This window comes from Manacus candei, unplaced genomic scaffold (genome assembly GCF_025592945.1).
Source record: "Manacus candei isolate 608988 ecotype Guabito, Panama unplaced genomic scaffold, ASM2559294v1 h1tg000060l, whole genome shotgun sequence".
Taxonomy (NCBI): domain Eukaryota; kingdom Metazoa; phylum Chordata; class Aves; order Passeriformes; family Pipridae; genus Manacus; species Manacus candei.
Genome location: NW_026138108.1, coordinates 8,536,268 through 8,824,625, shown reverse-complemented (window position 1 = coordinate 8,824,625; position 288,358 = coordinate 8,536,268). Strand labels below are relative to the sequence as shown.

General features: G+C 41.6%; 4 protein-coding genes and 1 long non-coding RNA gene across 13 annotated transcripts in view; 2 read left to right on the top strand and 3 right to left on the bottom strand.

Moving 5' to 3' along the window:
- The window catches only part of LMO1 (LIM domain only 1), a 96,684-nt gene extending 56,379 nt beyond the window's left edge, over window positions 1–40,305 (top strand). For 2 of the 4 annotated variants that reach the window (XM_051804262.1, XM_051804261.1), the window contains 3 exons: window positions 4,418–4,514; window positions 37,502–37,571; window positions 40,158–40,303. In XM_051804262.1, the coding sequence (XP_051660222.1) occupies window positions 4,418–4,514; window positions 37,502–37,571; window positions 40,158–40,243 (253 nt within the window). In that variant the 3' untranslated portion in view covers window positions 40,244–40,303. Of the gene's footprint in view, window positions 1–4,417; window positions 4,515–5,481; window positions 5,916–37,501; window positions 37,572–40,157 lie in introns of those variants that run through there. The other 2 variants (XM_051804264.1, XM_051804260.1) reach the window with 2 other exon arrangements.
- Window positions 40,306–46,782: 6,477 nt separating this feature from the next.
- Window positions 46,783–65,259, top strand: RIC3 (RIC3 acetylcholine receptor chaperone). Of its 2 annotated transcripts, none has more exons than XM_051804259.1 (6): window positions 46,783–46,953; window positions 54,314–54,537; window positions 56,180–56,258; window positions 58,380–58,473; window positions 63,234–63,379; window positions 64,477–65,259. In XM_051804259.1, the coding sequence occupies exons 1-6, from the start codon at window positions 46,806–46,808 to the stop codon at window positions 64,962–64,964; spliced, it is 1,179 nt and encodes a 392-aa protein (XP_051660219.1). In that variant the 5' UTR covers window positions 46,783–46,805; the 3' UTR covers window positions 64,965–65,259. The 2 variants fall into 2 exon arrangements, with proteins under 2 accessions (XP_051660219.1, XP_051660218.1); XM_051804258.1 differs by having other exon boundaries at window positions 46,784–46,953; window positions 63,231–63,379.
- On the bottom strand, window positions 54,601–64,463 carry LOC127478501 (uncharacterized). Its single transcript, XR_007907241.1, has 3 exons — window positions 64,182–64,463; window positions 58,198–58,306; window positions 54,601–56,234 (listed from the first exon to the last, which is right to left on the bottom strand). It is a non-coding gene; the product is annotated as an uncharacterized LOC127478501 (long non-coding RNA).
- Window positions 65,260–72,588: 7,329 nt separating the features above from the next.
- Window positions 72,589–227,578, bottom strand: TUB (TUB bipartite transcription factor). 5 transcript variants are annotated; one of them, XM_051804254.1, is made up of 14 exons: window positions 227,413–227,578; window positions 123,886–123,937; window positions 122,304–122,466; window positions 111,068–111,202; window positions 100,452–100,619; window positions 96,164–96,235; window positions 95,132–95,253; window positions 94,045–94,236; window positions 93,363–93,475; window positions 92,172–92,286; window positions 86,989–87,087; window positions 86,418–86,589; window positions 84,930–85,055; window positions 72,589–75,236 (listed from the first exon to the last, which is right to left on the bottom strand). In XM_051804254.1, coding segments are annotated over exons 1-14 (1,587 nt in total). In that variant the 5' UTR covers window positions 227,469–227,578; the 3' UTR covers window positions 72,589–75,234. The 5 variants fall into 5 exon arrangements, with proteins under 5 accessions (XP_051660214.1, XP_051660213.1, XP_051660215.1 ...); XM_051804253.1 differs by having other exon boundaries at window positions 72,589–85,055; window positions 227,413–227,577; XM_051804255.1 differs by lacking the exon at window positions 96,164–96,235 and having other exon boundaries at window positions 72,589–85,055; window positions 227,413–227,577.
- A 16,229-nt stretch (window positions 227,579–243,807) lies between these two features.
- RRAS2 (RAS related 2) lies at window positions 243,808–287,993 on the bottom strand. Its single transcript, XM_051804265.1, has 6 exons — window positions 287,614–287,993; window positions 256,047–256,134; window positions 255,187–255,289; window positions 253,684–253,792; window positions 245,724–245,842; window positions 243,808–245,262 (listed from the first exon to the last, which is right to left on the bottom strand). Exons 1-6 carry the CDS (start codon window positions 287,716–287,718, stop codon window positions 245,175–245,177), a joined length of 612 nt encoding a protein of 203 aa, XP_051660225.1. The 5' UTR covers window positions 287,719–287,993; the 3' UTR covers window positions 243,808–245,174.
- Window positions 287,994–288,358: the final 365 nt, after the last annotated feature.

The window sequence follows — 288,358 nt, the reverse complement described above, 5'->3', positions numbered from 1 at the left end:
CTGATTCAGCGTCCTTTCAGGATCTACCCTCTTTGCAGAATGCAGACGATGGAGAATGGACCTCCTCTGGCAAACTGATGTTATCTTGCTTAAATCACGTTTCTGACAGGCTCAAAACAGGGGATGGCAAAGAAGAAGGATAAAGAGAAGGGACAGGAAGGAGAAAAATACTCTAGCTAAGCCGTTTCCAACACTGGGAACAAATCCCTTTGGCTGTTGTGTAATTAACAGGAGATCTTGGTGGTATAATTTTGAGTAGGCCTTGTGTATTTCTGCTGGGTTTTACCCAGTGGAAAATGCACATTGAGGAGTATAATGAAGGGTCACGCACAGCGTTTTCACTTGGACTACCTGTAGCCAGTTGAATTTGGGAGGGCTGTGAAAAGTCTTCCTAGCAGTGTGTTTATTGGTCATTGTAGGCAGAATGGAAGCCCACAGAACCAGATGTGATATAGTGTCACCTTCTGATGCATCCATTTATCCATCCTTGTCTAAGACAGACATGAAACTGCTTGCTGTTCTTACTGCTTGTCTTGTCAGGCTGTAGTGGCTGCCCAGCGTCCAAGGCCTGTGCTGGGCTTCCTGTTCTGAATCTGTGGTTGTGTTTCCCAAAGATGAAACTAGGATGCCATGCTTCATCCCGTGGGGAGGTGTGAGAGATATGTGTGGGATAGGTGCGAGAAGATGGAGAACCCAGTTCCATAAAAGTCAAACTAAAACACTGACTTTGAAATTTGTTGCTTAACCTAGAAAAAAGTCACAGTGGGATGTCTCACGAAGCAGCCATACATGTTACATGTGTGGATGCAAACCTGCCACCTCCCCTCTAACCTTAGGCGACCCTGTCTGCTTCTCCTTCTGTGCCCTCTGACAGTGGCTTAGCCCTTGAGATGGATGGGGTTGCAGCTGGTTGGTGCCAGAGCACAGAAGAGGCGAATCGGGTGAGCCTTGTGTAGCCCAGGTGGCTTTACTCGATCGCCGGCTGAAGGCGGAGGCGGTGTTTATCCGAGGTACAAAACTCCCATTAATACTGTCGCCTCCACGGGCGCGGTGGCAGTGCTGGGGCGGCAGTGACATCTAGTGGCTCCTGGCCTTGGGCTCTCTCCAGAAGCTACACGAAATCTTTCAGTTGCCCAGTCTTGTTTTGTGACTTTTGAACATGCTCCTGCCACAGCCATGATCCCTGACCAGCAGCATGTGATTGCACAGAGGTGATACCCTAATTCCCCAAGATGCTCCTTCCACAGTGCTAAAATCACTGGTCAGTTCTGGGGTTTGTCTCCCGGTGCTGCTGGGCTCAGCCCTCAGGCTCAGTTCTCTTCACCCTGCTGATGAAGGCCAGGCAGGAGAAGGGTACTCCCAAACTCCACGAAGACATTAAGGCTGGAGCATCTCAAATATCCCTTCAGGCAGAGGCAAGTCTTGGCTATGAGCTGCACAGGGAGGAGTGCTGGGTTGGCCTTGGAGTCTGTAGGATGACTGTCATCAAACCCCTACTTTACCCTTCTTCTCTTGTGGAAAATCCTAGTGACGCCTAGTTTTCATTTTCAGTAATTTCTTTAAAATTTCACTCTTTTTTTCAAAGGCTCCAAAGAACCTCCCTCCCTCCCTCCCTTCCCTCTGCAGTTGCTAACACTGTTCCTGCACTCAGTGCAAAGTGCTGCCCTGCCTGCCCTTCCCGTAACCTCCACGTGCTGACACTGCCCGGCAGGAGAGCACAGATAATCCCCCCGATCTGGCAGAGCTGCGCTTTGATGCACAAGGGATTTGCTGCCCAGTTTGAGAGGAGCTGAGTTGTTCTGAAAGATGGGCTGATTGGACAGCGTAGAGCTATGTGTAGATTGTTATTTTTGGCTGAGATCAGAGGGCTACAAACTTTTATGACTTATTCTGTAGAGATTTTGGCTTGAAAGGGCAGAGTGGAAGTGATCCTGTAACAGACAACATTGGATGCTGAACTGAGAACAGTGAGATTAAGTAACCCTAAAGTCAAAATTGCAGAGGTGGATGCCAATACTAGTTGTGAATTGGAAACCCCACTGAACCCCCTTATCGCTCTTCAGCTATGAAAAGATTTGATGAGGAAGACCTTTCTTTAATTCTCCTCTAGCTTCCTTGCCCTTCTGTAGCTGGACACTGTATAGAGTGTTAAACCTGTCAGAGCAAAATCTCTAATATTTTTACCAAGTGTGCAGTGTTTTCATTAGTTTCATTCTCTAAAACATCAGGTTTGCAACAAGTCCTGCATTGCTACTCAGCCTACTGTGCTTTAAACTCTTCTAAAGTCAAATGGTTATCATAGTGCTGAATAAAAGCCGATCACTGCTGTAACTGGCTAATAGGTCAGTATTACAAGGGTTGCAGGAAATCCAGCTGCTTCTGTTGCCATTATCTGAAGTGTGGTTTTGCTCAGAAGAAAATCACTCTGTAGAAATGGCAGGGTAGGTTCAGCACCTGTTTCTCACTGCTGCTGGCTGGAACTTGATCAGCCAGAGAGGCTCAGCAACATTCCTGCTCCAAGCATGGGGGCTGGTGGTGCGGTCCCACCTCTCTCTCTGAAGAGACCTGTGGGTTGGGACACAAGAAACTGAGCCTGAAGTTGCCCTGTTAAATTCTCGGTCTCCAGTTGTGATGCATCAGCTGAAAAGATCCCAGTTTACTGGTGGGTTTGCAGGACTGGCAGGTAGAAATAGTTGCCTTTCCAGTGAAACAAACCCTTCTCCCAAAACTTCACGTCATATTAAGGTACCCCTGCAGTGCATTTCAGTTCCCATGTGCTTGTACACAACACCCCCACCTTCCAACTCCCTAGTTCTCCAGCTCCTCTTTTGCTCCTCTAGACCCAAACCAGGTTTAGCAAGGGACAGATATTGATGCTGGTAGTAATTTTTGCATTTCTCTTCCTGGAGATTTATATGGTACTTAAGGTAGGGATAAGTAGTAAAAAGCAAGCAGCTGTGTCTGTTATTTATAGTGAGTAAACCTGCTGGTGGGGAAGGTGGTGTTAGGGAGAGTGTATGCAGTACAGTTTTTAGCATAAGAGCTGTTAATTTAAATTGAGAATAATTTTTAGCTTTTTTATATACAAAAAAGGTTGAATTTCATAACTGCTAAAGCATGTGCCACAGAGGGAAGAGGATGGATGGTCTCCAGTGAAATCCTATAAAGGCAGAACCAACACTCAGTTCTCTCTGTACCGACTTGGCAAATTAATCAGCTTATTTGCAGGTGTCCAGTTGGAGAAAACTTGTGCCCATGTTGGACCTATAAAGGAGCTCTGAAATTATCGGTCCTGTTCTTTTAGCAGAAAATACTCAGTTTTATGGAGATGCTCTGCCTGAAGCTGCCTGAGTTAAAATGAAGAAAGTATTTTAGTCAAGGAATAAACAGTGCCAAAGCTCTGCCTGGGAACAGAGGAGATGGGCATTTGAGGTCTGCTAAGTCTCCTGAGGATGGGGTCATCTCCACTGATCTTCCTTCAGAGCCTGGTTCAGAGATGCCATGAGGCACAGCCCCCGACCCAGGGTGCCTCTCTGCTTTAGGGCCCTGGGGCTGATTTCAGACTCAGCTCCTGGGGCAGGGAGGCACAGCTGTGTGTTCTGGTCTGTCATTGCCCTGCCAGTGTGATGGACAAAAAACAGCCCCTGAATTGGGTGCAAAGAACGTTATTTGTTATCTTAAGGAGTAAAGATTAGCTTCTGATTCCTGAGCAAGCAGACAGGGCAAAAAAGCTATTGGCTGTCAGTTCACACCTCTCAGATCTTATATGTGGAACTTTTTTGACCTTAATGGTCAAATAAAATTGTTAAATATCACAAGCTTCTCTGTCAACTTCAAGACAAACAGAACAATTTACATGGTATATAGAGAGCTGTGCCCTTCGCTCAATGAAGATAAAGGTTAGGAGTCCAGCCACCGGGAAATTTCTATTTATTGTTCAGCACTGTACACAAGGGGGTGAGGAAGGACTTAATAGCCAGTCCTTGCCTGGAAATTAGTGTAAATACTGCCTCACCCGAGGGAACTGTGGAAACATGGATACCGGCAAAAACTTCAAATAGTCTCTGTGTAATATCGGCCGCTTGATTTCTCGGTTGTAGGGCCGACACCTCTTGTCTGCAGGGACAAATCCCTTCACTGCTCCTGGTCTCCTGCCGCTGCTGGTGGTGGGACCCGGCAGGGACCGGGATCTACTCCCTGAGCTGCTTCCTACAACTGTGGCCTGGAGCCGAACACAGCTGTGCCAGGGAAAGGGATGGCAAAACCCTGGGGTGGGGAAGGGGAAAGGGAAGCGGGCAGAAGCACATGGGCTTTCTTGGGCTCCGATGCCACTGGCAGAGCTAGAAATCAAACTGGTCACCGGAGTCGCCTTGAGACCCAAGCATACTTACACCCACTAATTCTTTTTATCTTTCAGGTTCTGTGTGGGAGACAAATTTTTCCTGAAGAACAACATGATCTTGTGTCAGATGGACTATGAGGAAGGGCAGCTGAACGGGAGCTTCGAGTCCCAGGTTCAATAACAGACCCTGCTTCGCTGAAGCACTGTGGGATGGGCGCTTGGCCGCATGAGCAGCGAGGGCGCCTGTCAGCTTGCCTGCAATATTTTTTTAATTCTTGGTCCAGAGAGGACTATATACATTGTAGTACTTTTCCCCCCCAACACAAAGCAGTTACAATTTTAGATGTACAGTTGTGCCTGCTTAGCTGAGCACTGCATTGCCTGTATGTTTGTGAGTTTTTGGGGTCTGGGGGAGGGCTCTGTACAGTCTGTTTTCTGTATATAAACTGGAACATTTATTTTATGAAAAATGTAATGCAATTTTATTACTGGTGTGAATTAAAAATTATGAATGTTTCCTGGTCATCTTTGCTGTGGTTTCTTCCCCATGTGGCAAAAGCCTGTATTTCCTGTGCTTTATGTTGAGCAGACTATTAGAAACATACACACAGATTCCTGGAATCACATGGATCACAGCAGAAGCAGGTTCACAAACACCAGCTGGGGGAAATGCTGCTGCAGAGTTAGACCTCTCTGCTTGAACAGGGCAGAGACTTGTGTCCAACCACCTGCTTCCCTGTACAATGGGAGGGAACAAGCTGGAGGCAGGTGATGATTGGGAACCATCAGCGTCGCTGGCCGGGTCCCACCAAGGCTGCTGAGCTGCTGGCTGAGAGGCACCTCGCTTTGCACCTCTATGAACTCAGACAGAGCTTTTCCATGGCCAGGAGCACTTATTGGCCAGCTGATACGGTGTCTCCAGTCTGGTCTGCGAGGAGCAGGCTCCCTCCAGCCCTGCCAACAGGTACCTGGGCATTGATCAGGATATTAATTTCAAGGCTTTGATAGGCAGTGGTGTTTTCCCATGGGGCATCGCTTGTCAGAGCTGCTGCAAGGGCTGATGTCAGGGCTTGAACATGACCAGGCGCTGATGCAGCATCATCCCTTCCCACAGCCCTTTTTTGCTTACTCTGTGCCAGGTGCTTTGACCTCCCACGTAACAAAAGCGATGAGATTTGAAGCATCTCCTGGAGAAAAACTCTGAACTGTGTTCCTGCTGCGATGCTTTGTGCAATGATTTTCAAGGTTATGCAATTCATGTGCAACCCACTGGACTGTATCAAACACATTTCTCTGTATGGTGAGTGTCACTTTAATATAGTGCACCAGTAGCTGTAAAGGATGGCTGCAATTCTATTTATTTTGTCTTCTGGCTTTTTCTTAAATTTACCCCCCTTTCCTTTAATAAATAGACACCGAGTACTTTTTTTCTGATGTGACTTAATTGGTTGCTGGTCCTGGGTCGCTTGTGTGTGTTCTCTGAATTGCAAATGCCAAATACAGTGCAGCTTGGTGCTGTTCTGACTGTTGCATGAAATGCTTTTATGTACACCTGTGCTAAATAATGGCTTAATAGAAGCAAAACTCCAGTAGACACTTAGTGAGCTTCAAAATATTGCCTGTCATCTAAAGCTACCTGAGGTATGTGAAATGACTGAGTGATTTTTCTTCATAAACAGATGTTTTGGGTTGGGATACCTATTATAAAATGTTTGGCCCCATCCCTCTTTATTCCCATAAACATGGAATAGCAATTTAAAAGCCACCTTTAGCTGCCTATGGATATGTGGTGTTTTAACTGCTTCTCCAATTTTCGTGCTTTCTGGGGTTGGGGAAGATTGTCTTTTGAAAAACTGTAGAGTTGATGCTCTTTTTGTAGAGGCTGTCGGAGGTGGCCATGCTGGGGCTAAGGAAGGAGTAGCTTGTTACTCAAATGTTTTGATTTCTTCCTTTGAAATGGGCTGCCAGACAGTCACTGCCTCTGCCTGTGCTCCAGAGTGATGGCTCCTCACCTGCCTCTGGGATTTGCTGTAATTCATCACACAATGGCAGCATGAGGGTGCTGCTCTGTGGTGAGGAAGGAGGCATTAAAACCAAACCAAAACCACTCACCAAACACGCTGGAGGGAGCTATTAATTTTTAGTTCAGATTCTTAAGGAGGGTTTTGGTACCAGTTTAAAAACTGAGTCCTTTGGAGAATGGTACCTTCTAGAAAGCATTTTTTTCTTGGCTTAACTGATCTACTTACTTCAGAATTGAAGGGAGGAGGAAAGTGTAACTTTTCAGAACTGCCTCACTAATGCCAGCTAATGGCTCTGCAGCTGCCTGATCTCTTGTACATCGCTGGGAAAGCTGCAGAAATGTCACCCCAGAGGGAGGAGGATGCTGGAGTAGAGGGTCGTTTGTGCAGGAAATCCCACTCTACTGTTGGATGAACACAAATGGCGTTTGGTTGGTGTGAGCCACGTCTTGCTGTGTATGTGTGTCCCCACAATGGCTCTGCAGGGCGGGAGTATCTGAACTGGGCCCATTTGGAGGTGTCATTTACACTGTGGGCCCCAACTTACATGCAATGGCTCTCGCTGCATCCCTGCGCTTGCCCCCGGTGTGAAATGCAGGCAGTACCCTGCAGTACAGGGACTTCATTTCTGATGGGCAGCCCACTTGATTTATCACCATGGCTGTAGATCCAGTTGCTGATGTCTAACAGGGAATTTCACAATGCTGTTTTGTGCAAAAGCTTCAGCTGGCAGTGGGGTGGGTGGGAGGAAAGCCTGGGGCAGGACACAGCTTCAAGCTGCTGAGTGGGGTGCGGCAAATGTCCAGTTGTCTTATATTAAAAAAAAAAAAAAAAAATAATAACACAAGGGAGAAATTGTGCAGCATCTATATCTCTCTTTTCTGTGTCTGCCAGCAGACAAGGCCTGCCTGCCATGGCCTGTGCCCCGGAGAGTGTTGGAGGTGGGATATCTTTAAAAATAAAAATCCCAGGAGGACAATGCAATCATGAATTTTTGTCTGAACGCTGCAAATTTGCTTAATAGAAACAAGTGCTGGAGTGCAGACCTGCTGTTGAATAATCGCTTCCACTCTACGGAGCAGAGCACGGAAACCTTTTGATGGTGTTATAGTCATCACTTGGCATAAATATTCATTCAAGGAATCAGAGCAGAGTAAATGGCATTTTAGCCGCTAATCATTTAGTATTAGCAGATAGCCCTTTTACTGCTAAAGATAACCACTGCTTAATCAGTTTAGTGACCACTGGCATATAGTATGACATTTAAGCCTGTGCCTCAGTCCCCACACTGAGGACATGGCTCCCGGTGACCCCTCTGTCCAAACCTCCATCATTTCCAATGTCAGCCCAGCCGCTGCCAGCTGCCAGCTGCACTCAACTGGCTTTAACTTCTGCATTATGTGCCATTTGCCTCCTTATCTTAGATCAAAGAAGTATTTTAAGTTCATGCTACAAATGTTAAAATCTAGGATCTTCTTTCTCTTTTTTTTTTGTTTTTGTAGTCGGGGCTAATGGCTGATCATAGCGCAGTCTGATTTTGAGATTAAAAACAAGCCAGTATTTAAAGGCAATCGAAATCTTAAGCTTCTTCTCCATTCATCTTTAATGCTGGTGTAATTGCTGCACAGATTCTGGCTCTTCCTCCAGACTCAATTTATTTTACTTTTGGAGCGTGCCCCTGTCTGTCAGAGGGATGTTATACTTCCCTGAGCAGCATTAGCGCTATTGAGCACTCCGCCACCGGCAATCCAGCTCACCCCATTTCGTATCTTGCCAAACAAGTTAATCTAATATTAACAGTGGTTTGTTACCTCGTTGTTAGCTTAATTTACTTTACAAGAAATGCTATATTTGCATTTCATCCCTCTGTCGCTGGCTTGCGAACCGCGCTTCCCAACGCCAAGAAGGGACGGTTTGCGCCGCTCGGCGCCAGTCCCTCGGCACGGCGTTGCCACACGGAGGAGGAGGCCATCACCCCCACCAGGCATTTTCTCTAATTGGCCAAGGGGGATGTGGGGAGTTGGAAGGAGGATTTCGAAAGCCACAGAGCGGGTCCTGGAAATGCAATATTCAGAGTAGCGCAAATACCGCCGCTGCTCTTCCAGTAATAGGGCTGAGTCGCAGGCAGCAGTTTTCCCTGGTGGCAAACATATACAGTAAATGTCTTTGGTATGGAAATCAGCAGATGTGTGGGCACAGGGGCAGACGTTTGTAACACCAACAGGTTCTTTGGGCTTTCAGGGGGTGCTACCATGCCAGCCCCTGCCACACACCAGGGATTTGTCAAGGTCTCTCCACCAGCCTGGTGAGGGCCCTGGGCCTCATTTCCAAATGGCTGGGGTGGGGGAGCTGTGAGCAAAGTTCTCCAAACAACCACTCAAAATCTAATTCCTCAAATGAGCCAGCTCCCAGCCCTCAGCAGCTCTCAGACAGGAAGGCTCTTCTCCAGCAGCCTTATGGAGCTGTGCCAGCTGCAGGGCTGGGGTTGACCTGTAGTGGCCATAGGTAACATCAGTGATTTTGTACCTGGGGCTGTCCCCTCTAGGTTAGGGAATGTGGGGTTGTTGGAGATGGAATGGCTTTTGCCAGTGAAAGTTTCTGACTTAATTCTTGATTAGGTCACTCTGTGTCCCACTGCTAAGCCCTGTACCTGTTTATGGGGTGCTGGCTTCCCACCTGCTCTAGCAATTGCTCCTTTCCCCTGTGCCAGCAAGGCAGGAGTGGAGCTGCCTGCAATGAGTTTGTAATATTATTTCCAAATGGAAACAGCAGTGGGGTGATGCCATTTACCCTGTCCTCTCACCCCCCTGTGTCCTCAGACATCAGCTTCTCATGCAAAAAATAGACCTTTTAGCAGAGAGGGAGGTTGCAAATGTTTTTCTAGGGAAGCCCACTCAGACCCGGAGCTGATTCCTGGCTGCCTGTCCTGTTGCACCCCAATTCAGCAGATAGATTAAGCTTCTCTGCTGGGCAGGCATCTCTCCAAGACTCTCCACCTCTCTTGTTCATCCCCAGGCACGGTATTCCCTGCAGCACCCTCCAGGGCAGGGCTGAGCTCCCAGTGCAGGCACCAGCTCCAGGGGAAGCCTCAGTTTGCACAGCTTGATGTAGGTATCACTGCTTACAGGAACCAAATGACTCCATCTGTCTGGCTGGCTTGCTCTGGTTTTAATAGTAAAATGCTGAAGGATGCTGAGGATGACTCTGGCCAGGCTGAGATGTCTGGTGGGGCAGCTGCTTCATCGTGCAGAAGAAGGTTTTTAGTAAAGATCTGAGAGAAAGCAGAGCTGGAGGGACCAAACCTGCAGAAGCAGCAGAACATGGAGAGGTGGATTGAAGTGGGGGATCAGCTGCAGATGAAAGTACCAAATATTAGTAGCTTATTGTAAGCAATTGGAGGGCAAGTGCCCCAAACAGAGATCTGTTTTGCCACAAAAGCACTGTGAAGCACCTCATAAGTAATGCAAAAGTATAAGTGTAAATATAAATAACATAAATATATTGCACTGGACACAGATCTGAGGCCAGTCATCCCAGGAGAACGTGTCCGGGGGGAGATGATTTAAGCTACTGCTGCATTGCTTGTCCACCATCCCTCCTGAGGGCCAACTCTCCCTCCCCCTCAGGCCCAAGAATTCACTCTCCTTGGGGTTTTTGCCTATGTGAGCAGCTGAGTGCCAAAGCCAGGGGCTCCCATGCTGATGCCCAGTGCCGGATCTGCTCCCACCTGCCCACAGCACAGTTAGCTCAGCATGTAGGGATAAATACCACTGAGCAGGCAAATGGGTTGGGTTTTGGACAAGAGGCTGTCTCAGACGAAGGTATATGCACATCCATCCTCTCTGAGCCATGGGCAATTTTTTCCCCTCCAGGTGATACAGGGGCAAAAATGGGACTTGGCTGGGTGAGTAACTTTGGGAGCACTATAAAACAAAGGTGCTCTGGCGAGGGGAAGTGTGGTGGCCAAGGAGGCGACCCAGGCTCAGGGCTGCTGGAAATATCAGCCTTCTCCCTCAGTGGGTGCCCAGCAGCCAGAGCCATGGGCAGGGCCTCAGTGCAGCTGGAGCCTGGTGCCAGCCCATGGGCACGGTGTGGCAGCACCTGCAGGCGGTGGCATGGCCATGGGCACCTTGCACACCCGGGGCAGTGCACAAATACACATTCACGCTCCACCATAGACCAGACACGTAACCCTGAATTCCCAGGAGTTCCCTGGAAGGAATGTTTCACTACTAACGTAAAGAAATTAATTTGAGAAGAGCAATAAGGTGCTGCCTGCTCTCTGCCTGCGGGTGAGCAGAGGGGCCTGGTTGCCTGTTTCAGTCTTCGATGGTAACACTTCTGGAAAGAAATGTTAATGCAACCTGAGCATTTTTGGGTGATTTTACTTAGAAAATTACCTTGAGAATAGCTTTATTATTATTAAATTGAATCAGGTATTTACTTAAAGGTCTTGACATCCTTGTAGAAACTGTACAAAACTGTGGTTTTATTTAATGAAAATTTTGTTACTTGAAACCGGTGTTTCACTCTGGAGCTTGTCCTGAGGCACCGTGTGCATCCCAGCAGTGGGTGTCTTTAACCTAAGTGACCCGTTCAATGTTCAACGCTCAGGTTCAGAAGGAGGGACTTCTGTTTGCAGTTTGGTTTTCTGAAAAGATATTGTCTTTATCATAATTTACTTCTTTTATTAATTTTTCTTAAATTCTTGCTGAACACAGCCCAGAGATGCAGTGAAGCATCTTGCCTTGGTAGCAGTAACAGCAGCCCTGGGGGGCTGAGGTGATGACCTCTCTGCCTGCCGCAGAGGAGGAGAAAAGGTACCCTAAAGTCCCAGTGGGAACACAAAGGTTCAGGACATAACATTCTCCACAGCAGGATGCCTTGCCTTTGCACCTGAGAGGAGGCCCTGGGAAGCCTCAGCCTTTGGCAAGACACAAACATTAACACTGTGGTTCTGCCATGGCCGCAGCAGCAGCCCAGGAGCTGCTCCTGGCTGCCCTGCACCGTGTCCCCTCACCCCACTGGGAAGCAGCAGCCTCATAAATAATTCCTCAGTGTAATGGCAATGTTGTAAAACATGAATATTTAGTGCACGCATAACAGTTGTTTATTCATACTTAAATGTCAGCTGATGAAAACATATTTAAAAGGCTCCATTCCTGAGGAAGCACAAGCAGCCGGAGGACATGGGATGCAAAGTCACACTGTTTCTTGCCACACTGAAGCCCAGGGGTGCAGTGACAGACCCCTGCACTCTCTGGCTGCATCATGTTCCCATTCCCTGGGTACCAGACTTGCAGGAGCCAGCCCTGTCACGCTCTTAACAGATCCATCTCCCACCAACAGTGGGTTTCGCGTTTGTGCCAGAGCTGAATTTGGCTAAAACTGCCAGTTTCCCTGGTGTGCCTGGTAGCCCTCACGACTGAGCCCCAGGGATGCCACTGGGACGGGCTGGGAGGGGTGACACTTTGCAGGACAGGGGTGCTGTGACAGCAGCTGTGGGAATGCAGATGAGGGTGCAGGCAGGCTGTCCCCCCCTCGTCCTGCCAGCCTCCTGCCTGCTCCCGCTCACGAGAGGAAACTCAACGCTTGGGAAGGGGAAAAAAAAAAAGAAAAAAAAGAAAAAAGAGAGAGAAATAAATTATCAGTAAAGTAAAGCAACACAAACTTATGAAGGACAATTTTTTTTTTGCTGTCAATACACACAAAGAGACAAAAATTGGAAGCTTTTGAGGAAAAGAAATGCGTCTGAACTTCTGAGCAAGCGAGAAAGTACTGAAAAGCCCTGCCATGCCGAGCTCCTCTGAGGTAACTTCTGTGCTTGGAAAGAATATTTCAGAAGACATTTTATTCTTTAGAAGATGCCAAAAATGCAAGACTTGGCACTTTAACAAAACAGAAAAAGGAAAACACATAATCTTCTTAACTAGTAAGTCTTTGAGCCCAGGATCACATTGTTGCCATATAATAAAAAGGGATGTTATGCAGTAAATTGGGCAGTTAAGAATTCTGTGCATACTCAAAATCATGACATTTCAAGGACAATAAAGTTGGCTGGCTCGTGGCCATTGGCCATATGAAGAGAAAACAAAAAAACCGGATTGTCAGCTGGTTATTCATACCGCATTACAAAACAAGCCTCCCAACAGGCAAACACTCTTTATTGCTTGTGTTTTTGCTCCAGAAATATATTTTTTAATTAAAAAAAAAAAAAAAAGAGTTCTTGCAGCATTCATCTTACAAATGTTAACCCCTTAAAAGACAATTCTGACATGCTTTGCCGCTGGCTTTTCCACTTTATAAATGTTCTACAGACGAGGAAAAAATCAGAAGGAAAAATTTATTTCTCACAATGTACGAGCTGTCTGTTTCTTTATCGTAGAGAAAAAAAGAATCAAGGCATTCGAGACAGCTATTAATTATGTGGGATGCGATTCATTGTGTGGGATGTTTTGATTTTTGGGGTGTCTGACACGGAATAATCCCTGGGGAGTTGTTTTCCAGATAAAACATAGAATCCGTGAGCATGTGCCAAGTGGTGTCCCCAGACCTGCAGCCAAGGCTGAGGATGGTCCCAGTTTTGTGATGGGCTGCAGGGTGGAGCTGGTGGCACTGCTGTGCCAGGTACACGGAAGGGTCGTCCCCAGCCCAGCAAGGCACAGCAAGGAAGGGCACCCACCATGTTATTTTGGCTGTGGTTGTATAACATCACTTTACCATGACCTGCTGCTGGACCATGCAGGCTCCCTAATGTCTGTGTTGTTACTACAACATGTGTTTATGCACAAACAATGATTTCTGTTTCTCTCATGGTTGCATTACGTGCTGGCAGCAATGCTGCTTTCTGGGTGCCACTGCCTGTGTTTTCCACAGGCCCTGCTTCATCAAGTTAAGCCAGAGGCTGGGAAAGCCAGACTCTGAGCCACGTACTGCTTAACCCCACACTTTTATCCTTTCACGGCTCTTTATTTCCATGATTTAATTTCTCCCCAAAGAACTTGATTCTGGCTTTCAAATAAAGATGAGCTTTCTAATAAGTACTATTCTCGCAGAGTCACTGTCCTTTTTAGAAATAGCTGAAGCACTACGATTATTGCATTGCTGTGTAACATTGGGAAGTACCAAATCCTGAAAAAGTACTAAGCATCTCACTTGAGCTTGATCAAAACCCTAACAGCCCCTCTGTGAGGCACACTGAAACATCAGTGAGGTGCACATGCTTGACCCTTGCTGGAACGTGCTGGGGGGCCACAGGCCCACAGCATGAAGGTGAAGTGCTGTGGGGACAATCCCCTCCTGGCTGATGTGGCCGTGGACAGAGCTCTGTGGTGTGACTGCCACAGGCCAGTGTCCAACCATCACTTTGGTTTTCACTTCCAGCAGGTGACCAGCTCCATTGGTGTGACAGCCCACATGCTTCTGGTCCCTAGTGGGTCTTCTTGATGAGGTTTTATAAAAGGGATGATCCTTGAACCGTGTTTATTCATTTATTTGTAGAGAGGCAGGCAGTCTGGGGGAAATAAACAGAAGCCTTCCTTGCTGAGGGGAAAGGGGAAAGGCAGGTTTTTGACACGCTGCTTCCAATAGGTCCTTATTCTGTCTCTTTAATTGTCCCAGGGGGCTGTGCTGGAACAGCTGCAGGTTGTTTACAGCAAGATGATCAGGACTACATCTTCTGCAGGTGGTGAGGGAGCTGCATTGGGATGAGAAGCTGGGAGAATATGACCAGAACAGGTATGGCAGTGGACTTTTCTGAGCTTTTTGGGCTGAAGAGAGAGCAGGAGGTGTTTGTAATGCATCTGGTTGAGCCTTGTGAGGAGGGTGATGTGGGCATGTTGTATGTGCTGGTGCTGTGTTGTTCTGGCTTCTTGCTGAGAGCTGCAATGGTATGTAGGGAAAGAAGTGTGGAATCACCGGTGAAGTCAGATGCCTTTGGTTGAAGGAGAAATCTTTGCTGTGGGAGGGAGTGACACCCCTGTTTGGTCATAGAGCTGTCCTGCTGGGGACGTGGACTGAGGGAAAGAGGCTGAGTTAGGCTGTTGTGGGGACAGTTTTTCCCTCTCCTTCACTTAAGTAAATCTTTCCTGACCATAACTTAGGGGAGATGCTTGGCCAAAAATCTTGTGTGTTTTTTGGGAATTGGTTGTTGATTGGTTGTAGAAATGGCACCAGGGTAGATCCTGAACTGATACAAATAGGTTCATTGCCTGTCAAGTCACTGTATTTCTCTCATCCTCCAAGTCCTGGGCCAGCTCCCTGCTCCTACATACTCTCTGCTCATGCTTTCTGTGCCACTGTTCCCACACAAGGGCCTTGTTTGCTCCTTCTGCTTCTCCCTCTCCTCCCAAGTTCTCGAGCATCTTTATTTGCAGTGTGATTTGCTCAACTTTGCTTTTGTGTGTTAATCCACTTCAGTCTGTCCCCTGGTCCTGCCTATGCTCATCATTGCCCGTATCTACCTTGTTTTGATTGCACGTTCTGTGGGACAAAGTGCAATGATGCCATTTTGTGGATAATTAAATCCTCCTGGTTGCGGTTCCAGTCAGTGGGACAACTCATGCTGCATCGTGCAGGAGGATATAAACTGCCTGGATTTGCATGCAGAGTCTGTCATCTGCTGTGAATCATTTTGGGATGCTTTTGCATGAGTGAAGCTGTTTAAAAATAAATTGTATTGTGTTAGACTAATGGAAGATAATAAATTCGTCTGGTCTTTTAGTTTAAAATTCATCAATGTCTGGAGCTGGAAGGGGGGAAGGAGCTGGAGGACATAAACCCATTGGGCAATTAATGGCCAGGAGCTTGGCACTTGCCAGGCTGCCATGATGCCCAGCAGTGTCACAGTGCCCTGACAGCAGGAGGACAGCACAAGCATTAAACCCTTCTTAAAAAGGCAAAAACTACAAAAAAACCCTCCCCCTTTTAAACATCAGTTAACAAGATATCCCTTAATCAAAGTCTGTTCTAAGTGGTACTGTGCAAAGGGATTATTGCAAGATCAAAAACCTTTGAATTATTGAAGCCTTCAAACCCTGGTGGTATTTGCTATCCCCTCCCTGTCCCCCGTGCTACAACAGGGAGAGCCCTTTTTTGTTGGGCATAATTTCCCCAGGATCAGCTCTGCTCTGATTTTGGCCAGCAATGTGGGAGAGGGGTTGCAAACTCAAGCCCAAAGCTTGTGCAGACTGTCACTGGGCAGTTTTGGGGAGATAGCACACAGAGTGTGTGACCTGTCTCTGTGCTGCCTCGCTGGTGTGACAGGGGCTCTGGGACAGTGCCCCTTGCAGGGGGTGCCCCATCCGGGCCACAGGGATACTGCAGGGAATGAGCTTGTGGTGGGGTAGGAAAAAGCACACCAGCTGTAAAGTCAGCTTTGTGGTTATTTCTGGCCATCATCACCTGCTCTGAGCACCAGTGTCCTGTGCCCCGTCCCCTCATGTCTCTGTCCCCCAGCATATGCTCTCTCTGGTTTCCCACTATTAAACTGCTGGTGCCTGTATGGCACCAGGTGGCTCTGGCATTGCTCCAGGACAGCATTCCTGTGGCCTGGCCCCAGGCTGTGGCAGAGGGTCCTTGCTTTTGTTAAGGTCCAGTGGCTTTTCCCCTCAGCCCCCCTGCTGATGCCTTCTCATCCCGGTGCGGTTGTAAATTTGGGGTGATTCTGGTGACAACTGCAGAGTGAGGCCTGACTGGAGCCCACATAAGTAGGAGGTGAGGTGAAAGTGAGACGTGAAGGGAAAGCAGCTTGTTAGTAGAGCAAATAATTCACAGTGAATAATTTCTTCAACAAACACATTGTTTGGATATCTATTTTCGAATGCCTGCAAAGGGGCTGTGCAGTTCCTGAATCTGCTGGTTTGCTTTCTTTCCTTTTGGTTTGGGATGTGTGAGAGTGTGCTGGCTGTGTTCAGGCTGTCCTGGCCAACTGCAATGGCTCACACCAATTGCCACACTGTTACCTTCCCTGAGTACCCCAGTGCTCTCCCTCTACCCAGCCATGACAAAGGTCCTAGAAACATCCTATTTCCCTGAAAATATGGCCAATGCAAAAACACTTGTGTGGACAGGCTTAATATTCACCTAACACTGTGTAGGCAAACCTTGTTCTTTGATGGAAGATGAAGAAAATAACTGCTCATGTTTAAACTCATCTGAGTGTTTGAGACAATGACCTGGATGCATTTTTCCAGTAGTTCTTATTTTCCTACATCTGACCCAATACAACTTTTAGTTTTCTTTGAAATCTTCAGTGGCGCTCAACTGGGGAAACCAAGAGCGTAATTTATGGAAGGAAAAGTGCAGCAGATAGATGTTTTGTATCCTATGAAGTACTCCTGCCACTTAAAAGATCACTTATTGAATGGAACTTCTGGTTGATGTCATTTGCTGGTTTGTTAGTGGCTTCTCCCAAAGCCTTGCTTTGAGGAAAAGTGTTTTTAAGAAAAAAGTGTGTGTATGATCTGGCATCTGCTGTTACAAGTGGTGAGGCTCAAGGCCCTGGAAACTCAGCTCCACTGCTGCTGGTAACATGATCTAGCAGTACCCGGGAAGCTTTCTTCCCTCACACCCCCAAAATATTGCATTTAGAGCAGGAGGTAAAGCCTGTGAGAAAGCTGCAGGTAGAAACAGATAGTGCTTTGAATTGCTGTTGCCTTGCTTGCATACAGATCACTGATGGGGCTGATGTGGCCAAAGCTAACTCTGCCCATTGATGCCCACTCTGTCCCAAATCAGGGTCCTAAGGAGGCAACTTGGGCAGGTGTTCATTCAGCAAGAAGGTGTGATGTGTGTGTGTATGCTGATGGCTGACTACCCCAGGCAAGCAAAATAAGCTCAAATTTTATCCCCATCAGCAGTAGCTCAAACCAGTACACCTTTTCTGTGGCTGGTGATGGATGGCTGATGCAGCTCCAGGGCTGCCTTCCTTGCTGCAGCTCTGAGAAGTGGAGTTTGGGATTAGGTGGAATTAGGGATTTATCCCTCAGCATCCTGCTATAAACCTGCCACTTCTCATGGTGTCTCTGCCAAGTTTTGCAGGGATTTCTTGCGGAGTCACTCCTGGTGACTTCTCTGTTGTAGACCACCAGCCAGTGGTGTGGCTGCCCCCTCCCCAGTGCCTCAGCAGCTCTCCCAGTGCGTATGTGGGGCACAGGAGCCATACCTGGGGCTGTGCTCAGTGCTGTGCAGCAGGTTAATCTGAACCTGCAGTAGGATTGCTGCCCTGGTAAATCACACTGCTCAGGAGTTCACTAGATCAACTTTCTAGTTATCCTAGGTCTTTTAAAGGGCTCTTCTTTTTTTTTTTTTTATTATCCAATTAACTATACTTGTTAATAAAAAAATTTCTTTTATATAAAACCGAGCAAATTTTTTTCTCTGCCTGGAGTGACATAAATAGACCTTTTCATATATAGCTTCAGTGTCCTGGGACTGATTTGTGGATATATATTGCTGCTTAGAAAGATTGTAATTTACAGGTGATTGTTTGGAGGACTTCAAATTACCACCACTCATATATATGGATATATAAATAAAAAATGAAGCTTCTCAGGACATTCTACATAAACAATTTTCCTGGGAAGAAAAAGGATTCTCAATAAAAATAATAATAAAAAACGGCAAGTTTTTTTTATATCTATGCCTCTACATAAAGTAAGGGTAGATTACTTCAGTCTTTCATTTTTATTTCAGCATTTCTGGACCATTTCCTCCAATATTTTATCTTTTTTCTTCCATCACATATAAATAAACTCCTCTTACATTCCACTTCTGGAGGAACTGGCAGGTTTGGGATCTGGAGGTAGCAGAAACCCTGCTGCCCAGCCCTGCCTACCTACACTTCCTCCAAGAAGAACAGGGATGGGAAGGTTTAGCTCCAGCTGCCTGAATGAAATATCACTTCGGCCTCTAAGTTTCTCTCACAGAAAAATACATACATGCACAAAGAGAAATACTTTTGGAAACTGCTTGTGATTTTATGGCCCTGTTGCTGGGAGCTGCTGACAGTCTCTGCTCTCAGCAATCAGGCTCTCTGTTAAAGCTGGATACCATAAAGTCACTATTTCACTTTGGAAGATATTTCTGTAAAGTTTTTTGAGCTTTCCTGGTCCAAGACAGAGGCATGGCTCACCCAAATCAGGATCAGGGGTCTGCAGGAGCGGCCAAAGGGCACATCTGCAAGATGAGCCCCGAAGCAGCACCACTGAGCACCCAGAGCTGTTTTTCCAGCCTCCAAATGTCTGTGCTTCAGAAGCAGCTGTGAGAGTCATACTGTAAGGTAGAGGGATCTTTTCTGCCCCTAATTTATCTAGTTGCCCTTTTTTTTTTTTTTTTTTTAAATTCTTATACTCTTTGAGGCATCTGCAACACCTATTCCATGGGTCTGTGATTTTTTTTCCAAAGTTGTAAACAGATTAATGCAAGTTTAGATGACTTTATGTGACCTGAAAGTAGATAATTTATTGGTAGTTAATGCTCCTTCTTCCCCAGTAGAAGAGGGGCTGTTTTTAGTCCCTTTATTAAAACAAGCAACAAAGTCTGCCTTCAGCTTCCAGCGTGCACTTCCAACGTAATTTAAGGGTTTAAAGATGAACACAACTTGTGTGGAGGAAAAGGGATGTCAAAGTAAAAAATTCCATGCTTTTAATTGAGATTAGTTGATCCATATTCCATTACCAAATCCTGTCCCGTGGCTGCTGTTCCTGCACAGCCCAGCAGGATTTATCAGCCTTGGTGCTCGCAGGCTCCCTTGTGCTGCTGCTCTCCCAGGGAGCCGTGAGGAGTGAGGTGGGACAGGCTGCTGTATATCACCCATCTCCTGCTCGCCAAATGATGATTCAGATTCACACAGAGATCTATAAAAGTCAGTGGTTTATTGCTGTCTTGTATTTCTGTATTAACCACCTCATTATCATCCCAAATGGAGTATAAATCCGAGGGTATCCAGTTGCTCAAGCCTGCGTGCTTGTGCTCCCCCGCCTCCTGCCTTATAAATCTTGGCTCTGGGTAACGGGAGGGACCCTGCGGTTTCCCAGCCCGGGAGCAGGCAGTGTTCATAAAGGACCAGTTTTCTCTGCTTGGGGCAGGACAGGCAGTGCTCCAGTTGTCTTGATCATGTGTGTCTGCTCTGGTGGCTGAGCTGCCGGTGTGGGGGAGCAGCAGCACTGATGCTTCCTGCAGAACCCAGGAACAAAAGGCATTGCCTGCTGCCAAGCTGTGTATCTTACCCCTAAAATCTGGGAGATGTGCTGGTCCCTTGGAGAATGGTCTGTCTTTAGGGTCTGGGGCTTTTTGTGTGCCGGGTGCTGGCTTTGCTCAGCCCTGTGGTTGCTGATGGAGGCCAGTTATTAAGTGGCTGGGAACCATTCGGAGAAAGCCCCACGTAACCTGGCCAAGGCCACAGGACACCTGCTTTGGGCACTTGGCATCTTGGTCTTGTGATGGAAAAAGCCTGAAATAAATAATGAGGCTGGACTAGGCTGGGTCAGATCATGTCTCAATCAGCAGCAGCAAGAAGCCATGGCTAGGAACAGGATGCACCTTGAGGTGCACGGGAGATTCAGTGCTCTGGAAAACCCTGAGGATGGCCAGTGAAACCTCTCCTATGCGCTGAAAAGAGTTTTTATGCCATGTCCATAGTTCACCACGTGTCAGAGTCAGAAATAATTGGCAGAGGAGATGCATGAACTTTTGATCTTTGCCATGACGTCTCATCCATGGTAACATGTGCCATTAGCAGGAGACTTTTCCTGTAGTTCTAGGCTAACATATGTGCTTCTAAGTATCAGTGAAGAATGCTATTCTTAACAAGGAAGTATAATTTTCCTAAAATACATCAGGAAAAAAGTGCGACCTTTGGACCAAGATCTCCCAAAGGCAGCACATCTGTTGGCCTCAGTAGGGTCTGTATCAATTGGGACACTTGTCCCACAAATGAGAGCTTGTGCATTTTATTGCTCAGCTATTAACTTCGTAAGGACAGGCTGGCTTGTGCTGTTATGATTTGGGACAGCTCAGATAGGACTAATGCAGTCTGGAATCACAGCTTCACTGATGTCAGATATAAATTCCCCGCATTTTACTGAATTAATCCTTTTTCTATCCTGTTTTCATTATGAAAAAATGAGCTAATTATTTAACATCTCCAAAAGACTTCAACTGATCCACTGCAAATCTGATCAACTGTGAAAAGAAAAAAATCAATTTTTTTAAAAATCCCTCTCTCTTCAGTGAAGAGTGTGGTCCTTCTCTTCAGGCTAGTGCTAGACGCTGAAAAACTCACACCTGTGCAGGAGCTTCGTTCACTGTACCCCCTTCTGCCCAGCCACTCAGTGTTTGCATCATAACAGTTTGATGTGATGGAAACTACAGGTGGAGAATAAGACTGAAGGTATTACAGAATCAAATAGACTAATGTAATTGTATGTAAAGAGTGAGCCAAGACGTTGCTTTTCTCAGAGAGCTTTTCTTTTTTGTTTGTCTCATTCATTTAGTGAGAGGAGACCAAATGAGCAATGGGGAAAGCAAAATAATTTAAAAATTATAAATATTTTCTCTTTCTGCATAGTAAGGAGCATTTTTTGAGTAGTTGCCTCTTAAAACCTTCACCTCACTACTGGCTATTTTTGCTGCAAGTTCCCATCCAACACAAAGTGATGAGTTTCCCAGAATTTGATAAATTACACCCCTTCTTTGCAAATTATTCTCCTTCAATCTTCCACCACCTCTGGTCTTGACACATGTGCTGGAGAGGGCGACAAGCTTTTAAACCTCATTTAATGTGCGTAACCAAGACTTGCAGAGTTTTCTGGGTCTCTCAGAGGTCACACTTCTCAACTCTGCATGCATGCTTTTTAAAAATTATTATTATTATTTTAATCACAATGCTGCTGCTCCTGAGCTGATTCAGGCACCCAGGTCATGTATATTCTAAAGCAAAGCTTTTGATGAGGGGAAAAAATATCAGGGACATATACATTAGGGACATAATGAAGAGCCTGTTTGATGCTATGTCCAGTGCTGAGACTGCCATGAGGACATGGGGCTTTTCTTCTCCTCTTCCTCCTTCTTGTCCTTGAGCTGCCGAACATCCCTCATTGCCTCTCCTCTGACACCGAGTTCCTCTCTCTTTGCTCTTCATTATTGGACACTGAAACATCATGTAGGTGCATGAGGTGGTTTGTTCTGTCTCTTATTTCCCTCTTTTGGGTCTCTTCTCATCTCAGAAACAACCAGTTCTCATTTGGCATGTTCTGGGCTGTTGGCTTCAGGCAGGTTTTCCCTCATTAACCTCTGAAGATACATTGGTAAAATGTCAGTGTCATACTTCATCATGTGATGAGAACCATTATGTGCACATTGTTAGGCCTGGATTCATACCTACACCATCTCTCTTTGGCTCTCTGGGAGCCTCATATAAAGATCAAATATGATGTTATGGATGATGATTAGAATGAGCAGTCTTCCTTCCCCTCCTGCTCCCATTCCTTCTTTTGGTTTTTTTTTGGGGTGGATTTTTTTGTTTGTTTGTTTGTTTATTTGTTTTTTGTGGGGGTTTTGCGTTTTTGTGTTGTGGGTTTTTTTTTTTTTTTGGTAGGGTTTTTTGTAGGGTTTTTTGTAGGTTTTTTTTTTTGTTTGGTTTGGGTATTTTTGGCAGGTCTTTTTTTGTAGGGTTTTTTTTTTTTTTGGCACAGATGAGTCAGTTCAACTGCTGCCTTACTCTTTCATGGACTGACACCTGAACTCCAAAGTAAGTCAAAGGTCTCCATTGCTGGGCCATGCAGGCTGACCCAAAAACATGCAGAGTAATGCAGCAGCAGCACACTCTCACCAGTGATGGACACAGCTGGCTGCTGGCTCCTGACCAAAATGTGGAGGCACTGGTTTGTTCGAGGGGAGGGAGAGGGCCCCGATGCTAAAATTTTTGGAAATTCATGCTCATGGGTACAATCTCATACTCTTTTAAGCCCTGGTCCAGCTGCTCTAATGTAATTTTGGGCTCCTGAGGCCAAGTGAGCACCAGGAGAGAGTGAGAAGAAAGATATTTAGTCAGGAATGCAGACATTTCCCCAAACCTCCAATTGTTTTTGGGTATACTTTTGCTGGAGTGTCCCCACGAGCACACTCAGCGTTGCTCTGGTCACTGCAGACTCCTCCAGGCAAAGATGATTTACCCTGACTTTGGAGCTGTCACAAATGAAAGGCACTTAACAAATGCTTCTGAAATAAGAAAACCTCTGTACTCCTCGTCATTCACTTTCAAATTGATAAGTTAAATACTGTACTCCAGCATAAACATTTCTCAGGGACAAAGTATAAACATTTCTAGTGGAGTGCACTTAATATAATTTTGTTTGCCAAGTGGCGCTGTCTCCTCCCAAGCTATGTCTATGAGAGGGTTTTATTTAAATGGAGATATAAATTAATTGCACTCAGCACAGCCTCTCATCCCAGCCCTCTCCTGCATCTGTACCCTTGGACTCTGTGAAGGGAAGGGCAGGTGGGAGCTGCAGCAGGACAGCCTTGCTGAAATACTGGCAGGACATCACCGCAGCTGTTCCCCTGCCTGCTGCCTCCCCAGGTTCCCTTGATTTATTTTTTTTTCCATTAGAAGAGATGTGACTGTATTTGCTTTAGTTAGATGGATGCAGATGCAATTTCATGAAAGACTTCCTTCCCAAGATAAGGGTTAATGCAATGTTTTGTGACCTGGCTATATAGTGATGGGCGACACCAATTCTCAGACTGGATTAGATTAATATATGTCAGATATTTTAAGGTTTCATTCATTCAGGAGAACAAAGCCTAATTTTAGACTTTGATTGAAAGCCTGTCTTGGTAATAGCATGGCTAATTTCCTTTCAAAATTGGGAAAATTTAAGTTTTGACAATGTCTTAAACCAGGCCCAGTTATTAACAAACCTGACATCTGTCTGTCCCTTCTCTACCTGAGTTCCTATTTAGGTACAAATTATACAGAAACTGCTCAAACCTGACTCTCCTCTGATTCCTACTCAGTTATGCATTTTCTTCATTCCTGAAAATACTTTGGAAGAAAGTAAGGAAAAGTTCTGCCCTTGTGAATGGAAATCAGTTTTCCAGTCCAGACTAAAATTTGCATGTTTTGCAAAGAACTGCAGATTACCACAGCCACAGGCAGGTGTTGTGAGTGCCATGGAGCCTCTCTGCCTCCATCACCCCAGAGGAAGGCGGGCAGTCACAGACTCACAGAATTATAGAATATTAGGTCCAAAGGGGACACCAAGGATCATCTGGTCCAACTTTCTTGGCAAAAGCACGATCTGGAAAAAATGGCCCAGCACCCCATCCAGCTGAATCTTAAAAGTGTCCAAGGCTGCAGAATCTATTCCAAAGGCTGATTGTTCTCACTGTGAAAAAATTTCCTCTTGTGTGTCACTGGAATATCCCCAGGAATAACTGGTAGCCGTTACCCCTTGTCTTTTCCATGTATCTCCCTGCAAAAAGGAAGTTTCCATCTTCTTTGCAGTCAGGAGCTTATTAACTGCTTTGGTGTTTGTTTTCTTGTCTGTGAGATGCCAGAACTGCTACACAGAAGATTTTGACTAAAAGGTTTCTTCCAAAGCAGTCTGACCTGCTCATTATGAAAGCCAAGGGGAGGTTTGAGGCAGGGGTTGGAGATTTCAGCTCAAGTGCTAGAAGGTCCCATGGATGCCAGCACACTTGAGGCCCCTCTGAAGCTCTGCACAGCCCTTCCCTGCTGGGAGACTCAATCTGTCAAATCTGCAGAAACAAACTTGTTCTCATAAAACACACAGCAGAAGTTTTATGGTATGAGTGGAGAGACATACAGCCAGGGTCTTGCTGCTCATCAGAAAAATGGCAGCTACCTTTTGTACCACTCTTGCCTTCTTTCACTTTTTTTACCTTTAAGATTAAAAACCTTCCAAAGAAGGCTTACAAGGTTTATGGCAGAGGTATGCAAGAAGCAAATTAAAATTCCATAAATATATTTGCTGGCTAAAATTTATACATCCTGTATTCCTCGGGTATCTAATTAGATCCAAGAAGAAAATAGCCCTGCAAAGGATAGGCATTTTGTTCAAATAATTTTTAAGAGTTGAGCTAAATAATGGCCATTTTATACTGCACACAATATAATTGTTCTTCTTGTATTGGGGAGCAGTTATAAATTATCTAGTATCCCATTCAGTCTCGTTGCCACGCCAAGTACCAAACAATTGTGAATGTAGTTACTGGGCATGTAAATTCGCGGCTTTCTGACAGCTATACCGTTATTGCCGCTGCTAACTAACATTCTGCATAAAAAATGCAATCCCTGGGAAAGAAGGAGCATTTATCTAAGTGCTGACATTGAAACATTCTGAATAACTCTTTGAATCATTTGTACTATTATGGGGAGAAAATGTAATTATTGTAATCAGCCTTGAGTCTGAGGCCATGTTGTTTTAAAAAAAGGAAAAAAAAAAAAAAAAGAAGGGAGAAGGGAGGGGGAAACCAGATCTGAACAACGAAAATGAACCTTGATAATGGAGCAGCCTTGAATTCCACTTCATTTATCACACTAATGGATGTCAAGATGACCTCAATCAAACATTTTGTTTTCCAGTTTTAAGCAATGGAAAATGCTTTTTTTTTCTCTGGGGGAAAAAAAAAAAAGGAAAGTTATTTAAATTGTTCCTAGTAATTACATTAGAGTAGAAGGTCAAAGTCAATATGAAATAATATCAACCAACCTTTTGATGAGTCTAGTCCAGGCTTTTTGCTGGCACAGTTTACATATCTCTATAATCCTAGTGCAAACCTCATGTTTCTCTTTCCTTATTCCTTATGTTTTTATACTTAAATAGAAATTGCATTTTGTGGTGTTTTTATTATTTTTCATTTGGAAGCCCAGTAGTACTTCATCTAATACTTTTAAGTAAATGATCATGTGGTTTAAACACCACTTTCCTGACTAGCATATTTCAGGATTGGGAATAGCTGTAAAAAAGGCAGAGAAATCTGAATAAAAAGAAGTTTATGACAGCAGCACTTCATGAAAATGTCTCAATTCACCTAGGCCAATCTTGTGAGGCACATCAAATGGGACCTGGGGTAGGTCCTGGGCAAAACACTGTGAACATGGGCCCTGTATCCAGATGGCATGGCAGGATGTGTTGATGAGGGAAGAGCAGTAAATGTTGTCTGCCTTGGCTTCAGCAAGGCTTTTGACACTTGTCTCCCATAACATCCTCGTAGGTAAGCTCAGGAAATGTGGGTGAGATGAATGGACAGTGAGGTGGATCAAGTACTGGCTGAATGACAGAGCTCAGAGGGTCATGATCAGAGGAATAGAATCCAGTTGGAGGCCTGTAGTCAGTGGCACTCCCCAGGGATCACAACTGGGTCCAGTCTTACTCAACTTGTTTAGCAACATGGATGTAGGGATAGAATGTGCTCTCAGCAAGTTTGCTGATGATACAAAGCTGGGGAGAGTGGCTGATACACCTGAAGGCTGTGCTGCCATTCAGCGGGACCTTGACAGGCTGGAGACTTGGGTGGAGAGAAACCAGAAGTTCAGCAAGGGCAAGTGTAGGGTCCTGCACCTGGGGAGGAATAACCCCAAGCACCAGCACAGGTTGGGGGATGACTGACTAGAGAACAGCTCTGCTGAGAAGGACCCGAGACTCTTGGTGGATGACAAGTTGACTATGAGCCAGCAGTGTGCCTTTGTATCCAGGAAGGCCAATGGTATCCTGGGGTGCATTGGGAAGAGAGTGGCCAGCAGGTTGAGAGAAGGGATCCCCCCCCCTCTACTCAGCCCTAGTGAGGCCACATTTGGAGTACTGTGTCCAGTTCTGGGCTCCTCAGTGCAAGAAAGACAAGGAGCTGCTGGAGAGGGTCCAGAGGATGGGCACAAAGATGATTAGAGGTCCGGAGCATCTCTTTTATGAGGGAGCTGGGCATGTTCAGTCTACAGGAAAGAAGACTGAGAGGGGATCTCATTAATGCATATAAATATCTCAAAGATGGTGCCAAGAGGATGGGCCAGACTCTTTTCAGTGGTGCCCAGCAACCAGACAAGGAGCAGTGGCCATAAACTAAAACACACGAAGTTTCACCTCAACACAAGGAAGAACTTTACATTGAGGGTAGCAGAGGACTGGAATGAAATAGGCTGCCCAGGAAAGTCATGGAGTCTCCCTCCCTGGAGACATCCAGAATCCACCTGAACACATTCCTGTGTCATCTGTTCTAGATGACCTTGCTTTCGCAGGGAGGTTGGACTGGATGATCTCTAGAGGTCCCTTCTCACCCTAGCAACTCTGTAATTTGAATATTTCAGTTCAGTAATATCTCTACAATGGACAAGAGCATCCAGATACCTGCACTTCTCCTCCCCATGACTGGTAAAACTGTTGGCTGGATCCAAATTTATCCAGGGCCCAGAGCTGCCTCTGCTGGCTTGTCATCTTCTGGATAGTTCTGGAAGTTGTGTGAAAGTGTCAGTCTCTCCCTCAGAAGTGATGTGACAAGCTGGTTTTTTTATGCTGCTGTGCAAGTGTAGTCCATAATTTGCACCAGTGTCACCTGTAGCAGTCCAGACACCCAATGGATGTATTTTGACTCATTTAATTCGGCAGACCAGCACCTCTGTGGATCCCCAAAGTATCTGGATTTTTAATGCTGGAACTTAAAAAAGTGCTTATGTTAGTGTCTTTGGACAGCAAAAATACCATGGTTTATTTAAAAGACATCTTTCTTCTTTAGAAAAAGATATGATGCAGTAAATGATTTGTAAGCAATTTGCTACAACCCTCCCACCACAGGAAGAGCATCACATGACAGAACACTGCAGGCTCACTTCACTGTGAAGCTCTTGGAGCAGTCTGTGCCAAATAAACTTCTTTGAAACAGTCACAAATCATCCATATGGTAAAATATCACCTCACCTCTCTTCGCCAGTAACTCAGTGTTTAGAAAAATACTTTGCAAAAAATAGTGAACCATGGATGTCAGGCCATGGAAGGGGCCCTCCTGCAGGATGTGCAGAGCCCAGCTTGCCCAGGTCCCCTGCCCTCCCCAGTTGGGCAGAAAGTATCTGCATGGCAGAAAAGAGCAGGAGCCAACAGGTAAGAAGAGAGGAAAGATGTGCAATACCTAAGAGGATGTATAAGAAAGGCAGGGCACAGACCTCAGTGTCTTTCGTGGGAATAACAGTGCAGTGTGTAGCAACCTCAGGCTAAAAGACAGACCAGTGAATCATAATAGGGGAAAAAAAAAAGTGTGGACATATTTAAGTTAAGCTTTTAAGAATAAATAAATCTGTAGAATGGGATATAAATCAGCTGCCTCCTTCCCCCTCCCTTCCTTCCCCGCCCCCAAACACTCGCTAAAGCGATTGGAAACATTTGGGTCTGAAAAAAAAAGGGAAAGCTATAAGTGCTTTTTCTTTCTTTTTTTTGCCAAATCATGCAGAAGATGCTGGCAGCTGCAAAGATTCAATTATACACAATGCAAAAAATAATTTAAAAAAATAATGGCACTTGAAAAAAAATTGCCTCTCCAGAAATTGCGTGGAACAATAAATCTGTTAATTAGCTAATTAATATTCAATTGGGGTCAGTGGGCTTAATAGAACCTTTTTCTGAGACCCAAGAAATTTTCCAATCACAATGTTAAGTCTGCCCACTTTCATTATCATCTAAGCACAGGCAGCCCTTATCAGGCCGCCAGACGCCCGGGAACAATGCGGCACCATTATCGTGCCGGCGCAGCGGGTGCGGGTACCACAGTCGGATGTTGCAGGCTGTGAAGTAAAAATGCTTGAGCATTTAGGGTAATTGATATATGGGTTCTGCTGTATTGTTTAGGGCTGTTTGTTTGCTCTACTGGTATTTAAGGCAGCGGAGCATCAGAAGATTGATTTTCATTGGTTCCCATTTTTTTTTGTTTTTTCCTTTTTTAAGGGAATCGATGACAAGTTGTCAGTGCAGGACCCTGACCAATAGCATCTGGCAAGTCCCCCCCATGGCACAAGGGCTGCTGTTGGCCAGGCAAGCACGGGGCAGTGTGCCTTCCACCAAATCTTGCGTGGCAGAGATGCTGCAGCAATGCTCACCTCTGTGGGACGGACATTAAAACCCACATCACTATAAAAATAGGACACATTTAAACCAGCATTGCTATAAAAAATGACAAAGTGCAAGATCTATGTTATGAATGGTGGTAGCTGCTTTTATTTATTTTTCCAAGGGTCTGCAGTTTTCTGCTGTAAGGCCTGCTGTACTTTTCTTCCCTCGATATCAAAATATGGAAGCGAGTCTGTTGGCTTTGGGTCTCCCCACTGCCCCCCAGGTTAGGAGAAGGCTGTAAATTACAACTTTTAGAGTTCACTGGACTGAATACCATTGTTTATGGTATTCCACAACATTTCATAGAGCAGTTTGTGATTGAAATTACATCTGTTGTTTAGCTGGCAGTAAATCCTCCAGGTTAGCTTAGAAAGGCCATCTAGGTCCAAGCAGTTTGACACAGACTCCTTAAATCACCGTCCCAGGCCCCTGGCATGCACCACACTCTTGTGATGATTAGGTTGTAAATGAAAAATACAGTTGGAGTTACCTCTACAGAAAGGGGACTTGATCTACAGGACCTATCTGCCCCTCCACTTCTTCACCAAGCTTCATCTCCACACGCTATTGCAAGTGACACCAAAGAGGGTGAAAATTGCCTGGATACTTTGCAGCTTAAAGTTTCTCAAAAAACTTGTCTGTCAAGGAGCAATTCTGCTTTCCCCTCTTGGCATGGGTCCCTCACCAGCCCTACATTTTTTTGAGAAATGGTCTCGGAGAGCTGAAAAAAAAGAGATTTTTCACTGGAAATTTGGAGACTGGGAAATCCTTTTTCTTTCCATCTTTCTACTTCTCGCAAAGGATCCCTGTAACCAATATTCAGGGCAGAATATAATTACCTAAAAAGAAAAACTGAGAGTTTTGCAAGTATTTCCCAGGTGATGTAGCTGTTGGTTATTTGTGTACTTGACTTGAAACTAGAGACTCTGAGTTATGGATGGCTTATCCCCGAATCTGCTGGAAAAGAACATTTCCAGTGATTTCTTGCCAGTGCAGCTATAGGTTAAATGGTTTACAGGTGTGGGCCTTCCATGGTGGTGGCTCCCCTGTCTTGTGCAACCCAAGGAAGTTTTCTCTTGGCACTCTCAGGAGGACAGGGGTGTTTGTTGGACGGGATTTCTGGAGGAGATGGGAAGGTGCTGCACATGAGGGGACGCCAAGAGCCCTTCCCAGCCATCAGCAAATGCTTGTGCTTTCCCTTTAGTCTTGCTGTGGTTTTTCTGCTTAGCTTTTTGAGACCAACTTCACAGTACTCACAGACTTTATTTTAGGGGCATGGGCTGGGGAGGGGGAAATCAATTTTTTTCTTTCTCCTTCAACTTTCTTGCAAGTCACTGCACTTTCATATTTATTTCCCGGGTAGCCTCTGTGCAATTATTCTGATTAGATCCCTCTTGCCACTTCTCTGCTATAGCGCGCTTACCCTAAACCTTAAAAAGAAAATAAAAGCTGTTATTTCCTATTTTCATAAATGAAAAGATGTTTCAAGTATTGCGAGACACTGAAAGAAATTCTGCAGTTTGAAGATACTTCAACTTAACTACTAATTGCAGGGGACCAGTGGGCGTAATTTTGGCACTATATTAGCTTTGCCACTCCATGAATAATTTGCATACAAAATGCTTTATTTTGGCAATCTATTAAAGAGCTATACAGTATTTGTGGCTTATCGCATTCACGCAGGAAGCAGGATCCTTGGCCATCTCGTTAAATTCTGTTGATGCATAACAATTTAAAGCATGGCACAAGCTGGTATGACATTTAAAGATGCCTTCACTTAATTATATTACACAAATATTGGGTTGTTTATCCTTGGGAATAAAGTCTTTTTGAAGTCAAAGTTGGCATGCGTATAAAGGAGTGAATTTTAACTGATCCCTCAAGTGGGCCTCCTAGCTGCAAATTGGGGTTCTTGCATTTTTTAAATTATTTGTGATAAGAAGTATTACACTTTGAATACAGCCACTGGAGTTTGTTTGGTACTCCCTCCCTTCCTCTCCCCTAATGGAAAATACTGTCTTTAGCAATAAATCGGCACATGAAACCAGAGGGGTAAGTGGAGGCTGGGGTGAGAAATGGGACAAACAGTGGCAGTTGTAACAGTTTGTGGCTGCAAAAAATCCTCACTTTGGTCTTAAACAGCAAGAAAAAGATCATGTAAGAGTGTATACAGACTGTTTGCATAGAAGCGATGGGGAAATGAAGGTAAAAGAAAAATCAATGCTTTTTTTTTTTTTTTTAATCTCCAAAAGGATAATCAGCATGAAACAAACACTGGAGTTTGGGTTTCTCTGTAGATAATAAATTGAAAGGCTGCAAATGTAAAATTCATATTGTTCACTTTAGTGGGGTGATCACATTTTCTTCAGTGGTAAAGATACTTTTATATAAATATATCACGTGCAGAAGCTGAAGGGAAGAAGACTCAGAGGAGGCTGGGCAGAGGGGTCTCCAGGCAAGTAAAAGGGAGAGATCCTACATGAGGAAAATGAAACCATTCTTTTGCCAATGTTGCGAGGAAAGTGTGATCTTTTTGTTCTGTAGATGGTGTTAATAATAGAGAATTAATCAAATTTTGGTTCACTGGAGAATAAAAGAGAAGATTGATGTGTGACCAAAACTCTGCATTGGAGAAGGAGCCTTCCTCTATTTCCTGCCCCACTTTGACCAGGGAAAAACTAAGGCAAAACCCAACAAACTACTGAACAATCCTGCCTATCCTTGCTCATAAGTGAATAGGATGAGCTCCAGGTATGGACAGACCATCATGTAGAGGGTCACTGCACATCAGTTGAGCTACGTTGAATGGCTGCCCATCCCTTTCTAGATTTATTTTAGAAGCAAAATGTGGTGGCTTGAAATGACTTTATGTTTGTTGGGCTGGGTAATCAGAAACATTCAATTCACCCAGTTCTCATGTAGTGTAGGAAAACATATGGTATTTCACTCTCACCAAAACCAATCACAGAGAAAGCAGTCACTAAACCCAGCTTGGAGTGCTTGTCTGGGTAGTTGTAACTAATATTTTTTGTCTTTGGTTTAACTGAGATACTCTCATAGAAAAATTAACTTTATAGCCCATTTCTTAACATACTCAGCTATTTAGAGGAGGTTCAAAAATGGTACATATATATATGTTAATTTTAATTCTGTTCTTTCTCTTACTCAGCTGTAAATCTGCTGGCTGCAGCTCTGAGCTGGGGTTCACCCAGGAACTTCTTTGCCCCTAAAGTCTCAAAAAGCTGGAAAGAAGGGCTAGTCCTGGCATGGTGGCCTCATCTCCTTCTTACTTGCCCTTTGCAAAGTTGTACTGCTGTGAATAAGTATCTTGAAAATCACTCAGGCCAGTGGGAATTGGCACTGGAGGCAGAGCTGCTCCTTTTGTTCAAGGAGAAGTTTGGGTCCTCGATCTACTTTTGGCTTTGTTGTGTGTCCTTCCTATAATTAATTAACTAATGAGCTGATATGAAGTAATTTTATATATCTTGGACTATTGATAAAATCAGTGTTGAGTATATTAGCAATTAGGAAACTAAGAGGTTGGTAGGAATCCTTACGTCCAATTAAGTACTCTGATTTAAATTACTGTCCTCCCATTACCCTCTCTTTCGATCTATAAACTGTCCCTTGCTGAAGATGGATGTGTATAGATGCACTCCTGGAGAAGCTATGCCACGTCTTGGACTATCTGCCAGTGCAGTGGGATGGATCCGTGCACTGGCACTACAACCCAAGCCCCAGCCAGGCACTCAGACAGACGGAGGCGCCTGAACGTCTTCAAACATACAAGCCTCCTTAGCCTAAATCCCATTGGGTGTTGGGAAGGTTTAAGACCCCAGCTTTGTCCTCAGATCACTCCATGAGTGCTGGCACATCTTATCACTACTGGTCCCCATGGCCAAAAGTGATGGGATGTGTTCCCGAAATGGGCAGACATGGAGAAGGGTCTGAGTCTCTCTGGTGTCCCTGAGTGGTGCAGCCCCACTGAGGTGGCCTGACAGCCAGTGTGGGACTGGCCCAGGGTGCTCTGTAAATTAGTTAGGCACATCAACAGCTTTTCAAATCTGGCCTTACAGCTTTGGTCCTCAAAGTGTCATGGAACCAGCCTTTAACTGGTTATGGCATTTCCAATGACTAAGCACAGGTGAGCAACTCCCACTGGTGTAACATTTTATGGGGAGTTGGGCATTACCTAGTTTTAAGGGTCTGCACCAATGGACTGGCTCAAGTTACTGTCTGAAAGTACGTAAGTCTTCCCTATAAACTGCCAGAGGACTCATCTGTTACTAAAAGGAAAAGGTAGTAATTTGTAGTCCTTCTAAGTAGAAAAAAAAAAGGGTGGGGGTTTGCACAGAAATATTCTTATGTATCAGAGAGGAAAAGTCTGCTTAAAGCACTGCTTTGTAGCCATGCAGTCAGATCTCCTCCTGCAACTGTTTCTGACACAAATTAAACAGCATTCAGACCTACCCTGGTAAACAGCATATTCTTTACTTGTTTTACCAAGTGCAGCCCTAATTTTTATCTTATACTTTCTATTTGTTGTGAGATTTGGTTGAATAAATTCTAGCTCCGTAATAAACATCTCTCGGAGTTAATGGACCAGCAGAGAGTCTGCTGAGCTCCAAGCTGCACCAGCGATGCCAGTGACTCCCAGAGAATTATTTGCAGGTGCAGGCACTTGGCAGTGTCGGGGTTTGCCAAACGCAAGCAGTAATGACTGGCATAAAAATTTTGGCTGGTGTGTTAGATAAGCTGGGCATGCTGCAAAGCTGCAAAGCCATGGCTCACAGATCTCCTGCCCCCAGTTCAGCAGCAGTTCCACCAGATATCTGTCTGCCATCAGGAGAAGAGCCTTGTTGCTGTAGTTGTAACACAGGCTGTGGCACAATGTGATGCTCTGTTGCACAACCTCTAAGGACGTAACGGGGATGATATGGAGGAAAGTGAAGAAAACCTGTACCATCAGTTCATACTCATTAATAACTGGGATTTTTTTCACTTTCTTTAATTTCTCTTTCTTAACTTTTTTTTTTCTTTTTTTTTCTTCGCTTTTCTTTATTTAAAGTTAACTAATGTAAAATTGACAGCACCGATTTTCATAGCTACATCAATTTTTAGTTGCAACAAGTTAGGAAACAGAAGATGTGTGCACACTGTCATCATTTGTCCCTGCTAAGTGAGCCTACAGTCCCAGCCCTCACAGCCATACCTACCCAAAAGGCAGGTGCCCAGCCTTCCAGGTTTTCTGTGGGTGTTGTATCAGGCACACCCAGCCTTGGTCCTTGCAGGATCAGCCAACTGCTTTTTCTCCGAAGATTTTTCGATGTGTAGCTAGCTTGAGAGTGGGCTGTGCTGGTGGCAAGGATCAGAGCTGAAGGGAGTGGGTAGGACAGGCAGGAAGTGCTGGGATGGGGGCCCAGGTGGGAGGACACACACAGGGTGAGTACCAACCCACGTGGCTGAGCTGATCTTGCATTCTTCAGGGGCTTTTTAATTTCAGTGGGCGAAGCCTGATTTGCAGATAAAATTTGGGCCTTTGGGCTAATTTTATTTAATCTTACAAGATCTCCTGAGAGATTTTTAATGGGAACTCTGTATTAACTGTCCCTACAGCTTCACATCCAAAGATTATTTAAACTTGAACGTCTTCTCAGCCTGCCATTGAAAATCATAAACTATCACTTTTACCCTTTTTGCCAAGCCCTTGATTCTTCCTTTGTCCCTGTGCTGTTGTAGCCCCAGTGGCTCTCTGAGAGGCTATCTCCTCCTCTTAGAGTTTCTGACAGTGGGATTTTCTAAAACAAGACATACTCGTGTCATTCTTCTTTTCCTCATCTGTAGGAACCGTCTGTCAGTAGTAGCAATACTGGTGAGCCCAGAGTTTTCAGCTAAGCTTTAAACATATAAAATGGGGACTATAGCTGAAGCCCAGGTAGCAATTGGAAGAGGCCAACCAAGCAGAAATAAAAGACACAGAGGGGTTGAATGACTTCAGTAAAGACACATGGAAAGTGAGCAACTGCCCCAGAAGTAACAAGTCCCATGAGACCTTGGTTAATGTTCTGCTCTTTGATCTGCCTGTCTTTTGGTGACTAATCCTACCTGGCACTGAGGGATGGATGTGCTGTATGGAGTTGGGCTGTCCATGGATTTCTTGCATGAGAAGAATGGCATTTGAATCACACCCTAGAATAATCTTCACTTGAGCTTATGTGTGAGGTGCACGTGCCTTCAAAGGTGTAGGGCTTTACTTCTGAAAATTACCTTGGTGATAATGGATGACTACAAACACCCTCTCAGTATTATTTATCTAGTTTGCTTCCAACCCCATTTTTTTTTCTTTTTTTTTTTGTAGGGGTGTTGGGGTGTTCTTCTGGGTTCTGGTTGAAGTTTTATGGTCTGTGCATTTGCATGCTGTCAGGTGTGGGCATGAGAAATGCTTTACCCTTGACACTTGGCTGTTTCTCTCATGTGACAAAAACGTGCCGTGCTCTTTTTGCTGGTTCTGATGCCCCACACTCCACATGTACTTGGCCTGTTTGGTGCTTTAGCATTAAATCATTGTTGTCCACACGTACAGGGTAACATCTCTGGGTAAAATGATCTGTATTGGCATTGCTTGCACTCAATGACAGCATTTGGTTCAAGCACTGAATTAAATCCCAAGTGGATATAAACCAAGGTGGCTCTGCTGACGTGCAGTTCTCAAGCCCTGCCTAGCCATCTTCTTACCCACCAGTGCAGAGTCATGCCATGGTCTCCATGAGGCTGGTTGAAGCACTGCTGGGTCAGAAATCAGTATAATTGATGATTTCCTTCTTCCTAACATGATGGGTATCAGCCACAGGACATGAGCTCCTGTTTGATTAGCTCTTAGTGTTGACCTGTCCTACTCATATGATGCACAGTTTAATATGTGGAATGTTATATTTGAAAATTTATTTTTTAAATACCGTATTTATGTGGGGTTTTTTTCGTAAAGTCTAAGCAATAAATTAAAAGGGATAAATAGTGGGTAGATATGCCACAATACACATTAATTTCTCGATGTTTTTATCATGTATGTAATTCAAAGTACCATAACCAGTTACTTCATCATCATCATTATCACTGAGAATTAAAACTTACATATATAAAATGTTATTATGCAACACCTTCATTTTCTTCTGCTATCTTAGTTAGCTCCATTATCACAAATGAGATACACTCCCTTCTACCAGCACCCACCAACGAAATGGTGTTCCCATGTAGTATGGGACAGGGTTCAGCACCACCTAGGAGGGATGCAAATGATATAACGTGTGTGCTTGTAAGGCTGTAAAGAGCATTGAGGTGCTGTTGTTACAGTAAATGAGATTGCTGTTGACATGGCTTCCCACGAATTCTTATGATTTGCAAAAGATGATGTTGAACAGCCAATTATGTTTTATTACTGCTGACTATGAAACAAGGATCTAATCTGAATCTCATTGATGCTAATGAACATTTTTACACTGACTTCAAAAGGTGCTGTTGGATCAAGCAGCAAATTATTTTCCTCCAGGGTATTTAAATTTTGATTGTGCCCCACAAAACTAGAATCTCTGGGGTCTAATGAGCAGTGCATAACTCTTGCCCTGTTACAAGGAAAACGTAGAGGCTGACATGGATGAAACAAGGTGGTTCTTTCCTTCTGCCAGCTATTTGACAGTTGCGACAAATTGTCTTCTGCCATGAGGTCCTAGTAGAGACTCAGTTGTTGGTACAGAGGGCAGGGTCAGCAGTATAAACTTTCAGAGCTTCAAAAAAAACTCCAACCACAAGGTGTTTCTATAAAGCACATATTTCTGGCCTACTTGAATCCAGCTGTGTGACTTTCAGGTCAGGAAGAGGAATTACAATACAATCTTAGCTAACTTTTGATTCTCCACAAAAGGTCTTAACAAAATTGGATGAGTTTTATATGAATATGTTAGCAGGGTGTAGAATAACTCTTTGCTTGCCTTCTTCTCACTGAACTGGTAGGTAGCCTTTCTAGTGTGAATAGAGGCCTTTTTTTTTGTAATGAAAGACTTATGAAAATATAATAAGTGAATGGAAAGAGAAGCACAGCAAGTTCTGCATCTTTTCATTGATCTGTTATTTTTAGTAAATCACATGTAATCATAACACAAAATCCTTGAAATATGATGTGACAAAAATAATCAGAAATCAAGCTCAACCTGAAAATTAAAGGCATCGGCTCGCACAGTTCACGAAAGCAAGAACGTATTTTAGACAGTCTAGTTAGCATACTGCAATCTATTTAGCAATGTAGTTAGCATACCACTGCATCTGGTGCAGTGCTCTGTTCCTTATTAATTTTCAATACATTTGTTCACCTGTTTTATACTTCAGATCTGCGGGCTGCTGCCAGATGTGCTATGCCATTTCCTCGGATTGAGTCCAGGGTTTACCGTTCTACTCACCTGATACTGCAACTCTTTCAACACCTGCCCTTGCCCCAGGCAGGGGCAGAGGAGATGGGTGTTAGGAGGGCAGTTTAACATCCAGTGTGAACACATGAGGCGAAAATTAATTATAGCATAGACTATATGTGATAGAAATGAGTTACTGCCTAATTATGTCTCCTGTTTCCATTCAGATGATTTAATGCTTGTTGTGAGCCCTTGGGAATTCAGACACACTTTAAAGTTGTAATGAGTGCTATCATTATTGCTTTTGACAGTCATTGAGGTATAATTATCTGATCATATATTTAAAAAAAAATCAAAACTTGTTATATATGAGTTTTAAACTGGCAAATTACGGAATAGTCACCTTAGGAGCACAACTGCTCCGCTATTTTCTGTAGTGGCACTGCCATCTCCTGGAAAAACCGAAGTTGTGCTTCCAAATTTTTCACCTTGAAAGAAACTTCTCAAGAGCAAGGGAGAGGTTAAGTACAAAAGCCAACAAGCTCTTAAATTTAAAGCTTTAGGAGTTGCTAAGGTGCCCGGTTTCAGCATAGAAAATTTTTCTGTTCTTTGTTATTGCAGGATTGTGCTGAGGAGCAAGAATGGATGTGGTGTTTGGAGTGTTGTGGGCTACTTTTATCAAAAGGAGATGGTAAGAATAACTAGGTGCTCCAGCGGTTTGGTGTTTCTTTACAAAGCGTAAGTTCCCTAAACACATAATGAATTGCCTATCGAGAAATTGCGCACTATCACAGTCTGTTACCCAGAAACAGATGCTTTCTGATTATAGGATTTTAGCAGTAAAGAGGTTTGTATTGCAGTTTTCATCTGAAAGGAGATGGCATTGTATATTTTTGTCTGCTTTCTTGGCCTTTCCTGAGCCACCCTGTGCTAATTAGCACTGACCATCCTACTAACTTACTAAAAAGGGGTTCTGGCTGTGGTTGAAGGATTTCCCCCAACTTCAGACACACCTCTCATGTCTCTAGGTGCTATGCTAATTTTCTTACTCAGATTTTACATTTGTCCATATCCCCAGTTGTCCTCTGCCCCAGTACCAGGTTTTCCACCCAGTTTGGACTTTGGACTGCCATGTGTGACCTTCAACTTGAAGGGGAACTGTAGTAAGAGCCACTCACACTCTTCCCAGGCTCAGCTTCACAGGCTGGGTGCAAGGTCAGATAGAGGATGAAGATGTGGCTCTGCCCACAGTAGAGAGGGACTCTCTGCCTTAGGTCTCTCTTGCAGAAATGAGTAGGAGATGGGCACCCACATCTCATGTGGGGCTGCCCTTCCTCGGGAGACCGGCAGGTGAAGCGCGTTGCTGCCCAGCCGTGTTGCTGCTCAGCTGTGCCATCTCAGGAGCAGGGCTGAAATCCCCCTCCAGCTACTTCACCCCTGCCTTTTCTGTTTGCACAGCTACAGGGCTATGGGAAGAGGGCTCTTGTTCCAGAGAAACAGTTTCTTAAGGCTTCCTCAATTATGGATTTCCATTCAACTACAAAAGATTAAATCCTTCCTCACTTGCTTTTTTCACATCACCTATGAGACCATGCACTTTATACCACACCCTCCAAATTAGAATACAATTCTAAGTACTTTTGAATTTACCAGGCCTTGTTTTCAGGCCTGGTATTTCATATGAAATATTTTCATATTTTCAGTCCAAACCAAGTGAGTTTTTTACCCAAATTCCATTTACAATTGCTGTCTCTCTGCTAGGTAGGAGCTATGGGTGAACTATTCATGTTTTATTATCCTCACTCTGCTGTAATGGTGGCCCATCACTCCTACACCTGCCTCAGCTGGGCCCATTCCCATCTCTGCAGTGCTGGAATACAGGTATGTTGGATGCTCAGTCAGCCAGCCACACACAGCTCCAAATGAACAGTTCCCTCTCCCATCACACTCTGTATGCTGCAGGGATGCTGACCTCAGAGACATCCAAAAATTGGATTCACATTTTTTTTTTCTGCCTGTGATGCATGTAAGATATCAAAGCTGCTGCAGAGGAAGTTGCTATCACTTGGTTGCCCAGCCTGTTCATTTCTTACTGTGCATAGTGTTGAATTGCTCTATGAAATAATCCTCTGGATAGTAGGATTGTGGAAAGTGGCACCCACTCCCTTGACTATGGTCAAAGCAGAAGTAATGTCTGATCTGTTGAGGATTTTCCATGTATTAGAAACATTTAATCTGCTCTGCAAGATTTTTATATCATACCTTGTCATAGACCTTTTTCTTATAACAGAGAGGTTTCCTCTTAGGCAAGAAAACTTTTCCTGTGGTATTGTGGGATATGTTCATGCCAAGTCGATTACTTGGTAGTCTCTTCCTACAACTGCACCACTGACAGATGAGGAACATTTGCACGTCTGCAAAAGAGAGGCAACAGACTCTTTTTCCTCCCTGAACACATTTATTCCCTTCAGCCAGCAATACTTTTCTCTCAGGCTTAGAGCAATGTTTGATATTACTTTCACAATGAGCCTATCTGGAGACAACATCAGCAATGCAGAGTTTTTACCCAAGACAGATTGTGAAACCAAATTGCTTCTGTTTTTCTAAGTATTCAGATGGGCATCTGCCAAGATTCCTCAGTCATGAGATACTGCGAGTATAGTTCGAACTGGCCTCGTAAATACGGACAGGAATTCCTACAGCACTCCAGAAATTTATTTCTGAAGAGCTCAGATTTTTCTAGCAAGTCATTATCCTCTCAGTTATTCTGTACTGAGTAGCCAACAGTGGCCTCAAAGCAAAAACACAAAACAGAAGCGTTCTCAGCATCTTTTTTTTTTTCATACGGCAAATGTTTTTAATAAGCTGAAAGCTACTGTTTGAGACCACCTGCAGTTCTCAGATGAAGCTCGAGGCTTCCTTGGTACTTCTGATGCTGTTTTGAACTTACACACTCATTTTATGATCAGCTTTTCCTGGTGCCTGTTTTCAACAGAAATGCTTGTTTTAATCAGTGCTAATTTCACTCCAAAAGTAATGATTTTTTTCGCAGTACAAAAATGGCTCTCTTAGAATCCTCTTTTCTATCAAGTGTGCTACGTAAAGTTTGATGCTGTAACATAACGTTTCAATCACAGCATCACCTCCATCCTCCTTTTCCTCAGGAACTCTGCGGGCACTGCTGCTTCACATCATGCTCAACAGAACTAGATACACATTTATTCACCCTGACCCAAAAATTAGTACAGTAATACAACCTGTTCTCTTTGTTCATTAGCCAATTGCCTGCCTGAGGGGGCTACGAGAGGGCTGAGCTCAGCAGAAACTCTGGGCACAAAGAAAAGCTTCCTGTGGAAAATGTAAGTCTGGTGCTTCTGGTCTGTCAGCTCCAGCAGACTCCCCAGGTGCAGGAGTTGGGCAGACATGAGAGGCACAGAGAGCATTCATGGAGACACAGGCACAGATTTTCTGCCACAGCCATCCTGCAAGGGGCTCTTGCTGCAGCAGACACCAGGCTGTGGGGCTGAAACCTAAAAGACCCTTCTGGCAACTGGATCGTTCCCCAGCTGACACTGAGATCAGCTGAATACAGGTACTTCAAAATCTCTGCACCAGGTGATGATTTGGCCCATTCTATGTAATCTGTATTTTTTTTAAGCTTTTTTTTTTTAGGAAACGCTGTGTAGCTGTAGATGATCATCCTTCTTAGAAAACAATGATTTATTCCTCTATGAAATATCTCTCTTTGTTTTTAGTCATGTGAGAACAAAATATCGGCAACTTGAGCCTACAAAACAGTTGATTGATTTTCTTTGAAAGTCTTTCTCTCTTGCCTGGCTTCCAGTAAAGCGAAGGCCCTGAAAGGCACAGTAGCTTTATAGCAGACATAAATGTTTATGTCAGAGGTACCTGAAGGTAGCCACACGAATCCACTTTTCCAGTCCCTTTCTCACACAACTCCCAACTTTTCCATGGCCTTTTCTCCTTGGCTTTCCACAGTAAAAGATACCCCCCTACAAGTAGCATTTGGGTCTGGCAATGTGGACCCAAAATAATTTTCCCCTGTTGAACACTGACAGTCCTGCCAGTCACAGTGTGCACGGAATGTGCCTCTAGAGACCACACCAGAAATGTTGACCCCAATTATAAACCCAGGAGATAATCCAGATTGCCTCTGTACTGGAGTTCTGTTGATGTCAGTGAGAATTTATGGTGCCTCCCAAACATGCTGGGGTCCATCCAGGTGCACCTCTCAAAGACAGCAGGGCTCATCCTACATGTGGCTGTGCCTACAGCCACCAACAGAGCCAGGCTTTGGGAGGTTGGCACCTTTCCCCACACAGCATCTTCTCTAAGGGATGCTTTGCATCATAGTCAGCATGACAAACACCCCCTAAATTATCTGTAGCTGAGCCACAATGAATTCAGGATGAGGAACTTTTATTTCTAAGTAAAGTGAAAGTTTTGCCTGGTAATGGATAAAATTGTAGTTTAACTGGCCCTAAAGGTGGCTGGCATGTAGTTAAGAGGCCATGTTCTCTAGTTCCTACTGTACTAAATGCATCCTCTAGCTGAAAGAAAACAGTGATTATCAGAAAGTCAATTGTCATTCTGCCTCTTTAGAAAAATTCCCATTAAAGATAAAGCCAATTTTAATTAGATTAAGTATCCAATTACTGTAATTACATTTTTTAAAAATTCACATCATGAGGATGACCCTTTTAAAAAGGGTTACAAGAATAATTAGTGTATTCATATTAACCAAAATGTATTGGATAATATTTATACCCAGAAGGCAAAGTACATTACACATATTTCACCTTTGGGGAAAGCTTGCAAATGTTTTGGCAGTGGTATGAATATTTATAGGGAAGAGCGTGCTTTAGCAAGATTATATGAGAAAGCATTTATATGCTCACAAATTTTTACCCAAGGGTAAAGTATACATAAAATGTAGTGCAGAGATTATGGATATGCAAAGTACGATTTAAGCACGGAATTTATATCAGTTTGTTTAATTAATTGGAGCAGAATACTACTTCCCTTATTTATTTTTTTTGGTGACAGAAGGGCCCACAGAATTCCTCTGAACTTTCTTTCTGCTGATCAACGACACCAAGAAAGATGCAGAGAAAGGGTCTTTCCCCTGCAAGGCATCACCTTGTCCATAGGTTAAGCCATCCCCTTTAATAATGTGTTCCTCATCTCATTGTGTAAGTGATCCCATCTGCTACCTTAAGTTACCTGAACAACTCACCATGGAGCTGGAAAACATGCAGGTAGCCTCTAGTCAACACCACTCATTTAGGGGCAAATCCTCCAGCTCTCAGCAAGGAGAAGACTTGAAGATATGCCAAACAGGTTTGGCAAGAAAGAAGACAAGAAACCACATCCATGTTCCAGGCTACCCACAGAAGGCACAGAGGATGTGACCCATTTTTGTTTCTTAGGTACAGCACCGGCTCAGCACTCGGCAAGGGCGGAAGCTGTGCCAGCCCTTGTGCTGTGCACAAAATCCTCACTGCAGAACAGAGAGCACAACACACCACAGAGACCTTCCCAGAGAACTCTGCTGGTGCAGCCCAGCCAGTGATTTTTGCCTGCTCTGCAGCTAATCAACAGATTTGGGAATTACCAAGGAATTACATTCTTCCTCATAAAAAAGCTCTCAGGCTTCGTACTGGTGTTTGCATCGACCTACTGCAGCAGCATTTGGTCCTTTGCTACTCAGATACTCTGCAGTGAGAAGTATGCTTGCAGCATGCACACAAACACCTCCCTCAGTCAGGTGAGAGGAGCTGTGGTAGCAGTGCTTCTGACAAGACTTAGATATATGAGGAGGCTCTTGTGTCAATGGTTAGCTTGATTAAGTTAAGAAATTTCTTCCTGATTTACATTTATATCAAAGATTGTTCATTTTTATAGCAATTTATATGTGGCCAATCAAGAATGAGCAGACAAAAGAAAAAAGACAGGCTTAGAATGATTCATTCAAGTTCTTCCACATTAATTTTCTCCTGAGTTATCAGCAATCATTCTTGAGTATTCACGCCTTTCCTGGTTTTCAGAACTGTTGCATATTGCTGTACATAATCCAGAGTTTAGTATTCCTTAGGCCATAGACTGTGGCCCATGCAGATCCTGACCTATACATGTGAGAAAGGTTCTAGCTTCTGAAGATGACCCTTCCCTTATGAAAGGAAAAAGTTAAAATAAGTTGCAAATGCTTTTGCAAAGGGATGGTTGTTTCGATGCTCACAGTGCCAGTGTGGATAGCTGCATGAATGTGTACAACTCACTCTGTCCTTTGCTGGGTTTCAAGCTTTCTTGCAAAATAAATTAGCCCAAGAACATCCTTAGGGAAAAAGCATAAAAACAAGGGGAAAAAAAACCCCCAAAACTTCTGATTCATACTGGATAAATTGCCTATTAAACTTTGTCCCATAATAAGGAGAAACTGGGTAAGTTGGCAAGCATGGGATAGCAGAAAGACAGGTAAGTGGGAGGAAGACAAGGGTTAAATAAATAGGAATAAAATTAAATTAGTTTCCAATGTTTCCTTTCAGAAGTTCAAAATAAATAATTTGTTAGAGATTTCTACTGATACCTGCTGAATATCTATTATACCAGCTGGAGGGAATTTTGCTATGTAAGAGTTATTTTTGAATATTATAAAGGCTGTACTTATATCAGTTTGGAAACATAAGTCAAAGAAGACATTTAGCGCTTACAAGAACACTGTTCTGTGAAAACATCTCTTTCCACGTAATGGCAAACACAAGTCAAACAAATCTAAATACAGTGAAACTCACTTGAGGAGGCTGACTTTGTGATGCCCACATGAGCAATCAGGGTGTTCGTGGTACTCAGGATATGGTCTGAAAAGCACATATTCAGATCAGAATATACTAATGGCATTTTTCCTTCCCAGAAGGTAGAATAATCTAAAACATTCTCTTGATCTTCTCTGTTATGATGCTGTTCTCAACATTGTTTTGTGTGACTAGAACTAGAACTGGGTTCTACAGCAAGCTGAACCAGAAGAATTTCACCTGTGACTTCCTCAGATGAAGGACTGGATATGTCCTTATAGTGAAGTCCAAGAACCCTGCAGGAATTCTGTATTTGACTGTAGAAAAAAAAAAAAAGGGTTTTATCAAGTCTTCCTTTTTATTTTTTTTCAACATAGCTCTTGATGATTGAATCTGTGCAGTCTCTACGTATAATCCAGTATCAAGTTCCTTGCTTTGGCTTTGAGCTGCTCTAGGCTTTTTGAGTGGCCATGGAGCAAGTACCATGTTGGGATCAGAAAGCTGATGATTCCACATGAAATGGTAATGTTCAGCATCAGTCTCCCCATTCCTCTTGGCTTTGAATGATGTGGGGAAAAAGCATTGAGAAAACTGCTGTAAGCATTTAATTTTTTCTTCCAGTGACCTTCCTAGGAACAAGATAAGAGCGGAAAGGCAATCTCCTTTATCCAAACCTAATCAGCAAGGAAGCCCCCAAGTATCAGTGTTTTGGATCAACTGGCTTGACGACACTTGGAATGGTGAAACCACCCTCTGACAGTGGCAGCTCATGTCTAGAAAGGCTCAGGAGGGAGAGCACCAGCTGCTCTCCCAGCTGCTGTGTCCTTCCTGCACATCCCAAGAGTTACAAGGGAAAGAGAAGTGATTCCAGGAGTGCTGTGCCAGGTCGGTGGTGTTCTCCTTGTGGTCACAGAAAGTTGTTTTCCTTTTGGCTTAAGGACTGATGCTTTGGGCAACTTCAGCATCATCAGATGCTGAGGATGATGGTCCTAAGCAACTGCAGTGTCTCACCACTGTATGATGCTAAAAAGCTTTTTCTCCTCAATGAAGAGACAAAAGTTGCTACTTGTGGTAGCACATCCATTGCCAGAGAACAACAACATATTATCCATGACAGACAAAGGGAATTATTTGTTGTTAGTGAACTGATGACACATTTCTGATCAAGGTGACACTCCTTTTGATGCCCCTGCCTGTTAACTTGGCCTGTGGAGGCATCAAAAGCTGCTGACAAGCTTAGGAAAGTGACAGACACTAAAACAACAGCTCCCACAATTCTTATTTCCAGGGACAGAGTGGGGACTCCCAGAAACCCTACTGTGAGGAGCCTGAGACCTGGTAACTGAGTGGTGGGTAAAGGAGCCGTGGAAAGGGACAGCCCAGCCGAGTAAGTTTGTAAGGGTTGGTGGGGCCTGGCCAGGGGCTGCCACCTCCCCAGGGCTGAGGTGCTCAGTAAGAATGACTTCTGGAATTGTCCACCCGGTTCCAGCTGTTCAGTCAGTGGATATCTTTCTTGAAGCAATTTAAGAGCCTGTGGTATTCTGCTGCCGTAGCGGTCTGCAGCGTTAGTCAAAGCAATTCTGCTCTCAGCTCAAGTCTAATTAAGGGTAGCTCTTGCGTAAAGTGAGTTAAATTCAGTAGTCACAGCCCAGACCCCATGGAAAATAGTCTAATTCAACTACAGTAATACAGTGTAATATAAATATAATGGAAATACAAAACCATATAATTTAATTTGACATGACTGGCAGTATTTTGCTTAAGTCGGTGAAAATGCACGAGTGCAAACACTGAACTTCCCTCTTCAATCTTTTAGCATTAGTGTACTCGGAAGGACATTTCAGGATGATTTTGCACAGCAGCAACCCAAAGAAACGCGTTGAAATATGCATATTTCAAGCTCTCTTTTGAAAATATATGCACATTTATAATTTTTAAATGTCTTAGTTGCAGTAAATTGAATTAAGTATGGTCTGTATTTTTCTACACTTTTCCTGTGTGCTCAAAGGAGGGAAACAAATCCACATGGAGAATCCAGGTGAGCCACGGCCTCAAACCAGTGCCTTTAGCCAAGAAGCTTTCCTGCCCCTGCAAGCCCAGCTGCCCCCCCACCAGCAGTCCTGCCACAGGAAAGGTCCTGGCCCCTTCCCAGGCCAAGGGGAGCTGCAGGGACCAAAATGCTGCTGCTGCTGCCATCAGCTCCTGGCACAGCAGGACATGCAGAGCTTTGGGCACCCTGTGCCCACCTGCCCCGTCCTGCCATCACTGCCAGCAGCAGAGACCAGTTGGGATCCAGCAGTGAAAGAAAGGGTGCAGTGTAGATTTTTTTTTTCTTTTCCCCCAGTAGGTTTGCAGTGCTACAGGCAAGGAGCGGGTAAGAGCCTGGGAAACAGTTATGGGAGGTTAGGAAAATTCATAGAATCATGGAACGGTTTGAGTTGGAAGGAACCTTAAAGACTGTCTAGTTCCAACCCCCCTGCCATGGGCAGGACACCTTTCCTTAGACCAGGTTGCTCAGAACCCCATCCAACCTAGCCTTGGACACTTCCAGGGTTGGGGTATCCACAGCTTCACTGGGCAATCTGTTCCAGTGTCTCATCACCCCCACAGCGAAGAATTTTTTCCCAATATCTAATCTAAACCTACTCTCTTCCAGTCTGAAGCCATTCTCCCTTGTCCTGTGCCCTCTCCGCCCTCTTCTGCTCTTCTGAGGTTCGGGGCATTTCCACAAGGACCCAACCCAGACCAGACCCAGGGATCCCAACACCTTTACCTTGAGATCCCAACACTTTCATCCCGGCATCCCAACACCTTCATCCTGGGATCCCAACACCTTCATGCCGGGACCCCAACACCTTCATCCTTGAACCCCAACACCTTCATCCCAGCACCTTTGGCCCAGGATCCCAACACCTTCATCCCAGCATCCCAACACCTTCATCCCTTCATCTCAGGACCCCAGCACCTTCATCCCGTTATCCCAACACCCTCACATTCCAACACCCTCACCTCGTTATCCCACCCCCTCCCCTCCCACCGCCCCGGGCCCCCCTCAGGCCCCCGCCGCGCGCCTGCGCGCGCCTGCGCAGAGGCCTGGGGCGGCCGGCGCGGCCATGGCGGGCTGGACGTGCTGCCGGGTGGCCGCCGTGTCCTGCCTGGTGCTCTGCCTCTCCCTCCTCCTGCCGCGGACATTCCTGCCCCGGGGCGGCGGCCGGCAGGAGCCCGGGGCCGCGCCCCACGCAGCGCCCGCGCCGCCCGACGGTAAGAGGCCGCTCCTCGCCGTCTCTCCCCCCCGTCCCTCCCCGCCCCGGTCCCGCTGCCCGGGGTGAGCCCGGGGCGGGGGCACCGTGAGGGAGCTCCGCCGCCCGGGGTGGGAGCGTGGCGTAGTTCCCCCTTTCCCCATGCTCCTCCCTTGGGGACGTGTGGAGTGTCAGTGGATTCATTCGTTGTTATCGCTCTGATTTACCTCTTTTTTTTTTTTTTTTTTTAAATCTTCCAAATTTCATTTCATTTATGTCTGGGCTGTTAAAGCTGCTGAAAAGTGACATACTCATACCCTTTTGTTTTTTATGTTTTTTTTTTTTTCATTGCGATACATCACTTTTTATTTGAAAGCTTCATTTAGTTATTTTCTGTACAGAAACGCTTTTGTTGTTGCATACGAAATAAAATTTCATTTTAATCACCTTCACTGTTTAGTTTCCTACTCCCAGCGTTTTGCATTTTGTTTTCACGCATCAGGTCCTCATCGTGCTGTGCCACGTGGTGACTCATTTGGGCTCACGTCCTGTCCCTTCAGCTGTGTCCTGTGTCCTTCGTGCCTGCCCTACCACTCTGCATGTCCCCTCCTCAGTTCTGGAGGAATAAGTTCATAGAAGCATCTCCCATTCTTTTTATGCCCGTTGCTTTCTACCGTGGGTGTTTTTCCCCAAGGCACTTTACCAGAGTAGGTGGTATTGTAGCCCCAGGTCCTGGCAGAGCAGGAGTTCTGCCCAGGGCTACCCACAAGCCAGAGGTGAGACCCAGAGGTGAGAAGTGCAGAGAATTTACAGGTTCTGCTGGATGCTGTCCCACAGGGACTCATGTTCAGTGACTGTATCTTATGCATCACTCCAACAGCTTGGTTATTCCCTGTCTGCACACTTCAGTGACATTGATTTCATTTACCAGGGTTTTATAAGGACCTTTAGAGTGAAGTTACTGCTAAAACAATGTTACCTTGAACTGAAATGTACGATTTCCATAGTACAGCCACCATTCCATGGTTACCGAGTGTGTCCTTGGCCTGTAGGAACTTGAAAATCGCTTTGTCAACACTGTAGATTTGCAGGTTTATAATTTCATTGCAGAATCTCCAAACACTGAAAACCTGGAATGGTAGCTGAGTTTTTGACAGCACATCAAGAGCAGTGCTGTGAGGACATCATGCTGGGCCCTGCAAAGGCCCAGCAGGCACTACAGGGGCTTGGTGAGGATTGTGGAGTCACCTGCCTGAAGCAGGGATGGGAGCAGATGCTCTGGGAGGTCCTACCTATCTCTCCGTTAACTTTTCCCCCCGACTGATCCTGCAGTGTTGCCAGATGATGAAGTTTGACACACCATTTTCCCACAGCAGTGCTGTCCTAGGCAGTCGCCAGTTAATGTTGCGGTGCTTCTTTCTTTGGCTGACAGAAAAATAAGCTCTAAAAAAAAAAAAACCCAATGAAAAACTTGCCCCCAAATTATTTCCAGGGGCATCTGCCTGATGAATGATGCTCATACCTGAGCAGTGCTGTAATAGGCCGACTTACCACCACCAATTTTAAATGCTTAAAACAGGTAGCATAAATACTCTGTCCATCATCACTATGTAGTATAAATACTGGTCCCATCATCCTGCTGAGATCAGAGTCCAGAAGGAGTCAGTGTGTGTCTGGTGCAGTGCAGGCACTCAGCTTGCTCTCCTGTTGCACCCCAGCACCTGTCTTTGGCTGAAGATGTAATACCTCAGCTGATCGGTTTCAGATGAGAGTTTATAGCCCATATTTTCAATTTGATAGCAGGAATTTCATTACACCCGCTCTGCAGACCAAACTTTATTTCACCTGAAGTTATTTTTTTATTGGAAGAATAAATCTTGATTGAACAGTTCAATTCATATCTCTGTCATTAGTCGTTCTCTTCGGTGCACTGATAACTGCAGTTACCTGACGGGAGTTTCAGGGACTTGAAGTAATCATGTCATTCTTGAAGTTAATAAAGTGCTTATTGTAGTCTTGGGGGCAAAATGTCTCTGAATAAAACATGGTTAAAGTTTACTACCATTTGTTAGAACTCACTGTTACCAAAAGGCTTTTTATCGAAACAGTCTTTAAGCATGGGAATGGCACTTTCTCTAATAAAGCTATTTTCAGAGGTCTCTTTTAGAAAATTGGCGAGCATAGAACTATAGAGGTTAATATTATATTCCAGATGGGAATGTTGTTCTTTTTCACAGTAATAGTTTCATGTATATGAAAAAGCTTATTTAAAGACCTTACTGTGCACGTAACACATTTCTAGTCTACTTCATGGACAGGCATTGGAATTTTTTTGTCTTTTGTAAAAAAGAGGGGAAAAAAGGGCTACTAGCAGTCTAAGAAGTACATTTTAAGTCTAGTGTTCATATATATATGCCATGCATTTTATGAAGCTACTCTCTAAGCTGGTAGTTTCAGGAAAACTGTACAACTCCATGACAGTAGCAGTCTGTCTGCATTCTTACGAACAATCAAGTGGCATCAACTTTACAAGAAAAATACATGACAGTTCAGGCAATGCTTCTGCTCAGCTTGGATTTATGCAATGCACACATCAGTTGCCTGCAGGTGTCCTGAAGAAATGAAGATTTTTCCATTTGGGTTAGTTTTTGTGTTTTTAACCTGCACCTGCAGTATTTAATACAAAAAAAAATTCAAACAGTTGACTGTGTCCATTAAAAACACCCGTGCGGAGGTTTAAAGTAAGGATTTCAAAATTGTCATGCTTTCTAATCTTGTTGAGTAGGTTTCTAGAGTCGTATTGTTGGGAACAGAGCTACAGCTATTTTGTAAATTAAAAGAGCAAGAACTAAATGAATGGATACTGTTCACCTAGTTCACCTTGATCTTAGTATGCCAGAATGAGAAGTGTTTATAAAAACACTTAGAAGACAAAAATATAAATGACTGCACATGTAAAAAAAAAAATCTAAAACATAACGTTTTGTGATAGTGTATAATACTGAAATAGAGTTCCCTCCACAGTGAACCAAATGAACTGGCAGTGTTATAAAAAGGATTAATTACTTGGGCTTTCTGTGGGCAAACATGTTCGAGAACTTAGAGGGTGTTAAAGAATAGCAGTAGAAATTATGTAATGGCTTGAAAGAGAATTTAGATTAAATGTTAAGAAAGCAGTTTCTGTGTAGATTATTCTAAGATATTATACCAAACATGGAGGTTATGTGAGAAAACCTGGGATGGCATTTTCAGTCTAGACAACATAAACTTACATTATTGCCGAGTCCATACGTGTTTCTGTATGTGCCACTTGCAGCTTTAGAACCCTTTGGCCAATTCATCTCACTGGATAGAGATGGGGAGAAGATAAATAGTTTATGAAAATACACTGCTGAGAGGGGCTAAAGATTGATTCCAGTCTCCTGAGGTGATGGCTTCAACCAGAAAGGGAGGTCCTGCATATCCTAGTTAGCAAAAGCTTTGCTTAGAGCACACATCTTTAAATGTCAAGTCCAACAGAGCAGGGGAGGACAATGTACAAAATTTTTGAGTTCTGAATCTCACAAAAGTATATTTCCTTTCTGATCCCTGTGGCAGTCTGAAAAAGTGGCTGTTTTCTTTGTCAGTCACTATGATCAACATTTTACCAGGAAAATGTAAATGGCACCTAAGCCTCTCTAAACATGGGAGTCAGTGTACAGTTTGAAGACAGGATGTAGGACTGGGATTTACATTGCTGAGGCAGGAGGGTAGTTCTGAATCCAACCATCATGTTTTTTCAGTTCAAGCTGGTTTGTTCTTGGGGCTGTATTTTTTTGCTTGGTTTGTTTTGGATGCAGAGTAAGAAACAGTAAATGTCTTACTTGGAAAGAACACACTTAATCTTAGTATTTCCAAACCAAAGTAGTGTGAACGTGGTTTTGAGATGGAAAGAAAAACAAAAAGGCAGAGCATGAGCAGAACTGTGGGTGCCCCTGAAGAGCTGCTCTGTTGAGATTGGAGGAGCAACAAGAACTGTCATCTTGGACAAGTCACAGCTTCCCAGACTGACATTTCCCACCTCTAATCCTCCTCCTACACTTCTGGGGTCTGAAGAACATGCACATTTTATAACTGAAGCCATGTGTCATAAATCTCCTGATGAAGGAAGTACAAACCTCATGTAGCAATGTAGTGTATGTCGAACTTTATTTTTTTACTATATATGTACGTATGTGTCTCAGCATTTTACAACTGCTTATATGTTGCAGAAAGACCTATTACCCAGACTAAAGAGTTGCTGAATCACACAGTATCTTAAGTCTAAATAACTTTATAAATAGCCAAGGTTGGGCTCAGTAGCAATTCCTAAGCCACACTGAGTAGAAGATGTAACAACTTTCTTGGAAAAAAGATGCTTGGATGGTCTGAATATCATCATCTGGTTGGCTGTTGTATTAGTTGTGTTATAGTTTTTAAGATTTGCTTTTTTTCAGTTGAGTGTTAATATTTTGTTAAAAGATTAAAAACCCTATAGTCATTCTAATGTGAAAATGCCATTAAGAACTTCATCTACATTCAGAAACCTACAGTCTTAAACAACACAAGTATTTGCTGGGGCATGATTTCATTTTTTGACTTAAAGCTATTGAAGGGATGGGATTAGATAAAACATGCTCTGCTTGCCCTGTAGCTTGTTTGCAAAGTTGATTTGAAGCATTAAAGTGACAAAATTATTAAATGTGTTGGATAAATCTTATGTAGAAGATTGCAAAGCCAGGCAGGGTGTATTTGGTGGAGTTATGACATGAAGCAATCAGGTCTGCATGAAGGCAGCCCTTGGGCTGTCTCAGGGAAGCTGAGAAACATTTCAAAAGCAGAGCAACACTGGGCACCCTTCAAAGCTACATGGAGTTAGTGCTCTTCCCACCGCATGGAAAATCGGTCCTGTTGAAGTGCACACCATCAGCACTGGCAGCTGGATGGTGCATCAAGCAAGGACCCAACATGTGCCTTTCTGTGCTCACGTACAAGCGTCACTTGATTTTGTTGGTGGAGAGTATGTTGTTGTCTCCCTTTGAAAGTGGTTTGTTTCATCCCTGGAAGTGTGGAATCCCGTTGCATCACCTACCGGTGTGTGTGCTGGGGTACTGGGATTTTTAATAGCACAAAGTATTGTTCATTTGACAGTGGCATCCAAATTGTTATGATTTACATTTATATACTCTGTATACTGTGTATTTAACAGTTTTGTGCATGTTATGCTTTTAAGTTCCCTGTGCCATCAGTTTCATCTGTAATTTGCATGGGTTCTTCACAGAAAAAAGCTGTGGCAAACAGTATTTTTTTTAAATAAGGAAATAATTATAGAAGTTTAAAAATCAACAAGGAAGATTTAGAAGTAGGAGACATGAAATTCCCCTGTAAAATTATTTTGATAATTAAATGTCTATTGTGTCTCCCTTTGGCCTGATTATCTTTAATTGAATTGAGTCTTTTAAATCACAAGTGAGGCCTTATGGATAATTTAGAAAACTATTCCCTTTAAATACAGCTTCACCTCTTACAATTATTTTCTACTTTCTTAATCTCTCTCTTTTTTAAATAAAGAACATTTGCATAAGATGTTTTAAAAAGGTTTATGAACCCTGCTGCTTCATCCCCACCTCAGTGATACTGCTCTCTGCACGACACCACACTTGTTTCCACAGTGACCTACTGCTACAGGGCATCACTGCTGGAGCAGTGGGACTTGTAAATAAGATGCTGTGCTTTCCATAACAGACTGTGAATAATTCCCCAAAATTTAAGTGCAAGATAACAGCTTCCTCAAAGTTAAGGTAATCCGAGAGTGGGTTTGGTCAGTGATGGTGTACCCTGGCAGTTTCACTAAAGAACTCGTAGAATGTGTGCTCTCATCTACAAGAAAAATGTGTTTTTAATAGTAGGACTTCACAAATTATTGATACCACTTCCTAATGAGTATTTACTACAGTTTTCTCTGCTCAGGAATTTAGCTTCCTATGATGGTGTTTCCCAGCAGGACCAAACGTTAAATAAATTTTTCTCTTGCGTTTCATAAAAATCTTTGCAGCTGGCTACTCAGAGAAGTAAAGTTGGTTATTTTCAGTGCGGTTTCAAACCTGGTTTTCATTTCCTTTCTGTGAGCACACACAACCTGTGAGTCCCAGCACCAGTCAGCAGTGTCCAGGCTGCGTGTGCCAAGGAGGGGGAGTTTTACAGCTGGCACCAGGGAGTGAGCTGCAGCCCAGCCTGGCAGATCCCATCTCTGGTGCTTTCATCCAACGCCTCCTGCCGCCAAACTCCGTGGTGGATAGCTGAGTAATTCAGTTCAGACCCACTCGGTGGAAGGGAATGCAGGTGCACGTTCAGGCTCGATATGGAGACAGAAAGCAGGATGTCAACTACACAGAGAATAAAATAGTGAACTCGATGGCAAAATTGTTGAGTTGATGGCAGAAAGAAAACAGAATAATGCGTGAGCTTAAATTTATTGAGGCTTATGTGCCTTTCAGTTGGATGAAATCATCTGTAGCGCCATTTCAGGCTCTCTTCAGTCTTACACTAGCATCTATACATCCATATATGCTTCCTCATTACCTCTGCCTAGAAAGGCTAGAAACCTCTAAACGTTTTCCCTCTAAAATGCCAGAGATAATACACCCCAAGCTATGTTCAGTCTCCTTTTTTACATTGCTTTACCTCGGACCTTTTTAAGGAGAACAGCTTGAGGGGCCCTCACTTTTCTTTCTCTTTCATTAATTGCTTGGTAAAATCAGGTAAAATACTATTTCTTATGGCAGTAGCCAAAAATCTATACTGAGCAAACACTGCAGCCGTATATCAGGGTGTTGGATGTGTGGTGGTTTATACACTAACATGCCTTTGCATAATATTGAAAGATCAGGCTCACAGCAGAAAACCAATATCTTGTTAGAGTTTCTCTTGAGCAGAGAAATAAGAAAGACTTTGGGGTTTCATCTTGTCGGAGATGCTGATTCATAGGGTATTCAGGTAAGTTTTATATATATACATATATATATACCTGCTAAAATCCATGCTTTGTTAATTGCAAGCCAGCTTTTTCTCTTCTTAAAATTAAGATATTTTAATGGTGTGATTTTACTCGAATTTTATAGGAGTAAAATTGCTGGGAGTAACTTGCTGTACGTAAACCCTAACTCCTAGCACTGCAGGTCGTAAGTGACTGAGGATTGAGTTTACAGACTTAGTATCTCCAGCCCAACAAGTTACTCATTCATTGGTGGTGGTGCATTTACAAGTAGAGAAAACAGGTCAGCTACACCTGCTGCAGCTTTAGGTTGCATGTAAAAAGGTGAAAAGTAATTGAAGAAAAATGATCATTGTATCTTTTTTTTCAGGGAAGCTTGGTCGCTTTCCACTGAGGATGCATTCCCACGCCACTCCTGACGGCCAAGCTGCCCCTCATTTTCCGAGGTCTCACCTTGCTGAAGCAGTTGCCAAAGCCAAGGCAGGTGGAGGTGGTAGTGGAAGCGCTGGTGGAACTGGGAGAGGTCTTGTGGGGCAGATTATCCCTATATATGGATTTGGCATCTTCTTATATATCCTGTACATTTTATTTAAGGTAAGACCAACATAAATTGAAAAGTCGGGGAAATAACAAAAAACTTTGGAAAAGAAATGATGCTCTCAATTGTGTACCTCATTCCTGTTCAGCTGTGCTCAAAGAAAATGCTTATTTTCGACTTTTGACTGGTGGTCAAAAGATTGGAGTACCCTGTGGGTTTTGCTATTGCAAAGACTGTAGCACAGGGACAAGTTGCTCTGATCCTGCATCAGCCTCTGACCTCTTACAGTTTTTTTAAGGATATTTTTTTCCCCCTGGAAATGTGTATGTCTAGGACAATGTTAGATTAATTTTGAATATACACATAGTATTCTTTTCCTTTATTTGTGACTACATATTCTATGTACTGTGCATGTCGTGTGTTGCTTTATGTATTTAAAGTGGCAGAGAGGGATTAGAGTGACTGTGTACCTTTTACAACTAAAGCACCACTTTTTTGGAGAGTGGGCGTTTGTAAGATTATATTGACCATGATGTAAATGCACTAGCTGAGGAATGGGTTGAAAGCTAGTTTAAAAAAATTCCCCTCAAGTATTTCACATGTGATTTGAACTTCTCATAGATTTTTGTTACACAGACATGATTTGCATGTAGGTGATGACAGTCGGCTATGTGGGAGGAGGGAGAAGTGGACTTGTGGAAATGTGGGTTTTTTTTTGCTTTGAATGGGGGCTAAATCCAGCCTTAGCAGTGTCCAAAGAGTTGAGTCTGAGCTGGACAGAGTAAAGAATGAATTGGGTGAACCAATCACAGAGATGAAAAAAATAGCCTGCAGCTTCTGTCCAGAGAAGGGCAACAGAGCTGGGGAAGGGTCTGGAGCACAGCTCTGATAAGGAGTGGTTGAGGGAGCTTGGGGGTGTTGAGCCTGGAGAAAAAGAAGCTTGAGGTGGCCTTATGGCTCTCCACAACTACCTGAAAGGAGATTGTAGACAGGCTAGGGTCAGTCTCTCTCCCAAGTAACAGCGATAGGACAAGAGGAAATGGCCTCAAATTGCTGCACCAGGGGAGGTTTAGATTGGCTATTAGGAAAAACTTCTTCACTGAAAGGGTTGTCAAGCACTGGAACAGACTGCCCAGGGAAGTGGTTGAATTGCCATCCCTGGAGATATTTAAAAGACATGTGGATGTGGCACTTGGGGACATGGTTTAGTGGTGGACTTGGCAGTGTGAGATTTACAGTTGGACTCAATGATCTTAGAAGTATTTTTTAGCCAACCAGTGTCTGTGCTGCAGGTGCAAAGTTGGGAAGGAGTAATGGCAGAAACCGAAGTAAGAGGGACAAGTGGGGTCACATGTAGTTCCTTCAGAGCCTGCCCTTCATTTCACAGTAATTGCCAAATGAGGTTTTTTCCCTCCTATACACAGAATAACGGAATGGAAAATTCAGAAATTATTTTTTATGAGTTATCTTTTCACTATGCTTAAAAATATCATTTTTTCCAAGTGTCTTTCAGAAGTTTTCAGCGGGCAAGATCTCTCAGGCATCTTTCACGGCTGTCTGTTTTTGCTGCTGGGCATGCTTTTCTGTGGTTACCTTCTGGCATGTTTTAGTTTTCTGTATTTTTTCCTGTTGCCTTTGGGGCTTATATAGTACTATTGTGGTATTTCACAGAAGGGTCATCTTTTTTTCACTCCCCAGCTGGCTTCCAAGGGAAAAACTACTCCTGCAGAGCGGAAATGCCCGACTGCTACACCTGGAAACATGAAGAGGAAAATTAGTGAGTATGACTTAGAGTTATAACTGTGTAGCTGTTGGCATGGTCCATGGTTCTTCAAGTTCTGGGCACACTCTAAAGCTGCTGTTTGCCCCCCATGAAGAGCAAACCAGAAGCTTCTGTGTTAGAGTGAGCAAGAATTAAAGTGAATTACTTCACTGTCACTTTCTAATCTCATTCAGCTAATGAGACTCTGCAATAGCAGCTTGATCCCAAGCCCCTCTGGAAGGAATGGCTTTTCATGAGGTTCGCTGAATTAACTGTACGGATTTGCTGAAAAGCTGTGTAGCTAATGATTAAAAATGGATAATAGGATGTCCATCTATAATTATTCTGTAATCCCTAATAGTCTAGTAATAGTACAGAGATATATTATAAAAGCTAGCTTCATTTCTTTGAATTTGTGAATTCTTAGCCTCTATCAGGCACTCCCCTAATTTGTCCCTTCCTTTTTTTTTTTGCAATGAGCAAAGTTTTCGTGGGTGCAATAAAGAGAGCAAAGAGCATTCTGAAGTGTTATTTTGATATTACCTAAACATTGGTGAGAATAGGTTCAGCTATTTGCAGACACTTATTAGATAAATTAATAAGCTTGCTATTGAAGATTGGAGGAGTACTTACAATAGCAGTATTTAAACATGTGGTGTTTAGCTGGCTAAACTGTATTAGGAAGGAAAAGTACTTAGTGTTTTACAGAAACTGCTATCAGTAAGGTAATTCTCTTAACATAGCTGTAATTATCTTGACATTAATGTGCATATTAGGAATACCTAATGTACTCAGTGCTATAGATTGTGTTTTCAGTGCATTGTTCCTGGAAATTTTGTGCAGTTTATTAGCACAATTATTAATTGTATTTTTTTTCTCTAATGCTTTGTAAGAGAAACTAAGTTTGCAGTAAGTTAAACATTTGCCAGTGTTATAACCCAAAGAACTAGCGATGAAAGTTATTCTCCCTTTCTCTTGAGCTCTTCATTTGTATTCCTAAAGCATTCATGGCAAGCTGTAGCAGAGCAGGGGACAGGTCACTGGACTAGGAATCTGAAGGCTGAGTCACTACTTACATAGTGACTTGGAGGGAACAACTTGCTTTCTCTTTGCCAGTTTCCCTTCCTCTGGGTTTAAAGTCTCAGACATGCAAAATAATTACATCAGTGATACATTAAGTAATGACATTCTGTGCAGAATAGAAATCTTTCTTAAAAGATGCATGCTTGTGGATGGATTTCTCCATTCCTACTGTGCTGGAGTTCCATTGTGCCTTCGCGCTGCTTAAATACGTGTGCCCGTAGCAGCGGAATATTTAACTCACCCCGGCTGGTTTCAGTTTGTTCTGCAGTGGGGAGCAATGGAATCTCAGTTACGGGATTTTGAGCGCAAGCCACAAAAACCCAACAAGGAGCTCAGGCATTTTTGTTGACATCCATGCTGCTACATCTTGACTGTTAATGCTTTTGGCCAAATGAAAGCCAGTATATGGGTGTTCCTGCATGTGTGTCCACTGTCCTACTACAGCCACATTTTTTGGAAAAGAGTGCAACCATGACAATGGTGTGCTCTGCTCCCCAGGCAGATTCCATGGGACACTGCTGTTGTTCATCCCAGTAAGCCTGGCACACCTGGGCAGGGCTGGATCAAGCCATCAAGCCCTGAACTTGATTCTCTTTGAGAAAGAAGTGGTTTCTCAAACCTTGGACTAATTAGAAAATGCTCAAATGACCTTTTGTATCTGTTCCTAGAGTCCTAAGAGGGAAAATCCACGAGAATTATTAATTCTGGAGTAGACAGCAAAACACTATGGTTTCCTTAGGGAAAAAAACAAATAAGCAAACACACAAAAAATTTTTTTTTTTCCCCTGACTTCAATTTCCAGGGCCCACCCAGTTATTGGGAGGTAGCTTGGGAGCATTTGAAAGAAGGTGCTTTCTGTGTGTTCTGTTACCATTGGCAGTAGTCTTCACCTTCTTAGGCCAAGGAAAGTAGGTAGAACTCTCTAAGCTGCATGTTTTAGTTTCCTCACAGCCAGTTTGGTTCGGTACAGCATATGCTACCTCTGATAATGGGACAGAGATACATTTTCAAAGCTCCTGCTACAGATCTTGGGATGGTTTCTTTGTTTTACAGCTGACTATGAGCTCACTCAACTCCAGGAAAGACTGAGAGAGACAGAAGAAGCTATGGAAAAATTAATCAACAGAGTAGGACCTATGTATGACAGGTGTGTATCAAATTACAGCATTTGAAGGAGAGATCCTGCTCTGATTAGAAATTAAACTTTCTTCTATTGTCTATATTAAAATAGCACTTTTATTGCTACTTCAAACTGTAGAAATCTGATTTTACACATCACACTTTTTGTTCTGCAGTTTTTCTCTTTTCAGCATCAATATGTAAAATAAATAATTTTTTCCAGCTTCATTTTCCTTAAACAGAATAGCAACTACCCCTACCTTTCCCTTTTTTACAGTGTGTTGTTTGGAAGAAGATGACAGGTATGTGTAAACAGAAGATAAAACCTCTACATTTAAAGTACATTAAACAACCTGTCTTATGTGACCAAAGTAATATCCTGAATTATTCTTTTCCAGTTCGATGGATTATTTTTCCAAATTGAAATGCTGTTATAATCTATGTAAATTCCTGTTAGAATAAGCATAAAATATTTCTTTAAGGGCAGAACTGTATAATATCTGATTACATAACTTAGTTCCACCCTCTCAATTCATGCATTTGCTTCTAAATATAAAAGACAAAACAGTTGTAAAATTGGCATTTAAAATTTTATTATGTTTATTAGTGTTTGCTAAAAACCTGGTACCACTATTCTACATTATAAAGAAACACTGGAAACAAGTCTATGTTTTGCATGAGGAGTGTAAAGAACAGATCAGTAGGACAGTGCATAACTGCAGTGTCTGAAAATGGAAATACCATGAATATTAACGTGAGTTTTGCAATCAAAACCAAGAGCTGTTCAGGTTGTAATGCATGTTAACTTTGTCTGGGCCAGCCAAGGTCTGCTTTAACCCATTCTGTAGGGACAATTCTGTGCTGAACTTGCACATTTTGTTCATTTATGCTTCAAAGTGTGTAGTTTTGCCCACTCTGTGCCATGCCCTGTATTGCAGCTGCACTCAGCTCAGGCAGACGAGCTGCTGAGCTTGCCCATGTTCAGCCAGGTTCCAGCAGGAGAACCCCTGAGCTGCCCTGGTTTTGTCAGTGGAACAGAAGGATACCACTGTGACTGTTACTCCTCTGTGTTTTGGAGAGCTGACAATGCTCTGTGCACACCTTTAAGCTGACAGAAATAGGCTTATGAGCTGCCCAGACTTTGTGCTGACTCTCAGGATAGGATGTTTTTTTATGGAGAAAATCGGTTTAGGGTCTGATCCAGTATTTGTTCTACTCTGTGTTATTGGCTCAAAGCCTCTATTTAGTAGAACTTCCCTTGTTTGTTCAACCAAACTATTTATATAGATGGATCTAAAGGTCTCAGGGGAAATCAGAATCTGAATCTAATAAAGAATTTTGTATGTAGCCTCTTTGAAGAGGAGGGGGGAAGCACCTCTAGGTGGAGCAAATAGCTCTTTTCAAATACAATCAGATTTGGAAGCTTTCTTAACCTACACTGTGACACTCATTAAGTTCAGTAATACTGGATGAGTGTATTAAATCCTATGGTAGAAAGTGTATTTAGAGCACAGAGTACTGAGCCTGGCCTATTCAGTCTGAATGTTGATAGATTTAAATAAAAAGGAAAGAGAAAGAGAGTGAAAATTATTTGAGCTTCATTTTTTGATATGCAGTTAAACAGAAAGCCTTGCAACAGAAAAGTCAAAGGCAGAAATAACTGGTATCAAGTTTAAAGTAATGCTGAAAGACCCCAGATGAGACCATGTCCCTTTAGACTAGATATGGCAAAGCAGCAGCCAGCTGGACAAGTGAAGTATTAGTAACCAAACCAAAGGTCAGATTTTGCATTGTCACAAAACCCGATGTATCACCATAACCCACAGCGCTTGTCAGAGTGCTGAGGTCTGAGCTCATGCCTCAGACCTACAATCCAAAGACATTCTAATTTTGTGTATTTTCTTCAAAAAAAAAAAAATTGCTCTCAAAATCTGGATGAGTTGGGAAGGATAGTTTATTCTCAGAGAATGCTGTACCATGGAAAGAAATTCTGTTTCAAAGAAATAATATATACTGTCCTGTTTACCAGGCTCTCAACTGGAAAAACTTTCCTTTTTACTGTAAACTGAGCAAATGTGATATGGAAGAGCAAGACGCTCTGTGGGGTGCCATTTTTGGGCAGTAGCTGCATTTCAATAATGAGTATTTTAAGATCATGAAGCTAAAAAAACACCAGTTAAGATGTCTGAAATGCCATGTTAGATTATGGATTTTCAGTGCAGTCATGATGGCTCTTCAGGAAATGTTCTACCTCAGAGTAAGAATAAGAAACCTTTACTTTACCTGTTAGTGAACACTTTGGGACTCTACAAAATATTAGCATTGCCATTATGAAAAGTAATGGTTGCGTTGGAGCTACAAATACAGAGAGCAAAAGTAATGACCTTTTCTTATACTGTAAATTTGTTGTCCTCTTAGTATTCCTAAGAATATTATATCCTGGTAAATCTCTCATGCAGGGCAGCCAGATGTCTTACACATTGCCAGCATCCTACAGTAAGTCTTCCCAGAGGCCTTAAATAGAGTGGAAATAACATGAACTTTAGTTTCTCCTTCTCTACAGGGAAATTTGTCTGTTAAGCAAGGTGTTTGGAGGAGGAATAATCTGAAATACAGACACCTCGTTTTGCAATAAGACAGGGGTATTTTCTAATGAGAGTATCCTGCATATTAGGAATTTTCCTGTATGAAGTGCTGCAGTGATGCAGCTGCATTGATTGATCCTATTATCTGAGCTAGCCTATCTTCCCATTTTGCTAAACAGATGGGCATCTCTGTCTTCATCCAAGTGATATATATTCAAATTAGGTACAGTTTTGTCTGTCGAATTAGTTTGGTAATTCTGTTACAGCTTCAATCAAAGGCAGTTAGCTGATGAAACCATTCCTTTTTTTGGAGCCTTTTAATTCACGTCTCAAATTCTACATCTGCATAACCCAGACTTTTGAGAAGATGCTGCCTCACAACTTCACTTGTTTTGTGGAACAGATTGCCAGCACAACTTGACAGGACTCAGTGTAGCCTCCCTATAATGTTGGGATATCAACTTCTCAAATTGTGTGGCTAAGTGCCCCTCAGGGGAAGTGCACATAAGGGATGTTTTGCCTTGTGATCTCAGTCAAACAGTTTAATCTGGGTAGGTGCTAATGAAACCAGCAGGCCTGCTCCTGAGCTAGGTTCAGTTACAGTTACCTGTGTTTGCAGCTGTGCACAAAAAAATCTAGCTCAGGATCAGAACTCCCATCACCATTGCACCAACCCGCAGTAGGATGCTAATCTTGGCTTTGAACCAGTGTTACTCTGCCTTTAGTGGAGTAGCCATCGTGTCACCCATCATTCCTCTATATGTAGAGTGGCACAAAGTACCTATTGGAATGCTGCTCTAGTCCCAACAGCTGGTAAGAGGAGAAACTGAGGATGAACACTGCAAGTTTATGAGAATTCAGGTAACTGAAACAAGGTTTAGATAGATACTAACCACCTAAAGCCAAAATCATTAATCTGTTTCCAGCTCCTCTCTTCCCATTTCATTCCTAAGATTCACTGAGCATTCAGTCTTGGAGATTATGTCTGTCTGATCTCCAGAGATCACCAGAGATCATCTCTCTGACCTCACACACTGCCTACAGTTCAGCATTCTGTGCATGCCAAGGCCCACCCTCTCCAAGGAACTAGGAGCAACAGATCCTGACTAAAACACAGGAGCAATAGATCCCAACCAAAACACAGCGAGATCCAAAAAAGCACTAGAGTAGTGTCTCAGACCTCTGAGACTCTTGAACTGGTACTTACACAAAGATGAAACACTTGCTCAAGGACAACTTAAAGCTCAAGATATCATAATTTTAAATTTGAAATTCAAGATGAAACAAGCACCATTGGTCAGAACCATTTTCGCCCCTAAGTACAGCTAATGTCTTTCTTACTCTGACCTACCGAGTTAGTAGAGCACAGACCACCACTTTCCAAATACTCTTTTTTTTATCAATAAGATTTTTAGGAGCCTTTTTCTTTCAAGAGAAAATAACGTGTAATGACTACATGATCTTATCTGTTGGAAGAATTACTTACTGTTACAGCAGTAAGTAATTATATTACCTGAGTAATTATTAGACTCAGCAGTGTAGAACCAGTCAAAATCATATTTTGCTTTTAATCTGATAAAAATCTCAGTCCTCTCCCACTCTCTAATCATAAAGGGCAAGTTAAATGTAACACCTTCTTTTTATTTTTAAATCTTCCTTCCTGCTCCTACCCCCACCTCCCCACCAGGCAGCATTGTTGACTCTATAATTACAGCATGATCTGTCCAGTTGACATTTCTTAATGAGGCCTTGCAAATTGAATGGTCATAATGAGGGATCATAAGAGTCTTGAGAATAATGATGTTTGAGTAATTTTGATGAGCCCACACAAGCTACAAATGTAGCATAAGTTCAGAATTACATTTCCTTATAATGCTTCAAACAGGGCACTGCACTCTAATTCTTACCTAACAGTTTTATAAAGGCAAGAAATTTCTGTAGTGTCTCTTGCTTGTGTGTCACTTTGATCTTGCAGGCTTTACCTGCCTTCCTTTACCTGCTTAAGTTTGCAGACTTTCTGGATAAAGGGGTGAACTACACTGTGCTGAAGTGCAGAGCACATGCACATGTTGAGGAGTGATCATACTACAGACAGGTGTCTTCAGACTGTGCTGCTGGGAAGGACCAAACAATTGGGTTCAAACTCTTTTAACAGTTTGTAATAACAGTGAACTGAACTCTGGTGTCTAATATTCTCTAGCAGGACTCAAAATGTTACAACAGACCAGGAAAAAATGTTGCTTCAACAACTCCGAGAAATAACTAGAGTTATGAAAGAAGGAAAATTCATAGATGACATCTCTCCTGAGAAGGAAGCTGAAGAAGCTCCTTACATGGAGGATTGGGAAGGTAAGAGAGCTTTTCTTACCGTAACCCTTTTGAGAAAAATTGAATAAGGATTACTTATGGTCCCAAATACTTTCAAAGTTTTGGTTAACTTTATCCTTCCTTTCCAGAAGTTAGTGTTCAAACCTTTGCAAAAAGGTGGGGTTTTTTCCCCAACCATAATGAAAAAAAATAGATTTTGAGGCACCAAGCATTGCCTTTAGTGTAAACACTACTCTATCTGCTGGCAAAAGTGGCATATGAATATTCACATATACTCCATCTGCTTCTGGGGCTTGGCTGCTCTAGTTTTATATCTTTCCCTTACTTTGCTGTGCTGGATTTCACGACAATCATAGACCTCTTGGAAATCATAATTATTATGTTTTAGATAAATTACAGTTTTTACTTTTGATTAGTCATTTTTTGTTTGCTCTAATGTTGTAAAAGCCAACTGCAGGAAGTCTGTCTTTTAAAAATTATTTATTTTAGTGTCCTTTCCATTCCTTGGTGTTTACCTGTTATATAAATGTGTTTTCAAGATGTCTTAATTGAGCTGCTCACTACCATTATTTTAAATGCTTTTTTAAAAGCTTTCAGAAATTATCCAAAACATAAAGCATAAACAGTGGCCTTGAGCTCTGTTTATAAAGTGAAGTTCATGATGAAGTTTCTAAAATGAAATGCATAAAGTCATTGACATATCTGATTTTTCAATTTTCTAAGTAATGCTGTCTATAGCAAAAGTCTTCAAAGCATGAATCAGTCAATCTGTAGACAGGGGAAAAAAAATGATCTATTTAAAGATCTAAGACACAATTTTTACCTTTTAGCTCCCATAGCTTTCAGCAAAGCTCAGATGTTCACTCCTGAAAGTCAGGGTTGATAACCTGGCTCCCTGAAAATAAGTGGTTTTTTTGCCATCATCTCCCAAGAAGTCATGTTTTGCAGATTCTTGCCATGGATTTAATACTGCAATGTACACATGGCATTAAATAGTTGACACTTACACTGGCAGTGCTAAAAACAATTGTTCTATCAAACTTTGCATTCATCACTTAAGTCTGTACTACTTTTAAATGCTGGTTATGCTTCAGCCTTCATATCACTTTATTCCTAAGGTTATCCAGAAGAGACCTATCCTGTCTACGATAACTCCAACTGCTGCAAGCGCAAACAGGACACAATCCTTGTAGATTACCCTGACCTGAGCCAACCCTCTCCAGAAGAGCTGGCAGAAAGAATGGAGGGCATGGAAGATGAGGAGTATCTTTGTGATGAAACCCAGCTAACAGATCTCACCACGGGAAGGGGTGGTCAGAATTTAACGCAGAAAAAGGATGAGGCGACTCTTGTTGGTGAAGAGAAGGGGAACCTCCGTCACAGCCAAAGCACTGAGGACTGCTGCTGCTGTTATGGGGATGATCCTGCTGTCATAGCAGAGAATGCTGGATTCCACTCTGAGAGCTGCAGTGAGGCAGAAGAGACAACCCAAGAGGACGTGTCTGTGGAGTCAGAAAATGAAAATGCAGCACTAGAAGAGCAAAAAGCCAGTGATGCAGATGAAACAGGCACACTGAGAAAGCGCAACACGAAAGGGCTTGATTGATAGGGAACATAGTGGATGTTACCTGGATGGTAAAGGTAGAGGTCATAAACTGTCATTTGTGTGGCTTTTGTTCCCAATGAGGACTTCCCTGTGTTCATGTCCTTGTACAAATTTAATTCTCGTGGTACCAGTCACATCATCTACCTGAAGTGGAAGCCAATGCCCTCTTTCATGCACTCTCGTCATGAGTTACCATGATGTTGCCAACAGCGCTTTGTCCTTGATTTTTGAAGCCTGGTATCTTGGAACAGATGATGTGGAGCAGCTATTTGTGACTCTTTCCAGTTCCAAAGGAACAGTCCTTGGTTTTGCCCTTTGTCATCCCAGAGTTAACCAAATGTCTCTTCTGACTTTTTCAAAAATATCTGTGTGCTACCAGTTAGGAAAATTAATCAAATTCTTGTGTGTGTATATATATATATATATATATATATATATATATATATGAGTGTACAGGATACTGGAGGAGAAAGTATGCCTTCTTTCTTTTACCTGAATGTTACCTGATCAGCAGAACAGATCACAGTCACATACATGACTTTCTCAATTGTCATTGCTGCTGTACACCCAAGAAACTGTTGTCACTACAACCCACAAAACTCATATGCTTACCCCAACCCACAGCCCATTTCCCAGTTATTCTGTGTTGCAGGAACAGTGGCCTAATCCACGCTGTGTTACTTGTGTGAGCCAGACTGAAGTGCTGTGAGCTGTTCTTTAACTTTGCCATAGGTGTGGTGAAACCCCCAGGCGAGAGCAGGAAGTGGACTATATAATATGTGAGAGCACTAAAAATATCCCTCGAGATTAAAAACAAAAAAAGCCGCTTTAAGGTTTGTCTATAAAAACAGAGAACAGCATGAGGGTGCCCCTTAGACTGAACCCACCCTTCTTCCTGGAAACCTGCGGGGTTTTTTAACTCTTGGAACGTTGTTGCCACTGTCTTGCTGAGGGGACCCCAAGTATGGGATGAGGACAGTGCTGGAGCGACAGGCTCACAAGGGGAAGTTGGGCAGTCCCTGTGCCCAAGGGACAACCTTTCTCATGCAAGCAACACGGCAGGTGGGAGTGAGCCCCAGGAGAGGAGCCCTCAGCCTCCTCCTTCTCCAATGTTTCAGCGTTTTTCAGGCCACAGGCCTATCACAACCAAACCCTGATGTACGGGGCCACACTCAGCCCCAGTCACAACTGACATCACAGTGGCTTGGTTGTGGTGTCACATCACCTCACTGCTCCGGCACTGTAAACGCAGGGCCCCTGATGAATACCTGGAAGGAAGAGGAGCTGGAGCAGCAGGGTGGATGGCTGCCCACCTTTGTGCAGGACAGGAGCACAGGGCCACTTCCCGTGATGGCAGAAGAGGAAGGCATGTGCCAGGAGGCAGCAGAGGAGGGGGAACAAAATCATGCCTCTCTCGAGAGCACCGTCGCCCTCGCTTCCCTTATCAAGGCCATGCAGAGCTTGGTTCTGTGCCCAGCAGGGGATGTTGTGCAGCCCAGGGATACCGGCATGCAAGGGAGCAGCCGGAGCAGTGACTGCCAACCTTCACGTGGGACGGCGAAGAGACGCTTCCCACAGCCACCAAAGAAGAAGTCATCTCCCCTGGGCCTGAAACATGGCAATCGACGGTGCAGGAGGAGGAGAAGCAGGAGGAAGAGGACAAAGAAGGGGAAGAGGAGGAGCATCAGCCCTTGCACCCTGAGAACCATTGCCAACACTCAAGCAACGACATCCAGCACACAGCTCTGGGAACACCGGTGGCCCAACCTCCGCCGCACCTTCATCACTCAAAAATAAACGACAAGACAAAGATAAAAATGCTGTCATCCTCTCTTATTTGGCACTTTGGCGACAGCATCTGTGCTCCTGTGACCCCTGAAGTAGGAGGCTTTTTTTGGAAACCCTCTGTTTCCATGTCCACACACTGCTTTGCTGGTGCCACCTTAAGTTCTGGGGTTTTTTAGGCTGTAACATCAACAATTTCAGACTGGCTTTTTTAAATTCAGTAAAATAATGAAGGCATTCAGCCCTAGGAACTTCTTCTTTCCAAATATGCCAGGTAATATTATGGAGGTCATTCTAGGAGTTAGTGTAGATAATGCAGCCATTGGTCATAGCCAACACGGGATCACATGGGGAAGTGATCACAGCTTCTCAGGAGTGCCTGGCCAGCACCCTACAATCGGCCCAGCCTCCACTCTTGTGATCAGATGGGACTCCCAGCCTCCGCTTCTGGCCATCCTGCTGGCTCACTCATTCCATCTCCTGGCATCAACAGATTATTTTGCTGATTGCCACGGGTAGTATGAGCCCTTCCTTCCCATCCCCTGCCCCCACGCCCCCTGAAGGGGTGCCAGCTCCCCTGCTCTGAGCCTCAAGAAAAGGGAAGTGAGTTGAATTAGCTTCCACCAGCCTGCTGTGCTAAGGTGACAGCTGTCCCTCAGAGGGTGACTGGCATCCCTGGGGCCTGGAGGTGGGGTTTCTTCAATCTGAGGACGAGAAGGTTCCCCGATGAGTGAGTGAAGGTGAAGTCAGACCCTCTGCAGCCTTGCATGAAGAATAGTAACAGATCAAGCCAAGAATGTAGGCAGCTGTTCTTTTGGAGAAGCAGCAGATGGCAGTTCTGCCAGGAAGAAGTGCTGGCCTTCAGCATGAAGGGCCCTTTTAGCTGCTTCACAAGGAGTTCTTTTCAAGTTGGGAAATAAATTAAAAAAACCCAAACCAATAAACCAAGAAAATAACAGTAAAAATGCTTTCTTCTTCTCTTAGTTGGGACTTTGGTGACTGCCTATGGATTCCTCTGTCCTCTTCTGGTCTCCCCAGCCCAGGAAGGACTCCAATGCATGTGGTATGGGCCCAGTCCTGGTGAGGAGATGGTGAGGAGTCAGGGCTCATGGCAGGTTGAGGCAACTGCCTCTGGTCATGAGGCTGGGGAGGCACTGTAGCAGGTGGCCCAGAGAAGGTGTGGATGCCCCATCCCTGTAAATATTCAAAGTCAGGTTGGCTGGAGCTTTGAACAGTCTGGTTGAGTGGAAGATACCTGTCAGCCTCACCTCTGTGTTCAACCAAGCCCTTAAATCATGCCCCAGTATTCTCAAGGAAATGGTAGGAGATGCGCTGATCACGTTGGAGACCTGCTGTGGGTACAGGTGCAGCTGAGTGTGAGGCTGACACCCTCTCCCTGGATTGTCACAGGCTGGCAAGTGCTCACTGGGCATCACCAGAACCACAATGCTCCCCAAGCTATAAACCCAATTCCCGTGGGCAGGCATCCCATTGCACCTGCACCCACCACGGGCCTTCCTGACACTTTGCTTTAACGTAACAGCTGGATTCCTCTGGCCTGCACCAGCTCCAGGCTGGCTCCTGGGCACCGGCCGAGGAGGGTGCGAGCCCAGGGCCACCCCCACAGAACTGCACACATCCAGCCCCTGGCGCTGGGTGTGCACTGACGGGGTGGGGTAGGTAGGGGGGCACGGCAATGCCACTCACAGCAGCTGGGGCAACCCATGGGAAGGGCCTGTGCCGCATCCAGAGCCAGCACCCAGCCCTGCAGCCCTGCTTCACACCCCAGCCCAACCAACCCAGCCGTCAGAGCCAGTCTGTATCCCCCAGTTACAGGTCTGGCCCACAGTCTACCCTCCCTGACGTTGTCCCAACATGGCAGGTGCAATTGTTCCAGACATACCAACAATCCAGGTAATCTGGGGACTCCATCTGCCAGATATCACTGCAGGAAAGTGAATTTGTGTTGATCAGAAGCTCCTGGTGATGGCTACCATTCTGCCAAGCTGCCACTCCAGGTTAGAGCTGCCCAATCCTCTTGGCACGGCGCTATTGCATGTTCTTTGGATAACTCTGCTGTACCAGACACTTTCTGCCAATTTTGCAAACCCTCAGCCAAGGGTGTCCCTTTTGTAGTGCTGGGTCTATTTCCCATCGTTTCAGGCACTGAGAGGGACTTAAACCCCCATTTTACATGAAAAAAAGGGACTTGAGTTCCCCTTCTACACATGCCTTACAAGGGACTCTAACCCCCTACACCTGATGAGGGACTCGAAACTCAGGTGCCTTTGAGGGATTATAACCCCCTGCAGGATCTTCAAAATCTTGAGCAAAATGCTTCACCACAGGGCAGAGTCAAACCCACCCTTATAATTTAAACTAAATCTGCACAGGGAATTTTAACACTCACCCTTTGGCTTCTCCCTGCTCCACAGCTCTCAGGTGAACTCACACAGTGCCAGCAGCTGGATGTTTGGAGAAGGGAGACTCCGAAGGTGGTGGCCTAGGGTGCCAGCTAGATTGCCAAACTGTTAAGGAAACTTTCCCATCTGACTGTTCTGGAGCCACTCTGGCAGTCACACTCCTGCCACCCAAGACTTTAACTGCTGAAACCGAAGCCCCTTTGCAGTGGGTGGCTCCAGTGAACCAGCAGGTGCCCTGTTTTACTCCCTACACACCCCACACTCACACAGACAAGTTTCCCTCACCAGCTCTACCCTGGTTTTCCCATAGCAGACTGTCTGGTTCCTTTAAGTAATTTAATTGTGGTGCAGGGACATAAGAACTGCTCAAGATGGGTGCCTCTGGAATTCCCTGGCTTTTGTACCCTTACTGTCTGTGCACCTGTGCTCCTCACATGCCCTTCACGCCCCTTACATGTGCCTCTTGGTCCCATGGTGATATTTGGTCTGGGGTCTTCTCATTGTTCATTGGGTTCTGCAGCATTTCTGGGTGACGAGCCACCACCCAGGTGACAAGTGCTGCAGGTCTCACTTGCCCTTTGTTAAGAAAAGGGTCAGCACCCGGTCAGGCCTCACACACCAAACTACCTGCACCAGGTGTATTCCTCAAGAGAAGACCCACACGATTGTTATTGCTTAATGAAGGCAGCTGGCTGTAATTAGTGAGGACCCTCACTACAGCAGTGGGAAGCATTTGTAGATCCTCATGCTGTGGTGTGGAGTGAGGACTGACAACTTCAGTTGTCCCCTGGGGCTGGAATCGATCAGTACGTCCTTTGGAGCTGTTCCACTTGGCATTGGGAGTTATGTTCTTGTATGAGCAATTCATTTGTGTGTTACATGCTAAGTTTCCCAATTAGTTATAAAATTTTAATTCCTAACTCCTGTCTGGGTTTTGACCTTGTTGTCTTCCACCCTCCCACACTCCTTACTGAAATTTTTGGTGGACAAGCAAAAGTCCAGAATTTCTTTTCCAGCCCCTCAGCACGGGTAACATGGTCCCCACAGACACACCAAACACAAACTGCTCTGGAGTGTGAGTCAAGAACTAATTCTCTCACAGCATTAGTGAAAAAAAGCAAAACAAAATGAAAAACCAATGAGTTTTCCTTTACTAACACAGAGGCCAGTTGCTAGGACTCACTTTTAACACCTGTGACAGAGCTAATGCTTTTGTATTTCTTTGCAGCACCAACAGGAAAGAATGACACTAATACAGGTAGGCTGTGTGGTGTCAGAGAGTCTCAAGAGCTCAGCTCTGAGGTCTTGATGGCCTTGGCAGCCCCTCCCCTGCTACCAGTAAGTGCTCTCTGAATGCAGCCAGCCATGTCTTGTGCAGCAGCTTAACAGCAGGCTGCAAACTGGAGTTCTTCCTGTTTAGATAACATTTCCTTTTCTCCCTTTGCTTCAGCTTTCCCCCCTCTGAAACAGAAATGTCTACTTAGGTGAGCATTTTAAAAAAGGACCATCACGTGTGTGCCCAGCTTTCATAATTATTAATTGTTCTAACAGAAAACATTCATAATTTGAAGTAGAGCTTATCTGAACAAAATCAGGATTCTCAAAGAACTTCTATTAAATAAGTAAATGAAAATCATGGGTCAGAACATCAGCAAACCTGGGAATTCAGAAAAAAGTTATAGACACTCAGATGGACACCCAGTGGAGGCAGTCAGGGTTATTAAAGCTCCTCTACTTATGATGTTTCCTACCTAGCAAATTAAATGGCTATACTTCTGTTAAAGCTAAAAAAAAACAGCATATGTGTTGCCAAAACTAAACATTCTAATAAAACTAGATGTTAAAACCCTAAAAGGGCTTAGTTCTTCTTCAATATTTGATAATGGTTACAGATCATTTCAGGCATTCCATGGGATCAGAAAAGAAGTACAAAGTAAGAACTGCTGGTCCAAAAAATACCCTAAAGAGCATTAGTTAACAAATAGTATGTGAAAAACAGATAAACATGTAGGAAGTTTATCACCTAACTCTTTGCATTAGCAATTAGTGTCCATATGTTGGATTTTTTAATTTTCCATCTGACTAAGTAAACTATGCTTAACTTTGAGGCCTCAGAACAATTTACTGCAATAATCTTCTATTTAAATGATATTTACTTGCACATCCTAATAAAAATACTGTTTCTAACCTCATGTATCACAAACACTGGACAAGAGAACCCAGGTAAAAGTTAGAAAATTACCTGTTTTTTAATGGTTTTCTACCAAACACGTATTTCAAAGCAAATGAATGGAACAGCAGATCAGACAGACTGAGCATCCCATGCACAAATACAGCTGGAAAGGTTGATCTAGTCAAGTGATTTTTCTCATCTTTGGAGCTTCACCAGTTTTCAGGGTGGGCAGATTCCTAGACAGCAAATAGAAACCTCTCATTTTTTTCAGTGATCTTAGTGCACAGAAACCACTCCTCCTCTGCTGGTAACTACCTGTTGTGATCAAACACCTGCCAAAGTGCACGATTACCCAAAGCTATATTGTTCCTGACAGAGGAAATTGTGAGGCTCCTGTCACTGAAAGTTTCCCAGATAAAAAGTCTGTGCCAAGGTTCCCAAGCCTTGTATTCAGAAAATTTTCTCATGTCTAACCTGATTGCAGTTTTGAATCTGTTTTATCAGAGACATGGAAGACAGGTGCTTTTCTTCTGCTTGCCAGCAGCTTTGGACAGGTTTGAAGCTTGGGGATTTTTGATACTGGGCAGCTGATCATTCCTATCTAAGCATGAGTTCTTTGCTCTTGTCCTAACTGAACTGCATCCTAGGTTTTTCTGTCCATTTTCCAGAATTATTCCAAAATCACAAAGTGATAGAAATGAGCAGGCCAAAAGTTCAGTTCTTACCAACAGCCAGACCTGGAAAGAGTTGGTTTCTCTCACAACAAAGAGCACTGAGGCAGCAAGAAAGAGACACCCAAGGCGGCAAACGAGCGGCCTCTGCTCGGCCGGTGTTCATGAGGAATCTCACTGTCCTCTTCATGGAAATGGGAGAGAGGAGTATTTCTACAGCATGTACTCACTTCAAGACTTTGAGCTCACAGTTTAAGAAAAACTTGCAGACCAAAAATGACTACAGATCTGGTAAAATCTGGACTGATAGTATAACATCTTAAGGCATTCCTGTTGGCATTCAAGGTAAAAATACAGTTTAAATGGCACTGGAAACTCCTTGTGTTAAATAACCTCCATACTCAGTGTATATAATTTATCAAGGTGTTTCTGACCTTGGGTAGGGAAAGACTTAGTTGTTTCAAACAAGTTTAATATTTCTGCACAGTGTTCTGTATTCACAAACACTGGGACCTCTATGACATACACAGGGTAAATTATGTGAAAGTACAAAAATCAGTCGTTGCACATACTGGTAAATAAATACATTTACTCCGGAATAACAAAGAGTTTCTTTAAAAAATTTAATTTGTAAAAGCACATTCTTGCAGGTTTATCTAAAAGTCTCTATAGGTCTGAACAAAAAGGAGATGCCTGAATAGTCAAAACAGGCCAAGACAGTCTTGTGTGCAAACAAGCATAACGTGTTACAGCCACTATGACAAAACATGTCTGGTTAAATATTAGTTCTCACAATTAAGTCATTTTTTGTCAATTTTGATATATTCCACTCTTTAAACCCATAGAATATAAAGGAAATCTAGACTTAAACATATCCAAATTCTACTGTATACCATTGGTTTATTTAAGAAAGGCAAAGAGATGAATAAGAAAATGTTTACTGCGGGAATAAAAAAAAAAAAATAAACCCCCCCTAATTAAACTGCTTTTTCATTTTCTGGGGATAGAAACATTCATGTAGCACATTTTGTACTTCTTGAAGTGTAAGTAAACATGTCAGAAACAAAGGTTATTTTTCTTTACAGGCAGATATAGTCACAACACATTCTAAAATGGGTATTTCTTCAGCTGCTCCCAAACACTGGATCTTTCAGACTGTCATTAGTTGGATGAAGATGATGTTGGAAAGTACAAAACCAGCTCCATGTCTATTAGGAACTCTCAGAAATGAACCACCTCAAAACTATTTCCTAAAGGTGCAACGAATTACAAAACATCCTCCACAGATACTTTTCCCCTTGTTTCTTGCCGTTGAATATAAGAAATTGTTCAAAAAGGAGAAACAAAAGCCCCAGTCTTGTAATCACAGGGTAGAAATTGACTCACTGCACGGATCAATCCCACTGAAAAGCCACCTCAAAGGAAGAGCAGATGGCTCTCTGTAAAAGGTACAGACACTTACATGGAAAGCATGAGAGAGAATATTTTTAATCTTTTCAACAGAAAAAAAAATCACTTGTTCAAAATTGTTATAGAAGTTTCAAATATTTGACTCTTTTAGAGAGATTTTGAAATAATTAACACCAAGGCAAATTAATATAATGGTTTATATGTCACTGTGAACAGAGGGAAAGAAAACTGAGTAATACCACCAAAGAAATTTTTTTAAGACTATATCCATATTTATATGTGTGTGTGTGTACAGCACAAATATTTGCACATCTACCTCTGGAACACATTGGGAAAGTCATAAATTAAGCCCACCCCTAATACTGGGAATCCATCTGTAGTGGACATGTATGTATGCCCCCTTTATGGTTTATAACTGCCAGATGACCTGATTTTCCTGTCCCCAAGCACAGGATTTTAATTTGAAATAAACTGTTAGTTTCAATCACAAGAAAAGATTTTTATGCTTTTAAGATACTACTAATAAAAGTAATAAACTCCCAATATTTATCTTTTTCATACATGTTTTTCAGTAACCCACCCTAAAAGATTTGTTTCTTACAGACCTTGTTCCTTAGAGAAACTCCCTCTGTGATTTGCTAATTCTTGTGCAGGTTCAGTTATCCACTATTTTATCCCCTAAATCATGGGCAGCATTTTGTTTTTCTAAATGCTCTGTTTAGTTGCAGTAAGGACATCACAGAATTTGACAACACGTCCTAATGGAAAAGGTCAACTTTTTCACCAACAGACATTCTACATCTCCCTTTGAGTGTCAACAAGTCTTCATGGGATGTGTGTAAGAGCCAACTTTGGCCTCCTTTCCAAATCCAACTTTCTGAAGTATTCATGCCAGTAATGCCCAATTTTTGCAATCCATCTAAGCCCACTTTTAAACAAAAACAGACAGGAAGACATCAGGACTGTGGGACAGACATGGAAATGTGGCATTATGGAGACACAAGAGAAGTTAGAAAGAAATGTTCAGTTATACCAGCAGGCTTGGGATTAGGCCTGAAACAGAAATAAATGGGTGAAAGTGTCACCGTGAAGAGATATGCACATAAATCGGGCTGTTCAGGAGAGAAACACGTGGTGTGGGCAGAGTTCTTACCAACATAACACAACACAGGCTGTGACCATCCTAGTGTATCAACCACCACTGAAATCCGTGACTCACTCTAAGCGATGCCAAGCAGTGTGGCCAATTCTCCAGCAAAAAATCACCCTACTGTCATTCCCCAGCACATCCTATTGCCTCGTCTGCACGCTGGAGTTCCTCCACATCTGTAAATGGAGCTTGTTTGCACTTTGGTTTGCTCCTCTGTAACTGCGCTCCTTGGATTCTGTGATGCCTTTTTTGGGGCTTAGAACTCAAAATAGTGCAAGTATAATAAAAGGGTGTTATCTTCTTATATGCAATGCAAACACACGGAAACTTCAAATAACTTAAAGAACCACAGGTCCCAATTTTTGCCTTCAGGAGGAGCTCTTTCTTCAGTATTGGGAGAGCTGTATTTTAATGGCTTCGGTTCAGCATTTTCTTTGCTAAGCTTCCATGCATGTCTTTGCAGCCGTGTCCTCTGACTGGTGACAGACACACAAGGTAGGAAACAGCACACAGGGAAAAACATGCACTGTAACAGGGCAGGGTGACAGTAAGCATGTAAGAGTTGCACTGCTTAGTGATAAACCCGTCCGTAATAAACCCGTTGTGTGTGTTTTTCTGATATGGTGGCTGCTTGCATGAATGCTAAGAGGGGCTGTCATCCTCCAGATCCAGGCAGATATAAATGAAGAAGAAAAAGAGAAAGGAAGATTATTTTCTGACAAACAAGCATACCTCTGATGGGCACTGTAAAAATAAACCTAGCTATACTGGCATCATTTACATCACGCCCCTAGCATCAAGCTCTGCTGCACTGGTAAAGCAGCTGCTTTCAGCATACAGTCCCCAGACCCCAACATCCACAAAAACCCAAGAAGAAAGCACACTCTTGTCAGGAAGCTTAAATTCACCATACAGGTGGCAATAAATCAGGGAGTGCTGAAAACTACTGCAGTAGGGAAAAGAGGACTTCAGAAACGTGGCCTCAAGGGTGCAGGTGCTGAGCTTGGCAGGTGCAATTCAAGGAGCCAACTGTTAGGAATGCTGCACTCTAAGTCCTAAATGCCACCCTGAGAGTACAGAAGGATGAATCCCTTTACATATGTTCTCCAATATCTTGGTCAGAAACCTGTTCAGCACTTTAAAATTCACCAACGACCTTGAACTGCACAATGTGATGAATACCCGGGTGGAGGATTACACAACCTGAACTGAAGGCCACCTTATTTCAAAATGGGAACATATACACAGGGATTTAACACACTTTAGTTCACAGACATTGACTTTATAGAGGTTTTACTGACTTAGTGTTCTGGAGTGTCCCCATATGGAAAAACCTGTACATCTTTGAAAGGAGAGAAAGTTATAGACTGGGGGGGGCAGGGTGGGGAAATCAGGGAACTGAGAACAAAACAAGGCAATTGCAGTAACATAGATTACTAAGAAGCTGAAAAGCATCTATCACCTTCAAAAAAGTATTTGAAGTGCTACCAAATAGGAGTTCATCCTCATGGACTTGTGCTATGTAGTCCAAAAGACAGAGTAACCAGTGCTTTCAAAAACAGGGGTTGGGGGTGATTCCTTTTTAAAGAAAAGAAATCCAACAAAAAACCTTGTCATGGTGTCACTGAATTCAGTAACTGTTGAGAGTTTATCACAGTTAAAGAGCCATATTCCACAATCAGCTTTTTGAGATGACACTGCTACAAATCAGGAGTACACATCACTGATGCAGTCCTACTTAACCCAGAAGTTAGAATTAACAGAACACAGAAAATCTATCTTTTTAGCCTACATTATAAAGCACTGAATCTACAAATAAATAAAGTTAGAAATGAAATAGAGCCCCATTGTTGTTTTTTTTTCTTTACCTCGGAAAACTCAGTGGACTTGATTTAAGTTTTTTGCAGAGCAACTTCTCAGTTCCTGACACTTGCACAGGACCCTTGTGTTTGTTCTGGGCCATCTTCATAAATTAATTTGCATGAAACTTGATTACAGTGCAACTTCAATTGCCTAATGAGAACGCTGTATAATAATACTCACCTGCTGCTCCCAGACTTATGTGAGGCTTTACTAGCACCTTTCCAAAGTGCTGGTTTTAGCTTGGGGACATTTGTTAAGGCTGATATTTATCACAGATTGACCCCAGGATGGAAGATAGTTCAACAATCATAAAGGTATCAACAGAAAGCCCCCCAGAAAGGAACATTGTGCCATTTTGGTGAGAGGGGGCTGTTATCATAGATAGGCCCTCAAACTGTGTCCCAGATGTAGTATGCAACAGGGTATCATAGGATGTTTCATGCACACACTACTCTGCCAGTAATAGGATTCCTGGTTGGCAAAAATAAGCCCTCTGTCAATCCAGGCACATAGCACTAAGTGTCAGTGACTTTGCCTAGAAATTCTGGTTTGTTTCTTGGATGAAAAGTTTATATTTTTAGTATCAAATACCAAATCTCCACATGTAAATCTCCACAGCAGAAAATGAGGCAGAGACTTTATTAGAAAACACTGCTCTATTTGTGTTCAGCACTGGAAGTACTGCCCTTCAGAAATAAATGCAGAGGTGCACAAAACAGCAGAATCATAAGGCAAAACTCAAAGAAAGCATATTATAATAGCTATGTTATGTTTTTTCCAGCAGAACTATCAAGCACTGCTCATACAACAACTGAGGAAATGGCTGGAAAAGGCAGCTGCCTCTCAACTAAATCAACTCGGTACACCTATAACTACTTCAAAGACTATTTTATTTGAACTTAAACCACATCTTTGAAAACATTTTCAAAATAGCTAAAAAATGCTGTAATGTTTAAAGACACATCAGGATCAATACAGTTCTACATCTAGCCAGCAAGGACAGGAGATTGTCCCTAGGGAAGAGAACAGGATGGTAATAATTGGGTTATCTTCAGCTCTCTCAGACTGGAATGAAGACCTCCTGTTACAAGGTGCCAGACCTCACAAACTTGTTTGAACACTGAAATTAATAGTACATCAAAGGTTGGACTTGATGAACTTGGAGGTCTTTTCCAAGCTTAATTATCCCATGAGCAGTGCCCAAAGCCCACTGCCACACAACATACTCTGGTTTTGTGTAATGATGAGATTTTCTGCACCGGCAAAATAAGTGATCTTATGATATAGTTTTCCAAGACATCAAGACTAAATGTTGTTAAGGTTACACTTACCTAGACAGTAGGCATAGCCTTTAAAAAAAAATTTAAAATTCAAATGGAATGAAAATATTCCTGCTATTATTTTGGTGAGTCAACATAGGAAAGGTACGTGATTTCTTACGTGATGTTCCAGAGTGCCTAAGAGAATTAGGAAGGGCACTCTTGTTAGGACTTCAGAAATCTCATTACTTACTGTGTTCCTCATCACACTGACAGATTCCTGCAGTCAAAGCCTGGCAATCTGCACAGGCCAAGCTCTGTTTGGCTTGCACAGATGAAGCTGCAGGATCAGAAGCTTGCATCATAAATGAGAGCTCAAACTTCAAAACAAGCTTAAGGAAAGAAAATTTTGAACAAATAATCTCGTTGAAATGTCACGCAATCTGTAAGCATTATAATCAGCTAGATTTTAACGTTAAAATTTATAAAAATGTTTATAAATTGCATTCTGGTACTTTGAGAGAGTCCACTTTATAAATTACTGACACTTCTAATGGCATTGTGCCAACTGGGATAGCCTCAGTAGGAAGCCACAGATACAGGGTGAAATGTGAGAAACATTGCATTGTAAACATCCCATTTCAGTATAAAAGTAGTCATAAATGATAAGACTCATTGTTTTTAAATCAGATGTACGTGACAGAGTCAAAGTCTGCAGTAAAAACAGTTTTGAACAACTGAGTCACATCCAAGTGAAAAAAACAAATGAACAACAGCACAAAAATGCAATTTGCAGCACAATCACCAAGGGTCTTGGTTTGCTCCATAAAAGCATAAATAGGTGGTTGCATTAACTGAACCTCTGCAACGTGTTCAGGAATAATAGTTTTAAAACAACTGATGCTGCAAAGTAAAACACAACAAACAACACATCGCTGTGAGAAGGAAATGTGTATCAGATGGTTTGTCCTACTGTTTTTTCTGCACTTTCAGTAACTAAAAATAACACAAGGTAGAAAAACTGAAGCCTCACTGAAATCATTGACAAGATTTCCATAGAATTCAACAGCATCATATTTTATCCTAAGAGATTGTTTAGCTATTCAGTTTCTACACAGGTGGCAGAAAACTTCATATTTTTACTGAGGTTCCTTCAGTGAGCATTAATAGGGTTCTGAGCATGGCAACACCACTTGTCATCCACCAGCCTCAAAATATTCCTGAGAAACTTCTCAGAAGATAAGAGAAAGACATAGGCAGGCTAAAAACTAGTATTTCCATTCAACTTGTTGGAATGGAGGCACAAAGACATTCCAAGATTTGCACAAAGTCAGACAGTCAGTTGAGATTACCAGCCAGGTGACCTGATCCCCAGGCCTGTGTTCTATCAGCTGTTGGACAATCTGAAAGACTAGGCTGATTTTAACACAGATTTGGACTCTTCAGGGCTTTTTTTGCACCCAAGCACCAATAGAGATGCATGAGTATTCACTGGTACTTGCTAGGTACTACCTGCTACTCTCAAGTAGGACTTCGTTCCAGTTCATGTGCTTAACAAGCTTTTGCCAGAGTAATTTTCAAACGGTCATTGCAGACTTAAATAAAACCACGAAAAGCTTCCAGAGTTATTGTGTAATCCAATTATAACGTGAATAGGAAAGTGGTTTTTTTTCTCAAAAATGTAAGCATAATTTTCCTGAATGGAATCCTCTTCCTAAAGCCATCTAGCAAACCAGAGTACTGGTTCCATCAAACAGTTTCAAGAAAGCCAGTTAATTCAAGTCTTCTCATCAGTGAAGGTATAGATAAACATACCCTTACTGAAAAAGGGGAATCTATAATTTCTAGGCAGTTAAATAAAATACAACATACAAAATAAGTTTTAATGCATTTTCGTCCAATATACAGGCATTTGTGAGTATCAGCTACTGAGCTATAGTTCATAGCAAAATACCAAAGCATTGACAGAGTTGTGCAAATTCTTTTCTTAGCTCCTTGGTGAGCAACAAAAAGAACTGAAAAGTGTCTACATAATTAATTTCAAACACTTGCAGAGCAGAACCCTGGAAGGTACTTTTCGTACACGAGGAGCAACAGAAACCTGTTTTCATTAAGTAGCACGTACAAGAGAAGCTTGCACCTACAGTTAAATTAATTCTATTGCAAGACTTATGTGTATAAAACTATTTTATTCTAGTAATCAAAATGAGGCCTTCTGAGAAATCTGAGTTATCAGGTCATAATTCTAATAAAGGTGACTGCTGTGCTGTCCTTAATTGCCAAGCAGAGTTATTTACTCGTGAGTACATGCTTCTCTAAAAGCAGGAAAGTCTGGAAAATGATGTTTTAGCTGAGCAATGGGGCAGATAGTTAAGATGCCACAGGATCAAACCCAAAATCTTTCCTCTGACACCTGCCACACGTTAGGAGAAACTTTCCCTGCCAGGAACACCAGGTAACCTCCTGTTCTGTCCTATCAAAATAAACAAAGACAAAATATTCCAGTAGGGGTCTAGGCTCATCATTCCTTCAGGGCAAGAACACTTTTTTCCCAGTCCTTGTTGCATCCTATGTGAAATCACTAATAAATTAAAAAATTAATAATAAAATTTGCAAAAATGTAAGATACAAGAACTGGGAGTGATTTTCCATACTAAGGACTGGATTGATTTCCTTCTTTTTAATGGGTAGCTCTCGGGTAGGGGTAAGATTTTTATAGCAGAAAAGCAAGTCTAACACTCAATACTTTTAGGGACTCAGTGGTGTCTCTGCTTGTTTAAAATCCCTCCTTTGTTCATCATAAGGGAGCAAAACCTCAAAGTTTGAATTGATGGCATTGGTTCACCATGACTGATAAAACTCAGTGGTGTCATTTGACTCCACAATAATGTTTTTCGATTGTGCAGCCACCAGATTTTATTACAGAGCCCTTTTCACTACAGCTCCTTCAGTTGTAGTACCTCATGAGGACAGCCAGCTGGGAACTCCAGCACTATTGTAAGGAACTTGAATAGCCAGAGATTTGCCCAGTAATTATTACAAAACCATTCTCACAGATTTCTTAGCATCAGAATTTGTAACAATAGCCTATGACATTACTATTTTATGTGCCATATATTATCCTACAAAAGGAGGAGAGTGATGTCTAGCTTCTAAAAAACAAACTCTATTATAGGCAACCAACACACTTCAGCTCACAAAATCACTTTCAACCTTTTGAAAAAAGGAAAAATAAGGCAGCACTACAAAGGGAATCTAACAGCCAGCCTCCGGGTTTGTGGACAGCTCTGCTCATTGATTTGCAACCAATGGTTTGGAAACTCCAGTTACTGAATGTTTACTGAGAAAAATTCTGATTATATTTTAGGCAAGCTTTTTTATCTGCTACCTTTTAATGTGTTAATTTACTCTACTGAAAAGCCAAAGGGCCAAATTCATCCCTCTGATAAGGCTTCTATTGTAGGAGCATCACTGAATGTGCACCAAAGGCATTATTCATCTGTGGAGAGATCACTGAGCAATATTGTCAAACACTTTTGAGTTGCACATCCTTAAAGAACAGATAAAAGAATTGTGAAGGGAATGAGAAGGAACAGAACATCAGAGATGAAGAAAATTAGATAAAGGGCCAGGAAGAAACTGTTTGATGTAAACAGAGTGACAAGTTAGATTAAGAACTCTCATTAAAGCATGCAGTATTTGCCTATAAGCAATTCAGGCAAGGAATTTGTTTACAGCTCTGCCAAAATCAACAGCAGATGCAAAAAATCATCAATATTGGGATTTTAAATAATATTAAATCTACTGTATCCAGACACTCACTAGGACTATGTGAAGTAAATACACAGCTCAGGGCCATTATATTCTTTGTCACGCTGAGTAAACAAGGTTATGCCCTGTTGCACATTGACATGCAGGGCCAGCAGAAGTTATTAATATGAGTGTGCCACTAACTACACCTTGGTTACTTTAGTATGCATATATCTCTGAAAATACTTACTGGTATCAAGATTTTATTACTGGTGTGGAAAAAATCTAACTTTGTGAGGACAGTGTAATTTCAGGTATGACTCTATGCTAAGAGAACAAAATTTAGGAGATGTTAGGAGAACAAAATTTAGAGATGTGCTGGAAAACTTGTGATATCACCTCACGTTGACATGCAGTAAAGATGTTCACCAGAAAATGCCCATCAGAAATAATATAGTTTTTAAATTAAAAGTCCCTGCTTCCAGAGCAGATGGTAAAGGTCAGGTGAATCAAAAGAACCCAGTACATTGCTCAACAACAGTGAGGAATCAGGGTTTTGGCAAAGGCTACTAGGAACAAATCCTATTCCAACTAGACCAGATTTAATGAGAGCTCCTCATTCTTCAGTCCCAGGTTAACATCCCCCCCTAGTGACCTCAATTTATGGTGGGGAGATTTTTCCTCAGCAGCTCGTTGGCTGATGGCCTCATACAATTCTGCTAAGATGATGGGAATTTGAGTCACCACTTTCCTCCTGGCATGGTTACAGGTTAAAAAAAATACCTGGTTGGGAAGAACATGCAGTGAGAGTGAAGTTACACAATGTGCTGGCAGCAAAACTATCCCAAGAAGCTGAACTCGCTGCCTTTCCCCAGCCCCTCATTCTCACCCTTGTGCAGGAGTTCACTGCACATGAGCTTCCTTTCATGCCAATTCCCAGTGGGGTCATGATGTGAGTCAGACCATTGTTACAATCTGCGTTAAAAATAACCCTTCCTAAACCAACTCCACTACAAAAGCCAGCAGATTGTGTATTTGCACCATAAGACACTTAGTTCCTTTGACACAGTGCTGTGCACAGAGGGAAGCAGAAAACTATGTCAGGTGCCACTTTCTCAGGCTTTAAAGAAAGCGTATGACTGGCAAGGCACAGAATTAAAGCCATGCAGATTCAACTGTTCCCGTGCTGCAGAGTTCTTGAAATCCATATCACACCTAAATGCCAGCAGTGGGAATTCTTGACTGGTTCTGCAGTAGTCTAAACAAAAAATTCTGGTTGTCATTTGAGCTAGTTTTTAAAGACTGATATGAGGTAAGCAAAGGCCTAAGGGTCTTCTCTGTTAAATTTAAAGTGAGATGACAGATAGGGATGTGAAATGGTGGGAAACCACCAGCTACAGAGAAAAATATCCAAGTGCAAAGCCTAAGGATCAGGCTGCAGCTCATGACTCATCACTTTGGTCATTCATTGAGGGAACTGACTGCTCATTTTTCTCTAATAAAAGCTGTCTTTTCATTTTACACCATTGCATGGAAAGGCTTCTTGCAAAAAGATTTGAAAAAAAAGGCAGAACTTCCTTCCTGTTAACTGAAGATAATATTTGACAGGCTGAGTCCATCGACAAAACACTGTTCAAAGCCAGCAGACTCAGACTCTTCTCCATAGAATGTTTAAAAGGTTATAAAAAATGCTGGCAATCACTTATTTTCATCTCTTCCATGAAATTTCCTTATTTATATACTGGGAAGGAGACCTGAAGGCAAAGGTGAAGAAGAGAGTATATTTTTTTTTATTAGTTGAAATTATACAGTCTAAATGGCACAATCTTAAGGAGAGCCTTGTGGACTGTCCCTTATAGTCAAAAAGGACTGGCAACTACGAGACAGTGATTTGATCTCATTTTTGCATTACATAATCTTTGGTTGTGCAATGCAAGAGTCTATAAAGAGTAAAAAGGAGGACCTGAATCCACACAGTATAAAACGCTACAACTTCTTCACTTGACTCACATTTCAATACCCTTCTCATGAACTACATAAAAATTCTATTACTTTGTGTACTATTATGGATAACATTGAACAGAACAATGGCAGAAAGACTGTTATTTTTAAAGGTGTTTTACAGTGTGCTTTCAGTTGCAGCTCTGGGCTTTTGAGATGTTCAGGAGAGAAGATAATAGAATGTTTTTTTCTTTGCTTGTGTTTTGAAACGGTATTTTTTTATATATTCCAGATAAATCAGAAAAAAGGAACCAAAAATTCCACACTATTTAAAGGTATTCTGTGTCCTGCCAGTGTCTCATTTGTATGCAGTATACACTAGATTTGCCTAGAAGGATTTAGCTCAGTAGCTGGCACATTTACATCAGAGAACAACATACACAGTTTCAATCGATTTCAAGCATTCTTACAATGGGAAATAAATATGAAAAGTGGTTGTCGCTGAAAGTTCAAAAATGCAATCAACAAATTGTAAAAGCTCAAAAGGCCAGACAAATTTAATAAAATATTTCCATTTACCTTCCTCAGCTTTACACAGCCTGTTCAAAATAATAAGATTTGCTGCAGAGAGCCTTTATCCAACTGTTTATATCACTTCATACAAAATATCTGTTTGAATTACCAGAGAAATACAAGGATATAAACTCCCAGCACATGAAATGCCAAATTCAACATAAGTTATGCTTTCTTGGCATCTAGATGTTTCCCTTTCCCTTTTCTGTACTTCAAATACATTTTCATTTGAAACAAATTAAAAAGCATGTAGATGTTAAAACATAACAACAGCTTAGAATTCAAGTGACTTGTGCAACATTGTTTTGTGCTTTCTACTTCTCCATTTCCTCCTACTGCAATTAAAATTCATCATGCCCTACTACATGTACAATAGCAATGCATCAAGTTCAGTCCAGTATAGGTTTTCAACCTTCAGACTTGGCTTTATACTACAAGAGATCCTTGCACAATCAAAAAAAAAGTGCATCTTTTTTTCTGATCTTTCTTTAACGCTGGACGATGTGAAGCTCTGATTAGTCGATGTAGGAATGCAACCTTGAGGTATGGATTGCAGCCTCAGAATAATTCTTACATGTAAAAAGGAACTTTTCGAGCGTTCACGCCCTTTCTGGATTTAAAAAAGACACCACTGTAATGGTGCTACTAGAGCCACGGTACAGTACATCATGGCACATATCCATAACATAACCAGGGACATGAGATAGAACTTCTATTTACAAAACCTTGATGTCACTTCCAGAAAAATATGACAGGGAAAAAAAAAAAAAAGGAAAATATAATTTCCTGAATGTCCTGAATTTTTAGAAGATTCCTTTTACTTTCTCTTCAGCAATAGAGTAGTCCTCCACAACTGCATTTTCCCTGACCTTTTTATTATGGACCACAAGTGACACCAGCAGGATTTGGGAATCATATGGCAAACTGCTTCCTTTGAGAGGATGCTCACCCACGCCCCTTTACTCACAAGCCAGCTTGCTGTCAAAACTGGAAAGGGCAATTGCAAAGGCTTGAAGTGCACACATTGGGTAGTTGTAGTCCATGGTGAACACATCCTCAGCCACGCGGCCAAACTGCATCACTATATAGTCAGCTGCAAGAAAGGTCATAAAAGGTGACAGAGCATTATTTTTGTTTGCAGTCCTTACTAAATCAGTATGCATTCAACATCATCCTCTGGCCCAGTTCAACGATACACAAACAAAACGTGCTCACTCCTGAAACTTCACAACACTTATTCATGCAAGTGGGTGTGCTGATAGCAGAGGGAGAGGCAAGGATAGCTTGAGTGATCGAGGGTTGCAAGATTTGTTACTGTTAAAAGAAGGACACAGATAAAAAGTTTTTTGCAAGCACAGAGAGAGAAAATGGCTTCTTTATAGAATGTTCAAACCTCTTTCACAGATCTAGTGCCAAATTTCACGTGCACCAAGAACTAGTTAATTCTATTCTCACTTAACTTCAGGCAAGTGGACAAGCAAAAATAATTGGGGAAGAAAAGGTATAATTATTATCTAGACCTAATCATATCTCTCTGTTATAGCATGTTCAGAAATTCTTCCCAACTTTTTTCCCTTTTATACTCTTTGTCAGCAAGAGGAAATCTAAGCCTCATTCACAGTTGGAAATGTTTAATTGCAGAAGCAGGTGTACCTGTTTCCCCCTATAAAATGCAGCAAATGCATACATCAATGTTTCAAATCCAGTGTTGCTCTCAGAGACTAGCACAGCCATTTTCACCAGTTTCTCTGCAGTCTGCATGGCACTGGTCTAGCCTGGTGGGCTCCAGCACTAGTGACTGTGCCTGCCTAAAGTGGGCATGAAGTGGGGCAGTGCTGCTCCATTCGAGCACTTGCCTTTATCCCGGCTCCGACAACTGTACCTGAGCTTGAGAAAAAAAGGGAGCTGCACGCTGATGGCAGAAAGCAGCCCATCAGTAAGGGCCTGGGGACAGTGTGAAAGGCTGTTCTGACATTGGCAATGTTCTGTAGGGCTAATGCCACAAAGACTAGTAATGGCAAGGTGGATGTGCAGTGGGACTGGTCTGACTGCCACCTCCAGCTGGGCAGTGTGTGGGGACCAGAGCAAACAAAAAAAACCAAGGAAGGATTATGTGATACACGTGCTTGAGCAGAGTGACCCGGCCCCACGGTCCTGCTGACTGCAGGACTGCGAGGCAGCTGGTCTGAGAGTAGACATGACTTTAAACTGTTGCTCAGTTCATAAGCTGGGCAACCACAGCAGAAAACTCAGACAGCACATAGCTATCCCCTGTTGCAAGCATGAGCATTTAAACACCTAACTTGTATCAATGCCACGGCCATATGGCAGAGCAGCACTAAGCTGGACCCACAGAATTCAATTAAACCTGCTCAGATAACAACTGTAAGTGCAGAATCCCTCCCAGGCTGCGCATGCAGTACTCTTCCTACACATCACTGAGAGCTGTACTTACGATCATTGTCATGAATAATTTGGAAGTTTTTCACCGAGGCCAGTGTGACTCGACCATGGAAATTTAAAACATAGGACTGGGTGTCATCATTCCAGACTGGTGTTTTGTTATGCAGCTCAATGACACTCTCTGTGTTTTTGTTCTGCCATCTTGCAAGAAGTGTCTCATGTTCCTGCACACATCACAGATACACACTTTGCTTTAACATAATCACATGACAAAAAATACATTAGAAAAGAAGATAAGAATTCATAAATCCTAGCCCAAAAACTGAACTGTTACCCTCAATCCTTAAAACAGCTTCAATGAACGAAAGAGAGAACTCTGAGGATCTTCATGTGAATGTCCTTTCCACCATTTGGAAAATGTTAGTTGTAACTTTTGTTACCAAAATACATTAATTGTTATGCTTTTGTGAGTCACAGGACTAGTCACACATCCTATTGTTATGCAGTCATTCAAACACCACTTTATTTACCTCTAGACCTTCAGAAATGCAATTATAAAACCCCGACTCTAACTGAAAGAGAATTCAAGTTATTTTTTAGTGTTGGCTGACGGTGTGACTTACATTTCGTGGCCTGATGGAAACTCTTTCGTGGTCCATATTCATTCCTGGTATGATCACACTCATTTTACGAGGTCCTTTAAACCCCAAGACATTTGTTTCCTAAAAATGTTTAGAAAAGATTTCATCATGTTCTTTATTTTTAAAGTTAATTTCTTCAACAGAGAGACACAGCGGCAGCCATGGGAACTTATTTGTTAGTCAACTAGAAAAACATCTTGAAACTCCCACCTTCACTGGCACTGCCAAACATTCTAGCTTTGTCTTAGAAGCTCCAACAACAGGAAAAATGGAAATAGAGAGGTTTCCAAAAACATTCCTAGCATTGGCTGCCAGCACCTTAATATAATTTAAAAACAAAAATCCCTTTGTTAAAAAAGGATATGAATTAACCAGATTGCTTGGCTACTGCTAGATCCCAAAATAAAGTAGTTGCAATTTAAAAATCATAAAATGCAGTCACACATTTTGATGCGAGACAAAATTAAAGATATGGGACCAGCTCCATTTATTCCAGAGCCAGCACAAAAGCAAACAAGAAGAAGCTGCCAGTAAGAGCATCTGTTAGCAGTGCTGTGGTTTTCAAAGTCTTCAGATATGTTATGCTTAGAGATGAACATGGTAAAAAACAAACACATTAGCATGAAAGCAAATTTTCTAGCTATGAAGACAGGGAAAGTAAAGAAATCACAGGGGCAGCAAAAGTAAATCCATGGAAAATACAAGTTCTTGCATTAAACATGATCTGATGCTTTTGACCATATTTTTACAAAAGCTCTCCAGTAAAAGCTCTCCAGCAGAGGACAGCTCTCACTGTCCTCTCAAAACACAACCATTAAAATCTAAACCAGCCTAAAGCCTTATTTTTATCTGACACTTCTTTTTTTTCTCCCTCAGAAGCAATTAGGGCCAAATATTTCTCTAAGTCATCCTATGCTTTTGAAAAAGTAAAGGGCAATATTTCCCAATCCACTCAGTAAAAGCTGATTTTAGCATTAACTCCAGCAAATGAAACAGTGAAACCTCTGGAAGTTCATATCCTCAAGTTTCATGATAATTTTTTTTTCCAGTCATATGGATTTTTTTTCCCCTCTACCATTCTGAAATGAAGGGCCGTGGACATACACTAAGGAATCTCAGGAAGGACATTCCCACTGGTGCTATTCCCAGCAACATACCACAAGATGCCAAGAACCAGACAGCCCTGGCCTCCAGCTGGTGGAGCTTTACCACTGGGACATTTAGAAATTACACATTCAGATGTCTCTGCTTTTATACTTTTAATCAAAGTGTCCTGATTTTAAGGAACACTAAGCTTTTTAAAACATTTCTACTCTTGCGAGTAAAAAATCCAAGCATCTCAACTCACCAGAAACATCTGAAAAATATGCCTAAAAATTACTTGTGCAGTTTTGTCATCCATCAGACCTTTGAAATAACTTTGTTTCAACAAACCATCTTGAGATTTTCCACAACTCTTTAAAGTTTTTCATGCGTGCAAGAAAAATTCCACTGAGTTATTTTACTGAATACTCCTGAAGCAATCCAGGTATATTCATATTATCTTCCGAACTCTGTACATTAATGAGAAAATTCTGCCTCTTTTTTGAATCATTTATGTCGCATCTTTGGCAGAGTAAAACATGTTATCAGTTCAGTTGGAAGCATTATCCTTGGTTCTGCGTCACGGTGAGACGAAAACCACTATGACTGCCAGTAAGAGAGACTCAGCACAGCAGAGGACAAGTTCTAAGAAAAAAATTCATGCTTATGCTTATTTTCCACTAACTACTGGCAGTTTTAGCCTTCTCTGCAATGCCTTACAAGCTTTTCTTCTCATCAGGCAGCAGTTATGCTATACATAATTAATTTAGATGCTGACTGGTTGAAGACATTGTTCAAGGTAAAATTAAATAATAGTGCTGAATCACTTCCCTCCCAACAAGCAGTATTATCACTCTGAAAAAACAGTACCATACTCTTTGGATTTACTCAGAAACACTAAAATTGGAACTTCTGCCACATGATAAGAGAAAGGTCACTAGTTGCACACTACAACCATCACCAATTATCATACATTGTATTGCAAATGCTGCCCTTTTGATAAAATCATGGTACTCAACTGGAATTACATAAACATGGAATACATGAGGAAAACAGGACAAAAAGAAGAGTTTTAATTAAAAGCAAATCTTTCCAATACACCTGCATCCAAATAAAATTAATTCCCCCTATCTCCTGTCTCATTCCCTGCTTCTCTTTTATTTCCCTCCTCCATGATTTTGTGTGTGTAAATTCAAGACTACAAACGGCATTATTGGGGGAACAGAGGCCAAATTCTGTTTTTACACCTTTCTAATGCCACTGACAGTCTTAGTTTAAACAGGAACACAAGTGTTGTTAGCTAGCAGAGACCCATTGACTCAACCAGGACACCAATCATCAATACCAGCTAAGGACTTGGCCCAGTACTGCTCGGAAGCTGCACTCTCTGCCTTAGCCAATCCAGTCAGCTGTTCTGTGGGCATGTGTCACAATAAACTGGATTGAAAGAACACAGAGCCTCTCCACAGGGTTGTTTTTAAAACCTTACACACTTCCAAGAAACTATGTAAGCATCTTGCTTTAGCGGCAACAGCTGCCCCGATAAAAGCAGCAAGGTGTATATCCCAGCAGCTTCCAGGACATTCACAGTTTTGTTACCCCAATTTTCTTTCAGCCACTTCCCTTTCTGGACTTGTTTCACACATCTGTGCTTAATATCTTCTGTAGAAACTATCATTCCATAGAAAGCCCAAATCACAGAACCTACAACACTGGAGCACAATGCAAGTGATCGAGGCCTGAGTAGAGACACGAGGTCTTGTTGCTTTACTGAAACCTGAGTCACCCCTCAGAATGTCAGCTGAGCTCCCTGCCTGCAGAATCTGACACAAACTGAATTGTGAGATTCTATGGATATAAAGGAATCCAGCACAGAAAATCATGGTACAAGTATTACAGTTACACCTCACTGCTCCTTGATAAATTTTGTCACGCAGTTCTGCAACCAGCCATTAGGTGCTGCTGCAGGTTTATTAATACGCTGGGCTGCCAGCAGTGGGGGAGTAAAAATGGTTAACAGCACCTGAGAGAACTGTCCTTGCTCTCTGTTCCCGATCTTTGAAACATGCCCTAAGGTGAGCTCCACAAAGAGAGTCCTCGACACAGTTATCCCACAGTTAACAGATGCATCACCAGTTTCTGCCTGTATAAACCAGTCTTGCTGAGGCGATCGATTAAGCAGGTCATGCTCAGTAAGTTGGTGGGAGTGGGTACAGCTTGCTCTCCACATGGGTACCTGATCAGATGAGCTGAGGGACAGTGAGAGGTATAATGGTGCTTCTAAAGTATTGTTTTTTATAGTTTTTGCTGTAGGGGAAATCTCAAGGCAGGAATTAAAAGACTGCCTTAGGACAAGGGTGTTTCAATACTGCTCTTCCTGGCACTCTTTGCTGTGGTTCTGCTGCAGCCAGGGACAGTAATCTCACTTTAGCAAACCTGGCTAGTAATGAAATACCATTCCAATTTCCTTTTGTCCTCTGGCCACAGCACACCTGCAAGCCTGCTGCTTTTCTCTGTTATTATAAAAAGTAATTTTCTTATACAAATGTCCAAATTTCAAACTGCTGATTACAAATACACATATAAAAGCAGCTTATCTCAGCCACATTGTGCCAACAGTGGCCATGGTTCGGTTCTTTCCAACATTCACACTTCCAGTTACCTCTTCTGACCACAACAGCTTTTAATTTGGCAATGTTCATAATTCAAAAATTATTGAAGCAATGCCTAAATTTTTCAATATATAACCTTTTTCAATTCTTTTTTATTTTCTTCTTGTATTTTCAATTTCCACCAGATGATTAGTTGCCCAGCTCCAGGGAATGCCCTCCCATATAAACCAGTAAAATTACCTATATTAAACATCTAAATTCTAGGTTTCTACTGAAACTTCATTCAAACTGACACCAAGTCCTGGAGTCTCTTGCTAGCTGGATTTTCTGAGGGTTTTAAATCTAACAGGAGTGGAGGCACATGTATCTGTTTCTCTGTCTATCTCCAACTGTAAACTATGTGCCTGAGTAACAGCACACGTGAACAAACACACTGTATTTATACTGTATCCACAGAAAAATTGCATCCTAAGCAGCAGGAAAAGAACACGCTGGCAGCTAACACTGTCCCACTTCAGTACTCTTGGCACTTTGCATGGAAAGGATGGCTCTCTGCTTTCCTGCTCATGTGCTGAAATCTTCCAGACACATTGCTCCCCACAACCCGAAGCTGACCTTTCTGGGAACACATTCTGTGCCTACACTGGGTATGTGCTGGACCTTGAACTGACAGATTTCCAAGCACCCTTGATTAAAGCTAGGCAGGAACTTTTCAGAAAAGCCATTCTTGGATATTTTTATCAGAAGTTGTTGATTTGTGAAACCAGACAACTTTCTGTAGCAGTGTACATACCAACTTTGAATGGAAGGATTTCTTGGGCCCACATATTTCTGGACAGAAAGAATCATGTCAACAAAACTGTTACTTATCCAGCAATTAGGAAACAGCAGCAACTGTGTTTCAAGTCTTCATTGTCTGCATTGCTCCTGACAAGTGCTATTTACTGTCTTATAAGAGGCTGGTCTCTCTCATTCAGTACAAGTTTGGATTTTGCTTGGGGTTTGCTTAGGTTTTTTCCTGGTAAAAAAGAGTTTTAGAATTTTTATCCCAGTCTCTCAGTTGCTGCAGACATACCTGTCCAGCTACCTGTGATTTGGATGAGAGATGCCTCCTTCAAAACGCCATAATAAACAATCACACTAGAGCAGTAATGCCCTGCACACAACTCCTTGCAGTTCAGGAGGCTCCCTCAGCTGGTGCCTGCAGAAAGCATCCTACCCCCTCCAGGGGGTTATGTAAAAGCCCCAACACCTTCTGACCTAAGGTGAGAACTGGGCAATGTGTTGAGTGCACACTTTTTACCTCTGCTTTCCACTGAATTTCCTGGTTTCTCTAGTGGAGATCAGCTGCTCTGTTACATCCAAGTATGAATGCTGATTTACATAATCCTAAGTGAGAAGGAAATTCAGAGTGCTGTTTCAGAAACTGAACTGCCCTTCCTGCACATTTTGCCTGTGAGCAGTACTTACATAACAAATAGCAGCTAGCTCCTGACGCAGGGTACTCGCCTCCAGGCTTGATGTTGTTTTCATTGGATTTACTCCATTGTCATAAACTGTAAACTTAGTTCCCATAAGATTTGATCTATCAAAAAAACGGAAAATCCAATCACCATTTGCCAGTAATGCTGCTTGAGACATCTATCCTTTACTGCACTGTAGCCCCAAAGGAAAAAGAAGTATTGAGTAGAGAGAGTTGTTATTTCTAATCCCAGGTAAATGGCAACTCCTGGATTAAAGGCCATAACAAAAACATAACAGTACAGTACAGCAGAGTATACTAAAAGTCCCTTATCGTTACACTGGAGGCTTCATCTTGCAAACTAGAAAATTCAAGAAAGCAGTAAGGAAACACTCAGCAGGGTTATTCTGTTTGCTTGCTTGTGTTTTTAAAGTATGCTTACTCTGTACAAAACTATCTGCTTTCTTACTTGACTACTAAACTCCACTAGAATTTAGGGAGTGATTTTTATAAAGTCATAAATAATCTTTCCTATTTCAATGGAAAGGAGTGCAAAATACAATGTAGGACATACAAAACCACATTATCCTCATTCTGTGTCTGCACTGCAATAAATAGCACGTGAAGTTCCAAGATCCACACAGGCAAATGGCAACGAGCAGCACAGGCCCTTTCCTCAGGCACAGATGATCTAAACATACATCGAGAGGCTCCAGGTATCAACAACAGACCGGTGTACAACAGGGTGACAGACAGAAAAGAAACATGTCCTTCTGAAATAATTCCACTACCTGCAAATAACTGATTTGGATCTTAAGGAACAGGCAAAACCAAAGAGATTCTCTGCGTAACAGACAGTACTTCCATTCCGAGGTATTTATATCAATAGAGGCTAGACACAATGTACTCATGCACTTCTGAAAATCCCATTAAGATAAGTTGTGCTTGTACACCCTTGAGAATCTGGCCTTTGAGCATTTAAGAAGCTTCAGTCCTGATGACTTTTAACAAAATGTGATCCTGTAAATACTTGAGAGATTTTGAAAACATGCCTTGGATACTGGTGATCTTTAAGACCATTATCACATGATGTATGTAGTCAAGCCTCTAATGAAGAAGTCATAGTGGCTTACAGGCTTCTTAATATCAAATGAACTTTGTATTATATAATAAAAATTCTTAGATTTATCACTGTTTACCTCAGTTTTCCAATAAAACTCTCTCCACCCCGAGACAGGTCAGTTGGGTCTATAGAGATGAGGTAATTAGAGGTTTTACTCTTCTTTCGTTTCCGTCCAGCTAACAGAAAGACCTAAGCAATGCAAAAAAACATATTCCAGAATGCTAAAGGGATTAGCACACACCACTTCCTGGCCTGATATATAATAAACCACAGGCAATTTTTCTGTCTTCCAGCATCATTAGCAAAGTAACAGAAGGTCTCCTGACAGAAGGTCTCCTGGGACCTAGCAAAACCAGGGAAAAAAAAAAACTGGAAAAGGAAAATGACTTCTATTATTTATGGTTTAAATAATTAAATTTGATCTATTTTGTTAAATGTTTCATTCTAAGTTGCTCTGGCTCTTCCAGTTGAATTGAAAGTAGATGCTTTTCAGGCCACAGAACGCAGAGATCCCCAACTGCTGACAGTCACATAAAGGTGCCATGCATGGATTATTTAAGGCCAAAGATTAGACATATGAAGAAAGGCAGTGGAACAAAGTGATACTGTTGTTTTGCTTTTGGAAGACTGTAGGACAGAGCTCAGTGAAAGTGACAAATACATTTAAAATAAACATTTTCTTTCTAATACTTCTTCAGATTTTTATCAGTTTTTTAAATTCAGATGCAACTGGTATGCCATTCAAGTTATTTTATGACCTTTTTACCATGCTCCCTTTCCAAGTGGAGGTAATAAGTAGGGTACATCCCTCGATCCATTCCCTTCTTGTCTCTTGTGATTCTGCATTTGACAGTGACACCCTGTGGAGCAGGTCTTATGGCAAATTCCTCCAGGTCATCGACGTCTATGAGAGGCTCATTTGTGGAAGGACTGGGGGCTGAGGCCGCTTCCTAAAACAATAAGCAAAATTCAAGTTTCTCAGCTTTGATTTACAAGGTTATAAGTACAAAGGAACGGCATTTGATAGCAGTTGCAATTTAAAAAAAAATAAAAATATGGGACATATTGTCTTCCCCATTCTGGTTCCTCAGTAGCCTTGAAGACAGCTTGTCAAGGTAAGGATCTCTTCTAATCCAATCAGTCAAGCTCTTGGCTACCAGAGGCCTGGGGAGCAGTTACCTGTGCAGCTGATGCTCAGTGTACAGACACAGCTGGCAAAGCAGAATGGGGTGGCTGCACAGACAGAAAGTTGTGCAGTTACACAGCAAAACCTGGCTCACAGCTTCCCACCTCAGTGCCTCCCTTATTCCAGAAAGGCCACACTCTAGGACAGTGATGGCCTTTGGTGAAAGGAAGAAATGGGATAGGGAGCAACAGTTTAAGCTAGATAGAGGTACAACAAAGATGAGAAGTCAGTGCAGTATATAAAAGAGTGGGGCACCATCAACTGGTTTAGCAGGAGCCTGTGATTTAGATTGTTTGAACAATCCAAAGTCTTATTTTATGTTCAGATGGTGGCAGCGAGAACAGGGTGGGAAAATGCCTAGAAAAAGCCAATGGCAACAAAAGATCCTTCTGAGCACCTGCAAGAGGTAGAAAGGTAAATATTTACTGTTTACCTTTCTCTTCATTCAAGTTTAGACAATATTTGCTATTCTTCTCTCCAAGTCATTGTTTTCATTGCTTGCTCCTGTGAACCCTGAGAGCTATCACAGTAAATCACCTTGGAGATACTCCAGTGCATATTAAAAACAGAACAAGAAAGCCAGGCCTATCCTGACTGCACTCTGAAATCATGCAGTACATAGCACCTTGCATGCCCCTTCTTCAGAACTCTCACCTTACCTTGTTGGATTTCTTGCTTGTGGCAGAACCAGGCCGGGTGTTACTGTTTAACTGTGAAGAACTGGAGCTGTCTTCATCTTCCTCATCTTCTTCCTCATCAAAATTCATGCTACTTGAAATGCCTGAGGAGAAAGCACCACACTTATATGAAATACTAATACATTAAAGCCTTCCATACTTGCTGTAAAACATCACTTATCATGCTGCTGCACCCTTAGGCTCACAGGTGAGTGAGGGTGTGTGTGAGGGAGGTTCACTGTGTGAGGCAGTGTATGACCACATGGCATCTCCCCTGAGAAGCCAAAACATTCCAGTAAAAGAGAAAGGAAACATCATGGTTTCCATTTCACAGAGAAGATCAAGCTACCCAGTGATAGAGGAGAAAACACCCAGTTAGGAATTAAATTCAGATCATCCTCACCCAATCAAGTACTTCAAACACTACACAAAATCTTAAACCTGAAATTGGAGCTGAGAGGACAACCTGCCAGAGCCACTTGGAGACCTTAAGAATTTAAATATAATCCCTTTTACAGCACACTTTCAACAGCTCCTATGAAATCTGCTGAAGAGTAGATCTTAGACTGAGAAGAAATATTCACATGAAGGAAATGTTCTCATGCACCTTCATTTCATGTAAAGAATAGTATCAGCCCAGGCCAACGGAACTGCCTTACAGCACTTGAAAATTTGTCTTTACAAGAATTCAAATCCTCAGACATTTCAAAGGGAAACACAACTTTGAACATCAAATAGGTCTTAGCAGCAAAACCCATCAATGGTGGGACATTTGCCAGGTCTGGTTGTTCAAGGAATATCATGCAGATGAAGCTATCTCAGATTCAAGTTTAAACTCTTTAAGTTCCACACATTAGAGGTTATATTTAATCCTTATAAAAAAAAAAAACCAAAAAACCCCCACTTGGTCCAGAATTCCCATTATTGGTAAGTCCAATGCAGAAGGATAAATGAAATGCAGACTTCCAGAGCCAAGCAGCATGGGCATAACTAACTTTTTCCTTCTGTACTTACCAGGAACATGATCCAGGGCGACAAGACTGGATTGGGAGGTGGAAGAGGACCAGGATGGATTTGCATGGGGATCTGGGAAAGGAAAAAATCCAAGGGTTTGATTCTGCAAACCCTTAATTGAGTGAACAAGCGTAACTTGGAAGGACTCTGCAAAGGGCTAAAGGCTTACGGGATGGGGCCATAATGCTGCCACTTGAATTTGCAATTATGGACATTTTATCTTTCTGCACTGACCAATCAAATTCACCTTCTGCCTGCTTATACCTCCTGTCATCTTCTTTTTTAGTACCTTGAATAAAGTCAAAAAACCCTGAATCACAGAGCTGAAGCTTCAGAAAACCTCATCCACACTGAACAGCTGTGCCACAAACCCTCCTGTGTGTGATGCAGCACTGTATGGTAGGGGCTCAGCCTACTTTTGAATTCTAACAAAAAAATCAAACACCTCAAACCGGATTGAATAAGTGATACACACGAATTCTACACAAATATTCATTTGGAAACACTGAAAGAAGTATTCAGAGTCATAATCAGACAGCCTAAATTCTACCTCAGTCCCTGTGCCTAGTGTTTCCACATCATTAAAAGATGAAATCAGGCTCTCTGAACTGTTTTTCTGGGAGTTCCAGGGATATGCATAAAGATTTTCACGTAGCTTAGTCTTTTGGAACACAAACTTGGTCTGCAACAAGCAGAGACTGAATCAAACCAATGTACAGAAATATAAACAGTAGATATAGACTCAATAACTGTTTACTTCGGTTCACATTTTGGAACAGATGGGGAAAAAAAAGACATTTAAAATGGCTTTTGATGCCAGATGCATACTGGATAGTGAAACACCACCAGAACAGTAAGAGTGAGTGTATAAAAGTAAAGCAGAAGCGTATGCAATGCCTGCATTCCGTTCAGCTGCATCATGAAAGGTCTCATTATCCACTTCTTCAGTTCCCCCAGAAGGGACATACACCGCAGAGCACGACAGCAAAAAGTTTCAATAGGATCTGGTTATGCAAGGGAGGCCTGAGTTCACAGGTCAACAGATATTTTCAAAGCCTGTAGAACTCACTCATTATTAATCACACGGTCATTAATCACAAGCACTATTTCTTAATAATGGCAACCATGTTCTAGGCTCTATGCATGGGTAACAGAGACAGTCCATCTCCTCAGCTGGCAGCTGTGCAATAAGGCCATACTTCATATCCACAGACGTAATCGGTTTATTTCTACACCTGTGCCCACTGTTTCACCACTGATATTTTAGCGGTGAAAATTCTGTGCCAGCCTTAGAAAAGTCTGCCCTCATGACCTGTGGGGAAAAATGCTTCAGAGAGCTCCTGTTTTGGTTTTGAATCCAGAAGTCAAATCTATTCCTCCCCAAATCTCAAAACAGTTGTAACTTCAGGTGTCAAAGAAAAACTAAGATTAAATTGCTCATTCCATGTCTCTACAGAGACATATTGCAAACTGATAAATGTGAGGCCTACATGCTAGTTATTCAGTGCTAAAACTTACGGAAGTCTGGCTCTGTCCTAGTGACTCATTTGCCAGGGAGGAACTCTACAGATTAACACTTTGGAAATCAAGAGGGCGAATATTTCCTGAAGGAAGAAAATTATTCTAGTATGGTAATTTCCAACAGATGGAGAAATCAAATAAAGCATTTGGCATTTTCTTGCAAGTGGCTTATGCTTTTCACACTCAGTAGCCTATAACCTCTTGTCTCGTATCACAACTTGACTCACTGGGGAAGCAGAGATGTGCTAAGAGAAGTTTCTCTCCACCAAGTTAGTGCCAAAGAGCAGAACAGGCATAAACCAGGGCTACGCAAATCTGATGGGACTCAGACTTTCCCATTAGGCTGGTTAGCATTTCATAGAATCATAGAATATGCTGAGTTGGAAGGGACCCATCAGGAACATCGAGTCCAGCTCCTGGTCCTCTGCAGGACACCCCAAGGATCACACCATGTGCTTGAGAACATTGTCCAAATGCTTCTTGAACTCAGACAGGCTTGCTGCTGTGACCACTTCCCTGGGGAGCCTATTCCAGTGCCCAGCCACTCTGGTTGAAAAACTTTCTCCTGATATCCAGCCTAAATCTCCCCTGACTCAGCTTCATGCCATTCCTCCGTGTCTTGTCACTGGTCATGCGAGTGAAGAGATCGGCACCTGCCCCTCCTCTTCCCCTCATGAGGATGTTGAAGACCTCAGTGAAGTCTCCCCTCAGTCTCCTCTTCCTCAGGCCAAACAGACCAAGTGACCTCAGCCCCTCCTCATACGGCTTCTCCTTCAGATGCTCTCTAATAGCTTAATGTCTTTTTTCTATTGTGATGCCCAAAACTGCCACACTGTTCAAAATGAGGCCACCCTAGTGCAGAGCAGAGTGGGACAATCCCTGCCTTCGACCGGCTGGTGATGTTTTGCCTGATGCCCCCCAGGACAGGATTGCCCCCCAGCTACCAGGGCACTGATGACTCATATTCAACTTGCCATTGACCAGGACTGGATCCCTTTCTACTTTATCTCTGTGTTCTTCTCCTTTTGGTCTCATTCCACGCAAGAGAAAGACTTATGGGAGACAACAATTCTAAATGCTTTTCAGACCAATGGTGACATGCCAGTAAGGACATGCCACAAGCAGTGAAGTGGCAGTAGGAATCCACATGAAGAGCCTTATTGACATGTAAAGTGTCACATCAATACTGGGATACACAAAACTTTCTAACAAGCCTCCTCTGTTGGTATCAAGCAGCAAACCACACACACATAGTCAAAATATTTTACTGAGATGCTGCTAGCATTGTCTTAATACTTTTCTTTGTGTCTCACTCAGCATAGGTCTGCTGTTAATAAAAACGAATAAACCTTAGTATTCCCATTTTAAAAAGTCCCCCCCCTCCCAACTTGAAGCATAGTAGTGATTCACTTTTAGCAGTGCCTGTTCTGATCAGGAGTATACTCAGACCTAGTAAAAAAGGTCACATCATGTATTTGAGAATACAAAGAAACAAAGCAAAACAAAAAAATTCCACTCACTGCTTCTATTAAAAATAAACAAAAATTTGGGCAGAATAAAAATATATGTTAACCTGGAAAAACCCATCAAAACTAGAAGTGTCCCCCAGAGTAAAAATCTGAAGGCTGTGACCTAATTTGAGAAGTCTGTGGGTAGTTTTTAAGTCAATCAGCTTTAGTTAGTAGTGTGCCTCACGATTAAATATTCTGAGCCATGGTCTAAGGCAACACAATCACCACACAGATCAGAACTTGTTAGTCATGCCCAACACCCCTGCAACTCAAATGCCCAGGAAATAGCGCACTTGGAGAAAATCTGCCCGTTTCAGTTGAAGCTGCTCACATCTGCAGGGTAACGTCCCAGAAAAAATGAATCCTAGTGAGAACTGCTCTGCAGACAAGAGGCGGCATTTAGGTATGAATAGTCTATTCTACACGAGTCAAGTTTGCACTTACATTTTGCTCTTTATACACAAAGAGTTTGTTCTTAAAGCATCAGAGCGCTCTTGGCTTGAGCCATCTTTGCTTCAAAAGCTGTACACTGAAGAAGAACAACTCCAAAGCAAATGTCTTCAGAAAAAGCTTTGTGAGGATTTCAGGATTTTTTTTTTTCCTTCCTACAGTTACTGTCTAATGAGAGATAACAACAGTGCAGGAAGGAAGAGACAGATGCATGAATGTGTACATACACAATCTATCTCCAAAGCATACATGCCTCTAGGAAAAAAAAAATATTCCAGAACATCTGAGGACTCTGTGTGGGAAATGCTGCAGAATACACAGTGCTGTACTTTTCACCTCTGCAATTATGAACACACATTATGAAAACGTGAACAACATGTAACTGACAGCACAACTAAAATGAATATTCTAGTTTGAACGTTGCTATTCCCTGCTCTTTTTTTAGCCATCAAATAAGTGATTCCCAGAGTTGTACAATATAAAAATGAGAACAGATGGATGTGAACATTAGCATCTGTCAGGTACCTCAATAGCACTGCACTGCAGATGGGGAAGTCTCATCCCTGAGAGCCTGCAGAGCTCTTGTTCCTTGGGACAGTAGAGACTTTAATTATCTTTTTTTTTTTTTTAGGTTTGGTTTTGGTTGGGTTTTTTTTAGATAATAGAATAGAGCCTAACAGGCTCTGAGGAGAAGAAATACAGACTAACAAACTCTGCTTAGACTAGGGTTGAGAGTGAGAATATGAAAAGGAGTCAATGTACCTCAAGCAAGCAGTGAGAACATGAAGGAAGCTTTGGCTACTTACCTTTTTTCTGCATTGCTGTTCTAAGATCTTGTTTGCTTTGCTGTTGTTGACCACTAGCCACTTTCTCTCCATCATCTTCCTCATGGCTGGACTGTCCAACAGTGAGAATCTGCACTTGACTTCCTATCTTCTGAACATCATCTTGAAAAGCAGCTGGGCCATCAATCCCTGTCAGACAGCAGCAAAAGCCTTAGTTGTCTTTCTGTTAAGAAGGTACTGAAAAGAGAATTGCTCACTCACAAAAAAGCATCTTTTATAGGAATCAGAGATTGGATGTAACCATTCAATAATACTTCCAGACTTAAACATGATTAAACTAGCCTCCAAGGCAAACATTTTATTTCCTACATGCAACACTAGAGAATCTCCAGAAGAGGATTAGGATTTCACTGTTGCTCTCCTCACTCCAAAGCACACCTATCCATGCACCAGAAACACTGAAAACTAAACAGAAAAGAAATCATTGGAGAGAACTGACAAAGAAAACATTAAACTTTCATAAGGACACACAACTGGTCCAGAAACACATGAACCCAAGTCCCAGATTATGCCATATCCCCTAATAAACAACACTCCTATCATGAAACAATGCTTCCAAAGTTTCAAAATGCTGGAAAATTCACAAATAGTTCTAGCAGTGTATACAAGACAGGGGCAGCCAGTCTTGTCTAAGCCTAAATACACCTTTTGGGTTAGTAAATTGCCATACAGTTAATACACCAGAGCAAAACTATAAACAAGATATTGCAGATTCCCTGGAACCTCCATCCTCTGAGATGCTTAAATCCTGAACAGGTTCAGTCCTGAGCAATCTGCTGTGAGCAGGGACATGGGACTGGACAGTCCCCAGAGGTATCTTCTAGCCTCAGTCATGCTGTGATCCTGTGGCTTCTCACCTCAGCCAGAGAGAATCTATTTACCTCCTTACAGCTGTAAATCACCTCTGAAGAGAGAAAAAGAAAACACAAGGTGGGGTATGTTCTTATCACGAGCTAACTTTTTTTTCCCTTCAGGACAAGTTAAAACATTGGATTGCAAATGTACTTCAGCTCTTAGTTAAGATGTAGTGCTGGAATATGTTACTAAATTAGCTATATAAAAACGCACTTTTGCATTTGATGAAAATTGTAATATTATTATGTACAAATATAGTGAATACCATAAGCTGTATACTGTTGCTGTTGAGGAATTTTTGTTAATAAGCAAGCAACATTGTAGAGAATTTACAAGCACTATAAAGAGCTAGTTCAGTAAAGAATATGGTGCTTCTCACATCAAACAAAGCTGAATAAATCCTGTGAGAAGGAGCTGCAGGAATTGGGATTTTTTTCGGACTGCGAACTGCAGCAGAAGTCTCCAAGAATACCATTTCATCCTGCTTTGCCAGCAGCTGTCAACTTGCATTAGAAGGCAACTGGATTATACATTTAGCATGCTTAACTGTACTTTGCAATATCTGCTGTCACTGCCACTGCGATACAAAGCATAAGTGGAAAAGAAAGAGGTCCACACCCTCAGGAACAGCACTGGTTGTGCAACTACCTAACAAGATGCAGCCCAACACTGCAGAAGTGTTAAACTGACAGAGTTCAAGACCACAAGGAATTATTGATTCATCTCCATCACACAGACCCTGGCAATTTCTGCAACAACCCTGCAAATTCTGATTTACTTACAGCAAAGCTAACGACAATTAACAACAAATAAATAATCTGTCCATACAGCCTTGAAGGATGAAATAAAGTCCAAGGAAATGTCTCTGTGACCTTGCTAGGATGAAAATTTCAGAAGCAGCTCTGCATGATGCAGAATGAACAGTATCATTTCCTACGCCTTACCTATAATATGGCAGTGAAGAGAATAGCATTTTTCTTAGAAGTTATCTCAGGATAAGCACTCCTGCAAAAGTGCTCTAGAACAGAAAGGCAGGTGCTCAGATCCTCTGTGGTATTTTTAACAGCTTCAACTATATTTACCATTATCATTAAAGTGGCTACCTGTAGTTAGGTTCTTACCTCAATAACCAGAATTTTAAAAGTGTTAAGCATCCGTGAGTTTAACAAGATGCCTCATGAATATCTATCTAGCCCCTTATTTAGCCTTGGATGACACAAACCTAATTTTGAGAACCCTTTTCAGAAGGAACAAAACACCTTAATTATTCCTCTTCAAAGCAGACATTGATCTGCAGCAAATAAAATGCCTTCGACAGCACTAGAGATTGCACTGAGGCTGCTTTTTTTCAGATGCCTGCAGAACATCTGCACTCACATCCCGTGCTGTCAGGAACATCGTGTATTATTAGGCCTTAGGACAAAGGCTACACTGGCAGGTCACACTTTTAGAGAAGAAAAATCAATGTCAGTATTCTGAAGAGTGCATCACTGGTAGAGTGTGTTATTAAACTTTATGAATGGTTCCACTGGGGAGCACATTTAACGGGATGAAATACGTAGCCAGACAGAGAGGATTAAAAAAAAAAAAAAAAAAGAAAAGAACTTTTGTTGCATGAGAACACCGTAGATGGTTCATGGCAAATGTAGCATTAACTATTTAATACTTGTGTGTGTGCATACATCTTTGCACACACACATCTTTGTAGCTATATGTGCACGTGTTAAACAGTATTAAATACAAGCATACATTTTTCTATATCATGAGATATAAGCTCATCTTCCTAAGTCATAGTTCAAAAAGCAGTTTCACCATCACTTACCTAATGTCTGAAAACAGTTCCAAGTTTCCATAATAATAATCAAGGTGGATCTCTCAAGGTGTTCTCACTTTCTTTGCCTCACTGACTCATTTTCACCCACTTACCAGAAGGATGTTCCTCTGTGCAATAAAACAAACTAGTTTTCTATATTTATAAGTTCCCTGACTTTAAGAACATAGTCAAAAGAGGCAAAGAAGCTGAGTGGGTTGTGCCAAAAAAGAAAGTAATTATTGCTATGGTCAAGCATTTTTTACAGTGTTTCTCAAAAATCAGGTAGGAAAAAAACCTGATGGAGATGTCCTTGAATACCTGCTAAGAAGTAAAGGGAATTACTGAGAGGTAACTGTGAAGGAGGGCAGGGAGGAAAGTGGAAGATTAAAACAGCCCTCAGAGTACCAGCCCCTTCAGTAAAGGTCTTCTGGTACACTTTGACATGGTCACATCTCAGAAGAAAACCAGAGGTACCAGAAATGAAAACAAAGCAATACTGAAAAAAAAAAAAGCCAGTAAATGAGTATTACTGGCATTTACATCCTATAAACTACTATTTATCAATTGCCTGTACACTCTTAGCACCTAAAAACTTCTAGACAATATTTATAAATAGGCAGTATCAATCTCTTAAGAGCTGGTAATCTAAACTACCACATAGAATGTTTTTATAAACTGAATTCACCTAAATTCTAAGAAATTCAAAACACATTAGGTAGACATGCACTTCACTTGGATCTCAGGTATGGGATATTTAGATAGGATTTTTTCTTTCTTTTGCTTTAAACACATAAAATGTTAACTACCTACATGAAAAAAAAAATCACAAGATCCAGGTCTGGAATGAGAGGAGAGAGAAAAAAGGTATGGGAAAAATAAATACAAGAACTGCCATTGAAAACCTTGGGAAAGAAATAAAGTAGCAAAATTTTGCTTAGTGTTCATGATGTATGAGAAACAAATCTAAGTTTTCATGCATTTTATAGTACCACATTATGCCTGTTTGAAACTTCAGCTTCCAAAGCATGGACCAACAAACCAAAATCCATTCAGTTTCATTGGACTTTGTAAAGACAATACATTCTGAGGAAATGAAGCTGAGACCTTATTTAATTGTTCCAATCCAGCAGTTAAAGGAAATCTTTTTATGGGAGGGTCACCAGGCATACATTTCTCTATCCTATATCCACAGCAGCATCTTGCTGAACAGTTTCCTATCATTTTGATATGTCCTATAGATAAATGTTAAAATTAATACACATGAGCCATCAGAGTTCTACTAGATGTAGTTATCCAATTTCATCTGACAAATTGAGCAAGTATAGACCACAAGGGATGGAGGCCATAGATCCTGGAGTATATCCCTTCTCCTTGGCCCTACAGATCTAGAAGTCATTAAAATAGCATACTAGCACTAGTAAAGCACTGTAAGTACAGTTCTGGGTATTCATTTGAGCCTCATGCATTTTTATGCCAGCTTCACTGTCTTCAAAGTTATTTTTCAGAAAAGAAATACACTTCCTAAGCCTATGTGCAAGTCAAAAACCAAGGGTATAGTCACACTGAACACAAAGCTTGGATCAGTCCACTGAGAAGTCCTGTCTAAACCCAGAATCTGTAACAGAATGGGTCTGAGTGGAATTCCCTCTCAAATCAGACAGAAATTGAGCATTTCTAGACATCTCATCAGTGAAACTCTCAAAGTCATCACAGTCTAATGACACTGCAATATTACAGAAGAATAAGAAAATGTAAGAGGACAGGCCAGAAACACAATTTTGATTATTTCATTGCTCAAAAGATAATTAAGAAACAGTACTTAAAATTTTTAGGGGGCAGAGGAGTAGGCAGAAATAGTCAAATGGGAGAAAATTACTACAAACAACCAAGCAATGTATGAGCTCGGAGATGTATGCCTTCAGAGAGGCAGCTGATATGTGTGGCCATGACTTACAGATAAGCATGAGATCAAGCACAAGGAAAGATTTTGCTATCTGACAATAGTGCACAGTGCACAATGGTAGTCTTGGAAAACTTGTTACAGATGAAATATGTGACAACCTACCCAGCAAGAAACCACAGGTGCAAGCACAGGGAGCCAGCTCTCCAAAACATTATTAAAATATTCAGCTATATACTGCATGAATCGCCAGAAACTGGATCTTTCAGGAAAAGAATCTAATTGTATATTTATAAACATCATGTTCCTCTCTGCATGTTTTTATACATGCAAACATTTTGCTGTGAAAATATTTGCAGCAAATGTTATTTCCTCTAGGTACTTTTACATGAACTTATAAATCCAGGAAAGAACGATTAACTGATTATTAAGAGAGCCTTAGGACCCCATGAAAATATAGATTTCTAATTTATTTGAAAACAACTCCTTTAATAAATTAAGAATTTCTTTATAGGATATTTGCAAACTAAGAAAGAAAATACAAAGAAAAGTATGGTAAATCAGAGAGAAGTAATTGAGCTCAGTGACTGAAAGGCAAACGAGATTAAGTATGAGGAAAGAAACATAATTATGTCCCTGTTTTACAAGTGAAGAACTGCAGGATAATAAAGTTCTTGCTCTCATTTTATATAGCATTTAAGGCACAGATTTGATGTGTGAAGACAGACATACTGCTCACAGACTAAGTTTCAAGAACATGATTAAGCCCTTTGAAGATCAGCTCTGAAAAGTTGACCAAGGTCAGGCAGGAGGTCTCTGGAAGAGAAATCCTCATCTTCTGAGCTCAGTTACTGGTCTGACAAAGAAGTCATATCCACGTGGACAACACCAAAGGCTGTGGCCAGCAATGACCCTGCAACTGCAATTGCTCCTCAAGACCACTGCAGAGCAGCTCTTCCTCCAGCTGAGGGATGGCAGCACAAACCTTCAAAGGATGGCTGGCCTGCTCTGAGGTCAAGGACAGGGAATCTCAGAGAGATCTAACATCAGAACAAATAGTTTCTGTCCTTTAAAGAACTTGGCTTAAAGCAAACCCTGCTGTCAATATTTTTTAAGCCATTTCTCAGTACATTCCTGTTCTCATAGGGGCCATGCATCCACTGATAGGGGTTCAAGCAGCTGCAAAATCACAAAGGGATTTGGTTAGAAGGAAAGGGGGCATGTAGAATTTTTTTCCAAAAGGACCTCTAGAGAGCTTCTGTCAAAAGAAGGACTATTGCTAACACCAGATCAGGTCGCTAAAAGAAAGTGCTTCAGCATCAAGCTCTACATTCACTTTGATGAAATCTAGAAAACAATAGCAGGAACTGTACATTCATAAATCTTTATCCCGAGGAGGCCAAAATTATTTCTTCACAATCAAGTTCATGTGTCACCAAAGCACAACCTGAAAGGTTTGTCAGATCTAGAAATAACAGGACTTTTCTAGGTGGAAACTCATTCATCGTTCCTCCTACCCTTTCTCTTTACAGGGAAGGCAAGATAAATCTGCTCTACATGAGCTTCCCTACCCCCATCAGAAAGGAAGTGTTACAGTGAGAAATGATGCCTCTTATTCAACAAAAACTGCTGCTTTCTTAGCCAGCCAGTGTTAATGTAGCTGCTTGTTACATATAAAAATGGGACAGGATGCACAAATCAAAACAGTCAGACAGGCGTGAAAGAGAGAGAAGAAACACGGAAGAAACAAACCAAATCAAAACATGGAATAGCCATCCTGGCAGGAAAAGAGCTGAGTGTAAGAGCAGCTCGCCTGCTTCCTGACTCTCATAAAGTCAGCAGGAAATACCAGTGTACTATATACATTTAATGTACAACATAAAAGAAAATTTTCTGGGAAGGTATTGTTTATTTCAATGTTTTAAATGCATTCGGATCCCTGATTTCACTGACAAAAAAAAAAAAATCTTCATTTATATTTTCCATGGCAGTTCAGAGCAGGGTTTTCCTAGAATGTACTTACATGCTCTGAGAGCCAGAGTGCTATTTAAAAAACCCCAAAATCTAACAACCAACAACAACTATTCACAGAATGATTCCTGAATTTTCATACCAGATTTCACTTTGTGTTAACTCCTGGCTTTGCAGGGTTTTCTGGGGTTTTTTGAGAGTTCCGTTTTATCTTCCTGATTTACCCCATTCATAGCCAAAAAAACCACTTTATCCTGTATATTTATTAACTTCTTCACAAATCTACACTGGCAGAAAAAATGCACCAAACAACAAAACCCACACCACTGTGTACTTGTAATACTTTCAGGAATCTCCATTTTTAAGGAATCATCAAGGTATTTTGATAGCTAAAGATGCTCTGTTTTGGTATTTGTAATACTATGTAGGGTGCATAATTTCCATAGGTTCCTGCTGCAAATACTTTCACTAGTTTGCATTATTTTTCTATTGAACCACCAAGTGATACTGTACACTGGGTTCACTAATATCCTTAATCACCCCTTACTAGTGTTACAAATCAAACCAGAATTTGATCTGCTATATGCATTGCAAATACAACCATTTTACACATCTGTTTGTTATATTTTGAGGTTTTTCCCTATACTGAATATTATGTCAAACCATAAATGGGAGACCAAAGCTTTCAAAAATATCAATTTAATGCGTTAAGCTACTACAAAATGTCATCAATTTACTGCATTTGCAGGATCTGCCTGACAAAAAATTATGGTTCTTTTTTAAAAATAGGTACAGTGTATACTGCATACTGCCACTAAGAAATACCAGTAATAATCAGATTTAGAAAAAATTGCTGAATACCATGCTACCCATCACAGAATTACAAAATGCACTGCCATGAGAAGTTAGTCACATTTTCTTGCCTTATGTCAGTGTAATCTCACTAAACTTGATATTTCTCTCACATTTGTCTTTAGCACATTGTTCTGATCATAGTTTCATCATTCTTCAAGCCACTTAAAAAGCATTACACATCTAAGATCAGAGTACAGTCATTACTCTACAGCTTCAACATCTATTCATGTATAATTCAACAACTTTTTCTCTGAATTAGCTTCTTATTCTTAGGATCTGGTCTAAATGTTCTTTTTTCTTAAAACACAAAGAACTTGGCTATGCTTAGAAGGGCAATATTCACTACAGCTAAATATTAACAGAAACCTTTAAAATGCTATTTTAGTATGTAAAGTGAATTCACCCCTCAGCATTTGTCCTGCTTGTTTACAGGACATACAAAGGTTACAGTCAGAGTGGAGACTGAAGCAATTGCAAAGATATAAGCAGAACCTAAAATTTCCCAAGATTTGGTCTAATTACCAATGAACTCCCTCCAACAAAATCTCTTGTGCCAAAAAATGGTATAAATCCACTTACTCTTCATCCATTTTCATTAGTTAGAGCTGAAGTTATCAGCAAATCCATTCAATACTATTATAAAATCTATTCTTAAAATTCACATTTAAAAGTAACTCAAAAATTGATACAAGTTCCTCTATAGGGTTCTGTTGCCACTTGCATTTTCTTCAATCCCAAGTACAAAATCAGCTATGTCTGCAGTGGACTTATCAGTAAAATCCAACTGGAATTTTTAAGACGCATTTGGTTTTACTTTTTCATCCAATAAAAAAATATTTTGGAGCTTTGATAAGAATGGAAGACTGGAAATCCAGTTATAATCCCCTGCAAACACTCCAAGTTTACAACACTGTCAGAGGTAAACAAGATATTATTCCAAGGGTGACATTATTCATGAATGAACAGTAAAACATCAGTGTAGGGAAAAAGTATATGAGCTGGATGAGAAGGTGTTATGTGCATGCTCTGAACGTAATTTAACTCACTTTCATGTGTTACTAATCATCAACATAAACTTCAGGAGAGGAGATACTCAACACTTCCTTTTGTATAATTAATGAATAACGCCTCCACTCTCAGGAAGCATACATAAGATGCAACTGATGGGCAAATGCTGGAGGCCAGGGAAGAGCACACATAGCATAATGGGATGAGCAATAAGAATTGCAGCAGAAGCTGCATTTCTAGATTTCTAGAGCTAACAATATTAGTTTCCAACACATGGAACAGTATCAGCAAGCAAAAGTTCTCAGCCTACATAAAGTGACATTACTTTTACTGACACGACTTGCTTTTATTAATATATGCCAACATTTGCCTGGTTGTGGAATCTTTCAGAAAATGAATAAAAATATTATTGGCATGTGAGAAAAAATACCAGGTGTTACCTGCTGTGAGATAATGGAAAACTGTGCAGCTCCTTCACAGCAAACACACTCTGCTCGTGGGTTAACTCACCTACATCTGGTGGAGCTGCCCAACACACACAGCCCCAGACACACATCATTGGGCTCTGCAGAGCAACCCAGTGAGTGTTCCTTGCTATGTGCCTCACTAGGCCTTGGAATGTTTTAGCCAAGAGCTCATAAGAAAACTGCCCAGAACACATATGTCTGTATACAGACAGTGGTCCTATATAAGGCACATCTGTCACATCAAACCTACTGTGACTACCGGCACAGTACCTTCAGTTAGGAACATAGCACAGACACAGACACTCCATAAGGGCAAAAGAGACATTATATGAGATGAAACAGAGCCTCAAGGCTATGCCATAACCATGATTTAAGTATTAGCTTGCATAATGCTCCTTTACAGCCTAAACCAGGTTTTCTGCTAAAATAGTAAAAGAATTTTTACTCTTGAGCAAGATGTACTTCAAAATAAAATCTGGCATTTCTATTACTATGTTGGAATGTCATTACCTTTTACATTAAATTGGGAAACATTAGCTCTCTGTTCCATTTATTTTGCCAACAGTTTTTACATTCAGCTAATTTTACCTTTGACTTTTCCTTATTATTTTAAGCCCAGGTACTGGCACACACCATCTTTTTTCAAATGTATGAATAAAGTCTTTAGCTCAGGGCCAGACTCTAAAGCCTGTCTAACCTAGGGCTTTCCTTGCAGTCAGAGGGACTACAGACAGAGAGATACTGTAGATTCAGATCTCAAGAATCAAGCTGCAATACGTAAAGGATTTTACTAAGGTAGGTTCAAGTCCTGCAAAATCCCTATAGATAAGCCCCAATACTCTGACCTCAATAATTAACCTTATTAGTCCCTGCTATCTTTAAACAGACTTGTCAAGGATATACACTAAGCAACAATGGAGACACTGTTGGACATGCACAACACCGGAATACAGGGCAGGATACTGTTACAGTGGCTTTATTCAAGAACTGCAAATTATTGGAAAGTTATTTCATTTCATTAGTCAGTCACCACCAAATAAAAAGTACTGAATGTGGTATAACAACCTCTCTCTCTTTTTGTGAGTGTGTATATATATCCATAAAATTTGAATACCAGTAGCCTTTTGTAACTACCAGTAGTGTATTTTTTATTTTACCTAATCATACACAAAATCATTGCAGAAAAACACCTCAGGAGGGATAGAGTAACACTCAAGTAACAACTTGAAAAACCCCCTTGAGGCTGTTATCTCAATTTTGCTGAACTGATTTTCAAAATGTCCACTTAAATTCTAATTTACAAGAGTACGGACAGAAGTGGCTGCAATTTAAGGCTGTTCCTCTGAATTACATTACTTGTAGATAATCTAAAAAACCACACTGTTGTAAGATGGTTCCCATTTCTTTAACAACTCCTTCAACAAGGAAAACACCAGCATCCTTCCATCAGTACTTTCTTCCTCCTCTGCAATTTGAACAAACACTGTCCTTTGGAAAAGACTGCATTTACAAATTTTAGTCCTTCACTCCCAGGTTGTACATGCCCAGAAAAGACCAAGTCACACACATTTTCCCATCTCATAAAAATTTCATGAACTTACTTTTAGACAATTTTCAGATTTTCAAAGAAATTAAAAGAAAAAAAAGAGAGAGAATTGACTGCAAAAGAATTAATTTAACATCTGACATTCAGCTGCATGCAGCTAACCTTTGTGTTTCCCTTTTTTCTCCTTTCTGGTGCTGCTAGTCTGACAGCTTGCAGCTGCTCCCTTGGTTTTTTTACTTGGTTTCGGAGCTTGGGCGTCCACTACCACCTTTACATCTTCCTGTTCGGCCTCCTGCACTGCTTCAGAGATTCAGGGTACCCCACCAAAGAGAAAAACAGAGAGGAGAGAGAAACAAAGAGAAAGAGAGACAAGAGAGAAAGAATTGAGAACTCTGTGAAGGCATAAAAGAGAAAGCAGACATAGCAGAGTTTGGTATTTCAGACGATTCATGCAGTGAGGAAAGTCAGATAAACCAGAATTTGCAAAGCTACAGTAAAAAGCTGAAAGTGTTAAGTGAGTTGGGATATATTTCCTCACTTTTTTTCCTCCTCCCAATAACATATCAACTCCTAACTTTCAGGCTAAAAGTGACATCAGAATATTAATGTGTTGCTGAGCTATTGTAGGAAGCACTTTTCCTCATAGTAAAGCTCTGCCAGGCTGATCATCAACAGTGGCAGCACGAAGGCAGAAAAATTTTATTTAGACTTTGTAGCATCTATGCTTAGAGCTACATCCTAACTCTGTAAACAAGGAATCATCTGCTGGTTACCTTCAAAACACATCTTGCACAATTGTGTAACACAGCATGATGAGTAGATTGGCCATACATTTTAGAGTAAAACTATATCCAAGCTGAATTTAAAAACTCTTCCTACTTTGTAACATACACAAATTAATTCCTTAGAAGTCTCTACATAACATGCATGGCATAAACTGTGAATGTCACATAATTCATGCAATGCTAGTTGTTTTCAAAGTAAAAAGAGGCTTTATCATTTTCCTAAAAGCATTACACACTTTGAGGTCAATATTTGCATCCGTGAAAGTAACACACACACCATAACTCTTTCTTCTGGCCAGGTCAAGCCTTGAAGTTAAATAAATATCACAACTGCTTTTGTGAAATACATAGAGGTATCTTCAAACTTCACATGCCAAACTGTAGGTGGGCACTAAGACATTTTCAGGTTGGCTGCTGGTCACTGTTAAGGGCTAAGCCCCACTGGCTTCATGTGGTGACTGCGGTTTATCTCCCTGGCATTTGGACCTCCCACCTTTTCTTTTTCCCAAAACTAAACCGCTTTCTTTAAAAGGATAAAAAAAAAATCCCCTCAGGACCCTTACTGGAAAGAACTGGTTGCCCCTGAAATTACTTCAAAAATATCCTGACAAACTTCATAACCCCCCAAAAGACTAGATGATTCCCAATGACGTATGGACTGCCACTAATCTCTCTTTGAAGGGGAAAATCCTCCCTAGGCTTCTGGTCTGTGAAGCAACTCTCCTCTTCACCAAATCCTTCATGTGCATGAATAGCAACTGAAGCACCAAGGAGATTCTCAGAGGAGAAAGATGAGACGGATTTAGTCATGTCTGTGTAGACTGTAGCTCACAAACCCACAGCCACCCTCCCCAGCACAGCAATCTGTTATGAATAGCATTACATTCACAACACAATGAGCACCTGAGGCATTCAATAAACACATGCTCCTTTTCTCATTACGCAGAGGAAGAGTTCAAGTTTTGTAGAGAATATACATTATATTAGTAGAGGAGTGATTAAAAGCCCAGAGAAACACCTTGTCACTGCCCAACTTCTCATTCCCATCTATCACTTACCAATCACAGGACTGCAGTCCCTTTGCTGAGTGTAAAGGAGCACTGGAAATCAGTAAGACAGTCAAAGGAGTGAGTGCACAGGATGCCAGAGAAAATGGCACATAAAAGACAGTACATTGGGTCCTATTTCCACAGGCATGGCGGCCTCAGACTAAGCAGGGAACCAGAGTTCCCACTCCACAGTCTTTAAATAGGTGTGATTTGCCAACCCAGCATCTATGCTATATTTGTAGCTCAGCCTCTCTTTAAAACTAGGCTGTGTTCTTTTGTTTTGAAGATAATAATCCATGTTACAATTACATTCAGTACTTTAAAAATAACCTATATTAAATGGCCAGACTGTTCTCTAAATCATTTTAAATCTGGGCACATTCATTCACTCAGAAGAAGGATCATTTACTTGGTCCAAAGCAATGATTAATCAGCAAAGCATGAAACTTTCTGACATTGTTAATTCCAAAGTTAAAGACTTATCTTCACTGTCTTGCTAACCATCCTTTGATCTAACAAGTAAAAGCCTGAAGTTTTTTGAATTACTTTTGTCTTACAATTTTTAGCAAGAGACTAACAATATCTGATGATAAGCACAGCGAGGGAGCTCCAAAGGACAGAGAAGGAAATATTTCCAGTGCTTTACTCTGTAAGGCAGAGAACAGGATTTCAGTCCAGTAGCCATTTTGAGCATATACCTACACTGCTGTCTCTGGTAAACAGACACAAGTGGTGGAGGCTGCAAAATAAGATTTAGGCCATAAACTTGAAGATACTGCAGCTGGTTCATGAAAGGGATTGGCACAGAATGTCCTGTTTCTAAAGGATACATTTCTAAGCATTACCATTACATTTAAATGTAATACTAAATCCAAATCTGATCTCAACACACCATCTTCACAACAAAACCATCTTATTCTTAGCTATTAGCTATTTAGTAAATAGTAGATACACTCACTCATGTTTTCTCTTGTGTTATCTCTCTAGATACCAAATAAAGCATTTAATTTGCTTTCTGGACAAATTCAGTTCAGGACAGCCTGAGTTCCAGGACAGTTGGTTATATACTTGCATTTAAGCACAGGGAAAGCACCGCTCTCCCCTGCCCACAAGTGCCAACCTCCCCAGACATCTCATGTGTAAGTGCTGCCCACTGCGATGTGGTGGGAAGGAGAGGTTTATGCAGCACAGCAGTTCCTGACAGCAGGCCAGCCAGGACCTACCCTGCTCAGTGGGTCCAAAGGCTTAGATGTGGAGCAAAGTAAAAATACTGCTTTCCTTTTCCAGAGCTTTCTCCTGCCCTGGATGTTGGAAGAATGACCATTTCTAAACCCCTCTGTGCTCACTCTGCAGCTGGTGATTAGCATGTGGAGCTTTGAACTTCTCAAACCAGCACTTCTAGTCTGCCTTTGTGGAGATGAAGCAATTCACAGAGGCAATGTTTATCCCCAACCATGATGTCAAGAGATCAAATGTCTTCCCCTCTGCCCTTTAGTACATCTTTGGATCACTAAGTAACAGTATGACAAGAATTTCCCTTCTCAGCAGGATGGGAACATTGAGGCAAACTCTAACCTGCATTCTCCATGGGCTCTAGATAGCCCCATAAAACAATTTACAGTTCCCTGCAAGAAAGCCTAAATAAGGAAAATGAGATAAACTGGCCTCCCTAGATAATATTCACCGATACAACAATATGATTATGTCCTTAGCTGGATGTTGAAAAGTTGAAACAATGACAGGCAGTACCACAGGATAAATAAAGAACCTTAAATGCAGCTATTTGGAGATGAAGTTTCAAAGACTGTCACTCAAAAATGCATTAATTTCAGTGCAAATAGAAATTTAGGCAGCTTTAAAAATCCCTATTGATAGTTATCTTAAATAATAAGAGACTACATTTGAAAATCTAGCCCAATATTCCATATGTCCCACCCCAGATTATTAAAATCTCTACTTAAAAAAACCAGAGATTTTCCTTTTCTATATGAATTATTTGTTTGTAGTAGAATTTGCATTTAGACAAGAAAAAAATGGAGGAGTAAGTGCTGTAGTGAGTCAGTATTCCAAACAGAAAAATCCACTGGACTCTCAGATCTGATGTTTCATTCTCATTTGAACTTACAAATTGTAAAAAGTAGTTTTGAGATAAATGCCAAGCTTACAAATAAAACTACTACATGATTTTTAATTTCAATGTTATTAATCCATGTTCATTAAATCAAGTACTGACTACTGCCCTCCATACAGTATTAGAGAAAAAAAATACTTGTGGAGAGACAGAAAGGAGCACAGATTGGGATATTTATTCAGGATCTGAGATGAAAAGAAAAGAGGAGCAAACAACATAGTTTATTAATAATAGTCTATTAACATAATACAAGGTGAGTATAGAAGAGCTTCCTCAAAGTAGAGAAGTGCAGTGTCCCAGCTTTGCCTTGCATCACCAATGCCCTAAGTGCTAAAAGGGGAAAAAAGAAGCCTCTCCATGAGCCTGTTCTGTGTTGGACAACACTGCATGTTACAGGAATAAAGCTACAACACACAATCAAATAAAAGGATGCATTTCGTAAGCACATGAGTAAACTATGTTGCAGACAACTCAATATTTTTTTCAATTCTATAAGCTGTCCATACATATTTATATGAGTGAATGAAAAGGAAAAACATGTTTTTTCATCTGGCCTTCACAATGAGAAGTTCACACAGGAAATTAGTTTCAAAGGAGCATGAATGAAAATGCAGATTTTTTTTTTCCATTTGCATGACCATTTTTCTTGATGTGAGTGCTTGCACATTCATGATCTTAGAAGAAGAAAAAAAAATCTATGAATCGTAACTTACAAATCTCTATCACATAAAAATGCCAAGTGCTAAAAAAAAGTGGTTTTGATCAGTGCATTATGTGAAGAATAAGTAATTGAAAAATCACAAAAAGTAAAAAAATTATAAAATTGTGCAGTCTGTCTGGAAAACACCTTAAGTAGAAAGAGGTTGAACCAGATAATGAGGTATGTGAGACAAATCACTGGCCCTACTGCATAAGGCAGATACTCATTCTATTTACCAATGTCCTCTCAACAGTAAAAGTGAAACCCAGAATAAGTACCATGCAATGAAAGATAAACTACAGTCCAGTCAGCGTGTACCTTAACAAATCAATGAAAATTGGTAGTCCTTTTCTTACTATTGCCTGAGATGCTCTTGTGTATTACTGTAAGAATGGCTTGCTGCTTTACTTTGTAAAGTTCTAGCCTTAGTCAATGCTGCTGCTTATTTGGGCTGTCGTTCATTATTACTTTATTTAATCAACTTAGATTCTGAACTGGTCTAGTATTTCTATAATCATCTAAAAGACACTGGATTCTACTAGAAATATTCTGAAGATGAGCAAATCAACTATATTTTACAATGCAATTAAATATTTTTATATAGTTTTACATAGACAAAAATCGTTAAATACAAGGGCCTGAATTAGGGTAAGAACTTTGTTGTGTTAGTTACTATTTAATCTAATGCAAAGATTTGATTTCTGCCTCAAAATGCTTATAAACAAAGCCATTATTCTTGCAGCTAGTAAGTTACAGTCAGATTTCAGATTCCCAAAACCTTATATTGCCTATAAATTCCCTACAGCTCCTTGCAGTTTATGTCTTTAACACCGATGTGTTGACCAGGCTGATGTTAAAAAGGTGAAAAAGTGAAATTGAATGTGAATGGGCTCTGAAAAAAGGAACCAGTGTACATCGGAACCTGGTGGTGCTTAAGGACATTATTAAAAGCTCATTGGTTTAAGAGTTCCCCAGAAAGAACAAAGGAAGGAATGAAATAAAAGATTCTTCTTAGCTTCCATGTATCTGCTGCCTGATCCTGGGGGGGGGGAAAGGAAACAAAGCATGTGAAATGGAGAGTTAACAGCAATGAATTACACTCTGGGAAAAAAGACAACTTATAAGGAAAGCTAAAATTATCCATGAAAAATCTATGCCAGGAAGATTAAAGACAGTAAGAAATTACATAATTATTTTGTGTATTAGGGCCTTGAGGGCACAACCAGGTTTTAATTGCCCTGACAGGTCTTGCTGTGGGCTTTCAACCCCAGCCTGTCCATGGACCATAGGCTTTATTTCACCTCAGCCTGGGGCTATGCTGTAGGTGTGCTGCTTCCCAGCTGTGTCTCCTGGGAGGATCCTGGCACTGTAGGGAATTCAGCTGCGTCACAGACCAGTATGTATGCTGCAGTATCTCCTTTCCATCCTGACTGGCACCCTGGAGGGCCCTGGCCCCAGTTCATCCCTTGCCATGTCTGGGACTGCGAGAATCTTGTTGGCAGTGCCCGGCTCTGCCGTGTTCCAAGCCTTGGGATGGTGCTCTGCCTGCAAGGGCATTGTCAGTGCTGGGGTCACCTCCTGGCCCCTCCTGCTGCCAGACACTGAGATTGCCCCACCACGAAAAATAACAGCTACATGTGAAGTAGTAACTGAAAGTGAAAATACTTTCAGTGGAACTTTAAAACAAAGAGAAGGGAGACGTTTTCAAGAAATTTTAGGCAATGGCCTCTTAACTTCCTTCTCCAATCATGCAGGAGCAAGAATCAAAAAAAGACCTGTGAAACACTTGCTACTCACTGCTCTCCAATCCTCGCTGCTGGGTTAGTTTGTTTATTTTGGAAAAGCACTAGTGCAATAAGGACTGCTGACAAATCAAAAAGATGCTTTAAAAGATTAAGGTGAAGAGACTGCAGCTGAAATAAAGATTTCAGAATATATGCTTATTGGAAGTTAAGTATTTTGCCCACATGATGCTTGGAGTACTGCCTGATCTCTCAGTATTAATAGCCCTTTGCACAGAACATTCCTTGCTATCTTCAAAAAATAAACTAATACCTTCTCATCTCAAGGTCAGTGGAAAACAAGGATAGCAAGACACTGATTTGATGAACACGCAAATATGTGATTTTTTTAAAATGAAGAGGTAACTGATGTAATCTTTTGAAGCTGACAGCTTGATACTAATCAGAACTCTCCCTCATCATTCATGGTAAATAAGCAGAATGACACATCAAATTTAACAATCCAGAGCCATAACTTTTCATCAGAAGTCTGTTCAACACACCACACAACCATCACATCTAGATGTGCTGCCAAATGTCAAAGGAGGAAAGTAAGAAAGTAATTTTGCCTTTTTACACATGGTTAATCTAAATCTCTAAATTGGAAGTTGCCATGAAAATTACTCTGAGAGTATCTAATTGAAAAAAATTTTAATTTCAACTCTTTAAAAAAAAAAAAGCCACAGCTGCAACAAAGTATGGTAATATTAATGAAAGCATATCTGGCACTCATTCAAATCTCTGCCTTCCTCAGTGCTGTGAAAATAAAAATCACTCCCCAATGGAAATTCACCATTTTCACAGAAGTAAAATTACTCTTCTCTGTAAAAATGAGCTTTCATCATTTGCATTAAATGTAATTAAATAATGTAATTAAATTGTTGCAGTAACTAGTGTATCTCTGCATGCTATTTGGCTCCAGGAATGCTCAGTACATATTTGAAATCCAGATTGAAAAGAACTATATTCATAGCAGAATTCTGCAATGTCAAATAAGGCTACAATGTTTGTTTAGATTTTAAACAAACTTCACAAAATAAGAGGAGTAGAGATACATGAAAACAAGCAAACAGATGTAATTGTGACATATTACAGAATGGGAAGCAAAATATTTAAAAAATCTTTTAACAAACAGGTAGCAATACGTCCTTATGAAGGACACTGAATCAAAAATAAATCACGACACAAGAAAGAGAAGACAAAACAATCTGTAAGTGATCTCTCCTACAAAGAGGGATAAAATTTCTTCCAGTGAATAAATGCCTTTGCTGACTTTTACACAGAATTTAAACTTAATAGCAATACAAAATGATGTTATTGATTCTTATTTTGCTATTTATAATGATGGAATAGCGATTAAGATGTGTTTGGTACTGCAAGAGAGAGAGGCCTTATTTGTAATAGTAATAACTAAAGCCAAACATCATGGAAGTCAGTGGAAGGATACCTATTGCTTGAAATGGCAGACAGGTAATTTAGAGTCCAACCTACAAGTGTACCTACCTGGTCTACAGATGCTGACAGGCAAACACTGTTACCACTGGTAGTACTCCAGTTCAAATTAACCACTTATGGAGCGGAGTGCCAAGGATGCTTTATCATGAGTTGGTCTGTTCAACTTTAATTCACACCAGTTTCCACAGATATCTTTTATTGGTTAATTAGGCATCACGCCAACAAACAAAGGATTTAAAAAAGATGCACTACATATGAGTCATTTGGAAGCTACAGTATCTGCAAACTTTTACCTGTAGGTGAAATATGGGCAGGAACTGAGAAGAAAATTTTTGTCTGGAGAATTGTGCACGGTGCATTCTGCAGCCACTTCCTCGCTGGAAGGGCACCCATGTCCTTAAAGTCTCACAGCACCCAGAAGAATTGCTAGTAATACTTGGAAGGGAACAGAAACACCCTTTTATCCTACCAATGTGTCACTTCTGTGCCTTGGGGTTATTTAAGAAAAAATTACAGTGATTCTGGCAACTTTCCTCCTCACTGTGGGGAGGTGTACTTTCAGCAGAGTTATTTTGTTAGTTATTAGACTATCAAAAAAGAAACTCAAAAAAGCCCTGTACCTATTCACTTTCATCCTGAATGAAACTTGTCCCACCATCTTCAATCCTGAGTAAGTGTAGGAAAGCCACGTCTGTACATGTGGAAGGAAGCCACATTCCCTTAGTGAGCTGCCCCAACCAAGCTCACTCATAGTCCTTAATTAACACCCCTTCATCCTATTGCATCTCAGATCTATTTGCACTTCTTTCAAGCTAGATGAAGCAAAAAAACATGTAGCCAGAGGACTAGCAGCAATCACCCTGCAGAGATTCAAAAGCAGCCAACAGCTCCTTCATAAAGACAAACTTAGCTTAACTAGCGAAATATGCTGTTCCAGTATTTCTGCCCACAAGTACCTCACCAGGCTGATGTTCTATTCCAGAACAAAAATTACTGGCTTTTTACTCCACACTCTGATAATTATTCTGGAATTTAATGAGTTTTTATTCCAGAGCAGAGTTGCCCATCAGGGAACCATTGCAGCACAGATAACTGCATCAGAATAAGCTGTGGCAGTGTATGAAAGAGAATTTCCCAGCGCAGAAAGCCCAGCATCTCAGAATCCCTGAGATGTTATCTCTGACCTACTTTGCTCAAAGTACCATAGAGATATCTCCACACAGGCATCCAATTATTTGTTGAAATCAACAAGTACTTTTGTGCTACACAGAATTAGTACAAGCTAAAAAAGAGAGAAGAGCAGGATGATAGGTGGAAAGAAGTGTTCTTTCTGTAGCATTTGCAGCACAGGAATTGATTTCACAAACATGCTCATCCAAGCAATGTAGTTCATTCAGTAGACCATCAACTCCCATCAAAGAGTCATTCTTAACTTAAAATCAGCATGCCCATAACAGCAACAAATGAACGGAAAAGAGCAGAATAGTTCTTTAGAAACAGCCCAGCTGTCTCATGCATCCGACACCGCCACATACAAATGTTGTCATTGAAGGGGAAGAAAATGCCAGCCCTGAAGCTGAACACCACAGTTAGAAATGGTCACCAAAACCTAACTACGTACCATGCAAACGGGGTGACTTGAGACACTAAGCACAATCCCAGAGAAGACCACGCCGAAAAAGGACACTTCTGGAGTTCTTATAATATTTTCAAAAGCAACATGCCTAACAAAGGATTTTACAAGGCAATAAAACACTCCACTAGGTAATTAAATTCTCCCAAGCCAGCTTTTGCTAGCTGCATGCTTTATTACAAGGAGAGCTATCCCAAGGGATTAACAAACTTTGTGTTGAATATGACAAACTTTACTATATTTTTCTGGTCTTCTGAAACCTTGTAAAATATTGCAAAGGTTTGAGAGATAAATTTAGAACAAGCTGATTTAAGAAGAATAAGTTCCTAAGTATTCCAGTAAATGGTGTGGTATAATATTACAGGAAGGGTCACTTTTACCTCAAGAGCACAGTAAATCTCACAGTCAGGAAGTCCACTCTGGTGCAAATTGGTGCAAAATTTAGCTCAGTTAGTGCAGTTTTGAAATTTGCTACCATTTAGGGGACAATAATGTCTCTTTCTCTGATTTGTGAAAATTAAAACCTTGATCAACTGACAATACAGGAACCACAGCACCTCTGTACCATAAGATACTACTTCTTAGAGCAGCTCTGTACCTTTGATAAACTATTGAGTGAAAGAGGAAAAATTTCTGATTTGTCTGATTAAAAAATAAACAAACTAGAATTTTGTGCTAAATTAAATTCTTAGGTTGGACTGGAAAGAAATTTCATTTAATCTTTAAAAATTACATCCCAGACCCTGAGAAACAGTAAAGAGAAGGCAATATTACTAATTATTTTAATATTTATTAGAAAAACATAATCAAAATAATACTTTTAGGAAAAAATAATTCTCCTTCTGAAATCACTTATGGTATCCTATCTACTTGCAGAAACAAGATAAAAAAGGCCCATGATTACCAAAACCTTAACATTTAAACAGTGCAATTTCCAGGTTCTAACAACAAATTCTGTAGCTGTAACCAACCAAAAATTTCCACCAACTGCTAACCGGGGGAAAAGACTCTGAAACCTGAACTTCTCAGAGCATGATTAGTTAGTTAGTCCACTAAATACCAACCTTCTCCTTGTTGAAAGATATGACCACCAACTGAAAATGAAACAACAGGGCAGACAAAAAGTACAGCACAGGCAGTATATTGATAGAGAGCCTGAGGAAAAGTATGCACATATCTTTTCAGGGGGCCAGAAAGCATGGGCCATATAAGCACAGAACTAAACAATGCCTGGTTTCCTTAGGATTTATTTCTGATTATTTAAGTCTTTGAAGTCTAACAATACAAAAATGGCTTTAAAATTTTTTTCCCTATGGGTGTGATACTTGAAGTTTCTCTGCCCCTACTGGATTCTGTAATCTTTAATAAGAAAATGGATACATTGTTCAAGCTTGAAATGTTCTTCTGCACCTACTTGCCTATTTTAATGAACCTTGCAGAAATACGGCATCTTTGAAATTATTATATTCAGTATTAGTTGAAATTAGTTGACAGGCTTCAAATTTATCATTAACACTGTCAGGCTTAAGCAAAGTTATGTACAGAGGAATACACAGAGTGGAACCCATTAGTTTTACTTCAGCAGGCACCAAGGCTGAAAACACTTAAAAGAGTCACGGCAGAAGGGACAACCCACTCTTCCTTCCCCACAGCACTGAAAGGGCAGCTAGTTACCTTGCTCCTTCCTGTTAGGCTAGAATTGCAAGGTCTGATGTTTTTATCCCCAAACACAAGTGAAGGATATCAATTATTTACTAAAATATGCAAAACAAGAAGCTTTCTTCTCATTAGCATAGAGTTAACAGGGAGAGCATTATGCTATGACTCGCAGCAAACACACATGCTATAGATGACATTTTTATACCCTGATATATTGTGCTGCTGTTGCTGTTAAGATACGACTCAACCAACGGCGCCTGCTCCTCCGAGTGTTTCGTCCTGCGCGTCCTCGTCCGACTGTCCACATTGGACTGGACCATTAGTGGCTCCTGGCGCTTTTTTTTCTGCTTCTGTTCTAGCAGTGCCCGCTGGAGAAAACACAAAGAAAAGCATCTGTTACTGGACTCCAAACGGTAGCAACCTACAATGAAAAACAGTGGACATCTTTACACCTTCTCTGGTTTTACAGTGGCAGCAGTTGGAGAGTGGGATATTGGGTAACAGGAAATCTTTCCAAAAAACCACGACTAACCCACTGCTAAAACACCTTCTGCTGAAAACAGCAAATAATTAGAATAGATCTTTCTGAGCAGTCCAGCAGCTGTTAGAGCTTGCTTGGAAATAACCCTTGGGAAAACAACAGTTTGAGAATACTGGCTGTGAAGCAACGGGAGGGTAAGCAAGGGCATAAGGCAGAGATGCCAATTTCAGTTTCTGTAAATTAAAAGCAGGTGATTGCAAACTAGAATCAAGTGATAATACTGGACATGAGCCTAATTTAATAGCTATAAAAGATGAACTTTAATTAAACACTTAAATTTCTCAGCTAGACCTGCTGAAAAACAAAACCTTCAGCATTCAGTGGTATCATAGGTAGCTCTCTTTGAGCCCTCTTCCACAACCTTAGATAACTGAACTCTTAATTTTACTTATCTATTATCTTACCATTTGCTTGCTTCTGTACAGTGATAGTTTAGCTTGTACAAAGGAGATGCACTAAAACTTAAGAATAAGAATGGATAGTGGACTCTTTCAGCTCCATAAGTTATGTTGAAGACCTCAACATGACTCCAAAGTAATTAGAATCAAGTACAGGATTATGGTATAAATAGAAGGTATTCGAATTTGAAAATGAGATGCTGGTAGACATGCAAGCTGATAAAACAATGGGAAAAGAAATGTATAGAAAATGATAAAATTAAATGCACACGATTTAACTATAAATATGACAAAGTTTTTTGAGAAGGGCACCACAAGAAAATCAAAGTAAAAGCGGAAACCTCAACTCCCATTAAAACTTGATGGCAGAATTCCCTCAGATTTCATGGAAGAGGTTCTGACTCTCTTTCTTGTAAAAGTCATGTAGTAATACAGTAGCAAAATAGGCAACATAGCACATAGTGCCACTAGGTTACAGCCACAAGGGCTAGACTCATAGAATGACAAGCCAAGTATGTAAAATCTTTGTGGTTAACCTCTGTTGGTTGGCATGGCTGCAAGAACCTTCTGTCCTTTCTGGTCCATCAGTTGGGTAACAAATACATGGTAAGTCAGCTTAAAATGAGTCCAACGCAGTGGAAATGAGAGTCACTCAAACCACAGTCATAAGTCAAATTTTAATGGCAATCAGACTTCTAAATAAACTGTAAACTCCACAGATCTCTCTGTTGCATTTCCCCACTCAGAGGATGCAACTTCCTATCAATTATCAGATACATGAGTCAGTGACTTCATTACTCCAAGATCCATACTTCAGAGAGCAAGAAGGTCCTCCTCCAAAATCTTACCTGCCTGTCAAGCTTCTGCTGACGCAGGCTGCTCCCCTCATCATCCAGAACACTGCAAAGACAAAGGGCACGTAATTGGAACAAATTTATCACTCAAAACAACACTCAACAGCAGTCACTGGAGCAAACCCTTCCAGGAGTTATCCATACACAACTCCCACTATGTTCCATGGAAGTTTGCCTGCCCTAACCCACAAAAGTTGGCTCCAGAGGATCTAAATGCAGTCAATGAAAAATTGAAAAACTCTGACTCACACAAACTTCAACAAAACTATACATTCAGGCAGTTCGAAAAGAAATAAAAAAATCCATGGTCTACAGCTTGGATTCTTCTCCACTGTCTTCTAATGTAAAACACCAATGTATACAGCAATGGGGTTTGATTGAAAATTTGCATATAAAGCATAGAAAAAGTGAGAAGCGTAAGAGAGCTGCTTAGCAACTCAGCAATATTTAAAATTACGTTAGGAAAATTAACTGTCTAATCTTTTGCACACTGAAAACTATAATTTATTCCTGAATATATGAAAAGTCACACTTACTGCCATACACTTCAACATTTACAGGCTGGCAAGATAAACAGCATTGCTCACTGCCATATTTCTTTCTGCTAACTGTTGCTAGTTGGGAGATTAGCTCCTGTGCATTCAATCATTTTCATTAATTAGATGTTAAAGACTGGCATTGAAATCAGAAAGCTATTTTTGTGAAGTATTTTATCAAACTACTGACTACGCTTTATTTTTCAGGAGAACAAAGGTCTCTATTGTAAGAACACTATGGTTAAACATTGAACATAGATAATTAAATCTTTTAAACAGTAATATGTCATCTACAAGGAAAATAGCGCTATAGAACAAAAACAATAGCCTCTTACAAGTAGAGTTCATTTTCTCTTACAATACATTTTTACAAAAGGTTAGTGCCTTCTCTTATAATCACTCTTAACAATCAAATAGAAAATTAAAATCCAGGACAAACAAACCTGGATTCTGACCTACATGCAACCCAACTGTATTGCAATGAAAATTTCATAAAAAATGTGAATCCCATGTATTAACATACACTCTTTAGGAGCCAGTAACATTATGGTAGGGTCGGATAGGACAGTTAATAAAGGCATGCAGAATGCCACCTTTCTAAGGCCAGCATTATCAGAGACATGTAATTAAGCATTCCTGGTAGCATCAGCCTTTTGCAACTTATACTTGGGTTATTTGTTACAAAAGGCTGATGTTCCACAGAATGAAACTATGCTGTTCAAGTACCTCAGGTATGAAATTACACAGTCTCTTGCAGAGGTAATGCATTACCCACAGTCCACAAAAAAAAAAAATTAAAGAAAAAACCCTTCCCACCCACAAACATGTTCTGATTTACGTCAAGCATTCTTAATTTGATAAATTACAGAAACAAGTTATAAAAAGAAGACATACATTCCTCCATAGTATACAGTATCAGGTTTTCACAAGAGTGCTTCACTACAACTGCAATACTTATTAGCTGCACTGCTAGAAAATAAAACTACCCTAATGGATATCTTTGGTCAAACAACTGCGTAAAAGATGCCCAAGTATAAAGTTTCAGGCTTAATGGCCTGAACAAATCCTTCTCGTTTCAGACAATGCTTGATAAAAAGCCAAAACCATGTAATGATGCTAATAAAGAACAGAAGAACTGCAGAGGCAGCAATGCATATACCATCCTGGCACAACACACGGAATAAGGGAGCAGGGAAATGTTCTTTGTGTGGTTCTAAACCTTACCTGTGACTCCCTGGGAAGCCACAACAAGGTAAATTCAGGTTCAGGTAAAAAGGCACAGCTCCTTCAATTCTCTTTATGTCCAACCTTGGCATGGTAAACATGGCAGTTTAAATAATACAACAGCAAACCCCAATCAGGGGAATGGTGTGATTTGCATTGATTCAGCATTCCACGAATGCAAAGCAACTATCAGACAGAAGAGAGGACAGCCAAAAAAGAATAAAACTCCATCCAAACACTATGGATGCAGTGACGCTATAACACCTCTCCACCTGCCCTTCTACTGCAAGACACTGCTTTTCAAGTCTCTGAATATATGCAATCAAAGCTGAGACTAAGAACAGTGTGCTTTGAAAACCAGATGACAAGCTCGTCTGGAACTTCCAGGTCCTTCATTCTCCCATTTCGTATTTTATAAAGTTCTGGGTAGTTTTCACAATCCTGTTGTAAATATGCAATGACAAGCCTTGCATTATTTAAGCTTAACATCCAACAACTAAAATGGAACTCCAGCTTTCTTCAATGACAGTGAGGTTCAACAGAATAGTTACTTCAACAGTCCTCTCCCCCTCCAGGTTACTGGACTTGTATGAGCATGCCTTGCTCCCCCCAGCCAGCCACATCACTCTTCCAAATCCTTCACAGTGTAATTTTAAAAAGGCCTCATTACCACCAACTCTGTCTCTTTTAGAAGTTACTCAATGCCAGTATCACTGAAAAGTTGTAATTCTGTCCTTTTCTGACGCCTAAATAATGCTTATGCAACTCCAAATACAAAGAGGATTCAATTTAGTCTATATATTCTTCTGCTGTAATAACACAGCACTCCAGTTTGAGACTGTAATTTGTCAATATTTTCTGCAGAAGTAGTGGACCTTGGAGTTGCTGATTAGCAGCCAACATTTCACTTTCCCTGATTTTCAATAGAAAAACTCTCCTAAGACTGGGTGACGTCCAAGATATGCCATTAAGGGACATCAGGGCTTAAATACATGCATGCATAAATAAGTGAGTAAATAAATAATATAAGCTCTGTTTCCGTAGCAATTCCATCAGGTTCTCACTCTATCTGCCTTGAAAAACATCTGCAGAAGAATCTGAGATGGAAGTGTGCAAGCACCACTGACCCTTTTTCTCACACTTCAGTGAGTCCTTGCAGAAGGATTTAGCAGATCATCTTGCCACAGCATCTGGCAGTCCATACATTCTGTCAGATGCTCCAGGGTCTAAGAACTGAAATCCAAAAAACTTACCCTTTTCTTTCATTGGAAAACACAAAAGTGTAGGAGCAGATGCACAGCCTTTGCCCTTCCTGGTCTTTCAAAAAAAGCAGAATTCAACTGCTCATCCCCATGGAAGAGTTGTACACTTCTGGTGAGGACCCAGCCTGTCCTGCCCAGTTTTGGAAGTGGTCATAGTTTTGTTGCTCTGAGGTCCAAATAACTGGGATGGTCAGAGAGTAAAGGCCCAGTACAGAGGAAAAACTGACTAGAAATGGCAGGAAAGACGGCAAGAAATAATGTCATAGAGAGGCTGTTAGAACAATTCTGCCTACATGTTTGATGGGATGCTAGAAAATCCCAGGAGTAGCATGAAACTCTGTCAGTCTTAATAGAGAAATATAACTTTATAATTCATGAAAATTGAATTATTGAAGAGCATGCATACATATTAGCAATCTGCACAGCATGCTGAAGTATCCTGAAGATCCAGTAAGGTTCATTTTTACTCCTATTTGATCAAGTACCGTGCCTGGTACCTTGGCTACGGCTTTGACCCATTTAAAACAGAAAGTCATTTGACACTATATATAATATTGTAAACAGCACTTCAGCTCTGCAGTAATATTCTAGTTCAAATCCTGTTGACAAATCAGAGCTTGTATATATTTCCTCGCAGATCATTATTCAGGGAAAATCCATCCATCCATCTATATCAAACTTGAACAATCCATCCATTACAGTTTACTGGATGTTGGGCTTAAGAAGTCAAGCCTATAGCTCTGTATGGTAAAGATTCAAATTAGCAGCCTGGACCAAGGCACACAGAGACTTAAGCATTATATTTAGATACTATTATTTTCAAATTTTAAATACAACACCCCATTCAAATATCCCCACCTCCTGTTTTCTAAAAGGAAATACATTAAATGAACATTCACCTTTGTGTCAAAGTATTACTTTTCATACTACCTCTTTAAGATACAAAATCTATTTTACTGAAACAGTTTCAACATTAAATTCAATCTACAGAAAAATAGTCAGGCCTATTATACTGCTGCATGTCATAACGAAGATAAAAATATACACAAAAATTTTAGTATTCTCAGTTTTTCATAACCTCTATTCCTTAGAAATCATTTAGAGAAAAACCCAAGACCTATCAGGTTTTAAGGATGAAACTTCATGATTACATGAAGCTCCACAATTTACTGCTGAGATGAAGGCAGAAGATTCTGCAAGTCAACATCTTGCTACATTTTACTGTAATTCCACATGGACTGATTTCAATTTAAATAAAATCTGAAAAGCCTTAATTCAAATAACACATTTCACAGCAAGTACTTTCCTTCACTCTTTGAACAAGCAAATGCTTTCATTTCAGTAAGCCTTTGCAAGAAAAAAGAATTAAGAAAAAACATTTTTAATTAGAATGTCCAAGATGCATGTAGTCCCTGATTTTATTTTATTTTGTTTTTTTTAAAAGAAAAAGTCTGACACAGTAAAACAGCTCTATTGTTTCTGCCTGACAAAGAAGGTAATGCTTTTGTTCCTTCCTGACACTGCTTCATAAAGGAACATTTTCCATGACAATAACGTTTTTACCAGGACAAAGGTCCAAAGTCTTACCTAGCACATCTCTGCAGCCCAGCACTAATTCAACCAAGAAGCATAACTGGTCACACAAGCAGACACATCCTACCACTACTTTCATACACTGTTTAAGAAATGTCACTTGCATTTTCTCTTTTTGCTACTTCATGACAATACATTACTAATGGCAGAACCCAAAAGCTCTATGTGAAATCAGGGACCTTTGCACAAGCAAAGTGAATGCACATAATTAGGGAAAATTCCTTAGGCAAACAGTTCCATTATGAAAAGATGAGGAATTGGATAAGAAAATGTTCCTCCCATTTAGAACACTGAACCAGAAGCAATGGAAAATTAAAGGAGATATTTTCATCTCGAGTTTCTTCTGCCATATTGTCAATTGCCATTCAAAACCAAAGGATGATCAAACCAGACAGAAAGAAAAATACACCAGACCAATCTTCAAGATCACTCAAATCTTTCTGATGCACTCCTGTTCTGAAGAAAGCTGTGTCAAGAGAAACAGGTTCTGGGATCTTTTAGAGCATGACTGACTCAAAAGCACAAGAATGGGTGTAATGTGCCATTTGAACATTACAGTCTCCAAAAACACATGAAATAAAATTCCTGTAAAGAGATAGCACTTGGCTTACTGGATACCATCTGTCATATTCACCCAATTACACTTCTCTGTAATCTCTATAAAGTCTCTGTAGTTCCATAAAACCCAACTGCTCTGGATAATGTTACTGTTAAGTCCTTAGGAACGAGCTTTCCCACAGCACTGATGAAATGCTACTGTAAAAGCCCATTAAAGGGTCAGAGACCTGCAGGTTGGAGTCATGCTCCAGAGGGAATGGCACACAGTTAGGTTCTTCAAACAAGTGAAATTCAATGAATTCCTCACCAGTGAAGTCTGCTAAAATGCCAGCACCTGCAAGTCCCCACATAAAATAAGATCTGCTGCCCCATGTACACCATAAACTGAGCTCACCAGAAACCACTTGGGAGAAACATTATATCAGACACACAGCCTAATCAAAGACTTAAAAATGAAAAAAATCGCTCTGGAAGACTGCAAGGGCTCCCCTCATGCTAGGAATCATCAAGGCTTTCTAACCCCAAAGCAGTTCCTCAGCCATCCAATTTAGAGTAAAACCTGCAGCACTATCTTTATGGTAAAATGAGTAACTGCTTTCCTGGGCCATCTAAGCAAGGAAAAGTCTGGTCATTGAGGAGCAGCCCAAGGACATTCAATCTTAGTTTGCCCTTCAACTGCCAACAGCAGCAACAGCAGCTCTTGGATTTCTCCCACGCCATATTCACAGGGCAGAAAGGGCAACAGCCTGCCCTCACTGGTCGCCTACCAGTCACCACTGAACTGAGCAGGGAGGTACAGACACCAGGAACTGCTGCAGAAACAGAGACTGCATTTTTTATGGGAATCTTCAGAGGAATAAAGTGTTTCACTGTGAATCTCACATGATAAATGAAAGCATGCCTGTCCAGGAACACAGCATCGCCTCCTCTGCCTGTGCAGCTGTTCCGAAGACCCTTAAAAAGACTAAAAAGGATAAAGCAAATGAATAGGGGGGAAAAGGCAGGAATGTGAACGCAGATATTTGTATGAGAATTATCAGCACCAAGTCAGCCACAAAACAGAAGATGCAGAGGATCACACACTGTGACAATGATCCAAATGGCACTAAAAGTAATGCCTGCAGGGCAGATGGCTGATAGCACAGACTGCATTTGCAGTTGCACAAATAATTACAGAACCAAATGCTCTATTTTCTTTTCAAATTCTGGATGGCAAACTAGCTTAAAAATCAGCAAATTAATGAGACCTTCCTGAAAGGTTTTTGGTCCTATTTGCTTCAGTAAGGTTTATCTAAATGTCCTTTGTACATTAAGATCTATGACACTCATTATGTCTGGCAACAGTTCTGCAGATTAACTGAGAGCAAATGTAACAACAGGAACACATTCATATTTTTGTTTCTTAATTCCATGTAGATAATTGTTAAGATTAACTCCAGCCAAATCCTCAGCATGGCCACAAAATTGTCAGGGATCAGGTTAGGAAAGCTAAAGCCCTGATAGAATTAAATCTGGCCATAGATGTCAAGGGCAACAACACAAGCTTCCATCAGTGATAAAATGAAGACTAGATAAAATGTGGACCCTCTCCAGAAGGAAATGGAAGACCTGCTTACCAGGGACATGAAGAAGTCTGAGGTACTTAATGACTTTTTTGACTCAGTCTTCACCAGCAAATGCTCCAACCACACCACCTGGGTTGTGGAATGCAAAGGCGGGGACTGGGAAAATGAAGCATTTCACTGTAGGAGAAGATAAGGTTCAAGATCATCTAAGGAACCTGAAGTCCATGGGACCTGATGAGATACATCTGTGGGCCCTGAGGGAACTGGCAGAGGGAGTGGCTAAGTCATTATCCATCCTATTTGAGAAGTCATGGCAGTCCAGTGAAGTTCCCACTGACTGGAAAAGGGGAAACATTATCCCCATTTTTAAACAGGAAATAAGGAGGACTCGGGGAACTACAGTCCAGTCAGTCTCATCTCTCTCCACCTGGCAAAGTCATGGAGCACATCCTCCTGGAAACTGTGCAAAGGCATGTGGAAAATAAGCAGATGACTGGTGACAGCCAACATGGCTTCAGTAAGGGCAAATCATGCCTGGCAAATCTGGTGGCCTGCTATGACAGGGCTCACAGCACTGGCAGATGAGGGAAGAGAAACAGACATCGTCTTCCTGAAGTTTTGGAAAATATTTGACACAGTCCTGCACAATGTCCTTGTCTCTAAACTGGAGAGGCATGGATTTGACAGAGGGAGCACTTGGTGGATAAGGAATTGGCTGGATTCTTCCTTGTGAGGGTAGTGAGGCACTGGAACAGGTTGCCCAGAGAAGTTGTGGATGCCCCACCCCTGGAAGCGTCCAAGAACAGGCTGGATGGGACTTTGAGCAACCTGGTCTAGTGGAAGATATCCATGTCCAAGGCAGGGGAGCTAGAACTCTTTAAGGTCCCTTCCAACCCAAACCATTCTATGACTCTATAACAGCATTTTTCCTCTGTTTTAATTAAAAGAGTACATCAAACTAGATCTCCAATTTTTATGACTTTAGGTATATGAAACCAATAGAAACTGTAGAAATCAAGTCTTCTAAATGTTTCACTTAGACCAAGTTTTTTAAAAAACCATCATAGTCAGGTAAAAATATATTGTAAGATAGGTCTATTACAGGATATATACAACCAGACACTGAGCAAGAGCAAATAACCCAAGAAACTCTCAGTGCTGAAGGGAACAACAGGAGCTCTGCAGATACTTCAGATATGTTTTGCAGTAATGAGATACAGCTTTGAATTAAATTAAAACAAAACTGCAGTCATTGTGAAAAAGAAACTACTGTTTAGCATCTGAAATGTCTAAGCTGACAGCTTTCAGTGAGAATGGTAAGAAGCCGGGAAAAGATCTACTGAGATGAAAAGCAAAACTCTTCCCTAAAGCACATTACATGTTTTAAACAACTGAACTACAGGGCTGCCACTATTGCCCTGGAAAGATCAGGTGAACTAATATTTGTACAGATTCATTCTCTGCAATTACCCAGGACTGAATAGGACAGTATATGGCAGTAAATTGCAGGTAATGAAAATAACACCTAAAGGAAGAGTGGACGGCTGAGATATTTCTTGCCCTCCCTCAACACACACAAATTCTGAATACAATGTCAGAAAAAGAATCTATGTCCCAAAAGAGAGAGGTGAATTCAATAAACATAAATGATGGAGCAAAAACACACAATAGCCTGTGGGTGATATATGCTAAAATTGTATTTAAAGTAGCTTGATGAGAAGCACCTGGATAGGAGCAAATTGGGAAGGAAAAAAACCACTGTGACCTGGAGATACACTACCTGCAATGCAGATGGATCCAGATGACAAATGACATGACTTTCAGGAAGTGCCTTTATCAAAAACACATCGCTGCCAGCCACAGGAAAGATCCAGCCCTAGCAGCCAGATTTATCTCTCAGTACCAAAATCCAGCCAATCTCAGTCATTAAAACAGTAAAATGCATGCACAAACAAACCCAACCCATTAATGTACAAAGCATCCAACCACAACAAACAATAAATTAAATGAGCAGAAACTAGGGAAAAGTATTGTCTGGATAAGGAGACTGCATTTACACATACATACACTGCAGAACAGGAGTTCTCCACCTGGACCACAAGGATTCTCCCAATTCCACAGCTGCACTGGTAAAAGTTGTCACCTAGAACAGACCTCTGCATTTCTGATACAGAAAACACTGTGAGCCGTTGCAATGAAGAGAAAAAACCTGCATAAGATGACTGCTGGCTCCTTGCCCTCCCTCTCCTATACCTGCCCTATGAAACATGGTTTTGTCCAGTTGGCAGCACACTGGCCCTATTTCACATCAAACAGTGCAACCTTTCAAGACACCTGTAAAATGAGATTAACAAACAAGTTTTAACTCCTCTTGGAAACACCTTTGTGAAGCAAGAATGAAGCCTTACAGGTACAGTAATTAACCTAGAAACAATGTTGGCCTTTAAAATAATAGTATAATTGCAAAGTGTTTAACAAACAAAACACTGATCCCAACGATAGGGTCAATGCTGCAGGTGTTCAGTGAGGCTTCTCCCTGCAGTAGGCAAGCAAACACAGACACAAATACGTAGATCAAACATGCTGCTGCTGAAATGGGTTATATTTGAGGTAATTCAGTAATGCACCAAAGAACAGATCCCACTGCCTACCTATGTGTTTAGGACAGGACAGGAAAAAAAGTTGTATTTACTGGACTTTTAAAGGAATAGTGAAATTAAGCTATCAATTTATTCAGAATGTGAAGGCAAAAGAGTATCTAGTTTCCCTTAGCTGTTTTAAAAATCAAAACTGAAGAAAAACACAGTAAGAATTGTAACTCTGATAGGAGGTGTTAGTGAATTGAAACAGTCAAGCTCCCTTTTCCTTTTTACAGGTGGTTTTACAGTTTCTATGGAATACAGTTTCTATGGGAAGACATGTCATTTCATGATAAATACTAACCATGAACTAAAATATTTTGTCACTTTTTCCCCCCACACATACTATCTTTATAATCCAACCTAGTACTCTTTTGCTGGAACTGAGGAAAGCAGATGTTTCATTTTGGTTTGAGATCGTTCTCTGTACTACCTTCTATACAAGTAGCAAATTCTGACAATCCTGGACAGCATTTCCAGTGGAAATGAGTTTGTCAGATCCTGGTGCCTAACTACATGACATGGATTTCAAGATTGGAAAGATGTTGATGGCTGGCAAGAGCAACAAACACCATTTGGCCTAGATTTTGTACTCAATAATGAAAATTCAGTCATTATTTCTAATAGCAGTCTATGTAGATGAGGTATTCCATACACTCTGATCTTCATACCTGGGCCCTGAATCCCCAAACCCATCAATTCAACCTCAGGAAAATGCTCCCACTAATTTCACACTGCACAAAAAGATGCATATGTATAAATCCCTCCAGGTTGGGAATTTTAATTATAAACTCCTGAACCCAGAGTTGTTTTCACAACGTGCATACATTGTGCCTGCACAAAAACAGACTCTTTTTCAGACTCAGTCCTCCAGGTATTAACACAATCTTAGAAAACCATAGTAATAATAAGGTTGGGATGTTCACTTTCCTCCCCCCCTTTTTTTTTAATGAGAGAGAAGTTTTCAATCCTGGTAGACTGATGTCTGGTAGACTGATGTCTACAGTATTTAAAGATAATTTCAAAACAACTTACATATTTAATCTTTTTTAATTTATCAGTTTCCTCTGAAAATATGATCTTGTGAGTAAACAACCTGAAGAGCATTGTCCATTTCAAAACTAAGCTAATCTTTTTTCTTTGCTTCTGTGTGCAACCAAATGCGGGTAAATGAAATCCACTCTCAAGAGCTAGGAAGCAGCAGGAGACCTTTACAAGATGGTCAGAGAGTTTTCTGCAGCTGTGAAGCAAACAGCTACTGAGAAGCAGTGGCAGAAAACCAACATGGAAGCTTTACTCATAACAAGTATTAAGGATTGTTATATAAAGCTGGTCCCTCTACCTAAGGCAGTCCTTCTTTTGGGAGTTTACAGAAAAGGCAGAGATGGTGGCCACTTCAGTTGCTTCAGGTTGCAAAAAAAACAAACTGATTTGGAGAAGCCTAGGGGACCAGACCTTGCTGTTTTAAGGGGAATTTACAAACTGATATATACTTCACCCAAAGAAAAACAGAAAGGTTTTGTATTCATTGAAAAAGGGAAGAGCAATGCAGTTGAGTCTTCCTCCAAAGAACCCTTAAATGCCGCTTGAAAGGTTTAGCTGACCCTGCTTCATTAGGTTATAATAAGCTTTTAGGGGGAGTTAGTTTCTTTATCTTTGTACAAAAAACATTAGCATCCTTGAACTGCTCAGGATTCCTTTAGTGGCACTAAATCATACCAAAGCAAGACTTATGCAACACCTTCTCTGTTACAGTGAAAACCTATTTTCTAGCCTGTTTTCTAGTTGTTCCTTTGAAGGTCCCTTCCAACACAAACCATTCTATGGTTCTATGATATACCTTTTGCCTCTCTCTGACAAGTAACTCCCTGTCAAAGATGCTATTAAGTCCAGGTGCCGTGTTGGAAGAAGGTAGCATTGGAAGGGAGGCAGCAGAAGTCAGACTACTGTCAAGCAAAGTGCAATGGCTCTAGCACACCACTGGTAAAATTATCTCTGTTCTCTAAGGGTGGAGGAGAAAAGTATGCATTATTAAAGGCATATCGGATTTTCTCTCTTTTTGTTACATTAAATGATTTTCTCCACATCTGTGCATTACTCCCAGTCAAGGAAGCTGAACTACAAAAGGCAAATTTCAGCTTGCGTCAGCTTCTAACTTTCTCTGGTAAAAATAATTGTAGAGATAAAATAAGCAGGAGGGGGAAAGCATAACATGGAATAATAGCATACAGAATCACATATCATAGGTTGTATTAGGAAAAGGAACAAATATTACTTTTTGACACATTTAGGAACAAACCTAACTTGTCCCATTAAACCCATACTTCTATATTCTGACCATACTTTATTTAACCCCAGATATGCTGGCATTCTTTTTTCTGTTTCAAGTTGAAGAAAATATAGTCCTTTTAACAGCAAAATGCATTCCCTACATTTACAAATACTTGGAAGTGTCACATCAAATAATGGTTTCGACACTGTTATGCAACATACCTCTTCTTGTTGCATACTGACATATGTACACTGCATAAAATTTAATCACCTTTGCTTTCCATAAACATTAACCATGCTCACCAATTTGAATTTATACACCTGGTTTAGTATGTCAGCTTTAAATATTACAAATAAATTAATCAAATGTAAAACAGGTCAGATATTTGTTATTGTAATATTTTTAGTTCCATGTTCATTATGAATCATCAGAGTCCCAATTATACTTCTTCTTGACTACTCTGGTAATAGTTTTGTTACATTTGACAATCCTTTACCTTTTACCTAAGTAAGTGTACTGGAAGAAGTGGTATTAGACAGTACAAACAAGTGCCAGCTCTTGTGCCACACAACTGAAAGATTACAGCTGTTTGAGTCTCCTACTTCCATCATCAAAATTATTCACAAAATACAACCCAAAACAGGACCTGTCCAGTGAGAACACTACAATAGGTAATGGAAATCTTCCCTGTGGTTTTTGCCCCCATTTCTGATACTTCCTCCCACAAAAACTTTAGTTTCCAGGGTTGTGACACTCCTTCTTGATGCAAGAAAGATTCCAACAGCTAGAATTATCTGCCTTGATGTGAATTGGAAACACACAAATCCACCTGGCATGTAGAGTTCTAAGTTCAAATCAACTATCAGGCTAATATGTTAAGTCAGAAGTTTTTAATCAAATCTTCAATTAGAATCTCATGGCAAACGCTGCACTTGACAAATGCTCAGTTAACAAGGGCAGTACCAGAAACTGCAGAAAGTAGGGCATAGAAAACACAGGCAGGGAGGCACACATCAGGATTTTCTCCAGTGTTGTTCCAGGTACAGTATATGCTATCAATATTTCAGCAAATAAGAAACCCAAAATACTCAGGCAGTACAATCTCTAATTGATTAAAGTTATGAAGTTGTCTTCATCTGGTTCTCTCAAACTGCCTCCAATGAAATTATTATTTGGTCTAAAAATTACTCTGGATTGTTCTCTCAACACTTTAGAGTATATTGTGTGGCACTTCAAAGAGCTGAAATGCCTTGCTACAGTGATATATAAAAGGAAAAATATGAAAAAGCATTTAATTAGTAAGAAGTGCGACAACTTGAGAAAAGTAAAACATTATCTGCTCCGTCCAGCTTGACCTCCCAACACACAACCAGACAAGACATTATTTCCAAATATTTCCGTATATACACATAGATACATGTATATATATTTAAAAAAAAAAAAAAAACCTAGGAGAGAAAATCTGGAAAGCTACTACTTTTTTTTAATACAGTCTGGAAAATTATCACCATTGACTGGTATGACAGAAATCCTGGATTCCTTCAGCGTTGGGCAGTTAATTGATATAGCAATTCTTCCTTTCATGGCATAAAATTCTGCTCTACAAGATGTGTAAGACATGCAAGAATGTGTGCTGCCAGCAAGAAATGAAAATTGTGGGAAAGGCTGTGGCAGAGGAGCCAAACAGCACACAGACTCACAATTTCAGAGGAATCGGTGTCCCCAGAAAGCTTTGGATTTCCAGCTGAAAATCTCCTCTGCAGTATACAGCTTATAGCTGACACAGTTATTTATATATTTCAAATTACTGAAAAATTAAGAGCTAATAAGCATGACCCAACTAATTCCTATTTCTAACTGCAACTTTCTTTTTCAAATTGCTGTTCTGGGCTTCAAAACATCATCACATGAATAGCCTGCGTGGTTCTCTTTGAGAGCCAAAATCAGTCCCCCAGGCAAGACATTTGAGACTCTAAAACACCACTTTCACTATATTTGAAGAAGATTGAAAATAGGGTTTGATATATGCACACCACCTAATTTTTATGGCTCTGATCCTGAACTGACTACTATAACTTATTATTGCTGGACATAAATATTGCCATCTAGGCCTGCTCAAATGGCTAAGTACTTGCACAATAAAAGCTTATGGTATGTGAAATGGTGAACACCAAAACAAAGGGCTGATTTTAAAAAAATCATTTATTTTTCTCTTTGTCTTCTAAACTGCTTGTCAAATATTCACCAGTTCCATCCAACAGTAATGAAGGAGGAATAAAAAAAAAAACCAACACAACAAAGCAACAAGGTGATTTTCATTATTGTTTTGAAAATTCCTAGGATTTCCACAAATATTTTGCAGGCAAAAAGAGTAACCTTCTCTTTAAAATAAAGCATGCATAAGACAATTAGATTTAAAAAAAGGAGTGTCAACTCTAAGTATTTATTTTTCATACAATGGCAAGCAGCTGCCATCTGTGACTGTAACAAAATATCCAAAGGCATCAGATAAAAAAAAAAAACTCATCGTTTATCCTATCTACTTTTTTTTAAACTGTTCTTATTTGATTAAGCATTCTTTTTCTTTTTCACCATGTGCCAATGTCTAAGCAAATAGGGTACCATGTTTTATAAACTGAAGGACAGCTCTCATACAAAGCCACGAGCATCCTTTGCCATTCATATACTGCTACAGATTTTCAGTACATTTGACCTCTCAAAATACATAAAGGACACAATATCAGCATATTATCCAAGGAATTACGCAATGTGATTCTCATTAAGGTTGTGCCACTAATCCCTGCACATTGTGTACTGAAAATTTATGCTCAAATGATATATTTCTATATATTGGTAGAAATTACAGTTCTCTAGAATCAGATTATAATTATATAGGATTGCAAATTGTACATTTGTCAGTTCCTAGAAACCAAATGGACAGCAAAATCTGCAATTTCAATGCTAGATACAGATACTGAGAACACTGCAGTTCATTTACCATTTAAGACAAAAACTGTTTCGCTTGTCTTTTTCTTCTCTTTTCTCTAAGATTCAGGCATATTATGAACTCACAGAAAGACAGAGACAGCTTTATTGCCAAAAATAACACAAGAAAAATCTACTTATTCACTACGTAGAATAGACAAAGTCTGCTCTTTAAAACATAATTCAGATGTACAGAAGATATTGTATCACTGCGTTTGTGTGGTTTTGGGTTTTTTGTTTTATTCCCTTTGTTTTTTTAAAGGAAAATGAATGATAGTCACACCAAATTTCAATCTCTGCATTCAACCTGTGGAGCTCAAATGAATCTCCAATATTCAATTACATTGTGACAACTACTGTTTCCTATGTGGTTACAACTTAACAAAAAAGCTTCAAGAGAGAGAGGATAACCAGAAGGTAGAATTTAGCAAATGTCACTCTCCACCTATTCAGAAAAAGTGCAAATTGTTTCCCATCCCAAACGTTTTGATAATAAAGTAAAAAACAAGTGTGTTTAAAACCACTTCCATTTCTAATTTCAAAGCCAGTGCTGGTTAAGAGAGATACCACTGATGCAGCCACACTCTTGTAGCAGATTTGTTTAAGTATGACAGAAACAGGTCCTGAGGTAATTCAAGATACTACAGGTCTTGGATTTTGTGCTTTCCATTTTTCAATAAAGAAAACAAGCTTAATCTAATTTGCTCCCATGTGTCATTTAAAAATGTAACTAAAGACATCACAGCTGAAGTAGATCAGATTAACTGCTAAAGAAAGACTGTGTTGACAAAACCCCACCAAAAAGTTTATTAACACCGTTTGTGGATACAAAAATCACATCAAAACATACAGATCTATTTGCCAGGAGGCTGTCTTGTGTTTAACTCACAAAGTGAAGGCTGGGAGAATAAGATGTAAAGCATTTTCATTGAACAAAGAGCTGTTCAGGTGCTGTGACATCCGTAACAAACCATTACAGGAAACGGCTTTCACCATCCTTTTCATATTTTTTTAATATGTGGCTGAAGTTGCCATTTTAATTATTCCACTTCACCTGCTAGAATGCCTGTTAGCAACAATTTCAGCAAAAGCAATCTCCACTGGGGACTGAAGCACCACATACAGCACTGTCTGTGGACGCACTTGTAAGCTTGCTTTTCTCCTATGAAACATTTTCAATTAAAATATGGGTAAAATGTGAATAGAAATATGTGATTATCAGACTGGTCGCTGATTTCCTAAAACAGGAAGCAAATCATACCATGCATGTAAAACTAAAATCAAAAAATTTGGGTCTTTGCCAGAGAAGTATTTAAGTTATCTGTCTCTCATGAAACATGTATGCTAATGTTACATTTTGTAGAAAGCAGGGAAGAAGTGTATCTCTGGAAGTTTCAGAAAGAATTCTCATTTCTACTAGGCATCTGTAATAAAATTTGACCAGAGCAGTCAAACATCAAATTCATTCACTGACAATTTGGTATCCATAAAATGAGGGTGTTCTGCCTGGTTACACAAGGAAGGTAAGTCTATAATTTCTTAAACTGATTAATTTCAATTAAAATTAAAGATGGGTAAATCTTTCTAAATCCAATAGATTTCATGATGAAGGTGGTGGCTGGGTAGAGGCAAAGACCTTAAATAGCCTCTCTGTGGAGAGGAAGTATTTGGGCTTAATAATATTATTATTAGAACAATGAGAATTCACATAGGGAACATTTTGAACAACAGCTATAGGAATTCTGATTTCTAAAGCTGTATTGATCCTAGACCACTTCTTATGGGTATGTGAAGAAAATTCCTTCCAACTCCAACACATTGTGAAGAAAGTACAGTGAGTTCATTTTTTTCTTGTCTACATATGCATAATTCTCATTATCCCAATGTGGATTTCTTCTAAACAGACAAACAGCAATACAAAAGAAATAAGATAATCTTCATTAGAAGAAAGAAGGATGGAAGTGGAAGATAAAAGAAAGATAATTCCTTCCCCAATCTTGCTACTGAGCTTTTATTCTGGAAAAGCCACACTTCTGCTGTATGTTCAGTCTCCCCATCTGTAACACAAGGGTAATATGCTTCTGCCTTCGCAATATCTCCCAGGGCTCCACACCAAGCAGGACAAGAGAGGGTGAGACAAGACTGGCAGTGCACTACAGCACAATGCCAAGGTACATCCAGCCCTCTGAGGGACGTGTCACACTGAGCTCTTGAGCCACGGCCACACTGTAAAACCACCAGGTGTGCGCCAGGCAGAGGAGACGACAGCAGGTGTAATCAGCGAGCACACGCACTCTCAGATAGAGGAAGCTGTATCAGACAAAGCTGAAGACCTCTTTTAACCATATCAGATGTAATTAAACCACTTCTGGCACTGTGGGAAGCTATTTCCAAATGCATTTAAGTAATGGAGAAAGAATCATTTTAGCTGTTGGACCATTAAAAAAGAATGAAACTAAGATCCCCCTTTGGGTCTAATCAACTCTCATACGCCAGCAGATGTTTTGTACTCTTCTCTGATAAATACATATGACTGTGTATCATCTGATTTCTTTATGGAACACTAATGGCCCACTGCACAAAATGTGTAATTTATGTATTATGTGATCACTGTTATTTGCACATTGCTCTAATACTTCAGTGCACAACCCGTGAGTTTGTGTTTATTGTAGGATACAAGGTGAGCCATTTCAGCCCGAAGGAGCATCCACTGAATATCACTCAGATCCATTCTGTCAGACTCAGAGGGTTCCATTTTCTTGCTCCTTCAGGACCTACCAAAACTGGAACAGGATGAGGAGTTCAACAGAAGAATTATGGAAGGAAAGCTGGCTGGCACAAGCAAGCTAGAAATTTTTAAGTCAGCAGCAGCTTCCTACACGTGAGCCTTCAAAAGTGTTTATCATTCTGGGGTGGTGTTCCACACTACCAGTGCACGTGCTGTCATCTTTATGTGTGTCAAACTGGGGGGCACACAGTGTGCCCCTCTGGACTGTCACCTCACAGCTGTGACCCCAGCAGTGACCAGGGACTGCTGAGCCATGGTGCTGACTACGTGTGCTGGCAAACCACGCTGCTCTCCTGGGAACACGTCTGCTCTCCCCTGCTCTCACCTGCTGACAGAAGGACCTCTGCTTCAATCTGAAACCTACCTTCTAAAGACTCCTGATGATACTTTTTGGATGGCAGCACAGACCTGAAATCCTGCTCAAATATTTATCTGCTATATGATTATTAGAAGATTCAATTTAAGAAGAGCTGAAAGATCATAAGGAAATGCTGCCATTGAGTTACTGACAAATTTAGCACAACCCACATTATGTCCAGGCACTCTCCCAGCAGCACTATTTTCCCCAAAACCAACATCAGCCGTTTGACAGCGTGCTGGACAGAGCACTGCAGATCAAACTTCCAGATACAGAGGACTCATAAAAAGGGAAAGAACCACATAAACAAGCTGAAGAGTTTCTTTAAGTATTGTGTATCATTAGGATACAGAAGCAGGCATTTAGTGATGTAAAAGGAAAACAAATGTCTTCCACTTCACAAAATAAATAACTTAGGGAATTATTAGTAATGACTCAGTCGTTGTTAGTTACAGACCTACTCAAATGACATGAAAATAAAAATACAGAAACCATATCATAGCCATTTCATGAAAAATTAGCAGTAAGATAGATGTCATTGAATACAAACTGAAAAAAAAAACCATTCAGTACACCATCTTTCAATTTAATTTTTATTGCAATATGCAGTCACGTTTGACATTGTTGATCCAAGTCCACAGTAAATGCAATATTGCAGAGCTGGCTGTAAATTAAAACCCTTTGGGCTGAATTTTCACCTCAACGCACAGAGAGTTTACTTTGAGGATGCTTCACAATGTCAACTGGGCGTATTTACAGTTCATCATGCAATGCAGTGAAAACATCTATGCCTCTAATGTATCTTAGATTTTTATTCAGAATAAGCCTTTTCAGACGAGAATGAGATGTTCTTGCCAAAGAACACATAAAAACTGCAATGTGTTATGTGCTGTTTGTCATTTTGACTAAGCAGCACAATAGTCATTTTCCTCTCTTTTCTCTCCACCACATTAAGTATTTTCAACAGATTCTGAGCACTCTTGAAAATCCAGCCATAGACTCTTCAAGGTTCCCTCTGTAGTATTGCATTCCATCCTTTGAAAGCCCTATACCAGCCTAAGGATAAAATACATCTATTCTGTACGTGATTTTAAAACTTCTGTTTCAAAATCTTTATATTTTAATGGAATGCAACAAGCAATAAACTCAAAGTACAGCAACTGGATAGTCATTTTCAATGAGCTCCTAGTTGCCTTACTATCTCCTTCAATTTTGGTTATGGCTTATATTATGTGGCACCACATCAATGAAACTATGTCTTTTAGAAACTACAATTTATTGTAAGTAAAATTAATTTTATAAGCCCTAAAATATTTTCTTCCAAGTCTAGAGTTCACTGGATTCTTTTGCCAGGAGTCTTTGTAAGAGAATGCCAATTTATCAAATCCAAATCTTGTAAACTCAGTGATCTCCAGAGCTTCAGAAGAAAATTTCGGGGGGTGAGGGGACAGGCCCAGCCCACATCAACAAATAACCTGAAAATCCAGGCACTCATCTCAGGTGTGAGAAATACCTTCCTAAGGAATGAAAGATCAGGGTAGAGACTTGAACACCTGAACTTGCATATCCCACTTTTCAGGTTATGCAAACATATTTTCACATTTTTTCCAACAGAATAAGCTGGAAATCACTCTGTCACAAGATGCACAGGATGGGAAATTTTTTTCCTTCCAATACTACTCAGAACAACCTCTATCTTGAAAAGCCTCAAGCATATAGTATTAAATTAATAAATAAAAGAACATGGTCAAGAATCGTAACAGGAAAGAAAAAGGGAGGTAAGGAGAGAAGGAAAAAAACCAGGAAGGAAGGAAGGCAAGAAGGACTTTTACTTTCATTTAAATTTCTCCTGTGCTGTTTTTTCTTGATCTTTAAAAACGGAGAATGATATTCAAGCCCCAAGGAGGTAATTAAGAATTTTTCAAGCTGCATCAATTCTGCCAGAATACTACACTATGTCATTCTTTGAAATAGCCAATATTTAAAAGGCGTCTTCCAGGATGCCTCAAACTTTTAGTAATGTCATGATTTTTTTGTACTGATATGATGGTCCAGTTTTTCTGGATATTAATATATTATTTCTTAATCACTATATCTGGCATGTCCAAGAATTATCCTAGTATTCTGAAAAGCCAGAGCCTAGATTAGGTCACTTAGAGGTGGCTAGTGCTCTTTAATAGCCAAAAATGAACATCTTTATTTCAGAGCAGATAATGAATTCTAAATTAAAAGTTATATCCACACTGTGAACTGTGACAGAGTCCCAGATAAATGTAAACAAGCTAAAACATATACTGAAAACAATTTAAATAAGGTAGTCCCTGGCTCCTCCCGGACCAAACTGCAATTGCTCCTCAAAGGAGTAAATCACTTGTGCATTTCTGATGTGGTTGTACAGCTTTCAGCATCTGTGTTAGCTCATATACAGCTCACCCAAGTGCCTCCCTCCTGCACTGCAGTATGCAGCATGGACATACCACAGAGATCAAACACAGAAGCAAAGGATTTAACCAATTCCACACCAAGCAAAGCTACAGGGATCTCCATGTCTCCATCAGTTGCCAAGGTGAGTGGCTCCAGTGCCAGCACAACTGGCAGCAGAGCACTCCAGTGCCATACACACGGAGGTTTCCCAAACTGGGGGAACTTCAGGTGGAGCTGTGAGAGCCACCAAGAGCCTGCAGCTCACACAACCTCAGCGAGGCCAGAAGCAGCATCCACATCAGACTTCAGTAAAACTTCTGACACCATTTCCCACAACATTTTCCTGGAGAAACTGGTTGCTCATAGCTTGGATGGGTGCACTGCTCACTGGGTAAAAGACTGGCTGGATGGCTGGGCCCAGAAAGTGGTGGTGAATGGAACTAAATCCAGCTGGCAGCCAGTGGTGTTCCCCAGGGCCCAGGATTGGGGCCAGCCCCATTTAATATCATTATCAATGATCTGAACAAGGGGATCAAGGGCACCCTCGGTCAGTTTGCAGATGACACTAAGTTGGGCAGGACTGTTGATCAGCTGGAGGACAGGAAGGCTCTGCAGAGGAATCTGGACAGGCTGGACTGATGGGCCAAGACCAAGTCCATGAGGTTCAACAAGGCCAAGTGCCAGGTCCTGCACTTGGGTCACACAACCCCAGGCAGCGCTGCAAGCTGGGGATGAGTAGCTGGAAAGCTGTTCAGTGAAAAATTACCTGGAGATGCTGTTTGACAGCAGCTGAACATGAACCAGCACGTGCCAGGTGGCCAAGAAGGGCAATGGCATCCTGGTTTGGATCAGGAATAGAGTGGCCAGCAGGACTAGGGAAGTGACTGCCTCCCTATATTCAGCAGTGGTGAGGCCACACCTCGAGTCCTGTGTTTAGTTCTGGACCCCTCACTGAAAGAAAGATACTGAGGGGTTGGAACAACTCCAGAGAAGGGCATCGGAGCTGGGGAAGGGTCTGGAGCGCAAGTCTGATGAGGAGTGGTTGAGGAAGCTGGGCTTGTTTAGCCTGGAGAAGACCTTATTGCTCTTTACAACCACCTGAAAGGAGCCTGTAGGCAGGTGGGGGTCAGTACCTTCTCCAAGGGAACTAGAGATAGGATGAGAGAAAATAGCCTCAAGTTGTGCCAGGGGAGGCTTAGATTGGATATGGGGAAAAAGTTCCTCGCTGAAAGGGTTGTCAAGCATTGGAATGGACTGCCAAGGGAAATGGTGGAGTCACCATCCCTGGAGGTATTTAAAAGCCATATAGATGTGGCACTTATGGACATGGTTTAGTGGTGAACTTGGCAGTGCTGGGTTAACAGTTGGACTTGATGGTCTTGGAGATCTTTTCCAGCCAAAATGATTCTATGATTGCATACATTTAACAATATGCAAAGGCACATGAGCTCTGCCTTAAGGACAGGCAGTAAAACAATACTAATGTTGTTCTAGGGCAAGCACGAAAACTTTCTCTAAAACCTTATACTTCACTTTTTAAATCTGCAGCAACAGCCAGTGAAATGATTTAAAATTCAGTAACCTGGAAGAATCAGTTATCAAGGTCTGACTCAGTGGTGTGTAGAGACACTTTTAAAGTTATTTAACGTTGCTCTACAGATGCAGTGTCCCAAAAGAGGCATTATTTACCCGTATAACTGAGGTAAAGTTTTAGCATATAAGACTTCACATAATCCCTAGGCTTGCAAAACCCTATTTAATGGAAATACACACTCCAGGGTACAGTAAGTGTCTTAGCCTTTCGTTTTCCATTCAACCTGACCTGAGCAGTTAGTCTAAGTCATTATCTGGACAAGTTATCTATTCCTTAACTTCCACAACACATTCAATAATTTCCTCAAATTTTCAGAAGTGAGAATTGCAACATGATGCAATGTAATTTTGTTATTGTTGTTGCCACTGCAGACAAGTGAAATTGCTGCTGTAGTAACATTGGTTAGCAACACTCTGCTCTGGAAAAACAGACCAATTTTCCTTATGCTTCTTGCTGTGGCACAGATACTACTAATGAAAACGCCTAGCCTTTAAGTTTATTCATTTTGCTTTCAACCTGATACCAAATTTGAAAGACAGAACTGTTCTGATCTCTTCCCTAAATATGGATCAAATACCAATGTATCTGTATTTCACTTGCAAATATAATTTCCAACTTAGTCGTCATTTGAAGTTAATCAAGGAATTTCTTCATCTTGTAATTTCTCATCTGCAGGTAGTTAGAACTGTGATTACAATTAAAATTAGCATTAAAAACTTCATGCTGTGGTTTCATTACCTGAGTCAAATGAGTTATATTTATCATGAATTATGATATTTACAGGCTTGTGTTAACATGCATCTCAACAGGAATCATGAGGTTTCCACTGAAATTTGCAATTCAAGACTTAATTTTCATAAACATCCGAGAATTCAAGCTAAAACTCAACTTCATGAAAGAATGACTCGGGTACTTGTGTTGTCAGAGAGCAAGATAAGTGTGTCACTCACAAGCACATTCGCATATTCATGTATCATAGACCACTTGCTGGTTATTTGCTCAGCTAAAACAGGAGCTCAGAGAAGGTGATGGCACCAATCCAATCCCCTTGTGGCACCTGTTTGTGATGGCTCCCTGCAAGCAACCACACAAGTGCACGTATGGCAGAGGGTGGCCTTAGACTCCACAGCATCCCAACCTCCAGGGGGAAGGACAGTAGTCTGAATGCACACAGCCAGCATGCAAACCTGCCAAGTTCTTTTCCTTGCAGAAGCAGTTCTCTCCTCCTCTGCTGTAGAAGGCCCCACTGCATTTCCCCCAAGGAAGCATTTTCAATGGGTCATTTTTTTCTCTTTAGGGACAAAAAAAAATGGATAAATATGTTACCTCTCAACATATTAGCAATACAAAAGTACTAAAGTTACTTCTGCTATAATCACTGAAAAGGAAAGATATATTTTAGATTCTTATTAACATAAAAGAATAAAACACAAAAACATCTAGTAAGTAATTTAAGTACAGAGAAAACTGAACTTTTGAAGACCTTCCTAAGTGTCACAAAGCTACACAACATAGAGATAAACTATATTGCCATCAAGTATTAGATAAAACAAGCTGGTATGAAACAACTGTGTCAAAAAAAAAGTTTCATCTTTTATCATGTGCACTCATCCAAAATATTAATCCAATCTTGCCACCTTCTCCCATTATTACCTTTGTACACTCTATACACTTTTCTCTGGGAACACATTTCCTTACCTAAGTCACTATCCCCTAACTTCTCATTTTCCTAAGAACAGGATAGTCAAAAGAAGGTGATGACCATATGTCTGTAACAAAAACGAAAGGAAAAAAGAACCATGCCAACGATCACCCCAAGCTTCTCACTTGCATTTTGTGCCCTTCTTTTGTACTGTCTTCTCAAGTGAAAATTTTCCAGCCTGAAGACTGTCTTGCTGTATACCTGCATACTATTAGCATTATGCAAACAATAACAGGGCCCAGAGAGGTGTTACATTCTCAGCTGAGTGCTCAGAACTTGCTGGTATCTTCCTGCCACTACCCCAAGATAAAAGAGATTGCAAAACTGTGGGAGAACAGTTCTTCTGTTCCCTGGAACACCATTTGCATGACACAGATTGTCACCCAGAAGGGCATCTCCTAATCCCAATTACTGGCCTTCACATACTACAGGAACAAAGCCTTCAGCAGTAAGTGAGATATAAAACAAACACCGAATAAACATCCATGATTAAAGCAATAATCTTTGAATAAAATGCTGCAAATACTGAAATTAATTCTCAACAATCAAATAATTTCAGCTTTAAAAAACTGCAAATGTACTAACTACTTAAGTAATACAATGAGAAGTTGGTATAGATTTATTTAAAAGCTACAACCAATAAAATAGAAATTAAATAGCAAACATTTACAGAGAAGGGTATCTTCTACAGACACCATATAGCTGGTAAGACAGAATTCTATTTGCCTGAATAATCTCAAAGTGGGAAAGAGAAGAAAACAGAAAAAGAGGCAAGAAGAGCAAGATGGCAAAATGGCAAATGTTCATAAGGAGAAAGAACAGAAAAGCATGAATTAGAAAATAAGTCATTAGTGTGAGGGGAAGAGAAATGAGGAGGAAGTGTGAAAAGAATCCAGCTCTCGATAATGGCAATTTCTAGTTCCTAAAATAAAAAATACCACCTCCCAGAAAAGCTGCTACTTGCATGTCTAAATGGATGCCACTTTAAGGAACGTCCAAAAACCCTCAGGCATAAGAATCAAAACTGTCCAACCCAAGGAAGTGCAAGAGGAGACATAACATTTCATATCCACTTTCCGGCTGTGATCCAAATCTGGCACAGATGGCTTGTAAATGATTGTCACTGCCAGAAACCTGCAAATGATCGTTGCTACCAGAAACCCGTTGGCCTGTTTGAAAATGAGTTTTAGTCTCAATCTGGCTGCTGATACCACAAAGGTGGTAGGGGGTGGCAGTACTACAGGACAGGTGGGGCAGCCCGAGGTGCACCCTGCAAGAGGTGGCAAAGCCCCTTCAGTCCCTTACTTAAATCCACCTTTGGCACACTGAAAAGCACAAGACAACTAGGTTTCACTCCTTGCTCTGCAGCTCATCTCCCTTGAGCCTTGTCCCATTTCCATTTAAGCCAATTCACTGCAACTTCCACAGGTCTCTATTTCCCTCGCCGGTAAAACTAAAGTGAGACTTATTTTCCTCGCCTTTCTTTTCTGCCTGGTTGATTTAGGCTACCAGCTTCAGGGTAACAATTGCCTATGAGGATGTGCTTGTACAGCTCCCTCACACTGATGCTGGGCAAATCAGGCCTTTGCTTTCCACTGGAGTCTCCATGCACTACAGCAGGAACACCGTATGCAAGAGCACAGAGCTCCATGAAGGAAGAGCTCTAACTTAAATGTTGTAAAAGCACACAACTAGGCTAATTTTATACATCACAATAACCTGAGACAAGACAGCCTAGTTCAGAGAAGAGGACAGACATGCTCTTTGTACCCTTTTCCTTAGAAAAAGCAGCTCTCATACATTATCCATGCCGTTCAGCAGGAGGCAGCTGAGCAGAGCTCGCCTGCATTGCGATGCACCCAGTCACAAACCGCACCTTGCAGCAAGGTGAGCACTGTACCTGCACTGCTGCCTTTAGAACGCCAAAGCTTAAGCATAGAAAATATCCCAATGCCTCAAATACACGCACAAAACCAAATGTGGGACACTCTTGGGTCTTCAAGGCCGTTCTTGTTCCAGGACTTGTTTACACGTCACACTTTCAGAAATCTTCTTATCTGCCCTAATTGCCATGATTCATGAATCTACAGCACAGCTGTGCTCCGCAATTTTCATCCTTCCCCTTGCAAATAAATAACTTGTGACTGTTTATAGCTGCAATACCTAAGCACAGCCTTAAAACCTCAGAGCAAATTCACGAAAGCTACAAAAATTGAGCATGATAAAACCTGTCACAAAGAAAATAATGATATTATTGCCATCATCATGTACATATCAAGACACATTATGCCACCGCAAATGCAGCCTGTGCGATCTGCTTTCTACAGCGCCCTCTGTGCAAAGTGCCAGGCCCCCCACGGCACAGTTCATGGGTTCCCCTGGGGCTACTGCAGGTTTATCCACACAGGTCAAGGCTCAGCAGCATCACACAGACACTTTACAGAGAACTCGGGGGACTTGCAGCAAATTGATTCCTACGTGGATTGCGCTTTTTAGGTGACAGTGTTCATATATTTCTCGTGGAACAGGTTAGCTGGTTTTGTAAATGCTGCTTTTTAAGTTATAGTAGTAAGATTTATTGTTAAAGAAGCAAGTGAAAATATAAGAACAAATAAGAGTAATAGGGACTGGGACCTCTATTTGACTGGGTTTATTGATACTTTTATCTTAGCTAGCAACAGTTTCATTTGACTATAGTTATACAGTATGGTGAACATGTTCACTTATTCAAGACACACCAACATAAAATAAAAATGAGTATGCTAATTTAGGAAATTCCATAAATTAAAAATGAGTTCAGGAAAAAGATATGAAACCAAAACATGTTTTTGAACAAAAAAATGGAACTCCTGTGAATATCCTCCCAGATACTTCTGCATTCTATTTTTACTAGAAACTGCTGTTTTCCTACAAAAGGAAAACACTACTGTGCTTGAGAACATAATTCCTCGAGAAGCTACATCTTACTGCTAACTGCCATTAGGAACCACCTTTGGGGCTGAGGCAGCAACATGAACTGCAATTGATTTTTTTTTTTTATTGAGTCCACAGTGTTTTGATTTCTTATAATAAAGAACAGAGACATTGTCAAAAATGAATTCAATTTAAAGAAGAATTCCTAGCTCATTGTACCTGGTGTGTAGCTTTATGCAAGTGCCTAATCATAGGCTTGAATTTTTACCCATGAAATGTGTTTCACGAAAATAAATGCAATATATTTACTTTTAAAAAACAATTTCTCAATTGTTTTTCATAACATTAGCAACCTCAAATCTCCTCATCCTATGACTATTAGTGTTTCAAAAGCAGAATACTTAAGAGAAGAAAACAGATTAAGGGCAAAATGCTAAAATCGGAAACTCACAAATATCATCTTTTATCCACCTCAGCACAAAAAAATCTAGCATTGACACTGAAAGAATTGCTTACTATTTTTGTTGACTCACTCAAAATGTTCTCAGCATCTTAAAAGGGGAAGGAGCAGTTCGTGAGTTGTGGACATGCAGGTGAATTGCTTAATGAGCTGTGCATGACACACATGGAACTGATTCCCTCTGCCTCATTTCACTTGTAAGGAAAAATATGCCATTTTACTTAAGAAAACAAAATACCTCTCTGCATTAATTAATTCAGGTATATAGCTGAAAGGTACGTTCGATTGCTAGGAGGAACAGTGTAGGTTTAGGAGTCATGCTACCATTTCAAAGTCCATGCCAAAGTTGTAACTGTTTTGCCGAGCTCAGAGAAGGACCTGCAGCATTTTCTAGCAGACTGCACATGGGCAAGGCTCAGGCTATGTCACATATGTCTTTACAGACTTCATCATGCCCAACAGTCTGTGCTCTGTCCCCCACACTAGCAGCAGTGACATTGTTGGCTGTCACATGTCACCCAGACCATAAAGAAGGTGGCGAACAGGCCTCCAGGCTCTGAGAGTTAGCAAGGATTGAACTCACTACAGTAAACAAGAATCTGAAGCAATGGAGCAGATAAGTGTGAGACATTTTGCTCTCAGAGAGAAGATGAACTATTCCAAGGGGTGCACATCAGGTCTCTCCCTCATCTTGTGTATTCCACTCCTAGAAAATCGTACTTTGACCTAATTTATTAATACAGTGTTTTCATGTGTAAACTCAGTCACATTCAGAAATCATTGCTTCCTGGGAAAGTAAGTTTAGGGGATCCTGGAGGATTCTTTAAACATGTGAGTTCAATGAGATTTGGCTCCAAGTCAGGAATCAGCTCTGAAGACTGAAAAATGAGTCAACTTCTTGAGAGAATTCTGTGTTGGAAGCCTAAATAAAGATATTTCAGAGCAGGAGCATGGTTCAGTTACCATTTGGTTTCAGGCAGTCCTCAGCAGTTTCTGGCCATAAACATGTGGTTAACATTCAAGAAAAATACTGTATTAGAAAAGACATGAGTATCATCAAATGTGTTTCTCTGAAGATCTACTGCTTTGCCTCCCTTTGCTTCTCTGAGCTGCACTGAGCAGAAAAAGATGTTTTACTTCCTTCTTCAAGGCCACCGCTCCAAAAACCCTCAGCAAAGTTTTGGCATTGGCCTCTGCAGAGCCTTGTGTACAGTGAGAGAGGGGAGAAACTGTTCCACTGCTGCTAGGAAGAGCCATGAACAGCTGTTCCTCTGGTATTTCTGCCTTCATTACAAGGCTTCGAATTGCATCAGAATGTATCCACTAGTCATTTTTGAAGCCTTATTGCCAATTCCTTACGTCTTTTCAAATCACATGGGTTGAAAGAGCTATTGGAGAGAGAGTGGCAATATTCTCAGGTTCACTGTAATCAGGTTTCTTTCTTTCTGATTCTTTTACTGATTTGAACTATCACGTGTACAGATCAAAACAATGACCTTCCACTTGTGCATCTATCGCGGGGGGGCTTTTTCCCTGTATTAAGGAGTGATTTATTTGTATTTATGCTGCAATCATTGTGGTACAGACCCACTAAAAACACCGCCATTGAGAATGGGGCAAACTACAGCTGACCTGCTCAAACACCTGTTTTTGTTAATATCTGTTAGTCTTACTCCGTAAATATTTTTATTTCCGTGATTCTCCACCAACATTTAAAACAAATATTTATGTTGCTGTATCTACCTTGGTTTATTTACAAACAAACTAATGAAACAGACATGCTGTGCCGTCGTATCCAGAAGAGCATGATTTCTCTTTGTAATAATCCAGTTTGAAAAAGATACTTTAAAGAAAACCACCAACCCATAATGTTAATGTCACTCCGAATAGCAGATTCAGAAACGGCCTTATTACTGTTCCACGGCACACAGCTCATCCCGCCCGGAGCGAGACCTTTGGCTCGGTTTCTCCTCGGACCGGCAAGTCAGACACAAACTATTCCCCGGTTACAGCGGCAAACGCTCCCGCTCCAGACCCGGGGCGGGCCCTCGGGGCAGGGCAGGGCTGTGCGGCGGAGGACGGCCGGGGGTCTCCGCACACCGCGGGCCGGGCGCGCTGGCGCTCGGGGCTCCCTCCCGGGCGGCCGCCGCCGCGCCGCGGCCCCCGTAGCTTATGGCAACGGCGGAGCCAATGGCAGCGGCGGGCCGGGCGCTGCCATGGCGATCCCGCTCCCCGCCATGGCGGCACCGCCGCCCGCGGCCGCCCCGCAGCCCCGCTCCCGAGCCGGCCGGCGGCGGGGGAAGCGCGGGGCCGGCTCCCCGAGGCTGCCCCAGGGGCGGCGGCCGCCACCGAGGGCGCAGCGCTCCGCCCGCCCCGGGCTGGGGGGCGGCGGCGGGCAGGACGGCTCCCCGCTCTCCCCGCGGGGCTGACAGCTCTGCCCGAGCCCGGACCCCAACTTCGCGGAGCGGGACCGGCCCGAAGTTGGGAGGCGGGACCGGGTCCCCCCTTCGGCAGCACCCGACCGGGCCGGTCCACGACCCGCTCCCCGCGGCGGGACCCGCCACCGCCCCGCCTGGGCGGGGGTCCGGCTGCCCCGGCCCCGCGGACCAGGCACAGGCTCCGGCGGTGACCCCCCGAGCCCGCCGAGGGGCAGCGGCTCCCGCCCAGGGGGCAGCGCCGGTGCCTCAGCTCCACCCGCCGCCCCCTCCGCGGGGTCCCCCCTACCTGTAAGGGATCCAGTCTGCCTGATGCCGTGAACTCATCTCTCCCCGGCGACGCTGCCCGGAGCCGAGGAGGGGGACGCGGCCGCTGCTGCCCGAGTTGGAACCCGCCACGGCGCGGGCAGCATCCTCCGTCCGGGGCGGGGGCGGGCGCCGCGCCGGTTATCCCGGCAGCGGCCGCAGAAACATCCCCCCGGGGAGGACTCCCAGCGGCGGGCCGGGCTGCATGGGGAGGGGGCGGCCGGGGGCAGCGGGAGGCGGCTCCCAGCCCTTCCTCCCTGCCCGGAGCGGCGGCTGAGTCGCGCACCGGAGCGGGGAGGGGCGGGGGAAGGGCCAGCGCGGGCAGGGAAAGGCAGGGCAGCAGCGCCACGGCCGCGCCGCCGCTACCCGCCCGCCCCCCCCGCTGCCACCGCCGCCGCCGCGCTCAGGCATCGCCCGGGCGAGGCGGGACCCGCCGCGCCGCCCCGAGCCGGGCCGAGCTAAGCCGAGCCGAGCCGAGCCGAGCCGAGCCGCCCCCCGCGCCGGGCCCGCCCCTGCCCCGTCAGCCGCGCCGCCACTGGGCATGTGCGGGCGCCGCGACCGGCGGGGACGGGCACGGCTCGGTTGGGCTCGGCTTTGCGCGGCTCGGCTCGGTTGGGCTCGGCTTTGCGCGGCTCGGCTCGGCTCGGTTCGGCACAGCCCGGCACGTCCCGCCCTGGCGTCGGGCAGCCACCGAGCCCCGAGTCGGGCGCGGTCCGGGCATTCCTCGCCTGACCGAGGCGGCGAGAGGTGCGAGGAGAGCGCAGCCTTGAACGCAGGCTCCTCTCAGCCCAGCCCGCCGCCAAAATGTACGAATTTCAGCAGCTCGCCCCAAAATGGTCGAGGAGCTACGGCCTGAGGGCAGTTTGTGAAAGCTTAACGCGGCTTAAAGGGAAAATCCGTGGTTTCGGTTTGCCAACAGCAGGCATTGCGGTGGTGATAGCCGCTGGACCTCGTGGCCACCTCGGCTGGCCTTGGCACAGCCACAAGCTCCAGCAGCTCTCCTGGGGAAACCTTGGTGGAAGGCTGAGGGTGGTTGGGAGCATAGTACAGCTATAGCTCCCTGAGGAACGGGCCTTTTAATAGACGGGTGTCTTACAGGCCACCATCCACTCAGCCCAGCAAGACTAGCTGTGCTCCACTTCTATAGTCACAGCAGAAGTAAAGCCCTTTTAAACCATGTAAATCCCACCTCCTCCCCTTTGCCTATGTCAGACTATGAGCTTATAGAAACAGTTCCGGACTTTGTGGAAGAAACATGACCTGAAGAAAGAAATTAGTGAAAGATAAGAATTAATTAAAAATCCAATCTCTATTTGCTTTGAATAATGTCAGTCCCTGGTATCTCACAATTCTGCTGTAGATAACATTTGTATTGTATATGGAGGAGATGTTTAAAGAAAACACTGTTACGAATTAACTGAAGTCACCTTTTCGCACAAAACATTATTTGTGGAATAATCAACCAAGGAATTAAGTGTCACACCCTGGAAAGGCTAAGATAGTAAGAGGCACCTAAGTAACAAAGATGTGAAGGTCTGACCTGCTAAGCCATCCCCAAATTGGAGCGTTGGTCTTCTCCTTAATAGTTTGAACCCATATGGAAGAAGGGTACAGTACAGGTTTTCCCATTGCAAGGATTACAGAACTAGAAGGATGAATGATTAAGGCTGTGGAAAGATGCACACCTGAACAAAGTGGGAAAAAAAAAAAAAAAAAAGAAAAAATATTCACCTAAGAAAATAGAGATGAGGAGTTCAGAGGTAAGTGCCCAGAAATGGTAGATTAGAACAACAGAAAACGAACGTTCATTTGGGGTTTGCAGCATAAAAAGCAGGGAGAGTATTATAATTTAGCAAATTAGAAACAGATTGAAGGAGGTACTTTTTCATGCAACGTAACTGTATGATTGAATTCACTACCAAAGAAGACTGAGGCCAGGAAGCCAGCAAGATGCAACAGAAGACGGTACGCTTAACAGGTAACAGAAACATTACCATATTCCTCACTGTTGTAAGGCTATTTTGTTTTCAATCCAGAAACCAGAATTTGAACATTTTCCAGAAGTTAAAATGAGACCTGCTTTTAAGGAAGAATTCCCTCACACCCATGGGGATAAAATGATTTGCTGCTTTCTTGACCAGTGTCAGGCACTGGACTCAACTGCCCTCTGTTCCAGTCAGGCACAACCTGGAGCTGTAAAACAACAGCTTCACGACCACCTGGCAGTGTTATTAGGTGAGGAGGCGGCTGCAGGAGAGATTCGCATCTCCTAGTACTAAGGGGTGTGTTTTTTAAGCATGCCCGTTTGCTGAAGCTTCTGTGGAAAAAAAGAAAGACGAAAGAACAGTTTCATGTCTTCAGGAGCAAATGCACACAGATCAAAAAGGTGCCTCTGAACCTTTGAGTCATATGAAATAGGAAACTACTTTACTGTCATTTAACAGCCAAAGACCATGTTTGTGTTAACAAACACAAAGCATACGGGGTTACTAGGTGTTAAGATGGGAGACTGTGAGGGTGTGCTGGAAGATGGGGGTGCACAGAGCATTATGTCCAGCTATGGAAAACTGACAGAGGAGAAGAAAGATCAGGAATATTGTAGGAGAAGAAGGGAAAAACAATTCTATGGTGTTTTATCTGCTTTTGAAGGGTTTATATATGCCCTTTCCCTCATCCTCCCCTGCCCCAATTCTCCCTCATCCCTTTACCATCTTTGATACATATCTTTTGTACTGCTTCACTGTCCAGCTTTGGTTCTTTCTCACTGGCAATGCTCTTCCCCCATTTCTGAAGCAGGTGAGCAGAGCAGAAAGGTGAATACCAGCCCTCTGCAGCTGGCAGCATTAAAAGCAGGGTTACTGCCTATCTCTAACTCTGAGCAAAGTCATAACATCTTCTATGGACATCCCTGTGTTTTGTCTACATGGCACACAGAGCTATCTCTGAATGGCAGGGCAAGTGCTACAGAGAAATCCTTGCCAGGAGAAAGACCAAGGTGTTCATTTTACTGTGTAACAAGCCTCAGGATTGCCCTTGAGGTGCAGATACATTCACTGGCATTTCTAGTAATTCTCAGCAGCTCAGGGAAGACCTGGCTTCACACACGCCAGTTTCTCCAAGGATTAAAACAAAAACTAGGAAAAAATACCAACATGAAAATAACCCTTACATGCAATGATGATTTGTGGGTGCTATCTGTGAAGAGAGTTGTACTTCTCAAAAGCCATGTTTAATTCGTTTCAGATACCAGCTTGATGGGCAAGGCAGACTGTTAGAAAAACAGAGCTTTAAAGGTTCAATGACTGATATATGAAACAAATGCAAAGCAGCAAGGCAGATGCAAACTTGGCTCCTCCACTGCCAAATGTGTCGCACTAAGCAACATCTTCCTCTACATACAGTGTGCTGTCTTCCCAATTATCCCTGTTTTGTCCTCTGTGTAAAATAAGTGTCCTACTAATATGTTTTTTAATTGAAGTGATGAATAATACAACACAACTATATCTAACAGTTGAAAACACCTGCATTTGCAACTGAAAGCCTTCTGGCAATCTGGGTAGAGAGCAAGACATCAAAGCAGGAGGACTCTGTTGAAAGGGAGTCTGGAGAACCTAAGAAAGCAGTAAAATAAGAAACTGGTGTGAGCTCTTTCCTAAGTGTACAGATTCATGACTTTTAAGTCTAATTTTCCCATGATGGGGGAATTCATTTTCTTATTATTTAGCCCATTAAAAAAAATAAAGTAGTAAATGTATATACTGATTTGAAAAAATGCTCAGAGTGTCTTTTATAGAGAGGTTTTTATCTACTTATATTCCTATTGTGTCTCTTTCTAGGCCCACTGTTGCATCTGCACCAGTAAGCACGGCTCTATTCAGAGCTTGTGTGCTGCAGATATAAAGGTCTGCAGGTTGTGTGGCTTAGGTTTCCTACACCTCACAGCTGCTATAGTAGGCTCAGGATATGTATTGAATTAAATTCCTGCCGTGTTTACCTTTTTAGCTGACCTGAAAAGAAGGCTGAATTTTAAAAATAGGAAAAGTATAGTTATTAACACCATAGGCGAACACCATAACCCACCCTGGGTTTATTCTTTACTAGAACACACGTCCTAACTCACAGTTTCTAACTTATTCATAAGACATTCACGAGACTAATTCAATCTTTACTTTTTAGGTCTTTAAAAATGGCCAAAGCTGCCCATTTGTTGCCTCTAGATCAGCTCAAGCACTTCTATCCAGCATTTTAAATCTTAGAGCAGCACAAACAGAACAGATTTGGCATAAATGTGTAAAGATTCTAAGTTTTCCTTTTTTGTCTTGGACTTTTCTAATTTTAAGCTCCAAATGACAAGGAATAGGAATATGTTTGTGCTGGCATAACTACAGAAGTGATTGTGTTTAGATTTTTCCATTCCAATATATCTAGAATCAAGTGAACATACACAAAGCAAAACAATGCCAAATAAAACTTGTCTGTACTCCTTGCAAATCTAGAGTTCCTAACAAAGTTCATGGAATTTTCTGTATAAAGATCAGATCAGTTGTGAGCGTATCTAGGATATTTTGTTCATTTGTCTGAAAATCAAACTGTGCAACTAACCAGGATCAGATGCCAAAGGTGAAGGTTTTGTATAATGAGCTGATATTTGGCAAGTTCAGTGCTTTTCTTCCCATTCTGTGAGTTCTGACATGCATTGAATCAGATTCTGAATAAACTCCAGGGATGGTAATAAGGGCATTAAAACTTCCACAAATCAAAAATAAGAAAATTCTCACAAAAACTAAACCAAATCAAAGCCCTGAATGGTAATAAACACTTCAGTAATACCAAAGACATGACAGAGAGAATTCTGCTTCTTATGGGCTTTGGATGAGGCTTATGCCAAGTTCACTGTCCTTGCACCTTAAACAGAAGAAGCCCAGGTTAGATCTTGTTTCCCTAGTAAGAAAAAAAGCATTATTTTTGATATGCCAATTTCAACTATAACCAGAAAATTTTGTGGTAAAGGTGAACAATTTGGAGATGAAACTCTGGGAAGGAGACAGATTCGTATATGAAAGACTGATTGCAGCCTTTATGTGGTTGATCATCTTCATCTCTATATGAAAGCTCACCTTTCCTTATTGCATTTCATCTATTCTCATTCCAGTAAGTACATTTCTGTTTTACTGCGAGACTGTGAAGCATAAATACTGATCAGTAACACACTGAAATAAAATCTATTCTGCAATAACAGAATAGAGTTCTCTTGCCATCCAGGGTAATTTCTCACTTTAGTCACTTCAGTTTGAACTTGCCTAGCTCCAGGAGATCCTGTCTAATATCAGGGGTTTTACAGTTAATATCAAGCTGACACCTACATCTACACATTCCTATAAAATAAGTATGAGAAAATGTTGACTTTTGAGAAGTAAGAGTTGTTAAGCTCACTTTCCCAGCACTAGAAATCAAAGCTCATACACCACTGCCCTTTTGTTTAATGCTGGTGGCCTGCTTTCAACACCTGCTAAAGAAGTTTTTAGTTCAGTCTGATACCACATCCTGTAACACCTTTAGGATCTCTCTCAAAATCTTGCCCTGGGTATATCCAATTACTGTTTTTATTCTCCACTGTAAGTAATAAATCCTGTTACTGAGGTGAAAACAAACTATGTGACTGCTGTACATGAAGTCACTGAAACTTGAGTGAGAAACTAGTATAATCATAACTAGAGCTCCTGTCATATTTGAAATTGCTGTCCCATTGAATACTCACCTAAGTACAGTGGGGCCACTAGAAATGGATTCTGTTATATATTCCCTCCAGGCTCCCCTTTTTAATGCCCTTTTATATTATTCCTACATCCTGATACCTAAAGAGATTTTTCATGAAGGAGGAATTTTCCAATGACAATGCTTAAATACAAAATTGGATAACCCTATCCCATTTCAGCATACTATTTCACATAGGTTTTGCTTTAAAGGGCTCCTTTTCCCTTTGAAGTTTATTATTAAACCATATTTTACACAGTAATTTTGCTCTCATCTCCTGCATTTAGGCTCTTTGAACATTTCTCAACCATTTACGCTATTTACATATCACTCAAAGTGGTTAGAACACCAGCTAAACCAGACATATTTTCAAAAAGATTCCCCTGCCCAAAGTACACGTCTCTTGCCTATAAGACAGGTCTAAATTCATAGCAAACCAAATGCCAGTTTCCTGCACATGAAAATCATAAGTCACTTTTAGTTTGTTTTTCCCCTCTAAAAATCCAGGGTAGTTTTCAGTTCTGACTCCTTTTTTCTTTTTTTTTTTTTTTTCTGTTTTGTTTTCATGGAATCACAGGATGGATGGTAATGGAAGGCATCTCTAGAGATCATCTTGTCCAACCCTGCTGTCTAGAGCTGTGCCAACTACACCAAGTTTCTCAGAGCTGTGTTCAGACAAGGTTTGATTGTCTCCAAGAATGGAGACTCTGCAACTTCTCTGGGCAGCCTGTCCTGCTGTTTGACCAGTCTCACAGTCAAAAGGTGTTGTCATATGTCTAAATGGAATTTCCTGTATTTCAGTTTGTCCCTCTTACTCATTTGGTCCTCTGAGCTAAGATGCATCATTTTGCTCTCAGCCATCAAGAGGGGAACATATTGCATCTCCCTTTGACCTCATGGCAAGTCTAGAGGACAAAAGAAGGCTCTTCCCACTCAGCCTGAGAGAGCCATGCTAGAATTTTGAATTTTTTCAAGCTGTTAGCAAATGGTAGCATATCTTAGCCTGCTGAAAGGATAAATCTCGAACCATTTCTTCATATTATGTTACCTCATGTATTTCCTTTTCAGCATGGTGAGTAAGCAACTGTACTTAATACTGCAAAACCTCGGGATTAACCTAAAGCTAAGCTCATCCTTCACAACTGTTCTGTAAAAGCATGCAAAGGCATTACTTCCAGTTATTGTAAATAAGAAAAAAACCCATTGAAATTATACATCTAAAACCATCTACCCCAGCTGATGATATAGTTTTAGATGTTCATGCTTTGGTGTTGGGGAATGAAACAAAAAGCCAAACAAAATCCTGTCTAATCTCAGGGATATTTCCAATTCACAGATATTTCAAACTCAGGTGTGACTTATCTCCCCTTAAAAGCTGTTAACTTCATCTGACAATGACCAGAAAATTGAAATGCTCCCTGCAGAAATTGTAAGTAGAACCAGAAATGCTTTGCCATAGGTGTTTGTTTGGAACATCATGATAATGACCTTCTCATTTTATACCCTCTAGATTTCTTCCATCAAACACAATTACTCAGAGAAGTCAGTTTATTACAAAAAAAAACAAAATAAAAGAAAGTCACAGAGTTTTAAAGAATTAACGTTCCATTACACTTTAGCACAAAGCTGCAATCAAATTAAAGTGAGGTTGAGTTCACTGTACAAGGAAAAAAAATTGAATGGTTTTGTTTGGAATCAAAGCAGCTGGAAAATTGGAAACTTGCTTTAGAATAGCTGAGCGTTTTTATAGCTAGAAAACATTCTGCAGTCTTCAAAGTCTTCAGATAATATTTAAGATTAAGTAGTATTAAGTTATTATTTTCATTTAGTTTCTTTAAAATGATCTAGCTAGTAAAACCTTTCAAAAGGAGCAGGTATAAGTATTTAAATTATTGTTCTTCTGCAGTCTTTCCAATAGAATGGGTTAAATGTATTTGATCTTGCAGTGGAAACACCTGATTTTCCTCCAGAATTTATGCAACTTGTTAAGTTGACTTACTGCACTCATCTGCACTTCTGGCCAATCTATGACACTACTCGTAATATGACTGCTTTACATCATCTTTGTAATGCAATAAAACGTCACATTCACATTAGAGATGATAAACCAAGGCAAGAGCTACATTATTTAGTTTGGCTGCTGTTAAATAGAAATCCTCAGGATAAGCTAGGAAATGATCAGTTGATCTTCACTGAAACATTCGTCTTCAGTGCATACAAATTAGATTCTGGGTAGAGTGTGCCAAGCACTTTCTGAGTCCTCCGTATTTGCCAGTACAAGGACAAGATGATAGTGCATTGCTTACTCAGTGTTTCCCTAAATTACAATCTAATGCAACTGGTAATAATTTCAAATGTACAGATACACTAAATTAACTTAAACTGCTGGCTGAGAATTTCTGTTTGCAGGCACTATTAATGTTATTGATTTCAGCAAACCCTTTTGTCACTTTACCTCAACAGATGACTAAAGCTGTGGCCAAATAGTTCAACATAAGCTAAATGTGAGGCACTGTGTTCAATAATGAGGTCCAGCCTAAAGAGCCTTTTTTTGTATGTTTTTGCATTTTCTTCTAAAATGTTTTATTTCACTGTTTACCAGTAAAATACAGTGATTTGGCTGCTGAAGTTTAACAGCTGTTTGCTGGGCAGCTCCCAGCTTCCACTGGAGAATGCCAGGGCAGGAGTTTTTTGACTGGTGAAGCAGTAGCTCCCCACATGGGCACCTGGGCACTTCCTGCCTAGGGTTCTCCAGGGACTGATCCTGCAGTTCCTGTGCCACCCAGCACCCGCCACCAGCACACCTTCCCACAAACACCACCCCCAGCAGAGCTCTCCTGCACTCACCTGCAGCAGCCCCCCAGGCACTCCAGATGGTCCTATCTGCACCTTTGCCAGCCCCTCTGAAACGCCTGAAGCGTCTGACTCAGAGCAAGTGAGCTCCCACCAGCTCAGAGGGGAGGGCACCTGCGCCAGGCCAGACCCTGCTGTGCTGCAGCCCTCAGTGCAACACATTTCATTCAGAGTGGGAGAGCCCAATGCTGAGCTACCAACAGTTCTGTGAGAACTGCATCAGCTGCATCTGGCAGACCATGAGCACATTTTCCCCATTAACTTCATCCGTGGTTCGAGCAGAGTCCCCTCACCAGCCAGTACAAAGAAAAGCAGTTTTGTTTGTTTTTCTGTAAGAAAAGTTGGAGGAACTGTTGTTTGCAAAATATATTTTCTGGCAGCCAGATGGGAATATAGGTTTCTAAACTTTCCCTTCTAGATATAAGATGATAACGTATTTAAGCACCAATTAATTGCTAAGCAAAACCTATAACTTCAAAGAGCGCTGTAAAGAAAACACAAAGGATGCATTAAAATAAGACTTCCACTTTAAAAAATTAAGTTCTTCAAAGAGACTTTTCTTGCATGGCAGAAGATAAGGTAAAGCAACATTTCGTATGTAATTTTGGGATAAAAATTAAAAACAAAGAAAGATCAATCAAATAGTTTACATCTCTGTAGTTAAAACTGTATAAAAATTACATGAATACAAAATTATCTGAGCCTGTGCAGATTTTTGTACAGGGACATGACTGTGGGAAATCTTTTTCTTCATTTTGCTTTGCATAAACCAATCTTTTTTGGCCTCTCAGACCCTTTTCAGATAACATCCACTTCCTCTGAAATTACTGCAGGTAATTTATGGATGTCCTCTCTAATATCCAACTCGGGAATTGCTACTTTGACTCCTTGGGATTTCTTCACACCTCCTTATCAATGGCAATTCCATGGTCTTCTAAGCCAAATCCTGCTGCACTTTACTTGCATTGCTACCACGTTTCCCCCTCTATCCTTCTAGCTGGGTCCATGTGCCTGATTCATTTACATGCCAAACCCAGTCAGTTATTCAGGTCTGGATCATAACAGTGGTAACACGATTGTAGCCATGTCCTTCAAACCCCTTCAGGTACAGCAAGTTATAAAGGCAAACTATCTGAAAGCAGAAATAATTCCAGCTCCACACAAAATGTGTGAAATTTGCGACTAAATCAAAAGGAGACTGTGAGAACAATGCAACACTCCTTCAGTGAACGTGCAGGTACAGCGAATGCTATGGAGAATATGAAACCAGGCGGATGATTTGAATTGGTAAAAGATATGATGCATTCACTTAAAAGAAATAATAATTATGTAAGCTTAGTCATAGGACTGGATTTGGTGAGAGGTCTGGGGAGAGGAAAAAGGTAAAGGGCATGAGACAACTCAGTCTGATACTGCCTTCCTGCTGGTACCACCCATCGTTCCTGTTCCTGCATGAATGATGTGGCAGTGTCTCAGTTTACATTTCTTTCACAGCTCTGCCTCATTTTCTTGAATTTAGAGAATCTATTAAGATTCTTCAGGAAAGACAGAGTTTCAGGTCTTCAGGAAGGGATTTTTACTGTCTCTGCCCCTGGACAGCACAGTTAACCTCTGAGGTCCAGCACACTTTGACTGGAAGATCAAGCAAGGAGAAAACCTGAGGTAGGGAAGAAACAGGAAAGAGCTGAGTGGAAGAAGGTATTATAAAACCCACCAGGTTTTCTGCACTTAGTAAAAGTCTGTTCAAAAACCACAGATGGCCCTTTTCCCAGAAACTACTAGTATGTTTGGCTATGTTCTGTGTACATATAATGTACATACATGTTGTACCTTTAGCAGCCATAATGAAGCAGTTATACACAATGGGTATTTGGCACAGGCTTTTTGCTGCTATACCTGCTCTGTAACTCTGCTCCCTCTCACAGAGTCCAAACTGTAACAATGCCCTTGAGAATCCACTGTGCACAAAGCACTGCCTCTTCCTCAGGAACTGCTGAGCAGTTTCCTCGTTCTGACATTTGCTATTTATTGATCCTTCTCTACACTGCCTTCCCTCACATTGGGAAGGTGGTAATGTAACAGCCTGTTTACAACCAGTGCTGTATTGTACTCTAGTATAAGAGAGATGTGTTGAGAAACATGGACTCAAAGGCCTAGAGAAATTCCCTTCTGTGCCTCTTGGCATGTTTTCCAATTTAATTCTCTGGCAGACCCAGTTTAACAATGAGATCCTGCCTGTGTACCGAAATGACAAAGCAAAACCAAGACTCAGTGGAGGAAATTAAGGAGAAACAGGAAAAACACCACAGCCACTCCAGAAAACATTGAAAATGTTCACTAAGGGGTAATAGGCAAATTGATGTGGAAAAGGAGAAAACAAGACAGAAGGGAAAATTATATGAAAAATAAACTCAGACAACAGGAGACTCAGGTCTAGAAGACAGAGTTGGGGTTAATGGACTAAATGCAGCCAGGGAAACTACACATTAACAGGTCCATATATCAGCAGGCTGGGAGAAAAGAAACCAATAAAACAACAAACAACATTAAAACAATGAAAAGGCTCAAAAAAATACCACATACTGTAATAGGATATTGGAGTAAGTCGGTCAATTAGAAATGAGTCACAGATTAAATATGCAAAGGAATGTAGCACCTGAAGTAGTGCAGAAGCTGCTGGTGGATATTGGGGTTTTTTTTCCTATTTTCCAACTTCTTACTGCTTGATGGCCATGAATTTTGTTGCACAGAACATGCCAATCGTACAGTAAATGAGCAACACTTGAAAGGAAACATATTGTATATTTCTCTGAATAGCAGATTTTACTTCAAATTGTCTTCTAAAAACAAACTGGTTTGTAGAAAAATACATTGTGTATTAACTTGTACTGAAAGTAGCCAGCCTCACAGAGTGCTGTTCATAGAGATCACGTGTTTCCCTCCTGTTGGCCCTAGCTGTCAAATACCAGTTGAAGAGTTCCTGTTTTTTCCTCTGCTACTTATTTTGTGTGCAGGCAGTTCAACTGATCTAAATGTATTATTACATTGCAATAAGATATTGTAGGGCAGCCTGTGGCTCGGATGAAAATTATATTTTGGAAGGAAATAGTTGGCAATAAATGAACATTTCCAAATTTCCATTGGAATAGGTAGAATTATTTATACACATGTAATCAATGTTCAGCCTAACATGATCAAGGTAAGGGTTCTGAGAGGAGGAAAACACAATTATACTGGCCAGCCTCAAGATGTATTACACTATGCTGTCCTAACGTCAGTAAGTGCCATCTCTCCTTGATACAATTTTTAATTATTTGCAATTAAGTCTAGCTCTGGATTTCTAGAGAAAATTGTTCATTAATTCAAATATTTGAAAGAATCAGTGAATATCATTTCCTTTAAATGAAACCTTTGATTTAACTGTAAATGAGAAAAAGAATACTGGAAAATTTTTAGGTTTTCATATTGGCATCCTGCTTAACCAAACTTCACTGTCCACCAGTGAGACTCTAAGGTGACAGTAAAACAAAGGGTGCTTCTGTGCATATTTCCCCTACCCTGAGATCACTGTGCTGTACTCCTGCAGTATAGCAGTTGTAATATATATTGAGTAGTATGAGTACTCCTGCCTGCTTACATGACAGAGGGACACTTGGACCAATCTTAAAGTGAAGAGTCTGGGCTCTTTTAACACCTACCAATCAGTGTTTTGTGTCACTGAATATGACTTATTTTCATTCCCCACTGACATGAAGTGAATTCTAGGCAGGTACAGAGGGAGATGTGCCTCTGTCCCAATTGCAATCTCAAGAGCAGAATTGATTCAATATATTTATCTTGAAAAATGCCAGGTTTTCAGCATCACTCATTTATTTCCAGAGATGCTCGAGGTACCTTTCATATCTTGTGATCAGCTGCATCCCTGAAGCAATCTATCTCCCCTTTATTTAAAAGAAAATATTCATGGCCAAAGGTACTGTGAGGAACACCTGTAGTCCCTGAAGAATAAGAGAACTCCGGGCATCAAACCAAAGCACCAAAAGAGGCAGCAAACTAGCAAACTGCAATTTAACTACAAGAGCACATGAGATTGAATTTCAGCTGAATGAGATTCTCAGTCCAGGATCCGATGAAGTGATTTTGAACAGTCACTTCACCTTATGTCTCTCTTTCCTTATGCAATGTTTACAGTGTAAAAAAAACAGGCAGTCAAAATATGATGCAGGATGGCCCCCAGATGTATTTGTCTGCCCTTGCAGTGCCATTATCTGGATGAAGAGCTATGCCAAAAATATCTAACAAGCACATGTAGAAAAAAATATCAAAATCCATTTATGCTAAGCTGAACTTGTAAACCATCGTAATTTAGGTAAGTTAAAAATTGTAGGGTTTTTAAGAAGTCCACATCATGGAAGTGCCTACTGAGCACTCAGTGTTGAGGTACTAAAGAATTTCTCTCACTGCCTCGTAATAAGCATCTTCAGCAGAGAAGTTTAAGAAAACGGAGCACAGAGGTCTAATCCAAAGTTTCATGGCCTAAATGAGGGTCAGTTAAATCAATTTATAACAGACTGTGCACTCTGAGGTGGGAGAATGAAATTTACTACATTAAACCAAAGGGTTTTAATCATATCCCCAAAGAACACTCAGGCTGCTGATTGTTATATAGCATACCAGTACTGGAAACACCAGAATCCAGAGGCTATTCCAAACACATCCAGTTGGAAGTGGCAACTTCCATCAAAAAGCCTTGCAAAATTCCAGCAGCAGCCTCTGAGCACATTGGACTGAAAACAAGTTAGGGAATAGACTCCTTCCATGCTTCATTTCAGTGATATACATGCTGAAAATTCTTCCAGGCACAAGACTAACACATGCAATCCTCCTCAGCAGTGCATGTAAATTACAGGTTATGTGCATCAAAATAATACAGGAAACAAAGATGGGGATACAACTTCTATGGAGTGGAAAATCTATTTTACTGACAATGCTTCTGATAATCTATAACTTTGCTAACTCATCTTAAAAGAAGAACAATCCCCCTCATGTCATTATATAAAGGCACATGGAAGCTATTTGGCTGCCTAATTTCTCACATTTCTTCAGAAGAAAGATTAGGATTTTAGCCCAATCTCTGCCAGATGTCCTTAATGGTAGCAAAAAAAACGGAAGGTGCAGAGGGAACAAAGCATTTTCTTAACAAAATGTTTTCTACTCCAAATGTCCTAGGGCATCTGAAGGAAGAGACCTGCCAGCCCTAATGTGTGAGGAGCTGTCTTGCCTGGACAGCTGGCTGTCTCAGTGGTTTCACCAGCTGCCCTCATTATTACAATGGATATGTCATTGTCCAAGACTTTGTCAAAGATGTACCTGGAGATACAGAGGGGCAAGAACTAGGTGAACTCTTCTAAATTGTATTTGCATCATCGGGTGAGATTTTCGTGTGACTACCACCCAGCTTCCATCACCCCGTCATCCAGAGCTAATGCCAAGTACTTTCATTCAGTTCATTCTCATCTTGCATTTAAAATTGATTTTTTTTCTACAAAGTATTTTCCCATAATACATTCACAGGAAAGGGAAAGAGTGGATTGACTTTTGCACAAGTGGAGATGTTGCAGGGCATGATCATAATTTATTTATTGGTATAAGTCTGAATAGCTTCATCTGAACTAATAACTCTCCTAAGTTAATTCTGTGTGTGATTTACTCTGGCAGACAAATTAGTAAGTGTAAAGAGATGGATAGAGCAGCCAAAACCTTTTCCATTTCAATTTGGAGGAAATATAGCTGCTGCTTTATAGCAAAACATTGAATAAGAGAATAAAATTCAAAGCTAAACAATTGAATACTTGGATAAAATCATCTCTTTTGCTAACCAACCCTGCATAAGTGTTTTATGAAAAATACAGAGCCAGGCTCAGTTCCTGGATAAAACCTGTAATTATTTTATACAGACATATAGTAATTGAGGATGAATCAGAGATAGCTGAAGAAATAGCAGCTGTATCAATCTTCAGAGAAACAGTTCACAGAACTGCATTTTTAAAGATTCCTCAAGGGCAACTGCTAGCTATAGTCCATCTGTTCATAAAAATCAAAATGAGAAAAAAATCAATTATGGTTTAAATTTAAATCAGATTTCGAGCCCAAGCTTTTAAATTTCTTTGTCTGAGACTGCTGGCACACAGGCTTTAGTTTTAAGACCTGCGTGATCTATTCGAAGAATGCCTGGCAGGTCACACCACTGCATGTTCAGGTCTCTCTTTTATGCCAAGTTTGTGAATGTTGCTAAGTTTTTCTCCCTTCTTCTCCCAGTCATACTGATATCTTAAACTTCAATTCCCATGGCCTGGCCAGCTTAGCAGCCCACAGCCCTCCAGGAAGGTAGTTTGCTGCCCTGGCCCTCTGCCAGGCTTGCTCCTGCCCCCGGGGTATTTGAGGGGTGGCTCTCTGACAGCATCTCTGTACCCTCACATTTCAGAGGCAGAGAGCCCTGAAAATCAAGTTCTACATTCCTAGCTCAAACAAATGAACTGTAGGGAGAATCTGGATGAAAATATAATGACAGAAGTGAAACAGAGGTCACATCAAATATCATTTTGCAAATGAACAGATTGGTTCAACATCTAGAATCTGCACTTAGATACTAGTAGGAAGCAGAACTCATAAAGACAAATTGATGGATATTCTCACATGCAAGGAATACAACTCGGGAATTAATAGAATTGAATTTGCTGTAGCAGCATAAACACCAAATTACATTTTTGATAGAAGAATGGCAATGATATGAGCTAATACCATAGCAAGACCTCTTCAGTGTTTTTAATTGCATTAGCAATGTGAGGTCAGGTCCTTGTCCTTTTATGAGACCAACTTCATGTTATTAATCTGCAGAGAAGACTTTGCATTCAGATGAATTTATCAACATTGTCTATATCAGTTGGAATATATACTGCAAAGCCTCTGGAAGCAGGGAAAATACTGTGTGTAACAATAAAAGCTGCAAATCGAACTCCAAATTTCCAAAGGGACTAGCAGAACTTCACTGAGTTGGAGCGAGTGATGAAGATTTACATCAGCTGAGAACTTGGTCCATTATTTCTGTAATACTACGTAAGTCATCATAAAACATGACAGATGCAGTATTAATGATGAGCTGCTAAAACTTAACCAGGATCTCCCTCAAACCTTGCTGCTTCAATCAGTGCTATGTATGACACTTCTGGAATAAACTGCTCTTTCATTTCAAATCCATCAAATTTTATATTTTGCTTCTCCTTGAAGTGATTACTTTTTGGCTGGGACAAGCTTTATAGTCAGGTCTTTGCTGGTCCTAGACTGGAGTTCATTTTGTGCACAGCCTTCCTCCATTTCTGAGGATGTATGAAATTTGTGTGAGAGTTGGGTTATCTGATGAGCAAACAAGTTCCCTCTCACTGAGCCCCGAGGGTGAACAAGCTGACACTAGGTAGGATGAAGGGGAAATCCAGAATAATGAAGAAGGTAACTCCCAGAACCAGCTTTCCTATCCTTCACCCTCCAGGCAGTAAGGAGAAGAGTGTGCAGAGAGCGTGAGAATGGCACTTTCACACACTTCAGCAAGACAGTAGCCCTGCCCATAGTACTTAATACTTCAAAGTAGAGCAGCAGCACATCCCCTCAGACACAGGAAATTTCTCTCCATGGACTCAGACAAGGCATTTGCAGGGTGTGTGGTGAAACTGCCCTTTAGGGCACATCTCAGCTTTCCATGTGCTTATATGAAGGCATGTGAGGGAAGCAAGAGAGTATTTAGCCTGTCCTAGAGCCTCTTGAAGGAGAAGCTCATCCCATCTCACAACTGTGCTTAGCCACAGCCTTTTAAAGGCTTTGGGCCTGCAGGTGGGTGAATGACTATCAAACAGAAGCAGTTACCTTTTTCAGAGGAGCTTGGGAGGCCCTGTGAAAATGCCACCTGCACTGAGCATCCCATGCATCCATGAGTCATACCATACTTCTCCAATGCTGGAGCCCTGGCTTTAAAAATCATACTGTTCCCAAATAAATTGAGGCTGATTTCAGTGGAAGTATTCAGTGTGTGCACAGTCACCACAAAAGAGTCCATGTTATAGCTGTATGTATGCAGCATTAGCATATTCATTCCATTGCAGACAATAGTGCTAATATGGTCTTGAGTCATTTATGATCACTAAGTAATTAATATTTACCTCCAGTATACTTCTGATTAATTTTTTTTCCGTAACAGCAGAAATTGGATCAGACTGCAAACCATCAGTATGACAACTTCTTCCAGTACTTTGCATTTTCATATGAGATGAACCAGAAAAATTAACTAGTCTTTCCTCAGCTACAGTTTAGATGAATGCATCATTTAGATCAACAATATTTTCCATTGGAGTAGTTTATATGAAAAAGAAAATTGAAATGAAAACATTTTTCAGCTACTTGTTGTTGACAGTATTGGCACTCATGATCTGAAACATGCTGACTCAACAGCATTTTGGGAGGTGAGAATTTCTCCAAAGAAATGGAGAAAAATCAGAGATAGGGAAGAAAAAAAATCTACATGATAGGGCCAAATCTTGGTCCACAATAAAGATGTTCTAGGAAGATGATGGTGATGAAGAGCTGATATAGGAACACATCACAATTGTCAGAATGACATTACCTCAGATCAACACCAGTCTGAGGGTTGTTTGGCATGCTGACTCCAATCTGGAGGCTAAGTCACCTATTCAGACTATTTGGTAAAGGGCTGTGTTTTCTGCCATCTCCAGGGTCTCCAAGTTGTACTAAGCTACACCAAAGGCAGAACAGGCCCAGGAAGCTTCCTGCTACTTGCTGCAAGGTGACAGACTTTTGCTGCAATAGGCAAGCAGATCCTGCAGCAGCTATACCTGTGCCTACCTGTACATGCTGTCTTTCTGCTCCAGCACAAAACGAAAATTCCACAAGTAACTCAGAAAAATGAAGTTCCTCCTAAGAACCATTTCCTAGGAGGACAAGAGCATTGCTAGAAATTGTTGCTTGTGTGACTTGATCCACAGAGAACATAAATGGTTGCAGATGGAGCAGACTTTGCATTTTCATTTGATTTCTGTAACAAATTTGTAAGAGAAATATTAATAGCACGCTAATGGTAGCAATTACTATAATGAATGTAACAGCTGGTACCAGCAGCTGAGCATACGTTGCGGTTTTATGCTTTCCATGTACGGCATGAGGTGGCTCTGAGCAGTTGCAATCACTGTCTTTCACTTTTCCTGAGGATCCTAAGGATTCTATTTTCGGCAAAAAGACTGTGCTTGTGGCAAAAAAGATGGAGAGCTACTTTTGTAAGTATGTCACCTCTCAGGAGATTGTTCACAGCTCTAAGAAATAGGTAACATGTTCAATGCATGGTCAGTCTCTCAACCTGCTCTGGTCCTCTTGATGGGTATGGTTTCACCACCAAAGCAAGTATCTTTCAGTTGTGCATCAAGCAGTTTTATCCTCCTCTTCTAAAAGAGTAAACTGAGCGGAGGAACTCCTGAAGTGGAACTATGAAGCAAGAAACAGTTCTGTTCACTTGGAAACATTTACTAACAAAATGCACGTCTGGAATCCCAGGATTGCCACCCACCTGCTCTGCCTCTGAACAGACCCTGTGAGAGTAAATAAAACAGAAATGTAGCACAGATACTAACAAAGGACAGAAAGGAAAAAAGAAAATTGTTCTGGCCCATCTTCATTCACTTTAAAGCCAGAATTTTAATCAGAAGTGAATTAGGCTACTGCTCTGCAGAACATGGGCACCTAGCAGGTATCAGACTGATAGGTTTTAGTTAATGATGATGCCAACCTCCCAAAGGCAATGCAGTTCAGAGGTTTACCTCCAAATGCCCAAAGGTTGCCAAATTCAGCATTCAGCATTCCTGTTTTGCACTTGGAATTCATGGCTATTCAAATGCTTTACTGCCTTCATATGCTTTTCATGCTAACACAGCCTAAGAGGTACTAAGGAGCCTGAGGCATTTCTAAGCTTCAGCAGAAGCAGGCAGGAACTGAACCAAATGCAGGAAACAAAGGAAGCATGAAAGGAGTGGGCACTTCTGGTGCTCTCTTTACAGGGTGTGAAAATTTAAAAGGTGACAATGACTGTGCCTGTCATCTGCTCATCTACTGAACATTCCAGGATAATTGAATCAGAATTCTTGCCTACCCTATCTAAGACAAGAAATTTCAGAGGCCTCTTTAAACCAAGGCTCAGACTATTATCCAAGCAAAAAAAAAATGCTATAGAAGTACTTTGTCTCTCCTGAAGAGCTACATATCCTAAAATTACCTTAAATCTTTCTCACAACAGAACACTTCCAGAAGTTCCATGTTTCCAGGCTAACATTCACATCTAGTAACACATTTACACTTTGTGTCTTGGGTCAAAGTTGACTCTCGAGGCCTCATCTAAATTAACAGCGTTGGTTACCCCATGCTCTTATCCTGAAGGAATATTCCAGCTTACACTACCATTGTAAAATGTAATGACTGCATTTTCAAAATGTCTCTCTGTCAAATACTTACAACATGAATAAAGCACAAATTTTACTTTTAAACTTTATGTGCATTCAACAGGATATTGAGGATTGCTGCATAATGTCAAAAGATGCAAAAGCGTGTAAGGCAGGGAGTAGAGAAATACACCAAAGTTTTTGTTGAAGGGAAATTAATTTTGTAAAAGTAACAGAAGACAAAATACAGTTTTTCACTGCTAAAATACAGCTTTGGTATCTTTACTGTTCTGACATTGCTAGAATGCAAATCTCAAAGCACAGGGCTCAGAGGAAACAAACAGAAAAAAACCAAAAAAACCCCAAACAGAAACAAGTAACATATCTATTAAGGTCTTCAAAAAACATAGGGACAACTTAAAGACAATCTGTCAGTGTCACAGCAAAACAGGCACAGTTGCTGACTTCAGCAAGGAAGCAGACAGATGGGTTTTGAACAAATGAGATACTCCAAAGAAGAATTGCTGGCACCTGCGTTAGAAGGACATTAAAATAATAAAACCTTGTGGTCACAAGGGGAAGCACTGCAGATACAGGTGAGTCATAGACTATTTCAGGACACAAGTTTTTGAACCTCAGAACTTTAAGGGACACCTACAAAGTGGCCTCATATGTCTCTTTGTGACAAACACATGATCAGAGAGACATCCTCAGATGACTCAGCTGCCACGGCATCAAACACCTTTGTCTGGCTTGCTTAATCCCTAAAAAAATCCCCTCAGTGAAGAGCAAAGCAGAAGTCCTACTTCTGCTCAAACAGAGGTGTGCCAAGTTCATGGGAATAATAGATTGTGTTGGCTAGATGTCACCACTGCTATGAAGTTTCTTTTGTTGAAGACTGTTTTCTTTAGAGAAAATATGAAAGACCGTGATCTTATTCAGATTCCAGAATATCATCCAGAAATACTGTGGCAGTGTGATCCCACTGCAAAACTGTGGTAAAAGCTGTACAACAGCAGGTGTTCTGATCAGTCTTACACAATCTGAGAAAGTACAAAGAACGAGATCAGCGAATGCACACGGAATTGTAACATATTAAAAAATGCACTTGATGTAAAAATTTACATAAGCTCAAGAAGAGTCTGCATGGCCTTTTCTCTGGTGTATTTTGATAACACCAGCCAAAACACAAACACCTACAGTATGGGCAACTGTCTCACGGTGTTGTTGTAGGATTTTGCCATTCATTTAATGCTGAAAAGGAGGTGGCTCACAGTCCAGATTACATGTCATCCTTTCTATTCCTTTCATTTTCTTACCGCATTATCTGCCCAATGCTGTTGTTACAGACTAGTGAAAAGGGACCGTACTGTGCATCAGGGCACCTGGATTCTTCACTTTGCTCAGCCACAGGCTGACCCTGACCTGGAACAAGCTTTTATTTCTTATGTGTCCATTTTGTTCATTCAGGACACCAGGCTGGTCTCTGCCACATATAATGCGGTGCATAGCACTTTATGTAAGTCAGATTTTATGTAACCCATTAAGACAAGCTGTAAATATGCAGGAGGAACAACACTACATGTATTACAGAGAGGAATGCCCATACAAGCTCATGGGAAGAATTTGTGCCTCTTTCATAAGCTTCTGCTGCAGGTCAGTGACTCAAGAGCCCATGCAATGCTGTGCCTTGGATCCACTGCTAGGACTGGGAATCAATTCACCAGCTGTATTCTGGCCAAATTACAGCATTATCACTTCAGACCAAGTGGAAGAGGAGCTTGGTGGCAAAGACAATGGAAGGTCATGTTCAAAACCAGACTATTTCATCTTTATTCAGGGCCCTATGAATTTACTTGTCATGGTCCTAAAGAGCTACCACCACTTTCAAACAGGACTGTAGGGACAGGTAGCACAACTTTTCACAGGCTAGAAAAGAAAAAATTACCATGCACCTTACTAATTTAAAGAAAATCAAGTGCAACATTTTGTTTAAAGGCATAATTCAAATGAAGCATTAATACACTCGGGTCAAGTTTTTAACTATTTTTTTAAAAATTCTGTGACCCAAATGAAAGACATAACAACAAAAAGCATGAAAGAGAGAGAGAAGGGGTAGGAGGAAGATAACAGTGCAACAGACATCAACATTGATTTTTTTTCCCAACTACACCCCGAATATTTCAGACACTCCCTATTTACTTATGTTCTGCTCTGGGTTCATTCTTGCCCTGATTAATGTTCCAGCTACTGAAAGCCTCTGATGAAGCTAGACCTCAAGGGGTTGCCTGTGGGCTAAATACTAAGGCATGTTCTTTTTAAATCTTGAGGTTTATTATACTCTGTGCCCTGAGACAGATAAAGCAATACATTAAATACATAAATCTACCACTGAGTGAACAGTCATGGGAGGATACATTTCTTGTCCCTAAATACAATCTTAGACAGTACCTGTGAGACTGTCCATTTCATTCTCCATTTAAAAAAAATAAATAAAATGGTGGAGACTTACATACTTTTCAGAAACAGAAACACTTGCTGTACTGTTTTCTCCATATAGCTGTCTTATAATATAAAACGCAGTTTAAAAGTATAGATCTTTCCAGCTTTTGTACAGTTGGTTACTCACAATGCCCTGCCACACCTGCTGCTTTGTGTAACACCATCAAATTTTTCTGCGTGGAAAGATACTGTCCCAGTGAAGCAAAGAAACAAATGAAATTAATCAAAAGACATTCACCCAGGATAAAAATACCAGTTTTCAGTTTTGATGTAAGAAATTGCTGTGTTGCACATGCCATCTACACTTCAGTTTCAGTATTCCTCACAAGTATTTGGTCTTTATGTCATTGTCAAACAAATCCCTCAAAGAGAACTTTTCTGACCTTTCTGATAAGCTGCCTCTGCTTTCCTCTCTAATGAATTATTTCCTTGCTGCCACAGCCAGTTTTTCCATTTCTTTTGGTCAATGAGCTCTCATGGCCCTGCTCATCAGTCCCACCATTCCTTCAGAAAACAAAAAGGCACAAACCACAACTAAGCTTTAGTTTAAATCATTAAAGCTGGATTTCAGGAAATTTTATGAAAATGATCATAAAGTGTGATATGGCTGTCTAATTAACAGAGAAAAAGCATGAGCATAAACCTTAAACTGCATGATTTTCATTCATCTGTTCAGTGAATAACAAACATCCTTGAGCTTTTTGTGTAAAAAATCAGGTTAGTAATATCATGACTAGTATTTTTAAACCTAGTGCTTTGTTTCAGACTCTTAATTACCAGCCTGAGTGTCAGATAATTTGCTGTGGGCTCTCTAGTGTGAAGACAATCTTCAGTTTTCCAATGTGTTTTTGCAAAGAACCTCCTTATTCCTGCAGTCAACATGTATTGGTGTGTATACGATGTAAGAGATCACTTTTAACACCTGCATGCAATCCTATCCAAGCTACCCACAGATTCCTCTGTCCCTCAAAAAGTAGTCTCACATCTGGACACAAACATATACCAGTAAGTTCACACCACCATTCAAGTTAAAAGCAACACTGTACTAACTACAATAATAACCTATTTTCAGGGTGTATTCCCTCTGGATAGGGAGCTAGTTTAATCTTTGATGACAGGAATGCCTTGACAGTCTGGTTAAAGGTGTCTGGATGTCCAAACTGCATATTTTCCTTTTTTTATTAGGAAAAGACTATGCGTTATGTCATGCAGCTGAGAACAGGGTGGTTTTGGCAAGGGTACACCCCAAAGTAGTGGGTTTTGGCAGAGATTCTCCAAGAGCCCAAGACCTCAAGCATATTTCACAGAAAAAGGAGCACAGCAGCTTTACTTACATACCCAATTTCACAAGGGTCTAGCTGAAAGCCCAGCTGATACTCTACCAAATCATCCCTGGGCTTCTCACGCAACTTATCCACTTGCCCAGAATTACCAACGAAAAAAATCCATGTCTTGTTTCTATTTGAAGTGACTTACTGATGTCTGAGTAACCCGCCTATTTTTATAATACAGCATCCTGATGAACACGGTCAGTCCACAGAAACTGGAGAGTAGAAAGGCAGCAAAACCACCATGAGCTGGAACTCAAATGTCAAGGAGCACTTCTGCTTTGGGGATGCAGCTGAGCTGCGTGGTGCCTTTATTGCAGCCAGCGTGGAGCAGCACGGAAGTCTGCAGGAGCACTGCTCTTGGAAATGAGAACATAACCCAAATTCTGCCCTATTACACAAGTAAAAATCTCACCAAGAACCCAACTGAAGTCAAACTTTTGCCAGATTTACACAGAGATAATGGGGATTAACAATTTGGCCTCCCATACTATATGCCTTTGGTAACAACCAGAGGGATAGTGTCACATACAAATATCTGACTCGTTAAAATGAGGTTCAGCAATGGCAGGTATGTGATTTTAAGTATTTTAGAATCAGAGTAACTATTTAGCACAAAGCATTCAAAAGGGTTTAGTATGCTGGTGCTTCCCAGTGCTCATTCAGTATGGTGCAGAGATCCATCACAGAGTAGTAAGCTCCTGCAAATGGAGAACCCCCAAATCACTGAAGCAAAATACAGCTTTTCCTACACATTGTGGACATGCCTGTATAATTAATGTATTGCCATTTTCTTTTCTCCTTTATTTACATTTTTACATGGGTCACTGTTAAATACTATGGACAGTACAATATTATACCAAGATGGGTGGGAGTGGTTGGTGTGGGATTTTTTTAATAACCATTTAATTTAAGTAAGAAATCTAATTTATATGGAATATTATTTTAGTACTTTTCTAGAAACAGATAGATTTTCTGCCATGGACTGTGAGGTCCAAATCCAAATGCAAGAATATCTTTCCCTGAATATGATTGTTTTAATTGAGTTCCAGTGACTTAATATTTCTGCAATTAGAAAGTAGCTACTGTGGCACTTTAAAAGGTTCCTCTGAATAGCAAGCTGACAAGTGCTTGCATATCATTCTAAGAAAAATGACTTCACATTGTTCTGCAGACTGTAACAACTATAATTACTCTTTTATTCAAAAATGTTCAACACATTTCAAGAAAGAATACAAAATCTTCCCTTAGCCTTCTAATGAGTTTGCTTTCTACTGAAGAGCAAATCCTTAAGCAGTAGAACATGTAAATTACTGTATGCGAAGAGTTGCCCTAAAAAAATGTCACCCCATCACTTGCAGTTAATTTGACTCAGTCTGACAAGGCTGAGCTATTTGGCTTCTGGGTACTGAGCTTGAGGGAGACAGTGTGACAAGCTCTGGATTGTACTTAGTTACCTGTCATGCTCACTGGGCCTTTGCTTGGGTTTTGTCAGCATGCTCACTGTGGGTCTACGGAAAAGGAAGACAAATCTGGGTATTTAGTCAAACTATTGTTCTTTTCTTTGTTCAAAAGTCACGTTTGAAGATTGCCACAATATTCAGAAACCTATTCAGTATTTTGAAATTACTCAACAGCTCACACCCCTGAAACTGATGGAAATATTACTGCTTTCTTCACCAAGCCAAGAATTTCATTCCTGGCCAGTTAGTTCCCTGTGAAATACTCATTATGACTTTCTGCTGCTTGCATTAGCATTACAAAAATACTTAACTGTTTTTGCTTAAAAACAGTCACTTCATATAACTCAAGTATAGGAACACAAATTTTATGGACAAAGTAACATTTTTGGAAATAAGTTCATAGTCATGCTTTTAGATCAATTTGACAGAGAATAAAAATCTTAGGTGAACACAAGATATGATGTAGCAATCTCTTTGGCATCAGGACAGCCTGCTGAGGCCATGAATGGAAATGATGAGTTAGAAGGGACCCATATGGATCACTAGGTGCAACCCTTAGCCCTGCACAGAACCACCTCCAAGAGACACACCATGTGCCTGAGAGTGCTGTCCAAACACTTATTGAACTCTGTCAGGCCTTGGTGCTGTGACTACTTCCCTGGGAAGCCCGTTCAGTGCCCAACCACCCTCTGGGGGAAGAAGCTTTTGCTAATACCCAACCTAAACCTCCCCTGAGACAACTTCAGGCCATTCCCTTGGGTCCTGTCACTGGTCCCCACAGAGCAGAGATCAGTGCCTGCCCCTCCTCTTCCCCTCACAGGGAAGTTGTAACTGCAGTGAGGTCTCTCCTCAGTCTCCTCCAGCTGAACAGACCAAGTGCCCTCAGCTGTTCCTCACACGGCTTTCCCTCAAGGCCCTTTGCCGTCTTCATTGTCCTCCTTTGGACACTCTCTAATGGCTTAATATATTTCTCATATTGTGGTGCCCTAAACTGCATACAATATTCAAGGTAAAGCACAGAATAGAGAGGGACAACCCCTCCCTTGACCAGCTGGCTATGCTGTGTTCAATGGACCCCAGTAGCGGGAATTCATTTTTGAAAAATACTCTATTACTTACACCAACATTTATGATTATAAGTTAGTCAAATTTCAAAGAAACTTAACAAAGGAGAGAGTCAATAGATGGTTCAAATTTAAAAGAAAAGAAATCGAAAAGAACATACAAACACCTCTACCTCAATAACCCAATATATATTGCACCCATATTTCAAATACTGTGCACAGTCCTAGTCCTCCCATTTTCACAAGGACATAGCAAACTGGAAAAGATGCTGAAAGGGAAACAAAACCAACTGGCAGCTCTTTTAGGGGGTGCTGGGAGAACTCACGCAGGGTGGCTGCACCTCCCCTTCCCAATGCATGTCTGGATGTTTAGTCCCCTCTCAGCCACTCTCAAGTGCAGATTTTAAGGACTGATTGAGGGTTTTCCTCCTCTCAAACTCTACCGTGGCTATAAAAAAGGAATAATCAAGTGGTCTGATTACCTTCTAGAGCTACAGTAATCTAATTAGTAAATCAAAATGATACGTGCATGAGAAAAATAATATATGCAACAAGATGAATGTTATGGAAGGGTGCCGTGCAAAAACTGAAATAAAAGTACTTTCTCTGTTCCAAGTCACACTTAGTCTAATTTCTTTGCAGGTCAAGGTAGCCTAATTAGCTCTAAATAAGGAACACCCAGAAGAGTTTGTTCTATCATACGATTTTTTCAAAGCCTTTAAATACGTGATTCACTCAATTGAACTCTGGAGTTTGAAATTCAGACTCTTTTAGTGACCATAATGCTGTGCTTTCCCTCAGATATAAAGGCATATCATCTCTTACAACACTCCAACTCCCAGATTATGGTTTGTTTTGGTTTGTTTTTTTTTTTAACTTATCTTGGTTTTAGCACAATGAATAAATACTTCTGTGGCATGGTTTAATTGCACATCCTTCACATCCTTTCAGCTCAGCCCTTTGCCTGATGAAGCACCATCAGGTGGCACAGCAGAGAAAAAATAGGCTGAATGCCAAAGAGACGAAAGCATTTCTAGTGCCTGAGTGAAATCAGCACAGCACTTCAAATCTGGAGGCTTCTCCTGGAAAAGCAGCAAACAGGAACTCCCTTGCATTATGTGTCCAACCTCTATGCTACACAACTGCTGCAAAGCACCTCCTTGTCAGATATTCAGAGGTTCTGCACCAAGCAAAAAAGGATGAAAACCTCACCCTACATCTCTGAGTCACCTGTGACAAGGGATCGACTGACAAAGCTGGACTGGTGGCCTTCAGAGTCACGACTGTGAACAGCAGGGCTGTTAGTTATGGGCACAAATTTAAACACAAAGATGAGCCATGGCATTCTCCATTTACCAAGGACAACTGCAAAATTCAGGTGTATGGTGTTTCTGGCAATGTTTGTGCTCACAATTAAATACTATACTGAAGAGAACAATCATATTAGTTTCCATATGTTGGTGTCTGTCAATAAAAAAGTGCCAGATTAATAAAACTGTTTCACTTTTATAAAATATAAATGGAAGCATGATCCAACAGCCCATAAACCAGTGGCAGCTAAATTGATATCTTTCAACTAGGGCATCATCATGCAAATCAGCAAATGCTGTATTTTAGTACTTGTGAAATGCTGATATGCATATATAAATCAGGAATCACTTTGCCAAGTTGCTCTCATGTTCTTTCAGTTTAAAGTGGCAAGAGCTTCAGCTAGATAATCTTATGGTAAAGTGTCACTGGCCACAGATAACACTGATTTTTTTCATAAACACACCATATTTTGAAAAACCTGGATATCAGCCAAAGTATGGCTTTTAGCTCCAAAGGCTTATATGATTTTGGAAATAGCATATAAAAGAAAGAAAACAACAGCAGGCATCTTGAAAAACCAGACACAGGCTTTTATAAATGATGTTTGCTTTCACTGCTACATAGTGCTACTGGCTATTACTGGTTTCTAATGATAACTATTTCTGATTTGTGTCTCATCAGAAACCTCCCGAGATTTTCTTCACATACTTCCTTTTAAATGTTTCTCCATATATTAGGTAATTAAATTTTTTTTCACTATGTTAATTTTCCCAATTTACAACAGTGAAAATGAGTGTCTACAGTCCTTGATTATAATTCGGTTGATACTGATCTGTAATTTTGGATATGCTGTGCGATAAACTAAATGCTATAATTCTCTGCACAGTTACAGGGGTTTTTTTATAGTTTGTTTGTTCAAACAATTACAGGTAAGAATGAAACTCAAAAAAAAAAAAAAGCTACAAATAGCAAATGAGTATGCATTTTGCATTTCTTTGTAATCAAGAGAGAAAAAAAATTGAATCAGAAAGAATAACTTCCAGCCTAAACTCCTATTATTGTCCTATCTTCCAAACATCTACAAGGCTACATTTTCAGATGTTGCCTGAAGTTTTATAAGTGAAGTAAAAAATATATTTTTTCCTAATCTGTGATGCAGCACCATTTTATGTTATACTCTTAGATGAAGAAAATCATATAAACCACATGGTGTGGTTTTCTCAAGTGCACTGTATTAGAATGTCCCAGATGAGGATTTTCCCTCACGGTATTTCAGTGCTGGCAGCCTACACAGTTTGAGGCCTGGCATACAAAAATTCACCTTTTTCACTGACTGCTTTATCCATACCAAATGTCTGAATCAGCCCAATCGGCTCCAAATTTTCTTCATTGTTAGAATGGACTAAAGGAACTCTTAACGTGGCCCTACTCAAATTGACTACAGTGTCTAAACCAAAGCTGTGGTGTTTAAATACAGAATCACAGAATCATTTAGGTTGGAAAAGACATGCAAGATCATCAAGCCCAACCTTTGACTAAATACAACCTAAAACTAAACCATAACACTAAGTGCCACATCCAGTTGTTCCTTGAACACTTACAGGGATTGGTGACTCCACCAGTTCCCTGGGCAGCCTGTTCCAATGCTTAGCTACAGTTTCCATGAAGAAATTCCTCCTGATGCTCAACTTGAACCTCTCCTGGCACAGCTTGAGGCTAATGTTCTCTGATCCTGTCACTAGCTACCTGGGAGAAGAGGCCGACCTCCTTTCAGGCAGTTTTAGGGAGTGATAAGGTCAGCCCTGACCCTCCTTTTCTCCAGGCTAAACACCCCCAGCTCACTCAGCCTCTCCTCATAGGACTTGTGCTCCAGACTCTTCACCAGCTCCATTTCCCTTTTTCTGGACACAATCCAGCACCTCAATGTTTTTCTTGCAGCGAGGGGCCCAGAACTGGACACAGCACTCTTAGGTGTGACCTCACAAGTGCCAAATACCAGGGGACAATCACTGCCCTTGTCCTGCTGGCCACTCTATTTTTGACACAAGCTGAACAACACGTTTAGGTTTTAATCATTTATCCACCATTGTAGCATCTACACCTAGACTAGGGTTAACAGCTGGTTTCTACTCACAGATGTAATAACTTGTCTTGAGGAAAAATTCTGTGGAGTGTCCAGACAGAGAATTTGCCACTGTGTTGGGTAAGACAAGCTAATCTACTATCGATTAACTGGCATTGACAGAACCACAATTTGTATATTAGGCATCCATTAAGAAGTGGAAAAAACACCTTGACAGTACACTAAAATTTTGGTGTCCCTGGTGCCATCAGAAACTCAGATACTGTAGGGACAGCCTGACCTCATCAGAGGACAGCTCTGCCTTCCCCACCACCCCTAGCCACTTGATGGGTGAGGCCCGAGGATGTGGCCCAAAACCCCCAGGACGTGGCTGGACCTTGGAGGCTCCATTAGCACCACACACACACACTGGCTACCTTAGGCTGTGCTGAGGGCTGGGCTGTCAGAGGGAGCACGGCAGCAGCATTTCCCATGGCACACAGCAGGAGCAGGGCAGAGGTGGAGGCTGGACACCGAGACTCACGTTCATACCCCTGGGCTGCTCAGTTCTGCCCTATTGGCACCATTCCCTTGGTACTGGCACAGCTGCTTGCTGTGGCAAACATCAAACAATCAGGTTAAATGAAAATACAGGCAGCAGGAGTAGAAATTTAAATGAGACCTCTCCAACAAAAGATTTAAAAGAACCTGCAGTGTGGTATTTCATAGGAAGCGAATGCATTTGCCTCATTTCTTTGAATAAAAACATTCCCTTCTGATATATGTATATTTAGGATTGCTTTGGGATTCCTTAGTTAAGGTTGTGTGTGAGAAAATGCTGACAGCTGTCACCAGAAGCAATGACAAGTATTTACAGAAAACAATTTTTAATATACTTGCAAAGATAGAGACAACTTTGAAGAGAGGCACAGAAACTGAATGAAAATAGATTTTTCAGCCCAGACAAGCTGAATAAACAGTTTTGTCCCTATTTTCTGACTTTTAAAGTCTTTTCAAGCCACTAGTAACAAAAATAAATAACCAAGAGAATAATCAATTTCCACTGTTTTCCAGTTTATGCGAAATGGGTAACAGACTCAGCAATACAACTTGAACAGAAATAAGGCACTATAAATTTCATGCCATTCTCCACCTTTATTTTTCCTGGTCATATTACTCTTCTCATTAGCTTTAATCACCACGTTTGAACATTAGGCAAATAATTTTCTTTACTGATACTTCTTAATAACCACACTTGATCCTTGAACTTGCTTCTCTCTTTGGCACAGTTCTTCCAGTTCTAGACTGCCTGTAGAGAATTTTTGCCTTCCTTCTCATATGCTGCTCGCTGAACCAACATATAAAGCTCTTTATTCCCATAATATACCTTCCCTTTTTTCCTTGCCTGGTGGATTCCCTTTTCACTTCTTCTCTTTTATTGGCAGAGATCCTTCTGTCTGTGACAGTCTTCCTGGCTCCATCCCATTTGAAGTTCAGATGAAGTTATTTTAACCCTTAATCATAGATTGTTCATTGTTAAATTAGAAAAGGAAAGTAAGGCTTTTAAAACATCCCTTCAGTACTCATCCAAGAGAGGTCATTATTGAGTTAAGTTGTACATTTAGCATTTGGATTATCCAGCAAGTTGCTTAAGCAGGAGTAAATTAAAGTTCTCAAAATAAGTCTGTCCTTCCTCCAAAATTTAAATTAAAAACTTAATTCTATTAAAAAATATTCTTTCAATGTTTTTGGATGAACATGAGGGAACTAAATCACATAGCTTTTTCAAAAGCAGCATTTTACTTCCAGACCAACTGGAAGGGAAAAATCAGAGGAAGTCTGTGTGGCCAGCCTTCAGAAGTATTTAAATCTGAGGACCACAAGCTTGCTTTATCAAATAGGATGAGGCATCAGGTTTATTTGTAGCAGAAAATTATCCATAGCTATGTCTTAGTTGTGTCTGGGTCATTAATAGAGGGCCATTTCCTTCTATATCTTATTTCAGAGTACCAAAATTGCTTGGTCCATTCGGACACTGTGCAGGGCGAGAAGATGAGAGATTTACTTCTCCATTTGCCTTCCCAAGAAGACTCACCACTGTATAACCCAGCACATTCTTCTGTGGACTGTCCTCTGGCCTTGGCTGGAGGTTTGAAAGTTTGCCAGTGTAACATTTTGGGATGGTCCTTGCAGCCCTCCATTGAAGGGATCCTGCCTGCTAACACACACCCTCTCAGCGCATAGCACTGCACCAGATCATTTCTGAGGATGTTATAAAAAGGTACAAAACCAAGTTCCTGATCCTTGCCACTGTGGCAGCCTCAATAGTCCATATTCATCCAGCCTAAGAGAGGGTAAGGAAACCACTAGCACTAGCTCAGTACCAAAGATAAAGTGGATTAATGTCTAGGAGAGGCCAGGTTGTCCGATGTCCCCACTGCCGTGCTGTGCGTCTTCTTCAGCCTGGAGCACAGACTTGGAAATAGGATATGGGAACTCATATAGCATTACATCTTTTCCCTGAACCAGCCTCCCCTGTCCTTTGATGTTATTTTTTATAACAATCAGCATTTTCTACATATTTCCAGTGCAGATCCCTGACAAATAACCACCCCCTCCCACACCATCAGCTTTCCACCTGACAGGCACTTACTTAACATCAACTCCTACAATCAATCTCTCTGTTTCTCACTCAGACAGTTCATTAAAAGGTGCACTGGCTAACCTTGTGTAAAGCATTTTCTGTATCTTTAAAGACATTCTCAGGCAGTAAGAGTGCTGCATCCTCTTCTCTAAGTTGAAAAGAATTACGCTTTGCTAGCAGAGACGACTAGAAATTTTTTGTAATGATTTAGTTGGATGTAAAATATACATATAAAAGGATTCAGGACATTTGAAGGATGTTGCATTGTTTGGGTAACATATCCAGGTGATGGATAATGGAGTTTCCATTGCAGAAAAGCTGTGTTCACACTTTTCTTTGAAGCAAATAGGTTTTGATTGGCAGTTTGGTAACAGGCCCATTACTACAAAAGTAGCAAATTCTGAGTATGGTGTTTACACATTCTAGCCTGCTTAGTAAGCACATATTGCTGTGACAGCCAAGCACTGGTACATGGAGATTGAGTTCTCCATTTAGTGTTTGCTACTGTACCTTTTGTGTTGTTCAATTCTTCCCACCAGCACACCTTCAGACCAGCAGCCCACAGCAGGGCTCTCCATCTTCTGCAGTCAAATATATAAATATCTTATTTTAAAATTATTAAATTCAAAGGTTTTTTATGCCAGTGACTGGAAAACTGCTCCCTGTGTCAGTCATTTCTTCACTGAGGGTTGGGGTTTCATTTTTGTCTCTTCTCAGGGAGTGGTCAGATAACACCATATGCCTTTTTTTACAGATAAATACAGATGCTCCGAAAACCCACAAGTTTGCAAAGGCTTAAAAATTCCCTGATTTTGTCCCATATTTCATGGTCCTCCAAACCTAAAATGCATACACTGAGCTGCCAGATAAGCCTTGTGTGTGCTTTACTAATCCCAGTTTTCATCTTCTCTCGCTGACAAAATAACAGCACTCTCAGAATGAAAAATGCATTCCCACTTCTAGAATTTGGCACTCAAGGTGACTGAGTGAGACACAAGGAGAATGAATTTTCTCCAGCACTGTTATGGCTGATTTCTAACTCAATGGTGATACACAGATACCCAAGACACATATATAAATACCTGATAAAGCACAAAATTCTTTTCTCAACGAATGAGGTATTTCTGAAGGTGACAATAAGGGGCTGGGTGAAAAATGTAGAAACCTCTGAACTAATTAAATAATTCACAGATGAATCAGCAAGTTGATGATCTTTACAGTAAAGTATGTGTACCATGTATTCTTTATACTTTTTTAAATGAAGTTTTCTTTAAATAAATAACTGTTAACAATGGAATTACTCTGGGTAACTTTAAAAATACCAATTTACACACAAAATGTGTAATATTCTATGTTAAATTAGATTGCTCCATTTCATACTTCTATGTATTTGATGATGCCATAAATGTTCATTTTCTAGCATGGCTTGATGCAATAGTGGGACTTTATAAAATTAATTTTATAAAAGATCAGTATGTCAGTCATAAGTAAACAAACATTTAAAAACAAACCTAAAGCCAGCTCTGGTCTGGTTCATAGAGCCAAATGCAAACATACCTGCAGTTTCTGATGCAACTAATCATCAGCATTTCTCCTTTTTATAGTTGTTGAGAGTCACTAACAGCTTAATGAACCAAAATTTCAAGTCAATCTGAATTGAAAGTATTTCTGGTAACATAGGCACACCTGGGACTGTATTTTCATGCAGAAAGAACTTTGCAGCATGTTATTAATTACCATGTAACTGATATTTCATTCCAGTCACAGAGTGTATTCCACCAACTGTTAACTGAATGCTTTTCACCGTGGCACAGAGTGACTCTGAAAAACACAGATCAGGCCCCAAGATGTGAAGCAACACTGCAACTAGTATTTTACTAGGCTGAACAAGATTTCCAGAATCAGCAGGATGAAGACTGCTTGGTTTGCTATTAGCGTGACAGCTTCTCAGGCAAATCACATGCATTCTTCTCCTGTAAGGGATGAGCATCTTCTAATACAGACCAAAGATATTGGGCTGAGTCTCAAACTAAAAGAATCTGTGGGAGGATGTGGAGAGCAATCAGCTGTGCACGGCTTTAAGCGTTCCACCTCTGAGTCTGCAATCTGAGAGGGGATTTCCTTCAGGATACAGACATTCAGTCTGTCTGCAAGACAGCTTCCAGAGACACTTCAGTTCTATCTCACCACTTGTGTTTTCTACAGCTCTTTTCTCCAGACAAAGTTAAAACAAAAACCCAAACCTGATGATAAGTGGTGAAAGGAAGGTGGTTCTAGCACTCCCATGTAATGCAAACTGGCGCACGAGTGATAACATTAACTTGGTAAATTCCTCTGTGCTGAGCTGTACTCTGTGTGTGACTGATACAGAGATGCTGGGGTGCCAGGAAAGAAGACGTGTTTGTGACAGATGGGTGGATGTTTTCCAGTGTTGAAAAAGAAATGACACCTTTCTCAAAATGACATTTTCCTTCTTGCACTGGCATCACTAGGCATCATGTAGCTGCTGGCAGAGCAGTCTCGGGAGTGAGTGACACCCTGACTGAAGGAAACCTCAGAATGCAAATAGGTGCTGCAAAACCTATGGTTAGGTATGGGCTGATGGGGACGACGACAATTGCTGCCAATTACAGAGGTGATTTGTCACTCCACTGCTGATTCCTAGTCTGGAAGGCACTTAGAGACTTCCCCACTTCCCAAAAGGAGGCAACTTTGCCTCTCTGTAACTAGCACTGACTTTCTGAGTCAACTCACCACAGCTCAAGGCACACCTCACTTTGCTCTACCTGGCTGGCTCCTGGGCTGCACAGACATCAGGAGTTTGGCTGGCTACAAGCCAGGGCTCCATCTGAAAGGCCATCTCCTACCTCTGCTAAACTGAGCTGTCTTAATTCAGCTTTTTGACAAAGGAACGACATAAAAAAAACAACCTTGGTCTGGTGCTTGGTTTAATTTGAAGTCAGCAATGCAGCAAGCACCCAGGCTTGCAGGAAGGATCTACAAGGCTTGCTAGTTAGCCAGTGATATCCCACCCCACAGGAGCTGCATTTTCTTGGCAATATTATATTTCTTTCCCCATTTTTAGCTGTTGTCTTTGAACTGGTTATTTCAAGGAAAGACTTTGTGTAGTACAACAAGGCTTTACTCCCAGTTATCCACTGCTGTGAACAATAATAAAATACAACAATCAGTCACCAACAGCCCAGGTAACCTAAGATTTCTGAACTGCAAAACACAAGCCTTCCCTGCCCAGGTTAAGTGATGCTGCCTTGCTCTCACACCCTTCCATAAGCATTTACTGCTGGACAATGCATGGCTTTCACAAAACAGACCTGCTGGTAAAGGCTGCAGGAAGCTGCGGCTCCGTGGAGGTATAAGTGTTGCTCAGAAAGAGTGAGCAGAGCTGGCATTGAACAGACACAATCAGTTGACCTCTGATTGAATTAGGCCTGGAAACATTCAGAACTAGGAGGATTGTATGAACCTGGCCTTGGCTATGAGGGATACAAGCCCTGCATGGTCCCACCCAGCCAGGACAGCCACTTCACTGAGGTGTCAGATGTTGGCCACAGCAGTAAGCACTGGTTCAGTGCCACCATGGGCCCTTCAAAGGGACACTCTGTATTAAAATCCTGAATAAATCTAAAATTATTAGAGAAACAAATAGCATTACAGGAAAACTCCCTGTCTGGGTGTCCACTAAAGCCTGGGAGATGATCCCCTGGGGATGCAGACATGCAGTGTGTTCCCTCCCTCTCACACAGGCACTGTCCACCACCATTCTTACTGGGACCTCACCAAAGAGCAAACACCTCAGCAGTACATGCCCAAAGAAGGCAACAAGGAAAAGATTAAAAAAAAAAAAAAAAAGAAAAAGGAAAATAAGTTAGGTAAACTTAGTTGCATCTTCCCAATAACATCTGCTGATTCTTTCAATTCAGATTTTCCAGTCACACTCTACTGTCTTTCTGCCTAGCTGAGAAGGAAATGGACACTAAAAGCCATTAGAAGACCAAATCCTGGGCTTTATTGAGATAAAACAGTTAATTTTATCTTTAAGTGACTGTTTTATCACAGCTTTCCCTAAAAGCAGCTTTGCTATACAATTTTAAGTACCTCCTAAATCATATTTAGCATCTTTTCCTCTCCCAGTTCAGAAGCTGAAGTACTAGTACATTATACTTTAATAAAGATATCATCTAATTATTCTGTCTTTTGTAGAGAGTCAACAATGCTAAAAATAATGATAAGGTTATATAATATAATAAACTGGCCTGTCTAAGTTATACATGCTTTCATTTCCACCATGGCTTGGTTTTAATCATTCAAAACCCCATGCTGATCCAAAGCAGCAAATCACTGCATATTCCACAGGATGAGCCAGCTTTTGGTGGAAGACACTTCAGAGAGTGCACCTCCTGCTCACATGAGGCACTATCCAAAAACAAAGTGGCCCAAACACATCCTACAGGAACACAGAACTGAGGCAATCCATGGAAAGATTTGGGAGCAGCTTGCCTAAGTGCTTAATACCACATCAGAGCAGCTAAATGGCTCCCTTTTAAAAAAGAAGTAAAAACCAACCCACCAAACAAACAAAAAAACAACCAAAAAACCCCCCAAAAAAACAAAACAAAAACCCCCCAATGAGACAGCAGTACAAAAAGAACCACAGCTTCACCACAATCAGACATTAGCCCTGGAGAGCTATTCAGACCTCTTGCCTGAAGAGATTCAGAGTATCATCCAGTCATTGCTGCACCAAACCCAATCGTTTGTTGTTAAAATCAAATCTGTCTTTCACAAAGTCAGCCAAGTCTTCATCTCGGGCATGTAGTAACACATGGGCCATTACACAAATGAAGATGATGTGCTGCTTCTTACAGCCAGGATACTTCACTTTGAGAGTGACATTAAAATTGCAACAATTAACTCTAATGAAATTGACAATTATGTTTTAATGCAGTAACGGGCCGTAATGTAATTAAGTAGAAGTTATCTGAGTGCTTTTCCCTAACACGCATATTCAGGGCTGTACTTTGATCTATAATTTGGCAAGAAGAAGAAAAAATGCAAAGCCAGTGGCTTGGAATGAGTACCAATAGCACTGCATGCTCCCTGCCTCCCCTCCTACTGATGCTCTCACAAGGCCAGTGTCTGGCTTTTGCAAACAAGATGTAATTCCATCTATCTTTTGTCAGGAGTAAAACACCTCTGCACTAGAAATCTTTTCAACTACAAAGGAGGCAGAGCTCAGGACTTCCTGTTTTGCCAGAAGGCAGGAATAGGAGTCTTATCCTACATTCAGAGACCGGCAGGGAGGCCTCTCAGAGAGCCAGCCCAGAACAAGGAGGATCCACCCTGCCTTCCCCAGCTGTTCTGAATGTCCTGCCAATTGCTGTTATTAGTGTCTACCCAGCAAAGCCATTTTTCTGAGGGTATTCATCACATACCATGTATGTCACCTCATTTATGCATTTCTGGTAGCAAATCACCTCTTTTATGGGCAAAGAAGCTAGAACACAGGCACTCAGCAACAGGCTCAGAGTTAATCAGAAAGCCAGTGACCAGGTCAAGAACGTCAGAAGGAGTTATAAAATTGCTCCTGGGTGATCTTTTAGTTTCGTCTGGAAGCAAGCACTTAAAGCTTGCCTTTGAAGTATTGTGAAATCCTGTTGGACTTCAATCCAGCAAATATTGTGCTGAAATTATAAGTATTTTAAGAGCTAAAATTCAACCTTTTTTTCAGTTAGGCCTCCTAGATCTCAAATAATTTGATTTGATCACCTAAAGAATTAAGAACGGGCATATATGTGTCAGAATACACCCCCCTCTATCCCTGCAGCTTAAACCTTCAGTAAACAACCTCTCAGTGTGTATATTACACCAGTGTCAGGGTGATAAAAGCAGAATCATAACAAATTTTTAGGTGTGTTTGGCTCTTGACAGAGGAGAATTTACACAGTTACAGCTTTCAAAAAAGAATCCTCTTATACAGTCAAAACACACAAAATGACATGAATTGCTAAGAACCTGAATCTACTGTGGTGCTATACCTGTGAAAATGAATGCAGCATTTTTAGACGAAGGCACAAGTGGTAGTTAGGCTGTCTTAAAATTAAGAAATATGTCTAAAATATCACTTGGACTTTTTTCCTTTTAAACAAAAGAACACTTACTATTTCAAAAGGATTCTGACAGCCTGACAAATGCTATTCATCAATGTTTTTCTTCTTTAGAAGAAAAGGGTACAGCTACAGAGAAATCAGGTTATCTCTATTGCTGTAACTTTGGTTTTTTGTGTTCCAACAGAGCCTTTCAAGCGGAACCGAAAATATTTTATTTTTAATTAGCTGAATATTTCTTGCCTTCCCTTACTTTTCCATACAGCACAGTAACCTCAAGATGGCGATATTTGCCTCCTTTCAGAGGCTGGGCTGACAGCTGGGATTGCTGAGGCACAGTCCTTCGTTATTAAAGCAAAGTGGAATTTCTTTTTGTCTTTGAGCACATTAAGGTGTAGCTGCCTCCTGGATATTTCTACATGCCTCCCTCTGATAAAGGTTCTTAATTGCTATTATCAAGTCTTGTGTCTTACAGCAAAATAAAATTGAATTTCAGCTAAGAAAGCCATATTATTTCCAAACTTTCTGAAGTGCTTGTTTTCACCTCATATTCTGAAGTCCAAAAGCCAGGGTATTTTTTTGCAATTTCATCCCTAGGCCTTTGTTTATCATGCCGAAAATGTTTCACAGAAAAAAACAAAACAAAACAAAACTGAAACAAAACCACCCAAGTCAGATAGTTTTCCTTATTTAGAAATACACGTAAATTCCCCCTTTGCCCCCCCTCAAAAAAAACCCCAAACCAAACAAACATGCCCAAACTTACTATATATCTGAATATGAAGTGACCATTTCAACCACAGGACAACTGTTACCAGTGTTCATTTCAGCTTTGCTTTTGAATAAACACTGCATCAAAGGTGTTTGGTGGCTTCTGTGCCCCCCCCTTAAGGCAGGCATGAACAGAATGTTCACTTTTGCCAAAATCTCCTTATTCCCACTCCATCATGCTGTCCAAGACTTTTCTTGGATTTTGTAATTCCATCCAACATTAATTTTCTAGTCCACCAAAACATACTCCTCCTCTGAATTACTCTCTGCCAAAGGTCAAGATGAAAGCTGGAAAGTCTTTGCCTTTTACATGTTTTAGGAGCACAGCACACACAGAAACATACCTGTCAAACACATACTGTCTCATTTCTGAATTTTCATTAAATAACAGCAAAGGAAATCAAATTAATGAATGCTCTAAAATATAACAGTTTGCCTACTGCTTTTTCAGAACGTCTCTCGCCCTTAGCCCTCTGTACTGCCATGCAGGGTGGCAGCCCTCAGTGGCTTTTGGCTACTCCACTAGAGAGCAAAACCCACTTTTTTTTTCTGGTTCTATGGTAAAGTACCCTTTATGGGAGCTTTTTTTTTTCTATTGCACAGATGGTTGGAAAAATTATTGGATACTGAGAAAAAAAAATAAATTATTATTAGATACGGGGCAGGAGAGGACTGTTTCTGTGAACCCCTCCAAGCCACAATCAAGGTAAAGCTAAAGGGTTTTGCAGGGAAGATGAGTTCTTTACAGTGAGTGTTATTTGTGCTTAAAAGGTTTGTAAAGACAAAGGGTAACAACACTCAGAGGCTGTAGTCTGCAACATCCATGTACAAAAGATTATGAGTCAAATTTGTGAAAAAGAGATGTGAAGGTGCTAGTTTTAGTCCAAAACCTTACTTTCAGGCAGCTTCTACTGTGAGCAATGAACATTACACAGATCGTTTTGGGCGTAGGAGATACAGATTGGTTTTCATCCAGGAGCTGATTTAGCAGAACCAAAGTGCTGGAAATTTACAATTTTGAAGTTATCCAAGTCTGTTTGTAAACCTGGTGTCTGTCTGCAGGTTGTTCCTGTTCCCTGCACAAGGGCTCACCCTATCAAGTATTCTCTAAAGGAATTGCCTCCCCCGCTAGCCTGGATAATTTTTCTGTTCCTCTGTTAAGAGTTGTTTTGCTGATTCACTGTGAACTGCCTGTGTTAACCTTTATAACTGTGACAAGGCCACCTTCTGCATTAGGAGCAAGCAAAATTTACTCAAGCTGCCCCTGACTAGTGTGGCTTTATAGCTCTCACTTCCAGCAGCCCTTAGAAGGCACATGTTCAAGGAAGTCCATTGCCTGACCATCTTTTGTTGCCTGTGACAGTTTCACAGTTTTTCTTAGCATTGCCACAAGCCATCTTCCTTGTTTTAAAACAGTGTGCTGTATACACAGGCTTTCAGCTCCTTTCACTTATGTGGTGTTATTCAGATGCTTTCTGACATAAGGTGTCAAGCTCTCTGCCTTCAGTTGAGTGTTTCTAGTACAAATTAGTAAAATTACCTTTAAATCCTGAAGAACTTTGGAGCTTGCCTTAACTGAAGATGTTTTTGCTTAATTTTTCAACATATTGTTTGTAATAGCATGTCTGTGAACTGCTTGAAGCAAGCAAGAGGCTGAAGTGTCCTTGCAACACAGCAAAACCTTGTTGGAAAGGGACTCTTGGGACTAGTACCATGTCAGGGATACTTAGCTTATTTAAGGACCCGATAAAATACTTGGCAGGGTCAAAACAAAGAACCCAAAAGACAGAAGCTTTGTTAGTTCAGTCATAACCCACTAGTCTCCCCAGAGTCACTCACAACAGCACACAGGCAAGCTGCTCTTACAAAGCAGTCATGCTCTGGTGTATGAAGATACTGTTGGAGACCAGTCCAACAGCTGCTAAGCATCCCAAACTCCTGGTGAGGCTGATGAACACAGGATGCTACTCACCTCACCAGCATAAGCACATTGAAAATAAAAGCCAAAAAGCACCTGAGTCATTTAGTCTATAGGCAGTCAGCACCACTTCTTAGATGTTCTCCTATGGATCTGCTCATGTTACTGGAGGTATTTAGATCACCTGAATCACTACAATTAGACCTGAATTTTACCAAAACTAGAATAACTCACAAGTTTCCTGGTTCCTTACTTTTATACCCTTGGTTTGATTCTTAGTCCTAGCAATTCCAACTCATGTGAAGTTTAAATGTCTTTAGATGTCATTAAGTTAAAAAAAAAATTAAGACAACAAAACCCGAAATACAAAAACAAAACCCCACTGGGTATGAGGTTTTCACATTACACAGAATGTACATCTAGGACAGACAATGGGGAATGACAGAGAAGGAGCAATGCTCTTAAGACATGGGTAGCAGGCATTTTTCCTGGGTAGGGGCTCTCTGGTTAGTAATGCTCATCTTCTTGCATCACCCAGTACTTCTCCCACTCTCCTTGTGTGTTTCTTAAGTCCTTTCCTTTGGGAAACTGTAACTGCCTTACAGCCCATTTGCTGCTTCCCAAATGTTTCTCCCTGTCTGGTGGGCTTATAAACTCCAGCCTCTTTAGTGGACTTTAATAATAGGTGACTTTCCATTAGAACATGGACAAAAATCGTTTCTGCCAATACACAAGAATATTATTCTTAAAAAACATAGGTAGAAGGACATCCTCTATTTGACGAGATGCTATGGAAAAAATAACAATGGAGAGTCAGTTACCCAAGAGTGCAATTTAGAGAGACATCATTGGAAGAGTTGCTTTAATTAGTGTCATTGTTATATCTGTTGCCTTGCTTATACTGTAGATGTGCCCTCTTCCACCTAGTAACTAGGAGCGTGGACTCCATAGGGACAGGACCCAGGAAGTCTTTTTAACCAAAACCAGATGCAACAATTTACACCAGCTGAGCTTTAGCCCTGCGGGCTTAGCTGAAAGTACCTATGGGACACTTGAAATGGAGACAGGTAAGAAATGAAGATCTTAAAAAACCCCAACAAACAGCTAGCCAGGAAACAGAGTCCTTTAGATAACCTGCAAACCAATCTCATGCGTTTCCAGCCCAGTGCAAGCAGCAATGACCACTGCAAAGCACATAAAAGCAGAGTTCCTGCAGTCACAGCCAGGGGCAGCTAGTGAGGAATTGCCTCCTTAGAACTGGATCTGGCATCTTAGCTCCTGCCTGACCAGGGCCAAACAGGTGTGGATAAACACCTCCCCTGCTCTGCTTGAGTACATACCTTCTAATGCAGCTCAGAATACAATTTGCCTTATTTGCAAGGAGAGCATACTGTTAGCATAGATTCTTGTTATCAGAGCCAATATTCAACTTACAGAGGCTGGGACAGACCAGTCTTTCCTGATAAACAGCTGAGGAGTAGGAGGGCACAGGCTACAGCCTTCTCTAAACAATACATGATTTGATCCCATTCCCAGTGTAGCCAAACTACCAGCACCAGTGGGTACAGAACCAGGAGCTGTACTAAGAATATCTGAAATCATCATCTTATGCAATTACAGTGCTATCTCATATCTACTTTGTGTGCTGAGGCAAGATGGGCACTCAGCTGCTCAGAGCACAAGGCCAGAGTACGATTTGCCCAGTTCTTATACGCTCTTGGCATACTGCCCGCTTGTGCCAACAGAATCAAATCCTCTCTGCCCTTTACTGCAAGGCATTTCCCACACCTCTTGGATAAATGTTCACCCTTCCTTCTAACTCCTCTGCTTCAGGCTCCAGCCAACTGTCATCCCCTGGGAGCCAAACATTTACTGCATGAAAACCCCAACACATGACAACTAACCTCTCTCAGTGCTTCTGTCAAGGCAACTGCTGCCTTTCAAGCTGATTTCACTGACTAATTAAGCATGGAGGCACACCAGACTGCCAACTGAATGGTGGTTGCAGCATCCATCACTCCAGCAGACTCCAATCTAATGGGCTAAAAGCTACAGCTTGAGAGCCCAGCCCAGCTTGTTCACTGGAATGGAAAACCTATTGTTTACTGTGCTCTAAAATTCCCCAAGTTATAAGGAGGGGAAAAAAACCAAACAAAACCCCTTATGCTCTCCGGCCTTGAAAACATTAATTATGAATTATGAAGAGAGAAAAAAACACCTGCTCCCCTTTTATCACTAACATTTTATGTATTACACCTTTCAGTCTCTTTCCAAACATTACAGCTCCTAAGGTTCTTCAGAGGTAGTTAAAAGTACATGGCCACACTAAGTCCCATTTGCCTACAAAGCCATCTCATCTGCTGTTTCCACCAAGGATGAAGTTTGTTTTCCTCCCTTGGGTGTGCTTGCCTTCCTTTGTGCCTGTGCACATATAGTTTGGATGGAGTGGCTTCCCCATGTGTTTGTTGGAGCATTCTCCTTCCTGTTGACTCAGTAATACACACAAAAAATGACTGTGAACTGTGAGATGTTATTTATATGGTTTCTTTTACCCTCTGCAATGGCTTAGATCCTTGTGAAGACCCTGAGAAACAGAGCAGAGCCTAAATGACATTTAGTTACACAAAATGTAAGGCAACTAGACCAAGAAGAAAAGGGAATTGAGTCGGGCACAAGGATGCTGAGTATCAAAGCGACCTGGAGTGTCCCACGTAGCTCCATGCTCACATTCACACCCCAACTACATCTGGATTTGAAAAAGAAGCCTAAACGAAACACTTTCTCCTCTCACAGGGAGGAAATAACATATCTTAAACAGCAGCACAGATAACACTACTTATCTTTATTAAAGACACTGCATTTCAAGATTAAGACTGTAATTGTTGATGCCTATCCTGATCAAATCAAGATCTAAACACATTTGTGATGAGAAAAATCTCAACACAGCACACATTTGTTTTAGTGAAAATATTTTCAAACTAAAGAAGGAAGAATTTAAATTGCCCTATTGGCATAAAGGGACTAGATGGCAAATTACTGCAAGTACATTTAGTTTGCAATTTTATTCAAAGAAACACCACTGATGTTTACAGAAAATGAAAATTAAGTTTCACTAAGCACTGATATCTGACCTCAATGTATAATTTCAAATCCTTTGAGACAGGTATGACATTATAACAGAGTATTTTTGAATCATCAGAGCCAAAGATTTTACAATCTGAAAAAAACCCCTGATGACCTATTTTACATTTATATCCCAAATGAAAGAGCCAAGATAAAAAGAATAACTTCTTTCTTGACCTAGTAATATTGACAGAGACAATAATAATATTTCTGATGCTGAAATCTGGCTCTGATAGATGAGAAAATAATTATTGAATTTGATTTTTTAAGAGAAGACAACAGCAAACATCAGCAAAAATATCATGTTTATAGGGGTCTGTTTCTAAGAAGATAGCTAAAGAACAGCTATCTGGATTGGGCAGGTTTTTGCTCTGGATTGACTATTAAAAAATAGTTATAATCAAAATAAAGCAGACATACAGAACTGAAGACTGTTTTGACCGTCTCCTGCAATGGATTACTTTGATATGAGAATTTTAAATAACATTTACACGTTTTAAAGTGACAGAATCCCACATATCTTTTCTCTCTTTTCAAATGTGACCCTAATTCCCAGCTGCAATTTTGCAACCCGTGGTTTCACTCCAACAGGCAGTTAAACAAGGGCTGCTACAACACTGGTAAAGGGGCAGGACAGGGTCTGTGCCTGGGGATGTGTGGGAGCATTAGGCACTACTGACCAGACAGGAAGCAAAGCCAACTCAGCTTCTGCGGGGAGAAAACAAAGCTAAACAAACAACCAAGCAAACAACAACACCAAAAAAATCCCTGCATAGCCAGGAAGGTATCAGGGAATACCTGTAAGTGAGTAATTTTAGTTGAACCTTTCCCTGGTTGTTCCAACATCTCTGTTTCGGTCTCCCCCAGGTCAGCTTTCTTGCCTGTCTTCAGCTGTTCATCATCCTCCCCTGTTCCCTTTACTCCCATTCCTGCCTCATCCTTCTGTGTAGTCTGTTGTAATCCTATTGCCATAAAAATTCAGAGATTCAAAATACTAATTTTCATTTGGCTGTACATTCTCCTGCATCTATCCTCTCAACCCGGCTAGCATCCTGCACAAGGCAGCAGCCACCTCCAGTCCTTCCTTCTGCACCACCAAGTGCAGGAGGGATAAATTCTTCTTGATCCTCTCACAGTCTCACTGCTGAGCAGGTAACAGAAGGCGAAGCCTGCAAGACCCCATCTGTGACAGCCTCCAAGCAAACTTCCCAAGTCACCATCACACTCTGTAAAGTGCCACTTAATAATGACCACAGGCTAGAAGATGAGAATGTCTTAGAAGACAGATGCTTCTCTCGTGAATAGCTATAAAAACACAGTGAAGTGTTATCTATGTTCATACTTGGAGTTTAAAGGTCATGAAATTTAAGAAAGTCCATTTTTCAAAAAATCAAGGCATGCCAGCTTTTTCATGAAAATTCTCTCCTGCCTCAGTGATGCAAAGCACCACACCATAGCATGTATTCTCAACTTTCCACCCTCCTGCTAAGGGCTGTTTTTCCATTGCTTAAACATTAGATGATAAAATGCTGTTTGGTATGCTGACTTCTAACACCAGATCTCTACACTAAAGCATCTGCATGCAGCATTACTATACTTTTGTAATTTCATCCACAATCCTGATCAAGTTGCAAGTGCCATTAACCACAAGTTCAGCTCTTGCAGACCTCACTACAGGCAGTCTTTTTGCCACTTGAGTGTACAGCACAAAAAACCACTGCTGATTCATAAGCATCAGCATTGCAAAACTCAACAGCAAGAGAATTTTTCTAAACTTTGTATAGCTCAACAAATAGAAAGTACTGAAACACAAAGAGCAGAAATGACTAAATCTCCAATCATTCTTTTACATTTGAAGTACCTCCCTCTTAGAAGTGTTTTTCCATCTCAGTTAAATAATACCTGTTAGATAACCAGAAATAGAAATTGCTTGGAAGCTGTCAGCACTTGTTTACCAACTTGTCTTTGATAAAAATATAGATCTGAACAAGTTTATTTTGCAACGAAACAAAAATAGCTTCTCTTCTACTGAGTTTATATCATGTAATTAAGACAAGAGAGGGGAGACAGCTTCTTCAGATAAATCAGTTCCTAAAAGGCATAAGCAATAAGTCCATGAAAACCTGGAACATCCAAATACTTTGTCTGGCAAAAATCTGTTTTCTCCAGCAACTTTTGCCACTAAAATATTTTCCCAAAGAATGGTATGGTACAGGACAGTATCTCTTGAGCTTGTGTTCCCCAAGAGATTACACACAATTTCTGAAATAGGATACAGCCAAACAAACAGGACAGTCATTCTGAAAACATGAGTTTTTCTATAGAAACTGTTCATCCCTGCAGCTGGCCCCCCTCTCACTATTGAGGAATACATTTAGTGCAGGTAGTTCAATCTGCAGCTTGCACTGCACCTTACACACTGAGCTACCTGCACTCAAATTATTCATCAACATCATGATACACTCAGAGGACACAGGATAAAAGACTTACCCAGTTCCATTTTCTTGTAAAACTTTCCTTTTCATATTTTTTCATAAACATTTCTTACCTATATGAGTTTTACTTGTTAAGTACCCACGCCTGTCTGATCAGTGATACCAAGTAATTTTGGTCATGCCACAACTCGAACAAAAGAATAATATCCCAAAGTTCAAGCTGAAAAGAAATGTTTACTTGCAGAGAAGACATGTATTTTCCTCTTCAGCTGAAGAGAAACTCAGTCAGCTGCTTCTCAAGAAATACTATTGGCCTTGACCAGTTCAGCTGGGATTAATTTGAGGAGAATGACAAAGCATGGTCAGCTCTAAGAGCATTTGATTGCAGAAAGCCCTGCAATAAACACCAGTGTTACTGCAGAATGATGTGAAAGGGCAGGTACTCAGATGCTATATGTTGCCTTTTGTGTAGAAAACATTGAAACCAGGGCTGCAACTTACCAAAAACCTATTTGTTGTTTGCTTAATAAAGATCAGAAACTTTGGGGCATTTTATGTCTTTTGATTCTGATTTAGGAACACCCTAAAGCATGTGCTTTAAGGTCTGCCATGTCAGAAACACATTTGCTTGCTGTAGTTAGTCCTACATCTTTGCTTCTGCAGCATTGAAGCCTATTTCCATCAACTGCCTGGTGACACCGTCTGAATTTCAGAAATTGTTATCCCTGGTTTGAATGCAAACAGATTTGCTTCAGCTCCTCATGCTTCTCTCTACTAGTAAATATCCAAAAGCATGTATTTTATAACCAAGGGTAAAAAAAAGCACTCAGTTAACTTTACTGTTGAATTTGTAAAATTCTCACTGCTATCAAACCAGAGCAGGTGTTTGGACAGCTTAGGTTTATTGAACTTGAATAGCAAATGGTTCCCTTTCAATTAAAAAAGGTCATTTCCCTGGTTGTCTGCGATGCTTCATGCAGGTGAAGGAGCACACACAAGTTGCTGTGTAGAGAAAATGAGCTGAATTTCACCAAGAACAGACAGTAACCAACAATCCACCAGTAAACAAACATACTGCTCTGTCCATAACAGAACACAGTGGGGTATTGCTCTGCCCCTGAACATTTTTAAGTGCTTATTTAAGCTTGCAGAGCTGATAGGAGAATGCAAGCATCCAAATCCTCATGCCTATGTGGGTAGTTATTTGAGCTGAACAGAGACACACAAAAACATACAGCTGTCGGACAGAATAAGGAATAGCTGGTCAGGAACTAGTGTGTCCATGCCCACAGATGTCCCTGGGACACACTGGTCCTGGGTACCCATACACACTTTGCCAGTGTGGAAACATTGTATTTTGTTGCATCTTTTTGTCAGGACCCACATGCTTCACTGGTTCTGCATCAGATGGGAGAGCCTCCCTAGTCACCCCCACCTGCTCAGCTCACACTTTTCTCAGCTGCCAGGCCTAGGCAGGATTTAAAACACATGAGACTCATAGCTTTGCTTTTTGGTGGCTGAGTACTGAGCCTAAGTTTTACATCAAGATTCATGGGATGGCATCAAGACAGAAAATTACTTCTGTGAGAACATACATACAATATCAACATTACTTCATTTAAAAAGCCTAATTTTTGGTGTATTCTACAAAATAACTCTCAGCTCTCCTTGCTAATGTAATGAGATCTGTCCAACATTTTAATTTCAAAAGCAGTTTTGGATAACAAATCCACCTCCCCCTCTCTAGGAAAAAAGATTACCGTCTCTAGGAACTAAATCAATAACAGCATTAAAGGAGGACTGGCTAAGAAAGATAGTTTGGGAATTAGATTTTTTTTTTTTTAATGCCAAGAGACTAAGCTATTACAACTAATAACATAGGAGGTATTCAATTTCTTCCCAGCCATACCTGAATGCACCCAATTTCAACACTTAATATATCATGAATTTGATCAATGTCATGGTATTTTTCCACTAAGTTACTCAAATCACTGATACATTTGAAGTATAGGTAGTGTTTGAAAACAGCGAATGAAACCCTTACCAAAGAAAAATTAGCGTTGAAATACAAAAGTAGAAGCAGGAAACTTTACACAACTAGATAAATTAACCTTCCAAAAATTAGCCTTTTGCCTCTAGTCAGCCTAGCAGCATGTAGGAAAAAGCCCTCACATGCTGAAGAAAGCAAGAATTCTTGATCCACAATCCTTCTGGCCTCACAGCTTTTCACATCTTATTATTCCTGAGAGAGGCACATGAGCTAAATGCTGGTAGAAATCCTGCAACAACACAACAGATCTCATCACTGTCCACCCGTAGGAAGTAACCTCTCCTGCAACAGCTGCAATAAGCACCAAAGAGAATATTCATATTAGTGGATCAAGTTCTCTGTCTTTTTGTATCAGAGACAAGAAGTGAAAGACCTATGGGGTAGGATTCTGAAGTTAATTAATTTTCTGGTCTCTGATACAAGGGCTGTGTAATGACCCTGATGAAAGAAGTAAATGCAGACATCTTTTCTGGTGTTTCCACAGAGGCATCAGGTCATGCAAATAAGCAGACTGTGCTCAAATGACTTTGTAATGCATTTTTTCTGACCCTCTCTCCAGAGCAGGGATCTGTTAGAGAAATCTTTTGTGCATGGCTGTTCCTGTAGTGTGGAGAGCAACAGAACCCAATCCCACAGCTGAGATTTCTTGTCCCTCAGGAATTACGGTGTTAAATAACAAAAGCAGAGATAAGAGCTCTGTTAAAACTAACGCATCTATGTCTAGGCTAGGAAGAGTTTGGCACAAAAGTCTTGCTATTATTAGACATTTCCTGGTATTTTCCTGCCCACTAAGAAAGAGAAGCATTTTGAAGAACTCCAATCACAGCGGAACAGATGGGGAAACATTATACTAATTTCCTCTTGGCTTCAAGCACAGAGAAAGACAATCCACCTTTCTGCAGTTTCTGGGCTTGGTTCCCACCCCTCCCCATGTTGTTAGAGTTCTACTGTGATGGATTGAGTGAGATGCTCCTCATGCATCAACCTCCAGAAATGTTGCCAAGTATTATTACCACTTTGGGCTGCTTCTCTTCCACCTCTCATATTCTTTTGGTGCACTGTTGTAAACAATTTTCTTTCTATGTATCTATTCTTTCTTGTATCTATATCTTTCTTGTACCTATTCCTCTTTCTATGCAGTATTCAGCATTTTAGCTAGTGATTAGTATTAGAGATTCCAATACCTCCTCAGGATGCATCCTTCCACTCCAGAGAAGCAAGAGTAACAGGCTGTAAATACTACCTGCTCCTTTGAAGAGAGCAGAATTTGGTCCTCCTGCATGACCAGTCCTTTCAGAGAAACATCTGACTTAAACAAGCAACCCCCCCCCCTGCCTACCTGCCCACACCATGAGGTATTCCCTTGTTCTTTTGTTATGGGCTGTGTGGCTCCCACTGGCAGGGACAGCATAATGCACATGCTGCTTCATGGAAAAGCAATTTATTAATAAAGTTTGCTCATTCTTTGGCAGGCAAACACACTTGTTGATTAAATATCACCAATAAGCCAAGAGCAGATTGTGGTCAAAGAGGTGCCTGGGTACTTTGGGGCCACAACATAACCTCAAGATGACAGAACAACTCCAATTTTTTGTCTGTTTGCATTCATCCCTATTTATATGCAAGAGAAAGGAAAGCAAAGCCTGCTACATGTAATCATTACCTCGTTTTATCTATATATGGCACATGAAGTTAATCACAGGGATTTAAGACAAAAGTACTTCGTTGACAACCACTTGGGTGAGTGGGAAATAACCATGAATGGGAGCAGAGTTTTGCAGACTTGGTCCTGCTGGACTCTGAGCAATGCTGTAACTCCTTTCTCTCCAAATATAGGGCTATCAAATGGCACTCAAATTGTCCTAAACAACAAAGTGAGTGTTTTTCTGGTCTGAAGGCAGACTATAAAGCAAAGGGGCAGAGAGGGAAAGGTGGTTTTCCTTCTCTGGGAGAGCAAGTTCTGCCTGAACCTCATGACCATTTCTTTCTGACACTGGAAGAATCAATTGGGAGTGAAGGAGCACACAGAGGTGCTTTAAAAACCCTCAAGGAGGTGGATTATCCAGCACTACAGAATCCCTCTGTGTCCATATTGTTTGTGTTTCTCCCCCAACTCTGACGGGTTGAATGACTCTTTCTTTATGTCTGAAGAATGGGCAGCTTTTATTGTCTACACAGAGATTTCCAGGTGAGAGTCTTATCAGTTTCAATTATTATTTCGATGGGAATTTATGACCTATAGAGAACAATACTTGTTTGCTCAAAGCGTGGATAGCTGCAAGAAAACTGCTAGCTGAGAGTTATTCGCAATTATTGGTCTGTAAATCATTTCACTGTCTCATCAAAAGTGCTAGGTTAGAACACGACTTTATGTTTACTTATAGAGCTCCTTTCATCTCAGAGGGATTACATCAGCACATACTGGCATGCAGCTACCTCTAGGGTGTTATTCTGTTTCCATAAAAGCCATGGAAACACTAACAGTGCGAAGTGTGAAATCCAGTGAGAGCAGCAGAGAGCTGTGCAGGCTCAGACCAAGGGGCTGCCTAGCTCAGCATCCTGTCTGCAGCACAAGCAAGTGTGGACACCCAGAGAAAAAAAATAATATGGCAAGTATATGCTTAAAAAAAAAAAAAAAAGATACTTTTCTTTCCAGTCTTCAAGTCTTTTCAGTTCCAGGCATTTCCTGAATCCATATGACAAACTTTTGCTGCCACAGCTTTCTCTGGCAAGCAGCTCCTCGTCTGCTGCCTGCTGTGTGAAAACCCACTTCCTTTTCCTTGTTTTGATTGTGTCTCCCACTAGCTCAGTTTGCTCTGACTCCTAGTTCTTGTACTAGAAAATAGTTTGATGCTTAAGGACACACTAAACTGGGAGGAAAGAGAAAAGCTCATTGTAGGTAGGATTCTAGGGTTCTTTTTTTTTTTTTTTTTCCAAAATAAGAGAGGAAAACAGATCTTGGCAAACCCTGCAAGTCCTTTGAGAGCAAGTATTTATACACAAATATTATACTTTCTTATAATACCAAGGGAAAAAAGTGAGGGGAAAATACACCTTCAATTACTTGATCTGAGGTTCCTTCCTTCCTTCCTACCTCCTTCCACACCAGAACTGTGGGTTTCAGTTCAAGGGGCTTAACAGGTAGGTCTGCCATAAGCTGGTAAGCACCAAGGTCCCTGATTCCTTACTTGCACCTTCAACTACCTCTTGCCTGTGTCACGAAACCAAAGTTTGCTAGAAAAAGTGGCAAATGCTCCAGCACAATCTCTCTGGCAGCATAATCTGTCTATAATGACAAGAGTTGTTTATTTCAATTAGAAAAATAAATGAGTTTTTTTCTGCAGGTGGAGTACTGCAGGAGGGTTTGGAGACATCAGGAGATTAAAAATACGAATATTACATATTTTTTGTATTTCAATATGGCATCTCATTTTCTCCCCTATTAATAGAGGTGTTAACATCTTAAATTGAAGGGAAGGCAGATTACATTCCATGTTACATTGGTTGCTAAAACACTATCTTGCATTAGGTGTGTGCAGAAAACACAAATTAGAGTTTCCTTGAAGTGTAGACTGGATCTTAGAATATTTCCTCCTTCCACTTTACATACAGCAAATTCCTTACATCTCACCTTGTAACTCGACTGAGGTTGTAGGCTACAACAAGTTATGCTTCTACACCCAACTTTTCTTTATATATGAAGTATTCTGCTGGAATAATTTACACTGACACCAACCAAGAAAATCACAATTCTCATTACGTGCATAGAAAACAACACAGAAAGGTAGAAAGTAAACAAAGCTGTAAAGCAAAGAATTGAAACTGGGAAAATCAATTCCAGAATGTAAGTAAGAATGGCTGCTATAATTATGACAACTAGCATTATAATAATCCTTAGTACAACATGCAGAGTTCCAGACTGTTTGTTAAAGTGATCCAAAATAGCTCCCTCACCCATTTAATGCCAGCAAATTGTGAATTTGAATGCATTCACCTGCATACTAAGTATCAGGCAGCATGTTTATAACATACCTGCCCTGCCACACTTGCAGATTTCCTTCATCAGCCAGAGTGATATTGTAAATATATTCATGCTTGGCTTCTTTAGCTGCCCTTTATGAGAAGTCTGGAAGTGCTGTGTGAAATTCATGGTTCACAGAAACAGATTGAGATATTTACAGATACAAAGCAAGCCTTAAAAAGGCAAATGAGCAAATGACTATGAGACTGCTGAATAAATCTTGTTTATAGTTACAATTAAATGCTGCCATAAATAATTCTTATTTCTCATGCAGATTTTTTTTTTTAAGTAATACCCAGGTGGTTCTGAAGTTTTTATTTGGAACTCTAAAGCAAATGAGCACAAAATGCTTCATCAGGCCTAGGGGAATAAACAACGTTCTTCCATGGACTTTGGCCAAATGAGCCAAACCATTTCCTTTTTCACTTTCTGTTTTGAGAAATCCAGTATTTGTTCATGTCCCTATAGAGCATGCCCTGTTCTAAAATGTAAAATATCTTTTACTGTTAAACTTAGGGGATTCTGACACCCCCCCCCCCCAGTATTACACTTCCAGGTCTTTGCTGAAATTTGGCACCGAACGCAGCTACTCAAGCCAGGGGAATATCTGTCACAGGAGTCCAACAGAAGAAAAAATGCCTAAAACAGCAAAGGGAGCCTGAAACTCCCAAGTTCAAAGAAAGAAGCAAACTTTGAAAAGCCAGACTTGCAAGCTGGTGCTGCCCAAGCAATGCTGTGCATCTCACTGCCCGTATTTGAAAAGTCCCAGGCACCAAGTGACTGTAGGTGTGGGTCCTGAGCTGTTCTGTAGTATGTTACACACACATTCCCTCTGTGATTAGATTTTACTGTTCTTCCCTTTCAATTTTAGTTGCACCACTCCTCTACACCTATTTTATTATGAAATAAACATGACAGTGTATAAAAAGGAGACCCCATTTTTTTGTTTTCAGATCCCGTGAATCCCCTTGGAATACATTAGGGAACTAAAGCTGTGATGGGATCCTGTACCACAACAGGCTACGTTTTCCTGATGAAGTAATCAGCATTATATTTAAAAAGATCTGTTGTAGCATCTTTTTTTAGAGCAAAAGGAATTTGATGTATCTGATAAGCAGAATGAAAGTTTTTCTCAGCTTCTTAGGCATAGCACATTCCTAGGTAGGGCCTCCAAAATTTCAGTGAATGTGATGAAAAAAAGGATGATTTTTTCCCCCAAAATGTGATAAACATACTGTGTTGATCCTCAGCATCAATTAAAATATCAAATATATTTTAAGGCTTTAAATCTGGAGCTAATAGTACATTCATACAAAGATTTTATGCACAGCAATAATCACCACTTTAAGAATAAGTTTTCTTCTATATGCCTTGGATATATTTGGTTAAAATATCAGCTTAACAGGAAAGAAAACTACGAGATGGAATCAACTGGGAAAAAATTTCCATGCCAGAATTTCCAAGTTTCTGCTAAGAACTCATTTTAAAGGAGAACAGAAAACGTTAAATAAATAATGTTGCTTCAAGCACCAGTGATTCATTTTGGCTTGCATTCTGTATTCCACAGAAATCAAGATGTTTTGACAGCATTCTGACAGGATTATCAGCAGTAATTAATCAATTCCCATGAAATGTTTCAATTTCAGCAGGAAACTAGAACTGCCAAGATTGTTGATGGCTCTGGTAGAAGCACTGCAACAAAACCTTCTCAGGTGACCATTTTTATGTGTTTATACAGAATGTGCTACATCCATACATTAATTTGTTATTGTGGTTTGTTGTGGTTAGATTTTATATTATGCACACCAGCCTGTAAAATTTGACATTGTAAGGGAAGAAGCTTCAGATAATTTTTGTAGTTATGGTAACACCTGTAGCCCTCATACATGCAGGCTTCACAGACATCCAAGGAAAACTTCACAGAAGCAATGGTCTTTGCTTTACTAGAAAACAAAACCAAAACAATTTTGATTATATTTTAGCAGGGCCTGTTGCAATAGGACAAGGGGTAATGTTTTTAAACTGAAGGATGATCTATTTAGAGTAGATGCAGGAAAGAATTTTTTAATGATAACAGTGGTTAAACACTGGCACAGGTTGCCCAGAGAGGTGGTAGATGCCACATCCCTGAAAGCACTCAAGGTCAGGTTGGACAGGGCCCTAAGCAACCTGATCTAGCTGAAGATGTCTCTGCTCATTCCGGCAGGGTTGGGCTAGGTTAAGGGCTTCACTCCTTAACCTGCTGGCTTCACCTGTCTTCTCTGAGCCAGCACCTTTGTAAAGGTCCTTTCCAACCCAGACTATTCTATAACTTTGTGATTCCATTCCCAAAGACTATCCTTTTCTACATTTTATTACTCTCTTCTCAGGTTCATGCTATGGTGTCTGTCTGACCATGCAGCTTTTCAACACAAATGTAGAAGACAGATATTTGGCAGCTCTCAGAAATACAGACAGATACTTCATACTTACTGGGGACAAAGCATCCTGGAAGCTTACAATTTCCACTCCATAGGCAGCTCAGGTTCTTAAAAAAAGACCTTTTCTTTATTTCCAGAGATACTTAAAAGTGGCAGAAGTAAACAGCTGAGGCCTTGAAGAAGGGCTAAACATTGAGCTGCCCCGGGAAGGAATCTGAGGATGCCGGATATAGTTTTTTGTCTCTCGCTTACCCCTCTTCCTGTATTTCAGTCCTTAACCTGCTGGCTTCACCTGTCTTCTCTGATCCAGCACCTCTGTTTTATACCATCATCCCATGAGTTCACTAGTACAGACCATCTGCAGTTCCCACAGTTGCATCCTTACAGGTAAAGCACAGGTATAGAAAAAGACACCCTCAGCACAGTCGTAGACTCAGGAGAGGGAAGCAATACTTTTTATCACTTACACAAATTCCGAAGTGATTACTTGGCCAATTCAGCACATTGGTGCATAGTGTAAAGCCAACGAGAATGATCAAAGACCAGTATAAACACACACTCCCTGTATATTTTCCAGGTTTGGTGTTCCTGATCCATGCTATTTAGCAGCTGCCCAGCTGTGCATTCGAAAGCAAGTGCAACGAGGCTCAGAACTGATTTCATGTGTCTCTGAATGAGCAATCTTGCCACCACTACATTAAAAGCAGCTAGTCTGTTTGAAACCTTTTTTGAATATGTGTGTATCAAAGAAGAACACGTAAATCTATTTGTGGCCTCTGTCATCTTCCCTCACACCAGGGTGGCCCCAAGACTGGGACTGGGACCTGCCATCAAGCACTGCACAGAAGTAGGGCACTGCCAGCATCTACACTGAAAAGCCAGTATTTTCTTTGTTTTCTTTTTGAGAACCATGCTAGCATTCAGAGAATCACAGAAAGCCTTGGGCTGGAAGGCACCTTAAAGATCACCCAGTTCCAAGCCCCGGGTATGGACATGGATGCCACCCACTAGACAAGTTTAATCAAAGTCCCATCCAATGTGGCCTTGAACCTTTCAGTGATGGGGCAGCCACAACTTCTCTAAGCAATTTGTTCCAGTGCCTCAGCACCCTCTGAGTAAAGAACTTCTTCCTAACTAAATCTTTCTTCTTTTAGTTTAAAACCGTCCTACCACTGTCAGCCTGTGTAAAAAATTGTTCCCCTCTTTTTTATAATCCTCAAGAGTAGGTGGCAGCGCTGCCATCAGTCAGGCACAGCTGTCGGAAAGCAGTCTCCCCGTCTGTGCTGGACTTTATAAAAGGTTGCTCTACCCAGCACAGAAATTTTAACAGAAGGGAAAGGGTTTGACATTTTGCAGCATTCAGTGAAATGCCAGACATCTGCAGGGCATGAGAGGGCACTCTGTGTTCCCACTCCACCTTCTGCATCCTCCCATGGGGCTCTGGAGTCCGTGCCCAGGCATCATATCCTCCCCCTCAGCCCTGCACTGTGGGGGAGGCAGCAGCTCTCCACTGCAGTAAATCATCTGTCAGTTCTTTTTGATGCCATATTCCCCTTCATGCTCTTGGACTGAGTCTTTACAGCACATGCCTGTAAGGATTAAGCTTTGGTAGAGCCTTAAGTGTGATGAAAGCACCTTTGGAGATCTTGCACTGTTATGACTCTGGTCTTAACTCATAGTTTTCCAGTTGAAGCTGAAGACAGTTGCCTAGACAACAAGTCTCATTCAGCATCAGGGAATTGTCAGGGCAACCATCTCCGGCCATACCTGGGCTGTGCTGAACAGAACAACCAGCCATCAGACATGGAAGGCCACACCCTTACTTGACTGCCTCCCAGCCAATAACAAAATCACGTGGCACAAATTAGAACACTGACAGAGCTTCTGAGTACCTGCCTTTGGGTCTCTCTCCTGTGCTCTGCATGCTGCACCTCATCTCCCTGAGAATTTGATTAGGGAAGTAGAAAATTATAGCTGAGAGTTTGGTTTTGTCTCCCCAAAATAACATACACCAGAAAAACTTTTCCTTCTCTAAAATCCAAAACCACTCTCAGCTGGAACATGCGGGCTCTGCTTCAGAGTTTTACTCAGACTTGTTTCAGAGTTACGTGTCTGTGCCTGTTCAGACTATGCCAGGGTCCCTTATTTCTATATCGACTTCATCCAACCTTATAGTCCTTTTTCCAAAGGAGTGTCCCATCTGCCAGATGTCCCTGGCTGTTTAATCCCCAGCACCAAGTTCACTGCAAAGACTTAAATGGATGACACTTTTCATTTCTTACATAGAATTAAAGGCTGGGCTCTGCATTTTAAAGTGTATTTTCACTGTTTTAAGGATGTGGTTTATTTGTGTGGGAGATGGGGCTCAGGCTCTTTGTTTATTCTGCTCTCTCACAAACTCCTAGCAAATTTTGCTAAATTCCACCATGTCCTTGCTTAAAAGTATCAGAAAAAAAGTCTAATGGCAGCTATTTTGTTATTTCATAAGGATCTATTCTGCTATAATGGAGAGTCTGGACTGAATATTTCTCCTTTGTCCAGGGACTGCACAAACTCACTGAAACTTCTGATGCTAAAGTCTCTGTGTTTTTAATGTGATCAAGAGGCTGCTTTGTGAAACATCTTCCTACGGAATTGGGGAATATTGTCACATTCTAGTCTAGCTTCACTTGTCATGACTTTTCTTAACCTTTATAATTATTTTAGTGTCAGGGTCCTACTTAAGTCACTTTTAGTTGCTCCAAGGTCTGTTACAAGACCAACAGGGCTGTCACAGCTCAGCCATTTGGTCTTTAAGATAGGGTGATAGCCCACTAGGCCACTGGAGCAAAGCATACATGTGGCTGTGACTGTGTGATTTCTGATTGACCCATTACCCTTAACTTATTCTGTAGGTGTCCAAGTATGAAAGCCCAGCACCGCTGGGGCTACCTGGGTCTTGCCAACTCTGTCAGAAGGATATACTTCAGAGATACTCCCTTGCTAGTATGGACAGGAAGCAGATGTGACATTTTGAGCATGACAGTGAAGCAGTGTCCCCTGCCTGTACATAAGCCATTTTGCAGTTGCTGTGAGGCAGATTTTCCTGAATGTCCAGCGGTCTGGACCACAGTTTAAACCCAGGTATCTGTCAAACCTAGCTCAGAAAATGCCAACCACATTGCTGGACAATCAGTGCTTCCCTTCCCCTGCCAGCCTTTGCCAATATTGCAAAATGCCTGCAAAATGCAAATAAACATTTCATAATAAAAAGCATATCCCTGCAAGCCCTCTGCAGCTCTGAGCCTCAGGCCAGCTCAACGTGGCGACAGATTTGCTTCTGTCAGTGGGACTGTCCACCTTCCTGTGTTCCCCAGGTACCCCTGGCGCTTGGGGACAATCTGGGGGATGGGTGACTTCTGCTCCAGAAGCAATGATTTGTGCTCCAAAGACAGATTTCTGCCCAATATCGTGTAACTCGAGTGTCTCAGAAAACAAGCAACTGGGGCATTCTTAAACAACCATTTTCTTGTCTATTTTGTTGTCCAGTGAAGCACAAGAACCAGCTGTATATAGCAAGATCTCTTACCTACCAACCCCAGCATCCACAGGCAACCAAGCACAGCATCAGCCACGTCACTTGTCCTGTGTGCCAGAGATCAAAGGAACTGTTATGTTTTCAATTCTCCATGAGGACCTGTGACTATTTTCATATTTCTCCTTTCTAAACTGCGTGCAAGTAGCAGGCTTATGTTTTCTTGATCAGAGGATCAGAAATGACGCAGGAATGAAGAGCTGCATGGAGTATTTTAAGGAGACCAAGGAATTTAAGTACTTCCCTAAACATATTGGGACTTTTTTAACATTAAGCCAATATGTTACCAATATCCTACACTTCTAAAATGCTGGATCTCTTATTCATTTATGTTTTGGGGTGTTTTTTTTTTATCCTAAATGGGCTTTTTATATCAAGAACTCTGATCATTGATCGACTTTCTCACTCACAATATGCCACAATTACAATTTGAAAAACATACCTGGATTTGTTTAGCAGGCTGATGCTCCACCTGAATCACAGCTTAATCAGAACAGGACTGAAAATTTGTCACGTCAAAAGGGGCCAATACTTGCAAACTTGTTAACTCAACCATGGTTAAAAGAAGTAGACTCAAGTGACCTGGGTTGAAATTCAACTCACCTGAAAAATCAAGCAGCTGAAAAATAAACACATCTCCCAGGTGAAGTGATTCCTTAATTAGTGGCAGTAAAGTAAAGTAATATCAGTTTACTGTTAAATAACACAGATGGCATTATATATATGCCAAACAGTATATATATGGTAAACAGTTATTGGTGAGTTGAGAGGTATATTTATGACAAAGAAAAATGCTATTAACATGAGCCATTTCACATTGAACATATGAGAGACTAAGAGCTGAAAAAATATTTCAGAAGCATATTAATGATTTTGTGACTTCTAAATGCCACTAAGCCTTAAAGACAAAGCCATGCTCCTTCTGAAGAATTCTGCCTTTTGCATTTAAAAAATCACAAAGTATTATTACAAGATTAAGGTATGTGAGTTATCTTCAACCTCTTCTTGCTGACTTAGTAACAAACAACTCATATGCAGCCAATGCAGAACTGGAGTTTGAAGACCACATCTTAGAAATCTAAAATGCACTGAAACCTCAACCAAGGAAATGGTACTTCGTTAACTCTGCACCCTGTGGGGGCCTTATAAAAACCACTGCTGGGTCATAAATACCAGAGTGGAAATAAATACACAGATATTGTTGGTTCAGCTATTTTATCAGTCCTGTTCTTCAGTACATGGTATAGGAAATGCATGGCATTTTACCAACATCAAAGCCAGCCAAATCAGGTGCAGCAACAGCACCTACAGCAACACATATATTAAACTGCTTATCCAAATCCCACCTCCAGTTCACTGGACACAAACCCAAAGTCATGCAACAACGTTTTAAAAAACATGTTTAAAGATCACAAAGTCTGTGCTGGGGCCACTATGCCACATTAAGGTGGAGCATCAGCCACCGGCACTGTCACTGGTCTGGCACCCTTAAAAAAATGGCAAATCTCCATGACCACTAAGGACAACAGGTGTAGCCCAAGCTGAAGGAGGCAACCCATCCTTCCTCTGCCTTGTGGTTTAAGTGATGGAGGCTTGCCTTGCTTTTATAGCAAAACATGTAGCTGGCTGGAAAGGACTGGACAGAGTTACTAAAAATGTCTGTTTTAGCAAGGGGCACGAGCAGGCTCAGAACTAGTTAAATTACATACACTTCTGCACTATTCCCACATTTCAATGTGATAGTCTCAATTACAGATGACAGTTTCTATTATCGGAAAAAAATGCACTGAGTGAGAAAAAGAAATAAAGTTTCTGGATCTGGCAGATCTCGGGAAGAAATCCCAGCCCCACGTTAGCAGCCTCCTCATTCTTGCTTGTGAAGGCTTGACCTGCAGGGAGGGAGGAAAGCCTGCCCTGTCATTAATCAGTGTCTTCCAGATGTCTTGTTCTTGGAGACAAACAATTAATGTAGAGGCCTCTGAAAAGCAGGAGCGCTGCACCGCTGCGCTTTGGCATGACTGCATGAGTATGACATAGTTGGACAAAAAAGCCTTTTTATTCCCCCTCCCACAAGAGCCTCAGGGGATTCGGCTTCCTCTCAGTACCTCCTGAAATCTACATAAATTCTATTTTTTGCCACAGGGGCTCAGTGCTGAGTGACTGAGCACTCTGGAGTAACATTTCTTGGTAACACTTATTCTTGGTAACCAAACAGCCACTCAGGGGCTTGCTCGTGAAGTCCAAGTGGGGAAGAATGTGTAGGAAAACTGCCCAAGACTGGCTTCCCCAAAGCTTCACAATTGCTGGAGGGTAAAGGATAGTCCATTTTCTATAGGCATATTTCCTAAATTTCCTGGTAGCTCTGCCTCAAAGACTGTTGAGCAGCTTCAGCCACGGCCATGATGTGCCCAAAGAGCTGAACTGCCTGTCTTCTAATCCATGGGGCCACTGACACTACCAATGCTGTTTTTCATGATGCAAACTCTGGGGAAGAGACCTAATTTCCACATGAAAGTAATGTTTCTGATGAGTGTCTTAAGTCAGCAAGTAGGAATGAGGTGTATTTATTCAATTAAGTAGAGCATTGAAATTGATTTAATCAAAAAATAGGAAGGAATTATGCCTTGCAACACTGAGCAAGGCAGGTGAATGTGATATATATTGGGAGGTAGAGAGGAAAAAAAGAATGCAGGGTTTGAAACAGAGGACCTATCTAAGCTTAGCACAGCTGAACTCACAAGAAGGATTTGGATGCTTGTTTGGGAGGAGGGTTCCCCGTTCCCTCTACCCTTTGGTAACAGGCATTTTGAGACTGGGGGAGAAGAAAGGCAGGCACATACCATTGGCACCTCTCCCCACCCCATTTCCTAAATGAGGAATCATAGAGTGGTTTGTGTTGGAAGGCAAAGATAATCTATTGCTGCAGCCAAGGACACCTTCCACTAGACCAGGTTACCCAGAGTTCCAACCAACCTTACCTTGAACATTGCCAGGCATGGGGCATCCACAGCTTCTCTGGGCAACCCATTTGAGCATCTCACTTCTGTTGCAGTAAGGAATTTCTTCCTAATAGCTAATCTAAACCTGCCCTTTTTTGGTTTGAAGCCGTTACCCCTTGTCCTGTCACTACATACCTTTGTAAATAATCTCTCTCAATCTCTCTTGTAGGCTCCCTTCAGATACTGCAAGGATGCAATTAGATCACCCCGAAGCCTTCTCTTCTTCAGGCTGAAAAAACCCCAGTCTTCTCAGCCTTTCCTCATAGCAGAGGTACTCCATCCCTCTAATCAACTTTGAGGCTCTCTCTGGACTTGATCCAACAGGTCAATGTCCTACATGTGCTGGGGACCCCAGAGATGGATGCAGCACTTCAGGTGGGCCTCATGAGAGCAGAGTAGAGGGGCAGAATCCCCTCTCTCGACCTGCTGGCCATGACTCTTTTGATATATCCCAGGACATGGCTGAGTTTCTGAGCTGTGTGCTCACATTACCAGCTCATGTCCACCAGCACAGCCCAAGGACTTTCCTTTGCATTTCTTTCAAAAGAAGCACTCAGGATGCAGTCAGCACTCCCATCCAGACAGATTTCATGGCAAACAACAGCACCTGAGAACAGAGAGCAGTTTGCAGCTCTGCATAAGGACAAGATGAAATTTGGCATGAGTTGAGCCTGTTCCAGCTTCTAGAGACAAGTCCTTAGTAATCAGGTTTGCTGGCAGCATCTGCACTGTTACTTGTCTTCACACAGCAGCCACTATTTGATGGTGCCTTTTCCTGCTCATGTTCTAGATTAGATGCCATGGTTAAAAGGAAAAGGACAAAACACCAATGACAAAAAAAGAGACCAACTCCTGCTTCTGCAGACCTTACAGAAGATACTTCTTCACTCTGAGACTAAACCCTTCTGCCCTGACAGAGACTGTGTGCCCTGGGAACAGAGGGACTATCCAGAGAGCAGCACTGCAAAGGAGCCCCAGTTTGCATAGTCCCCTCCCCTTTCTGCAAAAAACAAACTGCTAATAGGGCAACAGTACATGCAAGGTAAGAAGGCAGCAAAGAGTGGGACCAAGACCTAAGAGGCCATCTGCATCACTCACTGCAAAGAAATCATATTATTTCAGATTAAACTTAAAAAAAAAGTCATGCCAATGGCGTTCCCAGCAGTACCCAGTCCTGGGTATTTTAGAGAGATATCAAGGAAATCCTCCCTTCCATTCACTCTGACATACAGTGTCTTCTGCTGGGCAGGTACTTTGTGCTGCTCACCTGGAGCAAGCCCTGTCACTCCCTGAGCAGTCCCAGTTACTGCTGCCTGTGGAGCTGGGCTGCAGGCACATGCAGCATTCCTCCTCCTCCTCATCCTCCCAGGCCAAGGCTGGTGAGGGAGCATGGCTCTACAAACTGCAACACAATGACACCTGTAGCCTTATGAACTAGGGCTTATTTCTGAAATTAAACTAACTTGATTCACCCTTTTAGAGAAAAGAGTCCTACCTGATATTTGAAAATATTTTTATTTAAAAGAATAAAATGATTACTTTTGTTAATAACTAATCAAGAAGTATTTAAAAAAAATAAAAAAGGTCAGGGATGATGAAAATGCCCTGTACTACGGAGATGCCTGGCTGCAAACCTACCACTGCACACACAAGGTTTTCAGCACTGCAAAGCTGTGCTCATTGCACAGCCACCACACTGTAATTCTGTTTCAGAACATGATTAATACCTCAAAATAACAGCTTATATTTCTCTGGTCAACTGTCAGATAATACGCTAGTAAGACAGCACAGACTTAATTCAGAAGGAAATTGAATCCTCTGTGGGACAGCTCAGGCAAGTGAACATCTGTGAAGATCCACCCTCATTTTCTCTAGCCTCATCCGCTGCTAAGGTGCAACAAAAATAAAACCTCTTTTGGGTCCATCCCCAGGGGTATAACTGCAGTAAAACTGGAAAGAAAAGACAAGACAGTAAAGCAGAAGAAAAACAAAAAGGAATACAAAGGAGAGGACTTGAAAGAGATGGGAGTAAACAAACTGTCTTCCTAAGCTTGCTGTATTTTTAAAGGGGTATTTCCTGCACTAACACCTTTACAGACTGAAGGATGAGAATATGGATTTGGTTAAAAAAAGGCTCATCTAGCGGCCCTAAAAGTCTCCTATGATATCCAGAGGGTGTCTAAAAAGCATCAAGGAAAAGGTAAAGTTCACAGTCACAGGACAAACAAGATGTCAGAGATAGCATGGAGCATGCTGGCGGCTCTCAGGGAACATCAGAGAGGGGACTTCACTGTAAACATCTAATTCTAGAAACTTCACATCTTCCGACAATCCAATAAGAAACATCCCTCCTACACCTGGGTGAGCAAAAGATAGAGAGTGGCTCATTGACGTCAGTAATCCAATTCCCTAAAACATGCTGGATAACACTCCTTGTTTCCTCAGCAATGTTCTGTGTCTTCCGTTATGAGATTATTTTTCTTTTGAAATCCATCGATCAGAATACTCATAAGCCCATCTGGGGCCTGGATGGAGAGCACGAGGCTGTAGTTAAATGTCAGGCCACAAGACTGTAACTAAAACAAAGCTGAGCTCAAATTTAAACAATCAGTATCACTCCAGCAAGATCTTCCCCTGGTACCTGGGCTCTCTTCGCTCCATCTGGCAAAGCCAGGCAGTGAGACTGCCCTCATGCACAGCATTCAGGTGAAGGTGAATTTTAAGTCAGACTAAGAAGCATTTAAGAACAGTCTCATCATACCACAGCCAGCAGGATCTGAGTACATATTTAAATAGTCCACTGCACAGGGATGGGGTTTTCAGTAGTCCCCCCACCCGCAAAAAGAGTTATAACTGATAAACCTGCTGTAACTTACACACAGATTAACTTAACAGTGCCTAAGTTATAATGGTGCATAAGTTATAACTTCTAGACCTCATGCGTGGACAAAATTGACAGTACTTGTGGACAGAATCCAAGTAACAATAGAAAACTTTTTGCATAATTTCTGCACTATTTTAAAAGATTGAATCTGAGATATTTCAGAAAAGGCTCATTAAAGGGCTTTAGTATTGTTCTCTGCTAAATAATCTGTTTTATTACTCCCTCTCTCAGTGCCTATTCTTATCCAAGTCACCTACCCTGACTTGCCAACTACCTACACAAGAGTGGTGAAGAGAAACTTAGTAAAAAAAAATGGATTCTTGATATTTTCAATGCTGACGTATATTATTTATTTTACCATACACAGAATTCAGAATTTGTGTACAGCTACACTGTGACTGAGAAAACATCAAAAAGGTAAACTCAGGCATTACAGCTGTAGAAAACAGCAATAATTGGCAAAGAAGCCAGATCTGCAAACAGACTCAGGCCCCCATGCCACTGCTGGAGCATTATACTGCTACTGGAGGCACAAGCACTGAGGCTTCTCAGTACATAGGAACAATAAGAGCATAAAAACACCAGCAGCTGCTCTCTCTGACAAAGTCTGGGCCAAACAACCAGCCATGAAGGTAACAGATAAGATTGCAAACTAAGATTCTTTGCAATGTTGTTCTTGGCACGATTCATAAGAACCACAGGAAAAGGATTTAGGTACATATTTCAAAGCGTGCAGAGGGTCCCACAGTTCAGTGAGGGCAAGGTGTAAGCAAAGAGAGATTTTTACCAGAAAGATAATTGTCAGTGTCAGAAAAATCAAGCTGAGTCAAAGATAAAATGCATGGCTTCCTCTGTCAAGAGGGTTTAGCAAGACAAATTACATTTTAAAACAACCTACTAGTCCACACAGATTTCCTAATGAATGAATCAAATGTACATGAAGACATTACAGTGAACAAAACAGAGTTTGGTCACCACATTTGAGCTCCAGTTGCCCTCCCAGGCACATTTGGGATGCCTGCCTGGGAGGATGCCTGTTGGACAAATCTTGGCTTTGTTTCCTCGGGGGCACAAGAGTGGCTGCAGGCAGCACCGCCTGTTGCCTTACTGGCAGCCAAGAGCTGATGCCCAGGGGAGACAGTAAATATCAGGAAAATATCACCACCTTCCTTCCCAGCCTCATGAGCAAAAAGCAGTGTGTTTGCACTTAATGATACCATATCTGAGCTGATGTATTTAATAATCCCTGTAGTCAGACTGAAGCACAACTCTATGAGTTTAAAAAAAAATAAATAAATAGCGGTGATTTAGCCTCAGCTCTTTTGCAAAGAGCAGCCCAGCTACACCAGAAGCTGATGGGAGTAGTGCACCCTCACATAAGGTATAAAGCAGTCATTGACAAAAGCAGTATAATATTGTATAGTTGCCCATTATTTTTCCTAACAGAAAGCAAATAACATCTGTGTGATACAACTCCTTCCAAATACAAGCGGACATTAGGAGCAAAAGCACTGGCTTTAAACAACTCTGGAACATTAAATCTCAGCTCTCATTTAAGGCTAGTTCTTGTTTTTTATTCAAAGTTCCTTTTCCTGCAATATATACACCTGCATTCCAAGCACGAGTAAATTGCCTTGGATCTCAGTACACCCATCGCTTCGGGAATCATTTTTCATTTGCAAAAGGATGAATGAAAATAGCCCAGAGCCTGATATGAACATCTTTGACTGTAGTATTCAACATCCCATACTCCTCAAGTTAATCCTCTTACTGTGATTAGCAAAAGAACAGAAGGGTTGTAAGGAGGGACTTAAGTGGGCTTTGGCCTCAGCCTGGGTTCATAGCCCAGACTGGCTCTTGTGCTTCCTGTGTGAGCAGCCCAAACTGAATTTCAAAATCCTCACTAATTAAATACATTCAGGGGATTTCTAGGAAGGTGATAAATAAAATAAAGCATGACAGAGAGGAAAAAAGAGTTTGTATGGCCCATGCTGAAGGCGAAAGGAGTGAAATTTGAGGTGGAAAAATGTTGCAGAGTGTCTGTGCACACCAAAGAATACGTGGGAAGGAAACCACAACAGCCTTCAGCATCCCAGGCAAAATCACAGCTTCCCAGAGAAGATAACACTTATCTATCAGTGTCTGGATTTTAGATCTGCTGAAGCACAGTATGTCATGCAAGGAAAGCTACTGCCAAACCCTCTAAGCTTCTGTTCACTCCATACGCTGGAGCCTAGCTCCAGTCCCACTGTTTTCCAGCTCCCTCTCAATATTTATTATTCACTTGTTGCTAGTAAGACAAGGCTACAAACTATTCATTACTTAAAAGGCTTTTTCTTGTTTTCACCAGAAATCTGCACTGTGCAAGTTGGCTCTTCTGAGATTTACTTAGACCCACCTAATTAAAACCAACCAAACGCACTGACCACACACATCATTCTTGGTTCCCAACATCGCTTCACATGTGCATAAAAATGAAGACACTTGCTCCAGGATATTTAATAATGAACAGCTCCCAGCTTCCATACTGGCCCCTCTCTTCATTTTCTTCTTTATTTATTTGCACCTTCCTACCAAAAAGTCTTTTCAGGTCTGAGTGTACTGTTTCATGATCCAGATGATAACTTAATTCTGAAAACTGGTTCAAAACTACTAGACCCTGTTACAAAGCCTAAGTTTCATTATTCTTCCTAAAACTAGCCAAATTATTCTAAAAAGCAGAGTCCTTCTTTTGTTCCACCTAATACATAAAGAAATACAATGGAAGGATGAACAAACTTCAGTTGGGAAAGCCCATGCAGTCACACTTCAACAGTATTGCACTAAAAAAGAACAAAATTCAAGAGAGGAGAAAAGTAAAATTGTGGTTTTATTTTAGAAATCTGAACATCCTGCAGACAGGCCAAACAGTCAGTGTGGAGCCAGCCTCTTGTGGACTGGCTATCAGATTGATATCCCCTGCTGAGTCCCTCCAGGCTGCTTCCTTACAAAGCCTTCCTCAGAAAGCAGAGCTGGCCCAGCTCTCTGGGAGCACCTTTCACCAACCAGGCAAATTTTCTTGAGTTTTGGTAGGATTTTAGGTTACAGCTCTGCAAAACAACCTGTGAGAGCATACGTAGAAAAGCCACGTTAAGCACATTAAGGAATTGGCTTTGATACTTCAGGCGTCCCAGCAGAAGATGTTTGAATAGGATTTTCGAGTAGGATTTTAAAGCTGAAAAAGTTAAACTTCAAGAATTATGTTTTAAAGGATTGCCTGCAAACTCTGCAAAGACAAGAGTGAACCTAGGTAAGCTTGCACACAATTACCCAAGAACAAATCAATAGTTTAACATTAATATCAATGTCATCAGAGCCTGTAGGGGCTATGAGGAAATGTTCCATCCTTCAAAACAGCTGCTTGTGTTGACAGGCAGTAAAAATGCACAGCATGAAGGAGGAGGGTGCTGGTGGTGCATGAAATGGTGAAATTTCAAAACAAACTGGACTGTTTCTGAAGCAGAAGAGCACTGTCTCTAGTTTAGCAGCATCTAAGTATGACTAGAAGATTATTGCTACACATCCTGTCTCCCTAAGGACCCACAAATTGGTGGATGAATTTGAACTGACACATTTACCCGACCAACAAGCAATTGTATGTTTGACAGAGTGTGACAGTTTGTCAGCTACACGACCAAAACACATCACAGCCCCAGTAGAATAAAAATAACCAAACATGCAACTCAGGAAGCTTACAAAAACAAAGAAATAATCTTATTTTTTCAAGCAAGCTGACTTACCTGGATGATCATTTATGTAGTGGACTTCTAGAGACAAATTGCAACTGAAAAAAATACTTTTAAAATTGATTTTGAGCTGATTTGTTGACAGGTTACACTTGGAAGACCTGCACTCCTCTGAGAGCATCTTTGTTTTCTTAACAGCTCTTGGAATCTTCCCCTGTTCTGACCTCAGCATTCAAGCATTTCAGATATATCCAACATCTGTCTCTTCTACAAATAGAGGTGACTGCCAGCAGAACTCAGCCCAGTCATCTGCAAGGCTCATGAGATACTAATTTTTCACAGACAGAGGAATAAACAAAACTCAACAGGTTTATTTTTATTTGCTGGTGTGTGGCACTTATGGATATCCAGGGCACTAGGGACCTTTTCCCATGAGAGCAGTGAGCCCTTCTCCTTGCAGGCTCCACTTCCTGGGATGTCTCTGAAAGGGGCAGTACCCCATGCCTGCTGGAAGGGTTGTGCTTGCCACTAGCCCAGAGCACAAAGCCAAAAGCAATGGACTTTCGGGGTGCTGCAAAGAGCTGCCACCCCTGTTTCAGCCTCTTCTAGAAAGTGATGGTTGTGGATATACTGATACAAAGAGATGCTTGTTAACCTGGTGAACACGACTGGATGAGGCAGTGGTTTTAGCCCAGTTATATGACATTTGACATGAACCAACCCACCCTACCTGCTTTTGCACAGCAAAAAATAAGATCAGCTTTGGCCTTTGCAGAGAACAGAATGAACCGAATATTATTTTTTTTCTCTTCTTGCAGAAACATCCCCTAAAATCAGTGATGAACAAGCTTCCCCAGACCCCATCAACCTGCCACAGCCACGTGCACTGGCACTTGCTGGCTGCATATGCAGCACCTGCCACAAGCCACTGTGTCAACAGCCAGGATGGCTCTTCTCTCCTGGTTCATTTCTGAAGCGGAAAACCCTCTCTGCTGGTGTTCAGCCACGAACATTAATCCTCAGACTTCTATTAGAAGTGACATTTACACTAATCATATACCGGAGAAAGAAGAGGTTTTCTTTTCTATTACAATGCAGATCATGAGCGACATGGCTGGTTTTTCTTTAAGATGCAATCTAACGCTGAAAGCTGCAGCGAGAGCACAAACAGTATCTAGTAGCTCAGAGCTGCAACGTTCCATCTTTCCTTGCATTGTGCACATATTCAGGCACAGCAGAGACTGACAATTGTGTGCCCCAGCACTGCAGGCGAGGCACTTAGTGTGTCTTTTAGACATGGTAACAAAAGGGATTCACACAGGGCATGAGATAAGACCACAGAACAGGGGAAAAGTGCTAATAAGGGATGGCAGAGCAGAATTTCTTGTGGCATATCACATGCCATTCTCTTCATGGCCAGTTACACTCTTTTCTTATTGCCCCATCTATCCTGAAGAAATGCTTGAGTTGCCTTTATAGTTCAAGAGACAATCTGAATGCAGATTTTAAGCACAAAGCTTTACAGAGGTTTTGGAACTTTTATAGAGGTCTACAACTGTACTGACAAAAGATGTGTATATTTTGTGCCTGTTTTTATTGTAAGCTGATTTAAGTCTCTTAAGTAATTCTCTCTTTCTTACTGTAAATTCTTAACTAATTGGTTATATATTGTGGATTAAATGATGACCAGCTGTAGTACTGACTTTCCTTTAATTACCCTTCACTCTCATTGCTGAGCTGCTGGTCACGATATTTGCTGCTTCAAACACCAACCATAGAATCATTTGTGTTGAAAATGACCTCATCAAGTCCAACCATGAGTCCACCACTAAACCATGTCCCTAAGTGCCACATATACACTTCTTTTAAATACTTCCAGGGATGAAGACAGCCACTTCCCTGGGTAGCCTGTTCCAGTGCTTGCAATCATTTCAGGGAAGAAATTCTTGCATTCATTAGGCATGTAATGCTGTACATGATCCAAGTAGGTTTAAAATATTTTCTCAGGTTACTTTTATTTAAGAAGCTTTAAAATTTCTTCTTCGGTGAAGTGGGAGCCGAAGTTTCTTCTCCCACACCTCTCTGTCAGGCTGTCACAAGCCACCATGCAGTCTCTGGAGAATTCATACACTCCAAGGATGTGCTACAAACCAACACGAAATGTTCATCCTGAGCACGGGAGGATGCACATGAACACACCTGCAGATCCTTCCTAGTGTTTTGACTTGAGCAAGGAAACATCGTTCCCATACTCTAGGTTCTCCTTTGCAGTTGAAATTAAGATACTTTGTTGTGAAAGAAAAATAGAAAACCTATTTCCAGCAAACAAAATGCACGATGTTTATAAACTTATAAGGATTTATGTATCTGTTACATGAATGTTTTATTCTGGTTTCACTTGAGGGCTGGCTGATTCTACCCCACCTTTTGTCCCATAGAACAAATTCCACTCCTTGTCCCCCCAGGGGCTTTGTCCAATGACTACAGCTATAAAGGTACCTATTCCAGGAGGAAACACCTGAAGACACAAGATGGCACAGGAGAAAAGTGTGGCTTTGCTGTAACTGGAGAGAGGATCTGCTCTTTGCTGTAGCCAAAGTGCACTCCCTGCAGCAAGCCTAGGAAGGTTAGACCTGTACATTCTTCAGGATTCTACAGATGCTAATTCAAAGAAGAGAAGTAAGTTTCCCTAAGACAGTTTTTTTGGATGAAGTTTGGAGGCCAATTCTTATTTACTCATTGATGACAGCATGTCCCAGAAAAATCAAGGCAGAAGAGTTTAAAAATCTTCAAAAACAAAGATCTAAGATCGGAACCCTCCAACACCATGACCCAAATACTCCCTCAGAGCTTTTCAACACAGGATAAAAAAAGAAAAAGGAGAAATAGCAGCTTCAAAAGGAAGTCACAAACAACACTGATATCCAGAACAGACCAAAGATACAGATCAATAGAAAAAAGTTTCGAGCTGTCTCCAACAGTTGAAAGATCCTGAGAGTAGGTTTCCAAAAATATACTTGCAAATGCTAATGGATAAAACCTGTATCAATCACAATGCAGTAATCAGTGAATCTAGGATGGCTGCACTAAAGCCCTCCAGGAAAGAAATTAAAAAAAAATAAGTATGGAGACAAAGCAAAGAGGATAGGGGAGAAAAACTATGAATGTATTGATCTCAGGAAGAAATGTGAGAAAGGAGAGACAAAACTGCTTTTATGGATTCCACTGCTGTTTTTTTGTTGTGACTTGTTGGTTTGGTGGGTTGTTTTGTGAAAAAAAAAAGCAACACTACCATCTTTGTTCATGTATAGGTATAATGTGCAGGTTACCCATTCCTTCTGCTGTAAAGTTTCCTGTTGCTCCTGAAGAAGTCCTTCTGGACTAGCTATTCAGTTGTGACCCTCCTCATAAGAGCTGTGCATAGTCCACTGACCCATGGAAAGACCTTGCAAAATCAGGCAGAATCACTGCTTCCTTGCACAGCTTTTCTACATGTAGACTGCAGATTCCCAGTCTGCAGTATTTGACCATATATTTGATTTCAAATTGGTCTTCTGTGCCCATGGGTTGACTGAATTCTCCACACTTTCCTAAATTGTGCCTTCCCAGAGATCGAATTCAACTATATCCATGGTATCAGAGCTCCATCTGACACCATGAGCCTTCATAAACACCATTTTGACCTCAGTGGTCAAATTTGGGTGGTGGTGTGGAGGGTTAATTATTTGTCAATCTGGTCTCCAGCTGCTGTGTATGCTACAAAGGACTCAGGTGGCTCAGCTCATGGGAATAGCTCTTCAGTCTTAGAGCAGTCAAAACCTATTCTCCATTTTCACTTTCCCATTATATTAACAGCTCTTCTCTCTGAGCTTTCATTTCCACCCAGGTGTGATGGGTAAAACCTCCACTTGCCACCTCCATTTCCAGAGAGCACCAGCACAAGGACGCTTTTGAATACCCCATCTTCTGCTTCTCACTCCACTCCTGACACCAGATGTTTTCAGTAACTGCTCAGCTACGAGTTGCCTGGGGGAACTCAGCTTCACACAGCATTCATGTCCTACCTGCTCAGTGCTGGGTACCACCAGCAACTGCTCCAGCACAGAGTAGAGCCCCTTCAAAGAACAGTTCTATGTATACAGACCATGAACTCCCACAGGAGTATACCAAACCCAAAGAGAGTACTACATGGAGGCTCTCAAGCCCACATGGATGACATCTGAAATCAGTGAACTGGGATAGATAAATGCTTCCTGAAGACATTGATAGGGAAACACTCTGCTACTCCATGTGCAGCATCCCCAAGAGTGAAGCACTGCATGACTCTTGGACAAAGCTGATGGGAAGCAGCAAAAGTCCTGATGGCAAATAACATTATTTAGCTTTACTAACAAAACTCCTACAACACACAAAACTGGAGCTCAGCTTTCACGAAATCTTGCAGTAACTTCATGTTCCAGTCCAAGTACATATGGAGTCATGGGAAGGTCTCAGCCTGTGGTGGCTTGGTGTGAGCCTGCAGGACAGAAAGGCAGCCTGTGCCCAGCCAGAGGCTTTGGAATGCACCACAGGTGCTCCAAGATGCTCAAAACAATAACCTCTTATTTCCTTCCCTTCCTGGCAGAAAGTTCCCCCAAACCTCTGCCACTGCTCAGTGAGACCAAAGCTGGGGCAGGGGACATGTCCCAAAGGCAAACATCAGCCACCAGGGTTTGGGGTACAAGAGAGTTAGATCCTCCTTCTGCAACAGGGCTGGGCACAAGAGGGGTGTGGCAGGGCAGGCCCAGTGTGTGAGACCAACTCTGCACCATTTTTCAGAAGGGAAGGCCGTGAGTAAAAGCAGCAATTCACTCCTCAGCCTCCCAGCACTGCAATATATATATATACATATAGTACACAGGTACCAGTTCATGGAGCTTGGCTTTATTAGGAAAAGTTTCAAAATCTGGAAACTGGCCACCAAAAAACCAGCCTGGGCACTGAAATGTTCCATTTCTCCCCCCAGATGAAATACAAAAGTCTAGCAGGGTGGACACATGAGTGTAACATGTTCCTAGGTACAAGGCTGATAAACAGTCATGAAGACTGAAAACTGGAAAAATAGATTGCAAGCAATACATAAGGTCAAATCACAGTGCAGTAGCACTAGGAGAAGACATCCAAGAGGAGTTTGTGTGAAATTTCTGGATTCACTGTAGGTTTGAGATACCAAAACTGCTGCAAACTTGGGCTGCATGGGACAGACTGAATACTACAGGATCTCACTGCTGGCATCAGATGGAAAACATTCTCTTTGTGGGACAATATATGCATAAAAGCACAGCTTGTTGTATAACTCAGTTTTACATATACATAAACATATACACTTTTTTTTTTAAGGACACTGTTCCATTGCCACCACTGTATGAATCTGTAAATTTTCTGCTGAGGCAGTAGGACTGCACTGAAAATGAGTGATACTCTCTAGATGCACATATAAACAATATACACCCACGCACCCAGGGAGCATGAGCAACACCAAATACCTGTTCAAGCACTAAAAACCACTTCCATGGGCATTTCTTCAGGATATCATGGTGGCCTGTGGGAATGATTCAGTGAGATCCTAACACTGCTCATGCTTAGCATCTGGTTCCCTTTCAGATGTAACATTTACACAGACAAAAAGTAAAAAAAAAAAAGAATATGAAGTTTGTACCTTTTTTTTTTTAATCCAGGCTTGAAGAACCTGTCAGTCACAGCCATGAATCACATAAAAACAAAACTAATGCTACAATAAATTTCTGTTTCCCTTAAGAGAAAAAACACAGATGCTGATATGAAACACGGTGGGAATATTGCAACTGTCTCACTGAGACACTGAATTCAAACCTGTCAGCTCTGTGGTACACAGGTTGTACACAGTGTTGGCTTGAAAATATCACTCTTCAGCCACATCCTGGCTCCCTGCTGTCTCCATTCCCCAAGGTTCAGCTTATAAGGTAGAAAACGTGTAGGCACCAGCTTCGAGCAGCAGTTCCTACAGACCACCTTTCAGAAGTCTGGGTGACTGCTGAGGTGATCGTTGCGTCTCAGTGCCCTGCTCAGAGGAGAGAGACAGGAAACCTGTGCATTCAGGGCTGGGAGCACCCCCAGTGCAGCCACACAGGGTGAAACTACCACCCTGATTTCCAGACAAACACCTGCCAAACAACAGCAAACGCCGCTGCTCGAGTTCCTGGGAACCCAGGGTGTCTCAAGTGTATTTCAGACTGTTAAAGCATTAGTAAAGGGTTTTGCTTCCCTGAAGAGGGCTCTCCGCCTCAGTTTATATAAACAACGTGATGGTTTTACAATATCAGGAAGCGGAAAAAAAAAAGAAAACAACAAACCAAAACAAGACAGACGATACCTGTTGTAACTCCATCTACTGTAAGACATGTTCCTGTTGCTGCTGACACTATCCATCTCCGGCTCAGCTACAGCACTCCCAGCATTGCTCGTCTCCCGCAGGCACCGGCTGCTGGGCTTGGAATTCAAACACCTTTCTGCAGACGGGCCCGCCGTGGGGATGCGAGCAGACGCCTCCGGCCTTCCGCGGCAGGACCGAAATTCACCGCGGAGCAGCGGCTTCGCATCCAGCTCTGGATGCTCGGAGCAAACCACTGTCAGCGCAGGGAGGGAGGGAGGGATGAAGAGAGGGGGAGGCTCCTGGGGTCCCTGCCGAGGGGACCCGGCGGCAGGATGCTCTCAGCCGCCCGGCAGACACGAAGACGCTCAGGTAATAAACTGGAGCAAGGGTGCTAAGCTGCTTAAGAGATATTCAGCGAGCCTGTGCTGAGGAGTGCAGCAGCTTGTGCGCCTCCTGCTCCAGCACACACGCCTTATTTATTTATTTATTCTGGTTGCCACAGATACGGGTCCAGCGCTCTGACATCAGCCGCCTCCCACCCACCACCGGTCCTTGGGTCTCGCCAACATGATCTCCAGGCAGGCACCGATCACATCCCCGCATGCGGGGTCAGCGCTGGGAGCCGGCTGCGCTCAGGCAGCTCCACGGGATCATCTCCCCTCCCGGGGCATGGCCTTGCCGCTCATCCTCCCGCAGCACTCTCTGCAGCCCGTGCCTGGCAGGTGGGTGTACAGGCTTCTCCAGGGGCCACTCAGAGTTCAGAAAAAACGCTTTGCACACCCCATTTCAGTCACCGTTTTTCAACAGCCCATGGCCCCAGTTCGTCCCAGAGCTGCAGCAGCAATGTCACAGCCCTCCAGCCTCAACGTGACCCTGGCCTTGGGTGCAGGACTAAAAGCCAAACGAAAGCACTTCATGGTTCCTGCCCTGAAGTGTCCCTGGTGGTAACCAGCAGTGTTCAGTGCCAGGGCCTGTGGGTCTCTCATTTCACCTGCCAGCTGCAGGAAGCACAGGGGATGCAATGCTCCCAGGTGCCCACACCTGCCCACTGCTGGGAATCAAATCTTTCCTGCTCATTGAAGATTTTCTGATTAGTTCTGATAACCACAATATGAGGGGACTGTGCAAGAGTAGTTAAAACTGAAACACTTTACCAAAACAACAAAACAAAAACAACAAAAAACTTTCTTTAAATTAACTTGTGGTTTTCCTGTCATGAAAAGAAAAGTTAAACAGAGCTTGTCCAGCACCTTTGCCTTTTCAAGAGGCTTTATTACAGCTCTGCCTTCAAACTGTGCAGTGGTTTCTTGCATCTCTTCTTAAAATATTTTCTTGCTCTCAGCTTCCCTGTGTCACGAGATTGTGAAGTTTGCATGGCTGTGCAGTGCCAGGATCATGACCCTCTGCACGGGGCATCCTTCACAAATCCTACCAAAGAGCAAGGCTTACTGATGGTGCTCTGAAGACAGTCCCAGGACAAGGATGTCTGCAGAGTCAGGTGTAGATAGACACAGGTTTGTTTCTCCAGATGCTGGTTCAGAACTGCCAAGACCTTGTGGTGCACAGCACTGCTCAGGGCACCGTGCCCTGCCTGACACTTCCCTCCTGATTTAAGGAGCTATCCCTTCTCAATCTCCCATAACACCACAAGCACAGGGGGCTGCCCAGAGGACCTGACCATGCCCTGACCAAGAGAGACACTACCAGAAGCAGTGTCAGGTCAGCACAGTCACCCCTGGGGTGACCCAGGATGTCTACAATACCCCATGTGTCTACATACTGCTCTCAAACCTTTCCCAGCCAGTCTTTGGCCTGCATTGGCACCTCCTGGACCCTTTCCTCACTGCTTGGTCACCCAGGTGGCCAGCCCTGGTCTAAGCAGTATGCACTCCCAGCTCCTACATGTAAAATCTCTCAGGAGTAATTACTAAAAATCCCAAGCTTACATAACTATGGACTGGAAGGGACTTGTGTCAATGAGGCTCAATCTCTCATCTCACAAACAACAGTATCTGATGAGTGGTTTGAGGCTGAAGCTCCAGAGGCTGGTAGTGAACAGCTCCTTGAGCTCCACCCTGCCAAGAGACAGATTTCCCTTTCCTAGCTCGAAGGTATACACAGACATCTGTTATCCACTTGTACATGAAATGTACAGTTCCTTCAGTTCAAGTAAATGAATACCTGTCATCAATCTTTTAACTTCCAGTCTTCATTTTCAGAGGGTGAATAGGCCAAACCCTTCATGCCTTCCCATCAGGATAGGCAGAACCAGCCTAATAGCTTTTTTCATGTATCACTTTTAACTCAAATCAAACCTTTCCTGAATATGGGTGATATTTGTCAACACTTTCAAATAGGGAAAACATCAAGCAGGTTTCCTTGGAATGGCAATTAAGATGCCCAGACTCAAGCCTTGCTCCTTGTATATACCCTGCAAGTCTGTCATCCCAACCTCTGTAACAGATGCTGTTATGTACAGGTAGCACATTCCCATTTATCTCATTTATAATCCACATTGAGTGACTTGAATGAAATGGACCATCTGAAAAGGAGGGAGTTACAGTCCATCTCCTCCACCTACCTGCTCTGCTTACCATCGAGACAATTGTAAATGGGCAAAGTGAAACCTCACCATTTACTTGCTTGTTGGATTACTTAGGCCAACATTTTTCACACGAGAGCAGCTGAAAATCACCCTGGTGAGCCCCTGTATCCCAGAGAAGCCTCTGTCAGAAGCAAACACTTAAAGGCACATCAATAAAAGCAAGGAGCACAGGTTGGCTGTTGGACTATGGGCTCTCCTCTCCACATGAGAGAAGCATAGCTCACTGGCACCTCAGGCTCCTTCTCATCATCCTGGACCAAAGCACTGAGGAGGAGAACATCAACCATGGTGGTTCGTGCTGAGACCTCCATAATTATCTTGTCCCAGCATGCTGAGGCAGGTGGGCTTTGGGTTGACCCCACTGACCCTCATGGCAAACACAGCCTTTCCAGATGAGTAACAACCCAAAACCCCACATATAAACAGAGTACCATTTTGGCAGAGCAGTGCTTGGCCTGTGTCTGCTGCAGGGGATGCCTTCACACACGTAATAGGAGAAGAAGTGCTCCAGAATAAAACCAAGTGTGGTCTCCACTGCTCTGCTGCAGGTAAACAATGGTCTAAGACTTCTCAGTAAAATACTCTGGGTAGCATATTTAGCTGCCAAGGACATAACTGTCTCTCTGCTTCCTGCATATGGTTGACAAACTCCCTGAATGCAGAAATCTCCCAACTCTTCTGCTCAGGAGTTTCTCAATTCTTGTTTCACTATTTCAAAACAAACACTAATGACTGACAGTGAAGCCTTTGCCTGTGATTAACTGTGATTACCTCCAGCTCCTGGTGCAGAGCTGTGGCTTTCCTCTGCAAGTCTCCCAGCTCCACTTCTGCCCCCCCCAACCTCACAACCTGCATTGCTGACAGTATCACTTCAAACTTGAAACTTCCAAAAAGGCTTCGATGCGGAAGCTGGGGAACTCATAAGCTAATGCAAGGTGAAGAGACACAAAATGAGATCCATGCTGGAATTCAGTCAGAAAGATAAGTGGTTGTCTTGCCATGCGTTCTGCTCTGCTCCCAGCACTGCAAGGCTCAGGTCACCACGTGTTTGTGCACGGCCACATCTATGCACATCCAAACTGAGTCACAGCTGCTCCCTGTTTTGAGAAATTCCCTCTGACCACTGCAGATACAGGGACATCTCAAAGCAAGCATGTTTAATGTGGGGGAAGCAAAGGGCTAGACTTCTGGATTACAACATGTGAGTGCTGGAGCATAGAATTTCAGCTTTTAAAATTGTTGAGAGGCTGCCCGACAGAGTGCCCATCCCAGTGCTAGTAGGGGGAAAGACTGGAACTGAGCACCAAGAAAACACAAAACCTTCCTTTTTTAGGTGTTTAGTATATGGCAAGTGACCTTATCACCCAAATTAAAGTGATCTGGAATATTGGCTTGAGCTGTTGAAATACCACAGAAACTGAACTGGCAGCAGGGCTGAAGCAAACAGGCTGTTCCTGCATTTCAATGCTGGCACATACCCTGCTGCAAACAAGTGACAAACTACCTGCTGAGTCACTGGATGAAGCCTAACAGGTTTAACAGCAGAAAGTCAAGAATCCTACATAGAACAACTCAGATTAGGTATTCTAGAAGTACTCTAAGTGCACATTTTGGCATACCCAGACAGTAATTTTCCCAGCAAAACATCGTGTTTGTGACCAACCATTTGTTCCATCATTGGGTGTCTGTGGCTGCAGAATCTGACCCTTCATTACAGTCCAGAGGTGAGCTCTGTAGAGACACAGACAGGTTCTGCTCTGCCCAGCCAGAAGGGCACTGACCAGAACAGACTATGGCATCGACTTTCCTGCTCCAAAACCTCAGCACCAGCGCGGACTTGCTAAGTGGGTGAATCACCAGGATCTCCCCTCCTATGACCAGGATCGCAGCTGCCCCACCAGGACTGCTCAGGCCGTTTTCCAGCCACCACCCCAAACAGTTCCTCAATGAGATTACGAGTCCTTCAGCAGTGCTAATTAGTGCTTATGCAAGCAAGGATTTCTTCAAGCCCCTGGGACTGCTGCCTGAAGAGGACGATGCTGCATGGTCTCCAGGCAGTGCCCAGAGATGGGGACCTGCACAGGGGCAGTGGAGCACTAATGCCCTTCCTTTCCCTGATGCTTCTACAGAGAAGTTCCTCCCTTCCTCCTCCTGGGGGGCTGCCCCGTTGAAACTCCGACCAGCCAGTCTCCAGGTGAGGAGAAGATAAAAGGAGAGTGAGGACAGAGGAGATCTGGTCCCCTAAGCACCATTTTAAGAAGGGTTTTTTTCAGAAAAATCACCATCCCCGTGATGCACAAACACTGTCCCCCCTCCAGCAGGCAGCCGGGGGACAGTGCCAGGGTGACATTTACGAGTTACCAGCAGGAGACTATTATAACCCAGCCTGCATATCAGCTCCAAAGTCAGGTTGGATTGAACAAAACACGCATGTTTTCCTTCAATAACCAGATGCGTTTTAGGACGGCCACAGGAAAACCTCAAAAATCAGCTACAAACCCTTTCACACCTGGCAGACATCCGTGCATTCCCCTGCAGAACAAACATCTGGGCCCCATTTAGGCTTATACCTAAGCCCAAATACAATGACCCTCGGGGTTTGAGCACACCCCTGACGGAGGTCCATAAAGCAAGAGCCTCTCACACCTCCTCCAGACAAATTCAGGAATTAAAAATCTTGACTATGCGTTGGCACCACTTGACCAGGAGCAATGCGAGATGCTATGCATGCCCAGGGATTCAGGAACAGCACTGCAGAGCCTACATCCTCACAAGGGCTCTGCTGTTTTACAAGAAGCATGAGATGCCTGTGAAAAAACACAGCTTAAAGGAAAAAAAAATAGCAAAGACAAGCTGCAAGGTAAACTATATTCCACCGCAGCAGAAGACAACAGCACAAAAGCACCAGAGAGGAGAGGTTAGTTAAAATGAGGAGAGACACAAACCAATGGGACGAGCACTGGCAACTCTGGGCCGCTTGGCATCTGTGCTGGGGACTCATAAGCCATGGATGACATAATGTTTTATGCAGGGAAACTAGGGAAGGAGGAATGCGCCTGTTTGCTTTTCCACATGCCCTCATATTACTCTGCCAAAGTAAAGCTCATGAAAGTTAGGCTTAACGATTTTCTCTGAAAAAGAGAGTATTTACATCCTTAAGAGCATCTGGCATAATTCTGTGTTTCATCTTCCTTTCAAGGGATAATGCAGCTTCTAAAAATTGCCTCCAAGAGCCATTATAATTTTACACTGCTCCCGATATAATAAACAGCTTCATTTGCCAGTCTCCAGGCACTTTACTGAGAAGCGAGCATCACTATTTACATCTTGCAGAAAGGAACCTGAAGCAGCACAGCTTTCCCAACAGCAACCAAGAAACTCCAGGAGACACCCCCACTGCCTGCAGCCTCCGGAGTCCTGTTGCAGCACCCCACACACTGCAACGCCCTCGAGTCCTGCACAGCCACAGGATGACCCAACCCTCTGACAATCTTCTGCCAGGAAGTGTTTAGAGACCTGACTATGCCATTTGTGGTGGTTTCAAAGTCCCTCTCTTTACAAATATAGGGAACTGGCACTGCACTCACGGGACCTCAACCTCTTCCTTCTTTTTAAGCAACTAGAAAATACTGTATTTACTATATATATATTTATATATACATAATGTGTATGCTATATTTGCTCTATAGAAAATACTATAATTACTAAACCAGAGGAAGTCCATAGCAGCGTGGGTGCTGATCTGCATTTTTTAGCAGGTTCCGTGTTCCTCATGGATCATATTACTGAAAGGACAGCATGCTGGTTTCCTCCATCTGTACAGTGCTAACTGCTAAGGCAATCTCTTAGTAGCTCATTAGCTCCTTTCATCTCCTACTCATCTCAAATATTTCCCGATTTCCCACATGTACAGAAATGGTGGTACATAAAATATGAGACTGTGCTGATGGGTGAGCATAGTGGCCTTCTGTGAAGTATTGCTCTGTTAATCAATAAAAATATAAACTGAAACACAAAAACTGCTTCAACCATTCGGTATTTCCCTTGTGTTAAAGAAGGTACAAAGCAGCTGTGGACACTGATGCTCCATTCAACAATGTCCCCCTCCTTTGGGACACTAGCAGCCCCCCAGTGTTTCCCTCAGGCTGTAGCAGCTTGTGTCAGCCCTGAAAGCCCCCAGAGTCAGCTGGCAGCACTGCTCTTTGGGAAAAGACACAGATAATTTGACACGTACCCACCAGTGCTTGCTGCATAAAGGCTTTGTGTTTCCCAAAGTTTTGTTTCTGTTAGTCACGAGGCCCTCACAGCACTGGGCTGTACACGGGCACACTATCTGAGAAGGCAGCACGAAGGCAGGCGAGTGATGCAAGACCCCAAACCACCACTCAGATCCAGCAGCCATATCAGATGCCTCAGCTCCAGAAACAGGCTGTGAAGGAATTGTTCCTGAGATTTAGAGGACTGAAAGTTATCTTTGTCCTTCATCAAAGAAAAAAAAAAAACAGAAAAAATTAAGTAGCTCAATTCCAGTCACCATCTGCTGGGGATTTTTATATTGCATTCTTCCCTGTGGACTGCCACCCTCCTATCTGCAAAAGAAGTTCCTAGCTTTAACAATAGAAATTCAGGTTCAACGAAACCACAGTAATCTTTAATACATATATTTTTAAGGGGCTTAGATAAAAGAGTGACTGTGCTTACAATAATCCACATCATCCAGCAAAGCACAGAAGTAAAAACCTAAGCATCAGAAAAGCCTAACGACTTCATTGCAGCCAGGTTGAAGCACACACACCCTGAGAGGTGTATTTGTAACATAGCAGAGGCCCCTCAGCTGACCCTGCTCTGTCCCTCAAGCTCCCACAGGTGCCAAGTGCTCCCCAGGAATCTCACAGACAGTGCTTGACTCCTGCACACTATTCTCCAGAAGAATTAAACTGGATAATGTCCTCACTGCTGGGACAGAGCTCCAGGTAGGGAGGCAACTGGGCACAGAGGATGTCCCACAGCAGTGACGAGGTTTAGACTAAAGGACAGTCTACAGCAAGGGCAGATGCTGGTGTCAGCCCTGTCTGCCTCCATCCATCCTGTAGGACACTGACAGTTTGGATCATGTTTAAACCATGGGGTCCTCCAGGAGCGACATCAGCCCCATTGCAAAACCAGGTCTTACTAAAGGTTTTAAATCCCTGCCCTGCATTACACACGTTGTTCCCCTTCCCGTTCCTCCCTGGTTCCTGCCAGCTTCAGCATTCAGAAACAAACTATCAATGCCTTGTTTGGTTGTGTCCTCAAACACAATACTGATGCTCCTGCAGATTTCTGTAGCTACCACAGACAGTGGATAAGCAGCCAGCCAGGCAGTCCTGTCCTTAAAGCCCTGCAGTAACAAAGACTGACACTGACTGGCTTCTAATCTGGGGAATTTTAATCATAGAATGGAATTATAGAGTGGTTTGAGTAGGAAGGGACCTCAAAGACCATCTTGTTCCAACCCTTCTGCCATGGGCAGGGACACCTCCCACTAGACCAAGGTGCTCAGAGCCCCATCCAACCTGGCCTTGAACACTGCCAGGGATGGGGCATCCACAACTTCTCTGGGCAACCTGTTCCACTGTCTCACCACGCTCCAGTAAAGAGTTTCTTCCATAAAGCAACTGTACATCCTGCTAGAGAAGACACTCACTAGCAGAAGCTTAAAAACAGGGATCCTTAGGCTTTATAGATCAGAGTCTGGAGGGTGGCGGGGGGGAAATCAGTAAATTTACTCCTTTAAAAAGTAACTTTTAAAGCTTACAAAATAAGTTACTGTTGTTTAAATGTCATGGAAAATGGAACATGAAGTACTTAAAAATATAAAAAAGTTAATTTGAGATTTTACAATGAAATCCAGAAATACACCCACATACTTCAGGCTGTCCCCTGTGCTGGAAAGTGGGAATTTGTCACCTCAGTATAGTGACACGAGCCAAAAATGAAGTGGCCCCCACATCTCCAAGGACAAAAAAATGTCATCCTCAGTGGAACAGGCAAAAAAGCACCAACAAATCTCCCTGCATCTGTCAGCCCTACCACATCTCAGGGGATTTGTGAGAAACAATGACAGATCTCATCCTGGAACATGAATACACTTTCCAGTTTTTTAACATTCTGAAATGAATAATATAATTTCCAGATATGGGAAAAGAGTCACTTGATCCTGCTCTGGCTGAGAAGAGCTTTGAAGTGCAAAATCCTTCACTAGACCATGAAACCATAGCAAAGATCTGCTCTTGTGCAGGGCATTATTCCAGAGGATCCACATGCGGGTAGTAAAGTAGCCGAATCTTTTGGCAGGTGACCAGTTGGAAACTAAACTGCACGCCTTGTAATGTATTGATCTCTCATTCACAGGCAGCAGCCCACAATTAAAGAGCAAAGCACCTTGTCCTGCACACAAGCTACAATACCAGTTTCGTGGTTCACATAAAGCATCTGAGCTGCAAGCCTTCACTGTTTGTCTCCTTGTCATCCTGCTTGACAAGCTACTTCTCGCCCAGAAACAACCAACTTCTCTGCAGTGGGAAGCAGCATTTAACACATCCAAAAAATATAACAGAGGTACCTGACTACCCCCCTAAGACACATTGGCTGCACAAGTTACCGCTCCAAGTTGCTGGTTTCCTCTTTCTGGATCTCTGATGAACTGGAACAAGGAATGCAAGCCTGGCCTGCCCTGGCAGCCACCACAGCCCAGTACAACCTTATCTTTCCAGGTGTGCCTGAGTGCAAACCTGCCCCCCACGTCTGTCACAGGCACTCTGCTCTGCTGAAGCTCTAAGATGCTTTAACTGAAAACTCTGGGTTTAAAAGGGGCTTTGCCTTTGTCCTTGTAAAATTCCACAGGCTCCTGTTGACCCATTCCACCAGCAGCTCCATGCCCAAGTTTACCAACTGGTTCTCCCCGGCTTAGTGTCACCTGCAAGCACAGTAAGGGTGCACTTATTTATCTCCTTCAGGTCACTGACAAAATATTTAAGATGAGAGGTTAGATCCAGCACTCCTCTTGTCACCATACTCCACCTACAGGCCAGTCCATTACCCACAGAGACCAACCACTACCCTCTGACCCCAATCCACCAGTCAGTGCTTTACCCACCTGGTGGTCCATCCACCCAGTCCACAACATCCCAACTTTGATACAAAAATATGTGGGGAGAAAGCCTTGCTGAGTTGAGGTAAAACCCATACACTTCTCTCCCCTTGTCCACAAATTCAGTCACTTTATCACAGAAGGCAATCCTAGTGGTCAGGTTTGAGGGACTCCAGTAAATTTGTGCATTCATGTGGACCATTCCCAACCACTTCTCTTTCATATGCCCAGAAACATGTTCCTGGAGGACTTGCTGTGTGACTTGCCAGCCACAGATGGGAGGCTGACTCTCAGCAGTTCCCCACATTGCTCTCCAGGCCTCGCTTGAAGAGGGGTGCAACACTTGCTTTCCTCCAGTCACCAGGAATTTCCCTGATCTCCATTAAAGATGGCCATGAAAGATGTCCCAGCAGCCTTGTGAGGCCAGTAGCAGGTTCTCTCACCATCTTGGATAGAGCCCATCAGGTCCTGTGGTTTTGGATGGGTTGAGCCCTCAGAAGTAACCCCTGCCTTGATAGCCCATCCACTACTCCTGACTCTTCTCCTCATTCTACCTTCTCACATGGACCTGGGACACCTGGTTGGTCAAGAGGCAGTTAAGGCTCTGGGTACTGTGTCTATTGTCCCTAAATAACCCAGCAACAGTTCCCCATTTTCCTTATCCAACGAGTCATACCTAACTCTGGAAAGACAAAGAGAGGAATTGTCTGGAATAGTCTGAGGAATAGTCTGGAGGAGTAAGTCAGATTCAGTCCTAGTAATATGAAGAAGTCAAATACCAGTTCTAAGGCATTGCTCTAGTACTGCACATGGGAAACAGGTGTGTATTCCCTATTTGCAAGTTCAGAGCCCTTCAAAGACATTACAAGTAATACTGCCGGGAAGAAATCATCACAGAGCAGTTTCTGGCAGAAGTGGTGGAGCCCAGACCTCAGAACTTGGCAGTGACAGATGCCTTCCCAGACACCTTACAAAATCAACAAAACATGGTATTAGACCCCGGCAGATGCCAACAGCATCATGAAGCTGGCTGTTGAACTGAGGAGCTGAATGATCTCAAGTTGGTTGTTCAAGAGTAAGATAAACAGGAGAGGTCTCATTGCCTTTGAATTAGAAAAAAAAAAAGGCAAGAAGTTAATATGACCTGTTTTTAAAAAGGCAGCTGGAGTAGAGAAGTGAGCAACTCCACTGCACAGCTTGCACACTGGGAATCCACAAGACAAAAAAAAAAGTACCAAAACATTCTGAATTCACAAGGTATGCCCTTCCATTTCCCAGAAACACAAATGGCCGAATAGATACTTTGAAAGCAGTGTTAGGGAGGAACAGAAAGTTACAGCAAACACAGGGTGCTTTACAAAGCCTTGAAACTGCAGCCCTCAGAATCGCCAAAAATCAGCCTTTTGCACGAGAGGGACGGTTGTGTAACAAGCAGCATCAGCTCACAGAGCCAGTGTGGTACTCCATGGTTGCATTAAGGCACTTAATTATTCACAAATAATAAAAATCATCTCAAGACAGAACAGCAGAGCCTCATGAGGCAAGAGATAGGAAAGAATTCCTTTTACAGTCAGACAAGCAGACATTCTTCTGAGAGGCACTGAGAGACGGGCAGATTTCAGAGCATGCAGGAGGAATTCTGGAGTATACATGAACTTTTACTCTGTTTGAAAGTCATGGCAGGTGTTGCCTGAAACCTGCAGTAGAAAAAAGAAAAGCATTACAGTGCTGATTCACTTTCAAATGGCAGCACCACAGTCAAGCAACTTCCCCACTCCTCAGAGAAATGCCAGCACTGGTGCCTAGATGAGAGGGACTACATTTTTGTCATGCTAACAGCAATCATCATGTAGATGTATTATTTAGCTGAACATGAAGTGTTTATACGTAACTTTCTGACTGCAAATTGTACATGTTACTAGTGATATACAAATATTACTCATCTTTGCTTTGCCTCCTGTATTCCTAGCACAGCCAGCAACTAAAAAAGTTTGGCAAACTATAAAGAAATTAAGAATTTGTACAATATTTTAATTAACATGCATCTAATGTTTTAGACTGCAAGCATCCTTCCTGCTTTTCACATCAATTTCTTCACAACCACTATTTATAAATCATTGTTTTTTTCCCCAGCTACTGACCATACAGATTTTACAGAGTTCATGGACAAAAATTCCTCTGAATTAGCCCTGACACACGGCCCCGTCTAATTATAGATCAACAGCTTTGTTATGGTTCTCGTCGTTCATTCCTAGCCTGCTTGTAAAAACAGGCACTTTAACTCTGTACAGGGACTTCGGTGAAAGCAACTAACTGCACGTAGGGCTGCCCCTGGTGCCACCTCGTGGTGGCCCGTAAGAGATCCCTGGACATTCAGAGGAGTACTTGTGCTGTGCTATTGCTCTTCAATTCAGTTTAAGTGACGTGAAATCTGTCTCTAGTATGTGTTAATTCATGCCTAGCACTAAGAGACAACGAACCAAGAGGTTTTATCACTGCCTCTACTTGCATTTTTAGTGCCTGTATTCCCCTTGGTAACTTCTGTCTCTCCAATACTTTCACACCAGAAGCATTTTTTAAAAATGTAGTAATTTATGAAGTCACTACAGAGTACTGAGTACCAAATATGGTGTATCTTACTGCAGCAGGATCCAGCTGAAAAAGTAGCTGAACAGGTTAGTATTTGCTTTCCAGCAACAAGGCAATGCATTTAGTTCTACATACTACCTGCTGGCTGGCTGAGGAACATGACTAATTATATTACATGCATTAATGTAATTTAGCTTTTGTGTAGATCTGTCCTTTATATTTAATCCACGGGAGTCTCTCAAACTCTCCAAAATAACTGCAGTCTTACAAGTCTAGTACAGCAAGCAGAAAGCAAGCCTAGCACATATTCACAATGTTTCTAAGTATTAAGCTCTCCTTGTAGTTTAATCCACTGCCTGTGGATTTAAAGTTCTGTCTTCTCAGCTACAGGCTACTCCAACTACTACCCATCCTCATTCCTGCACCTGAACTGTTACATGCCAGTGTTTCCATGTTCAGAGTTCTACAAGAACATTTGAGTATCAAGAATATTCTTAAGTTTTCTGGCCTTACACCATGTGCACACAACACTGGGATTAAGACCTTGAACATATATCTACTTGTCCCCAGGCAAAACCTAGAACCTGCTTCAAGCCTGCAGTTTTAACTTGGCTTTACAGGAGAGCCAGGTAGGCAAGGCAGAAGAAATCACATTTAGAGAGTGGTAAGCACTGCATTTATCATCTGGGATGCTCTGAGCAAGAGCCCACCTCGACAACTTTAAGCCCTTCAGCTTTTGGTAAAGACTGCTGCCCTGCTGTAGGTCAGTGCAGCAACATGGGAAACATGACCATGCCCCCACATTTCCAGCTTGATTCTTTTCCTAAATTCTATTTGACAGGGGTTTTTTTATCATGGTTTTGGTACATGAGGATAACCAACTTCCAAAATCCATGCTTAAATCAAGGGAACAAATGCATTCCTGTTTAGCAGATTCCTGATCCTTTCAAGGCAACAAACTTCTAAATAATAACTGCAGATAATTTTTGGCAGTGCTGGGCTTGTGGTGACTGACTTCAAAAATATTCTGTTTGGAATAAGCTCATCAAAGTTTTGTAACAGATTACATGGCAAGGCCAGTCAATGACAACTGCAGCTACGCCACAGGTAATATCTTGTCACATAAATGATGTCAGAAGAGCATTAGCTAATATTTTTGTTTGAATCCAGACTTGAATTTTATCAATGATGACTAACCACAAGGCCATGCATAAAGTCAGAGTTTTCCTTGGCATTAGTGGGAGTTAACACCTTCCAAATATATTTTGCTCTGTTAACCCTTTCACAACAGCGCATCTCATGCTCCTACACTGGGCCAGCCAGGATCACTTCAAGCATTTATCTGATGGCCTCTGCCTGAGAGCCAACATGCAGCACTTCTACAGCACCAACAATGCTTGTCTGTGCAAGGAGGGGGGAGACAGTAGCTTTATTTCTGCAGAAAGAGATGGGGCACTGCCAGGGTACGTTACATCTGTACCAGCAATAGCGTGGCCAGCAGGACCAGGGAAGTGATTGTCCCTCCGTACTCAGCCCTGGTGTGGCTGCACCTCGAGAGTCCTGTTCTAGTCCCTCACTTCAAAAAGGACATTGAGGTGCTGGAGCGAGTCCAGAGAAGGGTAACAAAGCTGGTGAAGGGGCTGCAGCACAAGTCCTATGAGGAGTAGCTGAGGGAGCTGGGGGTGTTTAGCCTGGAAAAAAAGGAGGCTCAGGGGAGACCTCACAACACTCTCAACAACTACCTGAAAGGAGGATAGAGCCAGGTGGGGGTTGGTCTCTTCTCCCAGGCAACCAGCGACAAGACAAGAGGAAACGGCCTCAAGCTGCACCAGGAAAAAACAACTTTTGGTAGAAAGATCATCCACCTCATGTACCTGCACAACCCTGCAGTTTTACCACACTGGGTCAGTTCTAATCCGCAGCAGAAAGAATGACCAGCAGCAGACAGCTCAGGCACATGCCCAGTGCAACTGGCTCGAAACAGACTGAACAACTCGTTGCACTTTATTTATCTCCTTTATGCACAAAGTCAAATTTATAATTATCAGCACTATCACTGGCTCTACTACCCCTGGTCAGGCCATGTCACAAAAAAAGAGCAGGTTTTAGAAGAGGTGATGTAATACTTTTGGAAATGCTCTTCTTCACTTGAATGGTAGTTCACATGTAAGTACTGATGGAGAAGAGTTGCCAGGTCAGAGAAAGCAAATACATTAACCACAACAGGCATAAGGAACTAGAGTACTCACATGGAAGTAATTCTTCCTCAATTCTGGACCACCCATAAAACTTGTCCAAATGCATAAATAAAGGCTTTTGCCTGTGAGTAGGACAATCCACCTCATCCAGTGGAGTAGCAGCTTCAGCAGTGTGAGATTCCAGAAAGAGTCATTTTGTGATTTGAAACCACAGATCCCAACCTGTTGTCTGTGTTTTAAGAAGAGCAGGAGGTCATTTCTGGGTACATTTTAAGCATTCCAGATTCCTGAACTGTAAATTCAAAGGATTTATGGATGTGGCCTTGAACTGAAGTAACTTCAAACGTAAGTGACAAATCTTTAAGCACTGCTTCTGCCAGGTAAAGGCACAAGAAGCTCTCTCTTGGGTTGTCAGCTAAACTCTATCCTACAGCAATGTGGGAATGTTGTAAATTCATAACTAATCCAAGGCATGTGGACAGGGGCTACTACTTTTAGAAAGACTGACAAGATCCCCACTGTGTTTTTCAAGCTCCACACTAGGGCCAGAAGTGTCATTTTTCACCATTACCTTCAGGTACAACAATCAGAAAAGCGAATCATTGAAATACCTAAGCTGTTTCAAACTCACGACCACCTAGATCACCATTACTGGCCAAAAATCTGTATTTTTCTAAATATTTGCTTCAAGTCTAAAGAGTAGGATCAAAATGCCTACATTTACATCTCCTTAGTGTGCCACATACAAATCAGTCTCAAAAAGAGACAACAATATTACAGAGAGAATTTTCTGTACATTCTCTCCAACAGAAGCCTTAAAAAGCACATGCACATGTCTTAGTTAATAAACTTAGAGCAGACTTCCACAGCAGCTGCTGGTGGTTCCACTTTTGTTTAACTTGTTTGTGAAGCTCACCATGTTTACAATGTGGCTTAGCAGGAGTAGGTTGCTTAGCATCAACCACCTCAAAGCTCTGCAGGAGGAAAAGCAAAGGTGTGGGGCGCTACCACCTCCTCTATCGATTACAAGTCGCATGTTAAAAAAGACTTATTGATAAAAATCTATTACTTAAAACCATTCTACCATGAGTGAAAAGTTAAAAAAAAAAAAAGGAAAAAATTGATGAAACCTAAAGATATTTGCACCTCAGAAGTTCAGTCCCAACACGCATGCTTGTAATTTGTTGTCTTAACTCATTCTAACACCACACATTCAGTGACTTAACTCCAGAGAGGCTTTACATAGTTGAGAAAACACGTGGTGTTTGCTACAGGCTGTAACTTCTTACATTTGACTTGAAAAATGCAATACATCTCCCCAGTGTGCTCCCACTGTAACTTCTTGTTTGAATCTTCTACACACTCCTCCTAAGCAGCCTTTCATCAACCAATAAATCCATCGGAGAGGAGGAAGTTACCCACTCTCTCAAAACTGCATTACACAAGCTAATCTAAATTATATTAAAAAACCCTTAAATTCCTCTGCAATGCCTGGCACCAGCACTACTTCAAGGTTTAATTCTTTTCTGTTGTAAATGTAACAGAACTTGTTTAAGTCCTGTTTCCTCAGGAGACATGTACAGATTTATGGCAGAGCACCTGACAGTGAGCATAACCTGAATATACATGAATTGTTGATTGGACCACTGACTACATACTCCAAGCCAAAACAAACATCAGCTTTTATCATCTGTCATGACTTAAATTGAAATGGCTTTTCTTTACTTCCAAGCTTGAAGAAAAGGTTGTGCAGACATGCATATCTATCCCCTAGCCAGGTTCCATCACCTCCGTGTCCCCCCCCAAAAAAAAAAAAAAAAAATTCAGGTTTTGGAAGAGAGTCAGAAAGAGGCAGTGTGCTTACCCCCCAGTAATGGTTAGATCATCTTTAATTCTAGCACCTGAAGTTATACAAGGGTTTGCTTAATAATCAAGTTTCAAAGAACTGTTGGACACATTCAGTAAGGTGACAACTGTGCAATACCACTCAGTATTTCAATATCAGGGACCATACTCTTGAATTGTTTAAACACAATCCACAGAACTCAAACAACCATCCACAGTTTAACTAAACAATCAGTTAAAAGTCTTACAGTTTAATAATTCACATAATGGTCAGTCTTTAGTAAGGGATACTGAAATTCATTAAAAGACAACACTAGATTTTACTCTATGGGTGTGCTGGGCAGGCACATCATTGGCCATTCTTGGGTATAACCGGAAAGGTAAGGAGTAGTTTACCACAGTTTGGCAAATCCCACATTTTGTCAGTTAAAAGTGAACTGTGAGAATTAAATACTCATCTTTACATATACACAAGTTATGCTGTGAAAGCATATTTGCTTACAAACATATAAAAATACTTGTTAACTAGTTTGATAAGAAAATAATGTATAAAAGTATATAGCAAAAACATTTAATCATCTCTGACAATGGAAAGATCAAATTCAATTTTATATCACATGAAACAAAAACAGCTACAATTTAGTTTTCCTTAATCCCTTACCCAGAAATACAAAGGAAGACACAATTTGTTTTCAAACATAATGTAAAATTTCTTAAGCTGAAATGCCTCAATCCAGAATGAGCTCAGGTATTTGGCCATATCCTAATAGTAGCAGTAATCATCCTGTAGCTGTTCTGGATTCATAAAATAAATACAGTAGACTGTTTTGGCCACCAAAATAAAACTGCAGCATAAACGAGAGATGAAAATTTTAGCTGACAATGAAATTCAGTGTAGGTTTCTTAAGGCTAGCTGAATACTCAAGTCTAATTTAACTGAGGGCAAAAAAAAAAAAAAAGCCAATCCACCCCCTTTTTAAAAAGTATTCTCTGTACTTCAATATAGGTCTCTGTAAAATAGCTAATGAAATGTCAGAAGTAAAAATAAATTAATTCACAAGAGACAACTTATGCATCACTTCAACACCTTGTCCTACACGGTTTTGTTTCATCTCCTTTGCGAATAAAACTCCACAAGGTGCAAGCTCTGAAGGGAGAGAAGGAAGGAACTGTGGTATTAGAGAAGCAGCCTTAGTGTTTTGGTTTGAAGTCTGCCCCAGGATGACCGAGTCTTCTTCAAGAACTATTCTGCCAGCTTCTTGGACTAAGGCTATTCTGGTGACCACTTTTAGGACATGCACATAATAAGGCTAGACCAATACCAGAAGTGATGTAAAATGATGGAAAGAAAAAAAAAATAATCTGGCAGTTGATAGCTTGGTTCTTGGGATTCTCAGAAAATAACACAATGGCAGCCTTTCTTGTCTTTTTCTTTCCGTGTTGGCTCTGGTGAAGGAGGGCACTCTTGTTCCTGAAATTTCCTGGAAATAGGTATTTCAAATTAAATTCACAGAATCATTTTTAGGTAAATAAACATAACTACTGTATTTAACACTGTCTTTTTACACTTTCTTAGGGAATGGACTTGTTTTTACACACAAATTACTGATTAAATGAGTGATAGTTTTTGAATTCACCTTTTGGATTTTTTTTTTCAGAAAAGTTTTTACAGAGGGTCAATCTCCGATTTAGTTTATTACATTTACTGACTGGGTGATCAATAAAATCTGAGAGATTAGGGTGACAAAATTATCTTTCACATATATATTAGATTCATGTAAACATTTTTCCCAATACACAGGAATATATTTATTTTATACTGGAGAGCATTGGTCAAAACTTAGAGGTAACAGCAGGCAGATTTCCCACTGCATTTTGATACATTTCCTGTAGCTATCCGTTAATATAGGGACATTAATTATCTTGTCTCAAGTTATCATACCTTATAACTCTGACAAGTTCATGAAAAGCTTGGTCTACATTCAATCTGATTTTTGCTGAGGCTTCCATGTAGGTTACTTTAAGTTGCCGTGCTAGCTGCTGGCCTTCCTCTTGTGTCACCTGTAACAGACATCAAGCTTTAAGTTCAAGGGTTCTACAAGCACGTTTGTACCAGCAGACACTCCATACACATGTCAAGGATCCATTTCCCTGGAACAACAATGCTTATTAGGCCACAGCATAGTTTCCACCCTGTCCACATAATACGACTGGGAAACAAATCAACGTAATGTATCTTTTCAAAAGCAAGTGAAGACTTTTTTTTTTTTAAAGAAGTTTCTGCAACAGACAAAGGCTGACCCTCCAAGACATTTTGCTCACTCCAGCTGCCTCATCTTCAGTTCTGCACAAGATCGAGTTTTCCTTCACAGGCAGACAAGAGTTCCTTGCTTTTCCTTAAAGCAAGTACTTCAGTCAACATCTGCTGGATTACTAACAAATATGAATACTATGCCAAATTTACTTTCTCATTGTCCCACCTAAATTAGAGAAATAAATAAAAAAAAGACTACTTTTAAAACAACAACTGCTGTTTAGCTTCTAAATCTTTATAAAAGTCCTTTAAAAAAATCTATTTACGACATAGCAAAGTACTAATACAGCCAGTTTTAAACATAGTTTAAATTATCAGAGCTCTAAAAATCCATGAAGCTTCCAGGTAATCCAGAAATATTAAAGAAATCCTGTCTACATATTGCCTCCTTGGGACAACAAAGGAAATAATAAGCATCATAAGAAGTTGGTATAAAATTTAAAGTGATGAAGCAGAAGACAGGAAGCGAGTGGACCATTGTAGAAAGGAGGAATAAGTCGGTCATAGGGCAAAACCAAAGGAGATCACTGTGTATTTTTGGATGAAGTGGAAAGCAGAGAGGTCAGAGAACAGAAGGCCACCCTGAGTGGCGCAAGGCACGTGAGGCTTCAACGGGAAGGTCACCCACAGGGCCGGGGAGGAAAGGGCAGCTTTTGGTGATAAAAGGAAGTACAACAGATCTTGCCAAGACAATGCCAAGTGGAAGAAATGTCAAAGATTACACTGCTTTCACAGAAAAACATTAAACCAGCACGTAGAGGACTGATATAAGAACAAAAATAATGAGGGTTTTATTTTTAAATGAGTTTTGAAAGGGCACTCAGAGTATTCACTTATATTAAGAAGCTACTCAGAAATGGAAATAGAAGGGAGTAGAAAAGCAATGACAGCATTCACGACAGTGTAAGACCTAGAAGTACATTTTAGTTTGCAAAATAATTTCCTAACAGCTACACAATGGTTTGACAGCCTTCATGAAGATGGAGCCTTCATGCTTCATCTCCACATGTTTGATTCCATCCCCACTGGTACTATATTCATATATTTCCTGCTGAACTGAGGGCTGCTCTCTCTAAACCCTTATGGAGCTCTACAAGGAGCCCCCAGCACCCTGTGCCATCAGCTGGAGTAATTCAGGATACATCTGCTTATCTCAAACACTCACAGGAACTATGTTTATTCCAGTGTTATTATCATCTGCTGAAGCCAAAAAAACAAACCCTCAAAACCAACTGAACCCAAAGATCAACTACACTGGACCTGCCTTTTAAACTGCAGGACACATAAGGAGAACAACTGGTATTCTTCAATCCTCCACTGCTGTTTGAAAACTGAATCATAAGACTCGTGCTCCCCTAGTTAGAACAATTCTACTTCAACCCTCCACTCTAACCCCAGATGTTGAAATATCCCAATTCCAAAGCTTATGAAGGCTGCACTTTGACAAACATTCATAGCTGTTTTCTGGCACATCACTGACACCGCAGAATGTCCCAAAGTTTGCATCAGAGGTTCCAGAACCTTCTATATATCTCTGCCTCACTCAGACAAATAAGTTTAAGTATGGATATAACTGTTTTTGCAAAACTAACTCCTTTTACTTTTCTTCATCCCTGCATAGTTTATCGTAGCCCCAGAAAGTGAGAGGTTGAAGTCTAATAAAAATAAATAATTGGTAAGGAATGTACAGTCCTGAGGAGAAACTGAACTCAGTCCTTAAACATATGTGGTTACCAATTTCTTCACTGTTGTATCTAACGCACATAATAGGTACAAGTCAAACTGACACTGCAATAAAGTCAAGATACACTTCCACAATATTCTGCATTTAAAATATTATAAATACATTAAAGTCCTTGTTGTATTTACTAGAATATCAGTAACTGCTTAATTCGAAAACAATCTTTTTGTCAATCTTACAAGTATATTGTCACGTAGCTTGTGGTCAATTTTTGTGACCTCAAAGTCAGTTCAAAAAAATATTTGGTTTGGAAACACTACAGAAACATTTGCAGTGCCCAAGCTGTAAATTAGAGGTCAGAAGATACCAGTTCCATCTTCAAAGCTGAGGGAAATGTAAGTACAAACAAAGAAATGCTTGAAAATAAAATCATGAATTTTTATCTTTTTGTTGTCCCTTCTCAAGTACAACAATCCTGTAACATGACATGTTTTTCAGTAAGTGTGATGGGACAGCTTATTTAACATCACCAGCAAAATAAAAACTAAATCCTTTTTCCTCCAAGAGGGCTGTATGTTATTTTGACAGAAGAGAACCACAGATTTTATGGTAGTAACTGTGTGTACATCTGTGTGTCTTGGTTCTACAGTTTTAGCAAGCTTAAGGTTGAATACGAATGAGAATCACTCAGTGCTTATCCTTTTTGCTGTAAGATATTTTATTGTTTGTTTTTTAGGTATCACTCACAGTGTTCAGTCATTTAGTAAAAGTTTCTCAAATTAAAACCCATTACAGAAGATGTGAGCAAGTCAAACATGGAAAAGCCTATTCTTCACTTCTCTAAGTTATCATTCCTCTTTCTGAAACAGTTTCCATTTGAGTATCTGCACAAGAATCCTGTGAACACATGGCCATCTCTCTTCACTATTGTATTTGATATCTGTCAGAAATACGGAAATTAATTTCTGAAGTTTCTATGTTTCCTCCACCTAAAGCAACTCTACAAGGCTGCCTAACCTAACACTGCATCTGTCTTTTGTTTGGGCACTTACACGAGACTAAGGGACACGTCATACCCCTGTCAGCAGGCAGCAGCTAAGTGTTTCCTCAAGTCTGAAAGGAATCCATTTCTACCACCTTGTGTGCACCCTACCGTGTTCTTGGCACAGAAACATTGCCCATTCCTGCTCCATTGCTCCTGAAGAGTGTATTTGTCATCCTGATTTTCTGCCTCACCAGCCCACCCACAGGTGCTGCTGGTTCATGCTTACGGTGGGCTGCCATAACATTTTCCTGCAGGAGTAGCTCACTATCCACTAATTCCGGTTTGCCCACATTCTCCTAACAAAGGTCACTCTGGCACATGCAAACTGTGGTTATGAAGCGCTGACACACACTCAGACTCCTTGCTGTGTTCGGATACTAAATCAGATGCCCAGCTGCTCATTATCTATAAAGCTCAAATCACACAAGCCATGGGAGGACCTGAAGGTCTGATCCATCTGTGAGCACAGAGGTGTTGCTATGCACGACCTAATGTCCCACCACTGGCAAGAAGGTATCACACTTTCATATAAGAAAACAATAGATAAAAGAAAGGCCAAAACAAAATGTTAATGACTTTGAATAGGCCACCACCCAGGTCCCTGTACTGGTCCAGTCCCTGAAATAAGCCACCTCAGGCCAAGCTATTTGTGAAGCAGTGAGTTTGCAAACCCAACACATTAAACTGCCGGTTTGCCAGCACTTAGGCTGCTGCCAGTCAAGGTCAAGGCATGAGGCTGCTTGCCTGGGATCACCACATTTGCTCATCATCTCTCCACGCATAAACTGAAGACCCATGGACCTCTCTTTAAAACCTTGCTTTAAAAGAATCTAGCAGCAGAGATGATCTCAGCACTAGGTCACTGTGTTAGTTCAGTCATGATGCAAAAGCAAGAACCAACATTTAATGAAACCCAAGCACTTTCCTGTTGCAACTTGGATTTTTCTTGAAACCCTGCCATCTGGGGAATGATCAGACTTGACCCAGTTTAAGCTAGCAGTTATCTAAAAAAAAAAAAATATATATCCTGCACTGACAAGTCTACTCCTCCAACAGTAGTGGTTATTATTAAAACATCTGGTACTCTACTGAATTATCTTACTGTAGAAACATCCAGTGTCGAGTTGTACAGAATTAACCCATTTAAGAGAAAGACTGCTCACACTGTGTAGCAACAAGAGATGGTGTTTCAATTCTGGTTTCACAGTCAGCAATCTGTGACTGACTGGGGAATTTGGAAACACTAGCAGCTTCATTCCTTATCATACATTCTATAGAATTATGTTTGCTTGTCCTCTAACGACTCATTTTTCTTTGTCACCCTAACCTGTGGACATTGAGAGACAAAAATCACAAGAAGGATGCTTAACTCCATTTATCTATGCAGTTATTTCCATAATTAAATCACTATTTCAAACTTATTCTTTCACGTCTCTTCTTCCAAAAACACCTGTGAGTTTGCCTATGGTATATAAGAGTCACCACTATTTTAGACTATATCTTTGGTAAGCCCCAACAATTCATCAAGATCACACAATTGTTTGTGCACTTCTGCTGTACAACCCAGTTCATGTATTTCCTGAGAAACAGCTGCCACCACACAAGGATGATTAGTTACGCCTCATTAGCTTCCAGATTTATGGTGTCACAATGATAGTACTCTGTTCAACCTCAACACACAGTTACTTGGATAAAGGTGTGGTCAGACCCTTGAGACATCCAGAACTACTGTATACATTTAACTCTTCTGGGCTCTGCGAAGATCTGTTGGTTCTATTGAGTATCATCTGCCAATCCAAACACCCATTAAATTACTTTCTTGAACTTAGTTTTAGTCTCTCTGAGGTAGCATGTGTTTCACTAGTCTACCTCCTGTTTTCCACAAAGAGCAGGCAGATGCTCAGTACGAGCAGTTTTGATACCCAGTTTCCTGAATTTCTAAAAATGCTACTTAAATTCTGAAGCTGAAAAATGTACATCTAGGATTAAACGAGTTCAGAGAGAAGGACAGCATCCTGTAGAACCAGATGAGTAAAAGGAGCACAGTGTAACACCAGCCTGGCTGAACAGGTTTTTGATGTAACCCAAGCGAGGCCTCAAAGACCACCAGACTGAAAACGCAAAAACGCAAAGGACTAGTCTTTCTCCTGGTTTTGCCTACAAGTTGCAGCCTGGGGACATCCCACACTTCCCACTCACCCCAGAACTCCTAGGCAAGCCTTTGCTCCAAGACCTCCCATCGCAGCTGCCTGCACAGCAAACCTGTAGCCAGAGAAGTATGACCTTTCTTGTCAAGCTGAAGTTTCGCCTTACTTGGGGAGACACGGTGGCAGGACTAATTTTCAGTCAGATCAGCGAGCTGGTCCCACTCACTGACTGGATTCCTGCGTCGAGAGTTCACATGATGGAGCAGAAACAACCCCACAGATGAAATGGAGACTCTGGCTGCATTTAACATTCAGCTGATAACATCTAACTGCTTGGTGCTGCCAAAAGGCGAGGTCTCACTTTCTTACCCCCACCCCAACTCCTCCCTGCTTTGCTGCAAGCCACAGTCCCACCCCTTCCCATGCTTACAGTGCTGGCACTCAATTCTTTCTGCAAGCTGATTTAGTTCACATAGGTCCCAGGAAGTCATTCCTGCTCATCTGTTTTACTCCCCTTCCAGAGAGATGATTCAACTCAAAGCGCTTCAAGTGAGAGCTAAGGCCAGCAAAGGAAGGAATGGGAATGTGAAGTCAAGAGGGAGGGGAGCCTCTCCCTTTTGGAGAACAATTATGTCAGCTCAGCATCCCCAAACCATTCCTTCACACTGACTTCAGCCCAACTGAAACACACCAAGTGATGGGGAAGGGGCAGAGAAGAGTTAAGAACATATAAGGAGCTGTTTCAGCAAACCTAGAACTGTTTTTTTCATCTACATCTGTATAAGCCCCAGCTTATGATAGGAGTGACAAATCCACCAACTGGCATATAAATGGCGAGTGATAGCCCCAAAAGCAATGCTCATCAGCATCTAATCAATTAAGGTAATTATTATAGCCATAAAAAGCAAAAGGAGATTTTGGCGACATATGCTTTTGTGTTCAGATATAAGCAGCAAAACTGCAAAGCTAAGTAATTTGAAAACAGCTGCTTAGAGCTTGAATGTGTACCAGCCCACTGTCAACTGAAAAATCAGCAGGAACCAGGGAGAGAGGGATAGTAGAACAGGTGATGGGCACCTTTCTGCCTTCAAGGGAAAAACAAAAGTGGTTTAAAAACATTAGGAGGGTGGAAGACAGAGAACAAAGTTTGTAACTGTTTCTAGAAAGGGATCTACAGATTACCAACTACATTTGCAGGTATCCTCTGAGAACTGGGGCTGGCAGCAACCATGTTATTTCCCTCCCAAAGCATCTGTTCTTCAGCAATTACAATTAGCAGACAGTTCAGTTTCACCTACATGGTCTCCATGCCAACATTTGTGTATGAGATAAAGTACGCATGTTTCAGGACTTGGGTTAAATCTGGGAATTTTGATGGGGGCACGATGGTAACTGAAGAATGAAAGTTTCACTTCTGCCTCAGGGACAGGCTGATAGTTCAGTGCACGTGTGAGTACATAAAGTTACTTCTGATGAATTTGTGAGCTACTTCTGCGAAAACTTTTTTCAAGTCAGTATCTTTCAGCATAGGTTTTAATTTTATCATGATGTTTCCACACCGGTTTTGGGATAAAGAGGCTGTGACAGTCAAGGAGCTATACTCAAAAGGAATTTTTTTTGTACTAAATGTTTTATGTAGTATTCAAGAAATTCGTTCAACAATGTACTAACTCACTGAACTCGTTAACATTATTTAATGTAAGTCTATTTTGTAACTGCTTTTCAACAGAGAAAAGATTTTATTCAGCAAAGAACAAGAATCTGTGTGAGCACTTGTGGGCAGAAACTAAGCCACGTCCAGGTATACAACTCTAAGAATATCTGATTGTTTGAATCTATGTTTTCCTTGTGTAACTCTTAAAATAATTACAGCAATTTTAGTAATATTTAGTTTACTCCCAGGGAAAAAAAAATCATGTGTTTGCTAACAAGCTTTAGATGTCATCTTACTGTCTCAGGAGAAAATATTAAGCTTCTCAAATAAACTGCTGAAGAAAATAGAAGTTTGACATCTGTTCCTTTCCTGCTGCTATAGTAAGATTATTTTCATTTCAGCTCAAATTCATTTGATCCATTAAAAATCAACAGCAAATAGAGAACACACATTTAAAGATCCTTCTTTAACTAAATCTTTTCAGCTGTCTTACAACTAGAGGCGAGGATGAAATCTACTAGTTTCAAAACTTTAATTTGAAGGCACATAAGTACAAGAAGTAACTGCGTTGCTGTACTTCCAACTTTTAAAGCATTAAGTCAGTTACACAGAAGACAAGTGGCCAAAGAGAAAACAGTGAACAGCTACTAATTTATCCATAACAGCAGTGAAAGGTAAAAGCAAGGGCACTGAAGTCCAAGGATTGCTGGAGCTAGTGCTGGAACGCGTTCTGCTTGGCACAGCGCGGTGGTGAGTAACAGAACGGAGGAATTAGACACGTTCATGCCTGAGTAATCAAGTCATGACAGAAAGCTCTCAACTCCGTGAATATATTTGGTCTCAGCATAACCCCACTGAGTCAGAGAGAAGATGTGCTGTATGTAGAATGCCATCATGCTTTTAAGATTCTTCAAGTACGAAACCCGAGTGTAATTTCTTGCATTGGAGTTAGTTTGTGGGGAATGATATGACTTTTTTCATTTGTGTGTTCCCATTCTGGCTTTGGGAGGAAAACTGTAGAGTTTCTGGAAAAAAGTGAGTAGTAATAGCAAATGAATTACCTGTCTTTGGTGGTCCAAATCTGCTTTATTGCCAACTAAAATCATAGGAAACTCATCACGATCTTTCACTCTAAGGATTTGTCTCTGAAACTTATAAATTTCTTCAAAACTGTAAAAGAACAAAAGTAGAGCATCAGTGTATTAATTCACAGATTCCCAGGTTCTGCAAAAGTTCAGAAATGATGAGTCACCTATTTGGACTTGCCCTGCCATGACACACAAGCACAGACAGCTGCAGGCACTCCAGGGTCTGCTGTCACAGCATGACCAGTTAGAGAACCATTCAACACTCAAACTAAAAAAATCCTCAAGTTAAAAGCCTGCTATGCACTGGGCTTAGGTGTGGCTGCAGGGTGAGCAGAACGCTTACTGTGCCCCTCTACCCAGAGGCCAGAGAATCAAGCAACCACAGTCCATTCTACAAATACTGACTTCGGAGTTCAACTCTAGCTGGAATATTCAAACTACAGCCTAGAGACCCTGCTGAGCAATATTTCAGCTGGAAACATCCATACCTACTTCTAGGAATTTGGGGGGATCAAAGATGTAAAGTTTTATTTCTTCAAAAACAGAAAAATGGCAGGGCTAAATGACCAGAAAGCTTTCCGGTTATCGACTAAGTTATACCAGGTACTGATGCTGTTCAAGCAGTAATGAATACTCCAGAAGTGTTTAAGGAAAGGGCAGCAAAGTAGAAAGCTTCTTCCAGGACAGTATATTAAACAAGCTAATTTTGGCCTAAACAAGGATTTTTGGAGACTAAAGAAAGAAATCACTGCTTTCAAGTGAACACTGTTAAAGCTACATAGCTACATAAGGAGCTTCAGCACAGGTGCTTGCAGACACTCACATCCCTTTGGAGCCTTCCCAGGCACTATATTTAATGCCAGGCATATGATCTGAAGACATTTACACTTAGATTTGCCAATTAAAATTTAAAAGCAAGATGATCATCAGTAAGAAAGTCACATTAAAAAAAATGAGGTAGCCAGACACTTCATCCAAAGGTGAATTAGAAGGAAGGTGTGCCACTAAGCATAGCTCCCCAGGAACTTCTAAGAAGGTATGTTTCATTTCCACTTTGCAGCCATTCAGTCAATTCATGGGAGCAAGTAGAGTGAGCACTGCCTGCAGAGGAGTGCAGAGACATACCCTAAACTGGATACACCCATCCAGAAACCCAGAGCCAGGTACTTGATTTTGCACATGGCAAGGGGATGAATACCACAAATACCAGTCAATCCCAGAAAACTTTATATTCTGGACTGTAATAAAGTTCTTGAATAGAGCTGTCATTTTTTGTGCTTGTTTCCAAGTCCTCTGTTGAAAGAGAGACACTTTCAATAAGTGATTGGTTCAAAATTGGTTGTCACAAGTGCTGAAAGATTGTCACACCTAGCACCTAAGAGTGAATGCATACTTAATGCTTCTATTTATTTCAATTATGGATAATTTGAGAATAATTATGACTTGTTTGTCTTAACAACTTGACATCAGGCTTACCTTCCTCTATCTGTGACTGAGAAAACAAGCAGAAAACCCTCCCCTGTCCTCATGTACTGTTCACGCATCGCTCCAAATTCTTCTTGTCCTGCTGTATCCAGAACTGAACACAAGAAAAATATGGATTACTACATTTTATGTTCTTATAGACTGAGAAAAAAAACCCCCTCCTAATAAGCCATTATTTAGAGCCCCTCCTGTACATCATAGCTAAACAGAAACCACTTTTCACAGATACTCTGGATTTTTTGCTAATATTCCCAACAAGTTTTTGCACTGATTGAACAATTCAAGACGTACCAAACACATTGAACAACAAAAAATTTGAGGACTTCTGCTAATTCATGACCAGCTGAAACACCTGAAAACTGCTTAAAGATACAGCAGATGAGGTTTGGGAGGGTTGTTGGTTTGTCCTCAAAGAAATCACTGACAAGGGAGAACTGAAACTTTTAAAGCAAAGTGCTCCTATTGCACTTGGGAGACACAGCACACAACAGCCCAGAGATGTGTTTTTTTACTCCACCAGCCTAGAGATGTGTTTTTTCACTCCACCATGTCACCCAGGTAACTACCAGGAGTTATATAAACTCTCCTAGTTTTGTGGGCACTATGGCTTCAAACAGTATCAGATTCAAAGAGTGATCCTTACACATAGGGCAGAAGCACTTCAAACCCTGGGTGTCTCATCAATAAAACAAAGCCAGGCAGCTTTTATCAGCCACACACTTACATAAAAACAAAACCAAAACACATGCTGAGCAGTTGTTGAGTTGTAATTTCATTTGATGCCTGCAGATATAAACACAGGCATCGATAGCTCCAGGTTGTTTAGACTGAACTTTAGCTGGGCTACTTACTGTCCAAGCGTGCAGCTCTCTCGTCTATCACACATTGCTTGGTGTAGGAGTCTTCGATCGTTGGGTCATAATCCGTAACAAAGTAGGACTGCAGAAAAGAAAACAAGTTTGTGTGTTAGACAAGCACATAAAAGGACACTTACCAAGGAAGATGCTAAAACTCTACGCTTGACAGCTTAGGGAAAATTTGCGTGTTTATTCACGTACAACCATTTGACACTTTATCCAAAGATAACTGGTAATGGCTTTCCTATTCCTCGTAAATCATAGAAATTACTAGCAGAGTCACTGAGTTTACTGGATTCCCACAGGATTTCTAGCATTTTCTAGACATTAGTGGTAGCTCCTGGAATTTCTCCGTTGGAATCCCTAGAAACTTAGTTACGAGAAACCTTAGAGCCCCTAGAAACTGAAAGTCTCTCGTAACTAAGTTTCTCTGAACTTCTGGTAGGGTTTAGAAGTTCTTTGGAATTCTCAAAAGTTTCCAGGATTTCTTCCCCCTGTTTCCAGAGACAGTAATTTCTAGGAAGTGCCAGGATTTTCCCAGCTGTTTCTAGAACTCTCTAGCAGTCTTATAACAATTTTTAGCAACAGCTCCACGCAGCACAAGTGACACCTAGTTTGTTAGCTGAATAAAGTTCATTGGATCATTCTTGTTCCCAGGATTTCTCTCCTGCTTTCAAATGACTTTAAGTCCACAAAGCCTCCAGAAAGACAACCCCTGAAAGCAGAGTAAGGCACAAAATGCCTGTGTTACCCACTGCCTAAGCACAAGGCTCCACCAGATACTGCCAACCTGTTGCTTATCACCCAAACTGCAGAGCAAAGAGCATTCTGGTACATCTCTCTAGAGACTGAGTGACCTGGTATTGAATACTAGGGTAACAATGCCATCTGAAGACAAGTCTAGATTTCAAAGGATGAATTTTTAGCTTGCATGCAGTCATAGTTAAGTTATCTTCACCTAAAACTAAAGCACACTGGTGTAACAAATCTGAACCCTGATCAAATTCTTTCCCCTCTGTGCTCCCAGCAGGCACTAAGGATGTGCACTACCCTGACTGTGCAGAACTGAAGGAGTACTACTTACAAACATTATTCGGTTCTGTAAGCCAGTAAGGAATTAGGAATGTTTTGAAACTACATGATGGTTTGTAGGAACAAAAAAAGAGGACTTTGCTCTTGCATTAAGAAGATAGCATCAAACCCAAGCTGCATTTCCTTATTCATGTCAAAATTCATAGTTCTCACTGAAGCATCTTTCCCATTGCACAAATTCGAAGATACCAACAAGACACCACTCTGTTCCTCCAAACTTACCAAAGTCAAGTTAACAGATGTCATGGTAGGGAAAACAAAAAGGGGGAAAAATAAGGAAGAACTGAAATCACAGCACCAGCCCACTAACCTTCTCCAGAACATCACTGTCAGTGCAGAATACAGTTAACTCTGTTCTTTGCAGATGGTTTATTAGCGTGGCTGTCTTTGTTCTTGGCCACTTTCAGTCTGGAGCTGCCCATGAGGACTGACTGCAGTACGCTGTCCTGACTGCACCCAGCTGACCCCACCATTTGGACATGTCCACACTAAGGTTTCTAGTTTAACAGCATGGACCTGGGTGCCCCAGCAGAGCTCATCAACTGAGTTGCAGCTGCCTTACTGGGACAAACACATCACCAGTTGTAGCACACTCGGCCAGCTGTGTATACTATATATAACCTATGCTCATGTACCACAACCCTCATGCAGTTGGCCACAGGAAGAGTATGTACAGGTTGCTGTTCATCTATTCATTTAGATCTGGCACCACGCTGAAAAACTGCTGACCCCCACAGCAGAGACACTGAACAGCTCCTTTGCATTTTAGGTAGACACCAGTAAACTGTCCTCTCAGGATACACCTACACAGCAGTCTCAGTCGCTTTGCACCCAGACTAAGCAATCTCCCACAACACCACCCACACAAAACCAACCAACCAAACAAAAAAACCCAAACAACCCTCTACCCTGCCAAAAAAAATTCAAACAAGCCAACAGGCATGGGATCCTAAACACACCACCCAAACTTCAGAATTCCCAGGAAAAGTGCCTATCTGTAGACAGCAGAACATCTCATCACAGAATAAGCCACCAGAAGATGTTCCTCCAACTACGAGTCATCCCTTTACCTTGCTTCCGTGAAGACTGAAAAGAGGAAAAAAGCTCAGCCTTCAAAACTGTTCTTTTCTTTTGCCTGTATCCTTGGCTCAAAACATGCTACCAAGGAGCTTAAGAACAGACTTTCTGAGGAATGAATTTATGCAAACTATAAATTAGGTCTCAATTCTGTGGCCTTTAACAATCTTTGAAAGATGGATGAAAAACTTATGTGAATATACAGTTGTATAAATAAAATTATTTACAGAATCTGACTTTAGAAGGGACGATCATACGGAAGGGAATTTAAGTCCTATGTTAGATTAAGAAAACAGAAAGCAATACTTATAAAAAAGCATTAGGTGACTAAAACATGGTGTCACTCTCAGTATATCTGGAAATTCGGGGTTCTGATTTGGAAGATAAAGCATGTACTCTGAAGTTACTCCCTGTCCCCCTTCAGCTTCAGCTTTCATTTCTCTATCATGCAGAATTCAAAGTTACTGTCTGAACCTTTACATCTATAAAACAGTAAAGTATGACAGGTTTTAAATAAAAGGGAGAATTTGGAATCAATTTTTTTTTACTCTCACAAACCAGTATTAGTAGAACACCTAAAGCAGCAAGTTTATATCCAACAAGGGCAATGTTTTTCACTAAGAGAGTTCAGAAAAAGAAAACCATAATAATCTCAGAGGAATGCTTCTTATTTTCCTCATTATCTGTCCAAGGGCCAAGAACTACAGCATATTCTGTAATCTCCAGGGCCTTTCTATGATTCCCTCCACCCCTTTTAGTTTGTTGGGTTTTTTTTTTAAATAAAAAAACCCAAATCACTACACACAAAGCAAGAATGCCAGACTAGGTACAGAGACATGGAACGTGGTTCCTCCCTCAAAAAAGGAAACAAGATTAAGTTGCCCTGATCCAGCATCAGCCACATCTCAAATTCAGAATGAGCAGATGCCAGAGCTCCCCCATTTAACAACTGCTCTTACAAGCATTTTCTTCCCTCCCATGGAGCTGCATTGCCAAATCTGCTGTCACAGCCACTACAGGAGAGGTTTGCAAGGCAATTAGTGTTGTGGTTTACCTCCAGGCACTGGACAAGACTCATGTGCCTGAAACAGCTGCTAGTTTTGAAAGAGTTGCATTGGGACCATGTGCCACAGGACACATGACAACCACAGTTTGCAGGCCTTGTGCAGTCAGGGTTGATTTACAAAAATTAGATGTAGCAGACACAGTATTTATCAATTTGAGCAGAATGGACCTTACTGCTGCTGTTCAAGCCGTGTTTAAAGAATTAAGGAATAGCAGAGCATATCCCGAAACATTCCATGAGGCCATACATTTACTCCTGATTGCCACCCTGCAGCAGTGGCAAGGTGCCTGCACACCCAACAAGCCCAACACCAGCATAAGTAGCTTTGAAGAGGTCAAGGAGTTTGTGGCAGAACCGCTTAAAAGACTAACGGGAGCACAATTCCAGCAGACACAAACCACTGACAACCTACTGGTTTTAAACTGACGCCAAGTCTAGACAAACTAGAGGAGCAAGCACACACCAGAGTGTTGGATTACTTGGGCCTGCCTACTGCTGTCTCCTCTGTGAAGGCTGTGTGTGCAAGTCTTAACACCTCAGAGCAGTCGCCCTGCTAAACTACAGCAATACTGGAAGGCTGCAGCAGGTGCCTGGGATGGCAGCTGGTACAGAACACACCACACCACCCTTACAGACCAGGTTGTCAGATCTACTCTTCTAGGAGCAGTTGAGTCTCTATACGAGACGGAGGAGCCACGACTCATTCAGCTGGCTCCACTGCAGCTGGCCACTGCCTGCAGGAAATAATTAGAAGTAGCTAAATTTCTTCAAAGAAGATAGTAACTTGAACACACTCCTCTGTTACACCACTCCCTTAATCACTAGCAAAAATCAAGGCTCTTTCCACCCATCTCCTAGAAGGGAAACGAGAAGTCAAACCCAGTAGTCTCATCAACCATTCAATTTACCCAAAATATTACGCAACAGGTTTTCTAGGTTTTCTCTTTCTAAGACTGCTGAGGCAATCAAGTCCAGAGATGGAAAAGCCTGCTGCCAAGGACACAAGTCCTTTTGCAGAGGGAAAAAAAACCAGAACAAAACTCCATCCCTACACTACCCACATCACTTATAGCTGGGCAACCCATCACCAAAATCCCTTCCTATACACACACTTGTCATTTTAAAATGCTTTTCACACAATCTCCTGGCCTTTTCAGGAGTTTCTACTTGCAGTGCATAGAAGTAATGACACTACTATACAGATTACTGTTCTAGCAGTCTTTCTCCATTTAAGGCAACAGCAATCTCTAAATCATTGTTTCAATCACTCAAGTCTTTTGGTAAGGAGAACATGTGAAAACCTGCTCTCAGTTTATCATCTTCCCCCTTTTTATGCTGCCTTTAATGCACATAGAGAAATTCCCCCATTAGCTGGACTTGCTTACGAGCTCAAGTCCTGCTCCATACATTAATAAAAACAAGTAAGTAAAGACACCCCAGTGCTGATTCACAGCTCTTATGCACCTTTTCTTATTTACTCTTCATAAAGTAATCAACAGTCCACAAACCAAAAAGCCATAGGACTACTTTCTTTTGCACTTTTGTGTTTTAAGGGGGGGGAGAAGTAGGATGCCATCAAAGGGAGGCTGCTCTAAGCTGCAGTCCAGAGGTTGGCTGCATAACATTCTTCCCTTTATCTTTACACAAAGCTTGAAGGACAAACAATGAAAGGCAGCCTAGCAGTGAAAGCTAAAGGAGTGGTACATGCCAAAATATATATTCATCCTTGCTCTCTCTATAATCTCCAACTGTATTTACTAAACACACAAATAATGTTTCAAAGAGCCACTGGTTGCTTATTTAAATTTTTTCCACATGTTTAAGGTTTTGATTCCAACCCAGTGAAAGCAAGGAAACAGAAACCCAGTGAAAGCAAGGAAACAGAAGGGTTTCTACCCTCCAGCTGAAGTTACAGACCAGCTTTGGATTTAAATAAGCATCTACAATTTGAGCATTGCAAATAGCCCAGAAATCCTTCCTACCTATAATTTGTATGCTAGAACTTAAAACAAACATGTTGGTCAATGCTACACACCAAAGCTTCAACTTTAGACTTGAGCACATTCCCAAATAACCGAAATATAGGATCCCAAGACATCTCCTAGGCTGTGCTACTTGACAGAGTGTTTCTTTTGGCGGTTTCTCCTGTGACTACCTTTTGCAGTATCATCTCTTCTCTAGGTTTTACCTCATTTCCCCTGCACTTCACCAAGAACATGTCTGCACTTGACCCACTCACCCAAGCTGAAGCTCAATTCACTATCTGCAGTGGCACATCTTCACCATGGGCGTAGAACAAATAACAGTATCAGCTACAGCCCTATCACACACCATGCTGATAACATCAGAAATACTTCACCCAGAAAAAGACAAGAACCCGACCAAGTTCCTGTCATTTAAGTGGCTATTGCTGGCTATCATTCCAATTGATGAAGTCAGCGCTATAGTTTAAGACCAGAACTCTTGTGCTCTGGCCAGTTAGTAGGGCCATAAATGAACATATTTTTGGTTGGGGTACTTGGCTACACTGCAACAGCTTTCTCAGCCATGAATTAAGATCTGACTGCATATATCAGTTTGCAATCTTCACCGTTTTGCCACCCATGAAATCTTCAGCCTCTGCCTTCAACCCTTCCACCTAGGAGGAGTGGCACAGCAGTCAAGTCTATACTAATGCGACCCCAGTGTCACACTGTGCCCTCCCCTCCAGGCTGCAGAGGAGGTGACTGTTTCTAGGAGTTTTAATCTACATTCCTGTCCCAAAGGAGCAAACAAGACAGGTTCTATGTCACCACAGACATGTTCCTAGAGGAAGGGTGGTAGTAACCTGTCACCTTGCTTAAGTACTACACTGGCCCTGGTCCAGAGGTAACCTGCCCAGCAGAAGGGGTAATTAGGCAAAACAGTGGCTCAGGCCTCAGCACCTCAAAAGATTAAAAGAACCACCTCCTTTCACAGCACAAAAGAGGCTCTTTAAATCATTTCTTCAGAATATTTGAGTTGGTTGGCTAGAAAACAAGGAAAACACACAGGAAAAAACTTTAACGGACTTCTGGAAGCAAACATAAGCCCAGACTGCATTCCAGAACAAGGGAACAGACACAGCAAAACACACAAATTTAGCATTTTGCAGAGCCCCATGTACTTGGGTCACAGAAAAAAATAAACAAACTAAGAGCACACCACTGATCAGAGAGCCTCTGACAAGCCTGTTCCAATACTTAACATACACCTCTCCAAGGGCAGATGGTTCACTAGGACACGATATTTCTAGACAGGTCTAACTGGTTGGTGCTGGGGGAGCAGGAGGTGGATGCTGTTGGGGTTGATGACTGGAAGTGCCACCTCTGCAAAGCTTTTGTGCAGTGCCCAAGCCAGTACCAGAAGAAGACTGCAGGAGCTACCCACAGCAACCCAGCACGATTTCAAGCAGAAGCGCTCAAGATGGCATTTAGGTTGCTTTCCTGCCATAAACAGTCACACTTTATAGAATGGGATGAAACATTCTGGCATTGAACATTGAGGAGAATAGCAGACCAAATGTCTAGAATAATGCTGATAAAGACCAGACTGAAGAAATAATGATTAAACCACTGGCTCATACTACAGAAGGCCAGGTGTATCATGCTCCAATCATCCCACATTCCTACAAATCTTAAAGAGTTTTTTTTCTTTTAATTATACAAACAGGAAGAACATCCATTCCTTTCTTCCAAAAAATATAAATTGAAAGATAGTCAGTTTGCAAGTAATCAGTGATGCTTCCCTCCATTTACACTACTTCCCACTGTTCTAATGTATACTGCTAGTGTTGTTATGGCTATCCAGGGAAACAGATGCCATTTGTCACTACAATTACTGCCATTATCCAGTGATGTGAAGCACTTAATTTCATGAACAGTGAAAACTGAGACACAAAGAGAGAAGAGCATTAAACTGAAGAAAGTTATAGTGAAAGACAGATGACATGAGCCATGTACAAGCTAAACCCTTTGGAAATTCATACACAGGTTGAAAAGTGTTTATTTGTTCCTGAAGAACTAGCAATACATATACATGTAATACTGAACTTGATGATTAAGTACATGCTTAATCAAATCTTAATGGTTCTGTTAAAGAACAAAAGCATAATGGAAAATGCACAGTTCTTGAATAATCCATGGCAGAGTGTATCCATTAAATTGCCCCCCTGCCAGCATACAGTTCAAAGACAGAAGAGACAGTTGAACACAAAAATAAACACCTGCCTCGGTTAAGTATAGGTAAGTCTTCTCCTCAGCTTTTGACAATCCTTGCATTGCATGAAAAAGTTGTGCTTGGTCTGGAAACACTAAAAGTGTGAGTTAGGCAGATTATATGGTCACATACTCTTCTGTCTCTCCCTCTCCCCTTCCCTGTCCTTCCACAGACACTGATCATGGAGTGAGCACATCAGAAAAAGAAAACTACCAAGAAAACTGTGTTCAGTGTATGGGTACATTTAATGCACTTAGCTAAATATAACACAGTTCTTTTCTTTATGGACTTTGTTCTGCGCACTACTCAAAGTACCTAAAAACAAAACTTCCTCACCCCTCACAGGTGTGGGGAAACATGAGCTAGAACGGGGGGAGCAAGAGGAGAAAATATACGGAGGGTAAAGTGTCTTCAAGCTGAAAACTAACACAGATATCTAATTCTGTCTAAGCACCTGTAATTTTTACATTTCCTAAATGAACACTTGAATTCTGTATCCATAAACGCACTCATTGCCAATGCTGTTTCTCCAGACAGCCATATGCTAGGAAGTTTCAGATTTCGTCCCTGGTTCAGCAGGACTGACTTGTGTTACAGATTTAAGAGCCCTGTTGGTTCTGGATCATCAACTTATTCTGCAGGAGTAAGTCTGCAGTGGACCAAGACTCCTCAATATGAACGACTAAAATCAAGTTGACTTTTGTGCACTGACAGGGAACATTCACCAACTCTTACATCTTTCAACATGCCTAAAAAACTGTCTGCTAAGTTTTGCCATTCCCCTAATTGCTACTTAAAATAAAGAAGCTTTACCTTCCCCAACCTCACTTAGGGTGCAGAAGCACAGGAAACAATTTCCCTTTTTCTCCCTCAAACCTGGGACCCCAGGCATGGTTGGCAAAACAACTTGGGTTTTATAGATTGAAATCTGGAGAGTGTGACTCCTAAACAGATAATTACAAGATTCAGTGAAAAAAAACCAAACCCTAAGAATAAACCCAGAGAGAGCCGACTCGCTTGGGGAAAAGAAAGTATCTTTGAAACAACTAAGGCAGCCTCTCAGTGTGTGTTCAAATCATAGAGGTTTAAACAATACTCATTAAATCTACTTTGCTGAAAAGTTACATGCCTTTTTGCTAACATCCTGCCAAGCTTAAACACACCATTAGAGTAACCCTTTTAAAGAGATAATACACACCAATTTGATGACCTTAAATGTCTTTTCCAATCTAAAGGATTCTGTGATTCCAATTATGGGCAGAGTGGGTACTGGTTACATGCACATAACACGAATACTGAGGAGAGTAAGTTTTCTTTTAATATATATTTTGCAATGCATGTGAACACCTTTTAAAATATTAACTTCCTAAAAAACCAGCAGATTGATACTTTTTTAAAACAGCTTTCACCTTTTAAACTGAATCTGTACTTTTGCTTACATCTCCTTTCAGTTCCTAGCTTACAGCTCTCCCCAGGCTACAGCAATTCAGTATTAGCAGCTCACCCAGCCTGTGAACATTTCCCTCCAATTAATAATTCTCAAATGTCTCAAAAATCAAACCACACCAAACGCCAAGTACACTCACACAGAGACCTGTTTTAGGCAATACACGCACTAAACTTTGACCTCTTGAATACTTCCTGGTGGTGCAGTTTTCATGACTCAAGATCAGAGAATGTACACTTTCACTGTCTGTGAAGACTTCTTTGTAATGCCTTGAATTAATGTCTTTTAATGCCAGTAAGCACCTACAAAATTCTTTGAAGGCGGCTATGCAATTTCTCAAGTCGAAACACGTCTGACTGTAAAACATTCTATACTGCAAGCATAGATGAGTCTTGATTTAATTTAATTTCATTTTTACTTCACAGTAAGTATGTGCAGGAACTATGAACACACCAAGTACTTCATCCTCCTGATCTTACCCACTTGTAATTCAAGGAATGTTTAAAATATTTGTGACATGTTATCTTTTCATCCATAAGGGTTTATCAGGTTTAGGCAGTTTTCAACCTAGCAGCTCACACAAGCTCTTCACAACGAAGTCAAGTTTTTATCTCAAGAAGCCAGTGATATTTTTGAAAAAGCACATGTCCGATTTTAGGACTTTGTATTACCAGCTAATGGGGACTTTAGCTGTAGGAGAAAAGAAGGTAAGGTTGCTCAAAAAAATCTCCTGGTGAGGCAGAAGTTATAGAACACCTTTTCTCCTACACATGAAATCATGAGGATGCCTCAAGATATACTGTGTAATGCAAGAAATTTTGGTTTATAAACTTTAGTACCTTAACAGGAGAAGATGACTTACAGTAAATTAAAATAGCTCTTCAGTGACTTAGACCTAACTTAGTCAGCAACAGCCTTCAGGTGAGTAGCTCTGAGGAGATCCATATTTAGGGCATTTACAGGCTACTAAGAAAGAAGCCACTTCATAACTCCTTGAGTAACACACAAAAACCCGAAATGCAGATCAAAAAAGCTCATTCCGTGGCAAAAAAACCTCTTGAGGAGAGTGCAAGTATTCACATCAACTCAGAACCTTTTAAACAGGTTCAAGTTGCAAACAAATTGCTTGTTAATTAGACTTTTCAGATTGTCTAGCTTAGGTTATGGACATTTGGAGCCATACAATTACATTAATGTAGTAACAAGTTCTTCTAGCCCAACAAGCCAGTAAAACAAAGCTGCACTCCAGCAACTCTTAACTCTTATTTCACATTTTAAGTAGCTGAAAATGTTTGATCTCTGGGACTCCACAGCAAGCTAAGATCAAAAATTTCTTAAGTTAATGTCTTTCCTACTCTGAAAGTAGGAACTAAAGATCCGTTCTAGATAGTAAGAGCATTTTCCTACCCTTCTATTACATCTCAGATCTCTACAAAGCCAGGTGCTGTTGTCAGTTGTGTAGGTTTGTAACAGCTCAGAAACAGATGTGGGCTTGGACCACAGCTCATCAGAAAGAGTCAGGTAGGAAGCTTGAGGAAGGCAAATTCTCAACATTCTTCATCTTAAAACATTTTTTTAACATGGTGATACAGTCAGGTTAACTGGCCCATTACACCCAGAGCCTACAGTTTTCTAGAATGAGTCAAGTTAGGATTAAATATTTCTACGCTAGTATTTTACTGTACATTTAAACTACAGCAACTTCCTACTAATGGAAGAGGGAGGTTTTATCATCTCCAGTTCTGGCATTCCACAATTACTCCCTGCTGCCTTCAGGACTAACAAGAGACCAGACAGTTCAAATTACCAGCCAAAAATTAAAGAAATCTCTCTCCTACGTACTAGCCATACAAACCACTTCTATATGTCCAGACACTTCAATAAAGTTCATATCACTAGAAGATGCCTTTTCACCCAACTCTAATATATATAACTTTTTTAATATATAATTTGTGCTCATATATATATATCTACATATATCTATATATAAAGTGCTAAACAGGGACTGAACTGAAAGAGTGAAAGCTTACATAAGTTTTAATCATACCACTTATTCTGCTAAAAAGAAAAAGAGACACAGAATCTATTAGCACATAGGCAATCAAAAGTTGAGATGACTCCTTCAGAGCCAGTAACAGATCTTATTTCCACTGCCAGATTATAGTAGGCATCGATAGCAATGCACTAGTTCCTGTCCTATAGGGGGTTTTTTCAATTACCAGTAAATTCCATGGAATTTCTGAACACCAGCTTGGACAATATCCAACATAAAAACATTCAATTTCATTAGCAAAGTCTGGAGTGCTTTATTTTTCCAAGATTTGTTGACTGATCATTAGAAGCTAATTATTTAGGAAAAGGCTATAAAATAGCACTTATATCTAATAAGAACTATTGCGTCAAGAAGATAAGCACAGCTCTAATAGCTTTATTTGCCCAAATTACATATTTATTCAACTCCAACCTTTTGGCCTTAGATTAGACTGTCTAGACTAAATTTGCAGACTACAGACAATTACTATTATCTTTAAGTTTTGAAAGTGTCATAAGCAGAAGCATCAGGAATGCTGAAACGACAGCTGTGTTATTTAGCCATCTATTTTCATTAGCAAGGCTAATAATTACTAGCCTTCCCCGTAAATCCTCACCCAACTAAGTAAAACATATAGCAGTTATCCTGGAGCATGACAATTTCAAATGATAATTAAATAATTGGTTGCCAACCCACGAAATAATGGACTTCTTGAAAGTGTGTTAATCATTCAGGAGTGCCAGCATCTCAAGCTGCATGATGCACATATTATAATAGTAAAATGTGCAGCAAAACCAATTAAAATGAAAACATACTGGGTAACTTCCCCTTCGAAAAGGGTGTCTGAACAGCTTGCAGGTGGCAAGCTATCAACAAGTTCATGCTAAAAAACTACAACAGCAATAACATACTAAACGCACACTTCTAACACGGCAGTTTCTTAAGTTTTCCACACACCACAATGACAGGGCATGAAAGCCACAGCAAACCAGTCTGACCAACCCAAGCACACAAGTCCCACGCTGCAGCCCCACCCACTGCAGCAGCTCAGCAGCCAGGAGTACACAGGTATTTTCACACATCCATATCAGTCACCACACTCTACTCTAAGACGAAAATGTGCTTTCCACCTCCTGAAACTATTTCTCAGAAGTTTGTGACTAAGCAGCAGAACCTCTGAAAGAAGGAGAATTTGTACTGGTCAGTAAGTGGGTTTTTTTCCATGTGATCTGTACTTTCAGATTTGGCTGCTCTGAGCAGGGCCAGCACACAGGCTTCCACAGGGACCAGGAAGGAGAACAGAGCACCTACATGCCACTCACTCCCAAGGGCAGCAACAAGCTCTGTAACCTTAATGTCCCCTCCACACAGTGAAGTTTTTCAAGAGATTCACATTTCAGCATCAGATTTTTAACCCAGACACATCAAGGAGAAGCACTCATAACCTTAATTTGAGATTTAGAGCCAAACAACGAAAAGCTTGAGAGTATTTTTTACCTTGTCTCTAACCTCAGGTGTCAGGTTAACCCACCTAATTGTGAGAGTGAAAAGGAAGGAAGGGGATCTCTTCCAAGGTATTGCAGGCTGCGTCAGCCTTTCCACGCTAGGGACAGTGTGTTCAGACCTTCCTGGCACACAAGCAGCCCCTTTGTTTTGTTCAACTGTTCGGGCGCAGTGTTCGACAGATCTGATTCCACAGATGGGAAGAAAAAGAGCCCAGACCTGGTCCTTGTCAACTGAACTTAGCAGAGCAATGTGGTGAGTTACTCCATCCGTGGAGTAAGATTGAGAAATCCTAGCCCATCTCAGCAGAGAGTTACTAAACACAGGTATTTCAGTGGTGCAGGCTGACCTGAAATCATGGGGAGGCACGATGGTTGTCAGAAAGCACAAGCATTTTAAACAGAGGCTGTTCTCACAAATGTGGATGCTACTGCTTCGTAAGTAATAGTTCAAATGAATACCACTGTTTTCAAAATTCCAGGTTTCTGTAAGAACAAATATCAGAAATGAAATACACGGAGTGCAAAGAACCTGCAGTGTGGACTTGTTTAACTGAAACAAAGCTTCAGCTGGACAAAACGCTTTGAACCAAGTAATACTGATTATTTTCCATCACAGATACCAGCAGAGTACAATGCTTTCCTTTCCAGATTAATCAGTGCTTGCAGGGAAGTTAAATCCTAATGTCCTTGAAGAATGTCTTCATAGACTCTCTCTCGCTACCACCAGCAGCAGATTTCAAGATCAAAGGTTATTACTCCTTCCCATCTGACAACAGTGTAATTCAGCCTGGTTTTCTCATCAAGGGGTACAGCGCATCAGGACTGTTTACAATAGGATATGTAGCACTTCATTTCTGACTTTTCAGAAGCAAAGCCATGTATATTAGAACTTCTACATTACAGACAGACAGCTGCAATTCCTAGAAGAAATACATGAGATAACAGAGAATGTTTTATCCTAAACAGAAATAAAACCAAGAAATACCAAACAATCAGACTCATGGTTGGGAATGCTTAGAAATTACTGCTCTGTTTTTTGCATCAGTGTCCCACGAGTCAGCCCAAATGTACTGTCCTGTGGTACCTCCAGCACCTGCGTTTTATTTCCCTTTGAGGTCCCTGTCCATGCCTGTGCTACACTGACATCCACAGCTCATGGCACAAGGTTGCTCACAATCAGTTGAACATGCTTTTAAATCAGCAACTCTGCAAACTACTACATGAAGTTTATGTGCAACCTAACATTTTCTGTGCGCCTCCCCCAGAATCCATACTCACTTACACTTAGTTGAAGAGTATCAAATTGGGCAGTACCTATTTTACCCAAATTATTTTTACAGCCTGCATGAAGTCACATCAACATCAGAATTGCACAACAACCAAGAGGAAGATGCCCGGATGGCCCTCCCTTTTGCACCACCAAGCAAGTGGCTGCACACAGGCACACCCCAGCAGCGTGGCAGTCATGAAGCCAAGTCATTCACAACAGGAATATTTACTAGGGAGATTGACAGAAGCAAGTTCTTGAGTGGCATTATCCTCTCATTTAATCAAGACTTGAAAAGCACAATGTGACCAATATGGTTGCAACTTACACATGAGGAAATGTGCACACAGTCAAATTCCAGGAACTAGAAACTACACAGTGGTTTTACAGTTGCTAATCCTGACGTGTAAGTAAGATTTCATTGCACAAAACTGGTAATAAGCACTATCTTGCTAAAATTAGCTTGTTAGCTTACCTACAGGGAATAGGAAGAGATCCTAAGGCCCTAGTAAGCACAATTAAATGCTCTTAAGCAGTGCCAGAATTTTCAGCCTCAGCAACTTCAGATTTTAAAGTCAAAAAGAGTGTCAAATGGAAATACATTTATGTTCTCAAATTTTAATAAAAATGCTTTTATCCTCAGTAGTCAGTCAACATATTTAAGCAAGCAACAATTTCCATCTAAAAAAAGCATATTTACCAGCAAAACATTTGGTTGTACTAAAACCAACCACAGTGTTTCTTCCCCTTCGCCTCTGCACCTGCGGGTGTAGTACCACTCTTAGTCAGCATCACCCCAAATCACAGGGCAGGGAAACACGTAGGAAACTCAGAGGGAGTTTATTATTTTTTTTGAATTATCATAGATATCACATGGAATAGAAAATGTTAGAGATAACTAACATTACTTAACATCTACAGCATTAACAAAGTTAATGTTAAGAATGTTCATGAAAAGACTGGACACGGCACTTAATGCCATGGTCTAGTTGACAAGGTAGTCATCAGTCAAAGGTTGGGCTTGATGATCTCTGAGGTCTTTTCCAACCTAAGTGATTTTCTGATTCCGTTAGATGAATATTTCACACGACCTTTGAGTTGGAAGACCTAAGCAGTTAGGTCTTAATCATGGCTTTTGTACTTTCAGAGACTGTATTATCTTAATAGCAAGGATTGTTTTACCCCAGTGAGAATATAATTACTCCCAAACCATGCGTTGCTGTAACTAAAGCAAGAAAACCAAATGCATCTGCGGTGAGGGAGCATCCTCCTCCGATTAAAACCCAGAGACACAGCACGCCCAAGATGCACGTTAGCAGACTTGTTCTCATGTCAAGACCTACTTCATACTACACGGCGCCACAAACTAGTTTTATGTGCAAATACCTACTTTCACATTTCAAAAAGCCACATCTATGACGAACCACATCAAGAAACTGCAAGCAAACATTCAGCTGAGGTGCTACATAATCAGACACCACACGCAGTCAACAAGTGTTTTTACAGTATGGCCATTTATGGTAGCAGTAAAGAAAGCAAATGAAAGATTGGAGCAGTCTTACATCAAGTATCATCACTTCCCGTGGTGGAGCTGATTCTAAGTAACAGATAAAAACCCATGATTTGTATTAAACATCACATCCACAGGCAATCCCTCATTGTTTAGGGAATTCACAGCTTGATCTAGAAGCATTTTCTAAAGTCACACAGACCTTAGGATCACTGCAAAGCAAGGTTTAGTATTTTATTCTCCAATATCCTACTTAGCACTGTGTTAGAGTAGGTTCCAGAATAGTTCTCTACCCACCATTTGTGAGGGAAGTTCCTCCATGGGGAAGGAGACCTTAAATTGAGACCAAACACTTACTCTCATTCAAAAGCACAAACTGTTGACAGTAAACAGTGCCTAATTTCCTTGAAGAGCTGGATGCTCAGGCAGAACCTGAGCTCTCCATTGAAGACCTTTTCTCATGAAACAATGGGTATCCTAATTTCTTGTTTGAAGCACAAAAGCTCCATATACTAACCCAGCCACTCATGCTGTGATAGCACGGCCCTGAGACAGCCATTCTCCACTTGTGGTTCTGTCATCTAAAGCTTGTAAATGCACCTTTGCTTAAGTAATTGGTAAGCAAATTAATACAGCAAACAGGGCTTTAACAGCTAAGTGCTCTTCCTTCAGTATAGCAGCAAACTCTCTGGAAACTATTCAATGCATCTACAGAACTTGAGACCATCACGAGCATGCAGACCTCCACTGGATCTAAAAAAATTCATCCTTTTTGCACTCTTCCCTTGCTCCTTACCTGACCCACATATTAAAAACCTCAGGGGGACCATCTGCACTGCAGGTACACAAACCCTTCCAAGAATGTATCGTTACTATGGCCTTTGCTGGTATCCCAAAGCTTAGTAGACTCACCATCAACAGAAAGAAAAAACCTTTGGCTGAGGGATCTTACTCTTTCACATACTTTGCTCTAGGGAAATGCCCCAGCCCAGCTAGAAGCTAGCAGAAGCACAACAGGTCTACATACAACAGATCTCATTAAACAAAGTATTTTTCTCATCCTTTTGAAAAACTGTAACTTTCTGTGCTTATTTAAACACACTTAAGCTGAGTTTTCTGTTGCCACTTCTTAGGAAGAGCACAGTTAACTCTTCAGAGCCACCCATATATCCCAGGCAAACTTTCAAGGACAGTTCTTTACCAAATTTCACTGGAAGAGAATAAATCCTTCTCTCCCTCTCCTGCTATTCCTGCTCTGAATAAAATATAATCTAGTATTTTAGTAGGCTTTCAAGTTTTAAAGGAAAATAAGGAAGGCATACCACTAAAAATGTAAAGAATTTGTTTTTCTCCTACACCATACTCATGCTGACCGGTTTACCCTCCCCTCCTCAAGATGACTAGCAGGCTTTTTGATTTCTAGCTTGTTAAAAGTGTGAACTTAAAAACTAAGGGTTCAAATTCAAATACTTCAGTTCAGTAGCAGCATATAGTCAAGATCAGCTCCGGGGGTTTCCAGCAAGGTGATTTCCCTTCTGTCCCCTGTGTGCACTCATTCTTACAAGGAATTTACATAAATTCTCAAATAAACTTGTTTTCTAAACTTGCAAGCTGCTGCCAGCCTGCACAGAGCAGCCAGATCACATGATTTTTTTACTTCATTTGCATTAGAAGATACATGCCGACTTCTCTATATATTATTCTTTTACAGACATCAGTTGAGGAGAAAAGGATCATTATCTGGAAAACAGAGGTACACATCAGATGAATATAGGTCATGAAAAGCACTGGTAAACATATTGTCTAAACCACATACAAGGATGATCAAAGTGAAGAAGGACAAGGACTGATGAAAAAGAACTCAATCATGCTAGTTTTATTTCTCCACTTCAGACAAGTTGGTTCCACTCCCTGTTGCTATTTCTCTCTGCTTTTATGATTACTAACTTGTAACAAATCTCTAATGAAGTAAGTTACATTCTTCAGGACAAATCCTGTGAACAGCCACAAAAGCAACTCAGTAATTTGTTCATTACTAAGATGTTTTGCCTTTAGAAACCCAGAGTTTGAATTCCACAAACAACACAGAAGGTACTAGATTTCTATACAGGTTAGTACCAACTTACAAGGAAGATCCGTTTTGTTTATCATAACATGCCAAATTAAACTTACATGCCACAATCAGCTGCACTATGCTGGTTTACAGTCTTTCAACTTGACAGGTCCCATAAGACTTTCCAGGAGAGAAGTCATTACTCCTGAAATGTAACCTTGCTGCTCTTATTTGCTTTCTCATCCCCTCCAAAGCAATCCAGCCATTCCCCCCTTCATTTCTGGAGGCCATAATCCTTCAGGGGCTGATTCTACAGTGTAGAAGGCACAGCACCAGAAGAACTACCTATCCCATGCAAAGAGCAAGAAAAAAGGCAACCCAGGAGTTTCCCATGGCATGAAATACAACAATTATAAAATCCACAAACAAAAACATTAGAAGCAAACAAAATTCCAAGTTGTTCTCTCTCCAAGCAAGTTCACATTGACAGGAACTGAGCAGTTAACAAATAAATAACCTGACCCCAATTCAGAATACGTACAGAAGGAACTCATACCAAACTAGCCAAATTCACTGCATGCCAAGTCCTCCACTACTGTTACTAACTCTGTAACTCTACTCTGGTAACCTGTTACTAACAGGTTAGCAGCACTTGAAAAAGTGGCTTTACCATACATCTAGTAGGGAATACAATTTAAAACATCTTGCTCTGAAGGAAAGAACATACTCCATCACCTAAACACACTCATTTTCATTATGAAATTAATCTACAGAGAAACATCTAAATTCAAACTGCAGTGTGCAAAATTCTTCCCTGACAGGTCTGACAGGCATATGTAATAACATATGATCTCAAATAAATAGGGAACATCATTATTTGATTGCTTTCTTGAGCAAAGGACTCCTGCAAATGTTTCATTTAAATCTATAAAGAGGCAGCAGTACAGCAAATGCCATCTTAAGATGTGTGAGTGGTGTGCAAAGACCTTCAATTTGTTTACTTTCAGAAGGCAGCTTTAGAATGCACAGGGTTTGATCAGAAGGGTTTTTGTTGGTTTTTTTGTTGCTTTTTTTTCTTTTAAAAAAAACCCTACTGCTATTTCCGCTCCCATATTCTACCAAGTAGAGATCTTGCGGTTAAGGCATTCAGTGAAGAGAAAACAGAGCGTGGAATGCACAGGCAGCCAGCCTTCTGCACCAAAACCACAGGAAAGCACATTAGTTTCTCTCATTTTTATAGATTAGAAACAGGTTCTTCAACTTCATCATACTTAGAATAATGGACTATTCAGAGTTCCAGTAATCAGAGGTGAAGTCTCCAGACAGGCAGTACATCAGTTTGACAAGCAGAAAACCTTCAGAACACCTTATGTTCTTGCTGGTTAACTCGTATGTAGCCAAGTGTGAACATACCTCTAACACAGGATTAGCACCACACAGCTCTGCCAGCTTTTAACATGCAGCAAAGCTGCTGTTATTTACACGGACCGGGTGGATGCTACCAATTAAAGGCAAGTAGTTTCTCTCTTAAGCTTTCTTCCAGCATTAGAAAGTATTTTAATCTAAATCATAAGTCTTCTAAGTCTCATCTCCTGGGCATGTGTTAAACTCAACCTTTCATAATGACCAAAACTCAAAACTGCTTAGAGGGACCATATGTGCTACAAACTTGCAGAACAGAATCAAGACCCAGTAAGGCACTGCTGGTTTTTTGTTTGAAGTTTTTTCATTGGTTTTGGGTTTGTTTTTTTTTTTTTTTAAGAAAGTAAGCAGACTTACAACAAAGCTCTCCTCAAATATGTTCTGGCATTGACAGCCTACATGCTTCAGGTTTAGGAAATGACCATCAGATCCTGAAGACTCAAAAGCAAATCTGGGGATATCTTCCCATGACTCGCTATGATAGCCCGCTGCCAGGAGAGCAGGCAGCCACTCATTTGCAACAGCACACACTCAGAAACACTAGTGTGGAAGCTGACAGTCAGTGTTCCAACTCAAGAGATTTTTATTCAGCAGTAAAAGTACTACCACACACATGGGGTTTTGCTTAGGAGAATCAAGTAGCATGAGCCCCTTTGCCTACATACACCATTGAGGAGAGACCAGAGGCATCATAACCCATTCATGGAAGAAGCTATAGAAAGATGATAAATACCTGGGTGAACAGTGTTAGGCCATCACAGTAGCATCTCATAGTAACTCCTAGCACAGGGGAAAAGCTGAGATACTTTTAAATTTCTCAACCTACTCATTTACCATGGGATTACTCATGTACAAAACAGCTACCTAGAGTACATGCACTGCAGGGAATTTTTTTAAGTTTTTAACATAAGCTGTTCAGCTGTTAGAAAACCCAGTCTCAATTATCTAGTCTGAAGCAAGTGGCTGCAGTTTAAATTATTCATCTTCTGAAATCACCCTGAACAAATTCTTCCAGATCACCACCTTCCTTCACGCAGACAGGCAGCCAGTGTCTTTTTCAGGAGATCAACTCACGAGATGGAGGGCTTTTGTTTATTTTCTCTCAGAATATTTGTAAATTGAAGAAAGACATAGAAGACGATGGGGTTTTTTTAATAGTTTAAGACCTAAAATTGCACCTTGAAATTCTAAAACTCTTAAACCTTGAGCAAAATCCCCAACTCAGCTGGATTTTAAAACCCCTGATCACAATTCCACTAAATAGACACTCAGATCAGCACAGATCAGATTATTTTCAAATTCTGCTCTAAATGAACAATTTTATTATCAGTTTCCTTTTTTGGGAGAAGACCTCTGGTGTCTGAGTTGAAATATTCAAGTTCTCCCACAAAACAAGTCAAAGCAGCTAAGGAGGAGGGGAAGCCACTATTAAAAATGTGTGGAATGTAACCTACTTGGCAGAAGGCAGATAATATTGGGACAAGGAAGTCAACTACTTCAGATCTGAGGCTTTTTTCTCCATATAGTCCCACCAACACAGATATTGGGTAATTTTAAATTTACAAATATTAGTGAATTTTAATCAACTTTTGTAGAATACATATGACTAAAAATAGTTTGACAAAAATAATTTATCAAATCCTTCAATTACCTAATACACACTATATCCATTCTAATGGGTGCAAAAACTTCTAGACAACAAAAGGAAAAAGTGTCTTCAGATACCTCAAAAGCTGAGTTTTCAAGTATCTTTTTTAAAATCAAAGAAGTTGAGATATATGCATCAACATATTTGGGTGTACTGCTCCAGTAAGATAGAAACAAAGCAGGAACTGTACGAGCCAAAACAATTTCTCTAGTTAGTAGATTTAGGTCACAGATACAGGAATTCAGAAATGTTGAAAACCTGAAGCATCCTTGATAAAACTACAGCACTCAATTTAAAATGTCTCTTTGCACTAAGTAATGCTCTCAGAACAAATACCCGGGGACCAAAGAGCGGATCCACTGGCAGGCAGTGACCTCACTTCCAGCCTCAGTGGTCTCAGAGATGCACAGGCACCCGCAGCAGCTGGGCCAGACAGAAGACCACAACAGCTTGAAGACTCAGAGCTGCCCTAACTTCCAGCTGAACCTGAAAGAAATGAAACCTCTGGCTCCATTAGTTGATCTGACACAGTCTAAACCCTGTAGGACTTCAGCTGAACACCCTCTTATCTGATAACAGGACTCACTTATCAGGATTACACACAGGAGGCATTTCACAACTCTTCTTGCCCCCCATGCAATAAGAGTAGCCACTCTTGAGTCTCAGTCTCCATCTTGAGCAGAGCTGGAAGAGGCTAACTTCCCCCCATTGCACAAGGTTTCACCCAGTTGTACGCATATCATCATCTTCAGTGGTTAATCTGCTGCCTGTCCCATCCCTCCCTCACTCTCTCTGCCTGCAGAAGGGTCTCACTGTAACTGCTAATGTTGGTCCACATCAGCTACAGAGAATTTTACCTGGATGTTTGTACAGCAACCTTTCTACAGCATCACCCCCGAGGCTGAAGTAATATGACAGAGTAAGTTACAAATCACACAACTGCTAGAAACAGAAGCATCTCAAATTACTTTACTGCTGAAGACCTGTTTTTATCTAACATTTAATCCTAAATCATGCTCAAGAAGTTACACTGAGCAGCCCGATTCCCTTCTGATGGTTTCTTGATGATTCTGGAGTGCCCCCAGTTGATTAAACCTCCCATAATCCAGGCATGGTATTGCACCTTAAACATTTAGTTACTGTAGCAATCAAACAAGATAAGAGCTTTAAGGTTTAGTACTTCAGTTGGTAGCATCACTCGTACAACATAAAATTTTGCCCTAACTGCTAGAGAAGTAACTAATTCATAAGAGCTAGAAGCACAAGCCTCCAAACCAAAGCTAAGTAGTCAACAGCACTGTTGGTTGATGACAACATGCTAAAAAGCCAGCATTAAATGTAGCGAGGCAGGATATTCAAAGTGGTTGGTCCACTGGATGCCACAGGTAGAACACTTCATTTCTAGAAAAAAAAAGAAATTCCACCACACCCCCCTCTTAGGCTTACAGAGACAGAAATAAGATTATCTCCACAGTTTAAAACTTTTCATTTAAATACACACAGATGGTAAGACAAAGATCATTGGCTTAATTTGGCTGATGTGCTAAGAAAGGTCTTGGCCTCACAGGTTTACTTTCAAACTTGAGGGTCTGGAAAATGTTTATCATGGATACAACCATCAAATAAAGTCTTCAGAATTCACTGCAACACTAAAGGTGTGCTGCTGAGCACACGAGGATATTGCCTCCCTAAGACCCCAAGCAGGATCTCAAGTTGGTAATGAATTTCCAGCAGGGTGAGAACTTGCTCCATGGGGAGGGCGAACATCAGTTAAAGGGAAGTCAAAGTATAGGAAATCAAAGTGATACAGCACCTACATGTGCATCTTGGAAATCTCACTCAGGTCACGTAGTCAAAGGTTCAGGTACTATTGTTTTGGGTCTGAGGGGAGGCAGGAGAACTTGATGCAAAGGCAAGGGCACTATGCTTCTGGAGGACTTCAAAGAAAGACTGCTAGGAAAAAATCCCGAGCAGTAACTGAAATTGCAAAATACACTCGTAATTGCATTCTTAGTAATACTGGGTCATGAAAAGCCAGAATCCATTTAAATACATCACCATTACTTTATTTGGTTTTGCTAAGGAAGGCCTCTTAGTGTGAGCTAGTAGAGGAAAACGCTGTATGCTTTTTTAGCAGAGTTGGTATCACATACACAAGTACATTATCAACAACTACTTTTTACACGTGATTACAAAACACCTTCATAAAAGGAGAGAAACACAGAAATATTATTATGAACACACAATTTAGAAACTCCCTACCTCAGGCAGCACATATTACTGTAATCCCACTTATTTTTCTTACATAGAACAAGTCTAATAACAGAATAAATTTAGCAGATCACTTTTCTACCCAAAGATGCCAGATTTTTCACACAGATTTATCAGCAGCATCCTACCATTTCATGGTCTACTTACCACAAATGAAGTAAAATATTCAGATTTGCTTGCAGGTTTATGGATTAATGTTTTCTTAAATGAGGAATGCTGAAGATGCTCTGTAATATGAGCTGGGCATGTTAGTTTTGTCAGAAAAACTCAACACAGTAACTGCAGTGATATTAAAATTTCTTTTCCTAGCAAAACGTAACTAGTGACTCAACATATTATAATATCACTACAGTTACAGAATGCTCCTGTTCCAGTCTGAACAGGACTGGAAAAATAATTTGCTTTTAAGTTGTGTAGAAGCTCAAGTTTACTTTCTGGCTTAGAAGACTTGAGGAAAGTGACACAGTTGATAGTTATTAACGTGCGTACCTACAGTTAATCTGCTGAGAAATAATGCTTCTCATAGGGCCTCTGAATAAAGATATTTGCAGAGTACTTTTGCTTATGAATGTTACACTATTTTTTTTCTTCAACTGTAGTATTTTTCTGTGTCAGTGCTAACATCTGGTTAATTATTAAGGCACGCTGGTGCTAGCAGCTAGTACTTTACGCTATCTTTAATAGTGCCCTTCTGCATACATTCCTGCTGCCTGAACTCACTCCTATCTGGATTCACCAAAAACTACAGTTCGCTTTCTGGTCGCAGCTGAGAAGCTGGTGCAGGTCTGGTTAAATGAGCCCGACTGCCAGATGAAGTTGTTTGCAAAGCTGCACAGTGAACCAGACAGGGTAACTGATCCCGGGTAAAAACATTCCCTGGTTATTTTTAACTCCGATGGCTTGTGGAGTTTCAGCAAACTAGAGGGAGTAAATAGCTATAGTGGCAAACTGCTGTGGCAGCACGGGGACCTTTTCAACGTTTTTCCTTACTGGTAGTACTGGCTTATCAAATTAAACCTTCAATTACAACAAAGCCCTGTTTCTTCAGGCTTGCAGAGTAAAAATATTTCCCTGGCTTTGTGCCTCCCCACTGTCAGTACCTTCTAAAAAGCAAACGATCAACTTGCCCTCACTTTCAAGGCCCTTCAGTTCCTCCACCTGCACCACCACACCACTCCTATTGCTTCAGCACAGCCCTTGTGGTCACAAATGCAGCTCTCACTTGCCAATCGCAGTTCTGGGGAGCTCCACACAAGCCTCTTCTAGAGGCTTCTCCTTTTTAGTCCTTTGTGGGATTTTGTGTGAGCACATCTGTACGTTACAAAAATTCACAAAATTAACTCCATCATCCAACAGGATATCCAAGTTTACGGCACTTCTCCACCTAACTAGAGAAGTGCACGCAGTCCTCCCCAGTAACCCTCACCCAGGGTTTGAGGCTCTGTGTATGCTTAAGGACAGCTTAAGTGCAAGTTCTCCAGCTTTTCCCATTCCAGCAGCAGATTAGAACCCCTGACCTCGCTGTAATGACAGCCCTTGCACACAATGCTTGATTAGTCGCAAGATCAACCACTTAAACATGAATATGTGACCTTCTTTAACTTAACCAAGAACAGCCCATGCACTGCAATCCAGCCAGCCCTCTTAAAAACAACCTAATAAAAGCAAGCAATCCATAAAAAAGTAATTTCAACTTCATGGAAGTTCCACCTAGAAGCACCACTGCACATCGGGCACTTTACAGGTTGGGATGTGACCAGCTTAAGTATACGTATGGTGTGTCATCAGAGGAGAAAAAGTAAGAAAAGCAAACAGACTAGGTAAACATCCCTTGTCTGCTATCTACTTCAAGTAATTATGTTATAAAGAGAGGAGAGAAATATTTTCTTTTGCATTACCTGTTCCCACAAAGTGCCCTACAGGCTATCCCAAACCTACGCTGCAACCACACTTAAGCCGTGAGACAGAACATAAAAAGTAGCAAAGAACAGAAGATAAAAAGATACAAGAAAAAAAAGTTGTTCACAGTCACAGATCATACCTTAGTAATGAAGGATACAGTTCAAGACAAACAGAAAGGGCCTCACTCACTGCTCAGATAGAAATAATTCATCTGGGAACTAACTCTAGAAATTTGTAGTAGCAGGCTACCATTGCTGTCCCACAGAATTTCAAAACCAAACTCCACCAACTTGATAAGGCAAGTCACTTGCAGGGAAACATTGCCTAATGGCATCATTGGCAATTAAACTTTTCAATCTAGTTCCCATTCACTCTTACTCCTTACAGTAAGAGTTTGTCTTGGATGTTCAAAGTTGCATCCAGAAATCTTTGGAAGTTATATGGAGAGCAACAAAGTTCTAAAGAAGAATAAAAAAGAAAAGTATCAATTATAGGTGTGATTTCAGTTTTAATGATGCTTTTACACATTTGTTGAACTCGAACACATTCACAGAAGTGATGCATTTATCTGGTTGTTAGATGTTCCTTTAACAATGCCTTATGAACATAACTGAAGACAAGAATACCAAACCTGTGGAGTTGAAGCCACCTGAATTGTCTCAACCAACAGAGAAGTTCTCCGCTCGTGTCACGCCACTCTAGACCTGAAAAGTGACTCATTTGGGAAGGTCTGCAGAAAACCCAGTTTCCTACCAGCTAGCCAGAAGACTGCTATGCTACACTTCACGAAGCTGGTATTTATCTTTGGATTTATCAAGGAGCTCAGTCACAACATTTTCAGTGCTGGGAATGCTTTTGGTAAGTGTGAACAGGTTGCACAAGGCATACAAATACGAGTCATTCGGGTCCTTCAAAACTCTCCGGAATATAAGGGCTCTACTTATGAGAGCCACCCTCTACCACCACTACTGAACACTGGAATTCAGAGCTCCAGCCAAAACCAGAAGCAGGAGCCTCTCCCTCTAGTACGGGAAGGAGGAACAGGGCTACAGGCCAGCGGCTGCCTATTCATCCCTCAGAGTGCAAAGGGCATGCCGGCCAGTAATCTGGGAAGCTGTGCCAGTACTCCTTGTGCAAGTGGCAGTAGAAGACAACCTGATAACCAAAAGGTACGTCAATATTTACTTGCTATATAAGCAACCGCTGCCAGGAGTGAACGCACAGAAAGGTGCTTTCTGACTGCGACGCGCGTTAGGTTATCCCAAAGGAATTTCAACTTTGGGAAAGAACTGTAAATTGCTCAAAACCAGAATGAGTATCTCAAAACTGCCACACTGCTACAAATTTATGCCAGCTTTTGAACCCAGCTCAGTCCTACCCTGTATGTGCCATTTAGCACATGGCATCCCTGTTGAGTAGTTTAGGATGTATTATGCCACTGCTGGCTATACTCACAGGTAACTTAAGGTTTCCTTCTTGCCTGCAAGGCAAGCCTGAAGTCATCTACCACATTCCCAAGCTGTAGATCTACAACTCATCGGAGCGAGTCCAACCTTTTACGTGGTAGCAGTGCTCCAGGAAGCAAGAAGCTGAGCGGTTCAGGTTTCACAAGAAGGGCAACAAGCAGCCCTTATTATTCCAGGTGACTGCATCACAAGTGCTTTGTTTTGATTAGGATTTTTATTTCCCACCTTTAACCCCAACAGATGTCAACAATCAGTTGCTCGCTCTCCTGGACTGTATTTTGTCACCTTGAGTTACACTGCACGACTCACGGTAAGAAGGCCCCACGCTTTATCACAATGTAAGCATACCAGTCCCAGCATAGCCCTGCGTGAATCTGCAGCCTGGAATTCGTGGCATCCGATTCCTTTGATTTCCTTATGCACTTACTTGAAGAGCATTTTTTTGGACGGTCAGCGAGGGTTAGTCAGAACACCCAGAAACTCCGGAGGGATTTGCACATCCCGAGTCCAGCATACAGAAGTGGTACACTGAGACATCAGGGTCTGTCAAACATCCAGTACGTTGGCTCCAGCACCAGCTGCATGTTCAGTTGTTGCTTTTCAATCTACTTTACTACTCTATTTTAGAGCTTGAAATTCATATTTAGAGCATAAAATTCAGAACAAGCTATTTTGTTGCCCAACAGCTATTTCAGAGATAAAAGACCCTTTGAGATAACCCACCTTTAGCTTTATTTCTAGCTAAGGAGAACTAACAGTCTTGTGAAAGTAGCAGCTTGGAAAAGTAAAAGAAAAAGAGGAAAAAAAGCCTGAACAACTGCTTGCCATCCATCTGCAAGTCATATGCTTGCTTTCAGACAAGTGTCTGATATTAACATTCAAGAGTCAAAAATCTACATCCAACTCATTTTACTCACTAGTTAGTGGAACAGTAAGCTCAGCTCCAATCAGAGCTTGTTACCAACAGTTTAAGAGCAGTAGGAAAAATACTTTCTTTTACAAATTTGGCAGTAAGATTTGAGCTTGTAAATACAGTATGAAATCAGTAAACAAACAAAAAAAACCCAAACACTGAACCTCTACATGCGTTTTGTATCACATTAACTGTTTTAGCAGTTTCAAACATGTTCATGCATTACCACAGGTAACATCAGGCCAACTGACAAACTAAGCTGAACTCAGTCACACTTAATTATGTCCAGTCAATACCATCTCAAGGATCTAGGGACATTTATTAACTAATACATTCATGTGGGTCACTAGAGTCTGCTCAGTATGTAAAACTATACACGTCACTGTCACAAAACAAAAGCTATACTTTTATGAAGAGAAAAATAATGTAGGAAAATAATTTTATCAATTCTGATCAGAAATATCCACTATTTTGCAGAGCAGATTTGAAAGAATAAAACATTGGAGACTTTCTTGCTGAATACTGCTAAAACTAGCTATACGTTGTTCAGATTTGAAAAAAAAAAAAACAACCATGAAGTAAATGGCAACTGCGGGATAAAAAAAAATTCAGAGGGTGATTAGGTAGTTGCTAGGCTGTATTCCCTTTGAGCAAGGAAACCTGAATATTACAAAGGGCTGAGTTACAGGGGAATGTGGGGTATTTTGTGACAGACCTCTGCATGACAGCTGGAGAAAAGCTATTGTGGCAACAGCTGTGTGCTCTGCACAGCTCATACTCCCAAATACCTCAGCCTGCTAAGAGGCCAGTTAACTGGCTGCAATGCATTTTAAAAGTTTTCTGCCTCTTGGGATGTAAGCATGATGGATTATTTGTGTATGTTTTCAATAAGAGAAGGAATGCTTGGTTCTACCACTTAGAGTTTTACAAAATGCTGTGGTGAATGCTGAGCTATCATTCACTGCTGCTTTCCTAGAGTTTATGGCTTCGACATCCCATCAACTCTCCTCCCCAATTAAAACATCTTCACTTCCTGTCTTAACAGTGCACAGACTCAACAGCAGTAAGTTCATCTATCATATCCTGATTTAAAGGAAATGATCTGATATTTCCAGGATGAAATCCTGGCCCACCAACAGCAATATTGAGCTGTGTTTATCTCCCTAGAGGAAGAATTTTGAGGAACACACTACAGTCATCTAACCACCGAAAGCTTTGATCTGCTAATTTGTACTCTAAAGTTCCTCCAAATTTCTAGATGAACATCTGAGAAGTGAACCCAGGACCACAAGCAGCTGTACACAAGTGACCAACTACACCTCGTGCACCCGCTCCTCCTGCTCCACTAATTAGCACAGTGATGCTGGACCCAGTAAGTGAAAGAGCTTTCATTGTATGAGATGGGTTTGCTCACTCAGCCTCCTTATAAAAACGTTGTTGTTTCAGCTCAGACTGAGCACAACAATCATGGTGAACTGATACTCACACAGGAGTGCTTCACATGCTGATCCCTACCATAACCTCAGCCATTACTACTCCTGTAGGAATGAACGCTCTCTGCTTCCCCACCAACACCTAAACAAGGTAGGAAAGGATGAGCTGTGCAGGATCCCAGAAAGCTGGCAAAAGAAGGCAGATTCATTAGCTCTTCTTACATCCTCCATTCCTCGTGTTTTCACTTGTTTTATCTGAAATCAAGGAAGACTTTTCCCGTTTTCAAATATGAATCCCTTCTTGTCTTTCAAAGATACAACGTAAATCACAGCACATGCTTCCCCATGATATCCTGTCACCACAATAGTCTTATTTACCAGAAAATAATCAGTAGCACTGAAGTAAAAGCAAGAACAACTGTACTTGAGTACTGATTTACTGAAAATTAAATAAAGAATTATAGGAGAGCAAAGTCAAGTGTAGAAATATTTGCCATTATCAGTAAGGAGAAAACACTTTCCTTTTTAAGCTTCAAAACTGAGTTGCTGACAGCCATATTTTAAACACAAGGAATAAAAAAGCAAAATAGAATTTAAATCTTTCACTGACATCACGATCTGTCATGTGGCAAGAGCTAGTACTGATCCATGTTTTAGTGAAGGCCACACTACACGTTTGTCACTTAATCCTAAGAAATTCCAAAAATGAAGCACGTGACTTGCTTGTAATCAATTTTAAAACAACTTGGAGCAGTTTCTGTGCAGCCTTAAAAGACAAACAATGTATCTGGCAATACACTGCCCATACAGAAACTACCTAAGTGCTTGCACGGGCTTTGCACACGCTTGATAACATCACAGCTTTAAGAGCTCAGGAAGACACTGAGGGATATAAATAATACAGCAAGCCTCATCTCTCATTGTCCGTAACCACATGGCAAGCGCGGAAACAACACAAAACTCTTCTCTGAGGTACCCGAGGTACTGTTCAGGAGGTACTGCTCAGCTATTTCTCTTTGGGTCTGGTGTTTTTTAAGGCTGAATTTTCTGCTAAACTTCACTTTGCGGTGGCAAGATTTTATCTCAAGATAAAGCTGCGGAGAGGGCAGGAGATGAAGATAAATTAATGCAAACTGACAATAAGTTGTTTTGAAATCTCACCCTCAACGTGTCAGCTTAACACTACAGTGCTGTTCCCTCAACACTATTTCAAAGTGAACTATTTCTTTTCCTGCTGTTATTCGAAGAGATACTTATATGTGACAAAGCAGACACAGGTTCCTCTTTTGCATGTATTTGCTGGAAGACAAGTGTCAGTCACAGCACTTGACCCAAAACTTTTATTTACATTTTATATAAGCTCAAACTTTTAGTTTAAAGAATTAATTTCTACCCGTGCTCAATTATTGAAGCTATCCAGTACCCAGCAGAACCTTACTGCTCTTAATATAAATGGATGTGCCCTGGCATCAAGTGTGAAGTTCACTTTTTTTTCCTCCTTCTGTCTTTAATAGAAATTACAGCATTTTTGTTGTGAAGTTAAAGTTATCCAAAAGCCTTTGATTCTGCCAAGGAATCCAGAAATCCATTCAGCAACATTTCCTGAGACAGCAGCATCTCAGAACTGAAGCCACGTCCAGCTGCACACGTTACTGTTACAGCCAGCTTAGATGTTCACAGCAAGACACAGGCAACACCAGCTAAAGCAGCAGGATCATGTTTGAGTGAACAGCACCCTAAACCAGGTTCAGACAACCACGGTGCTCAATTATCTCCATACACAAGCAATGAGGAATTCAATCCACACACTGAGAGGACTGCAGTTATTCCAGCCTCATCACCTTCAAACAGACCAACAACTCAGTATTCTACCAGTATCTGATCAGCCATCTATGCATCTGAAAAAAGGCACTGTACAACACATTTCAATCTCAAATACACCATTCAAACTAACTTCCAAAGAGCTAATTCTCCCAAAGTGTCTGTTCTGATCCTGGATTTTATAAGCATTCAGTTATCCAGTACTTACCCAAAATTTCAAAGCGCTGTTTCTTGTGTAGTTAGTTAGTCTATTCTGCAGAGCTTAAATTCTAATCAGAGTACTACAACTAATGAACACATGGACATACGTGTTAGTGACAAAAATCTGAAATAAAGAAATAGTCTATTTGCTATCAGATCACCTGTTGTAACAAAATATTAGCTGAGAACACCATTGCCCCAAGCATTAAAAGACAACTTTGCCCCGCTGTCAAGCAGCCTATCTTAGGGGTTGGTAGAGCATTATGGCCTCTCCTCAGTGGAATAAAAGAAAACAAACAAAAAGCTATGCTCTCCAGATTTGCTGATCTGCCGTCAGCTACACCAACAAGCAGAACGCAAGTGGTTGTCTCCTCCTCCCACCATAAACAGGCAGAGGTAGAAACGCGAAGCAACAGGGCAGAGGATGAAAATAAATAAAGGGGCTACGGCTGAATTAGTGGTGAAACAGTTAAAAGGGCTCTTCCTCGTGAGACTGAGACGCACGCTTTGCAGCACCTATTCTGTCATGTTTTTTACTGAAAGCGAATAAAAGAAAAAGTTCAATTGTCTAGAAGTTGAAGGATCCACAGCAGCTCAGAGAGGCGGTGGAGGGTGGCTGCTCACAGCTAGCACAGCGTGCCCACTGCAAACCCTCCTCTTCTCTCGCGGGGAGCCGCAGGAGCTTCCTGGCCCCTCGCCGGGCCGGTACAAGATGCTCAGCCCGGGGCAGCTATTTCGGAGCCGGACGCCGAGTGTCACCGCTCCCCGGCCGCGGCTGCCGACCGCGCCTGCCGCTTCCCGGGCGGAGCGCGGGGCCGGACCCCGCCCGCGACACCGGACCCGCCGGTCCCAGCGCCGCGGCGGCCCCGGCGCTGAGCGCGCCCGGCCCCGGCGAACCCCACCCCGGCGGCGGCGCCCGGCGGGCCGGGGGCGGCGTCCGCCCCTTCCCGCCCTCCAGAACCTTCCCGGGGGCTCGCACCACCCCGGCCACCGCCGCCGCCCCGGGCCCCTCAAGGTCACGCCGCCGCCGCCTCCCCACCCCTGGCTTCCCGCTGCCCCGCCGGCAGCATCCCGCGGCGCCGCCAGGAGCTGCCGCCCCGCCGCGCCGGCTCCAGCCCCGGCCCCCCCGCGCTGCGCGCCGGGCAGCGCCCAGGCCCCGCCGGGCGGAGCGCTTTCCCCCCGGCGCCGCGGCCCCTCACCTGGATGAACTGGATGGTGAGCGCCGACTTGCCCACGCCGCCGCCGCCCACCACCACCAGCCGGTACTTCTCCTGCCCCGGGCCGTCCCTGCAGCCCGCGGCCATGGGGGAGCCGAGCGCAGCCGATCGCGGCAGCGCCGCCGCCGCCGCCGCCGCGGGGTCCGGCGCCTGCCTCTCTCCCCGCCGCTCTCCTTCTCCTCCTCCTCGGGCTGAGCAGCCGCAGGCCCCGCCGCCCCGAGCAGCGGCAGCAGCAGAGGAGCAGCGGCCGCCCCGCCGAGCGGAGCAGCGGCAGCGCCGAGCGGAGCGGAGCCGAGCGCACAGCACCGCCCGCCCCCGCAGCCACGGCGCCGCGCCACTAATGGCCGCCGGGGGCGGGGCCGCTCATCGCCATGCTAATGAGGGCCGGGGTATGCATGAGGGGGCGGGGCCAGCCCGGTGCCGCCGTGCGAACGGCCGGGGGCGGGTCATCGCCATGCTAATGAGCTCTTGCATATGCATGAGGGGCCCGGCCCCGCCCCTGCGTTGGCACCGCGCGGGGTGTGCCAGCCCCGGGGGTCGCCCCTGCCCCGCTCTCCCGCCCCCGGACACGGCGCGGCGGAGGTAATTAGCGGTGTCCTCCTGGGCTTTGCTGGGGCGCCCGCCTGAGTGCCTCATCAACATTAATGAGCCGCTCTGGGTACCCACGGGGTGGGGAGGGAGGTCTCGGTGACCCTGCGTGCAGATGCCCAGCCAAGGCACAGGGGGG

Excerpts from the sequence above, each read along its gene's own strand:
- TUB (XM_051804253.1), bottom strand. The coding sequence starts at position 227,468 with ATGGATAGTGTCAGCAGCAACAGGAACATGTCTTACAGTAGATGGAGT. Across the intron at positions 122,467-123,885 it reads AGCAGAAGCTTGACAGGCAG|CGGGCACTGCTAGAACAGAA; the intron begins GTAAGATTTTGG and ends TGTTTTCTCCAG. Across the intron at positions 111,203-122,303 it reads CAGCAGCACAATATATCAGG|TGCAGGAGGCCGAACAGGAA; the intron begins GTATAAAAATGT and ends TCTCTGAAGCAG.
- RIC3 (XM_051804258.1), top strand. The coding sequence starts at position 46,806 with ATGGCGGGCTGGACGTGCTGCCGGGTGGCCGCCGTGTCCTGCCTGGTG. Across the intron at positions 46,954-54,313 it reads AGCGCCCGCGCCGCCCGACG|GGAAGCTTGGTCGCTTTCCA; the intron begins GTAAGAGGCCGC and ends CTTTTTTTTCAG. Across the intron at positions 54,538-56,179 it reads TCCTGTACATTTTATTTAAG|CTGGCTTCCAAGGGAAAAAC; the intron begins GTAAGACCAACA and ends TTCACTCCCCAG.
- RRAS2 (XM_051804265.1), bottom strand. The coding sequence starts at position 287,718 with ATGGCCGCGGGCTGCAGGGACGGCCCGGGGCAGGAGAAGTACCGGCTG. Across the intron at positions 255,290-256,046 it reads GAGAGCTGCACGCTTGGACA|TTCTGGATACAGCAGGACAA; the intron begins GTAAGTAGCCCA and ends TCTTGTGTTCAG. Across the intron at positions 245,263-245,723 it reads GAACTTGTCAGAGTTATAAG|GAAATTTCAGGAACAAGAGT; the intron begins GTATGATAACTT and ends ACCTATTTCCAG.